General features: G+C 45.3%; 4 protein-coding genes and 1 pseudogene across 4 annotated transcripts; 3 read left to right on the top strand and 2 right to left on the bottom strand.

Annotated features, from left to right (window-relative positions):
• The first annotated feature begins 24,274 nt into the window (after nucleotides 1-24,274).
• LOC142446096 (citrate synthase, mitochondrial-like) lies at nucleotides 24,275-25,220 on the top strand (annotated as a pseudogene).
• Nucleotides 25,221-38,440: 13,220 nt separating this feature from the next.
• RARRES1 (retinoic acid receptor responder 1) lies at nucleotides 38,441-111,845 on the top strand. Its single transcript, XM_075547872.1, has 7 exons — nucleotides 38,441-38,573; nucleotides 76,543-77,186; nucleotides 99,766-99,828; nucleotides 103,222-103,405; nucleotides 108,422-108,558; nucleotides 111,167-111,229; nucleotides 111,313-111,845. Exons 1-7 carry the CDS (start codon nucleotides 38,441-38,443, stop codon nucleotides 111,505-111,507), a joined length of 1,419 nt encoding a protein of 472 aa, XP_075403987.1. The 3' UTR covers nucleotides 111,508-111,845.
• Nucleotides 111,846-114,505: 2,660 nt separating this feature from the next.
• GFM1 (G elongation factor mitochondrial 1) lies at nucleotides 114,506-165,692 on the bottom strand. Its single transcript, XM_075546968.1, has 18 exons — nucleotides 165,534-165,692; nucleotides 164,233-164,385; nucleotides 162,570-162,702; nucleotides 161,974-162,178; nucleotides 160,361-160,477; nucleotides 157,576-157,726; nucleotides 153,552-153,709; nucleotides 152,434-152,518; nucleotides 144,197-144,334; nucleotides 142,703-142,804; nucleotides 140,125-140,181; nucleotides 136,352-136,489; nucleotides 135,439-135,521; nucleotides 123,716-123,878; nucleotides 122,431-122,575; nucleotides 116,396-116,556; nucleotides 115,610-115,663; nucleotides 114,506-115,410 (listed from the first exon to the last, which is right to left on the bottom strand). Exons 1-18 carry the CDS (start codon nucleotides 165,621-165,623, stop codon nucleotides 115,279-115,281), a joined length of 2,265 nt encoding a protein of 754 aa, XP_075403083.1. The 5' UTR covers nucleotides 165,624-165,692; the 3' UTR covers nucleotides 114,506-115,278.
• On the top strand, nucleotides 127,230-135,407 carry LXN (latexin). Its single transcript, XM_075546969.1, has 6 exons — nucleotides 127,230-127,500; nucleotides 128,879-128,941; nucleotides 131,262-131,439; nucleotides 131,774-131,910; nucleotides 134,740-134,802; nucleotides 135,071-135,407. Exons 1-6 carry the CDS (start codon nucleotides 127,372-127,374, stop codon nucleotides 135,167-135,169), a joined length of 669 nt encoding a protein of 222 aa, XP_075403084.1. The 5' UTR covers nucleotides 127,230-127,371; the 3' UTR covers nucleotides 135,170-135,407.
• Nucleotides 165,693-183,863: 18,171 nt separating the features above from the next.
• Nucleotides 183,864-229,665, bottom strand: MLF1 (myeloid leukemia factor 1). Its single transcript, XM_075548880.1, has 7 exons — nucleotides 229,541-229,665; nucleotides 210,171-210,315; nucleotides 198,872-198,955; nucleotides 191,030-191,158; nucleotides 189,528-189,687; nucleotides 186,005-186,143; nucleotides 183,864-184,163 (listed from the first exon to the last, which is right to left on the bottom strand). The coding sequence occupies exons 1-7, from the start codon at nucleotides 229,585-229,587 to the stop codon at nucleotides 184,058-184,060; spliced, it is 810 nt and encodes a 269-aa protein (XP_075404995.1). The 5' UTR covers nucleotides 229,588-229,665; the 3' UTR covers nucleotides 183,864-184,057.
• Between the last annotated feature and the right edge of the window lie 21,482 nt (nucleotides 229,666-251,147).

Genomic DNA, 251,147 nt, shown 5'->3' with positions numbered 1-251,147 from the left:
GGAATAATAGTATGTGATGTCCAAAAGAGGAAGGACTTAAAGAAGTCTACCAGATTTCTAGTTGGGGTCCCCAACAGAGGTTAATTTTCTTTATGAAAAAGATGAAGTGTTAGAAATGTTCGTTCAGTTTGGAATGTGTTGCCTTAAAGATGTCTAAACACTTTTCACTTCTCATCCTCGCTTCAGCTCCACTTAGAGGAGCTTCCTGTGTTCTGAAAGTTCCAGTGTCAAGATTATCAACAACTCCATCTTTCCAAAATGGTCACTTCCCATCCTCCTCTTTCTCAGTCACTCTGTAGGAGCTGGTGACATTGACTGAGACCTCACCATGGAGTCCATGATGTTTGCCTGAAATTCTGCCAACTTTGCTGAGCTCTCTCATTTGCTATTTCCTTTTCTCAGTTCCTCTTCAACCCAAGTGCTCCAAAGTCAAGTTGTCTTACTCAATCCTACACTCCAGTCCGTGAAAAGGACGCCATGCTTGCTAAAGTGGAAGGGCAGCGAAGAAGAAGAAGGCCCTTAACAAGATGAGTGACACTGGCTACACCAGTGGGCTCAGGGATAGGAACAATTGCAAGGGAGGCGAAGGATCAAACCTTATTTCATTCTGTTGTGCCTGGGGTTGCGATGGTCAGAGCTGACTCGATGACACCTAACAACAATAGCATACTTGAAATGTCATCACAGTACGTTCAATATAGAAGCCATGTACCACATGGGGCTATTGATCACTTAAAATGTGGCGAGTTCAAAGTGAGGTGTGCTGTAAGAAATTCCAAAGACTTGGCATGAAAAAGGAATGTAAAATATCTTAACAATTTTTATGTTGTTGAATCCATATTTGAGTATAGGGAGTTAAATGAAATAAGTTAATCATGTACTTTTTAAAAAGCTGACCAACTAGAAATTTTAAAGTTGTATGTAGCTCATGTATTTTTATTGATGCTAATTCATATACTGATGCTTCCAAAATACTTACCTACAGACCCCTGTCTTGAGCAATAAACCTCCTTTGCCAGTTGCCTTCAAGACATCTCTCCTCAACTGACTTAGGAATAAGTGAGCTTGCTCTCAACGGATGGAGTTGGGGAGGAGTCGAGGGCAATTTGGGCAAAGGCAATATCATATGCAAAGGCTTAGAAAGCATTACAAAATCCCATCAGCTTTCACATGTCGTTCATCCGGGTTTGCCTAGGAAATGTCCACTCAAAAATGTCGTAAGTCTGGTGAAAACAACTAAGTTGGTTTGAACCATGGGACTGGAATTTAAGAGTCTGGTTTTCTGACTTTGTTATACATTGGGTCATGCAGACTCGTTTATAGACTGATCAAAATCGATGTTATCACAGGAATGGAAATATCACATGGTCTTATCTGAGCTGAATTGGAGTAGACTGGTTTGGTTTACCTGCCTTAAAATGAAAATATGTCCTGTTGGATTACAAGGGCGTCCTCGCATTTTAAACCTGAATTTAAAAAAAAATAAAACAGTGACCCAGGTACAGGGAAGCCATCCTCTAGGACGTTGGGGGAGTCCTGCCCATTTCACCAGCCAGACCATTCTTGAACGGTCCTTTTCGGTCTTTTCCATGACCATCCAGGACCTGAGCAGCCAGCATCTTCCACATATCTAGCCTGGCGCCTTTCCTTTGACGGTTCCTAGTCTGAAGGGAGCTCTTCCTTCACCTCTCGGCTCAGCTTGGTTCATTATGTATGACATTTTCCTCAGAAATACATTTACAAACAAGTGTACTCCCTTATAGCCCTGGCTCTGGAATTCTAAAATTCGCCCATTTATAAAGAACTATAGCACTGATTAGAAGCTAACAGTTGGAAACAAGCATGCCTAGGATGAGATGCAATTCCAAACTTCTCCAAATTCCTAACAGTGAAGTATGCCCTACAGATTTCGGCTTTTAATAAATATAGCTCTAGCGTTCCCGCTGTGGAGGCTTTTATCCCTGCGTGCTTTCATTTCTCAATCTACTTTTTCTTTATATGTAACCAACCCTGCATTAATATATTTATAGATGTATTTGCTGCATGTATTTAGCTACCATGATACATGAAAATCTGCTTCACAGAACAATTGCAACATTAAACTTACGCATCTTCCTTTCTTGGCTACATTTTTGATAGATGCCCCAGGACGGTACTCCATGGTGCCACGGGGTGGATTCAAATCCCTAAAGTTGAATCTAGCAGTTCAACATAAGCCATTTGATTTATCCAGGGACCTCCTATGTAAATCAAACACTAAAAATCTAGACAAAACCAAAAATAACGGTATAGATTTATGAGCTACACATTGAAGAAGAGAAAGCCAAGAGATGAAAAACGATAGTAATGAACCTTTTGGAGGAATTGCTTTAAAAAGGCAAATATAAGCGTTCCTTGTGCGAACTGTGGATTTACTCTCAACCACAAGTTCATCCCTTTTGCGCATGTTCACGACTTGTGTTCCTTCTCCTGTTCCAGTTGGTATGGTGATACTACACTGTGTCGGTAGAGGGCAGAAGAGAGGCATCTCATGAAGACAGCATCCTTCCTGGAGCCGCTAGGCTCAATCAACATCTGAGACTGGTGCAGGAAAATAGTTCCTGCGCAGCTTCTTCTGGCTCTGCTTCAGCCACGCCGGTGGTTTCTCCAATACCAGGCATCCTATTTCTTTATATGGAAAGATATTTAAGAGACTCAGATTAAATAACCCCACCCAATGGGATTGATAACAGAATTGAATGAATGGATATATTGGAATGTGTAAGGTATGTCAATAAAACTATTATAAAAACATATAATGCATTTTATGAAATGAATAAATATTATTACAAGAAAAAATGTGTATGAACTATTGAATGTAAGACCGATAATCTTGTCTGTAAACTTTCACCTAATGTACAATAAAAGTAAAATATGTATATATTGTTACAAAATTTTTTTTAAAGACTCACATCTTAATACTGTAATAGAACTGTACAATTTGACTCTGTCATCAATAGCAACATGAGAAAGGGGAAAGAGAAAAATATTAGAAAAAATAAAATCAGCTAGTCCATTGGAAGAACAGCAGTCGGAAGGGAAATAGTACAATTTGGAAAGTACTCCTTAGAAGCAAGGATGGAGAGACTGCATCTTACATACTTTAGGCATGTGGTCAGGAGACACCAGTCTCTGGAGAAGGACATGTTTGGTCAAGTGGAGCAGAAAAAGATGAAGGCCCTTATGTTAGTCTAGGGTAGACTAGAGAAACAAATCCGTAGACACGCATATGTATTAACAAAGAGGTATATATACAAGGGCAGTTCAATATTGAAGAAACATCCCAGCCCAGTCCATATCAAGTCCATAAATCTAATATTAGCGCATATGTCTGATACCAATCTATAAAGTCCTCCTCAGACTCGAAAGACATGCAATGACGCAGAATGCAGGAGGATCACAGGCCAGTGGGTAGAAAGTGTTTGGATCCGGTGGTGATGTAAGCATCTCAACACTGGCAGGGGTCTCCACGTGACTTCACCAGCTTCCAGGGCTGCATCAGGGTAGTTCCATGTGTCTTGTAAGCTGCAGTGTTCTAGGGAGTGAACAGAGAGGAGAGGTGTCTCCTGCCTCCAAGGTGGAAAAACTGGATCTTCCAGAATTCTCAGGCCGTGCCCACACAGGCCTCAGTGGCTATGACCCAATTGACAGACTAGACTCCACCCTTTCACTCTCAATCCTTTCAAATCCCAAATTGACACCGGATTATGTAACTACCACAGTCCTCAAGGAAGCAGACTGGCACAGAGGCTGCAACAGCGGTCTCAGACATTGGAACAATTGTGAGGGTGTCAACCGCACAGGGCTTCATCCTGTTGTGCTTAGGCTCACTATGCGTCAGAAGCAACTTGATCGCACTTAACAACAATCCAGTTTTCCCTCCTGATGTCAATCCTAAGTGCCTGATGGAAAAGAGGGACCATTAGAAATAAAGCAGAAATTTAAACCATCGCATACCCACGGCAATCAATGAACTTAAAATCTTGGAGTGAACAACTGTATTAAATTCTGTGGTTCACCTGCTGTCATCTGTCCGAGCCTGATTGTCTGTGAGCACTGAAACAAGGGAGATTCGGTGTATGTCTCACTAGCTTAGGCCCAAACACTGCTGGATTCTCTGCTTCTGGTATATCTGAGAAGTGACCTGCCCCAACTAGATTGTACTAATTAGTGTGTCAAAGACAAAAAGAGCTGGCAAAGACAGGCAAGGTAGACACCATAAAGCCACCCTGTTTCCATGGAGCCAAGCGCAACTCGGGACGGCCTCTTTGTGACTGAGCAGAGCTGCACAGTGGTTGGTTTTGCAGAAGGAGCTCTGCTAGCCTGTCTTCAGAGGCACTTCTGGGTGGACTTGAACCTTCAACGTTTGGGTTAGCAGGTTCGTGCATTAACTATCTGTGTTAGTCTGAGTAGGCTAGAGAAACAAATTCATAGACAGCTCATATGTGTATAGGGAAGAGCTGTATATAAAGAGGAGTAACTGTACATTAAGAAAACATCCCAGCCCAGTCCAAATCAAGTCTATAAGTCCAATATTAGCTCATATGTCCAATACCAGTCTGTAAATTCCTCTTCAGACTCAAGTAACACATGAAGCAGCACCTAATTCAGGAAGTCTTACGGATCCAGTGGTGCTGGAAGCATCTCAGGGCTGGCAAGTGTTTCCATGTGGCTCCTCCAGCTCCAGGGCTCTAGCGTAGCTCATGTGTCTTGTCAACAAGAATGTCTCTCAGGGAGTGTAGTGTCTGTCTGCCCTGCCTCCAGTGAACTATTTATCTCCTAAGCGCCTCCAAATGAGGTCATCAAGCTGCTACCTGATTGACAGGCTAAACTCCACCCCTTCACTCTTAATAGTCTCAAATTGACAACAGATTAAGTAACTACCACACCACCCAAGGACACCTTGCAGCACCATACCTGGCTCAAAATACCTCTCTGGCCCATCTCCCACATTCCTGATGACCCCAAATTTTTAGTATTAAATTAAGTCAAATAACAGCATGAAGGTAGATGTTGGTTACTTGCAAATGCTGTCTCTTCCTAACAATAGATTCTGCAAAGCATTGCATATTGGTTCACATACAAATCCTCATGCTTCTATCCGTGGTCCTGAGTGTGTGTGGGGCAGAGTTTATCCAACCAGCCTCCTATGTTTGGGGATTTAGGAAGTTGCCTGTATCTTGGTTATTTGACGGCAAATAACGTCACACAAATAATAATAATTTTGTGCCTATGTATTTTCTGTGTCGTTGAACGTTTGTCTTCAGGTAAAAGTGGGACCGCTCAAAGATAAGGCAAGTATGTTTTGTTGGGAAATGTTACGTCCCCCTCAGAGGGTCACGGCATTATGAAAACGTCTGTCTTCCTGTAGGTCACGAAGAGAACGTGTTCTCAGGCTTGAGCCTGGTTGCCAGTCTGTACCAGCACCTGGCATGGATTTCAACAAACACATGGAGAAATACATGTAATATAATTTTTAAGTCACAAAGAATTTGCTTTGAGGATAAGTACAGGACTCCAGTTGGGGGCTGTCAGATAGGCCAGCCCTGATGTCAGCAATCCAACCCACCAGCTGCTCCGAGGGAGAAAGATGAGGTTGTCGGCCCCTGTAAAGACTCACAGCCTTGGATTCCCCATCAAGGTCACTGTGAGTCACAATGGAACCAATAGCACTGAGTCTTTTGGTTGTTTTCAGACTATCTATCACCCATCCCTGGTGCACCGTGGTTAAAATATTTGGCTACTAAACCAAAAGGTAGGTCAACTGTTTGAACTCACCAGCCCACTGGTGGAGTGTGTGTGGGGATGTAGCGTCTGCTCCTGTAAAGAGTTCAGGCCAGGTGCCTTGAGGGGCAGTTCTGCTTCGTCATCTCTGTCTCTCACTGCAGTGAATCATTGCTGACTCAGAGCAACCCACAGTAGATAGCCCAGTCTTTCTCCCGCAGGGCGGCTGGTGGTTTCAAACTGTCAATCATGAGGATCTCAGCCAACTCACAACCATGACACCACCAGAGCTAAGGACGCCAAGAGTCAGAATCAACAGCAGAGCATCCAGCTGTCTCCAAACATTCTCTGCACTTGGCACTCCTCACAGGCACTGCAGCCGTGTGGCCAGTGGGGGTCACTCTGGTGCTACCCTGAGAGAGACGTGAGTAGAATCCTCTCTGTTCAGTTAAGTCAGAACAATCCCCCTCCTCTGAAAACTCACTCGGTGTTCACTAGATAAAACTTGCCCGAGTTTCCAAGGGTCACAGCATTTTGGAAAAGCCCAAGATTAACCTGCTTGTCAGGATTGAGCAATTCAAAGAACTAAAGAAAACCAACCCAGCCCCACGACGGGATGCCACATCCTGCACCGACCCAAGGCCCTACACGGGACAGCACCTGACACAGTGGGGGATGTGCCACTGAGCTGACCCCACCACACTGAGGCAAAACACTGGGGCGTGCAATGGAGCAGTGGGGGAAGCAGAGCAAGGAGATCCTGCGGGAGTATAAAGGATGGACTTTGGGGTCAGGACGTGACACCCCATCAGACTCGTCCGGAAAATACTCCTAAAGGTCAACAAACAGACCTCGAACTACTAACACGTTGGGTTTTCTTTTTGCCGTCTTTTTGTTTTGTTTTGTTTTTTCTCTTCTTTTAAATTTTGTATGTCAGTGGCTCTTTTGTTCGTTAGCTTGTCGGTGTTGCTGCCGTCGACGCCATGTTCTTATGTGCTACTTTGGTGCTGTCAAAGCCATCTGCATTTTTATGCACATATTACTATAACTGCAGGTCCACCTCGATAAGATAGGCTGGACAATGTGAGAAGAAAATAACGGGACCAACGGTCCCGGAGGGACATGAGAGTGTGGGAGGTAGGGGAAGGGAGGAGGTGTTGGCCAACCCAGGGACAAGGGAACAATGAGTGGTTCAAAACCAGTGGAGGGAGGGGATGAGAGGACTGGTAGGGAGTGACCAAGGGCAAGGTAACAGAGGAATTACTGAAACCAGAATGAAGGCTGAACATGGTAGTGGGACAGGAGGAAAGCGAAAGGAAATAGAGGAAAGGAGTAGGAGGCAAAGGGCATACATAGAAGCCTAAATACAGACATGTACCTATGTAAATATATTTATGATTATGGGGAAATAGACCTATGTGCATATATTTATAGGTTCAGTAGTAGGGTAGCAGGTGGACATTGGGCCTCCTTGCATGCACTCCCTCAATACAATAGCACTTTGCTCAGTTAAACGGTCATTCCATGATACCCACCTTCCCAACATGATCACTGAAGACAGACGTGTGCATAAGCAACATGGTGAAGAAAGCTGATGGTGCCTGGCTATCAAAAAGATATAGCATCTGGGGTCTTAAAGGCTTGAAGGCAAACAAGCGGCCATCTAGCTCGGAAGCAACAAAGCCACAGAGAAGAAGCACACAAGCCTAAGTGAACACGAGGTGTTGAAGGGATCAAGTAGCAGACACCAAAGAACAAAAACCATCATTGTGTGATCACCTTCCTCACATAAACGCTGAAGACGAATGTGTGCATAAGTGAGTGTGGTGAAGAAGGCTGATGGTGCCCGCCTATTGAGAGATATAGCGTCTGGGACTTAAAGTCTTGAAAGTAAACAAGTAGCCATTGAACCCAGAAGCAACAAAGCCCACATGGAAGCAGCACACCAACATGTGTGATCATGAAGGGCCGAGGGGACCAGGTTTCAAGCAACAAAGGCGGGGGGGGGGGGTATCATATCATCGTGAAAGAGGGGAGTACGTGAAGGGGACCCAATGCCCATCTGTAGGCAACTGGACATCCCCTTACAGAAGGTTTGCGGGGAGGAGATGAGTCACTCAGGGTTCAGTGTAACAATAATGAAACTCAAAACCTTCCTCTAGTTCTTAAACGCTTCCCCCCAATTATCATGATCCCAATTCAACCTTGCAAACCTGGTTAGACGAGAGGATGCACAGTGGTACAGTGGGGATCTGGAAACACAGGGAATCTAGGACAGATGAACCCCCTCAGGACCAACGGTGAGAGTGGCATAACCTCCTCTCTGGGGGATGGACAACAGGAAAGTGGGTGAAGGGAGACGCCAGGCAGTGTAAGATAAGATAAGATAATAATTTATAAATTATTAAGGATTCATGAGGGAGGAGAGAATGGGGAGGGAAAACAAGAAAATGAGCTGATTCCAGGAACCCAAGTGGAAGGCGAATTTTGAGAATGATGAGGGCAATGGATGTATAAGGGTGCTTTACTCAATTGATGTATGTATGGATTGTGATAAGAGTTGTACGAGCCCCAATAAAATGATTTTTTTAAAAAACGAAAACCAACCCAGTAGGTTCTGATTTCGACGAGGTGCGTGGTGTGTAGTGTGTGGTGTGTGGTGGTGTGGACTCGGTACTCGTGAACCACAGGACCTAAGTGATGATCACGTAGCTCTGGGGCTTACACAGATACTTCTGGTTGGCGTGAAATGACCTGCCCACGTTGGGGGGGAAGAGAAAGAAAGGTTAGTTGAGGTTCCACTGACCCCTCTGCAGCCAAGTTTATGCAGACTTCCAAGTTTAACTCCTGCAGTCTCTGTCCTAACGCTACCTTCAAACTAGCAATCTTTAAGTGAATTGCGAAAGCGTTTATGTATTAAGGGAAAAATGCCAGGGTCTCTAAAGCACCCATTGGTGTTGGGTGCCACGCGGGTCTGCTCCGAGTCACAGAGACCCCCTGTGTGGGTGTGACCGAAGGAAGCCCTGCTGGTCCTGGCCATCCTCACAAGAGCAGGTATGCTGAGTAGGTACTGTGACTGCCACTGTGTCGATCCATTTTGATGAGGGTCTTCCCCTTTATCATGACCCCTGGACTTCGCGGAGCATGGTGTGTTTCTCCAGGGGCTAATCCCTCTGAGTAACATGGTCAGTCTATTGCAAAGGAAGTCTTACCGCCTCCCTCTTTCCCAAGACCCATGTGTTCCCTCTGCTGCCAGCCCATGGTATAGGCAACTCTTCTTCGCCAACACCATAGGCAAAGGTGTCGGTTCATTGTCCAGCCATCTCACGAATCTGAGGTGACTGAGATATCCTGGGTTGGTCAGGTGCTCCTAGTCCTCCGTGTGCTACCTCTGCTCTTTAACACTGGACATAGGTCTTAGGACGTCCAGTCACCTATTGCAGTAGCATCATTTGATTTGACTGGTTTGGGTTTTTCCCCTGTGAGTTTTAATTAATAGTTGTCATCTAGCCAGCTCCAACTCAAGGGGGACTCCACATATAGCAGAACAAAGCACAGCATGTCTTGCGTGATCTTTACAATGATTATTGCTTGAAACCATGGTGACAGCCACTGTGTGCATTGAGTGACCTCTAACCTAGGGGTCATCTTCCAGTACCCTATCAGACAACATTTTGCTGTGCCCTGTAGGATTTCCATTGAGCACTTTTCAGAAGCACGTCCCCAAGCTCTCCTTCCTAGTCTGTCTTAGGCTGGAAACTCCACTGAACCCTGCCTGCAATGGACAACCCTGCTGGGATTTGAACTAGCAGTTACTTTCACAGAGGGCGCTGAGCGCTTCCCTCCAGGCTGCTGCTCATGCAGCGCTCAGAGTTTATGACAGCAACACTGGCATGTCTCCGTGCACGTGGGGGGCATGGGTTTCCATTTTCTGGAGATGGTCTCTCTGCCCACCCAGCCCCGCAAGCAAATGGTAGGAGAAGGGCTTAAATCTTCTCCATAACATTAGGCTATTTTTAAAATCATTTTATTAGGGGCTCATACAACTCTTCTCACAATCCATACATATATCAATTGTGTCAAGCACATTTGTACATTCATTGCCCTCATCATTCTCAAAACATTTGCTCTCCACTTAAGCCCCTGGCATCAGCTCCTCAGTTTTCCCCCTCCCTTCCTGTTTCCCCCTCCCTCATGAACCCCTGATAATTTATGCATTATTATTTTGTCCTATCTTGCCCTGTCCGATGTCTCCCTTCACCCACTTTTCTGTTGTCCGTCCCCCAGGGAGGAGGTTATATGTAGATCCTTGTAATTGGTTCCTCCTTTCCACCCCACCCTCCCTCTACCTTCCCGGTATCACCACTCTCACTACTGGTCCTGAAGGGATCATCCACCCTGGATTCCCTGTGTTTCCAGTTCCTAGCTGTACCAGTGTACATCCTCTGATCTAGCCAGATTTGTAAGATAGATTTGGGACCATGATGGGGGAGGGGGAGCCTTTAAGAACTAGAAGAAAGTTGTATGTTTCATCGTTGCTACACTGCACCGACTGACTCATCTCCTCCCTGCAACCCTTCCATAAGGGGATGTCCAATTGCCTACAGATGGGTTTGGGTCTCCACTCTGCACTCCCCTCATTCACAATGATAGGATTTTTTGTTCTTTGATTCCTGATACCTGATCCTTTCGACACCTTATGATCACACAGGCTGCTGTGCTTCTTCCATGTGGGCTTTGTTGCTTCTCAGCTAGATGGCCGCTTGTTTACCTTCAAGCCTTTAAGGGGAACATTGGATCCTACAGGGTGAACATGAGCGTGAAAGAACTACCACATATGACCTTTCATTGCTTGAGATTTCACTAGGTCTGCAGCCTTGAAACCTTGCATGTGGGAGCTGAACATGAAATTCACTCATCACTGTTAGAGGCATGTGAGTGGGCCCAGGCCTTTTGAGAGCTGACCTCACCAATCTGTCACGGATGCCTACAGGACATCTGGCCTTTATAACTCACAGCTAACTGGGAGTCATCCTCAGGAAAGAGGAGTTGCTAGCAAAGGACCTCATGTTTCCTTTAGGGCTTACAACATATAGCTTAACGTCCCTGAATCTGCTTTCTAAATGTTTTCAAACAAAATACAAATTAAGCCTACTACCACTATGGTGTAGTTTAATCTGCTGTTCATTACAACACAGTTCTGGCCTATCTTCTAACTCATCATTCTAGAACTCTATGGGATTCTGTATAGAACTTTTTGTTGAGTTCAATGCCGGTCGACAGAGCAGACTATCAAGTTGCCTTTCAGTGATTCGCGTGCACTTGACTTCATCTCATTCATTCCGATCACCTCCATGCTTACCCTGCCTCCTCCCTGGGTTTCCGGTTTCCATGCCTCCTCCTTTCCTAGCCATTCAGCACTTTCTCCTGGGAGATGCTACCCCTTCAATCACAAATGAATCATGATCCTACCATGTGTGTGCATGCCTCTTTAATGTTATTGTTCCCTTGTGGATCTGTCTATTGTTTGGGTGAAAATTGAGCAGAAGGTGCATTCTTTTCCAGACATTAAGAGCCAGTCTCGGGGTTGTGCGGGTCTCTGTCTAATCAATGAGACTGGTGTCTTTTCAGCACTACAGAGGACAACCCTGCAGGTACAGTTCAGAGACAGCAGTGGGTCTGAGGTGCCCACGTGGGGGCAAACCAAGAGGGGAGTTCCACAGACCAGGGTTGAAAACGAAGCCACATCTTGGGGGAGCCTGATTGTAGACTTCTGATGGGGGGAGGGGACCAGCACTTGGCACCTCATCTGAACTGGTTGGGGTTACTCACAAGGGGCCCACTGAAAGTCTAAAATGGGGTGAGGAGCAGGCACTAGACCGCTCCATCCCTAACTGCAGGAGACCTGCCTTTGGTCAGTCACGAATGCTGAGGACCAAAAGGCTATAAGTACTGTGTGGTAGACAGGTCCTGGCCTATGGAACCCTGAAAGAAAGGGGGACTAGCCCGATGGACTGTAACATGTCCCTCTCTCTATTTAACAAGGAGATATCCAAGATATCCATCTGCCCTGTTTCAAGATCCCTGATACACTTGTGACTACTTGGATGCCCCTTTTTTTGTCGTGTGTGTGTGTGTGTGTGTGTGTGTGTGTGTGTGTGTGTGTGTGTGTACAGGATAAGCAACCTACTGAGGTCCAAAGCAGATCAGAGACAAGGATCTGGAGCAGGCCAGAGTCCCATGAGCCAGGCCAGACAACTTCGAGCAGAGCTCTTGTCTTGCCAAGTCAGCTTCCAAGGACATCCTTAGCCGATGGCAGCAAGGTGATCAGTCTGCCCGCCTTAGCATCCCCTTCCAACCCCAAACTTCAGAATTACAGCCCTGACGGTACAGAAAGAGGGCTGGAGAGGAGGAGCTGATAATATGGTTGACTGTAAACCCCACTCCAGGGGAGTGAGCAACAGAGTGGTACGTGAATGGAGACAGTGGATGGAGTAAGATATGGCCAAAGTAAATAAATAAGAGTCCCTGGGAGGCCAGGACACGGGTGAGCTGATACCAAGGAGGCAAGAAGAAAGAGACTCTTTTGAATCTGATTGTGGCAGCAGTGGTCCAAGACTGCGTGATATGATTGAACTATGAAAAGTTATGATGTATGTAAGAGCTACCAATAAAAATAAATTCTAAACGTTAAATTTTTTAAAAAAGAAAATGGAGAGAATATACAGTCACTGTACAAAAAGAACTAGTCAACATTCCACCGTTTCAAGAAGCAGCAGATGAGCAAGTACCATTGGTACTGAAGGAAAAAGTCTGCACTGCACTGAAAACAGGCCAAAGCAAAGCTCCAAGAATTGATGGAATACCGATCGAAACATTCCAGCAAGCTGATGAAGCACTGGAAGCACTTGCTCATCTCTGCCAGGAAGTTTGGGAGACTGTTTCTTAGCCAATTGACTGGAAAATCTCCATATGTGTACTCCTTCTAAAGAATGGTGACCCAGCAGTGCTCAGATTGTAGAACAAGATCATTAACATCACATGCAAGTAAAACGGTGCTGAAGATCATCCTATAGCAGTTGTAGCAGTACATTGACAGGGAGCTGCCAGAAGGTCAGGAGAAAATGTGGAACAAGGGGTATCATTGCTGATGTCATGTGGATCTTGACTCAAAGCATAGAATACAAGAACGATGTTTACTTACGTTTTATTGATTATGCCAAGGCATCCAACTGTATGGATCATAACAAACTCTGGATCGCCTTGAGAAAACACTTCATTGTGTTATGCAGAAATTGTGCATGGATCTAGAGGCAGAGGTACAAAGAGAACAAGGGAATACCGCATGCCTGAAAATCAGGAAATGTGTGCATCAGGATTGTAGCCTCACCCACACTTATTCAGTATCTATGCTGAGCAAATCATCAGAGAAGCTGGATTATAGAAAGAAGAGCTTGGCATCAGGATGGGAGGAAGGCTTACTAACAACCTGCACTCTGCAGGTGACACACCTTGCTTGCTGAAAATGAGGAGGACTTGAAGCACTTGATGATGAAGATCAGTGCTGCAGTCTTCAGTATGGATCACAACTCAATGCAATGAAGACCCAAATCCTCACAACATCATGAGAAATGGAAACAAGATTGACGTTGTCAAAGATTTTGTCTTGCTTGGATCCACAATCAATGCTCATGGAAGCAGCAGTCACAATATCAAAAGATGCATTGCATGGGGTAAATCTGCTCTGCACAACCTCTTTACAGTACTCAAAAGCAGGGAGGTTACGTTGAGAACTTAAGTGGGCCTGATCCAAGCCACGGTATTTTCAATCACCTCATAGGCATGTGAAAGCTTGATCTTAATAAGGAAGAGTGAAGAAGAATAGACGCAATTGAATGGTGGTGTTGATAAAGAATAGTGAACGTAACCATGTACCGCCAAAAGAACAAACAAATCTGTCTTGGAGAAGTATGGTCGGAGTGCTCCTTGGAGGCAAGGAAGGCAAGATGGAGTCTTACATGCATTGACCATGTTGTCAGGAGACACCAGTCATATATTTCCCCCCACCCCTCTTCTAGGAAGAAGTCCTGGTTGCACAATGGGTGTTTCTTGTTATTGTGCTAAAGATCATATAAGTCCCTCATGTATCCTCCTTACAAGTAACCTAGGAGCAAGAATAGCTAGACTTCTCACATACTTCAGACATATATTTGGACATATTACCAGGAGACATTAGTCCCTGGACAAGGTCCTTATGCTTGGTAAAATAGAAAGCCAACAAAGAGATGGATTGACAAAATAGCTGTAACTATGGACTCAAACACAACAGTGGTCATATATGTTGTTGTTGTTACTAGATACCGGTGCTGGCGGAGTCAGTTCTGACTCATAGCTATCCAATGCATAACAGAACAAAACACCACATGATCCTCACAATTGTTCGTACATTTAAGCCCATTGTTGCAGCCACTGTGTCCATGTTCTTGTCGAGGGCCTGCCTCTTTTTCGGCGCCCCTCTACTTTCCTAAGCATGATGTCTTTTTCCAGGGGCTGGTCTCCCCTGAGACATAGCCAAAGCCTTCCATCCTTGCTTCTAAGAAGCACTCTGATGATACTTCTTCCACAGCAGTTTTGATTTTTTGTAATTTTCTCGTGCTAGTAGAAAGCAGCATGTCAGCAGAATCACTTTGTTTTTCCTCCCATATTATTTACCTGAAGACCAGCAAGTAGCATCCTTTTTTTTTTTTCCTACACCGAGGTTCTCAGACACAGTAGTCAGATAGCTATCTCAGCTTAAGTACTACATTAAGTCTGTGTGGTAGTCACCTAATCTGGTGTCAACTTGAAGATTAAGAGGGTAGGGGTGGAGTCTAGCCTGTCAATCTGGAGATAGCCAATGAGACCTCTATGTGGGCATGGCCTTCTCCTGAGAATTCTGGGAACTCCAGGATTCCTTCTTGGAGACAAGAGACACTATCTCTCTCAGTTCACTCCCTTGGAGACTCTACTGAAAAGGCTGATACACCCTGGGAGACATAGCAGCTGACAAGACACATGGACCCACCCTGATGCAGCCCTGGGTGCAGAAAGCCATGCAGAGACCCCTGCCAGCGCTGTTTCCAAGGCCACTGGATCCAAAGACTTTCTACCCACTGGCTTGTGATCTTCTACATTTGGTGTCATTGCATGTGTTTCATGAGCCTGAAGAGGACTTTATAGATTGGTATTAGACATATGGGCTAATATCGGACTTATGGACTTGATCTGGACTGGACTGGCCTGGGATGTTTTCTCAATGTTCAATTGTTCTTGTATATAAACCTCTCCCTTATATACATATGAGTGTCTCCTGAATTTGTTTCTCTAGTCTACCCAGAATAACACAGTCTGTAAAACAAAAAAACTCAAACTCACTGGCATTGAGTCTATGCTACCTCATAATGATCCAATAGAAGAGAATAGAATTGGCCCTGTGGGTTTTCACGACCGTATGTCTTTACAGAAGTAGAACGCTTGGTCTCTCCCCCTCAGAAGAGCTGGTGGTTCCGAACTGCTGACCCAGCAGTTAGCTACCCAACTATAGCCCTCTCCCTATTGAGGTATATGGAGAGAACCCGCCTTTCTCAGATTACAAGTGATTTATGAAAGCAAGAACAAATGTGCACGCGATCTTTAGAGCAACAACAGGAAGCACACTGGGTAGTCAAAGTAACACAATGCCAATTTCTTCACCTGGCACTTGGATGCTTTGTTTTCCCATGACTCTGGGCTTACCATGTGCACTCAGGGTGAAGTCAATAAATGCTTTCATATCAAATTATATGCTCTGCAAATGCAAACTACAAGTGGAGGCCTTTTCCAGTTTCTGTTATTTCGTATCGCCCCCCCCCCCCCGCCCCACCCCAAAGTTTCACTAAAGCACCTTTTAAATTAGCACAAAGGAAACACAATGGTTTCTAAATGATGACGGCCAACTACCTCTTAGGTCGGAGTGAGCGCTTGGTGGGGGCAGGGCCCAGCCTGCAGAGGAAGCCAATGAACAGATGCACTTTGTTTGTTTGGTCAAACTGTCCCACAGGAAGTATTTCTTATTCGTGAACGTGGGCTTGTCATTATAAACAGGGATCCCGGGTTATGAAACACTTTGAGTGTTTTGTTCCCTTATTTTGGTAGCATACTGAAGTAGTCCTAAAATCAACTGTAAGTTGCCTCCCGTGGTGCAACGACCCTGGACACACAGCCGAGAGTCCATCCAAATAATGCTAAACGGTCCTCCCGGGAATTACACTGAATTTTAACGAGTCCTTCTTAAAAGGTTACACAGGGCCGAAACCCACTAAGAAGCCGTTCTTAAAATAATAAAATCATAGAGCAGGAGAACCAATTTGTGGTTGCAAGGGAAGGAGGTGGGCATATTTTTTTCTAAACTAAGTGGAATATGATTATTAATCGGAAAAGTACAAAGATAAAACTCTACAGATCATTTATTTCTAAAGATATTCATCATTATCCATTTGATCTTTTTCATTTTCAACCATATACAGTTTTCACCTTGATGATGACCTTGCTGAGTGGGAAACATAATATCTTTAATACATGAGTTAAATCTCAGATGATGTTCAAATGGACTGCAGGTAACTGCTTATGTCAATAATAAATACAGTAGATTACTTTTAAAACCCATACTCGGGACTTTTTATTACGGATGCAATTGCTGACTTCACATAAATCAATGTACTTAAAGTGCTATATGATATCAAATGTTTCGCTTAACAGCATAAAATTGAGCAAAAAATATAAAACATGTTTTATAGGTGCTATAATATCCTGGACATGGGGGTCCTGATTTTTTACGTTACTCTGCTGCATCAAGTCCACTGAGCCCTCTAGAGAGCCCATACACTTGGGGATCAAAAATTGGCTTTCAACATTTTATTCACTTCGGCCATTATAACTGTCGGGTCAATGAACACAGGGGAGAAGCACAAGGTAGTGTGGGGCTTACGGAAATTGAAACATCTTATACTCTTTATCATTCTCTTCTCTTAATAACGCCTCCCGATGCATCTGGTCTTGACCATGCCCAAGCCCACTGGCCCCTTTAGCTTCTGAAGACATGGTCATTGGTGCATCAGGAAGGTCTTTTTGCTTACTGTACAGGGTCTGTTTTCCGCTGCATTATGTGGGCATTCATTCATGTCCTCAATCAGCAGAGTGGGTTGTCCTTGTAATTATTATTGTGGTTCAACAGTGGACAAAGCCAGGTAGAACCAGTGATGGCGGAGATGGGGGTGGATGTGAGGGACACTGGGGAGATCGAAATTCAGACTTGGTGAAGAAACAGAGTGAAAAAGAGCTAAGAAGGACAAAAGAAGATTTTTTTCTGAAGTGAGGCCTACCTGATGATAGTAAAGATACCAACACAAAGAGAAGTATGTTCCAGAGAAGGGAGGCAGAGACATCGGCCGAATGGAGGTGTGCCCTTTAGACACTAGTTGTTGTTGCTGTTGTTAGGTGTCATCGAGTCCGCTCTGGCCCATGACGACTCTAATGACAACAGCTGGAAACACTGCCCGGTCCTGCACCAGTCTCACAATTGTTCTTGTGCCTGAGTCCATTGATGCAGCCACTGTGTCCATCCATCCCGTCGAAGGCCTGCCTCTTTTTCGATGCCCCTCCACTTTACCAAACATGTCTTTCTCCAGCAACTGACAATAGCCAAAATATGTAAGATATAGTCTTGCCATCCTTGCCTCTAAGGTGCACTCTGGCCTTATTTCTTCCCATACAGATCAGTTTGGCCTTTTAGCAGTCTGTCTTCTCCAGTACCACGAAGCAAATGCACCCATTCTTCCACAGTCTTCCTTATTCAAAGTCCAACTTACACATGCATATGTCGCCATGGGTCAGGCGCACCTTGGTCCTCAGTGTAGCCTCTTGCTCTTCAATACTCTAAAGAGGTCTATGCAGCAGATTGACCTCATGCAAAGTGTCTTTGATCTCTTGATTGTTGCTTCCACGAGCATTGACTATGGATCCAAGCAAAACAAAATCCTTGACCATGTCAACCTTTTCTCCATTTATCATGAAGTTACCCGTTGGTCCAGTGGTGAGGATTTGGGTCTCCCTTATATTTAGCTGTAATCTGTCCTGAAGGCTACAATCCTTGATCTTCATCAGCGAGTGCTGCAATTCCCCCTCAATTACCACAAACAAGGTTGTGTCATCTGCATATTTCAGGTTGTTAATAAGCCTTCCTCCAATCCTGATGCTGCCCTCTTCTTCATATAGTCCCGCTTCTCTGATGATTTGCTCGGCAGACAGATTGAACACGTATGTTGAGAGGAAACAATCCTGACATGCACCTTTCCTAATTTAAAACCATGTAGTATTCCGTTTTTCTATTCCTACAATTGCTTTGATCCACGTACAAGTTCCAAATGAGCACAATGAAGTGTTCTGGAATTCCCACTCTTCTCCAGGTTCTTCACAGTTTATTATGGTGCACACAGGTGAATGCCTTTGCCTAGTCGATGAAACAAGTAAACATCTTTCTTGTATTCTTGGTTTTCAACCCAGATCCATCTGACATCAGCTATGATAGCCTTTGCTCCATGTCCTCTTCTGAATCTATCCTGAATTTCTGGCAATTCTCTGCCCAGGTACGACTACAACCATTATTGAATATATTAGGCAAAATTTTACTTGTGTGCGATATCAATGATATTGTTCCAAAGTTGGAGTGTTCTGTTGGGTCACCTTTCTTTGGACTGTGTACACGTATGGATCTCTTCCTATCAGTCGGCCAAGTAGCTGTCTTCCAAATTTCCTGACATAGAGAAGTGAGTGCTTCCAGTGCTTCTTCAACTTCCTGAAACATGTCGATGGCTAGTCTGTCAATTCCTGACACTGACGGCTACTCCTTCCAGTGCAGTTTGAACTTCTTCCTTGAGCAACATTTGTTCTTGCTCGTTATGCGCCCTCCTGAAATGGTGGAATGTCGACTGGTTCTTTTCAGAAACATGGGCTAGAAAATGTACACATGAAAACGCAGCCTCTGAAATCAAAAGGAAAGCCAGGAAGAAAGAAGATGACAGAAAAGCTATGCAGATGACATCTCTCTCTTTGACCAAAAATACCTGATAAATGGTAGGAAATCGAGCAATTAAATAATGAGTGATGCCTAATTTATATTTTTAAATGCCAGTGTCATGACTCCTTCTCAAAGGACAGAAATGAATGTTAAAATTAGGAAACCTGACTTCTTTTGAAACCAGGAAACATTTGTTATGTTTGAAGTCGTTGACAGTATTTCTCTTTTCTGTTGTGTGTACAGTCCCTATGACTCTTCCACTACAAAGTTATGCATCTCATAAATCCTTCAGAGTATTGTCTCGTTCAGCCCTGCAGCTCTACATCCATCCAGTCACCCATGCTCACCTCTGAACACTCAGAATCTATGACTTTGCCTCTTGAATCTCCAGAGCCCCAAACTGAAGGTAATGCTCTAGCATCTAGTCAAGCTCAGCACTGGATAAATGGGAAAAGGCAGAAAAGATGGCTATGACAAATTAACCAAGGGTAAAAATCAAATACTTTAATTTGTTTTTTGGTACTCCAAAGGAAAGTAAAAGTAAATAAAAATGAAATCTAATCTTGGTGAGTTAATTAGAAAATAAATAGTAAGAGTATATATAAACCCCACTGTGATAGTTAGGTTTATTGTGCCAACCTGACCAATAGGAACATGTGGGATTAATCAGGTCACAGTTTGATTGGAAGGCAAAGAGATAAATGACTCTGTAAGACCCGCCCCCATCTCTCTTGCTCTCTGGTGATCGAAGTGTGCTGGAACATACTGCTGTTTAGTTAAGTCTCTGCCTCAACCTGTGAGCTACACTACCTGTGGGCCAAGTCAACCTGTGGATCATGTTGTTAGAGCTTTAGGCTCCTTTGAGACCTGCTTCGCAACACTGCTGATGCATACATCGCTTAAGCTTGAGGCTGGTAGATCCTGTCACCTTGTATTGCTTGCGCTTGATATCCTATCTGGGCCTGCTTCACTAAGCTCCGAGCTACTGACTGTTGGTGACTGTGGCAGTTACATGATCTCCTGTCAACCTGAGTGAACAGGTGAAGTCTAGCCTGTCAATCAGGTCATATCCAATGAGGCCTCTGTGTGGGCATGGCCTTCTCCTGAGGATTCTGGGAACTCCTGTCTTCCTCCCTGGAGGTAGGACACACACTCTCTCTGTTTTGTTTTCCTGCTGAGAAGACACATGGAGCCATGCTGATCCCAGCCAGGGCCCATGAGCTGGAGGAGCCACATGGAGACCCACACCAGCACTGAGATGCCTACAACAACACTGGATTCACAAGATTTTCCACCCACTGACCTGTGATCTTCCTGAATTCAGCATCATTGTATGTGTTGCATGAGTCTGAAGAGGAATTTATACACTGGTATCAAACATATGGGCTAATATCAGACTTACAGACTTGATCTGGACTGGGCCAGGAAGTTTTATTAATATACAATTACTCTTTGATATAAAACTATCTCTTACACATATATGAGTCTCTCTGTATTTGTTTCCCTAGTCAACCCAGACTAACACACCCACCACAGCTATAATGAATGGACTATATAATGTGAGCAAAAAACGAAGACTTCTGAACTAGATTTTTAAAACAATGTGTTGGCACCAAATGCATGAGCAACAAGAGTAAAAAGTAGATAAACTGGATTTCATTTTTTAAATGTTTTCACTTTTTTATTGTTAATTGCAAGAGAGAGCAGATTAACCAGTCGTTTAGAGAGTCAGTTTTCCATTCAATAATTTATGTACATTTTGGTTTACCTCCTTGATTGTTATCCCCACCGTGTGAATCACGTGTCCCACGTCTCCCTGTGCTATGTTTCCATTCCTCCTTTTTCTTAACCCTTCTCAGCTTTGTCCCTGGGGGTGAGTTCATTTCCAGACCTAAAGGGTTATTAAGAGTCTTAGTCCCAGGGATTCCACCTCTCTATCCAACCAAGAAGCCTGGTGTATACTATGAATTTTTTTATTCTTTAAATCATTTTATTGGGAGATCTTACAGCTCTTATCATAATCCATACATACATACATTGTGTCAAGCACATTGGCACATATGTTGCCATCATCATTTTCAAAATATTTTGTTTCTATTTGAGCCCTTGGTATCAGCTCACTTTTGCCCTCTTGCCCCCATCCTCTCTCCCTCATGAACCCTTGATAAATTATAAATTATTATTATTTCATGTCCTACATTGTCTGTTGTCTCCCTTCACCAACTTTTCCATTGTTTGGCCACCTGGCGGTTATGTGCCGTTCATAGTGATCAGTTTCCCCTTTCCCCACCCCCACCTTCCCCTTCCCCTCCTGGTATTGCTACTCTCATTATTGGTCCTGAGGGGGTTCTCTGTCCTGGATTCCCGGTGTTGTGAGCTCTTATCTGTACGAGTGTACATGCTGTGATCTCACTGGATTTGTAAGGTAGAATTGGGATCATGATAGTCAGGGAAGCATTAAACAACTAGAGGAAAATTGTATGTTTCGTTGGTGCTGTACTGCACCTTGACTGGCTCATCTATATTATGGTTTCTTATTTTGACCCACCTCAAAATTTTAAAATGTTTTCTATCAAGGACATGGCCAAGAAAATGAAAAACAAACCTACAGATTGAGAGAAAATTTGGGGCAACCATATATCAGATAAGGGTTTCATATTAAGAGTATCCAAGGAACTCTCCAAACAACACCAAAACTCTAACAACCCAATTGAAAAATAGGCCAAAATGAGTGGTATATTGGTTTCTCCCATCCAGAGTAAAGAAAAGTGAAGACAATCAGAGTCAGGGAAGCAATTAGCCCAAAGGAAGGACTAATGGGTCATGCAAAACCCGGAAACCATGACCTTGAGACCAGAATAACTAGATGGTGCCCAACTACTACTGCTGTCTGCTGTGAAAGAGATCACACTTTCAAAAAGGACATAAACATGAAAAAAGGCATAATATCATGAATTAAGTGCCATTAAGTCAGCTCTGACTCACAGCATCAGAATGAAACACTGCCAAGTCCTCTGCCATCCTCACAATCGTTGTGTGTGAACATATTGTTGGAAGCTGCCATGACAGTCCATCTTGTTGAGGGCTTTCCTTTGTATCACTGACCCTCTACTTTACCAAGCATCCTTTTCTCCAGAGCTTAGTCCCTCCTGACAACATGGTCAAAGTATGTGATACAAAGTCTCATCATCATGCATCATCACTTTGAAGGAACATTTGAAGTGTACTTCCTCCAAGACAGATTGGCTGGTTCTTCGGACAGTCCATGGCACCATCAATATTCTTCACCAGCACCATAATTCAAATGTCTCCGTTCTTCTCCTGTCTGCCTCATTCATTTTCATAGGAGTCATAAGGAAAACACAAGTTAAACCCACAAGGAGGCACCACTTGACCTTCACTAAGGAGAAGTCACAGACAGTAGGCAGGAAAGTGGAAAATAGGCAGGGGGAAGGATGTGGACAAAGGGGAACCTTTATTCATCGTTGGTGGAAATAGTACAGCCACTGTGAAAATAGTTTGGCAGCTTTTCAAAAAGAGAAATATTTGGGCGGGGGTGGGGAGAAGTGCAATAATTGAAAGCAGCACTTCAAACAGACTCATGTATATCACTGTTCATAGATGTGTCATTTCTTCTCACTAATGCAGGGGTAGTAGCACCCCAGTGCCTATCAACAGATGAATGGCTGAACAGAACATGGTCTAAAGGGCAGCTCCTGGACCGTCTTGAAGGCCAGCAAAAAGACCCAGGATTTTTGTATATTTCTTCTCTCTTTTTATTTTATTTTAGTTTTCTTATTGATTTACTATTTTCATTTCTTTAAATCAGTTTGGGTTATAAATAATATTATATATATATGTGTGTGTATGTGTATATATATAGATAGGGAGAGAGAGAGAGAGAGACAGAGAGAGTGAGGGAATTGCTTGACTGTAAAAAGAAATAAAGTTCTTATACATGTCACCACATGGATGAACCCTGAAAACATTATGTAAACTAAGCCAGACCCATAGAACAAGTACTGTATGATCCCATTTATATGAAATACCTCGAATGGGTGAGGTAAAAGATTAATGGTTCCCAGGGGCTGGACAGAGTGGGGAGTTTTATAAAAAGGAATTCCGGTCTGGGAAGTGAGGAAACCATAGTTGTGACGTGTGACGAAGTAGGAGGGATGGAGAGAAGGCAACGCTCAGAAGGTGAGATGTGTCCAAAGAAGCCACCGGTTTGGCCACGGAAGGGATATCAAGGGGCAACGAGCAGCACAGGTGTGGATTTGATGAGGTAGCTGAGGCAGGGATACCCCAGATTCGGATCTTGAGGAAATGGGAGGGATGCCAGGAGGCAGCCGATATGGAAACAGCTGGGAGGGGTCCTAAGAATGGCCATATGTAGATAATGAGAAGGTGGAAGGGAAAAAATAAAAACAACTGTCTATGCTGCTTTCAATAGTTGAGTTGTACACATAAGACCAGAAAGAGATTGAAAGTGTGCAAATGGGGAAGAGTCACCCACACAGATACCCACCAAGGGGAAGCTAGTGTGGTTATTCTAATAGGAGACTGAGTAGATGGCGGGGCAGAAAGCATTACCGAACCCAAAGAGGGCCATGGCATAAGAGGTAGGCCCAATAGAAACTAGCACAATCTCAAGTCCTACAATATACCCCATTCCATCATTTCAAACAACAAAAGCCAAGAGTGGACAGATCCGAAGCACACCGCGTGAAGACATTGAGAAAGTCAAAACCAGCCTGAAGAAGGCGTTACTATCTATGCAGGAGGGCTGAGCCCGTGACTCCCGGAGCATTAGCTGCCCTTCAGGTTGTCTCAGGAACTCAGGGTCAGAGGCTTGGCAGTAGAGCAACGTCCTTCCATGAGAGCTCTTGCTCACTCAGTGAGATCTCGGGATCATCTCAAAAAACAAACAAAAAAAACTCACTGTCATGCAGTTAATGCTGCCTCAGTGTGACGCCTGTGGGTGTCTGAGACAGTAACTACTTATAGGAGTAGAAAGCCCAGTCTTTCTCCCGAGGAACTGCTGATGGTTTAGAACTACGACCATGCAAATCCTTGGACTACTCAAGTCACCTTAACTGAAATGCGCGCGCACGTGTGTGTGTGTGTGTGTGTGTGTGTGTGTGTGTGTTTTCACCCTTGTGTACAATTCCTTATTCTGGTTAAGAGTCGATGCTGAAGAACTCACATTGTGGGACTTCTGTTTACTGAAAGATGTCAGTTGTGAACTAGATAATCGGGCATTTTTCTTAAAATTACTTTCTTATTAAAAACAGAAAAGGATTCAACCAATTTAGCATCTGATGAGTATCTATTTCTCCTTAAATGCTAACAGCCAAGTATCCATCAACTGAGAGTGTGCATGTAAAAGCTGACTCTGTTCAAACACTAGTTCCTCTAATGGTGTGGTCCGCATGGAGGGAGACAGTCAAGTCTCCCACGAATCCCCACCCCGGGGCTCAGCTCCACGCAGCCACCCCCCTCAACAGCGGCAGTGCCTTGGCCCGAGCATCTGCAGAGGGTACCAACCGCACCAAGTGCTGGGAGTGGACTTACCAACGCTGTGTGCAACTGCATGCCAGGCGACCTTGTGCTGCAGCAAAACTCTAGCATAACCTCCACCAGGAGAGCAGCAGTAAGGGGGCCACCGACAGTCAACCACACTGGTCCCACAACTTCACCAACAGGCTGGGCTCTACTGATGCTCCGTTCACGGAGCTCATGTGCGCACCTCCCCTCCACAGGGACCATGAAGGTGGTAATGTAAGTGCCCGTACCAGCCATTTCGTAGGCTGTGCCCTATGTGACCCCTACTTGTCCTTGGCAGCTGCCACGAATGGGCTGGAAGGGCCCTTACATGGACTGGCAAACCAGGAAGTACTTGTCTGGCTGACACATCTACAAAAGGAAATTGACAAAAACAGGCCCCATGAGAAATTACGAGATTTTATCTGGGACACACTCCGCTCAAGACGGGTTGTTGCCAGGTTATGACCATGCAGTACTCAGGAAGACTGACCCACGATGTACCTGTCACGCTGAAACACCTGCCTAATGATCCCAAGTTAAAGCTGGTTGCTCAGCTGTATCAGATTATGCCCAATGTCCTCTTCGAGCAGAGCAAGGCCAAGAACCCCTGGCCCAGCGTCGATGCTCACAGTGGATGCTGCCCCAACACAAGGCCAGGGCGGAGATGAACTACTACACAGTCCTGTGTGGGGTGTCACGGGCCCTGGGAGTACAGGCACGGCGCATCTGGAGCCGAGCCCTAGGCTTCCCTCTAGACAGGCCCAAGTCCATGAGCACGGATGGTCTGCTGACGTTTGTGGAGACTAAGTCAGGGTGAGCCTAGAGTGGAGGGGAAAAGTAATTACCAGAAGTGAGGGTTGTTTTTTTAAGTATACCTTTGAGGGGCCTTCTAAAGATTTAAGATTAAGTTTTTTCTGAGGCACCGATAAAAAGTTTAATGTTAACTATAAATTAAGACTTGAAGAAATGCAATTGTGACCTCTGCACCTGTAACCAGATCCTTTCCCCAGCCGGTAGGAGGCGCCATCGCTGCAGGCTCACCAGGACGTCTCATGCGTGTGGAACGGTTCAGGTGGCTTCCTGCCATCTCCAGAGTGGGGACCTGGCCCTTCTATTCCTGCATCAAAGCTACTTCCAGAGACTCTTCAGTCACTTTGGGAACTTCTGGCTCTGCTCTGCTCTGCCCGTGCCGGCAAGTTAGGACTCTGTCCCTTCTGCTTCCATAGAAATCATGTTGGATTATTAGCTATACTACACCCAGTACTCTCTCCAGCCCCCACCCCACCCCCACCCCCCCACACACACACGTACACACACATCCATCCAGCAAGGCCTGTCGATTAGCTGGACACGATGCGGTGATTTTTTTAAAAAAAAAAAAACTTTTATTAGGGGCTCTTACATCTCATCACAATCCATAAATTCCTCCAATGTGTCAAGCACTTTTGTACATATGCCACCATCATCATTTTCAAAGCATTCTCTTCCCACTTGAGCCCCTGATACCAGCTCCCCATTGGATGTGGTGATTTCTTATGTGATTGGTACCCAATGTCTGATCAGAATTCCCTGGGGGTCATCTGTTCCCCACTATTTTAGTACTCACCTCCTTTCAGACTCTTTACTTGCTGGGCCTCTGGCTAAAGAAGCTCTAGGTATCCCCTCTTGTCCCTTCTAGACACCCCTCTCCACAGGTTATCTACCACGGTCGGATCCTTGGCGTCTCCTAGTCATTTGACTGTACCGGGGCTTTCTATGACCGATAAGCCCATTTATTGCTTCTGGAACACATGCCACTACCCTCCGACCTTTTCTTTGAAGGCGCCGTGGGGCAGGGAGCAGGGACTCGGGAACGACCAGTGTGCTATCCTCACGACCAGGCCCTAGGGAGACTGTCACCTCCTTTTGAGCGGGGGAAATGAAATTATTTACAAGTGGGCATGGTTCTTTTGAATTATAGCTCTTGGATCGGAGACAATGAAAAATAAGCCTCCTCACCCGTCGCCCCCAGAACTTACCATCTTACTGACGAAGGCCTTTCGTCCTGCCTCTGCCTGCCCAGAGCTCTGTTCCTTTCAGAGACCCCGCGGGCACCGGGGGCTGTCCTGCCTTTTCTTCCAGAAAGGACTGACAGACACTCCTGCCGTGTCCCCTTCCTCCCTCCCAACCTGGCCTGTGTTCGCGTGGCCCCAGTTCCCAGAAACATGCTGTTGAGATGGGCACGCTCTCTGTCAATCCCGGGTAACTGCCCCGTTGCAGACTTCAGGTTGTTGTGTACAAAACGCAAAATAAATGTTTTTTTATTAACAATTTGTGAGCATGCTATTAAAAAAAAACAAAAACCAATACAGGGAGTAACGACATTCACCTTTCTAGAAAATGGTGTCCAGGCCCCTGTCCCACTGTTGTGCCTCTTACCTCACTGCATCGCCATTCCCGTCTCCGTGCCGGAGGACGAGAGGACTGCGCTGCCCCACAATCCCGAGGCGCCCAGGGGAAGCCCTTAAACGGGCAGGATCAGTTTACTTAGGAGCCTGGCGTTGACTTCTGGGAAATGAATACGGTGATGCTGAGGTTGGAAGCCTGATTTGTGTCCTTGATGACTACATGAAGAAGCTGCGCTGTAAACAAGTGCGCGCGCGCACGGGTGCGCGTGGATGAACTCAGCCAGTAAACAGCAAAGGACTCCGGAAAATAGCATCCGTACCTTTAATTTCGAGATTTCACAAGTGACCTGGAAAAAAATGGCAAGGAGAATACAACAGAAATGGGGCAAAGGGTGTCGCATGATTGCCTCACAGCTAATTAGGGGAGCTAGCTTTCCACCAAAACGCACAGTTAAATGATAAAGGCCCAGCACTCCCTTTGGAGGGAGGAACAGCATTTCCCCGGGAAGTGAGACAGGCGGGCTCTTAAGTACAGCGAGAGCACGTGAGGACTCTCTCCAAAGCGTCCACGTTGGCAGCTGATTTCCGCTTACCGAAGCCTCAAGAGGCCAAGTGCTTTGCACTGTTTGCTCTCTGATTCACGCTGCGGTGTTTTAAGAGCAAGAACGTGTGTATTAAAAATCACTCCCGCTCTGCCCCAATCCACAGCTGCGTTCACAGAATTATAATGACCAGTGGGTAATGGAGTGCAAACAAGAAAAGGCGGAGACGTCTCCTGGCCTCTATGCACCCTTCTGCTGGATGCACCTGAAAAGTAAGCTGAGCTTCAGCGTTGATGCTCAGGGATCAGGGTCCGTGGTCAAGGCTGCGGTGCTGTTGCGGTGGAAACTGGAAACTAAGTGCTCCTTCCAGATCTCCCAGCCTTGAGCTCGCAGGCAGCTCAGCTTTACGCCCTCACCCTGAGTGACCACCTCTAGCCTCCCCACGTGTGTCTAAGAAAACCCAACCCCCCTGCCATGGAGTTATGATTCTGATCCTGTAAATCCTGACCGCAGCAGGCAGCTTCATCGTCCTCCCACCAATTGACTGGACTTTCGGTTAGCAGCCAAACACCTGCCACAGGTCCATGTAGGTTCAGGAGAGATGGAGCAAAACACCCGCACCTGTGTCAACACCTGCAGCCCAGCGGGTTCAGCACGGGCCTACTAACCACAGGTGAGCAGTTCAAATCTAGCAGCCATGAGATTGCCTGCTTCCCTAAAGAGTTTCTTTTTTTAAAAAAAACATTTTATTAGGGTCTCATACAACTCTTTTTTTAAAAAACAATTTATTAGGGGCTCATACAACTCTTATCACAGTCCATACATATACACACATCAATTGTATAAAGCACATCTGTACATTCTTTGCCCTAATCATTTTCTTTTTTTTCTCCTCTTTTCTTTTTTTACATTTTATTAGGGACTCATACAACTCTTATCACAATCCATGCATATGCATACATCAATTGTATAAAGCACATCTGTACATTCTTTGCCCTAATCATTTTTTTTCTTTTCTCTTTTTACATTTTATTAGGGGCTCATACAACTCTTATCACAATCCACACATATACATACATCAATTGTATAAAGCACATCCATACATTCTTTGCCCTAATCACTCTCAAAGCATTTGCTCTCCACTTAAGCCCTCTGCATCAGGTCCTCTTCTTTTTCCCCCTCCCTCCCTGCTTTCCCCTCCCTCGACTCCGGATAGGGCAAGATATGACAAAATAACAATCTGCGGATTATCAAGGGCTCGTTTTTTGTTTTTTAAACTCACTGCCAATTGAGTTGATTTTGACTCCCGGCGACCGTATAGGACAGAGTAGAACTGCCCCTCTGGGTTCCCAAGACTGTGAACTTTTCCAGGAGTGGAAGGCCTCATCTTCTCCCACACAGTGGCTGGTGGTTTCCAATCGCAGGCCGGGGGTAGTAGCCCCACTTGTCCTTGCAGCCTCAGAACCCCAAGGGAGCCATGCTATGCTGCGCTGTCGTGTTGCTATGCGTTCGAATCAGCATCTTTCATGTAAATAAAATGCCCTCCCCCAGAAGGACCAGGAGACAATCCATTTCTGTGTAACACTGCCCAGTGGTGCTTTTTCACAGCAGCACCGAAATACGGTCACCTTCTTGGATGATTAAGTTTCAAAGAGACAGCTCCCAGATTCTTGGGAGAGAAAAAAAAACAACACATTTCCTGTGTTGTAAAACTGTGGAAGGACTTATTTAGCTGTTTAAATATCTCAAAGAGATAAATGTTTATAATTGCAAAAGAAGTTTGCAATTTATAACTGCAGGAAAAAATAGTTTATAATTGCAACCTTTCCGAAGAGGATGCTATAGGAAAAGGAGTCTCCTTCGTAGCCCCTGGATTGTTTCATGTTTTCAATGGTAATCACGGTTACAGTTTGCAGGGCATCATTGGACCTCAGACAGCGGCACCTGGGCAGGTGGGACTGAGTGAAGCGCAAGGCCGTCAGAAATCTCCAGAGAAAGACATCTCAAAGAAGCCGGTGGGACTCCCTGTCCAGAGACCCCCAGGCCAGGTGAGAATCACTGGCCACAAGGATGAGCACCACCCCCACCTCTTCCTCATCAATCCTCCCTGCACCCCGACTCCAAGCCTTAACCCCTCCCCTCTGCTCTTCCCGCGTGTTGCCAAACCCAGAAGCGCTCTCTTAAAAAAACAAAATAAACTTTACAGCCATGGAATCGGAGATGACTCATAGTGACTCTTTAGGGCAGGTAAAAGTACCCCTTATGGGTTTCTGAGACTGCAGTCATTTCCAGGAGTAGAAAAACCCCTCTTTCTCCTGCAGAGCAGCTGGTGGTTTTGAACTTCCCACCTTGCAGATTGCCGCCCAACATGTAACCACTACTGCCACCGGGCTTCAACAGCTCTCTAATCTGGCCCAAAACGCTGTCCCCACTGAGCAGGCAGCCTTCAGGGCTGCAGGGAATCTACATCTTCCGGTGAGATGGGTGGTCCTGTGAGTCCCAAGGTAGATGTGGCAGATTGTATTTTCCCAAAATGATCAGAAAAAAAAGTTTCTCATTTCACATGTGATTTCAGAACATTGCTCCCCTATAAGGAAATGGAGTCTCCCCGACCCCCTTCTTCTTGGAATTCCGCTAGCCTTTGTAATTTCTGCAATAAAAAGAATGGTTCAGGTCTGAGGGACTGGCCCCAATCCCAACTATGTGGACATCTACCCCTCCCCCCAGAAGAATTTACTTCAGAGGACAGCCCTGAAGCTACAAGTCAGTAAGAGGGACATGTCTGATCAGAGTACACAGGAGCAAATGAAGGGGGAGGAAGAGAAAGTGGAGCACATCCTGGCCCACCCAGCCTTGAGGTCAATATCCCTGCTCAGAGCAGCCAATACACAGAGAGGACCATATGGCTGGCCCCACTATGAGACATGACATCCCTCCCTGACCCATAGCCCTACAGGGGACAACACTGGATACACAGTGTTGTGCCTGATCTGACCCCATCACACTGAGACAAAACACTAAGGGCACGCAACAGAACAGCAAGGGGAGTACCAAAAATAAACTTTGGGGCCAGGGCATGGCACCCCATCAGACTCAACAGGAAAACACTCCTAAAGGTCAACAAACAGACCTTGAACTATTTACAGACTTTTCTCTTTTTTTTGTCTTTGATTTTTTTGTTGTTGTTTTGTTTTCTTTTGTTGCTTTGTTTTGCTCTGTCTTGTTTTTGTGCATATTATTATCTCTGCAGGTCTATCTAGATAAGATAGGCGGGATAAGCAATCTGGAGAAGAAAACAATGGACCACGGTTCAGGGGAGGGAACATGGTAGAGCAGGAGATGGGGGAAAGGAAGTGGTGTTAAACCCAGGGACAAGGGAACAACAAGCGATCCAAAATCAGTACAGAGGAGGATATAAGGGTCCTGGTAGGGCTTGATCAAGGGTAATGTAACCGGGAGGAATTACTGAAACCCAAATGAAGGCTGAGCATGATAGTGGGACAAGAGGAAAGTAAAAGGAAATAGAGGAAAGAACTAGGAGGCAAAGAGCATTTATAGAGCATGTACATATACAAGCATGTACATATGTAAATATATTCATGTATGATGATGGGGAAATAGATCTATGTGCCTGTATTTATAGGTTTAGTATTAAGGTAGCAGATGCATATTGAGCCTCCACTCAAGTACTCGCTCAATGCAATAATACTTTGGTTTATTAAACTGACATTCCATGATGCCCACATTCCCGACATGATCACTGAAGACAAATGTGTGTGTAAGCAAATTTGGTGAAGAAAGCCGATGATGCCTGCCCAGATATCAAAAGATATAGTGTCTAGGGTCTTAAAGGATTGAAGGTAAACAAGTGGCCACGTAGCTCAGAAGCAACAAAGCCCACATGGAAGAAGCATACCAGCCTGTGTGATCATGAGGTGTTGATGGGATCAGGTATCAGGTACGAAAGAACAAAAAATCATATCATTGTGAATGAGGGGCAGTGCGGAGTAGGGACCCAAAGCCCATCTGTAGGCAACTGGACATCCCCTTACAGAAGGGTCTTGGGGAGGAGACGAACCAGTCAGGGTGCAGTATAGCAACTATCAAACATACAACTTTCCTCTATTTCTTTAATGCTTCTTCCCCTCCTCCCCCACCCCCACTATCATGATCTGAATTCTACCTTACAAATCTGGCTAGACCAGAGGATGTACACTGGTACAGATAGGAACTGGAAACACAGGGAATCCAGGACAGATGATCCCTTCAGGACCAGTCGTGATAGTGGTGATACCAGGAGGATGGAGGGAGGGTAGGATGGAAAGGGGGAACTGATTACAAGGACCTACATATAACCCCCTCCCTGGGGGATGGACAACAGAAAAGTGGGTGAAGGGAGACGTTGGACAATGTAAGACATGACAAAATAATAATTTATTAATTATCAAGGGGTCATGAGGTAGTGGGGAGCGGGGAGGGAAGGGAAAAATGAGGAGCTGTTACCAAGGGCTTAAATAGAAAGCAAATGTTTTGAAAATGATGAAGGCAACAAATGTACAAATGTGCGTGACACATGGATGTATATGTATGGATTGTGATAAGAATTATTTGAGCCCCCAATAAAATGATTAAAAACGAAAGATCGGTTCAGAACCACTCTCCTCCACCCTTCAGGTCGCCCTCTACTCAAACACCTTGCTGGCCAGCGTCCCCTCCCACAGTGCTTCCCAGGGAGGGGGCTTTGGGCCTGCCAAGCACACGCACAGCGGTGTAAATGGTGTTCTAAACCAAATCGCTTCTGCATTATCGGGACCCCCAAAGACAGAAACATAATCCCCACCCACCGTGCTCATCTTTCGACCCTGGAAAGCTTACTGGCCACCACTTCGGGCCCTTCTCCTAGAACTCCCTACATTTCTGCCCCACACACTCTGTCCTGGTGGCGGGAGGTGGGGGCAGGGGGGTGGAGATAAATCCAACAAGGACTGAGCCCATGGTTATTCAGAAGCCGAGAATGTTCCTTTACCTAAAATATTCAGCCCGAAAGTGTCCCTTTCCTCACTTCCAAGAGAGAGTGGAGCTGAGAGCGATGGTGATTGCAAAGCCACACTTGAGAAGCAGCAAGGTAGCCAAAGTCTGATTGCTAGGACCTTAGACAGGAAGTTTATTCTTCTCACCTAACGGGAAGGCTAGAGGTGGGCAGTAGCATGGTGACCATGTAAATTTCCCCAGGATCCAGCTCCCAAAATTCAGAGTCAGTGGGTTCTAGGGTGATAACACCAAATCTCACTGCGAGTCCATGCCAGCTCACAGCGACCCTGGGATGCACAGGGCTGTGTTGTTGGGAGTTTACAGCACCCGTCAATAAAGGCAACAGCAGCAGGGAATGGCCAATTCGTTTCTTCATTTGTTTATTCAATCAGCATTGCTCACTGTCAACATCATAACTTCCCAAGCTCATTTAGCTCACTGCCCCTTTTTCAGGAGAAAAAAAAAGTTACTTAGCTCCCTCCTGGCAATTAAAAACCTTTGTACTCTAGCCCACAATCCAGGATTAAGTGTAGGCATCTGCTTTTGCTGCACCCTGGGCCATGCCAGTGCCTCCCCCTCTCCCCCACCCCCCCATGGGCGGATTGCCCACTTTGGGAAGCGCTGTTCTTTTTTTTTTTTTACATTTTAATCATTTTATTGGGGGGTTCTTACAGCTCTTCTAACATTTCATATATCAATTGTATCAAGCATATTTGTACATATGTGGCTATCTTCGTTTCCAAAACACTTTCTACTTGAGCCCTTGTGGACTTGGTTGTTGTTTTTTTTTAATCATTTTATTGGGGGCTCATACACTTCTATTTTAAAAAATCATTTTATTAGGGGCCCTTGCAACTTTTATCACAATCCATACTTCCATCCATTGTGTCAAGCACATTTTTTTAAAATTTTTTTTTAATTTTAACAATTTATTAGGGGCTCATACAATTCTTATCACAGTTCATACATATACATACATCAATTGTATAAAGCACATCTGTACAGTCCCTGCCCTAATCATTTTTTTCTCCTCTTTTCTTTTTTTACATTTTATTAGGGACCCATACAACTCTTATCACCATCCATACATATACATACATCAATTGTATAAAGCACATCCATACATTCCCTGCCCCAATCATTCTCAAAGCATTTGCTCTCCACTTAAGCGCCTTGCATCAGGTCCTCTTTTTTTTTCTCCCCTCCCTCCCTTTTCCCCCCTCCCTCATGTGCCCTTGGTAATTTATACCTCGTTATTTTGTCATATCTTGCCCTATCCGGAGTCTCCCTTCCCCCCTTCTCTGCTGTCCCTCTCCCAGGGAAGAGGTCACATGTGGATCCTTGTAATCAGTTCCCCCCTTCCAACCCACTCACCCTCCACTCTCCCAGCATCGCCCCTCACACCCTTGGTCCTGGAGGTATCATCCACCCTGGATTCCCTGTACCTCCAGCCCTCATATGTACCAGTGTACAGCCTCTGCCCTATCCAGTCCTGCAAGGTAGAATTCGGATCATGGTAGTTGGGGGGAGGAAGCATCCAGGATCTGGGGGAAAGCTGTGTTCTTCATTGGTACTACCTCTCACCCTAATTAACCCATCTCCTCTCCTAAACCCCTCTATGAGGGATCTCCATTGGCCGACACTTGGGCCTTGGGTCTCCACTCTGCACTTCCCCCTTCATTTAATATGGTATATATATACATATACATATACATATACACATATATACACACACTTATATCGTTGTTTTTTTTTTGCATGATGCCTTATACCTGGTCCCTTGGCACCTTGTGATCGCACTGGCCGGTGTGCTTCTTCCATGTGGACTTTTTTGCTTCTGAGCTAGATGGCCGCTTGTTCACCTTCAAGCCTTTAAGACCCCAGACACTATCTCTTTTGATAGCCGGGCACCATCAGCTTTCTTCACCACATTTGCTTATGCACCCATTTGTCTTCAGCGATCCTATCATGGAGGTGTGCAGTCAATGATATGATTTTTTGTTCTTTGATGCCTGGTAACTGATCCCTTCGGGACCACTCGATCACACAGGCTGGTGTGTTCTTCCATGTGGACTTTGTTGCTTCTGAGCTAGATGGCCGCTTGTTTATCTTCAAGCCTTTAAGACCCCAGTCACTATCTCTTTTGATAGCCGGGCACCATCAGCTTTCTTCACCACATTTACTTGTTCACCCACTTTGGCTCCAGCCGTTGTGTCGGGAGAGTGAGCATCATAGAGTTCCAATTTAATAAAAGAAGGTATTCATGCATTGAGGGAGTGTTTGAGTAGAGGCCCAAGGTCCGGGAAGCACTGTTCTACATGGCAGACCTCAACTGTGAGGCGTGTGAACAGGATCTAAAGTGATACGAATTTAGCAGTGTTCTAAAACTGGGTGAAATTTCCACAGACCCTGCCACAGTGCTTCAAAGAGTATGTAGTAAAATGGGATTTTCCCACAAACCTTTAAAAGTACTTTCAGTTGTGCTAAAGAAACTAAGAGATTTACAGGTAAATGTGGCAGATTTAACACAATCTTTGGCCGCTCTGTGGCACAGTGGGTTAAGCATGAGGCTGCTAACTGGAAGGCCAGCAGTTCAACTACACCAGCTGTTCTGAGAAAGATTAAATGGTTTACATCTTGATAGATCTACATTCTCAGAAGCCCTAAGGAGCATTTGTAGGCAATCGATAACATTGCCATGAGGAGGAATTGACTCAAACACTTGTTTTGGGTCTTTAGGATGGCTTTGTTCGGTTTTATTTTGAGGGGTAGGGGAGACAGGAGACTGCAAATCCAGAAATAATTTATAGAGACACATCCAATAAGCCTTAAACAAGACAGAGAAGAAACAAAGCCAAAAACACATCCTCTGATGAGCGAGACCATCAACAAGAGGCCAACATAGTGTCCAAGAATTTAGAGAAACTCAGCCACGGACACAGGGGCATGGAGAACAAGGGGAGCGCTCACTACAGCAGGGTTGTTGGGAGACCAGTAGCTGACCCCAGCTAGAGGTGGGGGTGCCCAATTGAGGAAGGGATCATGATCGAGTTGCACACACTGTTCTACTTAGAACGTCTTACAAGCTTGCTTCCCGGCCCACTGACGAAAGCGGTCAGGATGACTCTTAATCATGCTGATCCTCGTGCCCCAAACCCATCAAGGACATTATTCCCAGGCAAGAGGTAGCAAATACGCTTCCCAAATAAACTCTGCCTGAGACCAAAGCTGTTCACCTTGCCTTTCAGAGATCAGAAAGAATTCAGTGAAGGTTGACTCTATGTGGGGACGCAGAAACGGACTTGGGGCTTTCTCTGTGGACCGTAGGCTTCAGCAAAGCGCATGCTCAGGATTTAACTCGCACACACTGTTACAGGCTCCCGCCTGTACCTAGTTAACGCAGCTCCTCATCAAACTGACACCTGAGCTTGTAAAACCCTCTAACGTGTCTTCTGCACAGATTTGGCCAATGCAGTGAATTGTTTGATTTCTTGACTGTTGCTTCCATAGTTGATTGTACATCCAAACAGAAGGAAATCATTGACAACTTCCAAACACGAATTGAGCATAGATAAAAAGAAAACTAAACAGATAGAATCAGAAGTTAATTTTGAACTCTAGGGAGAAACTACAGAAATAGATATATGTTGCATATTATACCAAGGAAAATATTTATAATACCCACATAAACATTGATGTCAAATATTGGTTTGATTTAGTCAAATATTGTAATTACATTGGAAGGGCGGTGGTACTAAATCCTCATCGCTCAATGGAGGAAGTCAAGCGATTCTATCTCTGTTTGCAAAATCAGTACCAAACCCAAAACCAAGCTCACTGTCATCGAGTCGGTGCCAACTCAGAGCAACCCTATCGAGAAGGGTAGAAGTGCTTGCTGTGAGTTCCTGAGACTGGAACTGTTTACAGAAGTAGAACGCCCTTTCTGGTGGTTTCAAGCCGCAGATTTGGAGGCTCGCAGCCCAATGCATAACCCATTATGCCATCAGGACTCCTTTTTAAAAAATCAATATGGAAGCATCTTCAGAAACATGGAAGAAACATCTAGAAGAAGCAGCCGAACCAGTTGAGAGTGAGACTTCCATTTCCCTAATGGGGACAGCGGCTGGGCAGAGGTAATCTGGCAGGCCACAGGGGATTCGTGTAGTCAGCAAGCCCCAGGCCGCCGTGCTGCTTCCCGCACCGGCTTGTCAGGGTCAGCCAAAGTCCTCCCTTAAGGGTTGCAAGTGGAAACCAAGGAAGCACACAAACACACACACACACACACACACACGATGAACTGCACTTGAACTCCGCTTCTCCCTCTCCCCCGCCCCTAAACCCAAAGTGCCCGGACAATTAGGGAAGGAGAAGGAACTAAGGCTGATAAGTGGGGATCACGTTCTTTTCAGGGGGCCTTTTCCTCTCCATGTCTTTCAGCTGCAGGACGAGCTACGTGTGTCTTCACTAGGGACCTACGAGCAAGCACAGTGACTCGGAGACTGAATGGCATCCTTCAGATATGGGGCTGGGAGTCCTAACCCCTCTACCTGTGATGTCAGCCCACCTGGATGCGTCTCGAGGTCAGCAGGTAGAAACCCCCAGCCCCTCTGCGAAAGCCGGAGCTTTCTACTCCGTACAGAGTGGCTCCTCTGCAAAAGCCGGAGCTTTCTACTCCCGTACAGAGTGGCTCCTCTGCAAAAGCCGGAGCTTTCTACTCTGTACAGAGTGGCAGGCAGTCTTGGAAACCCACAGAGGCAGTTCTTCCCAGTCCTATAGGGTCGCTAGGAATCCACAAGGATGGTGGTGAGTTTGTTGTTGGGGGAGGGGTGTGTGTCTGAATTGGGGGGGTCTTTGTAATGTTAACGAGGTGGTATCCCTGTAAAGCATGTTTTGAACCAATCACCGATGAGATCTAAAAGGAGCAATAAGCACCAACAGGGGGGTGATGATCTGGGAACCAAAGAACAGCAGTGGAAACTATATGAGAAATGTCCCCTAGAGCTGGCCACGAGGGAAAGCCTGCCCTTAGAGCCAGCACCCTAAGATCACATCTGTATGTTAAAAAAAAAAAAACCATTCTTGGAATTTCTCTGACAGCAGCACTAAAAACCTGACACAAATGTCACGCAGAGTGCAGCTTGGCTCCGGCTCCAGCAGGCGCTCCACCAGGGCTTGGGGTGAAGAGAAATGTCTATGGGCAGAAAGCAGCTGCAGGTCTCCCCCTGGAAGTCACAGGAAAGGGGTTCCCATCTTATCCAAAGCATGTGGCTTTAAAGAACATGAGGTTGTCCCCACACGCTGCTAGAGGTGTGGGGGGGAGGGTTTGGCCACTGGCCATGGGGGTTCCTTCAGAGGGTTCCGAGGCGAGGGACACTCTTCCCTACCTTCCCGAGGTCCTGGGGGCCCGAGTGTCCCCGACTTGCCTCTGCCTCTTAGCCAATGGCCACCTGCCTGTCTGACTCTGAGAAAACACGACTTTGGTGAGATAGGGGTACTCCTTACTCTGGCGCGACCTCGCGTGAACCTCCCTGAAGGTGTCTCAAAGACCCAGTTTCCAAACACGGGTCTATTCGCAGGTACAGGGGTGAGAACTGAGACATCTCTTTTGGGGGGATGGTTAGCTCCTTAAGATGGTCGCTGGCTGTGCTCCATTTCCGAATTCTGTTCCAGGGGTCTGAGCCTGGCTCTGTGTCAGTGGGACACGGGAGAGGCATACTCTTGCCTTGGAAGGAACTTGCTCCCTGTGGATGAGCTGGAAGTGCCTAGGGAGGGACATGTGAAGACTGGTGGGGGGGGGGGAGTGAAGAGGGGGCATAAGTGGCGAAGACTACTAACCAAGGAGTTGGGAGTTCCAACACACCCCGAAGTGCCTTCCATCGAAGGCCTGGCAGTCACCGCCTTGAAACCCCATTGAAGCATTTCTGCTCTGCACACACGGTGTCGGGCAGCCTGATGGCATCTAATCCTGCCAGACCAGGAGGGTCTGTGCAGGGAGCATGTGGCATGTGGCACCTGATCCCACCAGTCACGGACAAGTGGCCTCTAAGGTCGGAGACCACCCTGATGGATGCATGGGAATGACCCAGCTGAAGAAAGAGAGCCGGCAAGTGGTGAAACCCGTGGTGAAAGCCACCGAAGAGGAATTCTGGGAAAACCCGAAACAGAGCCCAGGGAAGAAGGAGGTGCATATAAGGCAGGGAGGGAAGCAGGGTGAGACCGTGGAAGGGTCATATGAAGGGGGCTGGGGCTTTCTCTTCAGAGAGATGGTCAGTTGAGCAGGGGAGGGACATGGTTACTTGCATGTTCAAAATATCAGGTGGAGGCTTTAGCCAGCTGAGAGGGAGAGAAGCAGTAGAGCTTTTGAGTCTCTTTGGAGAGAGAATTTACCAAGAAAAGAGGAAATGAGTGGTAAAGTAGGGAAGCTGGAAGACTAGAGCTGCCATTCCCTGAGCTGGAGCTCTTGGGGAGAGCAGGATTGGGAATGCGGGCAGATGGTTGATTCGCCTGGAAGTTGTTGCGTTTGCGTGTCCTGCGGGACGTCGAAGTAGAGGTCTCTGTCCGCTCTGTACTTGTGTGTTTGTGTCTGCAGCTCAGCAGAGAGTCTGGGCTTCGGGCGGAGGTTTGGGGAGAGTGTGGAGATGGTGATGAGAGCCTGGGGTGGATGAAAATATGGAGGAGAGGGGCAAACAAGAGACACATGAAGGCTAGACACCGGGAGAGGAATCGGAGCACAAGGAGGAGGAGGAAACCAGGAGTGTGGAGTCAGGGACTCAAAGTGTGCGTCGGCGACACTGAGCTCCCGAAGGGCGGAGGCGCCTTGGGCGACAGCAGCTTCAGTCCGGTGAGAGGAAGGCAGGCGGCAGGAGCTGAGGCGGGATCAGGTTGAAGGAAGGAGAGATGAGTTCAGCTCACCCTGCTGAAGGCTCAGAGTGAGCTTCAAGAAGTAGCTTGACACCCCGAAACTAGCACCTGACAGAGACTCATCTAACACGCACCTTCTGATCCAGGTGTGAGAGCAATCTGTCCAGGATAGTAGCCACTAGCCTCACAAGGAGCCCTGGGAGCTCTGCCAGGTAAACATTGGACTGCTAACCCCCAGGTCCAGGGTTCAAATCCACAAGCAGCTCCCCAGGAGCAAGATGAGGTTATCTCTGCTTCCTGAAAACTGTACAGGCTCAGAAACCTTTTAGAGGGCCGCAGTGAGTCAGAGGCAGCTCACTGGTAGGGGTTTGGGTTGGGTCGTCTTATGTGGTAACTTAAACTAATTAAAATTAAGTAAAATGTAAAATTTCGTTCCCTGATCACAGTGCCCCCCTTTCAAGTGCCCAATAACTGTGTATGGCTAGTGGCTACAATACTGGGCAACCCAGAATTTAAAGAATCTTTCCTTCGTCACTGAAAGCTCCCCTGGACAACAGGACCTTTAGGTTACTCTTAGGGTTGTCCAGTGATGACCTGGTCCAAACCCCCAAGATCATGGTGCAGCTTAAATGGGAAGCGGGAGTTGGCAACAATGTGCATGTCATCCCTACACCTCTTGTCAGCCCGCTGTGCTTAGGAACATCCGGATGCAGACAGCCGGTTTGTCCACCCAGGGAGAAAGAGCCTGACATTTTTCCTTTCTCTGTGGTCTTCGAGACCCAAGAATGGTAGCAAACCCTGACCAAGGTGAGGACAGTGAAGCCTTTTGGAATCAGAACAGAGCCTCGGTCATCCAGGGGACAATCCTAGTTGCTTCACTGCAACGACCATGCGCGTTCTCTGCGTCTTCTCACCATTAAGCCTTAAACCTTTGTTGACGTGAAGAACTAGATGGTGCTGGGACCACACTCGGAGGACGACTTCTCCCTCTAGACACTAGACCGTGCCAGGCTCGGCTACCTCCTCCCTGGGCCCTTCTCAGAGACCTCTGCTCCCTGAAAGGCACGAGCCCCACCACCTCCGCATCCATTCAGCCCCAGACCACCTTGAAACACACCTTGACCTCTCATGAGGCAAGAGTTCCAACCCCTCTGCTCCAGCCACCCCACCTGTGCTCCTTCCTGCAGGGCGATAGCCAGCTGGAGCCTCCGCCAGCCAGTCCAAGCACCCACCCAGGAGAGGACTCATCAGCCCCTTGTCACTGATAGCAGTTGCTCAACGGGTCCTGGCCCTAAGTGCTTCCAGAGCAGGTCCTGAACCCACCTAAACAGATGCCCCACCCTCCTCTAGAGACACCCCTCTCTCCGGCCCACACCAGCAACAGTGCTGGGGCAGAGCTGAGGCCCCAACCAGGGTAACAGCTTTTCCTGTGTGTGTTTTTCTTCTCTGTCTTTTTCCTTTTCTTTAAAATAAAATCGTGTTCTATTTGTATAAGTCCTTTTAATCAGTATTACCCTTTCACGCTTTTAAAATAAAGCGTACTTTTTGACTACTTTTATAGTCCTTAAACTAGCACTGCCGGGTCCTCTGTTCTCTTGGCTGGTGGCTTTCCATTCTTTCCCTCTCCCCTCTGCCCTGTGCTACCCTTTCCCTGCTTGCTTGTTCTCTTCTTCCTCTCCTAGGCCACCCAACCGAGTCAACTACCCCACACCACCCACCCTCCTGCCCCGTCACCCTAACAGCCACACCAAGATGGTGAGGAAAAACAGACACACGCAAATAATAAGAGAAATGGCGCGCACACACACACACTAACACACACATACACACACACACTCACACACACACTCACTCACACACACTCACACACATACACACACACACACTCACACACATACACACACACATACACACATACACACACATACACACACACATACACACACACATACACACACACTCACACACACACATACACACACACACACTCACACACACACTCACACACACACACTCACATACACACACTCACACACACACATACACACACACACACATACACACACTCACACACACACATACACACACACATACACACACACACACACATACACACCTACCAGCACCCTCTGTGTGTATGAACCTATCTGTAAGGTTTACAAGGGCAAGCTTATCTTACACACCTTCTACAACCTGCTTTTATACCTCAAAATATATCACCAATATTACCCAGCCTTGTTATATCACATGTAACAGCTATATGGTCAGCTATTCCCACATTGATGGCATTTCCCCACTTGGTGTGCTGCTTGTTGGTTACAATGGCACCGTGAGCATTCTTAATTCACTCTCGACCAGGCGTCCTCAAACTCCGGCCCTTGGGCCACATGCGGCCCGCCGAGGACAATTATCCAGCCCACCGGGTGTTTTTGCCCCGTTTGTTTTTTTACTTCAAAATAAGATAGGTACAGTGTGCATAGGAATTTATTCATAGTTTTTTTACATTTTATTAGGGGCTCATACAACTCTTATCACAATCCATACATATACATACATCAATTGTATAAAGCACATCCGTACATTCTTTGCCCTAATCATTTTCAAAGCATTTGCCCTCCACTTAAGCCCCCTGCATCAGGTCCTCTTTTTTTTTCCCCTCCCTTCCCGCTCCCCCCTCCCTCATGAGCCCTTGGTAATTTATAGATTGTTATTTGTCATATCTTGCCCTATCCGGAGTCTCCCTTCCCCCCCTTCTCTGCCGTCCATCTCCCAGGGAGGAGGTCACATGTGGATCCTTGTAATCAGTTCCCCCTTTCCAACCCACTCACCCTCCACTCTCCCAGCATCGCCCCTCACACCCCTGGTCCTGAAGGCATCGTCCACCCTGGATTCCCTATAAGGCTGCAATTCTTAACCGTCATCAGCAAGTGTTTCAAGTCCCCCTCCCTCTCAGCAAGCATGGTTGGGTCATCTGCATATCACAGGCTGTGAACAAGCCTTCCTCCAATCCTAATGCCGCCTTCTTCTTCATATAATCATCCAGCTTCTCTGATGATTTGTTCGGAATAAGACTGAATAAGTATGGTGACCCTGGGGACCAGGCCATGTGCTATATAGACTAATGGGACTTTAGACCTGTGTTTTTGAGGCACACAACATCCTTCCTAGGCCACACAAGAAGGACTGGATGTGGAAACCCCACTATGTTTACTGGGCTCCCCTTAGACTTAGGCTAAATTGGCATGGTGTGAGAAGAAGGACATAGAACTGGCGTCGTCAGACTCACTACTACTTACTACTTCATGCCCTTCCTGCATTATTAAGATATGTATTCACCTGGTAGGCCTGGTCTGCCAGGCCTTTCAATATTATTGAAAGTTCTGCCTTACCATCAACCCCATTGTTTGTGTAAATAGTCCCCAGTCACTTAAGGATTTGATCTCTACAAGTCAATAATTCATATAATCTCCATTTCTCAACTGTCTTTTCCATTCTTTACCATTGACCAGATGAACACTATTGACAGAATGACTTCCTGCTCTAGGGAGATGATTGATAATGTTCTCAAACGTCAAAGGACAATAGTATCTCTAAGGTAAACCCGAGGCATATATAAGCCAAAGATATATGAATGGATTTGGGGCTCACACTTAATTCCAGCCCCAATCTAAGAAAAATTATTTCTTATGGCATGGCCCTGCTTGACACTCGCCGTCATGAGAGGGTCACTGAAGATATGGATGCTATTGTAAAGTGTAGTGAAGAAGCTAAATGGGTCCCCGCTGTCAGAAAGAACAGCATCTGGGTCTTAAAGGCTTGTCTTCCAACAAGCAGTCATCTAAGTGAGCCGTCAACTAAGTCCACATGAAACAACACACAAGCCTGTGTGATCCAAGGATTGTAAATAGTGCGATCCAAATTTGAAGGAGAGAATGGTACCAGAGCTTAAATTGTGAATGCCTGATTGGCCGAGAGCTATAAGTGACAGTGTTTTATTTTGTTATTGTTATTTTTTGACTCTTTGTTTTTCACTGTTGTATGTTTCGTTGGCGTTTGAAGTCCAGGATGGGTAAATCTATAGAGACAGTAACTGGAGTAATGGTTCCTTGGGGAACCGTGGGGGTGGGGGGGGTGAGAAAATATTCTACAATTTATTGTAGTAATGATTGTATACTTCTGGATATGATTAAACTATTGAATTATATAATACTTGGATTTGTCCCAATAAAACTGTAAAAATAAATCATAAGTATGGTGAAAGGACACAACCCTAATGCACAGCCTTCCTGATTTGGGGGCTCTAACGTGTTTCCTTCCCCTGAAAGCTCCACGGTCCATGGTTCGGTCATCCTAATACCAAGGAATCTGATATACTTTGGTAGGATAAGAATTTCTCTATAATAAGAAAAGAACAAAATACTTTTAATATCTTTTGCCCCAAGCTAAGCTGTTTTGATTACCAAATCCAGGGGCAGTGATATGTTTGTTTTTCATAAGAACAGAAAATATGCTGTTGTTGGTTGCGATTAAGGGGACTCCAACTGGTGGCAGCTGTTTGAGCCCCTAGTTGAGGCTACAGTGTGACTCCATCTCGCTAAGGTTTTCTTCATGTGTTTGTGCTCATGAACAACAACAGCCACTTCCCACCAAAGGCTGGCTTGTGCGCATGTGCTCCACGGGGTGTTCATGGCTGCAAACTCTCGGGAGCAGATCCCCAGGCCGTTCTCTGGAGGGACCTCTGGTGGCTTAAAACCAGACCTTTCAGTTACTCACCGAGCACCTAACTGTCTGTACCACCAGAGCCTCCTGGCGCTGTGGTCAGGTGCCGTCAAGTCAGTGCCGACGGGAGTGTCCCTAAGTGCAACGACATGCAATACTGCCCAGTCCCGTGCCCTCCCGTCATCACTATTCTTGATCCCATGGTTGTACTCACCGTGCCCATCCAGCTCATCGAGGGCCTGCCTCTCTTTCACTGCCCCTCTACTTTACCAAGCAGGATGTCCTCTTCCAGGGACTGGTCGTGTCTGATAACATGTCAAAGAGCTTTAATTCCCAGAAAGTTGGAATTACGTTCTTTGGAGAGAAAAACTAGCACTACAAGCAAATGATCGTTCTAAGGATATCACCAGAGCAAAATGCATTCCCTTCTCACTTTGAGGATTAGGTTTGGAGAATGGCACATCAGTTTACAAGGACACCTGTCCTCAACTCACAGTTTAACCCCGATGATGTAAGTAAACACCCTGCAGGCCATTAAAGAGGGAAAGAGATATGAATTTCATAAAGTATTAAGATTGCTCAAGATATGGCCCAAAGCCATACCCCCCAGGCTTTGTGGTATCAGGTTCTAGGGCAAAGGGGACTTGGGACTGGAGGGAACTCAAACAGGACACTGCCAAGCAGATGCAGGGGGTCGCTGGGTGTGCTGTTTATGTCTTAGGAGACGGTATGCCCCTTGGGTCAGTGATAACAATACTCAGCACTCCTGGGGAGCGTTCGAAACCTTAGACACCCCTCAAAGCCCCAGCTGGTTCCAAGGCTCCCCATGCCTTGGCTAGTGGACAAACATCACGTAACCTGAGGTCCTCCACCTGGATAGGCATGAGATGGGGAGAGCTAGCCCTCACTGAGTGCCAAAAGTGGCTGGGAAAACTTCCTAACTGAGCTCCCAGCACCCACTGGTGCCCCTTCCCAGAGTCAAAGTGACCTCTACAAGACACTCTGACCCCATCATTCCTCTGCTGAAACGTTTCAACTATCCATCATAGAACAAGGGCCAAAATCCCAGTGGGGTCTTCAGGTCTTGCTGTTGGACTTCCACTCACTCCCCACCTTCCTCTTTCGCAGCCCCCCACCTCCCACCCCTGACTTGCTGGCCTGCAGGGCCAATTCTCAAGCATTCCAGGGAGGCACCTCCTAGGCCCAGAGCTCGGCATGCAAACGGACCCCTGGGCCCTCTGCTGTGTCTCATGCACATACTTCAGATCGCAGTGCAGCCCCCTAGTCTACCCCGGACTGGCTTCCTGCTCCCAGCACCAAGGGCCTCTGCCTCAACAACTGATCACAATACACAATGAAACAGTTATGAGCAAGATTACTTGGAGGAGAGCCTTCCTCCTTGCTTGGCTGCAGGCAACGCCCGTGGCTTCGATCACCGTGTTAATCTCTGATGTCTGAGACCGGAACATTGCAGGTTCTCAACAAATGCTTTGATGTGGGAATGAATGGTAAGTACTGCCCCTGCCCGTTATAAATGCAACATTGACTTCGCTCCCCGTGGCCCAGCTGAGTTTACAATTAGTATGCACATTGCTACTCCATACGGAGAAAAGCATCACCCTTGAATCTGTCCTGGGGGACAAGGACCCCCAAGTGACAATGATAAGGAAATAAAAATTTTATTCAGCCTATGCAGCGACGAGAAAAGACGTGGAAATGACAGGCATGCCCTTACAGCTATGTCTGCCTGAGACCAAAGAACAACTCACGACTGAGATGACGCTTCCTACTGCTGTCAGGATCTCAGTGTCAGGAACCCACAGGGGCAGCTCCACCTTGTCCTGTACGGTGGGTCGCTATGAGTTGGAATTGACTCTATGGCAGTGAGGGAGAAAGGGAAGCTCTTGAAAATGCTCACCTTCATCAAGCAGTCAAATGGAAAAATGAAAAAAAGACTTTACTCCACCTCAATCACATTCCTAGCACATATGCTTAAAAAAAAAAATGGTCTTCCATTGGAAGGAACAGAAGCTCAAACAAGTTGCCATTAGCTCACAAGATGTTGTTAGTCGGCTGTTGCCTTGGCTCCAACCCCTGGCAACTCGATATATGTAATAAAACAGAGCATCACCCTGTCCTGCGAGCCTCTGACTGTTATGTTTGAGTCTGCCCAGGCAGTTGTTCTGTCTAAACTGTTGCAGATGCAATGTTGTATATACATTTCTTCTAATTAGCACATCTCTATCATCAAACCACGTGCTCATGAAGGGATTAGCCTCTCAAGGCTTAATATGCACAGTACACGTTTTTGACCTCCCGATGAATCTCCTCAGTGATAAGGAGGCTAGAAAAAAATGCACACATAAATACACACACTTCCCATAATTTGTAGACCAAAAAAGAGTATGTTTTTTCCAATGACATCAGCCCCCCCCCCATGCACACCCTCCTTCATTCATGGGAACAAGATTTGCGTCCATTATCCCAGAGCACAGAAATCCTGATGTAACAAATTAAGAGCTAGTGTCCAAACTCATTGCCATGCAGTCCAGCGTGACTCACAGAGGCCCTACACGGGGTTTCTGAGTCTCTTAATCTTTACGGGAGCAGACAACCCTGTAGGGCTACCCCAAAATAGAGAGAATTGTTGTTGTCTTTATTGGGTACAATCAAGCCAATTCCAACAGTGAGGAAGCCCACATGGCAAAGCAGAACGGTGGCAGAGAATTTCCTGGCTGGAATCTTTATGGAGGCAGATGATGGGTTCTTTCCCTCAGAGAACCACAAGTGTGTTCAAACACCCAGCCTTGTCGTCAGAAGCTAAGAGCTCAACACGGACCTCAAAAAATTGAGGTCCTCCATAACTTCCCCAACATTAGAGGTTTTTTCCCCTAGTATATCTGAAATATTTACCCCCTCCCAAAAAATTACAAAAATTGACCAGTGACTAAGGAACAAAATGAATTTCAGGAAACACCCGAAACTCAGTTTTATATATAGATCAAGTTCTCTAATGACAATAACCCCAAACCCCACCCACTGGCCTAGAGTCAACTTTGACACATAGTAACCCTGAACATAATACAATGCAATCAAAAGTGAAAAATAGAACTAGGTGTTTAGAAAATAAAACACTTTTCAAAATGTCTCATGAGTTGAAGAATCAATCATTAAAACATTTCTAATGCTTTAGATACATTTACAATGGAGCCAAAGAAAGCCCTACATTATCCCAAGGAATCACATGAAACTAATATAGAACACAGAGAAAAAGAAAAACCTACATTAGACAAGGAGGAAAAGAAAAAACTAGGGAACTCAACATTCAGTCAAAAAGTTAGAAAGAAAATAAGAAACAAAATTAAGTAAGAGGAAAGAATTCATAAATGAATTTTTACAAAGGTAACTAAATGTCTAAGTTCAAGAAAATAAAAAATTGACCCTTTACAAAGACTTTAAAAGTGGATAAAACTCTCACAATGTTAATTAAGAGTACAACAAAAAGGCACAGCTCAGAAATGCTATTAAAGTGAAAGAAAAACACTGGCAATAGGAAATTGTTCATATTTCATGAAAGAATATTATGAACATCATTATGGCACTAAATAATTGGGTGCAGTGGTCAATTTTATAGAAAAATGTTGTCAGTCAGGGTTGACTAAAGAAACATTCATAGACACTCACATGTGTATAAGAAAGAACTTTATACCAAAGAGCAATTGTACATTAAGAAAACATCCCAGCCCAGTCCAGATCAAGTTCATAAGTCCAATATTAGCCCATATGTCCAATAGTAGTCTATAAATTCCTCTTCAGACTCGTACAACACATGCAATGGCACTGAATGCAGGAAGATCACAGGCCAGTGGGTTGAAAGTCTTGTGGATCCAGTGGCGGTGGAAGCATCTCAGCACTGGCGTGGGTCTCCATGTGACTCCTCCAGCTACAGGGCTGTGACTCCATCAGGGTAGATCCATCTGGCTTGTCAACAGGAATGTCTCACAGAGAGTGTCTGTGTCCCACCTCGAGTGAGCTATTTATGTCGTTTGCACCTCCAAATGAGGCCATTAAGCTGCGACCTGATTGACAGGCTAGACTCCACCCCTTTGCAAGTTGACAGGAAATTATGTAACTGCCACAAATGTAAAAAGCCAAATTTGATCTGGAAGAATAAAAACCTGAAAAGATCTATAAGCATTTAAAAAAATAACCGGAATCACAACACATACTATTGTTCATGATATTCTTTCATGGGGCGTGAAGAATTGTCTGGATGGATATCATAGGTGTGAAACCCTGGTGGGGCAGTACGTTTCCAGCTGTTGACCTCTGCAGGTCTGCAGTTCAAACCTCTCCTTGGCAGTGAGGGGTTTGGGTTTTATTCCTGTGGATGTAACACCATTTGGGAACAGGATTTTCTTTCTTGGGTTTTTGAAGCTATAGAATGTGTTTTAAACCCATGACTTATGAGATATTTTTTTAAAAAGCAGAATGAAGACCCCAAACAAACAAAGCCCATCTGTAGATAATTGAACATTTCCTCACAGAAGGGTCACAATGAAAGGAGACAGCCAGAGTGTAGCCCAGCACCATAGAGCACACATTTATCTAGTTATTTAATGCTTCCTCCCTCCCACTATCATGACCCCAGTTCTACCTTACAAATCCGACTAGACTGGGGCATGCACACTGGGACAGATAATAGGTCTCAACACATGGAATCCAGGACAGATAACCCCTGAGAGTGGCAATACCAGGAGGGTAGGGGAGAGGTAGGGAGAAAAAGGGGAGAATGAGGAACCGACTACAATGATCAATATATAACCCATCCCTCTCCCCTTCCCCAAGGGGATGAACAACAACAGAAAGGTGGACGAAGGGAGGCAACAGGCGATGTAAGATATGAAAATAGTAATAATTTATCATTGGCCAGGGGTCCAGGAAGGTGAGAGGGCACGGGAGGGAAGGGAAAGGAGGAGCTGGTACCAAGGCTCACACAGAAACAAAATATTTGAGAATGATGATGCCAACCTATGTACAAATGTGCTGGATACAATTGATGTATGGATTGTTGTAAGAGCCCCAATCAAATGATTTATTAAAAATTTTTTTCAAGGAAAAAGAGAGAGCAGCTTGAGCCCAGAAGTCTGGAAGCACAGATGGTGGAAGACACATGTCACGCCACATGAAGATTGCCAAGAAACCAAGCAGCTGAGCGGGTTCAAATAAATGACAGCCAGTATCATCTCTTGAGCTACCAAGAGACTAAAGACATTTCCTTCATAGCAGCCCTGAGTTAACTTTTCAGTCCATCTTTAAGGCGAAAAATGCATTTATCACCTGTCTAGGGTTCAAGTAAGTGTGAATAGAAGCAGAAAGCAAGATGAATGGATTAATTGCAAATTCAAGAAGAGGAAGCATGAATTACAAGGTATATTCCTTATCATAAGAGACACAATACCAAAATTGATTATCACATCCTGGTTACCATAAGATTGTATTGTAGCATCCTGGCTATCGTGATAAGATTAACTGCAACATTCAGATTACAGCAGCAAAGGAAACAGTATTGAATCAGAACCAATGATATATTGAAGAATAGTCTAAACTAATTGTAGTGTTCAGAACCTGAGGACATGGGAGTACATTCTAAAATGAATCACCAGCAGACTTGCCCATAAGGGGAGGGAGAATGGGCAGGTCATCTTTCTGAGATGGGAGGGAAGAATGGGCAAGTCACTTAGAGCTGACTAAAATGGAGTTTCTTTTGCTAGTCTGCCTTAGAACTGACACTGAAAGGGCTAAGGTCAGCAGTTCAAAACCACCAGTCACTCTGCAGAAGAAGGAAGTCGCTTTCTACTCTCATAAAAAATTACTGTGTAGGGATCTACATATAACCTCCTCCCTGGGGGATGGACAACAGAAAAGTGGGTGAAGGGAGATGTCAGGTAGTGTAAGATATGATAAAATAATAATTTATAAATTATCAAGGGTTCATGAGGGAGTGGGGAACGGGGAGGGGGGGAGAAAAATGAGGAGCTGATTCCAGGAGCCCAAGCAGAAAGCGGGTGTTTTGAGAATGATGAGGGCAACGAATGTATGAGTGTGCTTTACACAATGGATGCATGTATGGATTGTGATAAGAGTTGTATGAGCCCCAATAAAATGATTTTTTTTAAGTTACAGAGTAGGAAACCCAGAGGGGCAGGCCTACTCTGCCCTCCAGGGTCGCTCTGAGACGGAAGTCACTGGATGGCAGTGAATTTGGCTTGATTTAGAGCTGATCTTTTCTCTTTTTTTTCAAACTTTTTATCACATCAATGATTCTATCAGGTCCCCTTTCTCCTACAATGTTCCCACACGGAGGTTTCCCCTGCTCGCTCCCTGGGCAGCCTAGCTATTGAAAATCCTGCCGATGCCAATTCGTTCTCAATGATCCCTCACTCACAGCTGTCCATGGACACAGCCATGGCGAAGGGAAACTGCGTGTTGGCTCCTCCAACTGGCACCTAGAGCCCGTGCCATACGACCCATGCCCCAGATAGACTTCTACCAGAAAGGCAGACCTGTCCGGATGCCATCAACAGGGCTCCCAAGTCCTCTTCCTGGCGTTGCCCCAATGGCAGAAGGCAAGTGAGGTCAGGCCATCTCGCTCCCAGCTTCCTCCCTGAGGGTCCTGTGGACTGGCTGTAACTCTCAGGCAAAGACCACAGCTCCTGAAGAGGCTCTCTCCACCAAGCCTTGCCGTCTCCAAGGTCCTCCCAACCCCATTTGCTTAGGGGTATAATGGCCCCCAAAGCCATGAGCCCTTGTGATTTCCAGAGGCCCGGCTCATTCTCCTCAAGTTATGCAGATTAAAGGTGTTTTCCTTGGGGACACTGCCTGTCTAGCTGGTGCAAAGTCTGCTTTTCACAGTGGAGTTCGATGAAAATCCTAACTCACAGCCATGCAGTCAATCCCACTCAGAGGGCGCTATAGGACAGGGTAGACTGTCCCTGTGGGTTTCTGAGACTGCAACTCTTTATGGAAGTAGAAAGCCTCATCTTTCTCCCTCCAGGCAACTGGTGATCTCAAACTGCTGACCTTGTGGTGAGCACCCCCACAGGTATCCCCTCAGCCACTATTAGACACCTCCTTTAACCTGTCATTAAATTGCTCCCTCTGCCAAATGGGTCAGCCGTGGGACCTGGTTGGGCTGAACCACTTAGCCTACATAACCGCGGAGCACAGCGAGCAGCCAGGGCAGGACAATCCCGGTGGGCGGGGGCTACCTGTCGTGGCAGTTACTCCCCATCCTTCTCCGTGGCTGCCCGGTGATCTGACAGCACTAAAACTAACAACCCAGTGACCGCGAGGGTGACTCTGACTCCTGGTGAGCCCGCATGGTGCTTCAGTGACTGGTTTCGGATGTAGATCATCAGCTCTTTCTTCAGAAGCTTCTCTGGCTAGACTCAAACCACCAACCCTTGTTCATCAGTGGAGCATGCAGCGCACAGCTAAACTTCAGGCAGGAGTCTGACGTTTTCCTCAGGCCAGCACCGCAAGAATAACATGCATCGAGCGCTTAGTAAAAAACAGAACTGCATGAAGAGCCTCCATACAGAGAAGCTCTGTGAAGTCAGCAGTTCGAATCCACCGGCCGTTCACTCCATTAGAGAAAGATGTAGCAATCTGCCTCCAAAAGATTTTCAGCCTTGGAAATGCCACGGGGAGGTCCCCCGAGTCACAATGGCCTGACAGCCATGGGATTGCTTTGTGGTTTGGGTTTCTGGTGGCTCTCCAGCAGAATTCTCTTCCGTCCTCCTATGGTGGAGGGGCCCGAAGTTCCTCTTGTGCAGCAAGAGATGCCTTTGTTGTTTGGAAGGGCAGGTCCTAGCAATTACTCACATCCCACAGCCCCGGTAGCGAAGCTCTTGCAAGTGCAGGTCTATCAACAACCGCCAACAGAAACCAAGGGCGGGGCGTGCCCAGTGGCTGCTCCAGCACCTGTGTGAGTTTCTGTGGGCCGGCCCACCTGGGACAGTGCTTCCAGGAAGGACAACACTGGCACTTACGCACCCAAATGACAGCCATGTCAGGAGAACTTTTGTTCCCATTCCGGTTCAGATTCATAGACATAGTTTTAAAATACTCTAGCTACAGGTTACAGCACAGAATGAACACTCTAACTGGTATGGCATCCTGAAATATTTCAAGAAAATTGTGCAATAGAAAAGAAGTGAAAACAACGTGGCAAACACTTGATGACCCATCCCTGAAAGGAGATGGCCAGCTTAAGGCCCTGGATCTTTGTCTTTCTTTGTTTCCACAGGCTCTCCCTCGCTCCAGGTCTGCTGTGTGTGGCATCTAAACCCAGAGAGACCTTGAGAAAGCCCGAAGCCACATGGAGGGTGAGAGAGAGGACTGACCTGGAGGAGAAGAAGAGACTTTCCTGGCCGATGGCCGTGACCTACGTCTTGTACATTTTTCAAAACTCACGGGACAGCCACTTATAAACCAGACATTCCTATCTAGGGATTATCTCCTTTTTTAATGGCAACACAAGTGCAGAAATTTAAAACAGGAACATATGAGTCCTTAGAGGCTACACTTGAAGGAGGTCCCACTTTAGTAACCTCTTGATGAAACCGAATTAAATGGTGGAATCCTAAGCAGATGAATGTGAACTCTCCAAAATTCACCAAATAATTGCTGCTGGGAGGAAGTGACCGGAGGCCAGTGAGTGGCTAAAAGGGGACACTTGAGGATTAGGCTTTGACTGGGACCAAGTACCCACATAATTACAGGCTCAATGCCTCAAGTCTCGCTGCTCCTCCCTTTCTAGAATGCGCTTCAGTCCCTAGGGGTTCTTGATTTTTCACACCGCCAGTGCCCACTGCCAATCTCTTCCTGGCCAGTGGCACCAGATGACCGCAGACTCTCGACTGAAAGCTTGGTCTGCTTGGAAGTCTCCCGTGGGATATGCCACAGGGGCTCCATCTCAAACATTTCCATCCCCATGTGGATGAGGGCGGCGCCGAGGGGAGCGGTCAGACGCCATCCATGTGAGGGAGACCTCCCAGCTGAAGGTTCCCATTCAACCCACGTTGCTATCACCCGAACAGAGGTGACGACTGTGTCCAAGCCAATAAGATTAAACCAGGATACGTTTTTTAATAAACTGCTGTTAGCGGAATAAGGTCACTTGCGCACTACAGGGTGGGGTCGAAGAACCTAATCTGAGGGAGGTCTAAGGAATAAAGCTCCGTGGTTTTAACCGATCGTGTGTGCAGTGATGAGCCAGCAGTGTGACTCAGCTGGTTAAAAGTTGAACGCATTGACAGGTTTAACAAAAAACGCTGCCACTGGATCACTTCTGACTCATAGTCGCCCAGTAGCACTTACAAGGGTCGAACTCTTTACAGGAGCAGACAGTCAACCACCGTTTCTACCACAGGCTGATGGGTGGGTTTGAACTGCTGATCTTACAGTTAGCAGTCTGCTGCTTACCCTAAACTGCTTCTAGGACTCCTCTCCTGGCAGAAAAGGGCCCTAAATTCAACACTGACCATCTCCCGCAGTTCTGGGTGGTCCATTTGAAGAGTGGCATTGATACACCACAGTGTGCACACGAGAGATGGGGTGCCAGACTGCCCACTGTGAGCATTTTAGGAAATGCCGTTGTCTGGCAGAATGGACGCCTTGGGACGAAGGTGTTGGCGAAGACGACTGAGTAGATCGTGGCCTCCCAGAAGAATGAGCAACTCGGTGTTGGACAAAGAGAAGACCGAGGAGGCTTCGCAGTGAGATGGATGAGAGCTTGTCTCTCACACGGTGGTCTCGTGGTCAGGAGGGACCAGGCCAGGGAGAAGGACATCATGCTCAGTGAAGTGGAGAGTCGGGAAACAGAGGAAGTCTGACTCAGCCTACTGTTCCTCTAGCTCCTCCCTCAGCGTCCCTGGCAGCCAGTGTGGCCCCCCTGGGGACCTTGTCTGAACAGCCAATGGGCTGGACTGTGCCAGTGGATCAATGGATACCTGGACCTTCCTACCGCTCCCACACGGGCACCTAGAGGCAGGAAGCGCAGGCAGGGTGCCTCTCTCTGTAACCAGACTTCCTGAGCCAGTGGTTCTGGGAGTCGGCCGCCCACACCTGCAGCATCAGCAACATCTGGGGACTTCAGTATATAAATTCTCGGGCCCATCCTAGACCCACCAAGTCAGAATTTTGGGGGTTGGGCCTGGCAATCTGTATTTTATCATACCCTCCGGGGGTTCTGTTGGTTGCTTGAGTTTGAGAACCACTGTCCTAGATCGATGTCTAATATTCCACAACAAAACACCCCCACCCGTCAGTGCGTTCCAAGTACAGCGACCCTGTAGGACAGAGTAGAACAAACTGGCCCTGTGGATTTCCCAGACTGTAACTCTATGCAGGAGCAGAAAGCCTCATCTTTCGCCCACAGACCAGCTGGTAGTTTCAAACTGCTGACCTTGTGGTTAACACCCTACATAACCCGCTCTGCCACCAGAAAGAGTGAAGAAGGGTAAGCAGCGATGGTACTGCTCCTTTCACACAAGATCGAGTGAAGCCGGTAAACGTTCAATCCATTTCCTGACTTCTGGGTGTCTAATGTTACAGAGAGAGTAGATAATGTGGGCGATGAACCTTTTAAAAACAGAAAGAAAACCCTCTAGAGGCCTGCAATAAAATATTGAAAACGTTTTGTGGTTGTTTTTTTCTAATTACACCTCTTTTTATCTGTTGGTTAAAAAAAAAAAAATCCACTGCCAGACAGTTGCAGCTAACTCGTAGTGACCCTAAGGGACAGGATGGACCTGCCGCTGAGTTTCTGAGGGAGTAGAAAGCCTTGCTTTCTTCCAAGGAGCAGCTGGTGATTCAAAGCCGCTGACCGTGCAGTTAGCAGGCTGGCCAGTAACCACTACTCCCCCAGCGCCTCCTAGTTTTACATAGCATCCCAAAGAGTCCACTTGGGACAAGGACGGGCCTCGCCTCGTGGCAGGGGTCTGGGCGTCTCACACATGCCCAGCTCTCCTCCCCTGGGTGCATAATGGTATCGGCCCCCCTCCTAGAGAAGTTAGGCAAGGCAGAGTGCTGTGCTTGGGCCAATGAAAGGTGACACGTGTCCCTCGTGCACAGGAACTCCAGGAGCCTGAGCGTAGTCCCCTCTGCTCTCTGCCCAGCAAACCTGCTGCCAGGAAGAAAGATGGTGAGAAGAGCGCAGGTGGAGGCCCCAGCCAACCCACGATGACACCTCCTGAGAGCAGCAGGAAAGCGAGGGTCTTTTTAAACCCTGACACTTGGGGATTGTTTGCTAACCCAGAAGGAGGGCTGCGGGTGCAGCGGTTCTGCTGCAAATAAAGGTCTGTGGTTCGAATCCCCCAGTCGCCCGGCGGGAGGAAGCTGGGAGAGCCTGCTTCAGTAGAGATGGACGGCTGCGGGGCTGTTGCGTTCTACGCTGGACCACGCTCGATGTGGAGAGAGCACGTCGTTTGTCGGGTCGCTATGAATCAGACTGGTCCCCACAGCGGCGGGTTTTGTTATCACGGCAGAGCCGAGTCCAGCATCACAACGTTCAGATTTCAAGCATGCAGTGGCTTTGTTTAGTTCAGACAATAGGTCTAGCAATTGACCTATGGCCTGGACTTTTAAAAGCCTAAATCATCTAGTAATGAGGCTGTGCGTGAGGTTTGCATGCTGCTGTGAGGCCCAGGCCTCCCGCCGGCGGAGGAGATGGGCTCCGAGATTCTCCTAAGGCTCTTGGAGCTGCTGGGTCACCGCTGGAGGAGCAGAGCTGCACTGGCCAAACTGGCCATGCTCATTCACCGTCACCCAGCACCTTGCACAGAAGAGACTGAAGCCAGTTTGGGTGGTTGATCTGGGACCGAACTCCCTCTCTCGGGTCTCAGACCAGAGCCCCTTGCACTAGCCAGACCACCTGGGTGGGTCCTTTGTTGTTGCCAGGTGCCATCGAGTTCGCGCTGACCCATAGCGACCCTGTGTCCAACAGAAGGAAACACTGCCCGGTCCTGCACCGTCCTCGCAATTGTCCCCCTGCCTGAGTCCATGGATACAGCCACGGTGTCAGGCCACCTCGTCAAGGGCCTTCCTCTTTTTCCACGACCTTCAACTTTACCAAACACGATGTCCTTCTCCAGGTAGTGGTGTGGAAGACGAAGTCTCGCCATCTTGCCTCTGAGGGGCACTCTGCCCATACTGTTTCCAGTCCAGACTGGCTTGTCCTTTTACAGTGTGGGACTTTCAATATTCTTCCCCAGCATCACAACTCAAATGCATCGATCTCTTCACTGTCTTCCTTCTTCAGAGTCCACCTTTCACGTGCACAGGATTCCATGGAGAACACTGTGGCTTCAGGCAGGCACACCCCAGTCCTCAAAGTAGCCTCTCTGCTCCTCAATACTCTAAGGAGGTCTTGCACAGCAGAGTTGCCTAATGCAATGTGTCTGTGATCTCTTGACTGCTGCTTCCATGAACATTGATTGTGGAGCCAAGCAAGACAAAATTGATGGCAACTTCAGCCTTTCCTCCATTTAACATGTTACCTGTTGGTCCAGTGGTGAGGATTTTGGTCTTCCTTACACTGAGTTGCGATCCATACTGAAGGCTGTACTCCTTGATCTTCATCAGCAAGTGCTCCAAGTCCTCCTCACTTTCAGCAAACAAGGTTGTGTCATCTGTAGGTTGTTACTAAGCCTTCCTCCAATCCTGATGCTGCATTCTTCTTCATATAACCCATTTAATCTAAAGGACCTACCTTCTTCAGTCTTCTTCAGTGAAAAAATAGAATATCGTTTTAGCCAACCACAGCACCTTCATAGATGAAAGCATGGTTGTATTCAGTTATAACCCGAGAAGAGGAAACCATTTCTGCAAATACCATATTCCTGCATTGAAACTTACCCCGCGCACTTTCATTCATTTCAGCCTAGATGTTCAGGGACTTTGAGAAAACTCTATGAACAAGTGCGCTCAGAACAAGTCACCAGACTCTTAGAGAGTCCACCTTCTTCCTTTACTCTATCTGGAACCACCCCACTCCCAACGTGCTGGTTCTACCAGCCTGGTGTCTCTTCTAATTCCATCACATCTGGCTTTACTTGAATAACCTCCCCAGTGAAGACCTAGCCACCATCGGATTACAGAGGATCCCAGCCAAGTCATCTCAGTGATTACAGAATCTCGCTATCAGTCAGCTGATTTGCCTATCAGTGCTTCCATTTGTTCTCACTAATATAATCACACCCTGGCAAGCAGTCTGTGGAAGAATGTGCGTGTGTGTGTGTGTGTGTGTGTGTGTGTGTGTGTTGGGGGGAGGAATTAGTGGGTTTCCTTCCCTGTTTGCTCAGTGTTTGGGCAGCACCTTGCCCTGTGGTGTGAGGAGGTGTTTTTTTGTTTACTCAGCATAACCGGTACCAGCCTGACGGATGAACACTAGTGTCAGTGATAGTTTCCTAATTTGGTCACTCTAGAAAGTTCGTGATGGACGAATCTGAAAAACTGCACTGGAGTTTTCTTTGACAGACAAGAAATCTTAAGTATTATGGCCAGAAAAAGAAAGAAATTTTAATCCTTTTTTTTCATTTTGTATATTTTGATTGACTGTGGCACCTTCTGAAAGAAGGAAGAATAAACTTCACCCTTTCCAGCTTCACTTAAATACCTTTTGTTTGGAAAATTAAACAGTGCCCATGTGAAATGTCCCTTTCAGTGAGTTCACCAAGTTCATTGGTTCTTGGATAGGCAAAAGTCCTGTGCTTGGTGACCGATGGAAAATCCAGATGCCGTGCCAAACTCGCTGGAAAATATATGATTGAAATATAAAAAATGTTAATTCTGAACCAGCACTGTATGCTAAAAAAATGAGAGTTCGCCTTAGAGAGTTACAAAACGTAGCCCTTTTCATTCCGGCCGCATCCGATTCATGACATTACACAGCCATCTGTTGGCAATTCTTTGTCCAAAAGGGCTGGGAAAATCTTTTGGAAGAAATAACAACCTTCTCAAAATCACATAACCGAAGTATTTGTGTTTGTAAAGGTTACAACATAATGGCTTTTACAGAGATTGCTTCATGTCCACAGAGGGCAGAGCAGAAAATTACATAACAGCTCTTTTCCACGGCTCAAACTCAGCAATATGTCCCCACCCAATACAGTCAAGTAGATAGGCTGTTTCCACTGCTCAACACCCGCACAACCCACTGCACAGTCAGCCCCCAGCACCAACGTCATCAGATCATCCCCATGGATGGATGGAATTTGATGCTTTTTGTCTCCTTTAGAAGTCAGCTGGGGTCTATCTAGATAAGATAGGCTGGATAAACAATCTGGAGGATTGGCTGGGGGAGGGGAGGGACATGGAAGATGGGGAGGTGGGGAAAGGTAATGGTGTTAACAAACCCAGGGACAAGGGAACAACAAGTGATCCAAAATCAGTGGCAATGAGGGGGTAAGGGGCTTGGTAGGGCTTGATCAAGGACAATGTAACCAAGAGGAATTACTGAAACCCAAATGAAGGCAGAGCATGATAATGGAACAAGAAGAAAGTAAAAGGAAATAGAGGAAAGAACTAGGAGGCAAAGGGCATTTATAAAGGTCTAAGTACAGGTATGTAAATATGTAAATATATTTATATGTGATGATGGACAAATAGCTCTATGTGCATATATTTATAGGTTTAGCAGATGTACATTGAGCCTCCACTCAATGCAAGAACACTTTGTTCTTTTAAACTGGCATTCCATGTGCTCACCTTCCCAACAGGGTCACTGAAGACAAATGGGTGCATAAGCAAATGTGATGAAGAAAGCTGATGGTGTCCGACTATCAGAAGATATAGCATCTGGGGTCTTAAAGGCTTGAAGGTAAACAAGCGGCCATCTAGCTCAGAAGCAACAAAGTCCACATGGAAGAAGCACACCAGCCTCTGTGATCACGAGATGTCAATGGAATCAGGTATCAGGCATCAAAGAACAAAAAAATATATCATTGCGAATGGGGGGGTGAAGATTGGGGTCCCAAAGCCCATCTGTAGCTAACTGGACATCCCCTTACAGAGGGTCATGGGGAGGACACGAGCCAGTCAGGGTGCAGTGTAGCAACGATGAAGCATACAACTTTCCTCTAGTTCTTAAATACTTCCTCTCCCCACCCCCACCCCCATTATCATGATTCCAATTTTACCTTACAAATCTGGCTAGACCAGAGGATGTACACTGGTACAGATAGCAACTGGAAACACAGGGAATCCAGGATAGATGAACCCCTCAGGACCAGTGGTGGGGTGGTGGAAGTGGCAATACAGGGAAGGTGGAGGGAATGTGGGGTAGAAAAAGTGAACCAATTACAAGGATCTACATATAACCTCCTCCCTGGGGGAAGGACAACAGAAAAGTGGGTGAAGGGAGACATCGGACAATGTAAGACATGACAAAGCAATAATATTTTTTTAAATTATCAAGGATTCATGAGGGAGGTGGGTCAGGGAGATAGGAAAAAATGAGGAACTGATACCACGGGCTCAAGCAGAAAACAAATGTTTTGAGAATGATGGTGGCAACAAATGTAATGTACAAATGTGTTTGACACGATGCATGTATGTATGGATTGTGATAAGAGTTGCACGAACCCCCATTGAAATAAATAAATAAAAGAGGTCAGCTGGGTCGGGGCTGGTTAATCATAATGCTGTGCACACCGCATCTGAAGGCCCAGGGGCTTGACTTCCTCCTAACCCACAGACCAGCCTGCCGTGGACCCTCGAGTCGTACAAGGCTCATGGGGATGGGAGAGGAATGTCCCAGTGTCCAAACCAAGACTTGATCACCTTTTTCCAGGTCCTCTATGTTAACTGGAGCAAGTCAAAGTAGCTGTAGCCAGCATGAAGCACAATAACCAGAAAGCCTGTCCTCTCTTTCCACTCAGGACTAAAGAGTAAGTGGCCCTCTCCATCACCTTCTCTTAGAATGAAACCATCCCACACGCCCTGCCCACGAAGTCCTATTTCCCAGCCCTTTCTTTACTTTGCCACTCGCTCTGAGTGCCCCCAGTCTCTCAAGATGTAGAGTGGGGAGGACAGTGCTCAGAGGGTAGAGCAACCTGCGTCTCAATCCCAGCCTGTCCCTTCCTAGTCATTCGACCTTGGGCCAGTTACTTCACCCATCTCCAGTCCTCATGTGCGTCCTCTCAACGATGGAGATTAGATGACATAATTTCATAAGAGAAAGCATTGTGCCTGAAACACAGGTCCCCTCCAATCTTACTTTCTCCTTTTCCCAAACTGAAGGGGAAAGTCGACAGCTGGGTGGATGTCATAGCGACAAGCCACACTGGCCATTGATATTTTAATTGAGTAAAATTAGACAGTTGGTCCTTCAGTTGCATTAGCCGCCTGTCAGGTGCTCAGTAGCCTTATGAGGCGACAAAGCAAACAACTCGGCCAGTTATCGTCCAGTCTACTTGGACCCCTGGCCTACCCTGTGTGCTCCAGCATAGAACTCTGCTCCGCAGGGTTTTCAATGGCTGTGACCTTCTGGCAGTCGACAACCAGGTCTTCCATCACAGGCGCCTGGGTGTAGATTCCCACTTCCGAGTTCTAAGTTAGTCGCTGAGTGCTTGACTCTTTTCATCACCTAGGGTCTTGGACCCTTCCAATGACGGATATGGAACTTTCCCTCAGGAAACTGGGTTGGAGAATGCTGGCCTAGTAAGTACAAGTCATCGTCTCCACTAGGAGTTTTGTTTGGCTTTATCAAACAGCAAGGTCTACTCTCGTGGTCTGGAAGTGTCTAAATTCAGAGCGCCTCCCTTCCCTAGCGGAAGACTTTCTCTTTCACCTGGGAGGAAAGGGCCTTATCTCTGATCAGCATCTGTCCAGCTCTTACTGCCTGGAAGTCACAGCTGACTCATGGTGACCCTATTGGCAAGAACTGCCCCTGGAGAGCAAATGTTTTGAGAATGATGAGAGTAACGAATGTATAAATGTGCTTAATACAATGGATGGATGGATGGCTTGTGATGAGTTGTATGAACCCCCAATAAAATGATCTTTCCAAAAAGAATTGCCCCAGTGGGGTTCCAGGACTGTAACCCTTTATGGGTGTAGAAATCCTCTTCTTCCTCTGCTCGAGTGAATGGGAATTTCCCATGGCTGACCTTGCAGTGAGCCGTGACCTTTCACTAAGATTGTGAAACACGCAAACATAGGCACAAAGTCTCTCCCTAAATGGTATTGTGTGAACTAAGTGCACCCATCGCCACCCCAGTTCATCTCTTCTCGAAAGGGCCTCCTGTCCAGTCCTGCGCACGCACACCCCATCCCCCACCAAAAGATTCCATCTCCACCTCATGGAAACACAGACAATAGTTAGCTGCTGAGTTCACAATACAGCCCCGACCACCCTGTCCCCTGGGGTCCTTTGCATTGTAGCCTGTGTCTTCTGTTGAGGGGGGGGGGTGCATGTAGACACGATGCTGAAAGCCCCAAGACCTGGGTCTTGTTCCCAAAGGAAAACGTCCCCCTCACAGGGCTCATGGCCACCAGCATGAACCTTAGGTAGGTTTTGGACACGCTCACAGTTGTTGAGTCAATTCTGACTCAGAGTCACCTTATCCCAGGGCTGTAAGTCTTTACCAGAGCCGATTGCCTCTCGTTGCTCCCACAGGGCAACTGGTGGATTCCAACCAACAACTTGTCGGTTAGCAGTGAGGCACTGAACCCACTGCACTACCAAAACCCAGAACCAATCCATTGCCATCGCGGTGTAGAACTGCTCCTTCGGGGGGGTTCTGAGACTGTAAATCTTTACAGGAGCAGACCCATCTTTCTCCGGGGAACAGAGCTGAACCACCAACCCTGCTGTTTGCAGCACCGCCTGCCAGCCAGGACTTTTCAAATTCCCACGAGTCCCAAGCACTTTCAAGGGAGAAACAGTTGTGGGCAGTCTAGACGCTAGGGAACAGCCTGAGGAGGAACATCTGGTATGACATGAGATGGTTTCCCTCATCTGAGCTGAGTTCTCTAGCGCAGGGGCTGGCAAAGTGTGGCTTGCAAGTCAGGTGCACTGAAGTAAAGTTGGAAAAAAGTCCAAGGGTATTACTCGGATAATAGTGGTTTCATTTGCCTGCAAATGCACCTTTGTGGGCCTCGAATGGTTGCTAAATTCTTGTTAGGGATAGGGCTGGTTCTCCCACCTCCAAGGTTTACTGTGCTAGAGAAACAAAACCTGTGACTCATGGGGCCTCCAACAGTCCATGAGAAAATCCTATTGTCTGAGAATCCTATGGATCCAGGAGATTTATGTCAAGGACACGGACAGCACAGTTGTGGAGGCTGACAAATCCCAAGTCCGTGGTCAAGTTTCAAGTTTGAAGGTTTCTTCCAACTCCTACAGTCGCAGGAACTAACAAGCCCCAATCAGCAGGTCAGGACTTGAATGCATCATGCGGCTGGCTCATAGTGCCCATACTGGAGGGCAGGGGGGATGAGTCAGCGGCAGAATCCAGAGAGAACGGATTGATTTGCCAGGACATCCGTATCTATTAGATGCAGAACACACACAGAAAATCATAAGCTTCCAAATAATCAGATCAGATCATAAAACAGAGGACGATCACAGTATTGAAGGACTAGTCCACTGTCTGCCAAACCCTTGAGCACCGTAGCCTAGCCAAGTTCACATAGAATGTCAACCATCACACGCACGTACAAATATGACCTTTTAAAAACCCTTTGATTCTGCAGCTCCGGGAGAGGGACATATCTGATCAGAGCACACGGGAGCAGATGAAGGGGCAGGAGGAGAGAGTGGAACACAGCCTGGCCCACCAGGCCGTGAGGATGATGTTCCTGAGTAGAGCAGCCAGTCCACAGAGAGGACAACATGGCTGGCCCCACTATGAGACATGATGCCCCTCAGTGACTAAGGGCGATACAGGGGACAGCACTGGAGACACAGTGTGGGAATTGCACCTGACCTGATCCCACCACACCGAGGCAAAGCACTGGGGGAGTGCAGCGGAACAGCAAGGGAATGGAGTGGCAAGGTCCCCAGGGAATGCTGAAAGTGGACTTTGGGGCCAGGGCATGGTGCCCCAACAGACTGGACTGGAAAACGCTCCTAAAGGCCAACAAATGATCCTTGAACTAACTACAAGCTTTTCTTTCTTGATGTGTTTTGCTTTGTTCTTTGTCAGTGATTTGTTGTTGTTGCTTTGTTGTATACTGTTACTTTGTTTTCCTCTGTCTTGTTTTTGTGCATGTTATTATCTCCACAGGTCTGTCTAAATAAGATAGGCTGGATGAACTATCTGGAGGAAAAACAACGGGACCGACAGTTCCGGGGGGACTTGGGATAGGGGGATGTGGGGGGTAAGGAAGTGGTGTTAACTAACCCAGGGACAAGGGAACAACATGGGATCCAAATTGGTGGTGAGTGGGGAGTGGCAGGCCTGGTAGGGAATGATCAAGGGTAAGCTAACGTAAAAAAGAGGTATAGCTGCCACCCAGGTGGGGACGGAGCATGATAGTGGGGTAGGAGGAAAGTCAAGGGAAATTGAGAAAAGAGCAAGGAGGCAAAGGGCATTTATGGAGGTCTAGACAAAGACATGTATATGCACATATATATGAGGCTGGGGAAATAGATCTATGTGTCTATATTTATAGGTTTAGTATTAAGGTGGAGGAAGGACCTTGGGCCTCTACTAAAGCACTCCCTCAATGCATGAATACTTTCTTCTATTAAATTGGCATTCTATGATGCTCACCCTCCTGACACAGCTGCTGAAGCCAAAACGGGTGAACAAGTAAATGTGGTGAAGAAAGCTGATGGTGCCCAGCTATCAAAAGAGATAGTGTCTGGGGTCTTAAAGGCTTAAAGATAAACAAGCGGCCATCTAGCTCAGAAGCAACAAAGCCCACATGGAAGAACACACCAGCCTGTGTGATCATGTGGTTCCGAAGGGATCAGTTATCAGGCATCAAAGAACAAAAAATCATATCATTGACTGCACACCTCCATGATAGGATCGCTGAAGACAAATGGGTGCATAAACAAATGTGGCAAAGAAAGCTGATGGTGCCCGGCTATCAAAAGAGATAGTCTGGGGTCTTAAAGGCTTGAAGGTGAACAAGCGGCCATCTTGCTCAGAAGCAACAAAGCCCACATGGAAGAAGCACACCAGCCAGTGCAATCATGAGGTGCCAAAGGGATCAGGTATAAGGCATCATCAAAAAATTCCAAAAACCTTACCATAGTGAATGAAGGGGGAAGTACAGAGTGGAGACCCAAAGCCCATTTGTCGGCCACTGGAGATCCCATCACAGAGGGGTCTAGGGGAGGAGATGAGTCAGTCAGGGTGTGACGTAGCACCGATGAAGAATACAGCTTTCCTCCAGTTCCTAAATACTTCCTCCCCCCATGATCCGAATTCTACCTTGCAAGTCTGGATAGAGCAGAGGTTGTACACTGGTGCATATAGAAGCTGGAAGCACAGGGAATCCAGGGTGGATGATACCTTCAGGACTAGGGGTGTGAGGGGAGATACTGGGAGGGTAGAGGGTAAGTGGGTTGGAAAGGGGGAACTGATTACAAGGATCTACATGTGACCTCCTCCCTGGGGGACGGATAACAGAAAAGGGGGTGAACGGAGATGCTGGATGGGGCAAGATATGACAAAATAATGATTTATAAATTATCAAGGGCTCATGAGGGAGCAGGGAGCGGGGAGGGAGGGGAAAATGAGGACTTGATGCAAAGGGCTTAAGTGGAGAGCAAATGCTTTGAAAATGATTAGGGCAAAGAATGTACAGATGTGCTTTATACAATTGATGTATGTATATGTATGGATTGTGATAAGAGTTGTATGAGTCCCTAATAAAATGGAAAATAAATAAATAAATAAATAGAAACCCTTTGAGCTGATACCAAGGGCTCAAGTAGAAAGAAATGTTTTGGAAGGATGACAGCAACGTATGTACAAATGTGCTTGGCACATGGATGGACAGATTGTTTTAAGAGCTGTAAGAGCCCCCAATAAAATAATTTATTAAAGAATATTTTAAAATAGAAACCTTTTGTACCAACTGACATCAACCTTGTTTTCCAAGCGCCCGTAAGAGTGTTGGCACCGCAGAAGCCATGGGCGAGGGCTTTGTGGAGGGGAAACAAAAGTTAGAATTGTTCATTTTTAATTGTAAACAGGCCTTTGCGAAAAATCTCATCCACTCTAGTGATTCTCAAAGTCTCTGCCTCGGGGACCCCACCCCCCTTTCTGGGGTCTTCTTTCCTCCCTCTCGCTGCTATTTGTCACCGGTCTGGGAGGGGCAGGGCCGTCTGGGGAGCAGACAGTCCTCCAGCCTGGGAGTCACAACACCCCAGGCTATGTATGCCCAGCCTGGCCTGGCCCCTGCAGCTGGTGCTGGCGGCCACAGGGGTGGTCAAGAAAGGGGTATCTCTTTTCCAGCTGCTACAGCCCTAAGTTGGTAGAATCTGCTGACAGGTCCCTGAGGTAGAAGATAGGGGTGGTGTTCCTGAACTTCATCCACTGTCCCCCCACTCCCACTCCCACTTCCCCAGGTCAAGCCCGCCTCAAAGGGAAGTCTTACAGCTCTGGCTCCTGCCAAAGTCCTTGCCTCAGTATCCTTTAGAGCAGTGGTTCTCAACCTTCTAATGCCGCGACCCTTTAATATGTGTTATGTTGACAGCCCCCCATCATAAAATGATTTCCGTTGCTACTTCATAACTGTCATTTTGCTAATGTTCTGAATCAGGTGACCCCTGTGAAAGGGTCGTTCGGCCCCCACAGGGGTCACGACCCACAGGTTGAGAACCGCTGCTTTAGTGCTTTTCCACCAGCACAACAAAACCACACTCAAATGGCATTAAACAATCAAGTTGACTTGTTGGTTCTTAGAGCTACAAAGTCTATTTGTAGGACAGGCTCCGAATGGGGCTCGATCTACTAGATCAATGTTATCACCAAACCCTGCTCTGTTTCTGTCCCTCCTCTCCACCTTCTACCGCGAAGGCTTCCTCCTGAGACCCACCGGCCTGGTGACCGCAAAACTACACAGCAGCTTCTGGGGCCACCAGGCTTCCCATGGCTGGTGTGGCAAGGAGAGGGGGAGACATGCCGAAGCGCTTCCTGTGATTCGTTCACCCAAGAGTTCTCACCTCCCTTGGAAGCCTTCTCCATGACCAGAGGGGGTGGGATGAGAGCCTGGACCAGGTGCTCCAGGCCAGAGGCTGAGTGCTGTCAGCAACCCCGGGGAGGGGTGGGTGTCAGTGAAGGTGAGAGCCGCATTGCCAAGGTGGTGGGAGGGTGGCTGCGTGGAGGCGGAGGCTAAAATCACCAGTGTTCACTCAAATCCGCCTGATCCTGGTATTTCACTCAGTTCTGCTGGCTCAGGACTGGATATTGAATTAATACTTCTGTGGGAGCCATCTAGGAAGCCGTGGCAGTCTTTACACCGTAGTGTGAATGAACTTAGTTCATCTCGTTCCTGGAGGTTATAATGTGGGCAAGGAAAACTGGACCTGAGACAAAGGAAGAGGAAAAGCAAAGTTCCGAGGGGAAACAACAAGCCTGAATGATAGGGCCAAGCCAGGCAAGGGCAGGCTAGCTCTGGCTGTGCTGGGGAGAGAAGTGTAAAGTCCCAGTAGAAATGCTGGCCTTCCTACAGCTGAAGAAACCGGTAAGGCATTTGTCCATAGCAACCAGTAATTTATTTACTTATTTAGTAAATACACAGTTTTAGAAAAGTCCTCACAAAGGCTATGTGGTGGCAAGTCTCTACTCCTGGCCCCCATCCTGCACTGGCCAATTTTGTACGAACCTTCTCCGGGCTGTTGTTGTTGTTAGGTGTCCCTGAGAAGGTTCTGGCTCCGAGCAGCCTGATGCCCAACAGAGGAAACACCGCCTGCTCCCGTGTCGGCCTCGCAATCATTCTTATGTCTGAGCCCATGGTCGCAACCACTGTGTCCGTCCATCTCACTAAGGGTCGCCTTCCACTTTCCGGCCCCTCTGCTTTACCAAGTATCATGGCTTCTCCAGGGACTGGTCTCTCCTCATAACATGTCTCAGGGTAAGAGGCCAAGTCTGGCCATCCTTGGGTCTAAGGAGCACTCTCGCTGTACTTCTTCAGAGCAAGGCTTGGTGTATTCTAACATTTACATATGTGTTCATGTGTCTGTGTTACTTGTTTCTTGTTACACAAACTGCAGCACTGAAGTTTGTCTATTCTACACCTGCTGTCTAAGGGCAAGAATAAAGTCCAGAGAGGGTCCTGGTGGTAAAACCCAGCCTTCCCCTTCTTCCCACAGCTTCCGTGACTCTGAGCATGTGGTGGGCTCTGTCTCCTGTGTCCCAGGCACTGTCCTGCAGGGCACAGAGCAGAGAATGAAAGATTTAGCATCTCTTCCCTTGAGAAGCTTATGAACCACGGGTGGAGTTGAACATTCATATACATTCCTCTGTGTGTGAATTTATATATACTACCAACTCTAGAAGGGGCATTTCTGGCTCAAAGGTGATGAGCATTTTGCATTTTGATACATACTGAAAAATACCTGCTAAGAAATTGACTGAATTGATTCTCTCAGTCCTACTGGATAACTTTTCATATTATCAAAGTCGTTAGGAATTTATACACCCGGGGCCGGCCCCAATCCCAACCACGTGGACACCACCAATCCTACCTCAGAAGAATTCACTTCAGAGGACAGTACTGAAGCTACAGCTCAGGGAAAGGGACACGTCTGATTAGAGCACACAAGAGCAAACAAAGAGGGAAGGAGAAAGAGTGGAACACATCCTGGCCCACCAAGCCCTGAGGACGATATTCCTGCTCAGAGCAACCAGTGCACAGAGAGGATCATAGGGCCAGCTGGAGCATGAGACACAGACATGATGTCTCTCATTGACTCATAGTGCTACGAGGGACAGCACTGGAGACAGAGTGTGAGAATTGTGCCCGATCTGACCCCACTACACCAGGGTGAAACACTAAAGGCGTGCAGCAGAACAGCACGGGGAGCAGAGCAATGAAGTCCCTGGGGAATACCAAAAATAGACTTTGTAGCCAGGACATGGTACCCCATCAGACTCAACTGAAAAATACTCCTAAAGGTTAACAAACAGACCTGGAACTATTTATAGGCTTTTCTTTTGTTGTTGTTGTTGTTGTTGTTTTGTAATTTTAATTTTCTTTTGTTGTTTTGTTTTGCTCTGTCTTGTTTTTGTGCTTCTTATTGTCTCTGCAGGTCTATCTTGATAAGATAGGCAGGATAAACAATCCAGAGGAGAAAGCAATGGGACAGTGGGTTGGGGGGAGGGTTATGGGAGAGGGAAGGCAGGGGGACGGGAATAGGTGTTAACAAATTCAGGGACAAGAGAACAACAAGTGATCTAAAATCCATGAAGAGGAGGGCATAGGAGGCCCGGCAGGGTTTAATCAAGGTCAGTGTAACTGAGAGGAATTACTGAAGCCCGAATGAAGACCGAACATGATAGTGGAACCAGAGGAAAGTAAAAGGAAATAGAGGATAGAACTAGGAGGCAAAGGAAATTTCTAAAAGTCTAAATACAGGGATGTACATATGTAAATATATTTATATATAATGATAGGGAAATTAACTATGTACATTTATTTATAGGTTTAGTATTAAGGTAGCAGACAGACATTGGGCCTCTACTCAAGTACTCCCTCAATGCAAGAACACTTTGTTCTAATAACCTGGCATTCCATGATGCTCACCTTCCCGACATGATTGCAAAAGACAAATGGGTGCATAAGCAAATGTGGTGAAGAAAGCTGATGGTGCCAGGCTATCAAAAGATATAGCATCTTGGGTGTTAAAGGCTTGAGGATAGACAAGCAGCCATCTAGCTCAGAAGCAACAAAGCCCACATAGTAGAAGCACTCCAGCCTATGTGATAATGAGGTGTTGATGGGATCAGGTATCAGGCATCAAAGACCCAGAACAAAAGATCATATCAATGTGAATGAGGGGGAGTGCGGAGTGGAGACCCAAAGCCCATCTGTAGAGAACTGGACATCCCCTTCAGAAGGGTCACAAGGAAAAGATGAGCCAGTCATGGGGCAGTATATCACCGATGAAACATAGAACTTTCCTCTAGTTCTTCAATGCTTCCTTCCCCCGACTATCATGACCCAAATTCTGCCTTACAAATCCGGCTAGACCATAGCATGTACACAGCTATGGATAAGAGCTGGAAGCGGGGAATCCAGGACAGAGAAACCCCTCAGAACCAATAATGAAAGTAGCAATACCAGGCAAGTGAGTGGGAGGTGGGGGGTGGAAGGGGGAATCAATCACAATGATCTACATATAACCCCCTCCCTGGGGACAGACAACAGAAAAGTGGGTGAAGGGAGATATCAGTCAGTGTAAGACATGAAAAAATAATAATAATTTATAAATTATCAAGGGCCTGTGAGGGAGGGAGATTGGGGGACGGAGGGGGAAAGAGCAGCCGATACCAAGGGCTGAAGTAGAAAGAAAATGTTTTGAGAATGATGATGGCAACATATGTACAAATGTGCTTGACACAATGGATATAAGCATGGATTGTGATAAGAGCTGTACGAGCCCCCCCCCCGCCCCCTGCCGCCCAAAAAAAGCAACATTCCAATGGAAGAGAGAGCCAGATGGGAGGTGGCACACACAATAGCCCAAGAGGACACAGCCCTGGGAGAACATGCTATGCAGTTAACAACGTCACCCACACACATGGGATTTGACAAGGGAGAGCAATGTGTGTGCATCACAAATACTACCTAAAACTCGACTAGTCCGGGTAGACTAGCGAAACAAATCCTGGGAGACTGCTATTTTTTTTTTAAGAAAAAGCTTTAAACAATGAAACTAAAAACCTTCCTCTAGTTCCTGAACGCTTCCTCCCCTCCCAATCTTCATGACCCCAATTCTACCTTGCCTTGCGGACCTGGTTATACCCGAGGAAGTACAGCGGTGCAGTGGGGATCAGGAGGCACAGGGAATCTAGGACAGATGAACCCCTCAACACCAGCGGTGGGACTAATGACACCAGGAGGGAAGGGGGTGTAGAAAGGGAGAACTGATATCGGAGATCTATGTGTAACCTCCTCTCTGGGAGATGGGCAATGGGGAGGCGGGTGAGGGGAGATGCCGGGGAGTGTAAGATAAGATATAATAATTATTTATAAACTATCAAGGGACCAGGGGTGGGATCGGGGAGGGAGGGGGACGGAGGAAAAAAAGGGAAACTGAGCTGATTCCAGGAACCCAAGTGGAAGGTGAATTATGAGAATGACGAGTGCAACGAATGTATAAGGGTGCTTTGCTCAACTGATGTATGTACAGACTGTGATAAGAGCCTTATGAGCCCCAATAAAAAGATTTTTAAAAAAGAAAAAGCTTTATATACAAGACCAATTAAATATTGAGAAAACATTCCAGCTTAGTCCAGATCAAGTCCATAAGTCCAATATTAGCTCATGTCTGATACCAATCTATAGATTCCTCTTCAAACTCACAAAACACATGCAATGACGCTGACTACAGGAAGATCACATGCCAGTGGGTAGAAATTCTTGTGGTTCCAGTGGCGGTAGAAGCATCTCAGGGGCTCTCCATGTGGTTCCTTCAGCTTCAGGGCTCTAGCGTAACTCCATGTGTCTTGTCAGCAAGCAGGTCTTGAAGGGAGTGAGCGTGTATCCCACCTTCAGCGAGCTATTTATCTCCTAAGCACCTCCAAATGAGGTCATCACGCCGCGACCTGATTGACAGGCTAAACTCCACTCCTTCACTCTTAAGTCTCAAATTGACAACAGATTGTGTAACTACCACAGTACCATTAACTTGGTGGCCTTTAAAGCAACTGAAATATCTGGATTCATCATTTTGGAAGAAAAGTCTGAACTGAGGGTGCCAGGAGGGCCCTGCTCACCGTGTGGGCTCTTAGAGAGGGTCTTTCTGGTCTCTCGCAGCATCTGGCAGCCTACCAGCCCCCACTCTCCAACCCCACCCCCGTGTCCCTGGGCTTGCAGATGTATCACTCCCGTCTCTGCCTCTGTCTTCACAGGGCACTTCCATCAGGGTGTGCCTGTCTCTTCTCCTCTTTTCATAAAGGCGCCAGTAACATTGGCAGTGCCTACTACACAGCCTCCTGTCACCTGGTTACAGCTGCAAAGACCTACCTCCGAAGAAGCTTGCATTCACAGGTGATCAGGACTCCAGCATATCTTTCTGGAGACACAGCTCAGTCTATACCATCACAAGAGCAAAAATATTAGTGCCACATATGACCGACCAAGAACGGATTCCCTTCGTATTTAAGAGCTGCTACATAATCTATTAGAAATCCATGGTCCCTGATGAAAGGGGCTTAAGTGGAGAGCAAATGCCTTGAGAATGATTGGGGCAGGGAATGTATGGATGTGCTTTATACAGTTGATGTATGTATATGTATGGATTGTGATAAGAGTTGTATGAGTCCCTAATAAAATGTAAAAAAAAAGAAAAGAGGAGAAAAAAATGATTAGAGCAAAGACTGTACAGATGTGCTTTATACAATTGATGTATGTATATGTATGAACTGTGATAAGAATTGTATGAGCCCCAATAAATTGTTAAAAAAAAAAAAAGAAATCCATGGTCCCACGGAAAAATGAACAAACAGGACTTCCACAGACAGTTCTCGGGGAAGGAAATAACTTCCTGTGCTCCAGTACATTATTATTTATAAAATTTTGTGATTTGATTTTTTTTTTTTAAAGATTCAGATACACTCTTCCAAGATGTGCTTTTCTTCCTTGGTACCAGAATCCTGCCTGGTTTTCTTCCTGAAACATGGTCACCCTGAATAAAGACTACAATTCCCAGTCTCCTTTGCAGCTAGGAACTCAAATAAGTTCTTGACAGTGAACCATAAGGAGAAAGGTCCAGTGGCACCACTAAGCAGCCCATAAGAGAGAGGTAGAGGTGGGGGGTGGGGGCACGGAGCATGCTCAGTCCCCTTCCTTTCTCCTCCCTATGACAGAGCCTATCTTGGACTGAGCACAAAGAGCAGAGATGTGGCCAGGCTTGTTGAGGCTACAGGTACTAATCCTGATTGCCTGTGACACCTTGTGCCGTCCCCGCCCAGCTTCTCCTAGTGCCTTGTTTAAGATAAGGTCATTTTTTTCCTATGCAGCCAAATTTAGTTCTAAATTGTAGATTAGCTCATCGTCAGAGAGGCTGCAAAAGGGACAGCTATTTTGGTGAACAAGCGGCCATCTAGCTCAGAAGCAAAAAAGCCACATGGAAGAAGCACACCAGCCAGTGCGATCATGAGGTGCCAAAGGGACCAGGTATAAGGCATCATGCAAAAAAAAAGTAATATATGTATATATATATGTGTATATATATGTATATATATGTGTATATGTATATGTGTGTATATGTATATGTATATATATATACCATATTGAATGAAGGGGGAAGTGCAGAGTGGAGACCCAAGGCCCAGTTGTTGACCACTGGAGATCCCCCCATAGGGTGGGTTTAGGAGAGGAGATGGGTTAATTAGGGTGCGAGGTAGTACCGATGAAGAACACAGTTTTCCCCCAGATCCTGGATGCTTCCTCCCCCCAACTACCATCATCCGAATTCTACCATGCAGGACTGGATAGGGCAGAGGTTGTACAGTGGTGTATATGGGGGCTGGAGGCACAGGGAATCCAGGGTGGATGATACCTTCAGGACCACGGGTGTGAGGGGCGATGCTGGGAGAGTGGAGGGTGAGTGGGTTGGAAAGGGAGAACTGATTACAAGAATCCACATGTGACCTCCTCCCTGGGAGAGGGACGGCAGAGAAGGGTGGGGGGGAGGGAGACTCCGGATAGGGCAAGATATGACAAAATAACAATGTATAAATTACCAAGTGCACATGAGGGAGGGGGGAGAGGAGAGGGAGGGGGAAAAAAAGAGGACCTGATGCAGAGGGCTTAAGTGGAGAGCAAATGCTTTGAGAATGATTGGGGCAGGGAATGTGCGGATGTGCTTTATACAATTGATGTATGCATATGTATGGATTGTGATAAGAGTTGTATGAGCCCCTAATAAAATGTTTTTTATAAAAAGGGGGACAGCTATTTTTCCAGCTTCTTTTGAAGCGAGGGTTTGCGGTGTGCCCCAGGTCTGGCCACTAAGGAATACAAGAAGGTCTGCAGGGACATGAGTCTTCCTGCATGATCACGAACTCGTCGGTGCCATCGGTTGATGCTGACTCACAGAGCAGGGTAGAGCTGCCCTGTCCCTGTGGGTTCTGAGGCTGTCAGTCTTTAGAGGAGCAGAATGCCTCAGCCTCATCTTTCTCCCTTGGTAGTTTTGAACCGCTGACCTTTGAGTTAGGATTCCAATGCATAGCCCACGACTCCACCAGCAAACAAATAATGAGCGGGGTGGTGCGCTGAGTGGACCTCCGTCACCACTCTGGCAACCCACCCTTTGCTCGACCCCTTTGTTTGCGGCGCATGAAAACATCTTGCCTACCATGGTGGCAGCCGTCATAAAAACACAGCACAAGTTGATGAACAGCAGGCCAGCTAAGGATGGCTGTGCAAAAGGGCAGGCGGAGCCTGGATTCCTCAGACCATCAGTCCCAGAGCATCCCCAAGACCTCTCCCTGTGGCCACGCATCCCACGCACACCGTCCCGCAGAGTCTATGTTACCTGCAGCTAAATAGCCTCAGACACCCACAGGGGGCCCAGTACTGACACAGAATGCGGGAGAGGTAATCTTCATAAAACCTGGAAGTAGCCTATTACTGTAAGCCCTTGGAAGAGATGACTGGGTTCTAAGGGGCTCTTATCCATGAGAGTTAGGCTGAGAACAATGGAGTTAATAAGAAATAAGATTAGGGGACTCAGCGATGCCCTTGGGGACCCTGGATTCTCCCCCTCTCTGGGCTCCGCCATTCTTGGAATGGGCTTCATTCTCAGGCAGAGAAGAACACAGGGGTCCATTTGCCGAAGGCACATCCAGACACAGAAAGGTCTACCAAGCCCGGAATCTGTCACTCCCCTTCCTCTCAACACAGCCTTCTGATCTGAAGTCCCATCCTGAAAACTGGCCCCATGCCACCCCATTGGTCTTCCTACCCTCTTCCTCACACCTGCCAGGCCGACTTCTGCGCAGGCGCGCTGTGCTTGCTGCTCCAGTTCCCACCGCTCCTCCCAAACAACACCTTCTCAGGAAGACTTACCCAGATCACAGGATTAAAGTGCACAGCTTCCCAAATTTATTAGTCCTTATTTCCAGAAAAATAATTACTCGGTGCCCCTGGCAATGATAAACAAACAAAATGCTTGCACAGCAGGAGGCCCTTCTAACAGACCCAAATAACTCCCCAGGATCAAGCTGCGCTGATTTCAGGGCTAGGATGTTCCCCTAGGCAGGGGCCCTGGTGGTGAAGTTGTTATGTGCTGGGCTGTGATCCCCATGGTCAGCAGTTCGGAACCACCAGCAGCTCTTGGGGAGGAAGACTGGGCTTCCTACTCCTGTAAGCAGTTACAGCCTTGGAAACCACAGGCGGCCGCCATGAGTCAGCATTGAATTACAAAGGCAGTGGGTTTGGTTTTGGGGTTTGAGGATGTTTCCCTAGCTCGCACCCATGTCAACACAAGCGAGACGCGAGACATGAAGAAAAGCAAAGCAATGAACGCGCTCTAAAAGGTGCTTGGTCAATTTCATATTCTGGTTAAAAGGCTGGAAGGAAATTCTGCATCTCACCTCAAATTCCAGAAATGAATTCGAAGCTAATCAAATGACTTCCAAGATCTTCAAAAGCATTTTTTCTTTCCACCTGCGGTCGAAAGAAATACATTTCTGCTCTTCCTGTCGCTACAGGAAGTGTCAGGCAAAATAGATCACTAATCACTTGACCCAGAAAACCCCACAAATCCATGCAAATCAAGAGGGCCGAATCTCCGGGTCCACTTTTAGAACCCCGTGAGACTCCCCAGACCATCAAGGACATGCATGTCCAGAAAGCCGCCAAGTATTTGAAAGATGTCACTTTGCAGAAGCCTGTGTGCCCTTCTGCCATTACAGTGGTGGAGTTGGTAGGTGTAACCAGGCCCACGGCCGGTGGCCTAAAAAGAGTGCTGAATTTTTGCTGCACATGCTTAAAAAGGCAGCCATGCTGAACTGAAGGGTTTCGATGTGGATTCTCTGGTCACTGAGCACATCCAGGTGAACAAAGCCCCCAAGATGCGCCGCTGGACTTAGAGAACTCATGGTCGGGTCACCCCACCCAGGAGCTCCCCCGCACACTGAAATGAGCCTGACTGAAAAGGAACAAGTTATTCCTAAACCAGAAGGGGAGGTGGCACGGAAGAAAAATTCTCCCAGAGGAAGCTGAATAAGCAAAGAATTGTGGCTGGGGAGTAAATTAAGCTTAAAATAAACGCTAAAACAGGAAAAAAAGAAAATACATTTCCTAGGCCCTTCTCCAACATGACTGCCATTGAAACAATGGGTTTTCCTAATGACTCTCAAAACTTTTAAATACTGTTCCAGGGAAAGGTACAATAAGCTTCTTGTAAAAATAAACCCAAGATTGGCAAAATGGTTAAAATATATATTTTTTAATAAAAACTTTTGCCCATAATCCAAGATAAAGGGTAGGTATCTGCTTTTGCAGCCCAGCTCCCCGACCCCCTAAGAGTTAGGGTCTTGGAAACCCACGTGGCAATTCAACCCTGTGCTCTGCGTCTGCTTCCATCCATTCTATCAGCTGTGAGATGGATTGGGGGTTGAGATTGGTCCAGCAGGCCCCAGAGAAACGTTTCGGAAATACGTTTGAAAACACTGGTTAAGTACTAAATCCTCTCCACTTTTCTATCTCTTTCTTGCTTAAATGTTCAGCAGAGCTGCAAGCTCCATCCAATGTAGGCAGGCCCTACTTACTCCCTGGCTTTGCCCAGTGCCTGCCCACCGCGTTCCCACAGGTGTGCTGGGCAAAGATGTTTGATTGTTCAACTTCATTTCCCCAGGTCCTAATAGAGCAGGTGTTCCCGAAATACCTGCAGACAGCACCGCATCTGAGAACGGGGAGGAGGACTATCCTTGTGCGTGGGTGACACCCCATCACCCCCAGACGTCCCCCAGAATCTACTTTGCCAGAATCGCTGTGTCCGGCCCTAGCCAGTTACCACGTAAGGACCAGGCCTTCTCAGTCCGGCAGTGGGACTGGGATCAGCAGGCGGGGAGCGGTGTGGATCCCTGAATAAAATGAAGTGGGATGGAGGCACAGATGCTGTCTGTGGCTTCGAAACAGCCTCTCTCTCTCTCTCTCTCTCTCTCTCTCTCTCTCTCTCTCTCTCTCTCTCTCTCTCACTCTCTCGACCGGCCTCTACCCTCAGCCTATCCATCGGTTGTCCCTTCAGGATTATCAATGACCTTCTTGTTACCAAGTCCAATGGGGTCTCCTAGACCTTCTCTAACTCTCCCTGCTCGGGGCGCTCCCCCCAGCTCCCGCTCTCCTCCAGCCACTGCCACCCCTGCCCCTGGCTCGGCCCGCCCTTCTCCCCCAGGTAGGGCCCCAAGACTGGGAGCACGGAAGCCAGCTCGCTCAGACACCCCTCGGGTTGGGAAATCGTCGGCACCACGGAGGAGCAGGGTCCGAGCCCCGGGGCTGGACCGGGGTCGCGGCGCGGGTGGCGCCGGGCGGGTCGTGCGCTCTCGGGGGAGGCTGGCCCCTGGGGGTCCCAGGCTCGGAGGCGCCGTGGCGTCGGGGCGCGGCGCGGAGGGGCGGGGGCTGCGGGCAGCGCGGAGAGGGCGGGGGCGGCCGCGGGGGGTGGGGGGCAGGAGGGCGGGTCGGGCGCTAGCCGGCCGCCCCGGGGGCGGAGGGGAGGGGCCGAGCGGCTGTATTTCCGCGCGCGCCGGCCCGCGGGTTCCATCGCAGCGCCCGCCGCCCGCGTCCATGCAGTGCCGCCGGCCACTGCCGCCTGCGCCCCGGCCCGGGGGCCCGCGCCCCGCCGCCCCGCTGCTGCTGCTGCTGCCGCTGCTGCTGCTCCCGCGGGCGACCGCGGTCCCCGCGGGCCGGGGGGACCCCGCGGCTGCCCCGCGCTGGTTTCTCCCGCAGGCGGCGCGCGCGGCGCTGCACTTCTTCAACTTCCGCGCCGGCTCGCCCAGCACGCTGCAAGAGCTGGCCGCCGTGCTCGAGGGCCGCGCGTGGGTGAGTGCCCCGGCGCCCGCCACCCAGCGCCCCCGGGGGACCCGCCGCGGCCCGGGGCCACGGCTGCTAGACAGTTCCCGGGGCAGCCACCCGACAGTCCTCCTACCAGGACGGACGGACGGCAGGTGGGGGGGAAACTGGTCGGAAGGCATCCACGGTTGGTTGCCGTGCAGCGCACCCACAACTCCTGCAGAAATCCCTAGGGAGATATTTTAAAAAACGGGTAGTACGCTGGGCCCTTCCTAATTGCAGACCTCGGCGCGAGAGCTGCAGGTTAAGGTGCTCGCGGTGGCACATCCGCCTGGACAAGAGTCTGACTATCCTGGCGCCTGTTTTAATCCATGGGAACCAGCGAACAGGCGCAGTTTTCCGTTAGAAGCGAATGGGAATTGGCGGTAGGTTGTGCTCCTTTCTAGGAATTGGCTGTAGGTTACGCTTTGGGGTCAATGGCAAGGCATTCGTTTCTGCCGCAAAGACTAAAAGCCAAACTCGCAGCCTTCCAGTCGATTCCGACTCATAGCAACCCTCCAGGACAGGGTCGAACTGCCCAATAGGGTTTCTGAGACTGACTCTTAACAGGCATAAAAAGCCTGGGGTCTTTCTCCGGAGGCGTGGCTGGTGGTTTCCAACCTGCCACCTTGCCCTTAGAAACCCAACTGGTAACCCAGGAGACCAACAGAGCCCGTATTTGCACGGGTATTTCATCAAATACAGGGGGATGAAAACTACCGAATATCGTGAAATCTAACCCCGAAACAAGGTTGCGCCTTCTAGTACTCCCCCAGTGCTCCCCCAAACCCACAGACCCAGCCTCAAAGACTTTGGGATTAAATGTAGCCTTGGTTGGGATTGAAGGTGTGGCAAGTGGGTGTTTCCATTAGGCTTTTCCTAGGCCTGGTGTTAGACACCAAGGGTGAGAAGACCCCAGTCCTAGCCTTGACCCTTCAAAGACAGAATCCTGCGAGTATCTTGCTATACTAAATGAATTATGAAATCAAATGGCAACCTAGTATTATCACCACTGTATATATGTTTAAATATTAATATCTATATTATATAGAGCTACTTTTAAATGGTTCCTTTTTTACTAGACACATACAGAAGTTAGAGAGCAGAGCTGAAAACTTTCCATCAGGGAGTTGAGAGCCGGGAAGATGGGACCGTGTGTGTGTATGTGTAGATTTACCCGTGTGTGTGTGTGTGTGTGTGAGTGTGTGTGTGTGTGTGTGTGTGTGTGTGTAGATTTACCCGTGTGTGTGTGTGTGTGTGTGTGTGTGTGTGTGTGTGTGTGTGTGTGTGAAGATTTACCCCTGGTTGTCAATGGGAAAGTGAACCTCAAGCAAACCAGACTCCAGGGTTTTTCCTTTCGTCCCAGACCAAAAAGTGAAGGATAAAATACTTGGTTTTTTATTGATGTAAAATGAAATATGTAGCATCCTTCAAAAAATAAAGCGGCTCTCAAACCCGGAGAGCCAAGTCAGGTCACACTTTCTTCTTACCCAGGAGTTCAGTTGGAGTTCTCTTTGTGTGTCTCCGAGCTCCGAAGGAATGAGTGCTTGCCTTCTAGCCAAATGGGGGAGGTTAAGAGGCAGAAATTCACAGAAGAGAAAAACCACTTTAAATGTTGACCAAATCTAGGGCATTGACCCTTGGATAAGTTAGCTTGCTGTTTTCTGGGTTCTTCCCCACCCCCACCCCCTTTCTACAATTAGTTAGAATGTTTTAAAAATTGGAGGCCCGAGGAGGAGAGCTGTGACTTTTTCAGGGCCAGAGTCTCGAGAGGGTTTGATTTCTCCCAGGAATTCATGGAATTGTTTCCTGAGGATTCCTCTCCAACAGTGAGTGTCAAGGCAGCCTGGTGCAGGATGCCTGAAATTTATTACTGGTTTACCCGCGTGCTTGGGGGTGGTAAAGGCCAGGTGTAAGGAGCTGGGGCAATCCGGATCCCAGATCCTACTGGGTGGTGCACATGTTAGTCCACTCAGCTCCTCACCAACAGTCGGTGCTTTGTCAGAGATCCTTAGGAAGGAAGCCTATTGATCTGCTGCTAAAATAAATCCTCTCTAGAAAACCGATGGAGCCTAAGTCCACTTGGACGGACACATGTGTGGTCCATGGTCATTGGTGTGGGTGTGGGTGTGTTTCCTGCCAGACCACAAGGTATTGTAAGACGCAGTGCTATCAGCCCTTTCTTTGCTTCTAACAAGCCCCTTAAGGTAATAATATGCTCTGGTCGTTGCCCATTTACAATGGGAATAATAAATGTCCTACCAACCCTGCCAGGCCGCCCTAAGATCCACCCAAGATGACATGTGAAGCGTAAAAGTGTGAGTCGTCAGCTGTTTCCTGCACTGCGCTATGTAACAAGCTGATCCTGTGCTTGCAGGGTGGTGTGCAGACCTCCAGGCCTGTGGCATCATTCAGTTACGGGGTGGGCAGTCGCTGGGAGTTGGCAATAGGTCTGGGTGGAGTCTTTCAAGAAGGCCTCTGTGGTTTGGAGCGCTCACTGGGCTGCCTGCTGCAGCTTTTAGAGCAGGGAGTTAAGGGATTTCCACCACAAGATCAGCACCAGTGGAAACAAACGCAAACGTTGATCCCTGCCCTTGGTCTGCAGTCTTCCTCTTGTTGCCTGTGACTTGTTAGTGAGTGCTCAGTTAACTCATTCAGGGGCAGAAGCAGCAGAGAGGAGGGGTGAGGCTCGCAGGGACCTCCTCTATAAAATGAGAGCAGGGCTGTGCAAACTGAGGACCCACTAGTGGGTCAGGCAATCAAATAAGTGGGCTGCCGCTTTGTTTTTTACAATGAAATCGTTTGGATTACAATTTAGGGAGTTCATCGCAGAAGTAAGGGTTAAGTGTAGTTGCTCAAAATGTTTCCTTTGCATACGAATGCATTTCTTGCTGTAGGGTCAAGCTAAAACAATTTTTGATAGTGAACCCCAATGATTGTTTCCCCCACAATGATGATTCAAGCCTCTCTCAGCGTTGCAACGCCCTGGCCTGATTCCTTGGCGCGGCAGCAGGAGCGGCTCATTGTGGAAACACGGTTGCCCTCTAGTGGTGATGTGCGGTGATAGCGTGGTGGTGAGTGCGGTGGGTATGGAGAAGAAAATCAGCACTAGGCGCTGGCGTTGCTGTCTGCAACTTCAGGGGCAGCTCGCAAAACGAAAACGTGCGTCCCCTTCCTGACCACACCCGTGGCCATCTTTTTCCTGCCCTTCTACAACCAATGAAGCCTCGACCGTTCCATCGTCACGTGGCACAGCCTCAGGCTGAGCCTTGGGAGATCTGGCATGGTAGGAGTTCTACTTCCCAGGCTCCATCAGGCAGTCCTCAGGGTCACTCCGCACCCTGCGCTTGGAGTGGCCCTTATGCTGAGGTAAGGCCCCGCTTGCCCCTGGACCACCAGTGGAGGATGTGATGGGGGTCCCGCCTGCTGACAACTTCTGAGATCACAGAGTGCACGTCACGGGCACATCTACTGGCTGGAAAGGCAACCCACTGGGAAGCAGGTGTTGTTTCGGATTGTCCCTTAAGGCAGAAGCTCTGTAACTGGGCAGGACCAGTTGTTCAAACACTTACCTGAAGTTGGGACGTGTGCGTGTGTGAGTGTGTGGGGGTGGGGGGGAGGAGGACAAGTGGGGATACTCATAGCTTAATGAATTTCTATTTAAAGTCTAGAAATGTCCATTTATCATTTATATTCTGAAACAGAGCCAAGGCCATGAATTGGATTCCATTGTCTTTCTAGCAACAAACTCCACTCATAAAAGACCATCTGCGATTTTCCTCTTTCAGCGATATGAATGATCCTCCACTTTCTTTGTTCTTGTCCGATCCTGAGTTACTCACACCCAATCTCAACAGTAGAAGTTTTAGAGACTTGGCTTTTCAGTTCTTTCTAAAGCGTTTACCTTGGTTTTCGTGGGGATAACATTTTGCACCCACTTTCCCCCATGTACACACTATTTTACCATGTGATTAGACATTCAGTCCATCTGGGAGAAACTGGCTTGGTGAGCAGCCAGTGTTCCGGGGTGCAGTTCCGCAGTGGGGAACGCTGCATTGGGGAGCGCTGCAGATGCTCACATGGATCAGGTTGTGGCCCAGCACACCACTTGCCGAACATTTACGCCTACTGACATCATTTTGGGGGTCACCATTCAGCTGATGTTGCCATCAACTGGAAAGCCCCTTAATTTACATCAGGTTAATTCATCACTACTGTTCTTGGAGTCATCTGTCTTTATGTCCATCAGTGAGAAGTCGCTCAACACCGACAGTACAGTAGTAAGTACAGTAGTAAGTCATAGGGGAAAAAACTAGAGAATTTAAAAGACCACAATGACGATGGAGAAGGAAAGGTCTGTCTGGTATCCACCTTGTGTCCGACAGACTGAAACGCTGAGCCATCCTCCAAATCACTGCTAGATTAAAACCATGGTGACAGCCACTGTCTCGATCCATCTCACGGAGGGTCTTTTTCTCCGACCCTCTGTTTCATCACATAAGGTGCTCTTCTTCAAGGACTAGTCTCTGCAGACAGTATGACCAAAGTACGTGAGGCCAAGTCTCGCTGTTTCTAAGGAGCATGCAGGCTGTCGCCAGCATGGTGACTCACACAGGAGTGCTCAGCCAGCATCCATACCCACGTCCAGTCTTCACGTGGCTTGAGACAGGCCCACCTTCCACCTCAAAATGACATCATCGTTTTTAGTATTTTTAAGAGGTCTGACATGGAGGTTTGCCCCGTACAGCGCGTTATTTGACTTCCGTGAGCAGGACTGGGAAGCCCAGTACAGTAACACACTGGCCAAGGGCATCTTCTCTCCGGTCATCATGAGGCTGTTTTTCTCGTCCAGTGTCAAGGGTTTTGTTTTGTTTGTTTTGCATTGCGTTGCAGCCCCCACTGAAGCCTGTCCTCTCGGATCTCCGTCAGCACGTGCTTTCAGACCCCTTGGCTTTCAGCAAGCAAGGTGGCGTCACGTGTATCTCCAAAGATGTTACTAAGCCTTCCTGCGATCCTGCTGCACCATTTCTCCTTGGTCTAGTCCAGCTCCTCAGATTATCGGCTGGGTGCAGATTAGATACGTACGGTGAACGGATTCAGCCCTGGCGCACGCCTTTCCTGATGGTGCACCACGCAGTCTTCCCGTGACCTGGTTGAATGACTGCCTCTTGGTGGATTAACAGGTTCTGCAGGAGCACAATTCAGTTCTGGAATGCCCATTCTTCCCAGTGCCCCGTAGTTGGTTGTGATCCCCACAGCGGAACGCCATCTCGTCATCAATAGAACACATGTGAACATCCTACCAGTATTCTCTCCCTTCCGCCAACATCCTTCTTTGTCACAAATGACAGCTTTCCGACAACGTCCTCTGTTACGTCTGGCTGGGATTTCTGGGGTTCCCTGTTGATGCAACCAGTTTAAAATCTATTCAAGAAAGTTTTACCTGCATGTTAGAATGATGATGTGTTCGATAAGATAACGTTCACCTTCTCTTGGGACCTTTCTGTGGGGGGAATGGGCAGACCTATGGATCCCCACCAGTCAGTTGGCCAGGGAGCAGTCTGCCCAGTTGCGTGACATGCATAAGTGAGCTGCCTCCGATTGTTGAACCAGTTCCGTGGGCAACATGGCAATTCTCAGAGCCTTGTGTTTCACCAGTGCTTCCAGGGTGATGGGTGCCAATGGGTCTATGGCCCCTCTTGAGATGGTTGAACCCCGGGGACTCTCTGGTGACATGACTCTGCGTCTCTTCCAGCTTTTTCTTCTTCTTCCACCGCTCAGCCTTTTTCCAGGAGAGCCCAGCAATATGGCACCTTGTAGCGGAATTCTTCTTCAGGTCAGTAGTGCGAGGAGTGACTTCGTGTCGTCTCAGTGCCCTCACACTGGCGCTAGGGAGGAGACAGTTCCCAGAGAATCCGAACAGAGAGGCCCACGCTGGCCTCCTTCCATGCACAGCCCCGCTGTTCTGCCTTGTCAGGCTCTGAAAGGGAGCAGGTCTCTGCGCTGCCCACCCACCACGACAGCTCCCGGTTGGCCTGTAGAATCGCGTTCTAGCACAGGGAGGGAAAGGGCACCTGGCTGTGGGGAACACTTTGGCTTTGGCTCCCTGGCACTTTGTGCCTTTAGCTCATAAACCAGCTGTACCCGGATGCGCTAGTAAGTAGGAATACTGTCAACCACCTTGTGATAAATTGTTCTTGAACCACAATGATTTCTTTCTTGGTTTGTGTGCCAGCCCATGGCGTCTTCTGCTGTCTTTCCACGAGTACTGGCACAGCCAACAGCACTTGCCGTCAGAGCCCCCCGTCCTTGGGGCCACTGGGGCCATCCCACTCGCCGTCACCATCTGTGGGAGAGGAGAGCTCTGCTCATGGAGTCTGCGGCCACTGCCGCCCCCCTGGAAACAGGGCCCCAGGCGGCTGTCCTTCGATTTCTTTTTCGGAAGTAGATCTCCAGGCTGTTCTTCGGAGGCACCCCTGGGTGCATGCAAACTGCCCCCCTTTCGGTTAGCGGCTAACCCATTGGCACCACTCAGCGTTAGTGAGGGGCCCAGACACAGACCACCGGGGACGGCCACAGTTTGAACCAGCAAGACTAGTAGGTAATTTCATTACAGACGTCAACAGCAGTCCCACAAGCACTCAGTAAACTGGGAGTAAATATTTCAAGTTGTGCTGTGTACTGTCAGTCCCAAATCTTAAGGTCAGGCAGAGGCGAGCCAAATGCAGGGTCCAGAGCCAGCAGCCCAAAATACCCCGAAGTCACAGCAGGTCCTCTTGCTTCCACCCAGGCTCAGCGAGGACACGGAGATCTGGTGGCACCATCAGTACCCAGGAAAACCGGCTCCTGTCACTTCTCCGACGGAACCTTAAGGATGCTGCCAGGGAAACAAAGAGTATAGCTTGGGTCACGTCCGGTTCTAAACTAGGTTCTTTAAGATGTCCTTAAGGAAGCAAGAGTGTGGCCAGAGTCATACTCTCTAATAAAGTCAATTCTTTATCCCATCTTTTTCCTGTTTGTGAATAGGCAGTGCACCCCCCTACGGGGACCACAGCCAGAATCATATGGCTGTGTATCACATAAGGAATTATGGCTGGATGGGCCAGCATATGGACATCCTCGCTTTTCAGCACCTCAAAGAGGTCATGAGAGCTGGTTTATTTAATGCGCTGTGTGGTTTGATCCCTTGACTGCTGCTTCCATAAGCATTGATTAGAGAACTGGTAATGGACTTGCAGATTAGATAATCACCATTCTTTCCTGAAGACTCTAGGGGACAATCCATGCCCTTGCCTGTCCAGCGTGAAGAGGCCTCCCACATTCCTTCGCTCGCAGCCCCATCCTCCACCTCAAGTTCCTTATGGTGCTGCCTCTTTCTGGTCCTCGCCGTGTTTGTTTGCTTGGTGTTGTTTATTTGTTTGTTTTAAACCCTTCTTCCACTTTTAAGAATCCTTGTGGAACACACGGAGCCCACCTTGATGATCCAGAATAATCTTTGCATCTCAAGACTCTTAAATTAATCACATCTGTACAATCCTTTTTGCCATACCAGGCAATATGTTCCCGGTTCTGAGAAAGACTTGGGCATTTTAGTGGGCCGTTATCCTGAGGACCAAAATATGATTTACCAACTTAGCGGTACGATGTGGAGATGTTCTCACAATAGTTTCATGTAAACATTTTATTCTCTCTTCCCTTGACTGGTCAATTACCCCCCCCCCATCTTTATTCCACAAACTAAAGGATAATGGTTGGTGGTTAGCAATGATCTGATCTGAAAGCAACACTGTTCCCAGTGTGTTGAGTTAACTAGTATTCTCTATTTTAACTCTGGATTCTAATAACCATCGCGATGGCTGCAAAGAACTCACAGACAATATTAATGGTGATGGGAGTTATTACGGAAGTTGACAGATTGTAAAGCAAAGTGAGATAGACTCAGGACAGAGTTGTGCATCAGGACATGTTACAAAGTTTTCAGGGCTGCAGATAGATGCCTGTAAGCCTCCACTGTAAGCCTGCATTGGAAGGAATTCAACTCAAGCTCTGAGGACCAGCAAACCCAGCTCCCCCAATTAAGTGCCCAGAGGCACCCCACTCCACAAGCCAGCCAGTCTCCTGCTCAGTAGCACTCAGCTTTACTTGCTCTGAGGGCGAGAAAGTCCAGCTCTGTTTCATCTTCCGGCTCCTGGCACTCTGCTGCTCCTCAGATGTCAAAGCTATCAACAGGACGTTCACTGTGCTGGCATTGTGGGTTCTAGAAGATACCCTTCTGGCTCTTGCTGGGAGTGAGATTCCACCACCACCACCCGTTTCTCAGAGTGCCCATTTTATCCACAGCAGGTTGGGGCATTCCATTGGATCCTGTTCACAATGACCGCTGAATCTTATCAGGATCTTCCCCCATCTTCCTACCAGACCCATACAGGAGGAGGTCGTTGGCAGGAGTTAGAGACTTTGGCTAGAGAGCCATGTTAAGTAATGCACTCCCCCTGTAATCAGTTCCCGGATGTGTTCGAGTTCATCTTTGGAGAGAGGAAGCGGGATTCTAAACTCCCTTGCCTGTGAGCCAGAGTTCCTTCAACAATCTTTTTCTAAGTAGCCCACAGAAGAGGTAGAGGTCCAGTGGGAAACACCCTCCAGCATCCGATGTGTCTTGGCTTAGTCGGCTGAGCTCGGTCCCTCTCCTCCCATCACTCAAGGAGTCCTTCCTCCACAAAGCCCTGCTGACTCCCTGGCCCTCCCTGAGCGTTGTCCTCTGAACTCTCCCAGCTCCCAGTGCTGGGCCACACAGGAAGCTGCTGACAGGTTCCTGAGCGGAACTATTTAACGGCTTCCAGGCATGAGTGTCGCCCCCTTGCCTAGACAGTTGTCTCAGAAGGACAGGAACCGCAGCCTGCATGTCCTGTCTCTCCCCTTCATGGCTAAGACTTTGCGAGGTTCAAAGCCACCCTGGCTGGCAGGCTGAACTGGACCCATTTCATCTACCCGTCTGCCACCAGCAGCTGCTATTAAGTCCGTTCTAACACACGATGAGCTCGTGCTTGTCGGAGCAGAACTCTTCTCCAGAGTCCTTGATAGCTGATGCTTTTGGGAAGGAGATCACTAGACCTTTGTCCCCAGGCACCCCTAGGTAAACTTGAACCTCCAACCTTTCCATTAGCATGGTACCAGTTTGCATCACCCCAACGCCACAAACAAATGAACCCCATGGCTGTCAAGTTGATTCTGGTTTACAGCAACCTCGTGTCCAACTCCTTAATCTTTACAACAGGAACAGATTAGATTTGCCAGGGCGTTCCCCCTGGCTAAACCGCTGGACACGACGGCTGCCAGCCGAAGGCTTGCTCACTTCAGCACCAGGCGCCTTGCCAAGTCCCCTCAGACAACTAAAATGAAAGTTCCCCGTTACCCATGCCAGTGGGGAGAAGCAGCTTTGTGACGGCTAGGGGTCCCACGTCAGTTTGAAAAACGCCAATTGTGCCACCTTGGGAATGGCCCCACCCAGGCAGAGTGGGAGAGGAAGTGGGGGCAGGACAGCCGTGCCCTGCTGCTACCACTCTGTCTGTCCTGCTCGGGCCTGGCACACTCACTGGCTTGCATGACAAGCGCTCTTATGTGTAAGATTCCCAAAGATTCCGAGAAAAACTCCCACAAGGAAGCGGCTAAGGGGGCTCAGTGGAAAGACGGACCTCTTCAGTGGGTTTTATGCAGGCGCTTTCCACAGGGGTCTCCCTTGCTCCTCCCCCCGCCCTCTGTGAGGAGCCACTTCTGTGGACCACTGAAAGCCCTGGGGCAGGCTCAGGAGGGCCTGCGTTGCAGCCAGCACTCCTGGGCCAGGCGAATCCCAGCTCCTGCCCGGACTTTCCTAGAAATCCGCGGGGGTCGTTTTGAGGACCCCATGGTGGGATGCTTTCAATCACCGGCACGCATGTCACACTAGCTGGACAGACGTTCCAGTTGCCTGGCTTCTGGAAACTGAGCAGGGCGTCGGCTTGGCATGCTTTCCTGAGTCTCCTCGCCCCAATGCATTTCCCACCGTTTCTGCAATTCCCACATTAATTACTTGCTTCTCTGAGTTAGGACAATAAAAACTCCATTAATAATGTGCATCTGTTCCCAGAGAGATTAAAAAGCGAAATCCAAAGGCGGAATTAAAGCTGGGCTCCCATGAAAAGTCAACAGATGCCCGGCCGCCGCTTCGGCACCAGGCACCAGGCAGGCCGTGGCTGTCTCGACACAGTGGGGGTGGCCGTCTGGAATGGCTGAGACCCTCGCTCCTCTCTGTGGGGTCTGAAGCCCCGCAGCACTGACTACAGGGGAGCCTGTTAGACACGTGGAATCCTGGGCCTCATCCCAGACCTTCTGAGTCCTAGTCTGCATTTCTACCAGTCCCTAGGCGAGCCCTGCATTGTGGCCGTGGAGGAAGTCCCGGACGAGGGCCTGGGACATGCCCACCTGAGACTGGCGCCCCACTGCATGCCCGACCCTTCACCTTCCAGCCCGCAAACCCAACCCAACCCAACCCATCGCCCTTGAGCCCATTTCAGCCCCATGGAGGCTGAGTAGAAGGGCCCCGAAGCTTTCCTGGGCTACGTGGCTGTGGGAGCAGAGTGGTGTGGCCACCACTGAGTGAGTGCTGACCACTGACCATTTGGTTAGTGGCTACGCCCTTAGCCACTGCGCCACCAGGGCGCTCCTTCTAGCCCAGTGTTCCTTACTCCCGACTCCATTAACAGGCACTGATGCCTGGCCCTTCCCTGACATTCTGAATCTGAAGTTCTAAGGGCGGGGCCAGAGTCCAGTGTTGTCAGCCTCCCTGCCCTTCAGAGCGTTCCAGTGCAGACTGTCTCAGAGCAGAGAGAGCACCTCCAGGCCATGGCAGGGATGGACTGGGTCAAGGGCACCGAGGTCGCCTCGGAGGAGGCCCCACTTCACTCCCTAGCAGGACGTGGGAGCACAGACCCTCTGCCTCTCCCCTGCCGCCCGCCCCAGGTACCTTTGGGGGGGGGGGGTCATCATCGAGCTCACCACACTAGCCTTGGCAGCGAGGCATGAACTCATGAGAGTACTGCCCACAGTGCCAGACAAGTGACAGCCCAGGGCTCACTTCTTGCCATGCCCATCTCCGCAGCCTTGTTCATCGTGTACCCTCTACACCAGTGGCTCCCAGCCTTCCTCATGCCGCGACCCTTTCACACAGCTCCTCCTGCGGTGCTGACCCCCAACCATCACATTATTGTCGTTGCTACTTCATCGCTGTGATTTTGCTACTGTGATGAATCGGTGATCCCTGAGAGAGGGTCTTTCGACCCCCTTCCAAAGGGTTCGTGACCCACAGGTTGAGAACCGCTGCTCTCCGCCCTGCCCTGGTCTGAGAGTGTAGACGGCATCGTGGTAGGCTGTGAGTGGTCAGCTTCCTTTCTACTCTGCATGCTTGTCTGCTGTCCTTAGGTACCATCGTCTCAGCTCCGAGTCCTAGAGACGCTGTGGACAATGGCATCCTCGCCACTGCACCAGTGTTATGTTGGAGCCAATTGTTGCCGCTACTGTGCAGATCTATCTTATCAAAAGCCTCCCTCTTTTCATGACCCTCTGCTTTCCCAAGCACCATGTACTTTCCCAGGGACTGGTCTCTCCGGGTAACATGTCCAAGGAATGTGAGAAGTCTTCCCATCCTCGATTCTAAGGAACATTGCTTAGTTTGTGTTTTGGCAGTTCATGGTATATGCTCAAAATTCGTCACCAACACCGTCATTCAAATGCATCAATGCTTCCCTAGTCTGGATTCAGCTTTCACAGGTAGACGAGGCAACTGAAAATACCCCAGCTTGGGCCAGGCACACCGAGTCCTCAAAGGGACACCTTTGATTTGTAGCACTTTAAAGAAGCCATGTGCCGCATTTTGCCTGACGCAGAGCGTTGATCGGTGTGTTCACTGCTGTGACATGAGGACTATTGTGGAGCCAAGCAAGTAGAACCCTTGACAACGTCAGCCTTTCCCCTTATCATGACGCTGTCAGTTGGCCGACTTGTGAGGATGTGGGTCATCTTTACCTTGAGCTGTCATCCACACTGAAGCCTGCAATTCTTGGTCTTCATCAGCAAGGGCTTCAAGCCCTCTTCCCTTCAGCAGGCAAGGCTTGTCATCTGCACATCGCGGATTGTTAATAAGCTTTCCTCCAATCCTGAGACCTTGTTCTTCTCCTCATGGCCCCCATTCTCGGGTTATGTGCTCAGCATGTGGACTGAATGAGTGTGGTGGCTGGATAACTACTACTAATAATGAATTAGTTCTTTCTCCATTTTTGAAAAATATCTCTTGGCCCCATTGAGGATTTGAATCTTTTTCTGTTTGATCCTGACACCCCTGTTGGTTTGATTGTTGTTGTCAGGTGCCATTGATCTTGCTCAACTCATAGCAACCCTACGTAGGACAGGATAAAACACTGTCTTACCAGGCACTGTCCTCACAATTGTTTGAGCCTGTTATTGAAGTCACTGAGTCTGTCCATCTCATCGTGGGGCCTCCTCTTTTTCACGGACCCTCTGCTTTCCCCAGGGTGAGGTTCTTTTCCAAAGATTGGTCTCTCCTGATAATGTGTCCAAAGAGCACGTGTCTGCCTCTCCCACACGAGACGGTGTGCTTCTTCAGGTGGTCGCCGCCCATCTCTTCATATCTGTTACATCGAGGGCCCTTGTACGGGAGAGGTACAGGACAGGGGCCAGGCCTGTTCCCGGCCCTTCCAGCAGAGAGACCCTCACAGCCCTCTGACAGCCCAATCCCATCTCTGACCATTCCCACTCCGCCTACTTTTTCCTGAGTCAAGAACTCATTTCTGGGGCTGGATGAGCAGAGATCGGCACTCAGTGTCCAGCCTCAGTTTCTCTCTCTCTCTCATTACCACGTGACATGGTGAAACAGAGCTCTCCAGGGCCCACAGCAGGGGCTTCATCAGAAAGTCGCTCTTTGGGCTTCATAAGCTAGACTCACTGTAAACCTTGTCGCCCAGGAGGAGGGAACAGAAATCCGGTCATTGGCTATCTAATGCAATCCAGTGATGTCTCGCTGTCCAGAATGTCAGGGCAGCGCAGCTATTTTTAGCTGCAGATGCACCGCCGTCTCCCGCTCAGCCTGGCTCAGGCCTAACGTTATTACATGAAGACGGCATTTATGCGTCCTTGCCCAGCAGAAACGCTGGAGGGGAGACTTAGAAGCCGAGTCTGTTAGACTGGGGTAGCGTGGGGGGGCCGGGGTCCCAGTGTGCCACGGGCGGGGGCAACTAGAATCACTTGCCCTCACTTAGTCCCCCTCCGGCCCCCAGCCTTTCAGCACGAAGTTAAATGTTGTCACAGCTGAGTCCAAGTCACCATGGCGGGACTCGTGCTTAGCAACCAGAAAAGCAGAGAGAAGAAAGCTCTCCCAGAGCAAAGGGGCTCCTTTCCCTAGAGCCAGCCTTCCAGCGGACCCTGACTTTGAAGACTCCCGGGCCACCATTGCTGGGGCCTCCTGCAGCTGCCCACAACAGGGTTTCTGGGGAACACCACCCTTGGGCCACCCAGGATCTTTTGTTTGGTGCGAGCTGTTGTCTTTTGTGTGTGCTGGAGGACTGTCCCGTGGCTGTGTCTTGTCTTGTGTCGCTTTAGGCTTGAACAGTGGGCTTCTGAAATGAATCGACACCCACTCTTCATCCTCCACCAAAGTCAGTACCTGTTTGCCTTCTTCTCTCGGCTTCCTCTGGTGTGTTCCCAGTGCCCACACCCGGTGTTCCAGGGAGCACGTGGCTTTCCCAAACATGCCTGGGCCCACACACAGGCCACACGCGTGCTGGAGGACGTCTCTGAGTTGAGAAAGAAAGCTGGGTGTGTTGTAGGGAACTGCTGAGTTTTTTTTTTACTGAAAATAGTGCATGACTTTTGAAAGTTGCCATTAGGGTGTGCAGTTGTCATTCTGTGGGGATGTAAAAGGTCACCCCATAGACCGTCTGGATCCATGTGACAGGAAGCAAGGAGCGGTGCCCTTCAAAGGTCATTTCCACCCCGACTACCATCTCCAAATGTTCCTGCTAAAAACACAGCACATCAAATGTCCCCGTGGAATTTGTCAGTTGTTGCCCACCCGCCCCCTGGAGCTAAGCGTAGACCTGCTTCCTCCACTGTGCAAGGCGGCCTAATATAATTCAGTCCAGGTCCTGAATTAGAAGAAAACTGTAAGATAACATTACTCCTATTTCACTAGTCTGCAGGGCGCCCTGGGGAGCTTGGAGAGACTTGCCCTCTAAGTCACCAGCCTGCTGTCTGGTGGATCAGCTATGGTCCAGGACTGGTCACTTCCCAGCGCTCTCCTGGGACTCAGTGGTTCTCCACCTCAGAGGCCCTCCAAGTGGGGTCCCTGGCCCAACAGGGTCAGCACCCCCTGGGATGACTTAACATGCCCGTGATCAGGTCCCACCCGACATCAGAGCGGGGGTGGGACAAGCAGGTTGTCCAGGGGGTTCTGAAGGTCACAGGAATTTGAGAACCAGGGCTCTGGCATGAAGTCCCGGTGAGAACCCCACATCCCTGCCATCTAGTTGATTGTGACTCGGTGACCCGGTAAGACCCACCCTGTGGTTTCCAAGACTGGTTTCTCCATGGCACAGACAGCTTCGTTTTTCATCCAAGGAGCAGCTGGTGAGTTTGAACCGTCAACCTTCTGGTTATCAGGCTCATTTAACCCACTGTACCACCGGGCTCCTTAACCCACCCCACCCACTGTCGTGCTCTCCACTCAATTACACTGCTCTGGGACAGTAACTCCGGAACCCCCCAGGCTGGCTGCTCGCTCTCAGGCTGTAGCTCAGACTTCTGGTCCTGAATGCTGCTCCCTCTCCCCCAGCTGGTCTCTGCCCTAGGCCTCCCTGACCTCTCCCCACCTGCCCTGGGCCATGCTCTCCTTGATACTGTCTCTAAAAGGGTCTGACAGGGGTAGGGGGCGGGGGGGGCTTTCTTCTTATGCCCCAGGCCATCTTCACTCCCAGGCCCTGCCTGGCCCTCTCACTTGCAGGTGAAGTTTGGGCTGGTTCTTGTCTACAGGAACGTGGTTAGCAACAAGGCCCGAGGTTCGCTTTGCTCCCGCACTAGCAGGCCAGCAGCAGCTTCCTCTCTGAGGGGTACAGCCTGTTTCTCACCAGCTCTGTGCAGGCCAGCCTGGGCACGGTGGCTCTGCAGCCAGGCTCACTAGCAGTGTCTGTGGGCAAGCCTGTAACTTTGGGGGGGGGGGGAGGCTCAGTTTCATCAACATTAAAATGGGGATAACAAGAGGCTATTGTGAAGTGACTGACTGGGCACTGGCTGGAACCAGGGGAGGGACACAGTGGGGTTACCTACCTATCCACTGTCATCTTTCCACACATAGATGGTGGGGTTTTTTTTGTGGCTAGCATGATGCGTGAATACATGCTTAATCCTGATACAGACTGGAGGAGCATTCTCCTGACCACACAAACAAACAAACAAAAAAGAGGCAGTGACTTCATCTCTTTGCAGGCGGTCCATTGTATGCTCTGGCACACAGGACTTTGAACTCTGTCTGTGAAAGAGCCCGGTGGGAGGTGTGCCTGGAGGCCAGGCATTGCCTTGGCTTATTGGAGGTGGGGAACACCCGGAGGCCTCAGGAACAAACAAATACCAAATCAAATGAGCACGTAAGCCATGTCTTTGGTGGTCTGTGAGTGTCAAACATCCCATGCCAGGCTATCGTACATAACATCTGGTCTGATACATAATTTAAAAGAAATCTGTACGCAAGTGCTCCCAATTCATCCCTTCGGGTTATGCAACCACATGGGCGTTTGCTGGTTTTCGGGCCTTTTCTTTCTATAAAGAGCCGTGCTCTGGAACATATTAGAGCAGGGTTGTCTGCCTCTGGCTGTGTTTTAAGAAAGAGATGGCAATGTCCTAATCTGTTCTGCAGATGGATGGCTTTGGCACGGGGTGGGGGGGTGGGGTGGGGTGGGGGGGGTGCTGTTAAGGAGCCAAGGGCTTGCAGTCCACCCTTCCGGGAAGGCTCCTTATCTCGGGACTGCCAGAGCTGTTTGTCTGTCGCTGCTTCCCAATGTCAGACGTGGGCCTTTCAAAGTTGTGCATGAAACGCTTTGTTTCTCAGTGAGCTTTGAATTTCACGGAGGAGCTTTTGCACAAGGAGAGATGGTAACCCACGGGGTGGGGAGGTGGAGGGCATTCCCAAAGGCGGGTGTCTGTGTGCCCTGGCTCCAGGGTCCTAAAGCTAAGCTTCTAGTTTCAGAACCCACCTCTAGTGATCCACTTGCCACACCCTTGCCACACCTTGCTTACCACAGAGAAAGCCGACATAGGGCGGGGCCGGAGGCATCCATACGAGTTACACATCCCTGTGGGACTTGTCCAGGAGTAACGTTTTAAAAGTGGCTTCAGATCTTTTAACAGTTGCTTTCTTGGGGTGAATCCATGAGAGGACTGCAAAAAGTTCATGGAAGCATGGAACCAAAAGATCACAGGGTTTTTCCAGCAACTTTTTGAAGCCCCCTCAGACGTAGAACGAAACGTTGCCAGTTGAACAATTCTTACGTGGCCGGTGGCGTTGGCTAGCTTCCTTGTGTCCCACACCTGTCAACACCACCCAGTTCCCAATGACACCCCCCAGGATGAGACAGTCTGCGCCCCCTAAGCAAAGACTCCCCAGCACCCCACCCCATACCCACCGGAGAGCTTTGCTCGCCATCCCTGGGCCGGACCTTGCGCGCTGACTGATGTCACTCAGCAGTGTGTTCAAGATTGTCTGTTGGGAGCGTGTCCGCCCGTTGTCTTTCTGTTGTCTTTCTGACTCAGGAGCTCTCCGTGGAGTGGACGCAGCGGGTCCTGCTGACCCACTCACCCGTCGGTGGCATATCGATTGTCCCCACCTTGCAGCCACCGTGAGTGACTGGGTACCTGCGCGTGGCACTGCCGAGTCGCGTGGTGTGTGTTTACTGCCCTGAGGAGCCACACCGAGCTACCCACCGTGGCTGCCCCAGGGCCGTGCTCTGTGTTAAAAGCCGGGGTGTGTGCCGGCTGCCCGCGGAGCCGAGGCCTGGGCATCATAGTCACCGGCCTGCTCTCCTCTCTCGTCCAAGCCAGGCGCCTCTGCTGGCTTCTCCACCCACTCCCTCCCGCCACCCGCTCCAAATGGGTGGCCAGTATCCTGCTGTTCGCACGAGTGCTAGTAAAAGCGGTGTTCTTTTTGTGTACATTGTGTCTGTCTACGGCCGGTCGCCGTACATAGTGGGTCTGTGCTCCACGCACGCGGCTTCTAGGATCTATGGCATAGCTGCAGGTACAGCCAGCACGCTGCTCCCGCGTGCCGCCCAGTCCTGCCGGTCAGCCCGTGTGTCCAGCTCTCCCGCACCATACGGGGCGCCTCGGTTGGCATCCTAGTACCAGGCCCCTAGGGTCCTGCATCAGAAGTTCTACTCGAAGGGGGCAGCTGTGACCTTGACTTGATCAAGCAGGCCAGCCTGCACCCAGCAAGGCTGCACGACCAGCCCCGACCAGCCACGCAGCCTAAACCCCTCACCCGAGCAAGGTTTGGCCTGCCCATGCGCTTCTAAGTTATTGCCTGTCTGATCGCTGCGAAGGGGTCTATTATTGTCGCTTTAATTAGCATTTCTCTAATGACTGATGGATTTGAACAGGACTTCAGAGCTGTCTGCGGCTTTCTTGGTACACAGAACGTGCTTCGAACAGTGCTCGGCACTGGCCCAAACAGAATGGCTTGTTATTATTCTGTAGATACGAGCATCTTTTAAGTGACAGAGGTGGAGTCTAGAAGATTGTCTACAAGGGTCAGCGTGATGGGGAAGACTCTCGGGAGAGGGGCTGACACGTCTCGGTGGCAGGGCCAGGCAGGTCGAGATGATGAGGAACGGCCCGGACGGCACCGCCCAGCAAGACGAATGTAGAACCCGCGTGTTCCAGGGGCTGGTTCTGAGTGTGGGTTACATCACCGCCCGGCCAGAGCGATACTAGAGGCAAGCACGGTGAGACTTCATCTCACACCCTTTGGATGTGTTGTCAGGAGGGACCCGGCCCTGGAGAAGGACATCGTGCTTGGTAAAATAGATGGACAGGGAAAGCGAGGAAGGCCCTCACCGAGACGGACTGGCACAGAGGCTGCAACAACGGGCTCAAGCCCAGGATCAATTGGGAGGATGGTGCAGGGCCGGGCAGGGTGTCAGTCTGTTGTGCGCAGGGTCGCTATGGGGAGGAACCAACTCAATGGCACTTAACAACGACAGCTGTTCATATTTACCCCGACAGGCCTTGCATCTGTGCACTGTAGGTCACAGTCCCCACCTTAGACCAAGCCCCCGCCCCTCACTTGCTCCCTAGACCATCTTGTCACCTCTTCTCTGCAATCACTGGTCACACAGCCCCCTCCAGGGGCTCGTGTCAAAGTCCCTCCTTCAGGCTCCTGGCTGTGAATTTCTCGAGCATAAAATCCTCATTATGCCTACCACCACAGGCCCTGGCCGCCTGCCAGCTCTTTCTGCAGGCCAGCCGTCTCCGCTCTGGGACGACACTGGCCTCAGCCCCACTCTTCCTGCCGGGTGGGAGGGGTTGCCACGCACCCCTCTCCACACCCCCAAAGTCAATGTCCTCTTCATCTTCCTGGTGTAACTCAAACGCCACTTCCCTGATGCCTGGACCCGTGAGCTCTGCTACTTTCAGACAGCTGTGATCGCCTCACTCTAGGACAGACATCCTCACACTACGGCCTGCCGAGGACCTGTACCCGGCCCGCCGGGTGCGTGCCCCCTTTTATGTTTTTACTTCAAAATAAGATATGTGCAGTGTGCATAGGAATTTGTTCATAGTTTTTTTTAAAACTATAATCCAGCCCTCCAATGGTCTGAGGTACAGTGAACTGGTCCTGCTTAAAAAGTTTGAGGGCCCCTCTATAAGGCCCCTCTTCCTGCCCAGGGCCGGTGATCTGCTGAGTCTCTCCGCTGTCCCTGCCCCCAGCACTGTGCTTGTCCTAGGGTGGACACGCCCTAGCCCCTGGGGTGGGCGCTGTGGGGCAACGGAGAGCCCTACCACAGGGCGCTTCGGTTCCAGACAGCCGAGGCTCAAGGCCAACCAAAAACCACAGGGCAGAACTCGGCTTGTGCTCACCCCACATGCAGGGCCTATCTCGGGAGCTTGTGACTCAGAGGAAGCCAGAGGGCGAGGAGATAAAAGAACCGCATGCATCTTGATCGACGATAAAGTACAACCCAAACTACCAAAATCTTATTTGGGCAGAGCCATAGAGGCTTTTAAGAGCCCGGCAGTCCAACAAAACCAGGAAATCAAATCAACCAAGGCAACCGGCCTTCAGCAGGACAGACTGACTGCACACCTGACTCAGCCCAGGCTCTGTGCTGATGGCTCCCAGGGGGCCGCTCCACACCATGGTGGGCATGAGATCAGACCCCACGTGTTCTGGTTCACATGGGCATGCGGTTTTGTCTTCCGTGCAGGGAAGGCTTCTGCGAGGCGTTTTGTGCAGGGGACAAGCGTTTCCCAGTTTATCATTGGCGTGAAGGTTGGTGTGTGCTGGCGGGTGCGGCTCCTCCTGACACGGCTTTTGTGAAATGCCCTGGCTCTGGCATGGCCTCTGTGCCAGCCCGCCACTGTGACCCTCAGCTGCCTCCCAGGCATCTCTACTGGTCCAACAAAAGGCCCGACTCTGCTGCCTCCTCCTCTTCCCACGATTGGATTCCCAGCTGGAAACCCCCCTCTCCCCGCTCCCTTCCCTCCCCCCCCCCCAGCCCACCAGGCATCCTGGGTCTGTGTAGGAGCCGGAGGCCAGCCTCCTTGGTGCGGAGGGAGGGACGGGCCCATGGTGGGTCTGACAAGGGTGTTTACCCAGTAACGACCGCCCCATCCACTCCCTCACGAGGCCCCGCTCTAGAGACTACTAAGAACCAGCGAGCACCCACGGAACCTCTCCCATGACCCAGGCGCCTCCCTTCCTCTGCCCCCTCTCACTTACTCCTCACAGTGCCCTGAGCACTGTGGTTTAGAGCCACTTTACGGAGCCCCCCTAGTCTTTGGGATACCCTTTGAGCTGTCTCCATCCATAAAAGACAAGACAAACAACCATGCACCGACCTCCCCGACAGCCTTGTTCCCTCGCCTCACCGCCTCCCTTGACGCCCGCTCCTCACAGACCAGCTCAGACCTCATACTTTCTAGAAAGCCTGGCTTACGCTTGCACCCTGCGCCTGCCCACATGCCCCGCTGCATCGGACTGGATTTGCCCTGGAGTCCCGGCTCCGCAGGCAGGAGCGGTGGGTGTGTGGCACGAACAGACGCGTGGGTGGGCCTGGTGCAGACTGAATGGGTGTTTCAGTTCACACCAGAAAACAAACAAAAACATTAACAATGAGGGTGAGGCCAAATGGCCAATACTCACTGTACAACCAAGGGAGTGAGGCTCATGGAAGGGGCCGGGGCCACTCGATGGAGGGAAACCCAGCAGCCAGGGCGGCAGGGACGAGCCAAGGCCAAGGACAGCCTGTGCCGAGCCTGGTGGAGGGGACCCCAGGCTGCTGGGCCAACGTCCGCCCGGAACACAAGGAAATAGGGCCTGGGGAGAAAAGAAAAGAGATGGAAGATGAGCCCTCAGCACACTGCTGTGTGTGTGTGTGTGTGTGTGTGTGTGTGCGCGTGCGCGCGCGTGATCCCATGTGTCCCTCCAGCAACTTCTAAACATTCACCTGTTTAAACACAGAACCCTCTCCCTCCCGCTCCAGTCGCCCAGCGTTTCTGAAAGATTCTATCCCAGGCTGGGTGGGCGGTATCTGCTGTCTTTCCAGATAAAACAATCTGATTTGGTTAGTATGTTTTCCCGGACTGAAATTCGAAGCAAATCGATGTTTTCAGAGTCTGACTTCATCGAGAATCTATGAAATCGCATCGCCGTCATGAAAGTCCTCTTTCTCCTCCAGAAAGCACTTGTACTGGATGGCCATTTCCTCTCAAACAAACAAAAGAGGGAGGATGGGAAAGAATATAAAAGTCTTCTAGACAGTTAAACTGCTTCCATAATAAGGGTGTGTAGACTCTAAAAATATCCCTTGAAGTCAGCTCAGGAGTCGGAGAAGGCTAACCATCCATTTGAGAGCTGAAACGATGCCTGCTTATGGACATGCCAAGGGAGGCAAGTCTTGGTGTCTGTCAGCACAGGACACAGGCCCACCTCCAAGGCCCTCCTTGTCCCCTGGGCATGGCTGCCGCCCTGTCACTTAGATCTCCGCATAGATCCCTCCTTCCAGCATCTTCCTGTTTGAGCACCTTAAAGTAGCCGCTTCTGCCTCTCCCAGTTGTCTCCAGAGCACTTTCTCAGCCTCTGACATCCCAGGGGAGTGCCCTGAGGAAGCGCCCTGAGCCAACCATCACACTCCTGCACCCAGAGCAGGGCCTGGGCAAAGAATGGACTCCAGGTGCTTAACGGCCCAGCGGCCAGCTCTCCTCTGACCTGCCTGGGTCACCAGGTGTCCCCAGCAGCCGGTGCTGGCACGTTGTGGTGGCTCTTGGTTGCTGCAGAGTTAATGCTGATTCACTGAGTGTGCACAGTAGAACTGACTGCCCCGCAGGGTTTTCAAGGTTGTGACCTTTTGGAAAATCATCAGACCTGTCTTTTGAGGCATCTCTGGGTGGGCTCAAACCGACCCCCTCCCCCAACATTTGGCCAGGAGTCCAGCACTTAACCCTGTGTGATATCCCAGGCCGCTCCATCATCACATGTAAAAGACAATAGGAACTTTTTCCATGCCGGGTGACTAGAGATACAAATCCAGTGACCCTCATATCCAGGGGTCCTCAAACTACGGCCCGCGGGCCACATGCGGCCTGCGGAGGACATTTATCCTGCCCACCGGGTGTTTTTGCCCCATTTGTTTTTTTTACTTCAAAACAAGATATGTGCAGTGTATGTATGAATTTGTTCATTGTTTTTTGTTTTGTTTTTTAAAAACTATAGTCCGGCCCTCCAACAGGTCGGAGGGATAGTGAACTGGCTCTCTGTTTAAAAAGTTTGAGAACCCCTGCTCATCTCTGTGTCAGAAAGAGCTTTATATCAATAAATACTTATATATGAGAAAAACATCCCAGCCCAGTCCATCTCAAGTCCGTAAGTCTGATACTAGTCCATCAGTCCCTCCTCAGACTCACAGCCACATGCAATGGTGCAGGAAGAGCTCAGGTTTTGGGGTGCAGTCTTGTGGATCCAGTGGTGGGGGGACACATCACAGGGCTCTGGCAGCAACCAGGTCAAGCAACAGGAAGGTGAATGGGGGGGAGGGGCGGGTGGTTGGTTCCCAGGGCCCACCTTATGAGAAGGCCACGCCCACAGGAGGCACCATCAGGCTGATTGACAGGTTGAATACCGCCCCTACACTTTTATGTATCTTCAAGTTGACATGAGATTGTTTCACTACCGCACCATGTTATCCCGAGGGTGTGGCTTTTGGACATGAGGATGCTCACAGAGGTTCCACTGTGCTAAAATTTGACTTTTCTATTGCAGATTAATCAAAAGGAGGGATGCAAAGTGGACCTGGTCTTTACCACCGAGCCCCACAACCCAGAGGTAAGCCACCCCAATTAGCGACCTATTCCGTCATCGGCAATTCCTAAGAAAAAATGCGAAAATACTCCGACTGACTTGGGTTCTATTCCATCTTTACATTTGCTTTCAGAAAGTGAAGGGCAGAGGCAGGCAGGAACCCAAGATGTAAGCAGTCCAATGCCCTGCAGGGCTACATGGGGGCCATCAGCTTCCTCCCCCCCCTCCCCCCCCAATCCCACACCTCAGGCTTAGGCCCTGGGAGGCAAGTTCACAGCTCCCTTTGGTATACCTCCCAAGCCCCTCAGCATCCTTCAAGGGACTCACTCTCAAGTGCCAGCCTGGCCCTCTTCCTGTCAGCTGGTGACATTTCTGATCAGCAGGCAGCCCCATTGCAAACCTCACTACCACCCTGCCCAAGCGGCTGCTGTTTCCGGGCTTTCTTCTCCCTGCTGTGAAGAAAAGAGTTGACAGAAAGTGTATACAGAGCAGAAATTAGAGCCAGATGGGCTTCCATGGGCTGGGCCAAGCTGGGAGGCCGCGGCTAGAACACGGTGGGAAAGAGGCTCACCCTCACCCGCCTTGGGTGGTGGTGAGTCAGCAGCTGGGATGAGCAGGCAGCCTGGGCACTGAAGAGTCTCACGGAGGCAGGGGCAGGCTCCTCCACCCTGATGGTTCCAGAAGCACGCTTAGCTACCCGTCTCCAGAAACAAGCTCTGACAGGGCAGCACTGGCGTGCTACCCTAAGACTTACGCCCCCTCCCACACCCCACACCCCTGCGTAGAACCCAAGGAAGATGCCTTTCATTGTCCTGTCGCAAACGGGCAGTGTCAGATTAAAACCAAAGGGAAACAATGACTAGATTATTCTGAGCAACACGCTCTTTGCCCTGGGTTTGATCCTGTGACCCTGCGAGGACAGAGAGCTAACGGCCAGGCTCTGTCTCGGGGCAGAACGAAGGCAAGTGCTTTCATCTTCGGGCAACTGCTTTGAGTCTGTAGAGTGGTTTTGGGGAAAAGCAAAGGGGGTAAAATCGGATTCCTTCTCCTTCCCCAGAAATGGCTTCAACAGGACGGCTATTTTGCCCCCACTCGGGTCTTTCTGGACGCACCCTTCCCTTTCCTTTCCCCTCCCCTGAGAGTTCGCATCTTCATGCATCACCGAGACCCCCTCACTCAACACCGCCGCCCACCCCCACCGCCCACCGGAGCAGAAGTCTGCTGGCAACCCTGCTTCGGTTTTGTTCCTTTTAAGTTGGTTCTTGAAACAAGCTTACTAAGGAGATCTGACTTTGATTGCAGTTTGTTTCTTTGTGGGCTTTTTCTTTTTGAAAATCTATTTTTGGTGGGAGTTGTTTTCACTGGACCCCATCAAGTTTCAACAACCGGGGAAGCTAGAAGAAGGTGCCTGGCCCAACTGCTCCCACCGGCTACATTGCAGCCCAGGCCTTTTTGACCGGCCCGCGGGAAGGCCTTGGGGGAGGAATCTCCTCAAATTATGGTGTAGGTACATCTGTGTTTCTCTGCAGAGTCCCTGCCTTTTATCATTGGGAGATGGAATCTGTGATTCAAAGGGGTGAAGACCCAGTAGGGCCACCATATCTACCTGCGCCAGGTGTATCTCTAGGGTGTGACAAAGGCCAGGCTGGTCCCAGAAGTCCCAGTGTATCTGCAGCTCAATGTGAATGCAAGCAAACAGTCCCCTCAGCAGCAGAATCCATTTCTTTGGGTGACAACAGCCCCCACCGGCACAGATGGCAACCTGGGGCGGAGAGGGAACGCGTGAACAGAGCCAGGGCTCGGGGGCCGGAGAGACTTGGGCTCATGCGCTGATGTCCTTCCTACTGATGGCCTGCTACGAGCTGACTGACACGGGCACAGGCGTGAGGATGGCACAGGTGGTGCAGTGTCTCCTGATGTGTGCAGGGTCCCCACGGGTCAGAAACGGCTCGATGGCCCTCACGACAGCAGCAGCAGCTGCTGAGAGACATGGAACAGCCGCTTCTGTACATTCCAATGTCTGCTCCGTAGCCTTGGAGTAAGAAGACGGACAAGCTAGTTGTCTGCGAATTCGTCACACTGGTGGTTCACGTGTTGCTGGGAAGCTAGAAGCAGTGCAAATACCAACAGGGCGGCCCTGGGGAGACAGGTTCTGCTAGAGCTTCCCGACTAAGAAAGACCAGGAAGAAGGACCTGAAAAGCTGCTTTTAAAAAATTAGCCAGTAAAATCCTTGATAGCAACAGAACGTTGTCTGATATGGCGCAGACAATGAGCCCTCTGGTCGAAAAGCACTCGCAATTAGAAAAGGCAGCAGGTCAGCCAGAAAGAGGAAGACCAAAGGGTGAGATGCTGGTGTACAGAAAACCGAGGGTGACAGTTGAAGCCCAAAATATGTTTGCCGGATCTACGCTGGGAACAAGCCCCCGGGGATTTGCCTCGGGCCGTGACTGAGGGCTGGGTGTCACCTGGTGATCCGAGTATTGCAATATGGACTACAGCAGAGGAACAAGTGAGCCATCGGACTTGGTCAAATCCATGTCATCCACTCTCTCACTTGTTGTTCTGTGTTTTTAAATGTTTTCTGATTTTGTTTTGTCTTTTCATATCAGTTTCTGTCTGTTCTATTTTGTCGCTGTTGATAGCCTTCTTGACTCTCTGCTAAGGATTTTTCTGGTTTTTTGGTATATGAAACCCAGGACTGGCGAGTACCTAGAGGCAGTAACTAGAATAAGGGTTCCTGGGGGGTCTGGGAGGGGAGGTGGGGGAGCTGATATCCAGGAGGAAGAAGGAAGAAAGTGTTTGGGAACTGACTGCGGTCGTGACTGCACACCACGGCTTCACATGCTTGAACTCTGGAAGGGTATCATGTCTATATTAGGTTCTAATAAAATAGTTTGAAAGAGAAAAAAAAAAGATGGATTGACTTAGTGGCTGCCAGCGTGGGCTGCCCCGGCACCGGGGGGATGGCGAAGGCTCCCGCGTGCTTTCGCTCTTGGTACACAGGGTCACCGGGAGTCAGAACGGCCTCAATAGCACTTAACAACAACTCGTAAGTAGCATGAAAATGTTGTTGTGATTCTTGTTAATGGAAACAGGCTGCTGCTTTGGGGTCATGTGAGCAAGTTTAAGGTCTCCCAAGCGCTGCACTAGTCCAGTGACAGGGATGGTCCCACTCCACAGACCTCCGTGGGGTTTCTTTGTCCAAGGCCGGTCTTACTTTAAACGCCCCACAGGCCGCCCTTTGAGCAGCAGCAGTGTGAAGGGCCTGTATTCAACTCTGAGCACAGACGTCGTTCTCCCTGGGAAGCGCGGCCTCCACATCTGTCCATGCCAGGGCTCCCCTGGGGGTTGGCCGGGGTGAGGCCTGGGTGGGGAGGAGCCAGCCGTGCACCATTCCAAAATCGGTCTCCTTTCAGGTACCCGAGGAACGTGCGGGGAAGTGTTCGGCGCAAGTGTTTTTCAAGAACCAGAAGCCCAGGCCAGCCATTAACGTGACGTGCACACGGCTTGTTGAAGAGTCAAGGAGGCGGGAAGAGGATTACCTGCTGTATCAGCACATGAAGCATCTTACAGTCCCCTTGGATTTCATCAATATACCTGGTACGATCCAGTTGTCTGGGGTTCCTGTATTCAGAAATGTGTGTAATTACTCCAGCTTAAGGAAGAACACTCAATGGTATGCTGAGCCTGAAAGGGGCACTTTGACTCAATTAGAGAAGGTGGCGGCTCCACCTTCTCATTTAACAACCCTTGGTGGGTCATCTCCCTGTGCCTCACCCCAAGGACAGTGTAGCACCTCCACCCCCTCGGTCTCCCCGTTTCTCATCCCAGAGCAAGGCACAGCTCAGAGCTGAACCTCTAAGCAGGGGTCCTCAAACTTTTCAAACAGGGGGCCAGTTCACTGTCCCTCAGACCCGTTGAAGGGCCGGACTATAGTTAAAAACAAAACAAACTATGAACAAATTCCTATGCACACTGCACTTAGCTTATTTTGAAGTAAAAAAACAAATGGGGCAAAAACCGGGGGGGCTGGATAAATGTCCTCAGCAGGCTGTAGTTTGAGGACACCTGCTCTAAAATGTCGAAGTCTTTGCAACAGGATGGAGATGGGTGGGGGGGGGGTGCGGCACTTAAGTGTGCAGGGCAGAGCCCAGCACCTGGGGCAAAATTTCCAAGGGGTTTGTGGTCACTTTGGAATTGTTAGGCAACGACACAGCCTCCATCACCTCCCCAAGCAGGCTAGGAGGGGCGACTGTCTCTGCCCTTCCTGGTATAGCACAGGGGCGTTTGTCTCTGTCCGTCAATCGCTAATGGGCACTGTTGCGGCCCCTCCGAAAACATGACCGTGCCCTGTGAAGTGCTCAGCCGAAGTGAAGCAGAGCTCATTTGTTCAGGCACCAGGGAGCGTGTGGGCAGCCCCAAGTCTCCGCACTTACTGGAAAATCCAATTTTCCAAACCACATAAGTTATCTCTGGACTCGCACTTGGATCTATCTCGAGCCAGACATCTGCCCACCGCGGCGCTCACCACCTGGCCTGTTCTCCCTGGGCATCCATTGGCTCGGAGGCTGTGACAAGCCCCTTCAGTCCGCCACAGGGACATAGGTTCTCTGCTCCCAAGCTCACCTGTTCCCCACCGATTGGCCGGGACAGGGACTCAGTGTTCTTAAAACCCCAACTGGAGAACCAGAGCTTAGTCTCTAAAATTCAGAGCCCTGGGTGGCCCTCACAGAACTTTTCAGACGACTCAGATCCAATCTTGTTCTGAAGCCAGATAAACGACACTGCCAATTCTGAGGGTGCTGGGGAATTTGCTTAGGTCCAATGCTTCCTGAAATAAATGGGCCAACGAGTAATACTTAAAAATCTGTCGTCCCTAATAAAATGATTAAAAATAATAAAAATACATAAAAATCTGTAGTCATTTAGTCTACGCATTTTAGAACTTGTTTGGGTCTTTTGCCTGAAATATTTGCCATGGGATTTGGGGCGCATGTTTTAATAGCGCAGGTTGACTAGATCATATTCAGTTGAAACGTCCTGAATGCACCGTGTTCATTCTAGAACCACCTAACTTATTGCTGCTACCATGAAGCGTCAAAAAATTATGTTTTTAATAGAAGATAACTTTAATCAATGGAATGCACACGTTCTGTGTTAACTACAGCAGAGACATTTGATGCTCTGTGCATGTTTTACCTTCTCCATGTATAGGAAGTTCTCCGCTTAAACCAAAGGAGTTGATTTTCGATGGAGTCCAAACCATGGCGCTGTCCCTGGAGCAGTGAGCTCAGCTCCCAGCACTCTGCTTAGCACTTCCTCAGTTCCCCCTCCTGGACAGGCCCAGGCTGCCTGCTCTTTCAGGACCAGCGAGGGCAGCCAGTCCCTTCCGAAGATCCTCGCCCCACAGCTTTTGCCCTTACCCAAGTAGGGTGGTCTGCCTTTCCTTAGGTGTAGGAATTCCAGTTTCCATACTGAGTCCCTGACCTTCCTCTAGAGCAGGGGGTCTCAGCCTTCCTGATGCCGTGACCCTTTCATACAGCTCCTCATGTTGTGGTGACTTCCCCCCCCAACCATAACATTATTTTCGTGACTACTTCATCACTGTCATTTTGCTACTGGTAGGAACTGGGCGACCCTGTGAAAGACTTGTTCGACCCCCCCCCAAAGGGGTCGCGACCCACAGGTTGAGAACCGCTGCTCTAGATGGACGGACCCAAGTGGACATCAGAAATGACTGTGGGCCTGAGAGTCCCGTCCCCCAAATGATTTCACAGCAATGCTGTGAGCACTCTTGCTTTTAAGTGTCACCACTGTCCTCAACCTTTAGGAAAAACAGTGCGTCTCCATGGCAATGGGTTCTGATCTCAGAGATCTCAACCCACAGCGGCCTGGCAGCTAAAACATGGGAAGATGAGTTTGCCGAAGGAAGCTTTTCAATCAGTGAACAGAGGGATGATGGGGGATCTCTTAACAGTGAAACAATGGGGCGGGGCAAGGTCCACGTCCAGATGTTCATGTCCAGGTGTTCAAGAACACCGAGTCACGGTCCCAAGACCAGCATCACATAATCGGAAAGCCTTATGGTTCAACATCCCACGCCAGGGAGAGATGACGAATTCATTCATAACGTGCTGATAGTCTTGTCAGAAAGCAGGACTCTGCAGCATGTTTTTCTAATAACACATATAAAAATAGCCACCGCCCCTTGTTCCTTACTTGGCGTACGTCAGCAGAGAAATGACTTCATGGCGTTGTTGAAATGACAAGGCAAAGACACTGGATACTGAAGTGCCCCACACTTGTCTTCTAGAGCCCGAACTTCCGGAGGCCGCCTGTCACAACAGGTGATGACAATGCAGGGAAACTGAGGCCTCCTCTTGCCTTATTCTGAGCAGGTGTTTTCTGTTTCTTCTCCTGACTTTTTCTGTTTTTTAATCACTTCTCTGTAACGGCTGGGCTGAAACTTTCCCATTTCTTTAAGGCCCAGAGAGAGCACTGAGGGGCGACGTCGGCGTCCAGTTTCCTTTCACCTCGCAGTCCCTGTACCTTCCCCAAGCCTCTCGCTTACCGAACTCACCCTCCATGGACCCTCTGGACTCTAGTTTCCTCCATTCTGCTCCACCAGTATCCTTCGCAGCTCTGAAACCGTCCTATCAACTCAGCTCTTTATCTTGCTCTGCGGTCAAGGTTCGTGCTCGGTTTACTTCAGAATCCTCCACCCACCCCCCACCCCCACCCCTATCTCCTTCCTTACTCAGTCTCTTTGAAAATTAGATTCTGTCTGCTTTCTCCCCTGATGCACACAGTTGAAACTGCTGTCTTCTGGGTCACTGGGCCACCACCTTTCAGGGGCTGTCTTCTCCTGATGCTTGCTATCGGTAGCAGTTGACACCATCTGCTCTTGGGGCTTCTTGAAACTTGGGTACTCAGGGCAAACTCAGCTTGTTTTTACCACAAAGGTTTCCACCAGAGTGTAGGCCGGTTCCTACTGCTTTGACCCCTCTGCAGAGAAACTGCCATTTCTGCCCCAGATATTCTGAATCAGATGCCACAGGTCAACAAATCCCCGGGGGACCCTTGAGGTTCCCCGGCGCTTCTGTTATGGCGTAGATTCCGATTCCGTTGACCTGGAGTGAAAAGGGGACTTCTCACAGAGGGTCGGACCGGAATGACCTGGTTCAGAGGCCTGGCTCCCACATCTTGAAATTTCTTTAGAAATATTCACTGTGCTCCTGACCTTATCAATCATCATTGATTAGTAGCTTCCCATTGCCTATCAAGTCTGCCTCCACCTCCTGCCTTCTCCAGCCCCAAGGTCACCCTCCTTCCTAAGTATGCTCTAAGACACAACCTAGGTTTCAGTTTCTCCCGCCATCTGCCCTGCAGTTTGCTGGAGTCCTTTTCCAAGCTCGCTACTGAGTTCACGTTGAAACCCACCTGGCACTGCAAACAAGGCCAGTCCTAGTCTAGTGGGGGGACAAGTATTGTCCTCTAAGACCAGTTACGGAGCCGGAAGTGCCTGGGACCTTTCTAACCTGGTGTGCGCTCTCTCTCTCTCTCTCATCCACATCCCCTGCTCACCCACCAGGCACAGCGGGAATGCAAGGCCCAGCTGACATCTTATCTCCTCTAGGTTTCCCCAGAACCTCTGCAACCCAAAGTAATCCCTCCCTTCCTGTGCTTCCTCGCCTCCTTGGTCATCTTCCTTTCAAGAAACGCATCAGCCCTATTTTTACACTGCAAACATGTGCAATACTGTACAGGGACCCACCTTCGAACCCCTCCCAGCACCTAAGCAAGCAATGCACGCTGTCTGAATTGAATGCCATTACAGAGCAGCCAACTCAAGTTCTGCCAACACAACAGAATATATGCCAAGGATTACTGCGTCAATCAGGATGTTTCCTGGTTATGCCCATTACTATTCCTTAATTATTTTACTATCATTGGACCATAAGATAGAGGAAGAATGGATGTCTTCTGACAAATTGAACAAAACGATGGTTCACAAGTGGTTATTCCATAAATTAATTACTGGCTAAAATGTGAGTTCCTGAAAATAACCAAAGGCCATTTATTGGTCATTGTATCCCTACCTCCTAGCAGTGTCGACTTTGATGGTAAACATAGGTGGAATCGAAAGTTCAGACACAGAAACAATGCCGTAGGGAAAGCCCAGGTTGCTTTACAGCTGGGGAAAAGACGCAGATGCTGCCCACACACCAAACTAGCTTTAGACGTGATGATCAGAGAAAAGCAAAGACGCCTGGGAGACCGGGAAGCAAAGACCACCATCTTGGTTGTGGACACAAACCAGATGATCACATGGAGATCACAGACTTTCCCATTTAATTATACACGCTTTTCAAGCAGCAAGGCTGCAGGGGATTAACTGTGAGCGCCAGCAGAGCTTCCTCAAAGATGGACTGGGTGCGGCGAGTTGAAACCTCTAATTCTCCATAAATTTCAAAGCAGACGCCAGGCAATCCCTTGCCAGCTTCAGGTCTTGAGAGCCATCTGATGTGACTCAGGGTCAGCGCTTAGTTCATGAAGAAAACCAGAGTTTGGCTCCAGTGTGCCTTAATACACGCGTGCTCGTTTTCTCCCCGTCAGACAGCCACGGGCACATCGAGCCCTCTCTGACACCCGTCTGGGACCTGGCTTTTCTTGGAGGCTCTTACGTGATGTGGGAGAAGACAACCCAGTCTTTGCACTACTACATGGTACAGCTCACCCGTGTGCAGCAGTGGGTAAGAAACACGGAGCGTATACTTGTACTTTTAAGGGCACCAGCCAGTCTGTGTGTTCTGAAGACTGCATGTGAACTCCTAATTTCACGGTGAGACGTCTAATTGCATTTCAGTCATTCAACAAATAGCTGAGTGCCTATGAACAAAATCACACTGTTGCTGCCCTGAGATGAATTCAGTAGATCAGTAAATACCTATCCAGAGGAGGGAAGGGCATGATGTGGGGGAAAAGAAAAGGCAGTGTCTAGTGACTGTTTCCATCGTCATCCCATAAGGAGGCCCTGGTGAGGTTGTGGGTATACCCTGGCTGCAAATGACAAGGTCAGCAGTTCGAAACCACCAGAAAGACCAGGCTTCTGCTCCTGTAGTTACAGGCTGAGAAACCCACAGGGGCAGTACTACTTCGCCCTGTAGGGTCGTTGTGGGTCAGAAGTGACTCAATGGCAGTGAGTTTGGATTTCTTTGGGAACCTGAGCAGAGGTGGCACTGGAGCAAAGGCCTCAAAGAAGTCAGCCGTGCCTGACAAGGGAAGCAGGGACAGCAGGGACTGCTTAGGATGAGACACAGCACTGAGGCGAGCTCTGTGGCTGGAACAGTGAGCAAGGAGGGGTGCCAGGAGAGGCCAGCAAGTGGGTGGCAAGAGGAGTAGGGCCACCTCATCCAAGCCGTGGTTCTAAGGCCGTACTGCGGTTGCTCCTTCTCAGAACCTCGTGAGGATCTGAATAAAAGCCAAGCGTGGGTCTCTGTCAATATGAAGAAGAACGGTTGGTGGACTTCCTGGTGAAGGCAGCCCTGTCCTGGAGTTCTTATTGGTCCAGAGCACGGTGTGGACGGCTGGCTCTGCAGGTCTGCCGTTAGCTGTGCTCTTTGCCTTGGTTTCGGGGGCTTCTGAGAAAGATGCTTGTGGCAGTGCGAGGGTGCATTTCCATAACGATGCAGCGCATCTTCATCAGATGGAGCAGTGCTTTTAAGCACTGAGCGGAGCCAGATGCCTGCACTGACCTACCCGTGTTCACCACTAAAACCTGGTCACATGGAATCACCATGTTTCAAGGTCTCTTTTTTTTTGCCTAAAATCCTTCGGGGATGTTATTCTCAGAGTAGAGCAAGAGGGCTGGGCAGACACTCTGATTTACATATGAAACCTTTTATTATTATTATTATAAAAATATGTAACATAAATAGACCTTGAGAAATAATGCAGGTAAGCACAGATGTCTGAGACAAAAATCACACACATACACAAGTCAGCTGGGGTCAAACATGCTGGGATAACCATTTCCCTTCAGGGTCAGGAGTCACCAACTCAAATCAGGGTCAAATAAGGCTAAAAGAACTCTCAATCAGCAATGCTGGAACCTTCCAGAAATTGCTCCCTTAATGAGAGCCAGGCCCCTCCCTGGCTAGTGCACTGGGTCTTCGCTGTGATGTGCGCAGTGGTGCTGGGGAGCACACACCTGGCAACCTCGCATCAAGACCAGACGCCGAAACCCTAGAAGCAGAGGGTTAGCCTGGCTCAGAACAGACTCTACAAGCTGTTTTTGGGGGTTTGTTTTCATGAAAAAGACATCAGATTGTCCCCTCATGAGTTCCCTAACTCTGCAGCCTCAACTTCAGATGCAGCAGCCCAGTTACACCAGCAGGTGGGACGCCCGCCCTAAAATGCCAGACTCCAGACTGGTCTGGCTTCTCCAGCGACTCTTACATCTTTCTTGTTCCAACACTCTCCCACCTGCTGGAAACCATGCCTGTAAAACGCCCCATCCATGTAGGTAAAGAGAAGACAAGATCTAATTATGTTGAGTACTTCCTATTTTTTTCATGGATTTTAGGATGCCCAATAAAAACCTGGTAAGAGGTCAAAATGACGATGCACCCTGAAATTTAACTTTTTCTCCTCCATTTCTTTTATTGGCAAAAATACCTGTGCTCCCCCCAAAAGGCATCAAATAGGAAACTGAGAAAAGAAATTGACTTCCTCGCTGGTAAAATTTATAAACATCAGTGTCTAAAAGAGATGAAGCAGATTTTCCCCCTACCTACAAATAGAGATGCACTGGTTTGGAATCCATGTGGGACAGCTGGAAGGCCGTGGGCTGAATTCAGTGAGGAGCTCTGGGTCTGGATCCCCATTTGTCCCTGGGCTGTAGGTAAGCGTCCCTGTAAAGCCAGGCCCATGATACCCTCCTTCAGAGTTGAGAGCACAAAGATAAGGTGTCTACACAGAACTTGGACCACGGGAGGCATTCTAGAGATGCTAGATGCCCTTCACCCATCTAACCGCAAGCGATAGCGGGGCTAACGGTAACCTGAGGTGCATAGACAGCACTGCGATTTCTGAAGTTGCTGAAAAGAGTCTCTGGGTCGCCCAGAGACCTCCGCCTCCACCCACACCTACAAATTTTCGAGAGAAAACTGGTGATACATCCAGCTGTACTTCTGTAAAACCCAGTGAGAGAGCCCATGACCTTGGATACTACTGAAGGAATCAAGGCCGGAATTGAAGGGACAGGAGGGGATTCAAGGTACCCCTCCAAAGCCAGGGTTCCTTTAGCAAAAGACTAATAGCAACACACCCCATTCATGACATTTTTTTCCCTTCCTCTAGAAAACGGATGAGGATGCAATTGATTTTGATTACTCTGTTGTACTTCACGAGTTCCCAACACAGGTAAGACGCAAAACTGTACGCAGAACCACTTTTATCACAAGTTTCTGCCCAAGGGAATACTGTCTTACCTCTTCCTTCACTAGGAAGTCGTCCCCTGCCGTATTCACTTGGTCTGGTACCCTGGCAAGCCCCCGAAAGTGCAGTACCGCTGTCAGGAGCCACAGGCACCCGAGGAGGCCTCTGGAACTGAAGAGGGATCTGCTGCCGCCCTGGCTCCCCTCGGCAGCAGCAACGTCAATGTCACGGCCGAAAACAGGCCGGCCTCTCCCCAGCCTTGAACCGAATGACCCTACTCGACTGCCTACACCACCCTTCCCGGAGAACAGTGAAGCATTGGTGTCTGATGAATTTGGGAAAGCCTGTGGTTTTACTCCTCCTTTTTTTTCCAGTTGGTTTGGCTGCTCCGTGGGCGCAGGGGCACACCAGCCTCCGCTTAGAGCTCTAGGGTCACCAAGCAATTCCCTCAGGAGTTTCAGCCAGAAAATGCAAAAATAAGGCATTTAGTTGATGGCTGTAACTGGAATTTTAAAAAAACTGGTCTTTTAAAAAATGATTTTAAGCAAGCATTCCCTTTTAAGCTGGCATCTACTTTTAAATAAAGGTTTTCATTTCTAAATGTGTTTGTAGAGATGTATATACATAGACAAGATTTGTGCTAAATTCTAATTATATGAAACCTTAATATTGCTTAATAAGTTTCACAAGTAGAAATTATGCAAAATGCCTCACCAAATAAAGCTGAGTGCCTGTGAACACGTATTAAATGGAACATTAGTGCAATTGGGAGGATATCAAATATCTAAAATTTTCATTTCTAAGTACAGCACTGGACTAAGTAATTTCTAAAAGCACCCACAATCTGTAGTGTTATAAAACTCAGTACAGTACCAGCCCCAAGGCAAGAGAAATGGATTCAGGAAAGGGTGTCATCATTCCACTCTCGAAACTCGCAGGGTTTACTGGAATCCTCACGAGATTCTGAAATGCCTTTGCCATGGTCAGTACCCAACACTGGCTTAGACAGCTTCGGCTTTGGAGACGTACCGATATTTTAGTTTTAATCTACACTGATAGAAATGAGAAGGTTTTACTAAAGAGAGAAGTTTCCAAAGTGTAAACTTTAAGGATGTTGTTTATTTCTTCTATTAAACACTCCAGTCCTTTGCATTTCTCTTCCTAAGAACATCTGCTTGATTTTTAAAAGTTGCCAATGCTGAGGCAGCTAACCAACAAGAAGCCCAAGGACTCGGAGCCTTGGCAAGCTCTCACCTCACAATGCAGAGATGCCCTACCGACACACAACCTGCGATAAGCCCCACCCTGAAGTGCCCGAACCGTCTCGTCAAAAAGCTCCGCAGAATATGTTCAATAGCGCATCCGAAGTCTGGGGATCCTTTCTTTTACTGCCACTGTAAGGACCTGGGGTTTGGTTTTCTCGCATCTCAGCACCTCCAAGTTCTCAGACATGTTTGTAAGTCATGAACTTGGGCTCACAAAACCAGGAGAGCATCAACCTCCAGGTCCCAGTGTAACAGATTATGAAGGGGCATGTTTCACACACAGACAGGTGCCGCCTTTATCAGTTTCCGAAAGCACCAAAGTCATCTAACTGCAAATCCCTCCACCGCTGACACTGTGGCTGTGAGCCCATCTTCCCCGGTGCAAGAGCTCCACAAGGCTGGCCTGCTGCATCAACACTGATTTCACTAGTTAACGGCAGAGGAAAAGGACCTCATGCGCTGAGGGGAAAAAGACATTTAGATTCCAGTAAGCCTGAAGTCTGAAACCACTCAGAGCCAACGGCAGAGTATCCCGTCCACTTTCCTGGTTTCTACCCACACCTCAGAATCGAAAACCCAGATTAACACTGGAATTTTGTCTGCATTCCTTTTGACTACTCATTCTTTACCTGAATTATGAATTGACAGACGCCAAACTCGGTCTTTTGAGAGTCAGTCGGAAGCTTCTGTATTTGGCAAGTCAGTGATAGTTTCTCATGACACGAATTCATGTCTTCTCCACTTAGAACACCGTGACTTATTTGTGACCTTCCCCAGCTTCGAGAGTGCTAGGCCCACCTGGAAGTTTGCTTGCCACTGACTGGGATGGCTAAACGAAGGTGAACAGAAGCTCTTCTTTGCACAAACCATTTCAGGGGTGCACCCCATGTTAACATTGAAGACGCTTTGAGCAACCGTGCAATCCAACCATCTGTAGTTTCAGCAATGCCAACAGCTGACTTCTCCAAAGGAACACACTCCCTCATGTCACAGTGTCCTCCTCTTCTCTGGTGTCTGCGAAACATCTTTTAGCATCACGTTTAAGACTCCTTCAGATCTCAGAAGCATGGAAATGTGAAGAGCCTTCAAAGTTCAGATTTGGTTACATTGTATTGTTCTCACCACTACATCATCTAAGAAGGAAGGAAGTAGAGTTGCTTATTCAACACCTCTGAACTAACAACCCGTAAAAGCACAGTAGCAGGCTGCATGCAGTTTCACAACCTTCCACTGTGTGCCTGGGCCTCGGTTTGGCCAGCACTTCCACGTTGCTCCTTGCTGCCCACCTGCATAGCTTCAAGTGTCCTAGGGCCCTCTGTTCCATCAGATAATCTTTAGACGAGACAATTCCCAACATGGTAGAAATGCTCAGAAAGACACAACCTATTCTAGACATGAAATCTTCACATCTGTTCATTCACAATCTCAGTAAGTGCAATACCATCGCAGACAAGTTCAATTCGTTGACTACAAATTCAACTAATGTTGACCAAGTAAAAGAAATTGGGAAGCAACTCTGTAAAATACATTTTATTATTTAGGGCTGCAGAAACATCAAGATGGATACAGACAAGCACATCCTATGTAAGGGCCTATTTCTCACTTCAAATAGCGCTACAAGGCAGTTTTTACATTTCTAGAAGCAGAGGCAGCTAAAAGTGAATGGCAGAAGCCACAATTTTAACCAATCAGCTATATATAAAACAAAGCTTTAACCAGTGCGCCAATATCCCAGTGAGGAATCCAAAAAATGTTATATATCTAAATCATACAGAATCCACTCTTTGACATGAAAAGGCTATCCACTGATCTGGTTCCCAAACTCTTCTGTATTTTTGGTTTGTGTTGTTTTCTTCAGTTTTTGTTTGTTCATGTTATTTGAGTGTCTCTCAGAGGAGTTATGTCAATGGAGGTCATCCTCTTGAAGATGTGTAATATGCTTTTCCATTTTCCAGTGTGTGAAACCTAGGATGGATGGATCTAGAGGGAGAGCAAGTAAAATAAGGGATTCCAGGGTGGGGGTGGGGTGGGGCACAGTGATGGAGGAGGGGCAAAAGGGAGATCATGTCAAGGAGTCCATGTAAAGACTGTTTGGAAACTGACTGTGCTAGCAATTGTACATTCTACTTGACACGACTGAAATTTGGAATGATGTATGTATTAAATCCCAACTAATAAGAAAAAAGGCTGTCCACTAAGAGTTAAAATACCACAAAATGTCACGATGTATGAAATTTACTTTTCAATGTTCAGCAAAGTAATTTTTAAAAAGTTTTAAAAATACATACAGGCATGAGACACAGCTAGACAATTAATAGACAAATATATGAAAGAAATCTAAGAAAACAATTTATTATGGTTGGGTGAATTGTTTTTTTTTTAAATTGCTACTTGGTAAATCGAGATGGGAGGCATAAGGACAGTCTTTGTATGATTTACACCTTTTCTGTAGGTTGAAAATTCTTATGTCTTTTTTTCCAGTTTATACTTTCTAAGCTTAGAAGTATCACTAAAATTAGTCTCTTCTTCCCTTAAATAAATATTAAATATATTTCAGAAATCACATATTTCCTCCTTTCAAGAAACGATAAAACCCAGCCTAGTTGCGCTATTAAGCATAGACTTATCTGCGAATGAAACAGAAACTCCTGAATGTAAGAAGAGGCCTCTCCACTCCCTGCTCCAGCAGCCCTCCCCCGCTCCCGTGGAGCTCTGCGAAGCACCAGCGTTGCTGATTCGGAAGGAGTTTGACAGTCTTCGTGAGGAGAGTCAGTTCTTGGCTTTTCCTTTTTTGACTGGAAGTTGACCTGTAGCTTCCAAGTACTTATTAATAAGATCTTCCTGGGTGGCTGGTAAGCACGGCTGATACCTGCAGTACTCCATTGTATATTCTCCCTTGCCCTAGAGTTAAAAAAGAAAAAAGTTAAGCTGAACAGGTTTTTAGTTGTTGTTTTTTAACTTACACTTCTCAAGCCAAATCATGCAAAGCCTGGATTTTACATTACTTGTTTAATTTGTATGCTGAGCAACTAATCCAACCCATCCCGTGGGCTGGTCTACTGAGAAGCAAGGTAGTCAAAAAATGCAGGCACTCGCTCACCTCTGTGCAGGACCTGAGTTCAGTGGAATAACCAAACATATCGTTTAGAGGAACCTGAAAATAAACCCAGCAGACAGGTGAGCATCGCTTACTGAAACGTATTTGAAAAAAATACTACAGAGACATCTTAGTCATTTAATCCTTTTAGACTCAGGTTTCTATTCTACTAATTACTTATTGAGGACAGAACCAAAAGCTAAAGAAAAAGGTATTTTCAATTTTTAATCTAAACTGAAACCCTCGTTTCTAAATCAATTTATTTGATAGTTACCCCTGGAAACAGATCTTTCACTCTCCCAGGCTGTCAACTGGCATGAGCCCACTGGCCCTCCCTCCTCGTCCCCGCCCTGCTCTCTGGCTTTGGGCGCATTCTTCTAGTGCGAAGGCGGCCCCGGCTTTCGGGGCCCCTCAGTGACAGTGTGAGTAGCTGCCTTCACGGAGGGCTTCCGTACGATGAGGACGATTTGTCCCGGGAGACTTAAGTCAGGTAAAGGAGAGGAAACAGGAATAGTGTTCCAATAAGCTCAAGAGACCATATTTCTAACATAACACATCTAAAAAAATAATGAAAAAATTCGCAGAGGGCTTACATGAAACGAGTCTTAAATTTAGCTTTTCCACTTAAGAGCAGCCCGAGGCCAAAGTACAAAGACTGCCAGAGACTAGTATGGACGCAAATAGGTAGGGAAAATGGCAATTGCCGCACAGTCGCCAAACACAAAATGCTAACTCTCAGTCCCTTCTGGGCTTAATAAAAACAAGGCAGCCGGGGTGAACAGTACTTACGTCGGCATACAGTGTGAAATAGTCCTCAATTCCATCTTGGCCCGTGATGACCCCATGGCGTCGGTTAATCCCTGCTATCACTGCTCCCTGAAACTGATTTGGGGCTATCACTTCCACGGACATGACAGGCTCAAGAATACATAATGTTCCATTTTCCAGGGCTGGGTGCAAACAGACATACAGGCAGAGTACCGGGTTAGTCTCCCTGTAACGAGTTGGAGCTCTTTCCTATGCAGACAGTGCTAAGAAAGGCAGATGGCAGGTGCTCTCTCAAAGGTACAAACAAGCTCAATGAGAGAGAGGTACAGTCCATCCGGACTCACTTTTCTTGTACAGGAACAGTCACCTTTAAAATGGAAATTCTAATCAAGCCCTGCTCGAGGCTAAGTTTTATCCTTGAAACTCATTAAATGTAGAGAATACTAAAAGAGATCTTAAAACAACATTTGGTCAAGTTCTTAACTGTCTAAATTACACAGCTGAGAGATACTTATTCTCTCTCTGAAAATCTTCAGCGGTCAGGAAACTGTTGTCTCTGACCAAGGTCAACCCATGCTTTCTTTGTAGTCCTTGACAGACATTACCAATGGCAAGAAAGTACTTTGATCAAGGAGCGGAAGATGTTGGAGGGCATCCTTCAAACCAGGCTTCAACAATCAAGCCAGGCCTGGCATCTCTCTTCCCTTTCCTTTTGTAAGTTAACCACGTTCTAATTGAGAATTAGAAGACCAAGTTTCTAGTTTCGGCCCGGCCTGTAAGATTCGTTTCCCTGCCTACGAGACAAAGACATTGGCTGAGATGCAGTCATGGCTCAGTTCTGAATAAAACACTGCCCGGCCCTGTGTATCTGCAAAACAACAGTTACGTTTGAGCCCGTTGCTGAAGTCACTGGGTCAGTTCATCCTTTACCAAGCATGATGTGCTTCTCTGGGGACTGGTCTCTCCTGATCACACACCCAAGGTACTTGCCATGAATGAAGTCTTGCCCTCTTCCTTCTTGGAGTATTCGCATTGTGATTCTTCCGACTGTCTGTTCTAATCCATGATGTGGTCAATATTCTTCCCCCACACCATGATCCAGAGACATCAAATCTTCGGTGGTCTTCTTCATTCGTTCTTCAGCTAAGCTTTCCGATGTATATGAGGTGAGCGCTATGGCTTCTGTCAGGCACATCTCAGTCCTCACAGTGATGTTTGCTTTTTAACACTATTTCAATCTTTTTTCTGTTTACCATGATGTTGTCTCTTGGTCCACTTGTGAGGATTTTGACTTTCTTTACACTGTATTGCAATTCAAACTGAAGGCTGAAGTCTTTGATTTTCATCAGCAAATGCTTCAAGTCCTCCTCACTTTCAACAACCAGTGTGTCATCTGCATACTGCAAGTTATTAACAAGTGTTCTTCTAACCTTGATGTCACATTCTTCTTCATATAATCCAGCTTCTTGGGTTAAGTTGCTCAGCATACAAATTGAACCAGTACACTGAAAAGATACAACCCTGATACACACTTTTCCTGATTTTAAATCATGCAGTATTCCCTGGTCTTTCCAAATGATTGCTTCTGGATCCATGTACAAGTTCCACAAAAGCCAAGTGAAGTGTGCTGGAATTCCCATTCTTCGCATGTTATCCATAGTTTGTTGGCATCGATGAATGTGATGGTTAAGTTTGTGTGTTAATATGGTGGGGCCATGTCTCTCTGGTTTGACAGTAATAATGTAGCTTGGCAGTTATGAATGCTACAGTCTCTCTCCTGTAAGAGCTGAGACGTGTAATGTAATCGTCTCTACGATGAGAACTGCCATGGGCAGCCAATCAACTGAAAGGGGCTCTCTTCGGTGGAATGGTCTATGTTCAATATATGTAGACTCGAAGGCAAAGCTCTCTAGCTTCTTGCTATCTTTGGCTCTTGTATCTGGCTCTCATTACCTAATCTACAGTACTGAGACTTAAGCCATGTGCCTACTGTATTGCTTGGTACTGGTTTTGCTCCTCTAGAGAACCCATCCTAAGAGCACCCCCCAGTACTGCAGCTACCTGCTGAAACTTCTCAGTCAGTATTCCATCCACTTCTACAATTTTTTGCTTTGCTAATAATGCAGGTGCCATTGCTATGGTGCCATCGAATTTACCTCCGAAATGGTTAAATGTCAACCAATTCTTTTTGGTATAGTGATTCTATATTCGTTTCATCTTCTTTTGATGTTTCTTGAATCACTCAATTTTTGCCCCCCAAAAATCCTTCCATATTACAACTCGGGTTGATTTTTTCCCTTAAGTTCTTTCAGAAAGAGATATGGTAAGCATATTTTTCCCTTTCGGTTTCCAGAAATTTTTAGAAAAAAATGTTTGCAAGGATTGAGTTGTTGATCATTGTAAATTTCATACTGCTACTAGATTGTCTTCTTGAATTTCTCTCTGAAATCTTCTGTTCAGCTCTTTTACTACATCATTTCATCCGGTCAATTTTGCAGCTCTCTAAACGTGGCAAGAGCAGAGGTTCTTAACCTGTGGGTTGCGACCCCTTTGGGGATCGCCCAATACACAACAGTAGCAAAATGACATTGATTAAGTAACAATGAAAATAATTGTATGGTTGGGGTCCCCACGACATGAACAACTGTATGAAAGGGTCGCGGCACTAAGAAGGTTGAGAACCACTGGTTCAAGAGTCTCTTCTGGCATCATTTTGGTATTTCGCCCCCGTCCTCTGATCTTTTTGTTTTCATTTTTTTCTTTTCTCTTCATATATTATTTTTTTAAATAAATCTTTTTATTGGGGCTCATACAACTCTTATCACAATCCATACATACATCAATTGAGCAAAGCACCCTTATACATTTGTTGCCCTCGTCATTCTCAAAATTCACCTTCCACTTGGGTTCCTGGAATCAGCTCGGTTTCATTTCCCCCCTTCCCCTCCCTCCCCTTCCCCCTCCTCCCTTAATAGTTTATAATTATTTTATCTTATCTTACACTGCCTGGTGTCTCCCCTTACCCACCTTCCCATCACCCATCTCCCAGAGAGGAGGTTACACATAGATCTCCATGATCGGTTCTCCCTTTCTACACCCCCTTCCCTCACGGTGTCGCCACTCCCACCGCTGGTTCCAGAGGGCTTCATCCATCCTAGATCCCCTCTGTTTCCAGATCCCTACTGCACCGCTGTACATCCTCTGGTCTAACCAGATCCGCAAGGTAGAATTGGGATCATGATAATTGGGTGGGGAAGAAGCGTTCAAGAACTAGAGGAAGGTTTTGAGTTTCATTGTTGCTACGATGAACCCTGAGTGACTCATCTCCCCACTACCCCTCTGCAAGGGATGTCCAGCTTTCTACAGATGGGCATTGGGTCCCCATCACGCATGGTGATGTGATCCCTGCCCCCCCACCCCACCTGCCTTTGTTGTTTGAGACCTGGTCTCCTCTGCCCTTCACGATCACCCATGTCGGTGTGCTGCTTCCGTGTGTGCTGTGTTGCTTCTGGGCTAGATGGCCGCTTGTTTGCTTTCAAGCCTTTAAGTCCCCAGACGCTGTATCTCTCAGTAGTTGGGCACCATCAGCCTTCATCATCACACTTGCTTATGTACACCTTCGTCTTCAGCGTTTATGTGAGGAAGGTGATCACACAATGATAGTTTTTGTTCCTTGGTGCCTGCTACCTGGTCCATTCAACACCTTATAATCGCTTAGGCTGTGTGCTTCTTCTCTGTGGGCTTTGTTGCTTCTGAGCTAGATGGTCGCTTGTTTGCCTTCAAGCCTTTAAGACCCCAGACGCTATATCTTTTTGATAGCCAGGCACCATCAGCTTTCTTCACCACGTTTGCTTACACACACGTCTGTCTTCAGGGATCATGTCGGGAAGGTGGGTATCATATAATGACCGTTTAGCTGGGTGAGGTGCTATTGTATGGGGGGAGTATGCATGAGGAGGCCCAATGTCCAACTGCTACCCTACTAAACTATAAATATATGCACATAAGTCTATTTTCCCCATAATCATAAATATATTTACATATGTACATGTCTGTATTTAGGCTTCTCTATGCACTTTTGGTTTTCTTCATGTATGATATCCTTAATGTCAATCTGCTAATTCATCTGGTCTTTGGCCACTGCTTCAAATCTGTTCTTGAGACGATCTCTAAAGTAGGTGACTACACTCCGTGCTTCACTTTGGCTCTGAGGGGCTTATTTTCATTACCTTCAGCTTCAATTTGAACTTGCCTCAGAGCCTGGAGGGCCTGTCCCACAGCTGGACCCTGGCTTTGCTCTGACTGGTGATCTTGAGCTTCGCCCACTGTCTCTCTCCAGAGATAGTTAATCCCCATGCTTTACACCCTGTGATGTCAACAGTCCATACCGATGCTCTTTATCGTTAAAGGGATCTGCAGTGATTAAGTTATTGGCCTTGCACCGTGCTATCACGTGATCTCTAGCTTCACGCTATGTTTTCTATCTACTGATCTTTACTCTGGTTCCAACTTTTGCACTCTTACCACCAGTAATTATCAATGCATATTAATTGTATGTTTGATGAATTTCAGATAGAAAACGTTGATTAAAATGTTCAATTTCTTCATCTTTGGCACTAGTGGTTTTTGCAGAAATTTGAAAAATATTAAGACCAATTGGACTTCCTTGAAGACATCAATAGTCAGTGCCCTATCACTGTACTTCAGAACACATCTTGAAATGTGACAGCGTTCCTCTGTCATTTCTCAGCACAGTAAGCCATATGACTGCCCAATTCAAAATGCCCAATACCAGTCCATTTTAGCTCACTGACCTTTAAATACAGAACAGTTAAAAAGAATGAGACGCTTCACGAGTTGACACCCATGTCAATTACCTGGTCTACGTAACTCCACGGAAACCACCAAATTCTAGTCAATAAAAGAGCCAGCAAAAACAACGGATGGTTTTCAATTAATTGGTTTGAACTGGACCTGGGTATGCAGAGTGGTTATAACTACGTTATCACTTTAAGATACACTTAAGTGGTAAGCACTTAGGGGGAAAGAAGCAAACATTTAATTCTGAGTCAGGGCAGAAGTTTTTCCATTCTCTCTGTCTCCTATTAACACAATCTTCAGATCGTGACAGGATTTTTATAGCATATATTTCAGCTGCATATTTAATAGACAACTAGTATAAGAAAATGAAGGAATTCATTTCTCAGTCACAACTGAAAAATTAAAACTCAAATTACTATGTGGCTTCTATTAGTTACATAAAGATAATAAAACAGTGAATTAGCAACCTGATCAAGGAAAAGGATTTCACTCTCCTCTTCCAAAGCTTTGCTCAACACCCAATTTCAGATGCAAAATTAAACCAAAACGTAATATGAAGTCCAAAATGCATATGGAATCAATCAAATTGTGATTTATAGATCACTTAAGAAATAAGATATGTTAAAAATGATTTTTTCTACTTTCCACTTTAACCTTCTTTGGTGAAAACTGTCTTACTTTTGAATAATAATCTAACTGTCCTGTGATAAAGATATTTAGGGCCTTTAGTAAAATGAATTACCGCATAACAAATATGGAAGAGGTAAGGAAGAATGAGCTGCCTTCAAGACACACTTCGAATTTCCTTGGCTGACTAACACTGACTGGCGTTGAGTCCTGAGTTGTCACTCACCTTCCTCTCTCAAAAGCAGAGCATCAGGAGTCAGAGCCTCATGGTTTGCGTTCGCCAGTGTTTTACTACACAAAGATAGTATCCTGTGCGGAGGTGCTGACGAGTTTAGCAACTTAGCTACATGATTACGTACATTCTTTCAAAATACTTTGCCTCTTCAAAATGTCTAAAGCCTACTATGTCATGCAAGTACATGACAAAATTCTAACAAATGGATGGATTTTCTGGCATTTGAATGAGCCACTACAAATAGCAGTGTCGTTAATGTCTTTGTTCCCTGGCGCAGTGCCTCATGCTCTGGGTGGACAAGACAAAAGCACCGGGCTGCCGGGTCGCGGGGGAAATCGCCCCGCCGAGGCCATGGGAGTAGCACACAGCATACCTTGTTTGAGAGCACCTTCTCCCGCTCGGATGAAAGAGATTTCATTGGAATCTACCATGTGGTGTGCTCCATCTTGCAGAACAAACCGGAGCCCGGAAAGTTTGTGACCAGAGAGAGGGCCCTTCTCACAGGCATCCAAAAACCCCTGTTAATGAGAACAACTTGTGGAGTGAGTAGATTGAACTTGCAGGTGCCTTACCAAGACTCAACAAACATTAGTACTTGGCAATTTATCATTTTCATATACATGTCATCCTTCAAAAAGGAAGTTTACAAAGTGTAGCAACTCTACTATTTAATCTTTATTATGATGCTGTCTGGCAGAGCAAGCCCTTGGAAAACTGTATTAATCACTTTCTCATAACCTCGTCTTCAAGATTACACTCTCAGAATGCATTACAGAGACAGCACGATGGTGATTTTACAAAGAAGAACAGAAGAAAGGCAAAATCCAAATTCCCTAAAAAAACTCACACTTCCAAATTGGCAGTCACTCAAGAGATGTGTCCTGCATCACTCCAAGTAGAGGTTCAGGGCATTACCTTTCAATTCCATTTTTTGAGAATTTTATAGGTATGTACAAAAACCTGCATATATGGAAAGAGTATGCTTCGATGTTTGCCATTCTTGCTCATTCAGTTACTAACGTTCCCTGCAGAGCTCTTTTAGGTGAAGTGAGTTTTTCTGGGAAACATAAGCACATGGCTGCGTACATAATTCACCGTATTTCTGATACTTCGAAACTGTAAGTTTCTAAGATACATGCCGCCTTCATGCAAGTGACCACCAAACAAAACCCATGAACCCCTAACACGTGCAAAGCACTCTAGCAATTCATAACCCGCATCACAGTCTTACTGGACTCTCAGCTTTGTGATGGGTGCAGACTAGAAAACACTTTCACTGTCAGTTCACAAAAGAAGACACGGGTTCTGTGCACTGATGGGCCAAGACCGTAGTGACCACAGCAGAGCCCAGCTGTTGGGGTGTCATGAGCAATCACTCCACTACAATCACAGCACACGGACCTTTGATAAATCCATGACCACTGCGAGTTTGAACTGCTAATGACAATAGAGGATGTACCTCAATTTATCGAGAGACAGGCTCGAAGCATGATTAACACATGTCCCTGCATATACTGACAGGTCTTGAGCGTAATGAATTGATTCTACAGCAGATGCAGAGTGTTGACAACAGATGCAGGAGCACAACTACAGTATGTGTGGGAGACAGTGTAGCGTTTAGGAGACAGAATGGCAGGGAAGCTTTTAGTGTTGTTTACCTTTTCTACAGCAGGCACAAACTGCTTTGGGATATTTGCCCCGAAGGTTTCATCGGCAAACTCCAGCTTCGTGTAGTTCTCCGGCTCCAGAGGCTCTAAGACGCCAATCACCTTCCCAAACTGGCCCGCACCACCCGACTGCTTCTTATGCGTAAATTCAAACCTGAAAGTGATTTGGAGGACAGGCTTTGGTTAAACCTGACTGAGCATTAAGGAACTTTCAAAACGAAATCACACATATTAACCACGTTCAGTTTTCTCCCTCTGGCTATGACTACTTTGCCATAAAATTTTATTGTAGAATTTATCTCAAAAATAATTCACCATATTTTTGAGGGTACAGAAGGCCACTATTCTGAACTTCAAAAATAAAAAGCAAAGAAGCGAGTAATTAAATCAGAACTGGGGAAAAAGGTTTCTGTTACAGTGTTTGCATGGTGCCAGGGGTTAAGCAATAGGCTGCTAACTGCGAGGTCAGCAGTTCAAACCCACCAGCTGCCCCTTAGATGAGGCTGTCTGTAGTGTCCCTATGAAGCAGAACGGGCTCGAAAGTGTGAATGACGTGTTCTACTAACCTTATGCCTTCCCTTCCCTGGCAGGTAGCATTGCTCCTGAAATTGCTGGAATCAGAGCAGTTCACTGTAAGGAGAGAGTTGCTCTTTCATTTTACTACCTGGCCACTGTAAGTTGGCTTAATCCAAGAGTGTTTTAGGGGCGCTAATTCACTGAGAGAATGAATATTAAATTGACAGGGACTAACTTGTTAGCCATTCACATATAAGCTCTTGCTTTCCAGTCAATCCTGACTCATAGTGTCTCTACAAGCCAGAGAAGTCCTGCCTACAGGGTTTCCTGGGCTGCAATCTTTCCGGGGGCAGACAGCCCCAGCTTTCTCCTGCTGGGCAAGTGGGTTCCAACTGCCAAACTGTTCAAGTAGCAGTCAAGTGCTTTAACTACTGGGTAATGAGGGGATCTAGTCCTTCCTGTGGACAAGTCATGAATGAAACACAAGTCAGTGTTTACTTTAAACCACGAATGGTAACATGAATAGGAAACAGCGTGCTTTTATAAACAAATTTTACACATCTTCGCATACATTACTCTTTCCATAAGAAACATTACATGAGCACCTATCGTATGCAATGGATTCCTTCCTTTCAGTTGAATCCACCCTCAACACAAGAAGATGTAGTCACACCTAACAGCTGCTGACACATGACTTACAGGAAGCTGTACAGCAATAGTCGTGAATGGGCGGCTCGGGTCCACAGAGCTGAGTAGTGTGGACTGTCAATACTGGTAGGAGATGCTGTCTACAGAGACCCTTCATGTGAATGTGCCAGACTACAAGTCCACCCAGTTTGTTCCCTTAGAGCACATCGGAACTGCACCTTAGGGTTTCCAAGACAGCAAATCTCCAAAAGAGCAGTCTCACCTCTCTCTCAAGCGGCTGGTGGGTTTGAACCCGAGACCTACAATTAGCAGCCCACTGCACCCCCAGTGCTCCTTAGCATGTCTGATTAATTGCCTTTAGATAATACGCCAGTGATACAGAGCTTCAGATGGGACAGGAAACACAAAATGCTGAGAGACTCATTTTCCTGACAGAATCATTTCCAGGAACTGCCAGGAACACAGAAGGGAACCAACTGCCAAATCCCCACGGAATCACTGCAGGAATTCCCAAACTGGCCCACTGGAGCCATTCTCAGGGCTACACAAGTTCTCTGTAAGATATTTAAGAATTTCTTTTAGATTTGACAAAAGCATTTCTGCAAACAGATTCTAGGTCTGTGTGAGCCATATGGTAATCACTAACCATAGCTATTTTCACCAAAATTATTTAAAATGAAATGAAAAAGGGCAACTCCTGGGTCAACCCGGAACGGGCATGTGGAGTGTGGCTGCCGCAGTGGACAGCGGCGGGCAAGCTCCCAGCCCGCGGACTCTCTCCCGGGGACAGCAGTGCTCCGCGGTTGTCTCAGGGACCCTTCTGGCTGAGCACAAAACTGTCAAAACTCCTGCCAGGCTAGTATGGGCACGGCTTTAACTTATATATGTTAAATGTAATAATTACATATGGAAAAGAACTGCACGTCACCAATGATGTTATTGCTCTTGATCTACACATGGCAAATACATTCATAAAATTTCAAAACTGGTGGTTTCATGTAGAATTTCTTACTGCTCTAAATAGCACTAACACAAACCAGTGCTAATAATCTGTGAAGCTTAAGATTTCACTTTCAGCACAGGGCTCTGTGTCATCTGCACTCGCTCTGCCCCCTTCCCTGGACACCATCCCCGGGGACCTCATTCCAACAACCCAGCTCCACACACCCAGCCTCAAAGGCTGGCTGACAAAGGAATGACTCACGCCCCCACCCTCAGAGACAGACAGACAGATGAAACCACCTTTACTTTGTTAGAAAAGCTTCAACAGGAGAAACTAATCCCGCCACTTAGGAAAAAATTGCGCCCCTAATTACTTACTGCTGCTAACTAGAAAGGAAGTGGCTTGAATTTTTAAAAAATATACTTCAATGAAAGACTAAATTTAAAAAGGTATATGAGAAAGGTAGCACATTATAAGCATATTTTTGGTAACCTTTCCTTAATGCTGTACCCAATATATATAGGTAAGTCTACCAAAGAACCTTCAAAAATCCATTTTGAATAAAAAAAGCACAGAAATGGCTATTCCAAGCCAACCAGCTAAGCACAAGCCTGGTCTGACTCAAAGGAAGCTTAGCTTCTGGATCTAGGCCAAAGTCAAAGAACAGTGCGAGTGACAGTTCCTTTACTGTGGTGGCTTAAGAAGGTAATTAAGAACACTGAAGTGAGAAAACGTAATGCCTAGCAAAAGTCTGCCCCTGCTTTTAAGCAGCTTTTGTTCAATGCTGCTTCAGTGTACTCCTTTGTGGGAGTTCATTTTAAGTATGCTTTAATAGTCAAGGCAAAGCCTTCAGTGAGTCAACTGGAAGTATTGGTGTTAAACCCAGTCCTCCTCTTCCTAAACGAAGAACTGGGGGGGGGGGGAAGGGTACATTTTTTCTCTCTTGATTTGAATTATATAATCTCTCACGTTGATATCTTCTGCCATCTCCCAGGCTCTCCGGCTGAAAGCGAGCCTGTGTGTTTCTGTGTGTTCAAAGAGATGCGAAGGGCAGAGGGCGGCGTCGCTACCTGGGGCACCTTTGCACCCTGCACCTGGCAGGACAATGCGGGGCGGGTGCTCCTGGGTGCCAGGAAGCAACCAGGCTGGCGTCCCCGGGGAGGAGGCCGGTGGCCCGCCGGAGGATACGCCTGCAGCGTCAGAGACCGAAAGCTTTAAAGGTGAAGGCTAGGTTCCGGCGGCGGGGCTGCGGCCCCACCGGTCTCTATGCCGGGAAGAGCCAGCGGCAACGGGGCGGGGCCCTGCGCAGAGAAGCCCGAGCCCAGCAGCAAGCAGCTTCCTGAATCCGAAGGAGGGAGGAGGAAGGAGGGAGGAGGGAGGAGGAAGGGAGGAAGGAGGGAGGGAGGGAACTCCCGGTCCGGCCCACGCCCAGCCCGAGGCTGGCGCGCACTTTCCGACTGGGCCACCGTGCAGCAGGCAGGACGCGCGGCGCCTGGTCCGGTCCGTTAAGCCTGGGCAGTGGCCGCTCGGCCGAGCAGGAATGGAAATCCCACCGACCCACTTCCCAGCCTCCAGGGCGGCCTCCGTGGCGGAGAACTGCATCAACTACCAGCAAGGGACTCCTCACAAGGTGTTTCTGGTGCAGACAGTCAAACAGGCCAGCAGGGAGGTGAGTCCCACGCAGGGGCGGCCTGCGGGCGCGGGCGGGCGGAGGGGGCGGCTGGCTCCCTCTGCAGGCCAAAGGTCTCCCTGGCCGCGCCTCCGCCCCGCACCCCCTTCCCTTCCCTTCCCTTCCCGCTGGGGCCTCTGTTCTGAGACGGGGCTGACGACTTCGGTCTACAGTGGCCAAGATTGCCACATTGCACTCTCAGGTGAGGGGGCTGTTTGTTTCTAGAGTAAAGCACAGAAACCAGCAGTTTTTCTGGCCAGTGGGGGCTGGCCATCGATCCTAACTCACCAGCTGCTCTTCTGTCTGCCTCTATCTGGATTGCAGCCCGGGCACACGCCAGGGCTGCTCAGCTCGGCTGTCCTGCAGCAGGGCGATAAGCCGGAATAACCGAGATGGCCGCGGGTGGGATTGGGTATCAGAAAATGGGAAATGCTCCGAAAGAAGGGAGGCATCTAACACTTTCTCCAAGTGCAATCAGGGGCAACCATTCAAAAGAATATAAACACAGCTATGCCGCCTCTCGTCCAGTTACTCCAGCCTCCAATGCCAAATATCGAAGACCAAGCCATATTAGATCCTTTGACCAAAGTCGGGGAAATCAACAGCGAGAGCCAGGGCCAACCAAGATGAGAAATAGCGCACTGGCTGCCTTAAATGACAAATGACGGCGTCTGTGCTTCAGGGTTAAAGGTGCCATGCCCCAGCCACCACCACAGAAGGTGGTGGTTCCCCATATACTAAAAGCCAGTGCGTTTGAGTTCCTCCCTATGTTTCTTACATAATTGTAACTGAACAGGGAAAGGGTGTTATTTTGAAATGGCACCACCAGATAACATACTGGCATATTGTCTTAAAATTTACAAAACTTTAAAGGCACCACTTTGTAGGCTAACTAATTCACCAGTCAGAAATACTTACTATTCGTTAAGTGTCCACTTTGCAGCTAATCTGACTCCACATGGAATCTGCCTTCTTTCAACAGTATCTGAAGGGCACACTGGGCTGGCTTTAGACCGGAAATCTTTTCAAAGGAATGTCCTACCTCTCATTGCCATCAGAAAGGAAAGCTGCCTAGGTGGGTGTCTTATGCATGGGTTTAGGACCACACATCTGGCTATTAGGAGGGCCTGATGGCTGAACGTGAGATGTGCCCGCCTACTTTGTGTGCTCCCCCCGCCCCCCACTTTTGTTTTCATCCACAATAAACCAGAGGGGCCTGGTAAGTTAGGCAGCGCCCACATTGTCAAAGGCTTCCGTCTTTTCCCCACATCAGCCCAGCTCCCCAACCAAAAGAGAATGGATTCCCCTAACAACACAGAACTGAGTCAACGGTTACAGAATTTGCTTATCTCTACCACATTCTCTTAATTAATTTTAGGATCTTCCAGGAGGAGGGCATAAGTATCGCCTTAAATTTTCTGTGGAAGAAATTATCAAGAAAGTAAGTGAAACATTATTCCTTATTGTTAAACAAAAAACGATTCCACATATTCCAGACTGTTGTAGTCGATCAGATCATCCGATCAGATTTGCCTAAATTAACGTGAATGCCTTATCCCTAATAAAATGCTGCCCCCGCATGAGCAAAGGAGGCAAAGGTCAGTTTTCTTTGTGCTTTCTAAAACCCAGGAAGTATTTGTAATGTGCTATATAGAAAACAGAGTATTTGCTTCAGTTCAGTTAAAATTTCCTCTAAAAACAAATACTGCATGGGAACTCTGTCTCTTCCAACCCAGCCTCTCTCCAATGTATAGTGCCTGACGGGGCGGAGGACCCAAAGAGCGAGGAGGAAACACGGGCTGCCCTGTGCTTGCTCCGCTCAGTAGTCGGCAGTGAAGTGTTTCACAGGCGTTTCGCCACATCAAAGACGTGGTGATTAGTTTGGTGACCAGTGTCTGCAGTGGAAATATTCTTCACAGTAAATCCAACCACAAGAACACACGAGCTGTCTGGGGACTAAGTGAGCAGGAGCCCCACTTTCTAAAATGAGTAATGAGTCAGGTGCGACAGCTACCTTTCTCATCTGGATGCTGGATCCTATTCTGCGGTTACAGGCCGCTTCACCCCATTTCTTTTCAGCCTCCTCAGCCCCCATATTAGTTCTCTGCAACTGTGGCCAAATTTTCTCCATCCATCAGCATCAGGCAGGCTGTTCCTGAAAGGGGCTCAGGTGTCCAGGCTACAGGCTTGGTGTTGCCGAAATGAAAGGAAGCTGACAGGAACCCCCTCTTCAATAAATCTCTCTTCACGCTGCCTAAGGCCATCACCATGCGGTCCCTCTCCTGCAGCCTACGAGCCCCCAAAGAATATGCCTTAATGGAGTAAGCAGCCGGGCTGGATTCAAAGGTGCCAAGCCAAGTCTTTCCTCTCTCCCTCAACTTTCTCCTCCTCCAGCGCCTTCCTCATTCCTCAGACAAGCTGCTGCTGCCTCCTGGGGACTAAACTGTGTCCCACACCCAAAATGTCTGTTGGAACCCTAACTCCTATCTATTCAGATATAATCAAATGTCATGCCACTGCCGTCTACAGAGAATATTAGGAGACTGTAACCAATCAGTGTAGCGTGGATTCGCAACCCGACAGCGCGTGGGTCGTATCAAGAGCGGCAGACAGAGAAGCAAACACATACTGGGGAAGACAGATGCCACGTGAGAACTGCCACGGAATCAAGAAGTCCCCAGGGCTACCAACAAGGAAGCCAGCCATGATTTGGACTTTCAGCCTCCCACAACTATCAGAGGCAAATGTCTGCCCTTTAAAGCAAAAATAAGTAAATACATAATATGGTCTGAGCTTATGCCATATGAACAAGTTACTCCTCACTCACGATCACTTGTATAAGCCTTCCCCATTGTTTGTGACTGCGTATTGAGTGAAAACGGGCTTTCAGGCATTCAGGAGTGACGGAATGGCCACGTGGCCCCCCTGCAGATACGAGTCTTTCAGCAGTAGAGCTGGAAACACTTCTAAATTATGCCCGTCAAGTTAGTAATGAGACGTGTCTGAGGAAAAGAACTGCAACTTGGACCACAACCACCTTGACATTTTTTTTAAAAAGCCTTGTCCTTCTGTTGAGCACAATCCAGGCTAACATAAGGAATTCATTAAAAGGGTATTAAGCCAGCCATCTTTACAGTTTATAACTCACTGCTCTGGTCTCCTACATTTCTAGCTAGATTGCTGTCTCTGGGTTTGAGTATAGTTCTGTACTTTTGCGAACAGAGAGTAGGAGTCATGGAAGCTTAAAAAGCAACCAGCACCTGGAGTCAGTATATAAACAGAAAAAAATCTTGTCTGGCAAATGGACACCACCTTAATATGGAAATACATTCAAAGTTCTAAGATGAATTTACAAAGTTATGAGGCTTTATAAGTTTTTCTTTTTTTAAAGATATCTCAGTGATCTCCCAGTAAATGTAGTGGAGTCAGTTCCATTTAGACACTTCTGGGGAAAAAGACCTGGTGGGTTTGGGCTGCTATCCACAAGATCGACAGTTTAAAACCACCAGGCGCTCCTCGGGAGAAAGACGAGGCTTTCTACTCCAGTAAATAGTCTCAGCACTCACAGAGGCAGTTCAACCAGGTCCTTAGAGTCATTACGAGTCAGCATAGACTCAATGGCAGTGAACGTGAGCGCGCGCGCGCGCGTGTGTAAAAAGATAGGTCTGAAGCAACAATGTCAAGAGCCAAAGCTTTAAATTGTGTATCTCAAGAAACAATAGTCTAAATGTAAGGGTCTTTTGTAAAAATGTTCTCAACAGCAAGTAACAGTGAACTGCACCGCCGAAGTACTCTACCCTCCTGTGGGGCAGGACACTGCACCAGAAGTCAACTTCACGTTTGAAGGAGAGATTGGGACGAACCCAGATAAAGAAGATACTACATTTTATCAGAGACTCAAGTCCACGGCAGAACCACTAGAAGCGCAAAATATTCCAGGTATCAAACAGAACATGGGGGTGGGGGTGGTGGTGGGGGGGTTCCAAGGTTAAACTCTCAATTACCTATGCTCAAAACTGTTGGATAGTAACCACTACTTTGGAAATTAACTGGTTATTGCAAAAACATTATTTAGCAATCAAGTCCAACTACAGTAAAAGAGAGGCTTTGAAATATTATACATCCATTTTTTTCCTGCACACGGAAGTGATGATGTGACTTAGAATTCAACTTTTAGTTCTTTTTTAGAATTTAGATATGTAGTTCTTAGTTAAATCTGAGTGTATGAAATAATCACATTTAATTATCTATCATTCAATACTTCCCCTACCAGACAGTTTTGGGAATGTGCCTCCAGAAATGAAACCCGTTCGGCATCTAGCCTGGGTCGCCTGTGGCTATATAATATGGCAGAATTCTACAGAAAACACATGGTACAAGATGGTCAAAATTCAAACCGTCAAGCAAGTGGTGAGTCATTTCTGTAAGACACTATTAACACAACGAATGTTGATTGGGAGGATTGAGACTGATGTGTATGGAAACCACGGAACCTGTTATTTTAACAGGAGACGTCGGTTAGAATCAGGGCAGGAAAAAGTAAACAGTTGTGGGAAGAATCCAAAGCAGCAGCAGCTGCTCCAGAAAGTCCCTGGGTTTGGCTGAGAAGCACGGAAAGGCTTCATTTGCTTCAGTGTCCTTTACAAACAAAGGGCTGGGGCTACTCTGCATTCCCTGGGCTCCCACTAGCAAGGCACAGCCAAGGATTTCAAGGGACCACTTCTGACTGCGAACTGCCCTTGCGAATGGCACCACAGTTGGTGCGAGGCAAGCGAGATTTGATTGTGAGGTTGTACTCAAACCTCTACTGGAGGAAAAAGGTCTAGAGGTCCACTAGGGGCCTAGGAAGGTACATTTACAGAGCAATACTGACCCTACTCTACGACATACTAGAATGGTTGTCCCAGAGTGACAAAGAGACCGGCAAACCGCCCCCCACCCCCCCGGCCCCACGAGCCTGAACAAGAACAGTATCTCAGTCTAGCTGTAATGCCTCTCAAACTGTGCGCCACTCATCCCTTCGCTTGTTGTACGCCATTTTCTTCAGCCATCATTTGCAATCTTACATGCACTTTTCTTGGCCTAGCTTTAAAATTTTTTCTTATATCTGATGACTGCTTAGAAATGCTTTTAATTTTAAACCTTCAAAGCTCACGACTCTCAAGCCAATTTCAACTCATTGTGACCCTACAGGGCAGAGTAAAACTGCCCCAGTGAATTTCTAAGAGTGCAAATCTTACAGAAATGGAAAGCTTCATCTTTCTGTTTTGAACTGCTGACCTTGAAGTTAGCAGCCCAACTCATAACCCACTAAGCTACCAAGGCTCCCAGAGTAAATCCTTTGAGAGCATCTTCTCAGATTTGTGCTGTAAGAGGTAAAAAGAAAGGAACGTTCCAACCAGTACCTAGTGGAGTGCAGAGAAACCACCCTTTCAGGCAGCTCCTTACAGCAGGACTTCCCAGCTGACTTGTTCCAGCTTGTAGGCAACAAACCGCAAGGCAGCTGAAGCACCTTTTCTCCAGAGGCTTCTGCAGCCATTGTTACCTATTACAGCTGTAGGGCAGGCCATCCATTGACAATGCTCAGTGAAGCCAAACGCCAAACTCCTACCATGCCCAGCACCACAGAAACAGCCCTTGATCTAGTGTGAGTCCAACAGCGACTTCACTCACTACAGCCCTGTAAGTCCTGAGACCCCAACTATGTGAGTGCCTGGGTCTAGGTCAGTCAGGATGTAGAACTTGTATTTCCAGCAGAATGTGCACAAGCTAATGCTGGTAGTGTTAAGAAAAACTCCTGTAACCTTTGACCAAACTGGAGTTTCAGGGCACTCATGAAAATCTCAAAGGCTTCCACTGGCAACATGAAAGATGAAGTTTCACTGCTTCAGGCCAGATGAGGAACTTCAAAAAATTATAACCCATCTTTATAATTACTTTTCTTTTACATATTAAGATCCAACATGTAAAGAAATGACTGATTTTTTTATATCACCTTAAAAGGACATTCTTTGTTGGTATAGTCAAAGAAAAAAAAAACTACTTCTTCCTTATAAGAAAAGTATGCTTTAAAATAATACTTTCTCTGATGTTGAGGCCACGTTTATACCCACTATTAACCAGCCCTGGTGCTATACACACGTGGGCAGATCAAAACCACCAGCTGCTGCACAGGAGAAAGATAAGGATTTCTACTGTGGAAAGGGACAATGCTGGGAACCCACACAGGCTGTTGTAGGATGGCTCTCATTCAGAATCCACCCGCTGGCAGTGAAAGAAACTCGAAACATCAACCAATGAAGGCTGAGGAGCTGGTGCTGCCCCTTAAGAGCGCAGGGACTGTTTCACACATCAACTAGAAACGTTTAGATGCCCTGGGTCACTCTAGCAAGGCACTGGTTTAGACTCTGCAAAGACAGCATTTCTGGGTGGCTGATGATAGAAAACAGTTCCTTTCCACAGCAAGCAGCAGTCCCAATCAAAGCTTTACTGTAACTGTGGTATCAGATAACTACATGTGCCTCCTTGAACTACAATCAGCCAGTCCCTAGTCATGAAGTCTGACTTGTTCTTGCCCTCCCTTGGAAATGACCGGACCAGCACCTGCTCACTGCGAATGTTTCATCACGATCACCTCCGCTGACTGCACATGTGCTTCCCAATCGTTGGAAAGACTTGAACCCTTCCCTTAGACTCGAGTCTGGCTAACAACAACAGACACACCTCTGCTGACTTACCTTCTGAAAAACCCTTGACAGACAGGAGTGGATCATTCGTTACCTGGGATTCGTTACCTGGGATTGCCTGTATTTTTCAGTTTTCTAGAGAGAATTTCCATTAAAAATGTGTTGTCTTTTATGTAAACACTTGTTCAGCAGTTTATCCCTCATGTGCTGCTTTTCTGAACGATGGAAATATTAAGGGTCCTTTAAAAAACACACTGTCATGTTAAGAAGCTGCTACCCCTACAACTTCCAAAGTAAAAGGGGGTTGGGAGTGGCGGCAGGGAGATAGTCTTTAAAGCAGTCATGTAAAGGGTAATTTAAAATTCTCTCTAGAAAACGGTAGGAGGGTAATTTATCTCTCAGGATAACTAAAACCAAATGACACTCAGTTTTGAGGTTTACCTAAAGGGAAGTGTTAGAATCATTTCTTAAGGAAAGCTGATCTTAAAAATTAAAGTGCTATTTTTGCTAATGATATTAAGTTTCAAACACCAGGTTTTTATTTTTATCATAGCAAAGAAATGACGACTTCATTGAATTAGACTACACCATTCTGCTTCATGACATTGCATCTCAGGTAAAGTTTCATTTACCTTAATTTGATGCCTCTCTGACCCCGAGACCAGTCATAGAGCTGCAGAGTGAGTTCTCCATTTGGACTTCACGTTCATGTGCATTCAGAGGCATGAAGCCGAAGTATTTACACTTCTGTACCAATTTCACTTGTTTTGTACTACTCTTTATGAGGACTGCTGACTGCTTGACTCTAGCAAAATATAAACCCAACTGTGTGCTTGTAACTATTTTCTGGGTTTTCTCATGACATGAGTTTTCTTTACTTGCAGGAGATCATTCCCTGGCAAATGCAAGTTCTCTGGCACCCCCAATATGGCACTAAAGTAAAGCATAATAGCCGGCTGCCGAAGGAAGCACATGTGGAGTAAGCCAGGGCCGTGCCGCGCACTGCAATGGAGTAGTGAACACAGGCTTACCACGCTCCTTTTCATTTGTGTCCAGTTTAAGGAGCCAACTCCATTCAACCCAAGTGTCTCATTATAAATGTCCTGATTATAGTACAGAATTATATCGATTGCATAATGAAAGGTGTCACTGTCTAAAGACATCTTAATTACAGCATAGTCCTATGTACATTCCATAATAAAAAGCTTCAATTCCAGCTTCATGATGATGTTTCATTCCACTGCATACTTACGGGACAGGGCCAGTAATGGTCTCTCGAAAGGCCACTTTAGGCTTTCCTGTGACACAGGGGCAGCCATATTCTCTCTCCATCCTCTAAGACAAGAAGGGGGACGGAGGGGTGGAGGAAGGTAAGTCAATGTTGCTAATAAAGACGCAGAACGGACAAAATCTTAATTTCTATACCCACCCTTCTCTATTCTAAGGCAGAATAAGCTGATTGCATATGCTGAACTGACATTTACCAGGACTTAACCAACCTTTTCTGCATGAACAATATAAATTAACACTATACTTAAATTTAAAAATTCAAAGTATCTTAAATACCTCAGGTACAGCTAACTATGGCAAGCTACAAATCATGTAAGTATCTTCTACGGATTAACACATAATTAAACGATGTACACTAAAATTTACAGATTTTCTTATAGTTTCTAATTTAAATGGATTCATTAACACTGACTGCATCTATCTGTTCACTAAAACTTGCCCGTTTCATTATTATTAAAGATTTACTGGAAAACTACGTGAATTTATTGCCAGAGCTTTTCTATCTCGACTCCAAACATACTTTAAAATCTTAAGTCATATAGCTTGTTTCTGTTTGTATTTGTATTCATACACAAAACTTGCTGGAAAAATATAGGCCCGGCCCACTCTCTGGGTGGAATGATTTCGGGTTCTGTCTTGGGAGAGTGCGGCGAGCGAGAAACGGGAACGGAGCGGGAGCTGGTGGCATCCTCAATGTTTTAAAAATAAAAAAGGTCTAAAATTCAAAAATGAATTGTGACAAATGGCACTGAAGGTCCTACACCATATACCAGCCAGCGGGACAGTAAACAAGATGGAGAACTGGCAAGTTTCGCTCTGAATAAGGCACGGACGGCAATGAACTGGATTCAGCTTGGCTCCCTGGAGGGTCTTACCTGAGCATAGATCTCCAGGTGTAGCTCCCCCATCCCGGAGACGATGGTCTCCCTGCTCTCCGTGTCAAAGTGGACTCTGAAGGTTGGGTCCTCCCGTGTAAATCGGCCAATGCCTTTTGAGAACTTCTCTAGATCATTCTTTAAAAACATATGTTAAGCAATTAAAACTTTTAAAGCGCTTTACTGAATTAAACTTAAATACACCAGCAGTTAAACAATAAATAAAGAACCAGCACAGAGGGCCTGGGTGTGTGCACCCTTTCGCGGGCTCCACCAATGTGGACCCCACGCAGCCCAGAGAACAGCCAGTATCCACTAGGATCAATTCTTCCCAAACCAAGACAGACCACAAGAGCTCCCTGTCCTAAGACACGGACACAACCTGCCCACCTGTGGGTGAAGGGAAAGTGAAACGTGTGAGTGAACATTTTAGAGATGCTATACAGGCAGTCAAAGGAATGTGCGTGACTGCTAGGATGCTACTGAAAATTCAAGCTCAGGAGTTCGACCCACAGTCAGGGAAATGTGACACTGAGACATCTCCCTTTGAAAAACAATCTAGTTGGATGTGGGATGATGCATCCTCATTCCACATAAAGACATGTCCAAATGTGGGAGAAAGAAAAATGGCCCTCCACAGTGGTTCTGCAGGGTGTTGAGTCTTGTCCCTTGCCGCCAGCCCCCCACACACACGCACACTGCCTCCACCAAATGATGTGCTAATGTTCTAACCTTGGAATCTACGAGCAAGCCCTAGTCCAATACGGAAACAGAGCAAGCACTAGTCCAATACGGATGTGAGGGCGATCTGGCTGCGACATCTGTGACCCCACTGATCTGGCTGGCTGGGCAGGTGCCCCCTTCCTCCCTCACCGCTCCATGTGCGTCCCTTCCGAAGCTGCACGCTCAGTTGAAGAGGACGACCTTCCCAAATAGAAGGAAAACCGTCCTTCGGTCAAGGGTATATGAGTGGCTGTGCTCCCCTGCTAGAACCTCCAAACAAGTCTCAAGAAGAAGAGAGAGAAGAGCCATTTGAAGGCAGAGGCTGAGATGACAGCAATGCTACCACAAACTAAGCCACACGTAGCAACAGCAGAAGCCGGAGACTAACAGGGGGCTATCCTGCAGCCTTCATGGAAAGTGGACCTCTCCTCTCCAGAACTGAGAGACACTTCTATTGTTTTAAGCCATGGAGCTTGTGGTGCTTTGTTAAGAAGGCCTTAGGAAACTAATACCAGACCCACTTAAAGCATGAACAATGCTAAGATACCAAAAACCCTTTTGAATATCAATGCATTTGATTCTCTATTACTATGAGCTACCAAGAGTTTATCTCGTATCTCAAGCTCAGAGAGAACCCCAAAGGCTCACTGCCATCGAGTTGATGCGACTCACCACAAGCCTTACAGCACAGGGCAGAACTGGGCCTGGAAGCAGCGAGCCCCGTCCTCCTGCGGTGCGGCTGGTAGCTTTGAACTGCTGGCCTTACCGTGGATTGTAGCCCAACACATAACCACCATGCCTCACGGCTCCTATTCTATGACATTCACGCTCCTTATTTGAGAATGAAGAGATGGAATACTGTTAACTTCTAATCTCACGTGCTTCTGGGAGGGAAAAGTAAACAACTTCAGACAGCGCTTGCAACAACAGATGTGAGATTCACCTTTCCTTACAGTTTAGAAGACACAGCGTTTTAATATTGTTCTTGCTACCTCAACATTTCTACCCAGAGAAGGCAAAAGAAAAAAATTTTTAAACACACAGAAAGGTCTGGAAACTCCCGCACTATCCCTGAAGACAAACCAGATGCATACGCAAATGTGGTGAAGAAAGCTGATGATGTCTGGTTATCAAAAGATGTAGCGTCTGGGGTTTTAAAGGTTGAAGTTAAATAAGCGGCCATCTAGCTGAGAAGCAACAAGCCCACATGGAAGAAGAACACCAGTCTGTGTGATCATGAGGTGTCATCAGGACCAGGTATCAGAAGACCCCAAACAAACAACAACAAAAAAACATGTTGAGAATGAGAGGGGGCTGATGGAGAGACCCCAAACACATCTGCAGACAATGGGACATCCCCTCACAGAAAGGTCACAAGGAAGGGATGAGTCACTGAAGAAATACATAATATTCCTCTGGTTCCTTGAGGCTTCCTCAATCCCCACTATCATGACCGCCCAGCCCTGCCTTTTACTTCAGACTAAACCGGAGCATGTACACAGGTAGACAGGAGCTCAGGACACACGGAATCCAGTTCAGATAAACTCCTCGGGAACAGAAATGGGAGTAACGATACCAGACAGGTAGGGGGAAAGTGAGGAGAAGAGAGGAGGAAAGGGGAACAGATCGAAATGATTGACACATAACCACAAACACACACCCATCCAGGGGGAGGAGCATCAGAAACCATGGGGGGAGACAGAGGTCAGTGTAAGATATGAAAATAATAATTTATAATTTATAAAGGGGTCATCACAAGGGTGGGAGGGGGAGAGGGAAAAAAGAGGAGCTGATACCAACGGCTCAAATAGAAAGTAAATGTTAAGAAAATAACTTCACAACTTATGTACAAATGTGCTTGACACAATAGATATGTGGATTGTTATAAGCGCTCACAATAAAATGATCTTAAAAAAAAAAGGTGTCTGGGGGGAAAAATCTCAAGATCCCTGAAGAGGGATGAAGTAGCAACTGTCCGTGAACTGAACCGACGCGCTGCTGTAAGAAGTCCTGGTGGCATGAAGGGTTAGCAGTGGGCGGCTAACCGCAGGGTCAGCGAGTCAATCCTCCCCGAGACAAAGAGGAGGCGGTCTGCCTCCTGGAGATTTACAGCACAGGCCCCCAACTTAATGGGCCTACCACCCCCTTGTTCAAAAGAAGAACTGCCCAGTGCCCAGGGATAGCCCACAATCCAGGATTCAGCTGCAAGTGTCTGCTCTTGCAGACCTCCCAAGTGGCATCACCCACTTGGGGAAACAAGGACTTGCAGCCTCAGAAACCCAACATCATTGTGTAGGCATCAACACAAGTGCAGCAAGTTTTGTTTTGTGTCTTTTTGAACAATAATGTATCCAGATGACAATAAATCAAAATGTGTTTTGAAATGATAGCTCCCAGCTAACAGTGGCTGAAAAATGTTCCCTCAATGCATGAATCAACTAATTTCAATATATCACCTTAACATAATTGTTATGTGTGTCAACACAACTAAAGAACAAACAATTACAGCTCAGTATCAGGACTAATTCAAATGGCAAGTTATGTGAATCCAGAACCTACCTATGGTTTTCAGCTTTGTAAAATACTCCATTGAAAATAATTATATTTTAAAAGGAGAAAAGAACAGCCTTGTTTATGGGCTGTGTATTTTCAACCAAACATTTATTTCATAATTATCACAAACTCCGTAGACTTATCGATACCCACGACGGAAGTTAGTATCCTTCCTGTAGGACACTGTCTGTAATTTAAGACAGTGTCTTTTCTTCCCGACTTCTTGACCATTTGGATCCACAAGTTACAAAAGCCACTTTGATATTATAAAGAGGTAAAAAGCAGAGTCTGGCAAATAGTTTAATGCCATTAATTTCTTCAAATACTTTGAGGCATCATTACTAGCCCAGGTAAACTCCAAAAGGCGATCTCACCATCAACAGAGGAAACAGATGCCATTAGGTTGCTAATCTTCACGAGACACCATGTACCCTGAAGAGGCGAAAGAGAACCCAAGTGTTCGTTGTGCTGAACCAAGCTACACATCAGACTCCTACCTTGTTGGAGGGCTTCATTGCTATTGAAATGACAGGGTCGGGAACATGAATAGACTCCTAAAATATTTTTTAAAAGAAAAGAGAAGAATTCAAATACAAAAGTCTGTAGGTTAGGGGCGGACTAATTTCGTAAGTTACTTAAAGTCAAACACAGCCAAGATTTAAGCAGGTCAATATGCATCATGCTCATTTTGTATTAAATACACAGGTGCCCACTTACATGATCTCTTTAAAATATATGTGTGTATATATATTTATATATAAGTTACATAATCTGTTTTAATTTGAGAATTAAGAGTGAAGGGGTGGAGTTTAGCCTGTCAATCAGGTTGCAGTTTGATGACCTCATTTGTAGGCACTGAGGATAAAAAACTCGATGGAGGTGAGACACTGGCTCACTCCCTACAACACATGCTTGCTGACAAGACACATGGAGCTACGCTAGCGCCCTGGAGCTGAAGGAACCACTTGGGGACCCCTGCCAGTGTTAAGATGCCTCTACTACCACTGGATCCACCAGACTTTCCACCCACTGGCCTGTGATCTTCCTGCTTTTGGCATTATTGCATGTGTTTCCTGAGTCTGAAGAGTAATATATAGATTGGTCTCAGACATATGGATTAATGTTGGACCTATGGACTTGATCTGGACTGGGCTGGGATGTTTTTCTCAATATTTCAATTGCTCTTGTATATAAAGCTTTCTTATACACACAAGTGTCTATGAATTTGTTTCTCCAGTCTACTCAGATTAACACAATATATCTATATTATATTATATATACACCACATATGATATATATAATTTATCTATTCATTTACTTTAAGGTCCTTAAATTTACCAATACTGTCCATTTATAATAACTAAAATGAATCCAAATGCTGACTATAGAATTCTTCTAGGCTAATGGTTACATTTTCTGCTGCAATGATGTGCTTTATTTACTCAAAATATACTATGCGCACTGGTTAAAGCAACAGAGAAGGCACTAGATTCTTTTACACAGGAGGACACCTCGGTGAGTCATCACAGCTCTGAGAGGCGGTGCTGTCCCCGTGTTAAGAAGATGCAGTCACTTGGCCAGTGGCCAGCCGTTGGTACAGGGCAGAGAGGAGTCCAACGCAGAGCATTACGAGCTTCAGGAAGTCCACGAAAGAAGTCTCCTATCTTTTCACTGCATTGTCCCAGGACCTTTGCAAGTGCCTTCTTTACTTGAGCACTTCCCACCACCTCAGTCCGCTTACTGAGAACACCCGATTTAGAAAAGGCCTTTCAAGAACACTCTTAGAAACATTTCCTTCCCTTAACTCCAAACATATCCAACACAGCTCTCTGTGGACCTTCTATCAGCATGGACAATAACCGATACTGCAGATTTCATATTAAAAAATTAACTGTACAATGGCAGCTTCATCAGGGGCTACGGAACGATTACTTAACTCAACTGTGGGAGCTGGACCAGCTGTTCTGTAAAAGCCCCAGGGCAGACCCTCAAGTGCAAATGACCTCTCCCTAACTTTCCATTTCTGTTCACACTCTCAGAATTTAGGTCCTGGTAGAAGAGCATCCCAAAGGGGAAGCAGGTAAAGGAGCTTCACAGGCAGGCTTTTCCCCTGGGGATCAGTTCAATGATGAACAGGGGCCTCCAACTGCCAGAGGGGAAGGAAAGGTCACAGCTATGGAATGCCCGGTGGAGCACATGGGAACACTAAGACACGGGGTCAGCCCCAGTGGAGTACATGGGAACAATGAGACACGGGGTCAGCCCAGTGGAGCACATGGAGCACTCTGAGACATGGGGCCGGCCCCGGTGGAGCACACGGGAGCGCTCTGAGACACGGGGTCGGCCCCAGTGGAGCACATGGGAGCACTCTTTGAGACCTGGGGTCGGCCCCGGTGGAGCACACGGGAGCACTCTGAGACATGGGGTCGGCTCCATTGGAGCACATGGACACACTGAGACACGGGGGTCGGCCCTGGTGGAGCACATGGGAACACTCTGAGACACGGGGTTGGCCCCGATGGAGCACACGGGAGCGCTCTGAGACATGGGGGTCGGCCCCGATGGAGCACATGGGAGCACTCTGAGACACAGGAGTCAGCAGGAGTCAGAACCCACTAGAGGGCAACCGGCTGCTGTTGGCGCTGGCGTTGGGGAGGGCGGGCAGGACTTCTGCTTTGTTTCCCGAGTCTGGACTACAAGCTGCACCGCTCGAGGTGAGGGGCGGGTGCATGCAGGGACTGCCAGTAACAAGGCGGTAGCACCGTCCTTTGGGCTGCGAGCAGGCCTGACAGCGGGAGGCTGACCTTGGGGTGGAGTAGTCAGAGGTGCATGTGAAGATCCTCCCTCCGCACTGAACCTTGGAGGACTGTGGAATGACCTCACTACAACACCAGGCACATTCGCTTACACAGAGCATGTAGCTAAATGACATTCAAAAAGCCACAGCTGGTCTGTATGTGATGTCTGTGGCAATCGGCAACTCCTGCAGTTGCTTTTCTAAAGTACTAAACACACTACATAAAAAGCAGACTCCTGAAATTCAAACGAGGAACAGCTTGACACCGACTGACTTACCATGGAAAGGCCAGTATTGTCTTTGTTTGTGAATGTGTCTCCACTTGCACAATCAATGCCAAACAGTGCACAGATGTCTCCCGCATACACTTCCTCGACGTCCTCAGGAAAGAAAGACCGCCAGCAAGACACAAGCACAGGACACAAATCAAGACAGGGAAACCAACTCATCATCGCACAGTTAACGCCAATAATAAGCCAGGTCAACACGCATCTTACTACACAGGATCCACTGTGAACTCTCAGCTCAGCAGGCCAGATTGACTATGTGTGAGAAACTCACGGAACCCGCGGTGCTCTCAACAGTCTTGTGGCTCTCAAGTGGTTGCTATGGAAGCCTGTGATGTTTATGGCACGGCGGTCAAGAGACTGAAATGTCTACAGGGACATCCACGGAAGAAATGCAAAGGAAGCTTGGAAAACAAAAGCAGGAGAACAGAGTCCCCTGTACCTAAAATCATCTTAATTCTCCACAGATGCAGTTAAGGAAACACAGGAAACCCAAGAACAAAGTGCTGGCGCCTCTCAGCTTCCTAGATGTTGTCCTTTTATAATGACCAAAAACAACAAGACCCTCTACCCCAGCAGTTCACTTACAGCATCTGCGGCGAGGCTATGAGGGGTGCGTGTGGGTGCGTGTGTGTGCGAGCACGTGGGTATAATGGTGGCACAGCTGTACACCTTGATCTCTGCCCCAAGAAACCACTATGACAACTCCTGATCCCTCTACCCTGTCTCCTGCTGCCCTTCTCACAAAACAGCAATGCGGTCCAATTTTGAAAATGTTGCTCCTATCTTCCAGCCGGGACAAGTTACGGCCACCAGGAGTGTGAATGTCCTAAGACTTTTCACAGACGGATGCACTTCCCCGGGAGTGCAGACCGAGGCTAGAAGAGGGCCGGAGAGGGCACCACCAGCCACCTCCCTCAGATCCTCACTGAGGCCGAGGCCAAAGGCTTCAGCCAATTAAAAATGTAAAGCCATAAGCCAAGGGCTCAAACTTGGGTATGGATTCTGGACCTCAGGGGGTTCTGCAATAGGAATAAAAGCTTTAAGCTCACCCATAGTATTCAGGCCTGCCATCTTCCAAATTCATGGAACAAGCAGATGCACTGAATTATACGGAAAACGAAGTGTGAATGTATAACTCACACTTACCTTCAATAAGTGAATTTCCACTACCTAAAAACCTACTATGTGCTACCAGCTCCTGAACAAGGTGTGAATCTCGTGCTCTGAGTCGGAAGGAATGTCCCTTCTCCTTCAGCTGGGTGCTTGAGGACATCTACCTACCTCACAACACCAGGCTGAAATAGGTTCACAAACAGCTGCTCGGTTAGCTCATAGGAAAACGTAGCTCAGCGCAGCCTCAGTATAAGAAGGAAGAAGCCAGGAGAACACAAGCTGAAGTACCAGACTCCAGCAAGAGGCCGGGCGGCTGCACTCGCGTGGGGAAGTCTCACTGGCACAGCAGGAGCCCGGCGGCGGACTTACCTCCATCAGGTCGGCGTGCATGCGAACCAGCCGCTGCACCCGCACTTTCTTTCTTGTCCTCGTGTTATAGATGGTGTCACCCTTCTTCAGCTCCCCCTGGTAATTACGAACGTACGTCAACTGCCCAAATCGACCTGCCTGGAAAGAACAGAAAAGCGCAGGAGTCAAAATTTAGAGGAAAACCGCAAAACTATTTCCAAACATCCCTCCAAGTTGCGGAAGTTCACCATATATGTGTGAGTTTTACTCACAAACAACGTTTAGTAATAAGACAAAAAATTTAAATTTGATATAATTATTAGGATAACAAAACTATCATTTGAAAAATGTTAGCACACCTGCACATCTAAAATAACTTGGTAACTGTGTGAAACAAGACTAACATAAGAGTTCTAATAAGTGACCGGATCGGAAATGAGTAACCAAGGGCCATGTCTTCTAAAATACCAACACTAGCAAATGAGATGTGGAAATATTGAAAGATGCCACATCCTCTCATATGATTTTATAGGGCTATCACAACAGCAATCAAAATCCCAACAGAACTTTCAACACTTATAGCAACTTTAAAATTCATGTAGGAGAATAAAACAGAAAGAATAGAAATCACATCTATGTTTATTGCAGCAAGTCCATAATGGCAAAAACAGGGAAACGACCAAAAACCCCAATTATGGAGGCACGCATAACCAAGTTCTGGTGTACTCCTACAGGGGAATAGCATGTGTCCATAAAGACTATGACAACTTTCTTAAGCACTGCAAGGACAAAACTAGAAAACATGCGCAACAAACTTAATCTACCTTACAAAGATACATATTTAATAACACCATTAATTACAAGGAAAAACAAAGAAAAAGAAATGTCATCTATCCACCAAAAGACAAGATGACTTAGACAATGTTGGACCACCTCATCAGACCCGATTGGAAAACACTCATTAGGGTCAGCAGACAGACCTGGAACTATCTATCGTTTGGTTTTCTCTCATCCTATGTCTGTCTAGATAAGATAGGCAGGACACACAATCCCAAGGAGAAAACAATGGACTTGCAGTCCAGGAGGGATATGGGAGAGGAAGGGGCAGGGAAGGGGAGCAGGGAGCCAACAAACTCAGGGATGAGGGAACAATAGAGGCCAATGTATATTTACATGTAAATTATCAGACAGACTTTGGACCTCTATTCACGGCCTCCCTAAACACAAGAACACTTTGTTCTAATAGCCTGGCACTCTTTGATACTCACCTTTACAACGTGACCACTGAAGACAAAATAGGTGCATAAGCAAATGTGGTGAAGAAGGTAGGTGGTGCCCAGCTATCAAAAGATAAACTGTCTGGGGTCTTAAAGGCTTGAAGTTAAACAAGCAGCCATCTAGCAGGGAAGCAAATGAGCCCACATGGAAGAAGCAAACCAGTCTGTATGATCATGCGGATCAGGTATCAGGTAACAAAAGATCCAAAACAAACAATTATATCGATGTGAATGAGAAAGGTTGAAGTGGAGCCCCAAAGCCCATCTTCAGACAACTGGACACCCCCCCAGAGAAGGGTTACTAGGAAGGGACAATTCAATCAGGTGCACTATAGCATCAATGAAACACACATCATTCCTCTAGTTCCTGAATGCTTCCTCCCCACCACGAACATGACCCAGTTTTACCTCACAAATCCCGCTAGGCTGGAGAACACACATTGGTACAGATAGGAGCTCTCGACACATGGAATTCAGGACAGATAAACCCCTCAGAAACAGTAGTGGGAGTAGTGATATTATGACAGTAAGGGAAGGTGAGGGTGGGGAGAAAGGGAGAACCCATCGCAAGGTTAGATATACTGCCCACCCCGTAGGGGGACGAAAAACAGAAATGTGGGTGAAGGGAGACAATGGACAGTGGAAGACAAATAATAACAATAATATATAAATTATCAAGGATTCAAGAAGGTGGGGGAGGGAAGGGAAAAAAGAGGAGCTGATACCGAAGGCTCAAGTACAAAGATGATGTTTTGGAAATGTTGATGGCAACATATGTACAAGTGTGCTTACAACTGAATGATGGATTGTTGTAAGATTTGGAAGAGTCCCAATAAAATGATTTCAAAAATAAGAGAAAGCTCGGGAAAGTCGTGGGAAGAGGGAGAGGTGATGGCCAGATTATTGAGGAGGGAAGGAGGGATGAGGGGTGGGGTGAGAAAAGAACCATAACTATGGAGGTTTTAACAGGATATTGTGGTTGATTTCATCTCTTGAGATGGGTTGTATAAACATATACAGTGTGTTTCTTTAAAAGAAAAACCCTCTAGATTCAGGTGCATAAGCAAATGTGGCGAAGAAAGTGAATGGTGCCTGGCTATCAAAAGATGTAGTGCCTGGGGTCTTAAAAGCTTGAAGATAAACAAGTGGCCATCTAGCTGAGAAGCAACAAAGCCCACATGGAAGAAGCACACCAGCCTATGCGATCATGAGGTGTCAAAGGGATTAGGTATCAGGCATCAAAGAACAAAAAAATCACATATCATTGTGAATGAGGGGGAGTACAGAGTGGGGTCCATAGCCCATCAGTTGGCAACTGGACATCCCCTTACTGAAGGGTCGTGGGAAGGAGACAAGCCAGTCAGGGTGCAGAGTAGCAATGATGAGACATATAACATTCTTCTAGCTCCTAAATGCTTCCTCCCCCCACTATCATGATCCCAATTCTACCTTACAAATCCGGCTAGACTAGAGCATGTACATGGGTACAAACAGGAATTGAAAACACAGGGAATCCAGGACAGATGATCCCTTCAGGACCACTGGTGAGTGGTGATACCGGGAGGGTAGAAGTAGGGTGGGTTGGAAAGGGGAAACCGATTACAGGGATCTGCATATAACCTCCTCCTTCGGGGACAGAAAACAGAAAAGTGGGTGAGGGGAGATGTTGGACAGTGTAAGATATGACAAAATAATAATTTATAAATTATGAAGGGTCCAAGAGGGAGGGGGGAGCAGGGGCGGAGGGGAGAAAATGAGGAGCTGATTCCAGGGGGTTACGTGGAGAGCAAATGTTTTGAGAATGATGAGGGCAACAAATGTACAAATGTGATTTATACAACTGATGTATGGACTGTGATGAGTTGTATGAGCCCCCAATAAAAAGATTAACAAAAAGAAAAGGAGTCCTCAGTGCTAAAGTTTATCTTCAACAAACAAACAAAAGAATAGAAATTACTAAAAATCTACGGTTATGAATGAAACTAACCCACTGATTTAAGAATATATTAAATACTCCCAAATTTTAAAACTATAAAACAAAGACAGCATAGGCTGAACAACTCACAGAGTAAGTTTTAATACCTAAAACATAAAATATATTAGCCAAGAGAAAATAACAGAGATATCACAAATCAATGGAAAAGTACAGACTAACTAAATAAAATCGATAACTGGACAAATGCCATTTCTATTTGGAAACAGAAAAGATATATTTAGATCCATCAAAATAAATTCCAGTGGACTAATGATTTTTTAATAGAGAAAAAGGAGAAGCAAAGGTAAATGTTTATCATAGAGAATTTGTATGGCTAAAAATGAATGACAAAGCCAAAAAAGAAATATACTTGGATATATACAGAGCCAATCACAAAAGAAATACCGCATATACTCACGTGTAAGCTGAGTTTTTCAGCACAGAAATACCGTATATACTCATGTGTAAGCCGAGTTTTTCTGTGCTGAAAAACTGGGGTTCGGCTGATACACGGGTCAGTGGTGCCCCAGTGGTAACATCTTGCTGGGGCCCCCCTGAGGTAACGGGAGGAGTGCCCATTTATCTCATAGGTGATTGCCGTTTCTCCACTGTTCATTCAAAGCCCCGCTGACACTGCAGGGCTTTGAATGCTTGTTTACTCACATCTAACCAATCAGAGCCGTCCTATGACGTGAATCTTTGAATAAGCCTTTTAAAGACCGTGTGAGAAGGATCTGGCATGAATGGATGTCATCTGGTCAAGTCCAACTAACAAAAGGAGGAAATCTCATGAAGCCTGACATAGAGTTAATAGCAAAGTGGGTTCGAGATGCACGGGAAGACATTCCAGAAGACATGGTGCGACGTGCCTTCCAGAAATGTAGCATTAGTAATGCTATGGATGGCAGTGAAGACTGCGCTTTGTATGAAAATGACAGCAGTGATGGTGATGACGGCGATCTCAGTGAGGACAGCATCTATGATGACCTCACACCAGCTGATGCTCTGCACTGGGATACGGATGATGATGAGGAATCCAGTTTTGAAGGATTTTAACTCTTTACATTTTAGCTTGATTGCTGACTGAGCTCAAGGAATAGTACTCTTAAGGTATCATTGTTTTTGTTGAACCTATTTTCTACCTTACTGTGCTGCTTCGCTATTAAATGACTTGTTGTCCTATTATTTATGTTTTTATTTAAAATAAATATTTAAATACATTACCCCACTGATGTCTCAATTTTTAGTAATTTTATTTTCATTTGTTTTGATTATTGAAACTCACCAACAGCTTCTGCATTTTCTACCCTAGGCTTATACTCTAGTCAATCAGTTTTTCTGGTTCCCCAGGTAATAAATAAGTGGGTTGGCTTATATTTGAGTATATACGGTATATTTGTACACAGACTGAGTCTGACAAGCACAGATATGTCACACCTGGCCATCAGAGACACTCTAACCCCAAAACATATCAGTGAGACCAGGCACATATGTTGGGGGGCTTGGGGGGAGGACATACTGATTTAACAGATTTATAAGCAGCGCAGACAGGACATCATTCTCAGCTTGAGGAGATCATGTTTACGTCTCCGTGCACTTGGTGATGATGTGTTTCCGGGCTCAAGAGGCACAACTCACTGAAGAAAGTGCTGCTGACTTCAGGCCCTGAGCACCTACAGTCTTCTTGGCAAGGGCTGATACAACATCTACCCTGACCTGGTGACACTGACTTTTGCTTAATATTTGCTTTATCACTTATGAGATTTAAAAATGTGCCTCTCCCCTGGGAGCTCAGTGGATCCCCTCCTGTTCTAGACTACCTGCACTAATGGCCTATTCAAAGTGGGAACGAGGGGCAGGTGTCTAAGCCTTCGTTCATTCCTGTCTACATGCCTGCCTATGGACGGCAGTGAAGAAACACTAAACACGACTAAGACCCCGGAAAATAAATATATTTGTAGAAAATTGAAAATGTTCCTTCATAAGTTGATGATAAATACCCAATGCTGACAGAAACTCATTGAGTTAATAATCTATTAATTCTGAGACTATGAAAGCAATCTAGCAATATAAAACACATCTTTAACTAATCACTCTTCTGGGGATTTGTCCTATGAAATTATCATTAACTGCATAATTTTGAGTTTTACGCACAAATAATTTCACTGTACTATTCCTGCCAATTTTTAATTTAAAAATCCTTCTTTAAAGGAGGAAAAAGACGAAAAATATAATCCCACCTCAGAACATAACCAGTGCTAACACCTCCAATCTCCCCATTTTTCACATTTAAAATACCACGAAAAAGGCAACACCTCAGTCATTAACAAACACACTCAGCACCCGAATCTTGGCTTCTAATACCAGTCTCCAGCAAAAGAAACCATTGCCACTGAGTAGATTCCAATTCATAGCAACCTATCGACAGAGAAGAGCTGCTGCTCAGGGTTCTCAAAGCTGTGAGCTTTACCACGGCAGACTGCTACATCCGCTCAAGGGGTGAGCTAACTAACTGACCTTTCAGTTGTGCTCGGACACGGAATCTCTGTACCACAAGTACTATTCGAATAAACCGTATCCCCAAAGTAGCTACGGCCATCAAGGTCATTCTGATTCAGAGAGCCCCGGGTTTCTGAGGCCGTCCATCTTTACGGAAGCCCCATCTTCCTCCTGAGGAACGGGTGTCAGTCACTGGATGAGCAGCCCAGTGCCAAGTGAAAGGAGCAGGGGTCCTTCCAGAAACGGCTGGTGCTAGGACTAGGGAAGAAGGAAAAGAGCCTGGAGTGCCAGGAGGAAAACAAGTGGCCCTAAAAGAAAAGCCATGGGAATGCGTCAAAGGGACGGTGAAACCCATGGAAAGAGCACCTGATGCCCACCCAGCCACTTTGAGCAACAGGATAACTTAATACTGGATTAAAACCCCGCGTATGAACAAATATCTCTAAGCCCACACTGAAAAACAATTCATAAACAAGAAAAGATAAATCTGCCATCCCGCAGCATCCACAGAAGTTCCGCCCCCTCCGTGTGGGTTGCACATAGGGGCTCTGTTCCAAAGAGAACAGTGTGACAGAAGAGAAACAGAGGGACTTCACAGTGGTGAAACCGCAGCCAGATATCCAAGCTCAGCGTCAACAGAATGAAGTCGATGCTAATGGCCTGTTCCCTTGATACTCCGTGGTGAAATGATCTTTGCCCCTGTGGGCTCTCTCCTTAAAAAGCATGAACCCAGTGCTATCTTGAGACTGAATACCTGGGTGGTGCTAAAGGTTCATGTACTCCACAGCTAACCAAAAGGTTGGAGGTTTGTGTCTACACAGAAGCACCTCGCAAGAAAGGCCTGCTGACCTACTTCCAAAAGTCAGCCAATGAGCAACCTATGAAGCATGGCTCAGCACTGGTACACACTGGGTTCCCATGAGCCAGAAGTGACTCAGCAGCAACTCGGAGAAAAACATCAGACACAAGAACATGAAGGAGAGCTTACGAAACACCTGCACAGTGCCCCTCCAGACTGTCAGGGCCACCAAAATCCCAGGAAGCCCGAGGAACTGTCCCAGCCCAGAGGAGCCGAAGGAGAAACGAGCCTAATAGAATGAGAGCCTGAGACAGAAACAAAGTCCACAAACACCAGGAAAATTCAAGTAGTTAATTAACAATGATCAATATTGGTTCATTGGCATATTAACAACTAAGGAAACTTGAGTGCCAGATGTATAGGAATTCTCTATATTATTTTTTACAACTTTTCACTACATCTAAAAGAAAACAACCACAAATATATTTCCACATCAAAAAGTCATCTCAGCTAAGAGTCCCAAATAGCTAAAAAAATCCTGCAAAAGGACAAAGTCAGAAAACTCAAATTTCCTGATTTCAAACACACTACAGAGTCACAGTAATCAAAATAGTAAACACGAGTGAAGGGGCAAACATATAAACTAATGAAAGAGTACTGAGTCCAGAAATAAGCTACATGTGCAGTCAACTCCCCTTGAAGAGGAAAGAGGAGCCTCATCAATGTATTGTGAAAGGACAACTTAATTTCCATAGCTGAATTCCTATCTCACTCTATCAATGAAAATTCAATCAAAATAAAACAATGACATAAGCGTACAAGCTAAAACCTTAAAACTCACAGAAAACTTATGGGGTAAAACTTCAGAGCATTGTATTTGGCAAAGAATTTAGATATGGCATTAAAATCACAAACACAAAAAACAATGATTAGATCATCAAAATAAAAACTTCTGTGCATAAAATAATTTATGAAGAAATAAAAAAGATAATCTATAACATGGAAGAAAATACCTAGAGACCGACACAAGAGGGCTTCAAGGCTTTTTTGAAAAAAATAGAATTAAAAGATAATGAAATTTGACCATGAACTCTTGGAAGCCTCTTCACATATTTGCAATGAAAATATGGTTGCCACCTGGTCAGTCCCCGTTTATAGTGGTCACACAGGACAGAGGACAAGCGCCTCACAGGGCAGCTCAGGTCGTCACTCTTTACAGAAGTGCCCCGCACAGCTTTCCCTTGTTAGCTAACAGTCGGCCTTCAGCTAGCAGTCCCGTGCTAACCCACTGCACCCCCGCAGCGCATGCACACACAGGGCTTAAGACCCAGCACATAGAGAACTCCACGGGCAAGTAGACAATTCCAGTGTGCAATCATTAAGACATGTGTAGGTAAATAGGGAGATAACTACTTGATGGAACACCCTGATGTCAATCAAACCAGTTAATATTTCTAAAAACATGGCAAGTCTCCCGTGGTGTCCAATGAAGACAGCAGGGAAGGATGATGGCTTTCAGTGTCACTCTTGAGACCTGCACAGAGAAGGGGCTGGGAGGACAGGCACCTGCCACCTGAGAGCTGCACCTAGGATGCTTCAACTGTTCTTTCCACTTTGTCCTACCTTCACATCGTTTCTTAGGGGAGGAGAAAGTGTCCAAACAAACGTTTCTCTTGGTAGCTGCTACAGGCATTAGAAGGCAGCCTACCTCCAGTTTGAAAGCCAGGCCAACAAACGGGTGAGAGTTGTCTCTTTCGGAGCTCATCAAGATCTTCGTTTTCTCTTTTGATTCACTTAAAAAAAAAAAAAGAATTACAAACTTAAGACATGCAGCATTTTAGATCGCTTTTACACCAATTTATTTCACCAAAAAGCAACTTCTGAGAAATGCATTTCATCTCAGAGTAAAATCTGAGAGAACATGCCAGATATTTGTGACCTCATGCAGGGAAAACTCAGTGAGAGATGAAGTTCTCCGGCGCTGCTACCAGAGCGACAGGTTCCCAGCAGATGGAAAGCCACGGGGATGACCTGGTAGCAAAAGAGCTATAAGTTTGCTTGTCTGTATGTGTGCATGCATGCATGTATATTTATTTATTACTTAGTTTTGTTTGTTTCAAGTTTGTATTTTAAAGCTTAAAAGAGACACTAATAAAAAAAATAAAAATTTTAAAAATTAAAAAAAATAAATAAGAGACACTACTAAAAACAGTTGTTTCCAAATGAGAAAATTTTCTAGTGCTACCAATGTGAATAGATAAAAGAAATCACACTTCTAAATTAAAAAATAGCAAGTTATAGCAACTACGTCTGTGAGATAAAAGGTGATTGATATTTATATTTGGAAAAGAAAAACCCAGACACAATAGAACTAGAAGAATCCTTCTTAAATCCCGTTATTCTACATAAGTACTAATTAGAGCACAGGTTCTGAAGCTTATCTGGCCTACTGCCCCCTTTTCCACAAAAAGGGGGGAAATTACTCAGCACCCCCCTGAAAATTAAAAACGTTTGTCACGACAGCTCATCATCGAGGATGAGGTAGAGGAATCTCCTTCCGCAGACCCTGGGATATTCCAAGGAGTCCTGATACACGCGCTGCTCACTGCACGGTCGGCATTTTGACACCACCAGCCCCCCTGAGAGAGACAGACAAGACTCCCGACTCCTGTAAAAGGCGCAGAAACTCACAGGACCAGTTCCGACCCTGTCCTGAGTCGGCACCGATCACATGGCAGTGGGTTTGAGTTTTGATTGTTCCAGCAGCCCAAGGGGGGTACAGTGCCCACCGCTGGAAATGCTGAACTAAAGCATCTGCAGACTTACTCCTCCTGATTGAGTGTGGCGTAGTTCTGGACTTCCGATGGGTCTGGAAGGTACTCTAAAACAGCGTCTAAGAGAGGCTGAACGCCCTTGTTCTTCAAGGCGCTTCCCAAAAAGACAGGCGTAAAAGTCCTATGGATTGTGGCTCTTCGGATTGCACGCTACAAAGTGAAACAACGCAAAACAAAAAATTAATGACAATCTTCAAAATGACATTTTGTGCTTCAATTAATTATAAACCACTTAATTAATAATAGAACTGATAGTCTTTGGAATGTTGGCTTCGTTATCAAAATCTAACATCAAAACAGACACACAATTTCCTTTCTCGGGAAAAGAAACAGCCTTTGGCACCATTGCGTTCTTGGAATGTAGCTAAAGTGCACACATGCATGGAGGGAACTCGAAAGCACACACAGTGGGCTTTTCCCGATTATGTCAAACAGGGCAAAAAGCAACATGCAAGGGGACTTTGTGGGAAAAAATTCCATTCTCTTCCCATTCCATTTCCCCCACAAACTTTTTGAAGCCCCTACATAAATACAGAGATCTCTAGAAAGATACAAAGAAACCACCATGAGCTGGAAAATTGCTCTAGGATGGAGCCAGAGCAGTGGGGATATGGGAGACACGATGGGGGGCTTTTTCAAATGTTTGCGAACGTATTATCTATCAAACCGCATTTGTTTTCATTTTAAAAAGAATGTACTTATCAGTATAAACAAGAAGCCCGTCCGTCGTATAAACTGCTCACAAACGAAGGCTCATCCTCCTCACAAGCCCTGAATGATCTCTGGGCCTTGCTCAGCACCCCAGCAAGCACTGCTGGGGCCAGGAGAGGAGGCCCTGCCGCTGGCGGCTCAGCAGAACCTCAGCTCTAGCAGAGCCGACATCCACGTAACCTCTTGAGGACACGTAGTACTCGCGACACCCGAGAAAGCCTCGAGAACACCATCTGAAAGCATCATTGTAAGGCAGGAAAACAGCTGAACACAAAATTGGGAGCGCTAAAGAGGAAAACATGGATGGGAAGAAAAAAAATCACTTCCGAAATAACCTTAAAAATCTGCTTCTGTGAGTCCCTGGTCAAATTTGACTTTCTATGCCTCCCCATGTGCAGGGAGGGGCTGGGAGAGCGCTTACAACACGCACTGTACACACACACACTATCCGGCCATAGGAGGCTGGTGAGTCAATACAGGGGGCCTCCAAACGCGTCACGGAAAACGCACACTGTGAAAAACTGTGTGCATTGAAAAGGTCTCTGCACCAAGACACGCTCGCACTAACATGTTACAGCAGGCATGCATAGGCGCTGGTCTCGGGCACTCGGAATGAGACGGAGGCTGGAAAAAAGCCCCATCGGCGCAGCATGAAGTGGAGAGCAAACACCACGTTTGCGGTGAAGCTCGGCTAGCACACTGCAGTCACTAACGCTTCGTGGAAGTTTAGAGATGAAGCCCCATCAAAATCGATGCTCACACATGAAAAGGGAGGAGAAACCCATGCTCGACACCTGAACACCTCCCAGGACTAGAACGGAGTCAACACAAACCCTCCAACCGCCCAAGGAAAGGAGTCACACACATTCGAGCTGGACGCAGAGGGAGGGAAGACACTGGCTACCAAACAGAGTGCACTGGGGAGAGGATACACCTGGCTTGATGGTTACAACCTGTCAGCTGACCCCTCCTCTGATGCATGCTGCGCCTGAGCTCATTTTCAACATTTCCTGGTTGCTTTTTCCATACTGAGGTTTCTCTCAGATGTAGTTTGTCACTGGGGGTAACCCTGTGGAATCATGTGGTTATATGTTTTTCTGGTTTTCGGTGCATGAAACCCAGGATCGAAGCACCCAGAGACAGCAAGTGGAATAGGGCTCCGGTGGGGGGGTGGGGAGGTGCTGTGGGGGAGGGGAGCTACAGATTGGGTTGGTTTTCTCACGGCACTCTCCCCACAAGCATGTGCTCCTGATACCGACACCCAGGAGCTCAAGCAGAGAATGTCTGAGCCACTGTGGCAGCAGCAAGTGCCCCACAGCGTCGGAGAGAGTGAACTCTGGGTGGCTGGCTCCTCATGGTAAGAAGGGACAAAATGCTGCTGCTGAAGCTCAAGCCCACAGTGGCAGACCCCGTCATCAAACTACAAGGGACACTTTAACCTTGGCTTTGCCTGACAGCACAGAAAGTGCCCACGCAGAGGGCAGGGCCTGGCAAGGGTTTCGGATGTTCAAGGCATTCTGCTTTGTGACGTCCTGGAGAGCCAAAGAACAGTGACATCTGCTGATCAAGAGGGTGTGGTGAGAAAGTCAGCCAAAGTTTTAGCAGAAAAACTCCCAGGAAAGCTTTAACTGAGCCCCCGTCTGCACCACGACAATGTTCCCGCTCCTGCCTCTCATCAAAGGGCAATGTTGCAAACGTTTCCAAGGGGGAGGAATCACGAGGCGTCTCCCGTACAGTCCTGACTTGGCTCATTCTAACTTCTTTTTGTTTCCTAATCTTAAGTTACAAACAAAAAACAACTAATAATGTAAAAAACTCTATCGACATGGGTTGGTTAAATTGCTAGAACTCTCAGTTCTTTAAGGACAGACTAAATGGCCAGAATCACTGATGGAGCTTATACTGAAAAGCACAGCTTACTTCTCCACAAACACATTAAAGTCCCCTCATAGAAAGGAGAAATGGAAATTATCCTTAAACTAGCCTAACAAAGGTTTTCTTTATTTTTTCCCACGTGTTCCCCTTGTTTGTCATTCAGTCACACTTTTTCACTGTCCCCATTAATAACGTACCCAGGCGCGGTGGAAAAGTTACGGCTCACCCTTGTACACTGGGCAGCGTCAGCACTGCAGGTCCGAGCCGGCTATCCTTAGAAAAGCCTGCTGGTAAGGCCGGCCCTTCCTGGACTGATCGGAATGGTTCGATATGCGCCCAGACTGACTGTGCAAACCATGTGATTTTTATACTGACCGCCTAAGTCCTTCTGGAAGTCGGGAATTCTGATACCTGCCCAGCCGAAGGGGTCTGCCTGGGCAGCCCCACTAAAACCCTCCGAAGGTGAGTGTCTAATGAGCCTCAGTCCCACACATGCTGCCACACACAAGTGCTACTGAAGCAGTTCAGAGTGCCCTGGGTGAGCCCGGCAGGAGGGGCTGTGGGAAGCTGGCAGCTGGATGCCTCCAGCCGTCACCTCGCACACCTTCTGCTCACGGACACTGCGTGAGTCTTTCAACTGCAAAAACGCAGCTAGGAGTGTGCCGAGTCCCGCAAGGCCCCGAGTGCAACACCAGACCCGAGGACAGTCTTGGGCACCTCCTGACACACCCCCACCACGGAGACCAAGACCTGTCCCTTCCTATATGGTGTTCCTTCTTCGGCCAGGAGCTGGGATAAGGCCTTTGTGAACGTGAAAGAATTCAAGGTATCAGTTACAATCCCAGTTCAATGTTCTCAATTTCAGTGTGCTTCCCCACCCACCCCACCTCCCTTCATCCTCCTGCAACCAAGTGCACCCGGTCCGCTGCACACTCCTGCGGGCAGCTCTTCCCCACGGGAAGTGCACGGCAGCCTGCCCTCTACTTCGGACCCCGCGTGCGCAGTAACAATGCGGACCACTCTTAGGCAGGGCCTTCTCTTTCTTGTGTAAAGGAGCTCAAAAATCAAGAAGGGGGTCAAGAAGCTTTCCAAATACTGCAGTCGTCTAAGTGCCAACATTCAGTCTGCAGACCTCAGCAGCCTAGTCTCAACCTGCCTCATTGCTGTCCCTCTCCTGTATTTATCTTCCCCTTTAGTACAGGTACCCTCGAGAGGTTAAGGAAGGACACTTTCCCTAGAGCAAACTCTGACTTCCTTCAATTTAAAAATATCATGCAGCTCACTGTTTAATACAAAAAAATAACAAGCCACGTCAAGTATTCTCCAAGAAGCGTTCCAGCAAAGTTATCCAAAGTTAAGCCCACCATGCCCTTTCCGGTTAACTGATTCATCTTCGCTCTCGGCGCAAGGCTGATTTTGAGCGCACTTGCCTTCAGGTCAGGCACCGCGGGCATTTTTTCCTCCAGGAACAGCTCCCCAAGGTACTCATCCGCATTGGCGACACACTCAATCAGCTCCTGCCGGTGGTCTGCGGCCGCTGCCCGGAATTCAGCCGGGATGTCCTCATATCGCACATTCTGACTAAGACAAGAAAGGTTGCATGTTGCTTCTGTAGGGTCAGTTAGACCTACAAAGCACCAATCAAAACAGTAGCCTGAAGGCTACAACATACTGTTCAAGCAAGAAAGAAAGAGCTCTGACATATTTGCCTCAAAATGTAAACAGTACTAATCGTATTTTTAAAATTCCTGACAGAGCAATGGGCAAAATAAAACCATTCCACTACAGTGAGGAATAAACATCTCTAGTGTTGCAGGACACATCACATTCTATTTTTCTATATGTAAGGTTATACAAAAAATACCGATAAACGATGGAATACAAAATTCTTCCCACTTAGTACACTGGCTTATTCTTAACATCATCTGGGTAGCATCTCTTACCTGCATTTTCAGATGAGGAAACGAATCCCAACAGGTAAGATAGCCTGCTCGCGGGTATAATACTACTACCTGAGATAGTAAGGATTCAAAGCCAGCAACTGAACCCAAAGCCTGAGTTCTTGGAAATCCTATTAGGTATAACCCGATTAATCAGATCACCAGTCTCCACTCAGTGTAGGATTAGAGATCTGCCGTGATTCAGTTCCTGCTAACAAAGAACCCTACCAGCCCAATTAATTAAAAAAATTTTTTTCCAATTAATATTTTTGCGTGTGGTACAGCCATACTTTAAGACGGAAACTTCTCTAAATGTAACACAACATAAGCATATTTGTAGTCTTTGACATGGCTGTGTTTTTAAGTTTCTCATTCTAAGGACTCTTGCTTTTTCATTCAGAAGTGTGAGTTCCAGTGAACACACACACACACACACACACACACACAATATTTAAGGGTAGTCCAAAGTCTATGTAATGATATTTTAGAATTAAATTAACTTTCTGTTCCTTCTTTATTCATTGCCGAATGGCCTTCCTCTTGCTTCTTACATCTTTCATTCAATTCAAGTAACTTTCAAGGTTCTACCATATAACAGACCTAGCAGTCAGCTCTGTCGGAGCATGGCTAAAGTCCCTTTGTGATTTGCAGCAAGTTTATCAGAAACAATTAAGACACATGTAGATAATTCTAATGCAAGACATGAGCTGTATTCTTTTATGTGCACTTTGGGAATATACAGTCAGTTTTCTCTGGTAGGGTCTGGAGAGGCTCTGTAGAGTTGTTCATAAACTTGCCTTTTAAGTATATAGAGATTAACCCCAAAGTAGTGTGCTTCAAGATAGATCCTGACATGTTCTTCTTGACAATGAATGTGACACCTTCTCTTGAATTTGCAGTCTAGACTGCAGGATCTCAGTAATCTCATTTGCTTATGTACGATGGTTTGTTACATGAAAGGTAAGATAGATAAGCCTTCGGAAACAGTAACAGAAGTCCCAATTAATTTTTAACACATAGTATACATGACAGTAGGAAGAGGTTACTGAGCAGATTGATTCTTCAGTCTTGAACTCAATTCTCCATTCCTCTAGGAGCTGACAATATAGACCATACTAACTATATTCAGCATCATCAGGTAGCTCTGTAGAAATGTGCATTTCTCGGGCCAAGCCTGGATGTCAGGCATCCTGGCAGCACAGTGGTTAAGCACTGGGCTTCTCGGTGAGAAAAAGACGTGGCAGTCGGCTTCAGCCAGTTTCACAGCCTGGGACATCTACGGGCTGCTCTGCTGTCCCAGAGGTCGTTCTCAACTTTACACAACGGTCTTTACAGGCCCAACTACACTGGCATAATTTTCAACTGCTTTCACACACTGACCTTTTCTCTTCATCACCCTATGGAATACGTAGGGCAGAAGTGGCCGTTAGGTTTTATGTCAGCTTGCACCCACGTCAAAGTATAGGGTGGAGTCAAACCTGTCAATCAGGTCGCAGCCTGATGAGGCCTCCTGGAAGGTCTGATCTTTTCTGTGAGGAAAACCAGGACAACTCTCCTCCTCTCTTGCCCTTCACCTTCATCCTTGCTGGGGTAACGGGCCCATGTGGGCCACTGCCCCTGGGAGCCACCTGCCAAGCTGTTGGCGCCCTGCCACATCCACCTAACATTGGATCCGCTGAAGTCTGCACCCACTGGCCTGGGGGTCGGAAGAGGGCTCCAACTAGCACCAGACCGATGGTCTGAGAGGGCCGGGCTGGGCTGCTTTCTTGACAAGGAGCGCTTCCTTCTACAAGTATGACTGTCACTGGTTTTGTTGCTCTGGACAGCCAACCTACACAGCAGATAAATATTTATGATCCAGGGTCCCTATTTTCTTCCCAATTTCATCACAGTACCTTGGACCCAGTAGCTGTTCCACAAAAGTGTGCAGAATGAATGAACAAATGGACAAGTAGAAAAAAGCTAACACAGTGTAGCCTCCAGTGAACTTTTCCTTATACCACACCGTGCTTCTCATAATGGGGGCTTTTGAGACATTTGTGGAAAAAAATGGAATTTCCCTACGACTTTCTGAAGCCTGCCTACATTACCCAAAAGTACAGTGAATACTAAGAAAGACGAGGAGCAAGATTAAGGCCCTTAACAATATCATCTTAAAGATATGTCTTCCAGACATGTTTTAGTAAGGTGCTTTTATTGTTTAAAATCCTCACATCTCTTCGCTTGGACAATTTTTAAAATACAAAATTCTAATAGTATATTTTTTAACGCTTACCCACAGTCTCCATCAAAATAGATGGCTCGCTCCTCGATAAGATCTATAACGCCTTTAAAATTGCTTTCCAAACCAATGGGTATCTGCATGAATGCCGCATTGTGATTGAGTTTGGACCTGAAGAAAGGAAAATCCACATTTAACTCTTTTTTTCCCTTCCCCAAACCCCTTTGAAAGGACAGAGGGTAGATATAGGAGGACTGGGAGGGCGTCATCGGCAGGTCAGAGGAGCAGGGACCGATGGGCGCCAAACTCCGGAGCCTAGCGAGCCGCCATCTCACTCAGACACCAACCAATCCAAACAAGCCCACTGCCCTCCCGCCAATTCTGATGCACCGCGACCAGACAGCAGGAGTAACACTGCCCCACGAGGTCCATCAGGCTGTCATCTGCAAAAGCCGGCAGCTTGTCTTTCCCCCCCTTAGCCACTGAGCCACCAGGGCTCCTTGAAGACGAAACTCCGAAGTATCTGCTTTCCAGTCAGGCCCCCAGAATACCCCAGAGGGAAATCAGAAGAGAGAGAAAAATCAAGTCAGCGCGTGGCTGACGGGACTCGAAGACCAGCTGGCGCCCCCAGCCCAGCTGAACAGAGCTCTCCGAAGAGGGCGTTTTTGCAGGAAAACACAGAGCCGGTGCTAATGGCAGATGCTCAACACCTGTGGAAAACTGAGAACAACACAGATAGTGTATTCAGAGTGTGGGAGGCAGATTCTAATGAGGGGGGGCCTTCACAGCTGGGGATGTGTCCGTCACATCCCCCTAGCTCTCCCCACACAGTCACCCACAATAATGCCAATTTTAAGGGGGCGGTTTCCAAGCCAGTTGCCCGAGGGTTGTCTGCCATCAAGAGCCATCAGACCCTATTGCACCCCACCCTAAGTGCAACCCACTCCCTTCTGATAAGGATCATAGGCTGATCCCCTGGAGAAGCGCTCAGGGACACTGAAGGTCAAGTCAGCTCAGAGCCGGCCAAGGTCAGGCCGCTGTCTTCGCTCTAGACCTCATCGACAGGGTTACTGGGTGTTGGGATCGGCTCAACAGCAACAAGCTGTTTTATTTTGCTTCGTGAGAGATTTGTCTAAATAAACTCCAGACCATTTTTCAGAATCTACTCAACACTTTCTTTAACCACAGCAAAACAGTGTAAAACCATATTTTTTTTCCTGAATTCATCTAAAACCTCCCTACCGTTTAAGTTCAGTTTTTCTCATTTTATAAAGTTGATGAGTTCAAATCAGTTGAACAAGGAACCCTGGGAGCACAGTGGCTGCAGGAAAGGCAGCTAAGCTGTGGGTCAGTGGTACCAGCCTATCAGCCACTCTGTGGGAAAGATTAGACTGTCTGCTACTGTGTGCTCCCAAACAAACTGAGTCTCAGAGACCCTAACGAGCAGTTCTACTCCGAGGATAGGGTGGTTACGAGTCAGACTCGCTGACCGTGGGTGATCAACTATTGGCCTCCCCATTCCATTTACTAGGGTAAGGCATTCACATGAAGAAATGCTATCAGGGACAAACCCAAGCAGAGCGCTCGATGGCAGTGAATGCATCAGCCCCCGGCTGTCAGATCGGCGCCCAGATCACCAGGAGCCACCTGCTCTTTCTGAGGAGTACCTCATTTGCTGCAGAGCCCTGGTGGGGCTGGAGCCCATCCGGTCCAGCTTGTTAATGAACGTGAGAAAAGGGACGTTGTAGCGCTTCATCTGACGGTTCACGGTCATGGTCTGGCACTGCACACCTCCCACGGCACAGAGAACCAGCACTGCTCCGTCCAACACTCTCAGAGCCCTTTCAACTTCGATCGTGAAGTCCACGTGACCTAAATGAGACAGAGAAGAGGGTGAGGGTCGTGAAGAGCAGGAGTCCAAGCCTTTATTCCAAGCACAATGGGAAATCTCTGCATCTCTGCGCATTACGCACGCTTTCTAATTCGAGTGTAGATTCCTGAGTCCACTAACACCATTCACTCACCACTAGGACCAGGGCCCAAAGCATCGCTGCCAGAACAGCATGGGCGTCTTGGGGATCAGCTGTGCTGTCAAATGTAGGAATTTTCCTACTTATCACTGTTGTCAAAGGAACCACAGACTGACAATGTGCTCAAGGAGACCCAAGTCAGTCTTCTGAGTAAGGATGTCTGACCGGAATACGTCAGACTGAAAAATGAGCTAGGTCGTCACAGGAAAAAAGAGCCCACTGTGCCCACTCACCGGGAGTATCGATGATGTTGATGTTGACATCTTTCCACAGGGTGAAGGTGGCCGCGGACTGAATGGTGATCCCTCTTTGTCGCTCTAGCTCCATGGAGTCCATGACAGCGCCGACGCCGTCCTTCCCTTTCACCTACACAAGCGCAGCTTCAGACTCCCGGCCCGCCTCCAAGGTGGAACCACTCTCCAGAAATGGAACCAGAACACAGACATCGGACTGATCGGCTCTTCAGCTGGGCGTACTGCACTGTAGGGTGTGCCCTCTTCCAGTGCCACTTTCAGGAGCTCCCTCAGCACTGCTGTGCCCGCCCACCCGCCGGACAACAGTGCTGGCTCTTTCCCAGTTGTGCCCCAAGGATCCTTACTCCCCAAGGGGAAGAAGCCTGCTTCCTAAGGACTTGATTTAAGATGACTGTCCTCTGAAGAGACATTGTAAACCAGAGAGTGAGTTTAAATACTCAGTAAGGAGATAATGACCAGTCAAACTGGACAATTTTTTTAAAGTAACTTTTTCTGACATGTATTTTTTACCTATTAAGTTCACAGACTTTAAACTTTTTTCCCATTTAAATTAATGAAGCATTTCCCACACTAGTAAAAAGTATCCATAGATGCTATTTTAAAGGCTTATGGAGAGTACTTAATAGCTTTAAGACTTCTTATTGTAGACTAGGTGCAGGTTTACCGAGGAGAGCATAGGTGTTTCTTTCGAGGCCACACTCACACACTGTTCCCATTCATCCACTGCACCCCTCATTGCACCCTCCCTCCCTCACTCACCTGCTTTCCCCCTGGGTTTCCGGCTTCTGCTCCACCCTCAATGCTAACCTCCGACCTTGGGCACAGCCTGCAGCTCTGCTTTTAATGGGCTGCTTATTCTAATCACAAGGGTGGGTTCAGTTCCTGACCTCCGGGTGAGTGAGAGACAGAGCCTCAGGGGTTCCTGTCTGCCTGTCTCTCTTTCCTTCCCTCTCCCTCTCCTTCCCTCCCTCCCAATGTTAAGCCTTCTTTTGGTGTTCCACATTTTTCTCCCACTTTCTCCAGCACCCCTGCCTATGACCCCTGTCAGAGTAGGTGGCAGTGGTAGCTGGGCACCACCTAACTCTTTCTGGCCTGAAGGTTGCAGAGACCGTGCTTGCGTGGTCCATCAGTCCCGTGCACTAATTGTGCCCATGTCTTTCAACCTTCACCACTCTTCTTTCTCCCAGACTAGAAGCAACTCAGTCGCACCTCAGATGGCTCATCACCAGCTCTTAAGACCCTAGTTACTACTCACCAAAGTAGGACATGGACCCTGTCTTTGCGACTGGTTTTCCACCAGACCTTGGCGTCTCCCAACAGTGTGGTTCTGATCCCCGAGGTTCGTGACTCCCTCCCTCAGGTTTGGCTGAGCCTAAGGGGTTTGCCTCCCGTGTGCTCCACCACATCCACAGGTATCTTTGCAGCAAAGATAAAAATGCAGATATCCAAATATCTGTCCAAGCTCCATATACTCATGAGAAACTCCCACTGCGATGGTCTCCACCCGGAGCGCACAGGAGGCGCGGGGTGAAGGGCCCCTGTTGCTCTTTCTTTCTAACTTTCCACATCAGTAAGGTTCATGAAACCATAGCTACAAAACCATTAAAACCGAGCTGTCCTCTGGGCTCAGCCCCGCGTGTACCTCATGCATCTTTGCAATCCTGCCGGTGTAGAACAGCACTCGCTCCGTGAGGGTGGTCTTCCCAGAATCAATGTGAGCCGAGATTCCAATATTTCGTATCTTTTCATTAGGCACCACTCCTGACGAGCACCATCGGCAGGCCCTCCAATTAGCCTGAAAAATGAGAGTGCACAAATTAACACACTTTTTATGAGTAAAGACGAAGGGCAATTCAGTTTGGTTGCCATCTTTCCTCCAAGAAACCTTGTGTGGATGAATAAGATCTCTCCACCTGGAAGGGCAGAAGGCCTTTGGCAAAAAACATGTCAACCCAGAACTCCCCTCAGCAAAGGAGACTACAAAGAGGACAAAATAGATCTCTCTCACACACACACAAACGCACACAGGGTTTTCCTGGTTATCTGTTTTACACTGGATCCTGGAAAGAAAATGATTGATTCAAACACCTGCTTCCCAAGAATCATGTACACTTTTGCCAAGAGTGCTCCTCCTTCCCCCAGGAAATGTGTGTTTCCTAATATAAAGATCTCTGCGGATTCTTTACTTAGGAATGTGGACACTGATGGTTAATGCAGATACTGACTGGTGATCCTAAATGTAAATGCTGAAAGGGATCTGGCGATTTTCAGATCCAAAATCAAAATCTCACAAGGAATGAGCACTTACCTGACGCGAACTTCTACGTCTCCCCAAACAGAGCAGCCTGTCTGAATTGGTGTGAACTTAAATCTCAATGAATTTTGGAATCAGGACATAATCTAAGCAATTCAAATCCAAAATGCACCGCGTCTACTTCTGGGATGAAGAACGGCGAAGGGCTTGTGTGTAAAATACCAAACTCATTTGTGTGCTCAGTTGCTCAAACCCGGGGAGAATGCCGGGGGGGGGGGGGGGGGGCAACGCAAACGACTTTTACAAGAGAGTTTCGGAAAAGTTCAACTCCTGCCTAACCGTGCTCCACTCTGCCTCTCCCTCGCAAAAAAAGAAAAAGGAAAAAATCCAGAAAAGAGCACTTGGCAAATGAGTCCAAAGTCCTGGGTTCGAGCCCCGGGCACACTGTCAGCCGTCTGACCTTCACTGGACTCACTTCCCCTTAGGACACACTGCTTAACCGCGAAGCGCGCTCCACCCGCCCTCGCAGGGCGGAGAGCTGCCCCCGACCCCGAGCGGCGGCGCGGGCCGGGGGGTCGCGGGCTGTCACTACGGTCGCAGGGGCCGAGCTGGGGAAACGCGCCCCAGAGGCCGGGGCAAGCGTGGACGCGGGGAAGAGCGCTGACGCCGGGGCCCCGCCGCCCGAGTACCTGCTTCCCCCGCCAGCGCCACGCGGCGGGGACCCAGGGCAGCGGCCCGCGCCCCGGCGCCGCGGCGGCGACGGCTCGCAGCAGCCTCATGGCGAGCGCGGCGCGGACGTGCAGATCCCGGGGCGCTGGGCCCGAGCAGCAGCCGGCTCCGCAGCGGGAAGGGAAGCGCTCCAAGTCACGCCGCAGCCACTTCCGGCGCGGGGCGGGGAGAGCGTCCGCGGGGCGGGGAGAGCGTCCGCGCGCGGCCCGGAGCGGCCCCTCCGCGGCCCGCGCGCCCTCTGCCGACGCGGAAGAGAAGGTGCAGGCGCCCTGCTCAAAAGCTGGCTCCCAGAAGTTCGGAAGGTTTCTTTCCAGCTTCATCTTGGTCTTCTTTTTATTTTTCGGTGCTACTGCTCTATAAAGATTCAGCCTTTCAACACGGTTGTTTCGCCTATGTGTAAATGTGAGAAAATGGTTTTTGTTTGTCTTTTCTTCAACGGTTTTCTCGGCAAGTGATTTACACATCATACAATTCAGTAGTGCAAGCATGCAATCGTATCAAGGAGAATTATACAGTCACCCCCCACATCAATTTTAGAGCATCTCCCCTCTCCCAGAGTTAAATCGCCTTTAAGATGATTTATGTAATCACGGTCCTTCCTGTCTTAATTTGTCACTGCGGAATCCCCTTTCCCTCCCTATCTCCCCCCACCCGCCCCTCTTCCCTAAATCCCCTTGTATCCATCATGCATCTACTATTGGGCTTCACAGCTGAGAGCCTCTACTGGGAACATTGAAAAACAAAATCACAGTAAGTGTTCAGACAAAAATACTAATAATGTATAAGAAGGAAAAGCCCAGCAATATTCAAAAAGCCAGGGAAATAATTTCTGTCATGGAACCAGTAAGACATGCTTGCGCCCAGAACAAATTCAGGTCGCATGTTTGGGGTGTCATGTTTGATGCATCATAAACAAGATTACAATGGTCTCTGCCTGAAAGTAAGGCTGTTTGAGACCCTTCCCTGTGGCTGGAGGTCATCTGACTCAGGCTGATCGGATCCTCTACGATGGGCTTTGGGCTCTCACCAGCCCCCACAGCTCTCCGCACACTGGGTGTTCATAATTTTTTCTCTGATACTTTTCTCTTCACCGTATTTAAATTTTGTAGTTGTCATCTTTGGATCACACAAGCTGGTGTGCTTCTTCTAGGTGGACTTAGTTGACTCCTCACTCAGATGACTGCTTGTTTGAATACAAGTCTTTTAGACCCCAGATGCTATTTGATTGATAGCTGGGTCATCTGCTTTCTTCACCACACTTTGCTGTAGCACCCTTATATTCAGTGATCATTTCATGAAGGTGAATATCAAGCAGGGCCCTGATGTAAGACCTGATTGTTCTTAAGTTGGGGCAGTTATGTTTGACAGGACTGAACTAAAGAGTGATATATATGCTAGTATGTATTTGGCTCCCAAGTTACAGCACATTAATTAAAAAATAAAGGCATAGATCCATGAATGGGTTTGGGGCTCTATGATAGTTTTATTGTGCCAACCTGGCCAATAAGAACATGTGGGGTTAATAAAGTCGCAGTTTGGTTGGAGGGCAAAGAGGTAAATGACTTGGTAAGCCCTTTCTCTCTCTTGTTCTCTGGTGATCACACCAGCATGTGGCTGCTAGTTCTCTGCCTCAATTTGTGAGCTACACTACTGTGGGACACGCAACCCTTGGATGTGTTACTAGAACTTGAGGTTCCTTTAAGAACTGCTTCGCCACACTGCTGGTGTATACACTGCTTGAGCTTGGGACTGTTGGATCCTGTTGTCTGGCTGACTGCTGGTAACCCGATCTGCTGTTTGCTCCCTATCACCAGACTGCCTGCCTTGCTTAAGGAAGACTCAGCTCTCTGCTTCCTTGACCTTGGATCCAGCAGCCCTCTTGAGTTGAAGGACTTCCAGTATATTAACTGTTCCATGGAAGTGACTTGAACTGAGCCCTCTATACTGCTGTGTGGGATAATTAGCTGTTATATTCCTTTGTGCTGTGTATATCTATATATATAAATCATAAGTGTCCTAGTTTTGTTTCTCTAGAGAACCCTGTCTAGCACAGGCTCATATTAAATCCTAGCCCCAAATTAACAACAATCAGTTCTTATGCCAGGAAAAAAACTGATTCTAACAAAATACCAAATTTCATTTTTTATACTATTACAAATAAGAAGGGGGAAAAAACGTATCTGTAGGATAGAGCATGAATGAGAATATACAGAAAATCAGGAGTTAAAGAGGTGTCGATTGTGTTTTCTCTCCTTTCAAAAGCCCACTTGAGAGGTGGGCAAAGGACTTGAACAGAAGTTTCACAGGGGCAGAAATCCGAATAGCCAACAAACATATGAGAAAATGTTCCTGATCTTTAGCCATAAGAGAAATGCAAATTAAAACAACAATGAGGTATCACCTGACACCCTCAAAGGTAGCCCAATTCAAAAAATCAGAAAGCAACAAGTGTTGGAGGGGTTGTGGGGAGACAGGAACTCTCATCTACTGCTGGTGGGCCTGTAAGTATGTATAGTCACTATGGAAATCGATCTGGCGATACCTAAAACAGATGGAAATAAAGTTACCATATGACCCAGCAACCCCCCTACTGGGCATATACCCAGAAGAGGCAAGAAACAAACCAAGGCCAGACATCTGTGCTCCAATGTTCATTGCGGCACAGTTCACAATTGCAAGGAGCTGGAAGCAACCCAAATTTCCATCAACTGACAATTGGATTAAAAAACTGTGGTATATACATACAATGGAGTACTACGCATCACTAAAAAGCAGTGATGAACGTATGAGGCACATAGCAGCATGGGAAGAACTGGAGGAAATCATGCTAAGCGAAGTAAGTCAGGCACAAAAGGACAAGTACAACATGAGCCCACTGAGGTAAGAATTAAAAATAATAATAAAATTTTTTAAAAAGCAAAAGTGGCATAGGGAAAAAAGCTACTGTATACAAACATTTTAGGGGTGAAGACGGTGTAGTATGGAAGAGACCAGATAAAAACCGGGGATGCACATGGTAGACAACTGGGGAGGGGAGGGGAAAGGAAAATAAAAGGATGAATATGAGGAAGAAAAGGGGAGTGGGGGCATGGGGCACTAACCCACCCAAGGGGAGGATATTGTTTATATCTCCACAGGGAAAGAGGGATCAGACTTCAACCCAGTACCGCAAGGTGTGAATGCAACATTCCGGTGTGGAGTAGGGAACCAGTGGAGAGGTCTGGGAGGCTGGCCCTAGCACCAAAAATTAAGTGGATTCCTGTCCCTCCCCCAAGAAGAATTTGTTTCAAAGGACAACATTGATTCTGCAGCTCCGGGAGAGGGACATATCTGATCAGAGCACACGGGAGCAGATGAAGGGGGAGGCGGAGACAGTGGAGCACAGCCTGGCCCACCAGGCCGTGAGGATGATGTTCCTGAGTAGAGCAGCCAGTCCACAGAGAGAACAACATGGCTGGCCCTACTATGAGACATGATGCCCCTCAGTGACCAATGGCGCTACAGGGGACAGCACCGGAGACACAGTGTGGGAATTGCACCTGACCTGATCCCACCACACCGAGGCAAAGCACTGGGGGAGTGCAGTGGAACAGCAAGGGAATGGAGTGGCAAGGTCCCCAGGGAATGTGGAAGGTGGACTTGGGGCCAGGGCATGGTGCCCCAATAGACTGGACTAGAAAACACTCCTAAAGGCCAACAAACGATCCTTGAACTAACTACAAGCTTTTCTTTCTTGATGTGTTTTGTTTTGTTCTTTGTCAGTGGTTTGTTGTCTGGTTGTATACTGTTGCTTTGTTTTCCTCTGTCTTGTTTTCGTGCATGTTAGTGTCTCCACAGGTCTGTCTAAATAAGACAGGCTGGAGGGGGGGGGGTTGGGATAGGAGGAGGTGGGGGTGGGGGAGGAAGTGGTGTTAACAAACCCAGGGACAAGGGAACAACATGGGACCCAAATTGGTGGTGATGGGGGATCATTCCTGGTAGGGAATAATCAAGGGTAAGGTGACGTAAAGAAGAGGTATAGCTGTAATCCAGGTGGGGACGGAGCATGATAGTGGGGCAGGAGGAAAGTCAAGGGAAATAGAGAAAAGGGCTAGGAGACAAAGGGCATTTATAGAGGTCTAAACAAAGACATGTACATGCAAATATATATATATATATATATATATATATATATATATATATATATATGGATGGGGAAAGAGATTTATGTGTCTATAGTTTTAGGTTTAGTATTAAGGTGGCAGAAGGACCTTGGACCTCTACTCAAGCACTCCCCCAACACATGAATACTTTCTTCTATTAAATAGGCATTCTATGATGCTCACCCTCCTGACACAACTGCTGAAGCCAAAACGGGTGAACAAGTAAATGTGGTGAAGAAAGCTGATGGTGCCCGACTATCAAAAGAGATAGTATCTGGGGTCTTAAAGGCTTGAAGATAAACAAGAAGCCATCTAGCTCAGAAGCAACAAAGCCCACATGGAAGAACACACCAGCCTATATGGTCACGTGGTCCTGAAGGGATTAGTTATCAGGCATCAAAGAACAAAAAAATCATATCATTGGCTGCACACCTCCATGATATGATCACTGAGGACAAACGGTGCATAAGCAAATGTGGCAAAGAAAGCTGATGGTGCCCGGCTATCAAAAGAGATAGTGTCTGGGGTCTTAAAGGCTTGAAGGTGAACAAGCGGCCATCTAGCTCAGAAGCAACAAAGCCCACATGGAAGAAGCACACCAGTCTGTGTGATCACGAGGTGCCAAAGGGATCAGGGATAAGGCATCATAAAAAAAAAAATCTTACCATAGTGAATGAAGGGGGAAGTGCAGAGTGGAGACCCAAAGCCCATTAGTTGGCCACTAGAGATCCCCTCACAGAGGGGTCTAGGGGAGGAGATGGGTCAGTCAGGGTGCGATGTAGCACCGATGAAGAATACAGCATTCCCCCAGATCTGGATGCTTCCTCCCCCCAACTATCATGATCCTAATTCTACCTTGCAAGTCTGGATAGAGCAGAGGATGTACACTGGTGCAGATAGGAGCTGGAGGCACAGGGAATCCAGGGCGGATGATACCTTCAGAACCAGGGGGTGAGGGGCGATACTGGGAGAGTAGAGGGTGAGTGGGTTGGAAAGGGGGAACCGATTACAAGGATCTACATGTGACCTGGGAGACGGACAGCAGAGAAGTGGGGGGAAGGGAGACTCCGGATAGGGCAAGATATGACAAAATAACAATCTATAAATTATCAAGGGCTCATGAGGGAGAGGGGAGGGGGAGCGGGGAGGGAGAGGGCAAAAAGAGGACCTGATGCAAAGGGCTTAAGTGGAGAGCAAATGCTTTGAAAATGATTAGGGCAAAGAATGTACTGATGTGCTTTACACAATTGATGTATGTTTATTTATGGATTGTGATAAGAGTTGTATGAGCCCCTAATAAAATGTTTTTAAAAACCCTGTTTTGTTCCACGTGAGTCCCCTGCAGTGGCCTGTCCACAGTCAGACTGCGTCTTCAGTGAGGATTCCACTTGGGTGTTGGAGACCCATCAGAACAGCCCCACAACCGAGCTGCCGATTTCCTTCTCCAACCTCTTCGCCTGCACTTTCACCTTCGTATGAACGACCTCCATCTTTCACAGTGTCACTTGGACACCTCTCTCTGACACTCCTCTGTGAGGAGAGCTCACATGCACTTTCTTCAACAACCATCCAGAACCTACCATATCTCCCACCCCGCACGGCCATCATGAATTACTGAATCCTGAATCACGGCAGCCGCCTCCCAGGGGACTCTGTGCTTCCCCTCTCCTGCCAGGTCAGGTGAGGGCAGTTTCCTCTGAAAACATCCAGTAAGGTTGGAAATAACTCATTCAAAAATACACAGCTCTGACCTGGCTCCCCTCCTAGTCCAAGAAAGGAAGAGCAGGCCGAGCTGGGAATGAGCTGCTCCCCAGCACCGCCTCCCTGCCTCCCCCCAGCCACCCACCCCAGTCATGCAGCTGTTACTTGGTCCACAGAGTGATTTGACCATAGGACAAACGGACCATGTAGAATTTGTCCCCACAGAGCTTACCGAAGTCGACCGTGGAACCTATAGGGCTGAGTAGAATTGTCCCTGGGAGTTTCCCAGGCTGATTAGAGAGTAGAAAGCTCCAGCTTTCTCCCGGAGAGCAGCTGGTGGTTTCGAGCTGCTGAACTTGCAGCTAGCAACCCAACACAGAACCACTCTGCCACGGGAGACGGGGAGGTCAATGTTAGTCGGAGATGCCGATTACAGAGAGAATACTTCATAGAGACCCTAAGTGTAAATGTGCCTGATTCCCACCAATACTGAGCCTATAAAGCACAATAGCACTGATTCTTAGGGTTTTCCAAGACTATAAACCTTTACACAAGGCAACAGTCTCCCCTTTCTCTCAAGGAGCGGCTGGTGGGTTTGAACCAAAGACCTGTGGTTAGCAGCGCACTGCACCTCCAGTACTCCTTAACGTGCCTGACTAAATGCCTTTAGATAATACACCAGTGATAAAGAGATTCAGAATGGGCCAGGAAACACAATATGCCAAAAAACTCGTTTTCCTGAGAGAGAAAATCAGTCCCACGAACTGCCAGGAGTGCAGAAGAGAACCAAGTGCCAAATCCTCATAGAATCACTGAAGGAATTCCCAAACGGTGGCCCACTGGCATTTTCTCAGGGCTACCCAAGTTCTCTGTAAGACATTTATGAACTTGTTTGAGCAAGCGACCGTCTAGCAGGGAAGCAACACCTGCCAGTGTGATCATGAGGCATCAGTAGGATCAGGTCTGAGGCACTGGAAGAGCCCAAACAATCACATGGATGGGAATGAGGAGGGTTGGAGTGGAAGCAACACATGCCCCGGGGGGTCAGAACACTGCAGAGTCAGAGAGGCATTTCCACGTTGGCAAAACATCACCTTTCACATTAAAATTAGGCTTACTAGAATTGACATTTCTTCCTAGTCTTAGCCAGGAAGCTCCACGGAAACCTGCCCAGCATGGTAGCAACGTGGCCGATGGCTAGTGGCTGTGTATATCTGGGGCCCGTTGTCCCAGGTGCTCAATATACATTTGCTAAATGAACGAGTTAAAAAAAAGACATGAGGAAAAATTGACTCACTGGTGAATTTCTAATCAACTCCCTTTTAATATAATATTCATGTAATAACTTGTAATAGATTATAACTAGTTTATTAATAAACCATTAACACTGAATATAGACTTAAGTAAACTTTTCCCATTTATAAAATTCCAAATATTAATCTCTTTACCTTAATATGTATTTGTTTAGCCAGTCTTAATTTGAATAGGTAATTGTGTGAATAGCTACCAAAATTAAAGGTTTTTACTTTATATAAACGCTAAGATATAATTAAACCTACCTGTATATTAAGTAAAAGTAATAAATAGAAATGATCATTTCACAAACTAATACTTTCCTTATGTAACAAACAATATCCATTATTTCACTTGTATCTCTATATTCATATTTTTCTGTACTTATTGTACTGAATCGAGGGACTCTGTGGCACTGTCAGGTAAACATTGGAGTGACACAAGGTCAGTGGTTCAAACCCACCAGACTCTCGACACAGAAGGGTGAGGCTATCTGCTCCTGTAAAGATTGACAGCCTCAGAAACACTATGTCATGGGCATTGGCATCAGCATCCACTCAGTGGCAATGAGTTGGTACTATACTGGATATGCATATTCTTAGTATTTTTTGTAACCATCACTTTTAAAAAATCATTTTATTGGGGGTTCATACAACTATTATCACAATCCATACGTACATCCATTGTGTCAAGCACATGTGTACATTTGTTGCCATCATCATTCTCAAAACATTTGCTTTCTACTTGAGCCCTTGGTATCAACTCCTCATTTCCCCCTCCCTCCCTGCTCCCCCCTCCCTGAACCCTGGATAGTTTATAAATTATTATTATTTTGTCATGTCTTACATTGTCCAATGTCTCCCTTCATCCACTTTTCTATTGTTTGTCCCCCAGTGAGGGGGTTATATGTAGATCCTTGTAATTGGTTCCCCCTTTCTACCCCACCTTCCCTCCACCCTCCCAGTATCACTGGTCCTGAAGGAATCATTTGTCCTGGATTCCGTTTCTGGTTCCTATCTGTACCAGTGTACATCCTCTAGTCTAGCTATATTTGTACAGTAGAATTGTGATCATGATAGTGAGGGGGAGGAAGCATTTAAGAACTAGAGGAAAGTTGTATGTTTCATTGTTGCTACACTGAACCCTGACTGGCTCGTCTCCTCTCCATTACCCTTGTGTAAGGGGGTTGCCTACAGAAGGGCTTTGGGTCCCCACTCTGCACCCCCCTCATTCACAATGATATGATTTTTTTGTTCTTTGATGCCTGATACCTAATCCCTGATCCCTTCCACACTTCGTGATCACACAGGTTGGTGTGCTTCTTCCATGTGAGCTTTGTTGCTTCTGAGCTAGATGGCCGCTTGTTTATCTTCAAGCCTTTAAGACTCCAGACGCTGTATCTTTTGATAGCCAGGCACCATCAACTTTCTTCATCACATTTGCTTGTGCACCCGCTTTGTCTTCAGCAATCATGTCAGGAAATAACCACCACTTTTAACCACAGTAATCAACTTTTTCTTCCCTCTTCAAATTTTTTATGATGCACATTTTTAGATTACCTTTACGTTTTAAGTGGAAAAAAATAAAATATAGAAGACATCAGTGAAACCATTTTTACATTGTTAATTTGTATTTCTGCTATAATATATAACAATATATAGTGGCCAAAGCTCTCTGTATTCTTTTTTGCTTAGAAATTGTTTAAGTATCCAAGAACTAACAACATTTGCTGCCTTGAAGACTTAACTAAGTATCTGGAAATGCTTCAGCTGACACATTGTTAAAATTAGTAGTATGATAGTTAACTTCATTTGTTTTATTTGGTCATGGCTATATTCTCTTGCACTAAGTAGGTGCTTTGGTTTCTATTTGTTAAATGAATAAGTGAGCTAAAATAGAAATCAGAGTAAAATACAAGATTTTCTTGGCTGTAATCTTTAGGGAAGCAGATAACCAGGTAGTTTTCCTGTATATTCATTCTCTGGGTGGAGTCAAACTGCCAAACTTCAGTTAGCTGTCAAGTGCTTAATTATTTGCACTAGTTACAGTGCAGAGAGTTATTTAATGAGACACTAATCCGGGTGTGCTGTGATGGTACTTTGTAGAGGTGGTTAGGATTAGTTCACTTTATTTTTTATCTTTTAACTATTTTATTGGGGGCTCTTACAGCTCTTATAACAATCCATACATTGATTGTATCAGCATATTTGTGCATATTTGCCAGCATCATTTCCAAAACATTTTCCACTTGAGTCCTTGGTATAAGCTCCTCTTTTTTCCCCTCCCACCATAGTGAATCAATTATATAGTTATTTTTCCGTATCTTACACTGTCCGTTGTCTCCCTTCATCCACATTTCTGTTATTCATCCCCATGAGGGGGTCTATATGGCCAACCTTGTGATGGGTTCCCCGTTTCTCCCCTCCCCCCTCCCTGACCATTCTCCTACACTCATTATATTGATACTCCCACTACTGTTCCTGATAGGCTTATCTGTCCTGAATTCCATGTGTCAAGAGCTCTTATCTGTACCAATGTGTTCTGCAGTCTAGCTAGATTTGTAAGGTAGAACTGGGTTATGGTAGTTGTGGGGAGGAAGTATTCAGGATATGTGATGTGTGATTCATTGGTGCTATAGTACACCTTGGTTGAATCATTCCTTCCTCCTAACTCTTCTGTCAGGGGATAGCCAGTTGTCTACAGATGGGCTTTGGGTCTCCACTTCAACCCCCCTCATTCATATCGATACAGTTGTTTATTTTGGATCTTTTGATACCTGATCCTGTGGACACCTTATGATCACACAGGCTGGTGTGCTTCTTCTATGTGAGCTTATTTGCTTCCCTGTTAGATGGCTTCTTATTTAACTTCAAGTCTTTAAGACCCTAAATACTATATCTTTCGATAGCTGGGTACCACCCACTCTCTTCCCAACTTTTTTTAGGCACCCATTTTGCCTTCAGTGATCCTGTTGGGAAGGTATCAAAGAGTTCCAGGTTAACAGAATAAAGTGTTCTTGTGTTTAGGGAGGCCTTGAGTAGAGGCCCAAAGTCTATCTGCTACCTTAATACTTAACATATAAATATGTACACATTGGTCTCTATCCATTTCATTATAATGTAATATATTTACCTACATACATGCCTATAGCTATACTTCTATATATAGCTTTGCCTCCTACTTCTTTTCTCTATTTCCTTTCACCTTTCTCCTATCCCATTATCATGCTCACCCTCCATTCGGCTCACAGTATTTCTTCTGGGATACAATGCTCTTGATCAAATCCCACCCACCATTATACACCCTCCTCACCATCAGTTTTAGATCTCTTGTTGCTCCCTATCTCTGAGTTTATTGACTTCCTACTCTCCCTCCCCACCGCCTCCTCTCTCATGTCCCCCAGAACCGCAGTCCCGTTGGTTTCTCCTCGGAATTGTTCCTAGGATCAGCTTACTTTAAAGATTTCCCTAAATAAAATGGGTGGGCCACACTCAATAAAAGATCTTAAGCACAAAAACTGGAGTTTTCCCAGAGAAGAAATTCTGCCTCAATCTCCAGCCTGTCCTACAGATTTTTAACTGCTCAGTAGCCCCTAATCATGTGAGCCAATGCCTTAAAAACCAATAGGTGTGTCTCCATATTCTACCCCCTGCTCTGGAGAAGCCTGACCATTATAGATGATTTTGGGGTTGGATCTGTAAAATGATTACTCTTAAAAGCACCAATGATGATTTCCCGAGAGGGTCTCAAAGCCTCCAAATTCCCATAGTCTACTAAGGCCACCAGGGATGAACTTGTCATCGACAAAGTCCAGTTTATTGGTCGCCTCATTTGCAATGGGGACAAGCCACACATTCGAGAAGCCGTGCATGCTGAGTTTAACCAAAGAAAAAGACAGCATTACTACAGGGTTTGGGGAGGATCGAGTTTAGGTGAAATTTAAATGTAATATTATTTGGGCTCCAAGGTCAGTAGTTCAAACTCACCAGCCACCAGGAAGGAATAGATAAGGTCTTCTACTTCAGTAAAGATTTAGTCTCAGAAACCCACAGGGACAGTTCTACTCTATGTGGTCACTTGGTGGCAGTGAGTTTTTTGCTTTGGTTTTTTGGTCTGATAGACTCAGCGCATGTGCAGGCTATGTGTACAGAGGCAATAAGACAGATCCAGAGCATGTTTCTTTGGAAACAACATTTAGATATGAAAGACTATGCTCAGGAAGTACTTGTCTGAAGCACTTCAATTGACAGGTTTGTGCCAAAGCCATTCATTCCTCCAAATAAAAGCGGTATGTTTTATTCATGTGTGTGATTTCAAATGGCCAAGTTTCTAATGATTAGATTTTAGAGAACACAGATTCTCAGTAAGTAAACCGTCCTCACTGCCATCGAGTGGAAACCAGCTCATAGCAACCCTGTAAGACTGGGTAGAACTGCCCTGTGGGTTTCTGAGACGAACTTTTTGCACGAATAGAGTCCTTCTTTCTCCCACAGAGAAAGCTTCTCAAACATTTTCTTCCATGGCAGTTTCTCAGCTGCTGACTTTGAGGTTTAGCACCCTGGTGACGTTAGCGCTGCCGTGTATCCTTGTGCGAACTGTGATTGCCGGTTGTCTTTGCCCCTGGCTTCATCTATGTCATCTGTGCTTGTCCTTCGACTGGTGAATGGCAGGGCAGGCTTTAAATAGGAAATCATTCTTACCTCCTCCTCCTTTTTAAAAATCATTTTATTGGGGGCTCATACAGCTCTTATCACCACCCATACACACAACCATTGCGTCAAGCACATTTGTACATTTGCTGCCATCATTTTCAAAACATTTTTTTCTACTTGAGCCTTTGGTCTCGGGCTCCTTATTTCCCCCCTCCCTCCCTCATGTACCCTGTATATTATACATTTTTTTATGTCTTACACTGACCAATGTCTCCCCCTTTACCCACTTTTCTGCTGTCCATCCACCTGGGAGGGGGTTATATGTAGATCACTGAAATCAGTTCCCTTTTCTCCTCCCATTTTTCCCTTCCCCTCCTGGTATGGCTACTCTCATTATTGGTTCTGAGGGGTTTATCTATCCTGAATTCCGTGTGTCTCCAGCTCTTATCTGTACTCAGGTACATGTTCTGGTCTAGCCAGATCTGTAAGGTAGAATTGGGGTCATGATAGTTGGGAGTGGGTGGGGAGCAAGCATTAAAGAACTAGAGGAGAGTTTCATCAGTGCTATATGCACCCTGACTGGCTCTTTTCTTCCCTGTGACCCCTACTAAGGGGATGTCCAATTGCCTACAGATGGGCTTTGGGTCTCCACTCCGCACTCCCCCTCATTCACTTTGATATGACTTTTTCTGTTCTTGGTCATATTTACCTTAATGGTCTAGCTTCTCTAAAATCACTTTCCTAAACAAGCCCACTGCTGTTCAGGTGATTCGGACGCAGTGACCCTATAGAATGGACCAGAAATGCTTCAGAGTTCCCTGTTTCTTTAGAAGCACACTGCCTCATGCTGCTCCTGAGCAGCAGCTGCTGGGTATGAAATCGCCAAGCCCTGGGTTGCTTAGCCAATGTATCACCAGAGCTCCTTAAAAACGAAGTGACTGCATTGTTAAGCTATCAAATCTCCTACTAGATGATGAAAAGAAAAAAAAAAGAGCACTGCGTTTGTCAAATTTTCTGTGCTAGGACAGCTGAAAATCATCCATCTCACATCACATGCACAATATCATTCAAACTCCTTTCCATGAGTTACCTGGCTCCAAAGCAATGAACTCCTGCACTTTCTTGCTTCTTTTTCTGTTCCTCTTCTTATGTAGCATGGTGTGATAGATATGTTAACTAGACACTCCTGCCTAGGGGCAGAAATCAGGTCACTGCTTGAGAATACCGCCTTGTGGGGTGTTGGCCTTTTCTATAAGGGAAAAAGTGGAAACTTCCTCCTTTCTCTTGCACCTTCATTCTTGCTGGGGGGGTGGTGGTGGTGTCAAATGACCCTTTCACAGGGGTCACCCAATTCATAGCAGTAGCAAAATTACAGTGATGTAGCAGCAACGAAAATAATTTTCTGGTTGGGGGGTCACCACCACATGAGGAACTGTAGGAAAGGGTCTTGGCATTAGGAAGGTTCAGACCCTCTGTCTTAGATGAACCAATATGACCCAGAGAGCAAGGTCCAATCCAAACAGCCACTTCTTTTCGGGGTGGCCAATGGAATTTTAAGACAGCTAGGTCAGCTCAGGAGGTTAGACTGGGGAATTCCCAAGGAATAATCTTGATAAGAGTTTCTCAGAGAACATGGGATAATCACATCGGCTTATTTTGAAGTTTTAAGAAGTTGTAACGTGAGAAAAGGGCCAGGAACGTGGCACTGAGGGATGTTTCCATCAGAACATTGCACTTGGTTCATTCTTCAAACAAAGCAAGGGCTATGAGAATTTCCTTATGAAACCTTACCCCACCATCCACCTTGATCTTGCCCCTTCAGACGGTCTTTGGTTCCAAGAACTCAAAGAACATTTAAAAGCAGTACAATTCGAGTCCCTGCAGGATCCCCTGAATACTATTTTCACATAGCGTAAATCAGCACACTGGGGAAAAAACAAAGACACCACCACCCAATGGATCCCAACTGTAACAACTCTACATGGGTTTCCAAGTCTTTCTGAAATAGATCATCCCCGCTTTCGCTGGAGGAGCGACTGGCGGTTTTGAACCCTTGACCTTGCAGGCATTAGTCCAATACTTATCTGAAAGTGCCCCTGGAGAGCTTAGAGAGGCAAAAGCATCACCTTTAGATGTGTATAGATGAAGATGAAGGATATGTCAGGAAACTACCTTCACACTTTGTTGTTTTCATTTAATACATGTTTCGGTTGATTTCATAGCAATACTTTTAGACTTACCCTCATTTGTGTCGCATGCTACATATAGCAAAACTAACTCCCCTCGGCTTCCTCTCCACAGCAGACTAAGGTTCTTGCTGATAAGATGCTGAGATAGCATTGTAAAAGAATGTTGTTTGTAAATATTTAGCCTCAACTCTGCCATTTCCCAGGCTGTTTTAGATCTGCCCTTGCAGGGGCAAACTTGCCCTTCCTTAGTTGGTAATCCACTGTTGATGTGTGTCATCGAATACATTCGGACTCATAGTGACCCAACAGGGCAGAGCAAACAGCCCCTAGGTTATCCTTGGGAGAGCAGGCTGTGTGCTTGCCTCCCAGTTCCCAATTCGGAGCAATGTGCCCCCATCCCTGACACTTGAGTTTTGGGAATGAGAGCAGAGGTTGGCTGTCCTTTCTTTGTGTGGCTCTTGTAATGACCACGAGGGAGGCTATGTGAGTAGACACTGGGACGAGAGCCAGAGATGCTAGAACTAACCTGCAAGTCAAGGGGCCCTTAAACGAAGAGCCCCAACTCTCTGAATGCCAGCAGTGCCTTTCTAAGAGACACTTCCAGATGACGACGACGACAGGAACCACCTCTTCATTGCCTTCTAGCACCTAAGGAAGGGGTCCTGGTGCACTGCATTACTCATTCTCCTGCCGCTCGGAGTCAGAGTCTACTCCAGGGCAGGGGGTTTACGTTTTTGAACATTTAATCACAGCGCTTACGTTTAATAGGCACTGAAAATATGTCGTGTGTCTTTGAATACCCAAGGGTCAGCCTAGTCATATGATTATGGATACAGGAATATTATGAAGTCCAGAACCACTAATTATTCATTTTGATTATTGTACCTATCATAGACACAGGGTTTTCTTCTCCCAATTGCATTGCTACTACTTTCATCAAAATATAAATAAGTCAACGGTCAGTAAATTCTTTTGTCCATTTAGGCAGAACTGATTAACATGGCTAATTTCAAATAAGCCCATTTGACCATCATAGGCCAGTTCTTCCTTACTGGCCAAAATAGAGATGGTTATATGGTAAAAATCTCATATTGTGCATATGAGACTGTTGTGGTCAGAGGCCATTTTGTGTTATCACATACTTCCCTATCCTTTACTGGAAGATATGGTTTACTATAAGCTGACTCAACAATAGGATTAAAACTCAAGGTATTTAGAGATGATCAAGGTACCCAACACTTAACAGTGATAGTAAAAGGGTTCAACTTTCTACCCCAAAGTGTAGTATTTTGTCTAATTGAAAACTGAAAATCAAGGTTGAGATGGCAGCCTTAGATACACACATGGAACCTCTAGGGCAAAAACAACTGTATAAAGAGACTTTTTTTTGCCTTCTGGAAAGTAAATCGATGACCAGCGCCCCCTAGTGTACATTAACAAGCACCCAACGTTTTCAATCAGTTCATCATCAATCATGGGCAGAGGGGTAGGGTCCCAAGATTTCATTCTATGAGCAGCATTCTTCTTCTGGGGTCCACGTCCAGATCACTGAAAAGGTGACATAAAGCTGAGGTCACACACACGGCACCATCTGACTTCACTGTGCCTTGTGCCAGTAAAGAATAGTGAAACCAGACAAGTAAAAAGAATGCCAAATTTCCAATATGGCAGTAAGTCTGAACATATATGCAAACTGCTAATATTCCAGTTTGCCAAAGGACGCAGGGTTCCAACACCACCAGTGGCCTCCAGGTGCTGAGGCAGCTAGGTTAAAAGCTAGCAACCTATCATTTGAGCTTCCTTATGATCCATTTACATTTGTTTTGGTTTTTAATATTTTATGCTTTCTTTTCTATTGAGCTATATATCTGTTTTGTTATTCTTGTTTGCTTGTTTTCAAATGTTTTTCTGTATGTGACACCAGGATGGGTAAATCTGTAGAGACAGTGACTGGATTAGTGGTTCCTTGGGGCTGGGGAGGTTGGGGGACATGGGGAGCTAATAATAGTGAAAACACAATAGAAGAAAACGTTCTAAAACTGATTGTGGTGATGACTGTACATTTCTTGATGTAACTGAAATGTTGAATTTTATGTTATGCGAATTATATGCTATTAAAACTGTTGGGGACAAAAGAAAATCTCAACTATAAGGTACACTGCGCCATCTTTTAAAAAAAATACTGGTTCACTTTACATTAAGGTTAAAAAATTCTGGAGAGTGTTAATTTGGGCTATCAACATAAAGAACTGACACTGAACTCTACACATCAAGTATTTTATTCAAGTCCTTCATGTATCCCTGTATCCAATAAAGAAATCTACAATCCAGATTTCATTTATTTCTAGAACAAAATGTGAGGAGGAAAACAATCTTTGAATTCTCTATCTGCTGTAGGATGCATTCGAGTTAGATCATCTTAGGCAAAATTCTTTGTTAAAGCGGTTTGGGGGTTTGAATGTAATGATTCAAATAATCGTCAATGAAATGATATCTGCAAAAGGTAAATGAGTACAGTGTCTACCTTCTGTTGCGATTTTGCCCTACAACTTGATTTACTCCAAAGTATTATTGAAAATGGCAATGACAACTTCTTAATGTTATACTAAATTGGACATACATGCATAAAAGGGTAATTTAACATTTTAAACTTTAATACATGCTCATTAACTTATGAAATTAACATTATAGAAAATGTAAGGGCTAGAAGAATGGTTTACATAAGTTATACACTTAAAGGAAAATACATAGGTTTAGGTTACAGATAGAGGGTTTTCTGTTCTTTTTCTTGACAGAAATATTTCTTAAATAACAAGGACCTAAAAGAATTAAAGCTTTATATTCTTATTGATTAAAAAGCTAACTTTTATAAAAATAGATTAATGTTCAATTCTATAATAAAGAAATTATAGGTGAATGTTTAAATGATGATATAGTTAAAAGCTTATTTTGCCAACCTGGCTGATAAACACATGTGGGATACATTGAAGGGCAGAGGGATAAATGGCTTTCTACTTCTTGGGTCTCTTGCTTTCTGATGGTTGGACCAGGGTGCAACTGCCTTAGCCAGTTCCCTCCTTTATCTGGCAAGGCTCAGTTCCTGCAAGACATCCCTGAGGAGAAGCCACATGGACCTACCCTGATGCAGCCCTGAATGCTGGAGCAGCCATGTGGAGACCCCTGCCAGTGCTGAGATGCTTACACGTTCACTGAATCCTGCAGTTGGCATCATTGCGTCTATTTTGTAAGATGGAGGAGGACTTTGTGGATTGTTGGACCTATGGGCTAATGTTGGACTTGTGGGCTTGGGCAGCACTGTGTTGGGATGTTTTCTTGATTCGCACTTAAACTTTATATAAAACTCTCTTATACATGAGTTTCTGTGGATTTGTTTCTCTAAAGTACCCAGACTAACACAAATGGCATAATTAAAAAGGGAACAACTGAGCTATTGAGCACCTTTCTCAAAATTATATCACCTGTCTAACAAATTTTGAGATAATCAATCATTCAAGTTTGCAGAACACAAAATGCAGTTTTCTAAATGTCACAAAAAGGCAGAGGAGAGTTTTCTAAGGACGCTCCAATGGCAGAATTATAACTTTGGAGATAGATTAACTTGTTTGTAATAAAACAAATACCCCGCCTAAAAGGAGCTAAGGAGGAAAAGGAGCAATGTAAAGTTTGATGAGTGTAAGAATGTAATATAGAGCAAAGAGAATGTTACATAAACTGTTCCAAAAATCATGCACTTTAGTAACTTAGAGTATGTCTGAAGACAATTTTTACTATTATTCAATAATACCTAATAGCTTTTAAGATAGTAATAAACCAAAAGCAAACCAATCTCATTGATGGAGTCAATTCTAGTGACTCAATAGGACAGGGTAGAAGGGCTCCTGTGAGTTTCTGAGACAAACTTTTTACTGGAGTAGAAAGCTCTCTTTCTCCCCAGAAGCAGCTGGTGGTTGCAAACTACTGATCTTGCAGTTAGCAGCCCAATATATAACCACCAGGGCTCCTAAAATAGTAACAGTATCCTTTGATTTCATTGTAAAGCTTTAAGCTAACAGATACATAACACAAAGTTAATTTTGAGATCAACTATTCAGTCTGTTGATTAGCCTCACTCCAGGATCCTTACTGTTAGTCAGAGAAGGGTGAAATTACTCTTAGCATTTTAATTATAAGTATAATTATAGATGATAAAAGTAGCTCTATCATTGACTCTTCAGATGCCCAGCCATAGGGAAATAAGAAAGAAAGCAAATTCAGCATGAGCTTTTTAAATTAGGATGTTTTAGTTCTGCAGAATGTTTAACAATTTACTCAGATTGTTGAAAATCACAGATTTATTCTTAATGCAGAGAAAATATAAAGATACCTTCTAAGAATGTTCACGATATCAGAAGACTGAAACACAAGTGATTGGTCTTACATATATTGCCCAGCACCATGATGGTTTCTGCTAAAACAACCCAAACGAAACAGATTCAATGCAGGGGATTTATTTTTTGCTGATTTGCACAGGAGATCCTTTGATGCTGAGCTTGTCTACACAGACGTCGGATCTTCTTCTACCTTCAATGGCTGGACTTCGGCGAGGTTTCTCCCTGAGGAATATCCATATGGACATTAATGCCATCTTTAGAGAGCTCAATGTTTATACTTTACATTAACACTTAAAACCACGGTAGCTTAAGGAGAGGTTTATTTTTAAAGTTCCTCAAAGCTCTGAAAAACAAAAGGCTGAAGTTTCATTATTTTCTACACGTAGGAGGAGAGCAAAAGACGCTTACCTGGGCTAGACTTAAATCTCACTATGCAATATGATAATCACTAGTCACATTATTAAATTTAAATTGAATAAAATATTCAGTGCCTCAGTTGCACCAGTCACATCTCAAGTGGAACTCAACAGCCACATGTGGTTAGTGGCTATTATGTTGGACAAGCCCAGTCCTAACATTTGTGTCACTGTAGGAAGTTCAACCGGGCAGCACGAGTTTAAAGAAAACCCATGGTGGGGCCATAGGGTTACAGGTCACCCTAAGAGAGGGCTATGGAAGCAGACTTCATGTCCAAAGTTAACAGAGCTAGGTTTTACTCAGTAAAATTGCCAATAAAGTGAGGCAATATTACTGAACTAAGGTAGGGGCAAGTTTTCAAGTCATTCTACAGGAACTATGGAAGGGGGACTCTAAATTTTAAAAGGATTATTTTAAAAGAAAAGATGCTGGCACTTGAAATTATGCAAAAAGCTTCTGATTGACTTGATACCCACTTGTCCATGGCTACCGCTGCTTCTATGAGGCTTCCACCTTCGGCAGCAATCTCCACTCTCTTATGGCCTAGAACAGATTTCTGTTTTAAGGCCCGGTGAAGCATCTTTCTCTTTTGAGTGTAATTTCGATAGGAATTAGTTATTATCTTCAAATTTCCCCCAAGAAAACCAAATGAGATTGTAAGTCTAAGTGATATGTACTAAATGTGTAAAAATCTCTATAATCTGTGGCTTAACTACATGTATTTTGTAGCTATTCCAAAAGTAATGCCCAAACAGGTGAACATTTTCTCAAAATCATTCCAAAATGTATCTAATACACATGAATCATGGCATTTCACATATTGCTATATATTATACAAGTGTCTAAAATGTCTTTTCCCTTAAATGCGCACTTTCTACTTTTTCAAACAAACTCACTCACTGCCATTGAGGTGATTCCAATTCATATGAACCCTGCAGGTCTGGGTAGAACTGCCTGTGGGCTTGTGGGACTGTAACTCTTTATGCAAGTTAGAGAAAGCCTGGTCTTTACTTGGCTAATGACGTTATTCTAAGCTTTCCAAGTATTCCCACCCCTTTATCATTTTGCTAGACCTAAATATCTATACTTGGTATGCAGTGTATGTGTATACATACACCCAGATTTAAAAGTTTCACAAGAATAATTATATTGTGATATATGGCTTTCCCTTAGAAAAGCTTTGGCTTCTGATAACCCTCTGAACCAGTTTACTAGTTAGGTTGCTATTCATAAAAAACCTACCCAGTACCATCGAGTCAATTTTGACTCATAGTGACCCTATGTAAGGTTTTGAAGCTGTAAAACTTTAAAAGAGAAGACAGCCTTATCTTTCATACCTGGAGTGGCTGGTGGGTTTAAACCACTGACCTGTAGCTGGCAGTCTAATGCTTACCAGACAGTGTCAGCAGACCAAACTTACTGCCATGGAGTCAATTTCAACTCTATACAGTGACCGTTGTCACACAGGGCTCCAAAATTAAATACAGTTTGGAGATATACAAAGTTAAAACCAATTATTATCTTTCATGAAAAAATATATAGATATAATTTGGATATTCATCAAAACTTCCTGATAACAAAAATGTATCTAACTTTTATTCTAATTCTTCTTAAAAAGAATCACTGTTTTAGAAATAAGCATTTACCTTCTTTTAAGCTCTTGGAATCCTGAACTCTCATGACCAACACTTGGCATCCTCGGGTTTTCGAGAGTATGCCACTTGCTCCCCGGTCTGTATTTCAAAACCTCATTTTGCCACTCATCATCAAAAGCATGAGCGTCATCTGCATGAAACATCAAAATACAGTCAGTATTAAAGTAGCAACTGTCAATAAAGGTCTTGCTCCTCATACACTTCCTTCTAGGGTGGCGCTCCCATCAGCCTAGTCTCAAAATCAAGGAAGCAAGCTAGTAATGACATGGTTTTATTGAGTATCTCATTTTCCCCCTGCCCAAAGAACAAACAAAGCTGTCCTGGAGGAAGTACAGTCAGAATGCTCTTTAGAAGCAAGGGTGGTTAGACTTCACCTCACATACTTTGGAAGTTACCGAGAGAGACCAGTCCCTGGGAAAGGATGATTATGTTGGTAAAGTGGAGGGGCAGGGAAAAGGAGGAAGACTGTTGGCAAGATGGACTGACCCAGTGATGCAGCAATGGGCTCAAACCTAACAATCGTGAAGATACGAGATCAGGTGGTGTTTAGTTCTGTTGTACATAGGGTCTCTGCGTCAGAACTGACTTGACAGTGCCTAACGACAATGATAATGACATTTCGCCCTGAGAAGAAAGATAAGGCTTTCTGTTCCTGCAAACATTTAAAATCTCTGAAACCCAAAGGGGCAGTTTCACTCTGTCCTATGGAGTTGCTATGAGTTGAAATTGATGGCAGTGAATTGTTGAGTTACTGAAATATCACATTATTCTACTCAATAGATCTCTTGACCTGATTATTCTGGCTTAGGTCTTTATTTCTAAACACTGTCAACATCACCAAGCTGCTCCTGTTATTTGGACTGTGGCTAACTTCCTGTTCAACATTGCATACTCCTCTCTGCTGTCAATTCTTGGGACAAGTCTTTCAACTCAATTGTCACTATTTTGTTCTACTGTGGGCAAGACCTTCCTAAAGCTACTGGTATCTGCCATTGTTATGTAACTTTCTACACTTTGAACCCATCCCTACTGAAAACAAATTATTCATCACAACGACCTTCACTTGCAGCATGTGTAGTCTTTCTTGCACTAAACTAAACCAAACCCACTGCTTTTGGTTGGTTCTGACTCAGAGAGACCATATATAAAGTTTCCGAGATGGTAAATCTTTATGATAACGAACAGTCTCATCTGTCTCCGAAGGAGCAGTTTGGTGGTTTTGAACTTTGTGGCTAGCAGTCCAAGGTCAAAGCCCCAGGAATACCAGGGCTCCTAAATGATAAAAAGGAAGTGGCATTAAGCTTAAATGTAAGATTTTCAATGACTAAATTGCAGTCTAAAATAATAAAACAATTTAACCCTTTACCAGATATAAAACATCACTTTTCAAAATGTTTTCTAAACAAGGATGAATATAATTTAAAGACTATTAATGAGACAGGGTAGAGTCCTGGAATACCTTAAATGCAGTAGAGTGGGGGAGGGGAGGATGAAAAAATGCAATAGTGTGTGTGGTCATATATAAAAATCTAAAATATAAAAGAAATTAAAGTCTTATCTGTACAAAAGTACAAATGTCTAACAATGCAAAATTATTTAAAAATAAATTATGGTCTTCTCATGGTAACATTTCAGATAATCATTAAAAACCATGTTTTTAAAAATTAACATCAGAGCATAAGCACAAGTGGTGAAGAAAGCTGATGGTGCCCGGCTATCAAAAGATATAGCGTGTGGGGTCTTAAAGGCTTGAAGGTAAACAAGTGGCCATCTAACTGAGAAGCAACAAAGCCCACATGGAAGAAGCACACCAACCTGTGTGATCATGGGGTATCGAAGGGATCAGGTACCAGGCATCAAAGAACAAAAAAATCATATCATTGTGAATGAGGGGGAGTGCAGATTTGTGACCCAAGACCCATCTGTAGGCAACTGGACATCCCCTTACAGAAGGGTCACGGGGAGGAGACGAGCAGTCAGGGTGCAGTGTAGCAACCATGAAACACACAACTTTCCTCTACTTCCTAAAAGTTTCCTGCCCCCACCCTACCCCCACCACTATCATGATCCCAATTCTACCTTACAAATCTGGCTAGACCAGAGGATATACACTGGTACAGATAGGAACTGGAAACACAGGGAATCCAGGACAGATGATCCCTTCAGAACCAGTGGTGAGAGTAGCGGTACCAGGAGGGTGGAGGGAGAGTGAGGTGGAAAGGGGGAACTGATTACAAGGATCTACATATAACCTCCTTCCTAGGGGATGGACAACAGAAAAGTGGGTGAAGGAAGACGTCGGACAGTATAAGATATGACAAAATAATAATAATTTATAAATTATCGAGCGTTCATCATGAAGGAGGGGCGAGCAGGGAAGGAGGGGAAAAATGAGGAACTGATACCAAGGGCTCAAGTAGAAAGAAAATGTTTTGAAAATGATGTTGGCAACACATGTACAAATGTGCTTGACACAATGGATGGATGTATGGATTGAATAAGAGTTGTATGAGCCCCAATAAAATGATAAAAAAATTTATACTGGGGACCCATGATGGGTTAGAGGTGAGAAATTGACTATATAATTTTATCTTTTATAATGCTTCTTATAATACAAAGAAAGCATTAAGAATTTAAAAAAATAACATCAAGGTGATGGCTCCCAATTATAATAATGCAAACTCATGGCCATCGAGTTGATGCTAAGTCGTAGCAGCCCTACAGGACAAGAGTAGGACTGTCCTTGTGGGTTTCTGAGAATGTACCTTTTTTTCCTGATTGTATTTATTAACAGTTTTATTGTCGTCTAATTCACAAATCATACAATTCAAGAGTTCAGTTACACCAAGAAGAGTTGTATAATCATCACTACATTTTCTTCATTCTGTACTTATCTTATTAGCTCCCACATCCCCCCAACCTCCCCTGCCACACCCCCCACAAGAAGCCATCAACCTAGGAGATGGTACGTTCTGATGGGAGTAGAAAGCTTCAAGCCACCAATGAGTGACCAATGAGTGACTGGTGGTTTCCAAGTGCTGATCTTGCAGTTAGCAACCCAACTGTAAACTACGATACCGCCAGGGCTGCGATCTGCATGGTTCGCAGTTTTAAACAACCAGCAGCTCCTTGGGAGAAAGACTGGGCTTTCTACTTCTGTAAACATTTACAGCATGGACTCAATAGCAGTGAGTTTGGAATTTTTTATAATATATAGACAATAAAATTCTAATTTTGAAAAGTGTGTGTTTATATGTAGAAAAACTGTATCATTAAAACATTAAGATGTGTTCTTTTAGGTCGAGATTATGGACAATTTATTTTTTCTGTGTATTTTTCAAATGTATGCAATCATTAAACCATAGTTCTACTACTTTTACAAAGTGTTACCTACATATATTGTTGATAAATAAAATCAGAGCTACATCTTTAAAATGCTTATACAACAATAATTACAAAGTTCTACAAGTAAAGCTATTTAAAAAGATAAAATGTTAATTTTGAGATGACTCACTTTCACTCATGTTGAGGAATTCCTGATTAACCTCTTCATCTCCAGTCTTCTTGTTCTTTGACTTCTTAATGACATGAGCTCGATCATGGATATGATGACCAACAGCCATTTTTTCTAATCCACTGTCAGAGTCTCTCAAAGTTCTCCTGGTTTCCTTTATCTGTAAAAGTAAAGCAAATAAAAATTTGGAATTTTTAAAAAATACAGAATGAAAATAATTCTAAATTAGTCAGGTCCTGATTATTTGTAGCATTAAGGTCATATATCTACTGTGGATCTACATAAATCAACTAAAGATCCACCACCAACTAGATGTAAAGGGAACCAGAATCCTCACAACTGGAACAACATCATGCAGTAAGCATTAAAAATGTTGAAGTTGTCAAGGATTTCATCCTGCTCGATCTACAGTCAGTGCTCACAAAAACTGCAGACAAGAGATCCAATGATGCACTGCACGGGTGAATGTGTGGCACATAAGGCCTAGTTTAAAGTGTTGAAAAGTAAGGATGTTATTTTAAGGACAGAGCCATGGTATTTTAATTGTCTTAAATGCATGTGAAAGTTGGACACTAAGGAAGACTGAAGAAGAATCTACGCATCTGAATTATGGTGCTGGCAAAGAATATTGAAAGTGGCCTGCCAAAATGACAAACTTGTCTTTGAACAAATACAGCTAGCTATATTGATCGTTAGAGGCAAGGATGGTGAAACTTGGTCTCATGCACTTTGGACATGTTGTCAGGAGAGACCAGCCCCTCTAAGAGGGCATCATGCTTGGTAAAGTAACAGGGAAGCAAAAATGAGGAAGACTCTCAACAAGCTGGATTAACACACAGTGACTGCTTCAATGGGCTCACACATAAAAACAATTGTGAGCATTTGGGAGGGTGGCAAAGAACCGGGCAGGGTTTTGTTCTGTTGTACATAGGGTTGCTATGAGGTGGAACCGACTCAACAGCACCAAACAACAGGAAAAGACACCCAAGGAGGTGCAGATAGAGAACACCATCAACTCAGTAAACACCACAAAAAAGCCAAACTCGCTGTCATCGAGTCAGTTCCAACTCACAGGGTAGAACTGCCCCCGTGAGTTTCCAATATTTAACTCCTTTAGGAGTAGAAAGTCTCATCTTTTTTTCTGAGGAATGGCTGGTTTCAAACTGCTAACCTTTTGGTTAACAGTCCAATATGCAAGTCACTATGTCACCAAGGTTCTGGTGACATAGTGGGTTATACTTTGACCTGTTAATCACAAAGGTGAACACTTTGAGACCAACACCCTCTCTGGGAGAGAAAGATAAAGGTCCCATAAGAATTTAGTCTCACAAACCCACAGAATTCTGTCTTATTGGGTCACTATGAGTCAGAATTGACTTGATAGCCGTGGAATTTGTCAGTTTTAATGTCTTTCCCTCCCCACGTCCATTCCACCACAGTACCAGATCAAATTTTAACGATTAAGATTTAGAAAGCTCTAAGAATTCTTAGAAAATACTTACACCTCCTGGAGCCCTGCGAGTCTGAGTTGAAGCCTGGAAAACCTTTGGTGGTTCATCGCCTACTTTGGAATAGGTCATAACCGAGGAGGAACAAAATGAATGTCCATTTGGATCCATTGAAAGCTGACCCTAAAGATAATTACATGAATCATAAATTCAGAGAGCTAGTTTAATCATGTGAAGAATTAATTCCAGAAGGATTCCAGTAAATAACAAAATTAGCTAGAGGTCCTAGTGAGGATACTATAATGTAAGTGTAATATATCAAAATGGTACCCCAGAGAGGTCCAATCTCTATTAAGTAATATTGTACACTCTCCTTGTGAGAAATACAAGAGGCAACTCCTTTGGAGATTTAAGTCTTCTATCATCATTTAGATTTATGTACAAACAGTGTGCCCTGCAAATCTCTGATACATTTTTTCATTAGTAGATCCTTGTGAGCAATTTTACAAATATTTAGTCAAACACCAAGAAGTTTCAGACCTCCTGTGGGCACCAGATTGCTACATTATTAGAATTAATAATGCCATACATTTGGGCATTCTGAATGATGTACAGAATTCAGACATGATTAGTAATGTAAGTTACATTTCAGAGATAGAATCATGTTATTATTTCCAATAAAACCGTTTTTACTTTTTTTAAAAATCATTTTATTGGGGGCTCATACAATTCTTATCACAATGCATACATATATCAACTGTGTAAAGCACATGTGTACATTCATTACCCTCATCAGTCTCAAAACATTTGCTCTCCACTTAAGCCCCTGACTTCAGCTCATTTTTCCCCTCCCTCCCCACTCTCCCCTCCCTCATGAACCCTTAAAAATTATTATTTTGTCATATCTTACACTGTCTGACATCTTCCTTTCACCCACTTTTCTGTTGTCCATCCCCCAGGGAGGGGGTTATATGTAGATCTCTGTAATCATTTGTCCCTTTCTACCCCACCCTTCCTCTACCTTCCCAGTATCACCACTCTCAGCATTGGTCCTGAAGGAATCATATGTCCTGGATTCCCTGTGTTTCCAGTTCCTATCTGTACAAGTGTACATCCTCGGGTCTAGCCAGATTTAGTGTGCTTCCTCCATGTGGGCTCCATTGCTTCTGAGCTATATGGCCACTTGTTTACCTTCAAGCCTTTAAGACCCCAGATGCTATATGTTTTGATAGCCAGGCACCATCAGCTTTCTTCACATTTGTTTATGCACCCGTTTTGTCTTCAGCGATTGTGTTGGGAAGGTGAGCATCATGGAATGCCAATTTAATAGAACAAAGTATTCTTGCATTGAGGGAGTACTTGAATGGAGGCCCAATGTCCATCTGCTACCTTAATACTAGACCTATAAATATATGCACGTAGATTTATTTCTCCATCTTCATATATACATATATTCACATATGTACATGCCCTTAGTTAGACCTCTATAAATGCCCTTTGCCTCCTAGCTCTTTCCTCTATTTCCTTTTACTTTCCTCTTGTCCCACTATCATGCTCAGTCTTCATTTGGGTTTCAGTAATTCCTCTCAGTTACATTACCCTTGATCATGCCCTACCAGGCCTCCTAGACCCTCCTCACCAAATCGGTGGTGATAAATCATTAAATCATTTATTGTTCTCTTGGCCCTGGATTTGTTAACACCACTTCCTTTACCCCCACCTTCCCCTTTCCCATCCCCCCCAACTGTCGGTGCTGTTGTTTTCTCCTCCAGATTATTCATCCACCCTATCTCATTTAGACAGACCTGCAGATATAGTAACATGCACAAAAACAAGACAGTGCAAAACCAAGCAACAAAAGAAAACAAAATAACAACAAAAAGCCAATGACAAAAACAAAAGAAAAAAAATACCACAACAACAAAAAAAGAAAAGCTTGTTAGTTAGTTCAAAGGCTGTTTGTTGGCCTTTAAGAGTGTTTTATGGTCAAGTCTGATGGGGTGCCAAGACCTGGCCCCAAGTCTCTTTTTGGTATTCCCTGGTGACTTAGTTGCTCTGTTCCCCTTGCTGTTCTGTTCCTCAGTGTGGTAGGATCAGATCAGGCACAATTCCCACACTATGTCTCCAGTATTGTTCCCTGTAGGACTATGGGTCAGTAAGGGATCTCGTCTCATAGGGGGGTGGGGCAGCCATATGGTCTTCTCTGTGGATTGGCTCCTCTGAGCAGGAATATCATCTTCAAGGCCTGGTGGGCCAGGATGTACTCCACTCTCTCTACCTGGCCCCTTCATTTGCTCCTGTGTGTTCTGATCAGATGAGTCCGTCTCCTTGAGCTGACACTTCAGTGCTATCCTCTGAAATACATTCTTGTGGGGGGAGGGGACAGGTGTCCATGTAGCTGGGATTGGGGCCAGCCCCTCAGACCTCTCTACTGGTTCCCTACTCCATACCAGCATGTTGCATTCACAACTTGGGAGCACTAGGTTGAAGTCTGGTCCTTTTTTCCCTGTGGAGATATAAACAATACCCTCCCCTTGGGTGGGTTAGTGCCCTGTGCTCCTGCTACCAATTTTTTTTTCCTTTCCCCCACTCGTTTTTAGTTGCCTACCAAATCCCTGGATTTGGTCTGGCCCTTGCCATACTGCCTGGTCCTTGTCCCAGGAATGTTTGTATACAGTAGCTTTTCCCATATGCCCCTTTTGCAATTTTTTTAAGCTTACCTCAGCGGACTCATGTTGTACTTGTCCTTTTGTGCTTGGCTTACTTTGCTTAGCATCATTTCCTCCAGTTCTTCCCATCCAGTGATGTGCTTCATACGTTCATCACTGTTTTTTAGCTAAGTGCAGTACTCCACTGTACACATGTACTACAGTTTTTAATCCACTTGTCAGTTGGTCGAAATTTGGGTTGTTTCCAACTCCTTGAAATTGTGAACTGTGCTGCGATGAACACTGGAGCTCAGATGTCTGGCTGTGGTTTGTTTCTGGCCTCCTCTGGGTATATATATGCCCAGTAAGGGGACTGCTGGGTCGTATGGTAGTTCAATATCCATCTGTATTAGATATTGCCAGATCGATTGCCATAGTGGCTGTACATACCTATAGGTCCACCAGAAGTGGATGAGAATTCCTGTCTCCCCACAGCCCCTCCAACCAACACTTGTTGCTTTCTGATTTTTTGAATTGGGCTATCTTTGAGGGTAGTTAGGGAGTATCTCATAGATGTTTAAATTGGCATATCTCTTATGGGTAAAGATCAGGAACATTTTCTCATATGTTTATTGGCCATTTGGATTTCTGGCCCCTATCAAACTTCTTGTTCAGGGGCCAATTGGTTTTTTTTGAGATACCCAATTGGGTTTTTTTTTTTTTAATTTTTGGAAGCTGGCAGAGTATTGTAGATTTTAGTAATAAGGCCTTTTTCTGATATGTCATTGCTAAAGATGTTTTCCCAGTCCATGGACTCTTATTGCTCTCTTGGTGAATCCGTTCAATGTACACTAGTGCTTTATCTCCAGTATATCCCACTTGTCAATTTGTGCCTCCTCTGTGTGTGTCCTTCTTTATTTCTGATAGCCTATGTATTCCCTGTGCCAAAGTTCTCAAGTTGGTCCCAATTCCCTCATTGATCGCCCTAATAGTTTGGGGTTTAACTTCAAGGTCTGTGATCTACCTTGAGTTTATTCTTGTGCATGGAGTGAGATAAGGGTCTTGCTTCATTTTCTGCAGTAGATATCCATTTTTTTTCTAGCACCACTTGCTTAAAAGGGCATCTGCTTCCCACTGGATATTTTGGGGGCACATATCAAAGATCAGTTGTCTGTATGCTGATGATTTTATTTCTTTTCCATTGGTCTGAGTATCAGTCATTGTACCAATACCATGCAGTTTCGACAACTGTGGCTGTATAATATGTGCTAAAGTCAGGTAAAGCAAACCCTTCCACTGTCTTTCCTCTTGAAGAGTTCTCTTCTAATTCTGGGCTTCTTCCCTCCCTATGAAATTGGTAATCAATTTTTTGATTTCTTTGAAGAAAGATGAGGGTAATTATTATCAGGATTGCATTAAACTTATGTAGTGCCTTGAGCAGAACTGACATCTTGACGATATTGAGTCTTCCAATCCACAAGCATGGGATATTCTTTGATTTGTTGAGGTTACTCTTGGTTTCTTGTAATAGTGTTATGTAGTTTTCCTCATATAGATTTTTTGTTCTTTTATTAGTCAGGTATATCCCTAGATATTTCAATTTGTGCTTGGCTATTGTGAAGGGTACCACCTTTTTGGTCTCCTTTTCTGTGTTCTTATCCGATGTGTATAGCAGTCCATTGGACTTCTGTTTGTTGATCTTGTATCCTGCCCAACTCCTCTATTGCTTCCAGTACTCCCCTTGTGGAGCTTTTGGGAATGCCCATATATAAAATCATAGCATTTGAAAATAATGATGATTTCACCTCTTCCTTACCCAGATGAATACCTAAGATATCTTTTCTTTGCCTTAGTTAAATAAGAGTGGGGACAATGGGCATTCTTGTCTGGTCCCTTTTTTCAGTAGGATTGTGTTAGTCTTTTATCCATTGACTACCACGTTGGCTGTTGGTTTTTCATGTAAAGCTTATATTGTCTTGAAGAATTTTCTTTCCATTCCTATCTTCTCATGTGCCTTAAACAGCAATTGGTGTTGGATGTTGTCAAATGCTTTTGCTGCTTGTCATGTGGTTCTTATAGTTTTTCATGTCAATGTGGTGAATGATACTAATGGTCTTTTGTATGTTGAACTATCCCTGCATCCCTGGGATCAGAGTTATACTAGCTTCATAGAAGGAGTTTGGGAGTTTTCCATCTTTTTTTGTGTTCTGGAAGAGTTTGTGTAGGAGTGGTGTTAGTTCTTCCCTAAATGCTTGGTAGATTTCTCCTGTGAAGCTTTCTGGTCCAGGGGATTTTTTGGTTGGTAATTCCTTGATAAACTTGTCTATTTCTTCTATTGCTATGGGTCTGTTGAGATTCTTGACATCCTTTGGGGATAGTCTAGGGAGGGATTGTTTTTCCAAGAATTTGTCCATGTCTTCCAATGTTGAATTCATTGGAGTACAATCCTTCATAGTACTGTGTAATTATCATTTGGATTTCCTTGGGATCTGTTGTAATGTCCCCTCTTTCATCCCTCATTCTTGATACTGAAATTTGTTCCCTCCTTTCTTTGGTTAGGTTTGTCAGCGGTCTGTCGATTCTGGTTATCCTTTCAAAGAACCAACTTTTAGCAGCATTAATTTTTTCCATAGTTTTATTTTCTCTCTCCTGAATCTCAGACCTGATTTTTATTATTTCTTTTCTCTTGTTATTAGGATTGTCCTGCTGACTCTGTTCTAGTTGTTGTAAATTTTGTGCTAGCCTATCAATCATGAGTCTCTCTCTGTTTTTCAGGTGTGCATGTATTGCTAAGAAACTTCCTCTGATGACTGCCTTTACTGTGTCCCATAAGTTTGGTATGTTGTGTTCTCATTCTCGGTTTCTAGAAATTTCCTAATTTCATCTCTGATCTGTGCCAGTACACACTCCTTTTGCAGAAGAGAGTTATTCATCCTCCAATTGTTTGCTCTTACTTTCTTCATCTTCCTTTTGTTGATTGCCAGCCTTATTGCACAGTGGTCAGAGAGAAAGGTCTGTATGATATCAGTGTGCTTCAATTGATGTAGATTTACTTTATGCCCCAGCATGTTGTCTATCTTCGAATATGTGCCATGCGGGTTTGAAAAGAATGTGAATTTTTGGTATTTAGATGAAAAGCTCTGTAAATATCTATTAGGTCAAATTGTCTAATTGTGGTGTTTAGATCTCTAGCTTCCTTGTTGAGTTTCTTTACTTGTAATCTGTTTCTCAAGAGAGCAGTGTATTGAAGTCACCCACTATAATTGTTGAGGCTGTGATTTCTTTTTCATCTTTTGGAGTGTTTGGTTGATGTATTTGGCGGGTCTCTCATTCGGGGAATATATGTTTACAGTGCTTAGTGGTTCTTTGCTACCATTCCCTTGAGCATTATAATGTCCCTTCTTACCTCTTTTTATGGTTTGCAATTTGAGGTTAATTTTATCCGAGATTAGGATTGTAATCCCTACTTTTTTTGAATTGCTGTTTGCTTGGTACCTTAGCCTATTTTTGTCTGTATCGTTGAGATGTGTCTCCTGTAAGCAGCAGATTGATAGGTTGTGTTTTCTAAGCCAGTCTGCTAGCCTCAGTCTTTTAATGACTGAGTTCAGTCCATTGATATTCGGGTTATTATCTCCATCTGTGGACTGTTATTATTTTTATGTTAATATTATAAGTAGAAAAGTGAGCATGTTAACTCACTGCCATCGAACTGATGCCAACTCATAATCACCGTATAAGACAGGGTAGAATTGCCCCTGTGAGTTTCTGAGTCTCTTAACCGTTTTAGGGGAACAAAAAGCTCTGTCTCCCTCGGACTAACTGGTGCTTTTGGAAAGACTGACCTTGAAGTTAGCAGCCAAAGGCATTTAGTAACAGTTTATAAATATTTGTACCGCATAGAACTAATCTAGTATGTAAACATAATGTCTGAAAATTCTAAGTTGTTAAAAGCCTTTTTAGACACTTTTAATTTCATAGATGCTTCAACTTCTTTTATTTTAGTAAACAAATTACAAATAAAAATAGGTAAGTTGTAACTGACTTGTCAAAACACCATTTTTGAGGTAGGATTTTAGAAAGTCTTTTCAAAGATTAACTCACGCTACTTTTCAAACTGTAAATGATGAAATCCGTGATTTTTGAAATACAAGATCAGTGTTTTTGAAACATGAACTAAAATAGAGAACACTAACACTGTGTGTAGTGTAAATAGAGCACTATCAGGCAAGTGTTGGACTGCTAACCTCATTCATGGTCAGAGGCTCAAACCCACAAGACAAGATAAGGCCCGTCAGGTCCTGTAAAGATGGAAAGCTTTGGGAACTCTGTATAGGATTGCTATTAGTCAAAATTGGCTTGACAGCAGTGGATGGATATAAATAGTATGATTACTTTTTAATGAACTTTTTCTTTCAGGTATATTTATTTATAAAGTACACAAATATAGCACATTTATGTTGGGAATCATGCACACACATACACACATATATTTTAACCATTGTGGATGATGCTTAACAAAAGCGTGAAAGTCACTGTAATATAAGGCGTTAATAACTATAAACAGCATTTTCTTTTTAAAATCATTTTATTGGGAGCTCGTACAACTCTTATCACAACCATCCATTGTTTCAAACACATTTGTACATTTGTTGCCATCATCATTCTCAAAACATTTTCTTTCTACTTGAGCTCTTGGTATCAGCTCATTTTTTCCTCCTCCCTTCCCGCCCCCTGCCCCCCTCACAAACCCTTGATAATTTATAAATTATTTTGTCATGTCTGACATCTGGCTGGCATCTCCCTTCACCCACTTTTCTGTTGTCTGTTTCCCGGGGAGGGGGTTATATGTTGATCCTTGTGATGGGTTCCCCATTCTATCCCACCTTCCCCTTCCTGGTATCGCTACTATTACTGGTCCTGAGGGGTTTATCTATCCTGGATTCCCTGTGTTTCCAGTTCTTATCTGTACCAGTGTAAATCCTTTGGTCCAGCCTGATTTGTAAGGTAGAATTGGGATGATAGTGGTGGTGGGGTAGGGGGAGGAAGCATTAAAGAACTAGAGGAAAGTTGTATGTTTCATCATTGCTACACTGCACTCTGGCTCATCTCTTCCCGTGACTCTTCTGTAAGGAGATGTCCAGTTGCCTACAGATGGGCTTTGGGTCTCCACTCCTTACTGCCCCTCATTCACAATGATATGATTTTTTTTGGAAAACAGTATTTTCATCTGTTTATACTTAGTACTTACAAAGTTCCTTTGTAACTCCTGAAAACCATTTCGCATATTGAGCATCATTCGGTCCATTGCCTGAAAAGGGCTGACATCTGTATGCTACAGGATATTAGGAAGTATGTTATTAACTACAACACAAAAGAAACAAATCAATCTTCCTAAAGCATCTAATCTTTATTTTCTAGATTCATGCAGTGGGATCTCATGCGACAACGAATGAGACAAATGTAAAGACTAAAAATGAAAGAGATTAAAGGACAGAATAGAAGTACAAAAGCCCAAAGAGTCAACATATCAATGATTACAGAGTTGCAAGACTATAACCAAACAGACATGAATGAAGTATGCTGGTGTGGGTCAGTTCTAGCATAAAACATTCCTCACGTTTTTCACTCTTCCCTTTCACTACCCCTCCTCACAAATAAGGACAATCCCGGCTGGTAGGAGTGATCCCTTGAGCAGCCAGTCCTCATCTTACCCTTGCTGGTCAAGGTAATGAAGGCCAATCCACTGTACTAATGGTCTTCAGTTTGCTGCTTACTACTAAAATGACTCAGGAGGGTAGCTCCCTGACATATGCCCCTTTAGAAGAATGCTTAAGGATTTCTCTAGAAAAGTGGTTCTCGACCAGGAGCAATTTTAACTCCCAGAGGACATTTGGCAACAACTGTACAATACACCATGGGCTCTACCAGAAGAATGCACAAATCAGTCTTAGAAGAAATACAACCAGAATGATCTTGCCAAATAAAGATGACAAGACTTCAGCTTTCTTACTCTGGAAACATCATCAGGAAAGGCTCATTAATAGACAAAGCATCATGCCAATGAGATCATGCCAATGAAAACTATGGAAACCCCTCAAGGGGACAGGCTTACACAAGTCACAACAATGGACAAGTCACAACACAGCAACCGTCTTGTCGATGGTACAGGGCCAGGCAAAGTTTCATACTGCTAGACTGCCATGACTCAGACCAAAGCAGCATCAATTGACAACATAACGAGTTTTGGTTGTCATAACTGGGCATGGGGTGAGGCTAAAGGGTGGGGGGGGGGCGGTGATACTACTGGAATCCAGACAGAAGTCAGGCATGCTAGGAAACATTCTATATTGCATAATACATTCCCTAACCTCACCCCAATAAATAATTATCTGGTCCACAATGTATATAGTATCAAGGCCGAGAAACTTTGCTCTAGAAAAACCCATTGATTTGTTTTTTATCAGTGTAACACTCATCAGAAAATAAAAGTAAACACATTCAAGTGTGTAATCCAATGAACTATTATTGTAAACTGACAGCACCATTTTTTGGCTAAATGACCTCCTCTGCTCAAAGACAAGTCTTCTGAACCCTGTGAAACACTTGGCTTAATGTTTAGTATTTCATCTACTCTAGAATTTCTTGTGCTGTGTGTCAAATTTATGGCCTCACTAAAACAACTTCAAAGGCCTATTTGTCTCCTTATTTTCTATTGGGATTTTTACTATCAGTAACAATGAGGACTAGACAGAAAATTAAGATGCCTGTTTAGAGGAAACAATACATCCGAGAACCAAAAAAACACATTTAGGAGATACTGATCTATCTCTATCTACACAAAGGACTAAGCAGCATTAATCTACATTTCAGAGATTCAACACAATTCTGGTAATATCCTAATTTTTTTGTTTTAAGGTTGATGATCAGAGCCAAAGAGACCCAACTCACCAGAGATGAAAAGGCTAGCTCAAAACAGAGGAAGAAGATGAAAATATTATACATTTGTGTGTATTCTATCTTATTCTCGATTCACTGAGCAAATTGGCCATAAAAAGCCTGCCTTTGCTCTGGAGTGGCCCAATACCTTGCAGAAAAAAGTGGGGGGACAATTGAAAGATTCCAGGAGGATCGCAGGCAAGTCTTCAAAAACTTATGCACATGCTCTACTTTCTCTTGATTCAGGATAGTTGGTTCCTTCTCATTGTTTAAATGCCACCTTCTTGGAAAGGCCTTTCCTGCCCAACCCATCTAGAATAAACCCCACTTCACCTCCCACTGTCTCTATTTCATTATTTTGCTTCATTTCCTTCAGAGGACTTCTACTACCTGAAGTGATTTTGTTTACTATTTTCTCTCTCCATAAACTGTGAGGACAGGACTAACTTATCTTGCCTCAATTTATTGCTGAATGAACGAAAAAATAACTTCTGTTCCAAACACTGTATGTTTGCCTGATAATTCCACAGATGCCTCAAAGCAAAACAGCCAAAGTAGAGGTTGATTGCTCTGACCACCCCCCCCCCCTCACACTTGCACTGCTCGGCCTCTCTGCTCTTTAGTTTCCAGTGGCATTCACATCTAATTCTTCATACCAGAGAGATGGAAATTACACTTATGTGTTCCCTCTTTATTACAACTTAATCAATAATCAAAATTTGATTGTCTCACCAGATGAGACCATTTCTCCTTTCCCCAATGCTATCACCAATGTAGAAGTTATTACGTAGTAGGTTAATGCTTCAACAGCCTACAGACTTCCCTGCCTTTACTCCCCCTTCTAATCCAACTTCCTCTGCAGGCACTGTGAGCTTCTGAAAATGAGGATTTGCCTCTATTACTGCATTTGCACAGTAACATCACCTATATCCTCTGCTCTTGAAGATAATGTCCACATTACAAAATGAATCTAAAAAGTCCCAGGTTACCTCTCCATCCTCATTTATACTTACCCCTTAACACACAAGTAAACTAAGCAACTCTGAGCTCCCTACCCTCCAGGTGTTTGCACATGCTGTTTCCTCTTCAGAGAACACTGTTCCTGTCCACCCCCTGGTTTTCCTGGGCAACTCCTATTATGCCTCAGGTTCAGGAAGCTTTCCCGATGGGCCTCCATCACTCACCTCCCCCATCCAAAAAGTCTGGATTAAGTGTTCTCTTGTACTAGTGCTTAACTTCCTAAGCATTTTACTGCTAACTCTGTGTTCCAATTATTTTTCCCCCCATCATCATATGTCTCCCTAAAATATGGTCAGGAAAATCCTGTTACATGTCAAACGTTTTGGAGGCAAATGAGGCCTGTGAAGCACAAAGAGATTAAAGAGAAACTTTTACAATGGATCCATAGCAAATGTCCCCAGTTCATGCTATGCCGTGCTATCCCTCCGAATGTTTAAGGGTCTGTTGGAAACCGCCAATCCAGAAAATGGGACCTAAACCGCAGAAACATGGGTGGGAGAAAAGTTGGGTGCAGAGCTGTCGAGTCAGTAAAGGGGCCAGAAAAGATAATACAGACAAGATGGTGACAGACACTGGCAAAGATGGCACCCATCCAGAAATTGACAAAATGGAGTCAATTCATCTGTAATTTGATGGTTCTCCACTTTATAGAAATCATCATGAGCATGACAGCTAAATACAATGTTGGAGTTTCCTTTGTAAATTAAGTGAGTATTCATCAAAGTGACTTTGTGTTTTGAAGATTTATTTTGTGTATTTTATATGACCTACTTTCAAAGATACGTCTAAACACTCTAAGATAAATTTAATACATTAAGTAGAGGTTTTCAATAAGAATACTAAAAAGCCATTATGGAAATTAGTGATGCTGCATGCCAAATCAGTCAGCTTGAGTTAATAAAAAACACGTATTTGTCAGCAAAGATTGCTATGATGGTGTTTCTCATGATACGAACCATGCCACCAAAACTGCCAAAGGGCACAAGAGAATTACTCATTGCCTAAAAAAAAAAAAATCCATTTAATTTTGGCTATATTTATTTTGCAATACCTGAGAAAGAAATGCAATATATCATTACATAGCTCAGAGCTAACAAAATTACAGAACCCTTTTAATCAAAAATAACTCAACATATATTTTTAAAATCATTTGCTTTTTATTCATCGTGGAGCCTGACAAGGAGAAAAGTAGATTTCTGCAGGCAAACAGGAAGACTATATGTCACTTTTAAATATTAGTACTCTACTCTTTATTAAATACAGCTGAAAGAAAAAGTATTTACTATGGAGTAAGATAAATATTTCCCCCAGGAAATATGAAATTCATACCAAGACTAATTAAAACATAAGGCTACCATGATAAGATTAAATCATTTTTCCTTTGCTCAACTATTTCATATTTTTAGGTCAGTTAATCTTGCCAGAATTACTAAAAATAAATTTTTATCTACATTAATAACATTTCAAAAGCTTACCAGAGTTGGTTATAAATTTAATGACTGCCTCCCAAAAACTTAATTTAGACTTTAGAAAGGATCATATATAGTTCTAAAAATATTTAATTTCTTGATAAGGAAAACTAGGCTAACTACAAGTGGAATAATAAAAATTAATAGTTCACAACTTCTATTCCTCAACATATACAGATGAGTAAATATAATTTTTGATACAGACACTTGGGAATTAAAATTTTTCACTACTTAGATTTCAAAATTGAAAATAAAATTTGAGTTCCTGGGGAAAATAGTATATGTAGAGTTTTACCATCATTCACTCATAATTTTCTCCCTGTGCAATTTATGTTAAAAAATAAAGAACGGTGCACTTACATTAAGCTGTATACTGTTATCAGCTGAAGCATACACACAATGTACATATAGAATATGAAAGAACCAGCAGGAAAATGTCTATGCCTATTTCTTTTTATTGAAAGGAAGAACAGACTTTAAGCTGATTCTGACATTATCACTCAGATCAAATGTCATAGAATCACATGTCATTTCCAGAGCTACAAGTTACTTTCTTCAATAAATTAACAGATTAAATTAGCTTTTAAAAAAATGCCATCAAGTCGATACCAACTCATAGCGACCCTATAGGACAGAGAAGAGCTGCCCATGTGAGTTTCTGAGATGGTCATGTTACAGAAGTAGAAACTTCCGACTTTCTTCCATGGAGTAGATGGTAGTTTCTAACTGCTGACCTTGTGGATAGCAGCCCAAACTCAAACCACTACACGCCTAGGGCTCCTTTGAATAAAACTAGTCCTCATAAAATGGGCAACTGGTTTAAAATAGTCCCATAAAATTATGCACTGAAGAAAATGCTAAGAACACAAACATTAGAAAATGTACAACTGGTACTTCCACGAGAATGAAATGTGCCAAGACCTGGAGTTAGTAAAGGCAAACAGAAAGAATATGCTCAGCATTTCTGAAGCTGAAAGAACTGAAGAAAAATTCAAGCTTTTTGTTGAAATATTGAAGAATTCTATGGACAAGGCAATGACAAATGCAGGAAGCATCAAAATGCAGATGGAAGTAATACACAACATGCCACAAAGAATTAGTTGTCTTTCAACCATTTCAAGAGGTGGCATATGATTTAGAACCAATGGTACTGAAGGAACAGATGTATACTGCACTCATGGAATTAGCAGGGGAAAAAAAGCAGAGGAGGGACCCCAGGTTTATGGGATACTTAAAGAAATGTTTCAAAAAACTGATGCATGGCTGGAAGTTAGTCTACACTGACAAATTTGGAAGACAGTTCTCTGGCCAACCAACTGGAAGATGTCTACATTTCTGCCCATTCCAACGAAACGTGACTGAATAGACTGTGAGTTTATCACACAATCTTATTAATATATTAAATCAAGTGAACTTTTTCTGAAAATAATTAAAAATGGTTGCAGTAGGAAGTTGTTTGAAGTTCAAACTGGATTTAGATGAGAATCATTGCTGACATCAGATGGATTTTGGCTGAGAGCAAAGAATACTAGAAAGGTATTCGCTTGTGTTCCGTTGATGATCCAAAGATAACCAATTGTGTGGATCATAAAAAAATTATTTATAACATTGCAAAGAATTGGAATTCTAAAACCTTTAACTGTGCTCTTGTGGAATCTGTATATAGAACGGGAAGTAGTTGTTCAAACATAACAAGGTAATAACGCATGTTTACAATCAGGAAAACTGTGCATCAGGGTTGTATCCATTCACTATACTTACCGCATATGCTCGTGTATAAGCTGAGCTTTCCAGCACATTTTTATGCAGTTTGTGTGGTAAAATTATGTGCTCAGCTGATATTCAGATCGGCTTATACTCGAGTAGATACGGTACCCAATATGTATACTGAACAAATCATCCGAGAAGTTGGACTATGTGAAGACAACAGGCATTAGGATCAGAGAAAGGTTGAATAATAACCTGCGATACACAGATGACACAAATTTGCTTGCTCAAAGTGAAGAGGATTTGAAGCATAAAATTTAAAGACTACACCCCTCCGTATGGATTCCAACTCAATGTAAAGAAAACAAAATTCCTCACAACTGAACCAATAGACACCACCGTGTTAAATGGAGAAAAGATTGAAGTTGTCACGGATTTTCTTTTACTTGGATTCACAAGCAATGCTCATGGAAGCAGCAGTCAAGTAAGCAACTTATTGCACTGCATCTTTATCATCATTACTTTATAATAGAAATGCATACTACTTGATTTTAGAGGCCAGAGAGATTTCTTTAAAGCGTTCAAGAGGAAAGATGTCACATTGCGGACTGGCACCTCAACTGCATGGGAAAGCTGGACAATGAATGGGAAACACCGTGGAGAACTGATGCCTTTTAATTAGGGTGTTGGTGAAGAAGATGGAACATCTCATGGGTTGCCAGATCCAGAAGAACTAACAAATCTACCCTAGAACATGCATAGGCAAAATGCTGCTTAGAAGCAAGGATGGGGTTTGTTTTATATAATTTGGCCTTGCTATCAGGAGACTCTAGACCCTGGGGAAGGAGATCATTCCTGGTAAATAGAGGGGCAGCAACAAAGAGGAAGACTGTCCTCAATGAGAGGGACTGACACAGGGCTGCAACAATGGACTCAAACAGAACACTACTGTAATGATGGGGCAGACCAGAGGGTTTAGTTCTGTTGTACATACAGTGGCTATGAGTTGGAACCACCCAGACTGCACCTAACAACAACCAAAGCACAGAGAAATTATTTTAATCAACACTATCTAAATATCCTTAAAGCTCTTGCTTTAATAATTCTTTTTTTGTATTTTGCTTGTTATGAATTATTTTTAAAGTAACCTTAGGGGAGAAAATTTCTGGTGGTACCATAATGGCTTCCTCATAGTATTCATGAAATTAAATATGAATGTTTTTCGGAAAAGGTAAAACAGTATAAATTTTTATTAAACGTTTACAGACTAGGATAGAGCCAGCATACCCAAAAAGCCTGTTTTATTGGCTCTGTGCTTTTTAAGTTCATCATTTTCTGTAGTCTGTTGCTCATTTGTGTTCCAACAATTTTATCCAATATCGACTGTTAGAAAAGTCAAGTTGAGACACAATATTCTTTTAATTATTGATGAAAAATTTAAATATGTTATTTATAGTTAGATATATACTTACCAAATATATCACACCCTGGGGGCAAAAAGAAGCATCGCATCTCACCAATATAAAGGAGACCCTATGCATTCTAGAAGTGCAGTAAAGTCAGTTTTGGCTGAGAGAACGATTGTTGCCTCCGACTGCCCTAGAACAATACCAAGTACCCTTGGGCTGGCAAAGGATTTTCAGTGAGAACAAGAAAAATATGCTTTACAAAGATAGTTGTTACATTATAATAAAGAGAAATGTATACAGGTTGATTATAGAAGCCAGAGACAAATACATACTACCAAACAGTATTTATTATTTTAAGAATATCTACATTTATGTAGTCCATGATTATTAAAAAGGTTTGGTCCAAATCTGATACAGTAAAAATAGACTTCCTTACTTTCAATAGGTAGATCAATATTGCACATTTTCTTATAAAAATGTTTAAAGACATGATTATAAGTAAGAAAAAGGATGAGCAGTTCACATACATGATCGTTGCCGCTGACTCAAGACAACCTTACGTATAATAAAAGAAAACACTGCCTGGGACTTACTGGATTCAGAAGGCTTAGCCTGTTTTCAGCCTGTTGTTGAAGCTAGTGCGTCCGTACAGCTCACTGAGAGTTTTTCTCATCTTCCTCGGCCCTCTATCTTGTCAGTGCTGTTCTTTTCTAGCAACTGGTCTTTCTCGAGCACTTACAATTAGTGTTTTTCTCATTAGCAATGATTTTTAAGTAAATGCTGTGGGGTCTATTTGCAGGACTATAGTTCTGCTGTTCATTATAGTAGTCCACTAGCTACATGTGACTATAATTAATTTTTAAAAATTCTTTAGTAGCACTAGTCACATTCACGTGTACAGCAGCAACCTGTGGCTAGTGGTTTCCATACTTAACAAAGCAAATTTAAAACATATTCATCATCTTGAAAGTTCCATCAGGTAGCCCTAGTCTAGAGATTTTTTTTTTTTAAAAAGTCCATTACCATCACGTTGATTCTGACTCACGGTGACCCCATGTGGTCACAATAGGTCCCCAATTTATTTGACCTAACATCTCCTTTTCAGGAAAAAAACCCAACAAAACAATTACTCAGCATCCCCTGGCAATTAATACATTTTGAACTATTAACTGCAATCCAGGATAAAGCGTAGGTATCTGCTTTTGCAATGCCCCTCAGATCAGTCCAGCATCCCGCGGGGCCACTATAGCTCTCTTTGGGAAACAATGGAACAGAACTCGACTTCATAAGGTTTCCAATGGCTTATATTTTAATGGTGGATAGTCAGGTCTTTCTTGCAAAGTACCTCTGAGTAGAAGTGAACTTTCAATCTTTTGGTTAGCAGTTAATGATTGGGTGCTCCTTCCCAATAGATATTAAAAACCACTGCCATCAAGTTGATTCCAAATCATAGTTTCCAAGGCTATACTCTTTACAGAAAGCAGACTGTCCTAAATGTCTCCGGTGAAACAGCTGATGGGTTCACACTGCTAACCCAGCAGCCACGGTCTTAACCCACTGTGCCACCAGAGCTCCTTCTAAAGACTTTGACCTGCACTAATAAGTGATTCATAATCTTTGACAAAGAGTATTTATTATGCCCATGAAACTGGGTAAGGTAGCCAAAATCTTGTTTGTCTGTTTGTTTTAAATTCAAATGCCAGTCTCCTACCTGTGAAACATTTGATTTAAAGCCACTCTGGCAAGGCCAATATAATACATAGGCAATCCTTATATTTCAAACATCTTGACTTACAACTTGTACTTGTTCTTTAATGTTATATAAATTTGCAACCACTTAGTAATGAGTGAACCCATCCATACTAGCAACAAATTCATCATCACAATCGTCTTCACTTGCTGTTTGCACAGCTTTTACACCACAGAAAAGGACCAAGCCTTTTCTTGCACAAAAGTAAGGCTATATAAGAACTGCATGCACCTTTTCTGACTTAATTGCACTTAAGAAAGACACACTTAGGAATGGATCACATTCGTAACTCAGGGGCTGCTTGTAGTATGAGGCAAGCCAAAAATATCAATATTATGAAAGTGCTTCAAAAATTTCAGGGAAAAATTCCATTATCTTTTAATTCAAATTTTCCATAAACTTTTGAAGCCCCTTGTAGTACAAATTTACATATATGGTTATATATTTTTTACCTCAGCTCTTGTTAAATATTCAGGTGTTTTAAGCACAAAGGCTCAGTAAAGAAACAATTATTTCTATTTTCAGTGACGGTTAGCAGAGTTATATCATAGCTTATGTATCAGCCATGTCCAATAAGAATTTTTCAACTGACATAAATAGGTCTCCTTTCCATCCTTACAACAAAGGAAATAAAACTATCATGTCTTGCTTCTTCCTTCAAGGAGTTAAGCAGCCAAGTTAGGTGCAGAAATAGGAAGAACTACATATAGGTTTACTTCTTCCTTGATATGGTTACAACAAATATACAAAGAAATGTTCACATGAAAGAATTTTAAAATGTCAAATTTGCTTTTCTGTTCCCATTGATAATTTTTCCTTTGATATTAATTTTAAGCTTTGAGGGAAACTGTTATCAGTAAAATATAGAAATATATATAATGATACCCTCAAAATCCAAACTCACTGCCATTGAATAGATTCTGACTCATAAGGACCCTGTAGGGCAGGGTACAACAGCCCCTTTGGATTTCCAAGACTGTATCTCTTTAAAGAAGTAGAAAGCCTTATCTTTCTCCCACAGAGCTGCTGGTGGGTTCAAATGGCTGACCTTGTGGTTAACAAATACCTCTAGGGCTCCCAATAATAATACTATTAATTAAAAGAAAAATGATTGGAACATAAATATACTATTTGGGAGTTATAGATCAATATATATATATATATAGAGTACACATAAAAGAACATCAACATTACTTCATTTAAATGGCAAGGGAAATCTTACCTATCAAGCCTTTTAGTAGTATTTGGAATGCTTTTCTCTATGTAAGCTACACGGCAAACAAAATACATGAAAATGTACCCTATGCAGTAATATTTTAAATTCCAACTTTCTGCATATAATAAAAAGAATGTATAGAGCTTTCCAGTTGATCAATTCAATGTTTATCAAGTTCCAAATATCTACATTTTCAGTTGCAGAGATTCTTCTTTATAGCTATTCCTGCAGATCTGTTATACTCAAACTAGTGTTTCAGAGGCTTATGAAGTATTAGAAATAAAATAGGCCAATAGGAAAATTGTTGGGCTCTCTGTATATATTTCTGAGGGTGGGTTGAGAAGTGTATGTTTGTAATCTCCCAGTTTTGTTTTGTACAAGATATATAAAACATACTGTAACTGCCCAAGGTTTTTGACACAAAAGTTGACCTAAGTTTTGTAGGTTCAAGGTAGCTTCACACAAGACCAGAGTTACTTAGTTCAAAAATGATAAAGCATTATATTATAGCTTTTGCTATGGTTAAAGTATAAAGTAAGGGTCTTGAAGGGGGTGGTATATGGGTTAAAGAGAACATTTCCTTCCCTGCTTTAAGTCATGGAAGAAGCAAGGTGAGAAATAGACATACATTTTTAAAGGAAACATGATGGTTTGCCTGGCTTAAAATCTATCACCCTATTATAGTCCTTGAGTTCTCGTAGCCCTCAACGAGGCAACAATTGCTTGTTAAGAGAATCAACTATCAACAGGTAAGCCCACCTGTAATTTCTATACCACAAATATTAGGCATATCCTATCATGATAGACAAGTTCTATTCATACTTTTCTTCATATCCCCACAGAATCTTCTTTTTTAAATTGATCATTTTATTTGGGGTTCTTACAGATATTATAACAATCAGTTTCATCAGGCAAACTTGTATAGATACTGCCACCATCATTTTCAAGACATTTTCTTTCTACTTGAGCCCCTTGATATCAGCTCTTTATTTCCTCCCTCCCCCACCCAGAATCGTCTATTTTTCAAGTAAGGAACTTACAGTCAAGGAATTTTCACCATCATCACGTCCTCTACGATGATGAGCTCTTAGGCCATCTGAGAGGCTGTACGAGTCTCTTCCAAAAGGTTCAGAAAAACTTCTCATCATTTGTCGCATACTTTCTCGGTGTGCCATAAAAGAATCACTGTTGAAGATACATATGATTCACATAAGACTATGTGCTAAAACTTAAATAATGAGATGGCAGCTAAATACTACAAAGATTTATTTTGGGTTGGTAAGATTGTTGTAAGAAGACAGTTTAGGAGAATAAGATGATTTTATAAATACCCACTACCCATAAATATAAAAATGATTTAAGAAATACTGTTATTTTCCACTATAATTCACTTATGTGTAATCAAAAGAACACACAATTACTTATCCCTTACTGTACAAAAATGTTGAATGCAAAATAATACGTCTCAGGTGACATACCAGGCCTAAAGGAAATTAAAAACAAAACACAAAGAATTTAAAAAATATGCTTCTGAGTAGAGGAGCTTTGGCAGTATACAATATCAGTTCCAGTGAAGACAAATAAACTGCTGGTTAGCTTTTCAATTGTTATTAAAATGAGTACTGAGAACTGCAGAAATGTTATACGCTCTGTAAAACTAGTACAGTGCGTTTCCAGATTATAGAAACTCACGCTTGCCCCCCTTTGGCCTCTTTAAAACAATTTAATCAACCTGTATAGTGCAGTAAATTACTTGAAAGTAACTTCCACCAAATATTGTGGTGCTAAGCCAATAAGTTGCTTGTGTAGCTTGCTAACAATAAAAATACGGTGCATAGCACCCTGTCAGGGTGGGCTTATGCAAATAAAGTGCACAGAGCCCTAACTAGATGACGTGCTGGGTGCCTTCAGTGCAGTGCCTTCAAGGCAGGAAGCTTGCTTGCTGAGTGGGGTGCCTCTGAGTTCTGCATCAAAAGAGCCAAGAGAAGTTTATAGCACTTGCCCACGAAGGCCAAATACACGAGGCCTTGGAGCTGAGAGCCAGAGTGCAAGTATGGCTGAGAAAAGGCTGTCCTGATGGGAGAACTATATCCTGAGCATGCCTGAACTAGAATTGTAACTGTTATTCCCTTAAAATAAAACTTATCACCATGAGTGCTGTCTATGACTTCTATGTGGGTATTATAGTGGGTTATCAAACCCAGGAGAGAAGCTGCATATGCCATGGGCCAATGGTGTCAGACTGGTAAAAAGCTGGAGGGTAGAGGCATGCCTGACCCCCTCACAGGAATCAGAGCCATAGGCAGCTGATGCTGATAATCCTGTTTATCTATGACCCCACCAAATCATTTTTACCCAATCCCTAAAACCAACCAACCTACCTACTGCCATAGAGCTGATAATCCAATGCACAGCAACCTTACAGGGCAGAGGAGAACTGTTCCTTAGAGTTTCCATGATTGTAAATCTTTATGGGAGCACCCAGCTTCATCTTTCTCCTGCTACCTTTATGGTTAGCAGGCTAGTGCTAAGCAGGGTTCCCTATGCACAATAAATTCTTCATTACAATCACATTCACTTGCTGCACATGCAGCTTTTAAATCACTAAAAAAGTCTTCAGAACTTTTCTTGCACTAAAGTAAGGCTTCAGATTGCCCTGTAAAAAGCCACCTTTGTTTCTAAAAGTTCTAAATGCTAGGAATCATCAAATAGTAAAAATATCTCAAAATCTTGAGATTATCAACCAACTTTTGAATAGGTTAGAAATGCCAATTCCTATGCCAGGACACCCCCCTAAAACACACACACACACACACACACACACACACACACACACACACACACACACACACACTCAGGAGATAGAATGTATTAGTCCTAGGTAGGTTTGGATACAGAACATCGCTGGTGACGCTGATTCAAGTCCCCCGCCTCCATCAACCATTGAGGAGCACCGCCCTTTCTGCAGATGCGGTACAGGGCATAACTGGAATGCAAGCCTTCCTTTCTGACCTCAGTTTCCACAACTGTAAAATGAAGATGCTGTCAGAGATTTCTACTGCTGAGATTAAAAAATGCTATATGTAAGCACAAAACACATCTGGTACTATAGTATGTAAGAAAAATGTAGATTTTTATGAGGGGATAACCCCCTCCTCCCAAAGATAGGTGTTTTTTTTCAAAGTTATGTATTTATATATTTTTTACAAACCAACTTTATCACCGTCAAAGTATACTCCATTATACTTCATATATTTGTCAAATCTGCGATTCCATTCTTAGAAACATTTTTCAAACTCATCTGTTTGGATGCCTGACAGCACTTCCCTTGTTTTTTCCTTCACCTCTTTCATGGCATCAAATCACCGTCCTTTCATGTCCCTCTTCATTCACAGAAACAAAATGAAGTCACATGGAGCAAGGTCAGAGTGAGTAAGGTGTGGGGGGGGGTAACAGGGGCAGGCAGTTTTTGTGCCCCAAAATGGCGCACTCAGATGGCTGCATGAGCAGGCACATTGTTGTGGTGGCAAAACCAGCGCCCACCACCCCCCCGCCCCTGTCTGCCACAAATCAGACCTTTTTATTGGTCACATACTGTTACACAATCTTTTCCAAACCTCTAAATTAACTGTTACTAAACAGTCTGATTAACAGTCTGACCTGGTGAAACGAACTGTGAAATATACTATCCCCTCACATCAAAAAAGACAAATAAGCATTGTTTTTTGGAGGTGCCCCCTCATATATAGATGCCACATCCCATATTATTCTGTTATTAAGTATTTCTCATAGCTGATGCCCTAAGCTATATATTGGGCTGCTAATGGCAAGCTCAGCAGTTCACACACACCAACCTCTCTGAAGGAGAAAGATGAGGCTTTCTACTCCCCTGGATTTAGTCTCAGAAACCCAAAGGGGCAGTTTTACTTTGTCCTTGAGGGTCACTAAGAGCTGAAATGGGCTCGATGGCAGTATTTTGGAAGCACCTTTCATGGGGGGAAAATGACTTATTTAAAAACACATATATTATCATGTTCCCAGACCTCTTTTATATGTTTTAAAATATATTTTTAATATTTTATATTGTTTCATTAGGGGCTCATACAACTCTTATCACAATCCACACATACATCAATTATGTAAAGCACATTTTTACTTTCATTGCCCTCATCATTCTCAAAACATTTGCTCTCCACCTAAGCCCCTGGCATCAGCTCATTTTCCCCCTCCTTCCCTGCTCCCCACTCCCTCATGAACCCTTGATAATTTATAAATTATTATTTTGTCATATCTTGGACTGTCCGATGTCTTCCTTCACCCTCTTTTCTGTTGTCCGTCCCCCAAGGAGGAGGTTATATGTAGATCCTTGTAATCAGTTCCCCCTTTCTAGCCCACCCTCCCTCTACCCTCCTGGTATCACCTTTCGAACCACTAGTCCTGATGGGATCATTTGCCCTGGATTCCCTATTTTTCCAGTTCCTATCTGTACTGGTGTATATTCTCTGGTCTAGCCATATTTGCAAGGTAGAATTGGGATCATGATAATGTAGGGGAGGGGAGAGGAGGAAGCATTTAGGAACTAGAGGAAAGTTGTATGTTCTATGATTGCTACGTTGGTCCCTGACTGGCTCTTCTCCTTCCAAGACCCTTCTGTAAGGGGATGTCCAGTGGCCTACAAATGGGCCTTGGATCTCCACTCCACACTCCCCTCATTCTCAATGATGTGATTTTTTTGTTTTGAACATGCCTGATACCTGATCCCTTCGACAACTCGTGATCACACAGGCTGGTGTGCTTCTTTCATGTGGGCTTTGTTGCTTCTCTGCTAGATGGTCGCTTGTTTACCTTCAAGCCTTTAAGACCCCAGACGCTATATCTTTTGATAGCTGGGCACCATCAGCTTTCTTCACATTTGCTTATGCACCCATTTGTCTTCAGCGATTGTGTCGGGAAGGTGAGCATCATGGAATGCCAGTTTAATAGAACAACGTATTCTTGCATTGAGGGAGTACTTGAGTGGAGGCCCAATGTCCTTCTGCTACCTTCATATTAAACATATAATGTATGCACATAGATCTATTTCCCCATCCTCATATAAATATATTTACATATGTACATGCCTTTATTTAGACCTCTATAAATTCCCATTGCCTCATAGCTCTTTCCTCTATTTGCTTTGACTTTCCTCTTATCCCACTATCATGCTCAGTCTTCATTTGGGTTTCAGTAATTCCTCTTGATTACATTATCCTTGATCACACCCTACAAGGCTTCCTACACCCTCCTCACCACCAATTTGGATCACTTGTTGTTCCTTGTGCCTGGGTTTAACACCATTAACTTCCCCCCCCCCACTTACCCCTCTCCCATATCCCCCCAAAATTGACAGTCCCATTGTTTCTCCTCCAGATTGTTTATCCAGCCTATCTTATTTAGAATATGTTTCTAATTCCAACCACAACTTATTTGCTAATAAATCTAAGAGGTTAAGTTTCTGCCTATGTTTATTTTTATGCTATATCAATTGGTTTGTAGGAAGTTAAGTAGAAAAAGAAATATTACTGGGAATAAGATAAATAATAGGTCTTCTGCCTATTTGACACACATGACAAATTCCAACTGCTGATCTGAAAGATTGATAACCACTTTACAGAAAAAAAGTTTCACTTCTTGACTAATCATTTATGTTTTAAAAGACGTATATCATGAGACATTACTCTTCCCCATTTGCTCTTTTATCATACTCTCTTGTCCTCTACAACCCTATTCAGGAATGCTCTTCTATTTTCCAGCTTTCTGCTCACTGGCAAACCTCTCCGAGTTATGAAAGATGTGTAATCCCTTATGTATACGAGTTATCAACAGCCTTGTTACAATAAATGCAGAAATTTCAATGAGTCCAGAATTAAATATCTGTCACTATTCTAAACCAAAATAGTAAATGAATCTCTTAGAATAAAAATATTCTCTTTAAAGTTGTACGAGCTTCCAATAAAATGATTTTAAAAAGAAACATAAACAAAAAATGTTCTCTTTAGTTGAATTGGGACAATTGCTGTTACTAAGTTCATTTTTGAAAAATACATTAAGCTTATTCAAATATAGTAGAATCCTATTGCTTCTAATTAAGGTGCAAGTAGGTATATTGTACATAAAATACATTAAAATCACAAATATGGTTCATACCTTCCATTAATTATTGTATGATTTTTGTTTTGTTTGTTGACAGAAACAGGGGGCACAGAAATTTTAGGTCACTTCTTCTATATTTAAAATACTTGTTTAGTTAGAAAGGGTGTGCCCCAGGGTTATATCCTTTCACCATATTATTCACTCTGTCCGCTGAGCAGATCATCAGGGAAGCTGGATTCTATGAAGAAGCATGTGACACCAGGATTGGAGGAAGGCTCATTTACAACCTGCCATATGCAGATGACACAATGTTGCTTGCCGAGAGTGAGGAGGACTTGAAACACTTGCTGATGAGGATCAAGGGTTTCTGCCTCCTGTATGGATTACAATGCAAAAAAAAAGAAGACGAAGATCCTCACAACTGAACCAAGAGGTGACATATAGTAGACGGGGAAACAGTTGTAAGTTATCAAGGATTTTGTCTTGCTTGGACCCACAATCAATGCCCACAGAAGCAGGAATCAAAGATTAAAAAGATGCTGTGCATTGAGTAAATCTGCTGCACAAGACCTCTTTAAAGTGTTGAAAAGCAAACATGTTACTTTGAGGACAAAGGTGTGTCTGACCTAAGTCATGGTATTTTCCATTGCCTCATGAGGTGAAAGTTGAGCACTGAATAAGGAAGACTGGGACGGATGCATTTGAATCATGGTGTTCAGAAAAAATAATGAAAGTACTGTCAACTGCCAAAAGAACAAACAGATCTGTCTTGGAAGTACAACTAGAAACTCCTTAGAGGCCGTGACAGTGAGACTTCATATCTCAGTTACTTTGGCCATGTTGTCCAGAGAGACCATTCCCTGGAGAAGGATACCGTACTTGGTAAAGCGGTGAGGCAGCACACACAGAAAGGTCCTCGACAAGAAAGGTTAACAAAAGGTTAACACAGTGGCTGCCAGTAATGGGCTCAAATATACGTACACTTGTGAGGATGGCGCCGGACTGTGTGGTGTTTCCGCCCAGCATCCAGCAACCACTCCTCCTAGATGTTGCACGTCTAACAGAATTAGAGGCAATTAACACAGTACTAGAAGCAAGTTGTGACAATTTAAAAATTAAATCCATCAGTAGCACATACTGGGCAGCTTATGAATAATGGGAGTCATTTAATGCTTTTTCAAATCAAGAACTGAAGCAAAAAATTACTGTCAAATTGAGAAATTAGAAATTGGTATATCTCTCTGCTTCTTACTTGAACAATTTCAAATTGTTCCAAGACTCAGATCAGGTGCCTAATGAACAACTTCTCTGTAGCTAAGCCTCAAAAACTCCATCATTCCATAGTATTTCATATCCAAGTGATATTCAATGCCAGATGATTCAATTAGAGTTGTTTTTAATTTTATTAGTTGAAAATGGCATTGAGGTTATTTAAGAAAATAATATTTTTTCAGAGATGTATTTGAAAATACACAGGGATGGGTTTTATGATAAGAAGTCTAAAATTTGGTTTAAGATACATCAGCAGCAACAGCAACAACAGGGATATATAATGTGCACACTTGAAATTCTGGGTGATGGCTACAAGTTATTGTCATGGTGCCCTACTTTTTAGAGTATGCTTAAAATTATTAAATAAAAAAATTTAAGCCATATGGTGATGAATAATTTGATACAAGTTGATGTTTTAAAACAACTGATTAAAAAGTTTGCTAAGAACTCTTACAGTATAGCTACCAGCATGGAAATTTATATGCTGGTTCTTAAGATATCTAGGAAACCCATCAACTTTTCCTCAGGTATGTGGATGTGATTAAACTGCCATGAAGAAAAATACACCAGGGAACAGTAAATTTTTTTCTATAAATAAAAATGGCTATTTTCCTATAGAAACAAAATTTAGTGAGATTTATTTTTTGGATTATTGTAACAGGGCTAAAATTACAAACTAAATATGATCTATTAAAATATTTGTTTTTTAATCATCTAAAGAAGTGGAGATAAGTATGTTGAGCAAATGCTAAAAAAACATTTAAAAATTTTTTTGAGTGACATGAACAAAGGCTGCCTATTGTTAAAAGCACTACACCAAAAGTAGGCCCTGAGTCTGGCTTTTGCACCTGCCTAAGCCATTCAGGAGTAAATCTGGTTGGGCCTGAAGTGAGTTCAACACATGTAGTGATAATAGGATTTCTCTTGCTCTAAAGTTCAATTCTCTTCCATCATAGTCAAAATACTCTGGGGTAGCAAGAAGCTAATATTGATTGAAATTAGCCTAACCCAGTTTGTTTTCTTGGGTAAAAAATAAATGGTCTTAAAAAATATTTTTCTACCTATTCAGATTATTCTCTTTCTTTTTTTGGGGGAGAAGGGGGTTATCTTTAAAAAAAATCATTTTATTGGGGCTCATACAACTCTTAACAATCCATACATCCATCAACTGTGTAAAGCACATATGTATATTCCTTGCCCTCATCATACTCTCCAAGTAAGCCCAGCATCAGCTGTTCATTTCCCCCCTCCCTCTCAGCTCCACACTCCCACATGAACCCTTGATAATTTATAAATTATTATTTTGTCATATCTTACCCACTTTTCTGTTGTTTGTTCCCCAGAGAGAAGGTTATATATAGATCCTGTAATCAGTTCATCCTTTCTACTCTCCCCTCCCCTCCAGCCTCCTGGTATCGCCACTCTCACCACTGGTCCTGAAGGGATCATCTGTCCTGGATTCCATGTTTCCAGTTCCTATCTGTACCAGTGTATATCCTCTGGTCTAGCCGGATTTGTAAGGTAGAATTGGGATCATGATAGTGGGGGAGGGGGGGAGGAAGCATTTAGGAACCAGAAGAAAGTTGCATGTTTGATAGTTGCTACACTGCATCCTGACTGGCTCCTCTTCTCCCTGCAACCCTTCTGTAAAGGGATGTCCAGTTGTCTACAGATGGGCTTTCGGTCTCTACTCTGCACTCCCCTCCTCATTCACAATGATATGTTGTTGTTTTTTTCTTTGATGCCTGATACCTGATCCCTTTGACACCTCGTGATTGCACAGGCTGGTGTGCTTCTGCCATGTGGGCTTTGTTGCTTCTCAGCTAGATGGCTGCTTGTTTACCTTCAAGCCTTTAAGACCCCAGATGCTATATCTTTTGATAGTCGGGCACCATCAGCTTTCTTCACATTTGTTTATGCACCCACTTTGTCTTATAGCAATTGTGTCAGGAAGGTGATCATCATAGAATGCCAGTTTAATAGAACAAAGTATTCTTGCATTACGGGAGTACTTGAGTGGAAGCCCAATGTCCATCTGCTACCTTCATACTAAACTTAAAATATATGCACATATTTCCCCATCCTTACATATAAATATATTTACATATGTACATGCCTTTATATAGACCTCTATAAATGCCCTTTGCCTTCTAGGTCTTTCCTTTGACTTTCCTTTTGTCCCACTAACACGCTTAGCCTTCATTTGGGTAATTCTTCTCAATTGCATTACCCTTGGTCACACCCTACCAGCCCTCCTACACCCTCCTCACCACCGATTTGGATCACTTGTTGTTCCAGATTATTCTCCTTCAAAAGAACTTTTCAGTTCTTTTAGGAAAACATGCTGGGACAATACCATGAAGCTTTTAAAACTTCATGCCTTAGTAATGTCTGGTAATGTGCTTGTCTAAGATAATTTATTTTAAATGTGGATAAAGATTTCTATTGAAAATATTCTTTGTACATGCACATGATATGGTATTTGCAAATATAAAATTCATGCTGAGTAATCATATAAAGACTGGATAAGATTTCTGGTGTATGGTAAGGGAAAACAATTTAACCATAAAGTTTGGTCCCGATTTGGTTTAATAAGAAAAGTTACATGTAGAAAATGAAAATGGCATACATTAAAATGATGACCGTTAATATGTTGGCTTGCATGTTTCTTTACCAGACTTCTCACAGTTTTCAGATTTTCCATGAAGGTGTTTTTCAGTTTAAATCTCATTTCCATCATAAGCACATGTACCCACCATTATGATGGTCTTACTACCTTCTTTGAGGATTACTGACACAAACTATAACCAAACAAAATGCAGTTGGCCCCCGAACATACTTTTAATCCTAATTACCTGAGGACTACATAAAAAGAGGGGAAATGGCTGTCCTCCTTGATTTCCAAAGAATAATGTCCTATTATTGTCTCCAAACTGTATGCCACAATAAAACTTCTTTGGCTAGACCAAAAATACAGGTACAAGGGGCATCAAAATGCAATGTTGTTGTTGTTGTTTTTGCCATGAACTTTCAGAAGCACCTTCACATGTGTGCTCCTAAGCAAAGAACATTACTTGATTATATAAGCTTCTGAGCTGACATGTGGTCAATTCTTCCCTTTCACTGTACATACTGGCAGAAACAACCAGCAGATCATATGGCTCTCAATGAAAAAGTATATTCCATAGCTTGGATGAATTGGATACATGAAACCTTGTGATCACATGAATGTTAAACAGTTAAATAGCTATTATTTGCTTATACCCCATCTATGCCATTGAGTTGATTTTGACTGATAACAACCATATATGATTTCTGAGATGGTAAATCTTTATAGGAGCAGTTTCATCTTTTTTCCCATAGAGCAGCTGGTGAGTTTGAACCACTGACCTTGTTCAATGCTTATAGAAAAATAAAATTTAGTGAGATTTGTTTTTCTGTTTGCATTACAATTAGAATAAAAACCACAAACTAATTCCTCACCACTATGGAGTACTGCTTATAGTTCTTCCAAGACAAATCCGTTCCTTCTTCTGCCCATCTAAGGAGCCCTGGTAGTCTAGTGAGTTACCCCATGCTACTGCTACATGCAAAGTCAAAAATTCAAAACCACCAGTCACTCCATGAGAAAAAGATGAGGTTTTCTATTCATGTAAAGAGTTTTAGTCTCAGAAACCTACAGGAGGAGTTCTATTCTGTCCGGGAGTCACTAGGAGATGGAATCGACTGGATGGCAGTGAGTTTGGTTTTTCTGGCAGTCCACAGCATAGTCAATATTCTTGTGTCATCATCGTAATTCAAATGCATTTAGATTGCCAAACTACTAAACTACTGACTGAATTACATTTCTGTATGGCAATGACAGAAGCTCTAGTGGTGCAATGGTTAAACGACTGGCTCATCAAAAGGTTGGTAATCTGAACCTATGCAGCGGCTCTGTGGATGACACAGCAATCTCCTCTCACTAAAGACTACAGCCGAGTGTGCCCTGTGAGGAATTCTACTCTGTCATGTGGGGTCACGATAAACTTCAAATGGACTTAACTATTACCATCCCATCCCGACCCCCCACCAAGCTAATTCTATTCTCCCCTAAACGCATAGTTAAAATGCGGGTAGAAGGTTTTACCTTCAGTTATATAATAATTTTACCCTCTTACCACATAATCTAGAGTCCTACCAGATCTTTGCACGCATATTTATATCATCTATTGGTAGAAATAAAACTCAAACTCACAGTCATTGAGTCAATGTCAACTCAGAGCATCTCTATAGGATGGAACCGGACTGCTGCTGTGAGTTTTTAAAGCTGTAAATCTCTACAGGAGCAAACAGACCATTTTTCTCCCACAGAGAAACTGATGGTGTGAACTGCTGACTTTGTGGTTAGCTGCCCAACTAGTAAGTCAGTATCGCCAGGGCTCCTCTCCCAAACCCAAACCAACCTCACTACTGAGTGAATGCTAGCTGATGGAAACCCTGGAGGCTATCCAAGATCATAACTTAAAAAAAATCATTTTATTGGGGGCTTGTACAACTCTTATCACAATCCGTATATCCATCCATTGTGTCAAGCACATTTGTATATTTGTTGCCATCATCATTCTCAAAACATTTACTTTCTACTTGAGCCCTTGGTATCAGCTCCTCATTTTCCCCCTTCTTCCCTGATCCCCCTTCCTTCATGAACCCTTGATAATTTATAATTTTTTCCCATGTCTTACACTGTTCAATGTCTCCCTTCACCCACTTTTCTGTTGTTCGTCCCCCAGGGAGGGGGCTATATATAGATCCTTGTCATCTGTTCCCCCTTTCTACCCCACCCTCCTGGTATCACCACTCTCAGTACTGGCCCTGAAGGGACCATCTGTCCTGGATACCCTGTGTTTCCAGTTCCTATCTGTACCAGTGTACATCCTCTGGTCTAGCCGGCTTTGTAAGGTAGAACTGGGGGAAGGTAGCATTTAAGAACTAGAGGAAAGTTGTATGTTTCATTGTTGCTACACTGTACCCTGACTGGCTCATCTCCTCTCCTCAACCCTTCAGTAAGGGGATGTCCAATTGCCTACTGATGGGCTTTGAGTCCCTGTTCCTCATTCACAATGATATGTTTTTTTTTCCTTTGATGCCTGAAACCTGATCCCATTGACACCTTGTGATCACACAGGCTGGTGTGCTTCTTCCATGTGTGCTTTGTTGCTTCTCAGCTAGATGGCCACTTTTTAATCTTCAAGTCTTTAAGACCCCAGACACTCTATCTTTTGATAGTTGGGCACCATCTCCTTTCTTCACCACATTTGCTTATGCACCTGCTTTGTCTACAGTAATCGTGTTGGGAAGGTGAGCATCATGGAATGCCAGTTTAATAGAAGAAAATGTTTTTACATTGAGGGAGTACTTGAGTGGAGGCCCAAAGATCATAACTTTTAATGGGAATAGAAAACCTTTTCTTTTACTTGGAATGGCTGATGGTTTCGAACTGCTGACATTGCAGTAAACAGTCCAGTGTGTATGTAACTCACTACATCCCCGGATTCCTTGGAATTTGTCTAGGAAGAACTATAAGCAGAGTCTTCCTTAGTAGCGAAGCTGTTGAGACTGTCTCATATACTTTGGACATGTTCCTAGGAGAGAACGTTTAGCAGGTTCAGGGTGGAACCTCTACTCCCATGGCTCCTCTGGTGGGCATTATGATGATGCAGGTGCTACCAAAGGCATGCCTTGACCCACTGACCAAGTGTTAGTGATGATGAATTATGCTCTTGGTTCCTAACTCAATCATTTGTACCTAGTGAACACAGGATGTGTCAATAAACAGCCAACTTTAGAAATGCTTTCAGTTCATGGCTTATAGTTCCTCATTCTATCAAATATGAGTTCAAAGTATACAGAGTTCACATATAAGAAATATCTGTATTAAAATATTTCCAAGAACAGTACAGCAGGTCCTGAAAATTATAGGTGTTAGGGATCCTAACAAAAAGTAGGCCTTGGAAATTAAAGACAAACAAACCAAAAAAACGACCATTTTAGCTAAGTATAACTGAGCTGAAACAATTTCAGAAACAAGTGTGAAAAATTACTAGAAATGTACACAACAGAACCCATAACTTTGAAGGAAATTTGAAGTTGGAATTTCTTGGTAAGAGAAAGTATTTATCTCCTCACCACTCTCAAGCTCTCTTTAATAAATGATAAGAATGTGCATGTGGCAAAAACCGTATGGGCACAGGCAACCTTGAACACTGTTGGCTTAAGCTAGCAAGGTGATTCTATTTCCTGTTATGAGAATGTTCTCTATCATGAAAATATCTGTCTGAATCCCCTCTGACCATTGATCAAGGATGTGAACAGCTTTGCCCTCAGAATACCCTAGACATTGGATTAATGCAGATATAGTTAAAATTTAACACTTTATCATTTGTTTTCCCTTTTAATTCACTTAAAATTTGTTCCAGTTGTTATTAGTTTTGCTTTCTTTTGTATCGAGGTTTTCCTGTATTTTTGCTGGTGCTGTTGTTGGGTTGTTGTCTTGTTTTTTAACCCATGATTTTCTTTATATGAAATCCAGTGTTGGTACAACTAAAGAGACAGTAACTAGATTCATAGTTTGTTAGCGTTATGAAAAGAAAGACTGGGGAGAGTTTGGGGGAGCTAATTAATAAAAATAAAGAAAATACTCGAAAATTAATTGTGGTGATGAGTGTACAACTTCTTAAAAATATATTTAAACCACTGGATTGTAGGATGTGTGAATTATATGTCAATAAAGTTGACCATTAACATAAAATTCATTAATGTCTGTCTTGCACATGGGATAAACTCACTTTCAACTCTGTGACTAAGTCAAATTAATATTCTTTAATAACTGAGTATCTCTAAAATGTCAAATAAATTGAAATTAAATTAAAAAACAGAGATGATACCTCTATAAGTTTTAGCTTCTTCTGGGAGCAAGAAGGTAGAAGCAATACTAGCTAGTGAAGCTATGCAGGGGTACTTTGATCAATAACTGATGGTCACACATCTGGTGCTCACATGAGAGTGGGAGGGTCTAAGCAATCTATCAATGTTTTGAGTGAGAAGAGTGCTAACAGACTTGCCACCTGCTCTAAGCCTCCACTCTGATCCATGAGGTAAGGGGTAACATGTCTATTCTTTGAAGACTTGATCAAATATCATTTCTGTAGTTCAGAAGATTCAAGGTTCATGTTTCTGTACCAAGCAGAAATGTTTAGATTGTAGGAAACATATCTCAATCTTATACTAAATAATAAGTGTTCCTTAGGATGCGGTGTAGGTGCCAAAACCATCACGCCAGTTGTCTGATTTACCTATTTAAACATATACATATTCCTATTTCTACTTAATCAAATACAAATGGGAAGAAACAGTGTTTTTGAGAGGAAAACTTCATGCTAGAAAGCACTGGCCTATCTGTTTTTAACCAAGTTATAAGTATTATTTACTTAGGAAACTCAAAGGTATACTTAAATTTTCATGAAATAATTTCAGTCCTGAGGTATAAGAGACCAAAATTTTTCTCAATTCCAACTTTAAAATATTAACCTTTAAAAATACCAATTTTAATGTCACTTTAAAGTTTTTATTTACTTTTCAGATAAAACATTTAACATACACTATTATCAGAAACTAAACACCCAAGATGTTCTGAACTTTAAACCTTAAAAACTGTTGGGTGGCATCAGTACACGCTCCCTCTCTGGAAGAAAGAAAAAAAGTCTGTTATGGATGATTCATAGTGACCCGATAAGACAAGGTAGACAGCACCTTTTGATTTCTGAGACAAACTCTTTACGAGAGTAGAAAGCCTTGTCTTTCTTTCCTCAGAGTTGGCTGGTAGTTAACAGCCCAACATGACCCACTAATGATAAAAAATCAAGAGATACATGAAAACAATTAGTCAAATAAACCATAGAAAACACATGTGGGTACACGGATCTTGAGAGCTGATGGTACCCAGCTATCAGTACCAAATGTGAAAGGCATCACAGTCAGAGGTTCTCAATGGAGGAGAAATATGTGAATGAAAACTAAAAATCATAAAAGAGACCAATCTTACTGGTCAAACAGAGACCTAGAACTGAGCTCACTCTTGTGACTCAAATTTCAGCCATACAATAGGTCTATAAGGGGAACAGTAACATTAGTGAAGTACACACATCTTAATCAACCATTTAAGATCAAAAGGGCAGCATTTACCCAAGGTCAAAGTTTAGGAGGGTTAGGAAGCAGGAGGAATGGAAACAAGGAGGAAGTGTGATAAGTATGGTACATTGAGATGGTTGTCATACATGAAATAAAATGTGTATAATTATTGAATGTAAAATTGATTATGTTCTATAAACCTTCCACTAAATCACAGTAAAAAGTTAAAAAACAGTAATAATCCAGTGACCTGAAACTCATAACACTAGCAAGCCAGTTATGGAGTTCATTCTAACTCCAGGGGACTCCATGTCTGCCAGAGCAGAACTGCTGCTCCACAGGATTGAAAGTAGGTGGTTTTTCACAAGTAGGTTCCAACCAAACTCAGTCATGGAGTTGATGCTGATCTTTTCCCAAGGTGCCTTTGGGTAAACTGCAGCCTCTAGCTTTGGGTTAGCAGCCAAAAGCTTTAACTACACACCAATGGTCTGCCAGGATGCTAACAGAAGGACAGTTTTCATGTGAAAGATGCTGAGCATGGGGAATGAGCTTCACTTCTTTTGTTTGCTCCTTAAAAAGGGGGAACTGATTACAAGGATCCACATGTGACCTCTTCCCTGGGAGAGGGACAGCAGAGAAGGGGGGAAGGGAGACTCCGGATAGGGCAAGATATGACAAAATAACGATGTATAAATTACCAAGGGCACATGAGGGAGGGGGAAAGGGGAGGGAGGGGAAAAAAAAAGAGGACCTGATGCGAGGGGCTTAAGTGGAGAGCAAATGCCTTGAGAATGATTGGGGCAGAGAATGTATGGATGTGCTTTATACAATTGAAGTATGTATATGTATGGATGGTGATAAGAGTTGTATGAGTCCTTAATAAAATGTAAAAAAAGAGGAGAAAAAAATGATTAGGGCAAAGACTGTACAGAAGTGCTTTATACAATTGATGTATGTATATGTATGAACTGTGATAAGAATTGTATAAGCCCCAATAAATTGTTTAAAAAAAAAAAACCAGGGTTAAATATATCCCTAGATATTTCAATTTGTTCTTGGCTATTGTGAAGGGTATTGCCTTCTTGATCTCCTCCTTCTATGGTCTTGTCTGATGTATATAGCAAACCAATAAACTTCAGTTTGTTGACCTTGTATCCTGCCACTCTTCCATATTCCTCAATTACTGTCAGTACTCAGGTTGTTAAGCTTTTGGATTTCCAATTTACAGAATCATGTCACCTGCAAATAGCAATAGTTTCACCTCCTCTTCTCCCAGTTGGATATCTTTAATGTCCTTCTGCTGTCTTATGTTGTTAGTTAGGATCCTCCAGCACGATGTTGAATCTAAGTGGGAACAAGGGGCTGCCTTGTCTGGTCTCCTTTGCAGTGGGATTGGTTTTTTTAGGAGGTAGTTAATAAACTTATCATTGATGTAGATGGAATAATATATCTCTTATTGATTCAATTAGTGGAATATATATCTATATAGATGCACGACAATAGTAAACTAACATGTTAAAACAATAGATCCTTATTTCTATGAACCATACATTAAATAAGGTTCATAGAGGGAAGTACTTTTTCCTGGCACAGTATCTTAAAAGTTTTAAAATATTTAATTTTATTTATTAAAAATCATTTTATTGGGGGTTCGTACAACTCTTATCACAATTTGTACATACATCCATTGTGTCAAGCACATTTGTAATTTGTTGCCATCATCATTCTCAAAATATTTGCTTTCTACTTGAGCCTTTGGTATCAAGCTCATTTTTTCCCCTCCCTCCCTCCCTGCTCTCTCCTCCCTCCTGAACCCTTGATAATTTATAAATTATTATTTTGTCATATCTTACACTGTCTGACATCTCCCTTCACCCACTTTTCTGTTGTCCGTCCCCCAGGGAGGAGGTTATATGTAGATCCTTGTAATCGGCTCCCCCTTTCTACCCCACCCTCCCAGTATCGACACTCTCAGCACTGGTCCTGAAGGGATCATCTGTCCTGGATTCCCTGTGCTTCCACTTCCTTTCTGTACCAGTGTACATCCTCTGGTCTAGTCAGATTTGTAAGGTAGAATTGGGATCATGATAGGGGGTAGGGGTGGGGAAGAAAGGAAGCATTTAGGAACTAGAGGAAAGTTGTGTTTCGTGGTTGCTACCCTGTACCCTGACTGGCTGTCTCCTCCCTGGGACACTTCTTTAAGGGGATGTCCAGTTACCTACAGATGGCTCTTGGGTCTCCACTCCACACTTCCCCTTCATTCACAATGATTTGATTTTTTGTTCTTTGATGCCTGATACCCGATTGAAAGGAATTGTTTTTGTCTTTTCTCCATTGACTATGATGTTGGCTATTGGCTTTTTGGAGATAGCATGTATTGACTTGAGGAATTTTCCTTCCATTCCTATCTTCCTTGAGCATTCCTCCCCCACTATCATGACCCCAGCCCTGACTTTCACTTTGGTCTAGACTGGAGCCTGGACACAGGTACAGATAAGAGACAAGTACTCATGACACACGGAATCCAGGAACAGAAATGGGAGTAGCAATACCAGAAGAATAGGGGGAAGGTGGGAGAACAGGAGAAGGAGGGGGAACTGGTACCCAAAGCAATGAGCGACACATAATCCCACCCTCTTACTCACTCACACTTCCTCCAGGGGATGAACAACAGAAATTGTAGGGGAAGGGAGATAATGGTTGGTGTAAGACATGAAAATAATAATGTATAATTTATCAAGAGGTCATAAGATGGGGAGGGAAGGAGAAATGAGCTCATACCAAGGGCTCAATAGAAAGTAAATGTCTAGAAATAATGATGGCTACATATGTACAAATATGCTTGATACAACTGATGTATGGATTGTTATAAGAGCTGTAAGAGCCTCCAATAAAATGATCTTTTAATAAAAAAATTTAAAATACATAAATAAATAAACTAAATACTGTTTTCAAAATTGAAAAAATAAAAATTTAAAGGATTAAAAAAAGAAGTTGGGGGAAGAGGGAAAGGGGAATAAAAAAGAAATCAGATGTTTAGATATGAGTTTTGTATTTTAGCCTTTAGTAAGTCTTTATGTCTGACTTACGTTTAGTAACAGGTACTCATTTTGGTTGGGGTTGGTCAAATAGGATTACCTGAATAAATATAAAGTGATACTGTCTCTCCTTCCTACCTTCAAAATTGTGTTTATATCTAATTGTAAAGCTAAACATTATAGGCCTGAATCAGTTTATGAAGTTAATTTTACAATAATTTTATCTTAAAATGTTACAGCATAGACACCTGCATTCGAACAAGTGGACAATCGTGGGTAACTGGAAAATCAACGGATATGTAACTGAAGGTCCTTTCCATCCTAAGTGCAGGGGAAGAGTTCTTGATGTATGGCTTCCATTTGTGGCCTGTTACTATTTGTGACCCTGACTCCTGAGTTCATTACCTTTGCTCAGAAAGAGTCACCCAAGAGTTTAAATTACACTTCTGCTTGACATTTTATAGAAGGTACTTATTACACATTCACCGTTTAGATCAGGACATCACTCTTTTTATATAGCCCAGTAAATAACTAAAAAAAAAGTCTCTCATAATCGTAATTATTACCCATTGTATTGTCTTATTTAAATAAAAGCCCTGTTAGTAATTCAACTCATCCACGGACATACTTAGTTCTCACTCTAAGAGACTTTTAAAAGAGCAAGTTCTAATACAAAATGTTAAATATTTTTAACTTGTTAAAATGCCACTGACCAGAAATATCTCAACTGTACCTTAACAAATTAATTAAGAGGGCATACCAAAAAAGGAAAAAAAAAAGGCAAACCCACTGCTAGTGAGTCAATCCCAACTTATAGTTTGGGTCCATATAACTCTTAATTATACAGAATAACCTGTTCAATAAATAGTTAATTATTTGATTTTCTACTAATACTTCTTGTTACCTTTATGTCATTTGGTTTCAAAACAGCACTAGCACACTTAAACCAACGTAATGTCTTCTGAGAACAAACAAAATTTGTCAAGTCAGTCGTTAACAATATTTTAAGCTTGGGGTTTGGGTTTTTTAATGGCACGACATTACGTAGAGATCTTTAAGGATGAAAATAAATTGGCACGCCTAAGGCAAGAGGCAAAGCAACTTGACCCCCAAAAAGTATCACAAAGCTTCTGGACTTCAGGGCCAGAGATCAAGCAGTTATGCTTATGAAGTGGGACCCTCCTCATCAGAGGTCCCTCATCCGGGCCCCTTCTTCGCAGCGCGCTTGGCTTCCAGTCCCCTCACCGACGGGGCCTCCTCGCAGGCTGACGCAGTTGGTCACCGGCGGGGTCCCCGCACCGGCCCTCTCGGCGCGTCGCTTCCCCAGCAAGCAAAACAAACGAGCACCTGGAAACTTCCACGGGCTCCGAAGGGTCGGACCGCCCAACTCCCCGACTCCGTCGGGCTCGCGACCACGCAGGCTTCCCACGTATGACACACCGCCCCCCTCCCCCCAAAAAAAGAAATCCCAAACCCAAACCCCTCCGCTGGGAACTGGCCGGTCACAGGCCGGGACCGTCGCCGCGAGGGCCAGCCTGCGAACGCGGGAAGCCAAGCGGGCGGGCGGCGGGGCACCCTCGAGTGCGAACCCCGCGACGGGCGCCGCTCCCGCTCCCGCTCCCTCCCAGCGCCTCCACACGCCCTCCCCCTCACGATCCCGACGGCCGCCGTCTCTCCCCTCCCCCAGGGCCTCCTCCCCCTCACACCGCCCCCAGGCTCTCGAGCCTCCCAAACTTGTTTGCCCCTCAAAGTATTTCCCGCGCGGACGAGCTCTCCCTTCCCTTCGCCGCCCAACTCACGAGAAGAAAGGGTCCTCCTCAAAGCTGCTGCTCAGCATCCCGAACATGGTGGTTCTCCTCAGGTGGCCGCGGTGGGGGCGGGTTGTTAAACGATGTCACTCGCCGCGGCCGCGCCCGGACCTACCACCTCTCCAGCAACGCTTCTCCCAAGGCAACTAAAGCCGCGCGGCGGGAGAGGCGGTGGGTGACGCGAAGCTGCTTCCCTATTGGTCAACGGTCCCCTGCGTCATCAAGAGGGGGCGTGAACAATGCCCCGCTGCCGTGGCAACGGACATCAACACAGAAGGCGTGAAGTTTGGCATCCGTAGGCTTCGCAACCGTCGTCGCGAAGCCTCTTGAGGGCTGGGAACGATGCTTCTCCGGGTTTCACGCGCCAAACCATTAGCTCGCTTTCTGTGTGGCGCTGGGCAAATTGTCCCGGGCTGTAAACCTCGTGCCTCTTTTCAAGAAAACGGAACTGGGCTAAAATAGGGCATATGCGGATCCCCTCCACTGGCCATGTTCTGTGAACCACAGGGAATCCTCTCTCTGAAACACTGCGGTGGCTGGTCAAAACCAACCCCCAAATCAATGCCCCGCAGTGGATCCCAACTCCCAGCCAGCCTAAGGGCAGAGGAGAAGCGCCGCATCAGGTTTCCAAAACTCTGTGTCTCCCCAGAGCAGCTCCTGGGTCACTGGCCTTTCAGTTAGTCGCTGAGTGCTTGAAACCACTGCGTGACATCAAGCAGCCGTAGCCCCTTAAAATTCAGTTACGATGTATTTTTGTTTTCCTACAGGGCTCAGGAAGGTTGGCTCTTTCAGACCACCCAGAAGTGCCTCAGGAGGAAGAAGAGGTAACATCTGAAAAATCAACCCCTGGAAAATCCTATGCAATACAGTTCTCCTCTGACACACATGGGGCCCAGGAAGCAGACTTGCTCAAGGCCCTTAGTTATAGCAAGTGGAACTGGTTTAAGTCTAAGGCAATTATACCCATTAAATACCCTTTTCATGTTTTAGTGAAAACGAATGAATTTAATGAAATAATACAGGGAGACTCTGGGTGTAAAATAAAGATGACAATGCCACACAAATTACTGGGTTTTTGAAAACACTGTCGTGGGGCCTTCCAGGGATAGAGAACAGGTGGAGGAAGAGAAGAAGAAGAGATAAAGAAAAGGGAGTAAGAAAGCTCTAAGGAAGAAAAGGACCCTTGCAGGCCCATCTTTAATTCTGTGGGTTCTCAAACTTGTTCTAGCAACTGGCCTGTGGAAATGGAGGGGCACCCGATGCTCAACAAGGCCTCCTGTCACCCGGCCTGAAGGGTGGCTCTCTGCCAGTGTGAAGAAGAGTGCAGGGCCTCATTTGGAAGTAGCAGGAGTACTCGCAGGTTATTTTGGGAGCCTGAAATTTGATCCTTTGCACCTTTTACCACCCTAATGTTCAGCCAAGTTCTCAGGCAGCCTACTTTCCCTGAGACTCCGGCATGAAGTAGAGTAGACTTCACAGCCCCCAGTCAGACTGCACAGCTCCTCTTTCCAGGGACATTTCCTTCTCCTTAGGCCTTAACGTGAAGGTTCAAGGGCACATCCATATTGGGACAGTCCTCAAGTGGTTTCAAGTCAAAATTATTGTTTAAGGTCAGAAACAATTTGCTCTTTTACCTAGTCTACGAAGATTTAAAAATTTTTTCTTTAAATCATTATACTGCGGGTTCATTCAACTCTTATCACAATCCATACAGCCATCCATTTATATTTGTTGCCCTCATCATAAGAATAAGGTTTTAGAAGGCCCCACCATGAGACATGACATGCCTCACTGACCCCTAGCCTTACAGAGGACAACACTGGAGACACAATGTGGGAATTGATCTGATCTGATCCCACTACACCGAGGCAAAACACTAAGGGCATGGAACAGAACAGCAAGGGGAATGGAGCAACGAAGTCCCTAGGGAATACCAAAAATAGACTTTGGGGCCAGGGCTTGGCACCCCAACAGACTCCATTGGAAAACACCCCTAAAGACCAACAAATAGTCCTTCAACTACCTACAAGCTTTTCTTTCTTGTTGTTGTGTTTTGTTTTCTTGTCATTGGCTTGTTGGTGTTGTTATATTTTGTTGCTTGGTTTTGCTCTGTCTTGTTTTTGTGCATGTTATTATCTCCGCAGGTCTGTCTAAATAAGATAGGTCGGATGAACAATCAGGAGGAGAAAACAACGGGACTGACAGTTCCAGGGGGACATGGCAGAGGGGAGGTAGGAGTAAAGGAAGTGGTGCTAACAAACCCAGGGACAAGGGAACAAGTGAACCAAATCAGTGGTGAGGAGGGTGTAGGCCTGGTAGGTCATAATGTAACTGAGAGGAATTACTAAAACCCAAATGAAGGCTAAACATGATAGCAAGACAAGAGGAAAGTAAAAGGAAATAGAGGAAAGAGCTAGGAGGCAAAGGGCATTTATAGAGGTCTAAATAAAGGCTTGTACATATATAAATATATTTATATATGAGGATGTGGAAATATATCTATGTGCATATATGTATAGGTTTAGCACTAAGGTAGCAGATGGACATTGGGCCTCCACTTAAGTACTCCCTCAGTGCAAGAACACTTTGTTCTATTAAACTGACATTCCATGATGCTCACGTTCCCAACAGAATCACTGAAGACAAAGTGGGCAAATAAGCAAATGTAGTGAAGAAAGCTGATGGTTCCAGACTATCAAAAGATATAACGTCTGGGGTCTTAAAGGCTTGAAGGTAAACAAACGACCATCTAGCTGAGAAGTAACAAAGCCCACATGAAAGAAGCACACCTGCCTGTGTGATCATGAGGTGTCAAAGGGATCACTTATCAGGCATCAAAGAACAAAAAAAATCATATCATTGTGAATGAGGGGGAGTGAGGAGTGGAGACCTGAATCCATCTATAGGCACTTGGACTTCCCTTTACAGAAGGGTTATGGGGGAAGAGATGAGCCAGTCAGGGTACAGTGTTGCAACGATGAAACATACAACTTTCCTCTGGTTCCTAAATGCTTCCTCCCCACCACCACCCACTAACATGATCCTAATTCTACCTTACAAATCTGGCTAGACCAGAGGATGTACACTGGTACAGATAGAAACTGGAAACACAGGGAATCCAGGACAGATGAGCCCTTCAGGACCAGTGCTGAGAGTGGTGATACTGGGAGGGTGGGGTATAAATGGGGAACCAATTACGGTGATCTGCATATAACCTCCTCTCTGGGGGACAGACAACAGAAAAGTGGGTGAAGGGAGACATCGTACACTGTAAGATATGACAAAATAATAATTTATAAATTGTTAAGGGTTCTTGAAGGAGTGGGGAGCAGGGAAGGAGGGGGAAAATGAGGAGCTGATGCTGGGGGCCTAAGTGGAGAGCAAATGTTATGAAAATTATGAGGGCAATGAATGTACAGATGTGCTTTACACAACTGATGTATGTATGGATTGTGATGAGTTGTATGAGCCCCTAATAAAATGATTTGTTTTTTAAAAGAAGAAAGTTTTAAGAAGGACATCCTGGGTGGGAAAAGGCCTTAAAATTAAATGGAACAATTTATTAGTAATAAAGGATAGCATTAAACTAGTTTGGGATTAAGCCTAATTGAATAATTTGTATTAAAAAATTACCTCTTATTTCCATGAGTTTTTTTTCTTAGAATTACATTTTTTTATACTTTTTATTTAGGGCTCATACAACTCTTTTCACAATCCATACATACATCAATTGTGTAAAGAATATCTGTACACTCATTCCCCTCATCATTTTCAAAGCATTTGCTCTCCACTTAAGCCCTTTGCATCAGGTCCTCTTTTTTTCCCCTCCCTCCCCATTACCCCCTCCCTCATGAGCCCTTGATAATTCATAAATTATTATTTTGTCATATCTTTCCCTGTCTGACATCTCCCTTCTCCCCCTTTTCTGTTGCCCGGTCCCCAGGGAGGAGGTCACATGTAGATTCTTGTAATCAGTAGAATTACATTTTAAAAACATGACCATAGACTGAAAGCAGTTTTGGCTTCAGGGCATGTTTTCTTTGTTTCTTTGTTTGTTTGTTTGTTTGTTTGTTTAATGTGAGAGGGAAAGAGAAGAGTTAAAGCTGGAGAGACCTCATGAATGTCAGACCTGAGGGTTAGCAGGTGGGAAGTGAATCAGGTGGCGAGGAGGGTAAATAACCTATCAGGGCAGTGATGGAGAAGCAGAGTAAGGCTGAAGGGAAATGGTTGGGACTTTGATGGAAATATGAGGGTTCCAGGTCATACATGCATGAGCTTATTCCAAATACAATACGTTTAAACACGTTCTGCAACCAGTGGATGACTACAGAGAAGTTCTCTCAGGAATACACTTGCCCTAGTCTCCTGAATTCAGAAAAACAAAACGCACTGCCATCAAGTTAATTTTGACTCACAGTGACCCTACGGAACAGGGTAGAACTGCCCCTGTGAGGTTCTAAGACTATAACTATTTTTAAAAATCATTTTATTGGGGGTTCATACAACTATCAATCTATACATACATCCCTTGTCCAAGACTATAACTCTTGATGGAAGTAGAAACCTCCTCTTTCTTCAGGGGAGGGGCTGGTGGTTGAGAATGACTGCCCTCGTGGCTAGCAGCCCATTGCACAACCATCATGCCATAGGGGTCCTCTCTTATCTCGTTGGGTGCCTTTAAAAATGGCCCAATTCCAGTAGTGAGAGTAGCCATACCAGGAGGGTAGACGGAATGGGGGGGAGGAAAGGGAAACTGATCACAATGATCTGGGTATAACACCCCCCTGCAGGGGAGAGGCAACAAAAAAGTGGGTGAAGGGAGACATTGGTCAGTCTAAGACATGAAAAAATAATAACAATTTATAAATTATAAAGGAGGAGGGAGGGTGGGGAAGGGAAGGAAAAAAAATGAGCTGATACCAAGGGCTCAAGTAAAAAGAAATGTTCTGAAAATGATGAGGGCAACAAATGTCCAAATGTGCTTGATACAATGGATGGATGGATGGATGGATGGATGGATGGATGGATGGATGGATGGATGGACGGATGATAGTAAGAGCTATATGAGCCCCAATAAAATGATTTTTTTAATGGTCCAATTAAAGCAGTATCTTCTGAGGGGATCTGCTGTGCCAGTTCTGTTCAAGTCAGAGGCTAGCTCAGGAGATTGTGTTGACTATTTTTGGAATTCCAAAGGGAGAATCGTGAAAGATTTTCTTGAAGGACACACACCATTATGACTGATCAGGAGTTGTTTTTTTAAACAGAGAATTTTTATTCAGAGTAAATAAAAAGTTCTCATATATTAAGAAAAAATACAACTGAATAATACATAAATGGTCAAAAGAACAGATATAAATGAGATATAAAATTATCAAATGTGCATATTAAACTCCAGAGAAATTAAAATACCACAACACGAGATTATTATATACTGACCAGAATATCTAAAACTAAAACAACATAAAACAAAAACCCCTGGCAATACCAAATGTTGGCATTGGGTTTTTTTTCACCTGTTCTTTATTTTTTAATCATTTTTAATAGTTTTTTTAATCGTTTTATCAGGGACTTATACAACTCTTATCACAATCCATACATAAATTCATTGCCCTCATCATTCTCAAAACATTTTCTCTCCACTTAAGCCCCTGGCGTCAGGTCCTTAATTTTTCCCCTCCCTCCCCAAAATAATTTATAAGTTATTTGGTCATATCTTGCCCTGTCCGACGCCTCCCTTCTGTTGTCCGTCCCCCAGGGAGGAGGTCACATGTAGATCCTTGTAATCGGTTCCCCCTTTCCAACCCACCCTCCCTCCACCCTCCCGGTATCTCCACTCACACCACTGGTCCTGAAGGGATCATCCGCCCTAGATTCCCTGTTTCTGGTTCCTATCTGCACCAGTGTCCATCCTCTGGTCTAGCCAGACTTGCAAGGTAGAATTGGGACGATGATAGTGGGGGTGGGGGGTGGGAAGGAAGCATTAAGGAACTAGAGGAAAATTGCATTTTAAGAAAAAAATGTCCTCCACACAACTTTCCTGCCTTTCCCCATCGTGACAGTACCTGCTCCATCTTCAAGGGTGGTAAACCTTACCCTTGCCTTCAGGTTGTCCCTTTAGGCTTCTTCCTGTTCCTCAAATTAAAGACTAGTTCAAAGGAACATGGTTGAGTCCCTTCAAGTTGCCAGCAATGACACTTGATATAGTGTAAGTTGAAGGGCGCAGACTCAGGGAAGGGTTAGAGAGCTGGAAACCCTGCCTTCAGAAGTGGACAGACTTACATGCAGATTTATTGAGAAATAATATCTTTGCATTTTGATATTTTTGTTTAATAAAAGATTCTACAATTTCAAAGCACCACTTGTTTGCGGTATCTGCATACAATCTTAAAAACCAGTATGCCAGTCAGTACAGTAGGTGCTTGCCGGCAGTAACTCATTTAATATTCACAAGGGTTTTCTGGACTAGAGATGGTTTTTAGCCCCTTTATAGAGGTTACAACCAAGGCATCTCTGTAGAGGTGAAGCACATTGCTAAATGAATTGAACCAGGCTAGGCCCCCCAAGATCTCACTGCCAGGGGCCTTTTGTGTGGTATGTGGGCCCTTGGCCAATTTGAGAAGCAGGAGGAAAGCAAGTGATAGGTTTCTGAACTCATGCTATCAAAATAGATTATAGACCCAACCTAGAAAAGTTATAAAATGCAGGGGGAGGCTATTCAAATGAACTAATTATTGAGTGCCTACTCTTGTCATGCATTTATTTAGATGGGAAGGCATTAGTGAAGAAGACAAACACACACAAAAATTCCCTGGTCTCCTGGAGTTTGTTTTTGTAGGGCTGGCTGAAAATGAATAGCACAGAAAATACAGTGAAATTAAAATAAAACAAAAAACCCAGATATATATATATCCAGGATGTATTTATAACCAGGATATATATATACTTATATATACACATATATATAACCATATAACTATATGTGTATATATAACTATATAATTATAACTATATATCTATCTCCTGGTTTTGTTTCTTTAGAGTACCCCGCCTAACACAGTTTCCAGCTTTGGCAGACATCACTGCTTGGATTCTAACCACATTACAGGGTATGCTTCATTTGCAAGAACACGGCACTAACAGAAGGCAGCCAGAGAAAGGCAGGATGCCCAATTTAACTTTATTAAACACACCAACAGTTCAAAATGCCTAGGAGTCCCCACTATTTTTTCTTTTCCTCTTTCTTCCTCAAGTTTTCCTCCCTTCCTCCTGTCTTTCCTCCCTTCCTCTCAGCTTCCTTTCTTTTATTTTCTTTCCTTCCCTTCACAGGTTCACCCATCAAATATTTCTTAAATGAAAATCATATCCCAGGCACTGAGGATATAAAACACCCCTTTAGAAGTTTGCAGTCTACCAGACAGCTCTTTCACCAGCCAGTTCTGCAGTTATTGCTACTACAGGGCTTCAACATTTCCCACATGCTTTTGAAGTCATTATCTCAAGTGTCAAAGACAAAACTAGCCTGCTCTTGAGTGCTGGGCCTTTAGACTTAATTATAGCTCTCCAGAATGATGGGTGTTAGGCTGTCATAAACACCTTCCTGCAGTTAATTCCAGGGAATAGGGGTTCATTGTCCTCAGCCCTTTGTTCTAACTTGTGTGCTGAGGCATTCTAGGAGTAAGACTCACAGGGGCATGATGAAATGGTTAGTATTTTTGAGAGGAACACAGAAAGTCAACATTTGTGCTAACTACTAGCTCAGCATTAGATTGAGCGACAATGCCTTAGATGATGCCATATGTTTGGGAAATTTCTGGAAGTTACAGTAGCCCAGAATTCGCCTAATAACCTAAAGGTCGGTGGTTCAAACCCTCGCAGCTGCTCCTTGGGAGAAAGACCTGGCAATCTGCTCCTGTTAAAAATTACAGCCTGTGGGCAGTCCTACTCCGTCACATGGGGTCACTATGAGTCAGAGATCGATTCACAGCACCCAGAATAGCAAAGGGATCTCGAAACCCCCACGCGGAACAGGAAGCATTTCTAAGGTTTGAGAAGTTGTGCGCCACGTGACCAGCACATGCCCATCGCTGTTCTAGGTGCCATCTGGCTAATTCCCACTCCCAGCGGCCCATGCACACCGGAACAAAGCACGCCTGGTCCTATCGGTATGTTTAGGCTCATTGTGGTTGCCACTGTGTTCATTCTTTTTACTGAAGCCCTTCCTCCTTTTTACTGCCCTTCCACTTGCCCAAGCATGATGTTCTTTGCCAGTGACTGGTCTCGCCTGACAACATGCCCACAGTCTGTGAGATGAAACCTCGCCCTCCTTGCCTTTAAGGAACATTTGGTTGTACTTTTTCCAAGATAGAGCTGTTAGTTCTTTTGGCAATCCATGGTACTTTCTATATTTTCCGCTGACACTTTAGTTCAAATGCATCACTTCATCTTTGGTCTTCCTTATTCAATGTTCAACCTTCACATGCACATGAGGCAACTGAAAATAAACGTGGCTTGGGTCAGGTAAACCTTGTTCATCACAGGAACATCCTTACTCTTCTTGCTCAACAGATTTACCCAGTGCACTGTGTTGTTTGATTTCTTGAAAGCTATTTCCAGGAGGATTGACTATGGAAGAAATGTCCATTAGTAAGTGGTTCTTTATGTGTATTTTTAAAGCCTATTTGGTTTTTAGGTTGCTATTGTTGTTAGGTACCACTGAGGCCGTTCCAACTCATAGTAAATCTATGTTCAACGCAGGGAAAGACTCCCCACAATTGTTCTTATGTTTCAGGCCATTGTTATATCTGATGTATCGATCTATTTAATTGAAAGTCTTATTTTTTTTCACTGTCCCACTACATTACTGTGGGGAACAGCCCCCACAATCGAATGGGTCCAAGGGGAAGTGTTGTAATTGAGGGGTAAAATCAATGAGACATCAGACAAGATAAAGCATGGGATTGCTCACCTCTGGGACCATCATGACTTCAACAGCCAGATCTGTGCAAAGAGAGAGAATATATTTCCAACCAAGGCTTATATATACTCGGGGGTGGGGTGGGGTGGTGGTGGTTGGGTGGTAGTGGTGTACAAGCCCCCCTAATTACAGGTAACCACATAAGTAACAAAGTGGGCTGTACCCTAACCCTAAAGGTCCCTGAGTATATTGGAGGAGTAACCTAACACCAGTGCTAGGGGCAGGTAAGGGGGGAGGGGCTGCCTTCAGAACCTTGAGAGCAAGAGCACATGTCTGTCCCTATAGATAAAGCTTAAGAGGTCACTTGCAGGTAGTAAAATTATGGTAGGAGATAGTGGGGAACAATATTAATTATGAGAATGTGATTGGGACTCACCTCCAACTCACAAGGGTGAAGGCCTCCCTTCACCTCAGAAACCCATCCTGCCAGGCTCCTTAATATATGAGGCTGAAGGATTCATCCGTCTGTACTCTCTTCCTGTTCTTTGCCCCCACACATCACCAAGCATGATGTCCTACTCCAAGGTCTGGTCTCTCCTCACAACATCTCCAAAGTTGATGACACAGAGGCGCCATCCTGGCCTCTAAGGAGCATTGTGGCTGCGCTTCTTCCAAGACAGATCTGTGTGTTCTCTTGGCAAGCCAGGGCACTTTCAATGTTCTTCATCAGCACAGTAATTCAAATGCATCCATAGTCTTCTTTGTTCTTCCTTATTCAATGTCCGACTTCACATGCATATGTGGTGCAACTGAAAGTACTCTGGATGGGGCCAGGTGCACATAGTCCACAAAGCCACTTCCATGCTTCTCAACTCTTTAAAGAGATCGTGTGCAGCAGATTGACCCGATGAGATCTGTCACTTGATCTCCGTACCGCTGCTGTGATGAGAACTGATTGTGGGTTCAAGCTTCCCCCCATTCCCCTTGATGCTCTCTACTGGCCTGGTTGTGAGGACTTTGGTCTTCCTTACAATGAGTTATAACCTATACTGAAGGCTGCAATACGTGATCTTCTTCAGCAAGCGCCTCAAGTCCTTATTATTGTCAGCAAGCAAAGCTATACCATCTGCATTTCACTGTTTATAAATAACCTTCTTCCAATCCCAGTACCACATCCTTCTTCATATCATCCAGCGCCTCTGATAATTTGCTCAGGCCAACAACCATACTTTCGAACTGTTCCTTCCCCTTTGTTTCCAACGTTTGCATTCCAATCACCAATAATTATCAACGCATCTTGATAGCATGTTCAACCAAATTCAGACGTAAGATATTGGTAGAATTCTTCAATTGTCTTCATCACCAGTTTGTATAGTTGGGGCATGAATTTGAATACTAGTTGTATTGATTGGATTTCCTGGAGTGCAGCCCGATATCATTCTATCATAGTCAGCATAGTACTTCGAGATAGATTTCCAAAATCACTTTTGATGATGAAGCCAATGCCCTTCCTCTTGATCGGTCATTCCTAGCATAGAAATGAATGATTTTCTGATAAAAATGGACAATAGCAATCCATTTGAGCTCACTACCACTTAGGATATCATTAATCAATCCATTTCATTTTTTATGATTTCCCATTTTCCTAGATCCATACTTTGTACATGGCAAATTTTGATTATTAGTAGACTTTTGCAGCTGTTTGTTCTCATTTTGAGTTGGGTCTGCTTTACTCCCACAGGCTTGCTCCCTCTGCACCATTATGGTTGACGCTACTTTGAGAAGACAGCTCTTCCTCAGTTATATCCATTAGACCTTCTGTATCTGACAAGGTTTCAATGCTATGTGCAAAGTTTTCAGCAGCTACTTCCTCCAAAGTGGGCAGCTGATTCTTTCTTCGTAGTCTCTTTTTTTTGGTCTGGAAGCTCCGCTGAAACCTGTTCGCTTTGGGTGAGCCTGCTGGCATTTGAGATACCAGTGACACAGCTTCCAGGATCACAGTAGTACCCAAGCCACTACAGTACGACAAACTGACAGAGAAGTGGCGTTCTCAGGCTCTAGATGCTTCCTGCTTATTATGTGCTCTCCCAGAAGATTCTTTTGGACTCTACCCCAAGTGAGATTCTTCACAGGTAACCCCTGTTCTGAGATTTGCATCTTTTACTCAGGATTCACTCTACAAAAGTCTACATGTTGCTGCACATAGCAATAGTTAAATATTTTTCATTGATGTGTTCTATAGTATGAATTCATCACAACATTTGACTCATCTACTGCTTTAGAGGTTCGGATTGTTCCTTTCCTTTCTGAAAAAAAAAACTTCTATTACTATTCTTGTGCAAATCTTGATGAGTTTATAAAAATCAATTTAATACCCAACTACTCTTGAATCTTTTTTTTTTTTTTGCCATTGAGTTTCAGGAAAATTTTTCCTGCTGACAATAGTTTCATAAGGAGGATTTCCTATTGAGTTAATACTTTGATATTTGCTACTGCGTATATTTCTTTTGTGTATAGAATAGAAACACTTTGCTTCTTTAAGAACATGACAAAATTTAGAATTACAGTCTAAAACAAGTTGAATAGTTGAAAGCCTTCTTCAGGCAATACTGTTGAAGTCGTCTGTTCTTAGGACCTGTTTAATGTCACTGTCTAAAGTGTTATTTTCAAATCCTTGATAAGATTCAGAGAGTGTTCATGCTGTGGGCAGGTGCCCTACTGTGAAAGTGATCAATTGAGAAGCCTGTCAAGGGGATGAGGGAAATTATTCTGGAAAATATTAAGAACCTGGGATGCCTTCATCTCTTTGTCATGTACTTAGATCATTTTACTGTTTCAAATGGCAAGAACATTCTGGTTCCACAAAGAAGAAATGCTTCTAATATCAAGATCCTAGAAAGGACACAATAGTCATTACAGGGTCATGTAAGGGTTAATGCTATTGGTTGTATGCTTTCTTTGGGTAAACAAGTAAAGACGGGGAGTTAAAGATGAGTGCCTCCAAACTATACCTAGTTTATTCTTAACCCATTTCCCCCTCACACCTGGAAACTGCTCAGGCCACAGCCTCCAGTAAGACTCACACAGTCAGAGGGCACCGGCAGCCTGCTGGGAGAAAGGGAGTTGACTTAGGCCTGGGGCTGCTTGGTAAACAGGAAACCATTGTTTTCTGCTAAGTGTTTTTAATAGCAGAAGCTAAAATCCACTATTTGCTTGAGTACAACAATTCACAATTCTACTAATATTACTAATATTATATAGTATATATAATATATACACACACACACACATAAAGAGGCTAAGCAATTTGTGAAAGGTCATAGTGCTGGGCTGAGGTAGAATTGAAGGCATAGAATCTGACTCTTAACCAACACAGCGGCTTTCAGCCCAGATGGTTGCATTGCCCAGCTGTCTCCTACTTGGTCAAAGGGGAGACGGGAGCCTAGAATGCAAACACTAGTAGGGACCAGGCAAGTAATAAAAGTGGCAGTGGACTTGGTAAGGTGATAAGAAGAATGAGTGATAACCAAAACAACAATGAACACACACACACTGTACCAGTTTGGCATCAAGTTGATCCCAACATGTTACGACCCTTTAGGACAGAGTGGAGCTGCCTTACAGGACTTCCAAGACCATGAATCTTTACAGAAGCAGACTGCCTCATCTTTCTCCCACAGAACAGTGTGTGGGTCTAACTGAAGATCTTTGGGCTGGCAGTCCAAGGCTTTAGCTGCTCCACCCCTTCTTACACATAACCATTCACCTCATCACAGGACTGATTTTCTTGGTTTGAAGACTTAGGTCAGAGTCTTGAAGAACAATTAGATCAACTGGCATCATATAGTTTATAAAGTTTATAATTTAGTTAGTAGCATCTCTGGTCTTAAAAACTTACAGGCATAAATGAGATAAACAATCATTACTTCATAGAAGAAGTAAATAACACAATTAATTAACTCCACCTCCTAGACATATACAGATTATTCCACCCAAGAGCAACACAGAATACAATCTTTTCCAGTGCACATGGAATGTTCTCTAGAATAGACCATATGTTAGGGCACAAAACAAGCCTCAATAAGTTTTAAAATGTTGAAATTCTACATTCCATTTTTCCCAGACTACAACGCAAAAATCAAAAGCATGGAAACTGAATTTCAAGTACTTAACAAGGACTAAGTAAAATATGAAATAAGGGATGAGATGTTAAAATTCCTTGAAAAAAAATGAGAACAAAACCACAACATACTCTAACCTTCAGGGTACAGAAAAGGAATTATCAGAGGACAGTTTATAGCAATCAATACACACGTGCAAAAAGAGGAGAAAACCAAAATTGCCACATTAACCCAGCATCTTCAACAACTAGAACAAGAGCAGCAAAATCGACCTTCAAGCATGAAGAGAACATAAATCATAAAGATCAGAGCACAGATAAATGAACTGGAAAACAGAAAACAAATAGACAAAGCCAAGAAGCGCTTTGAAAGGACTGACCAAACCAACACACTACTGTCAAACTTGACAAATGCAACTAGTAAGAATTAGAGACGAAGAGGGATAATAACACATTACTCTGAAAGACTACATTCCAACAAATTTGAACACCTAGATGAAATGGAGAAGTTTCTAGAAACACACCATCTAGCCAAGCTAACCTAATTTTGAAAACCTCAATATATCAGTAGCAAAAGAAGAAACAGACCAGGTCCAACATACGTACAAATGTGCTTGACGCAATGTATATATGTGTGTATTATGATAAGAGCAGTACAAGCCCCCAGTAAAACTATTTTTAAAAAGAAATATACCAGCTCATTAAAAAACTTCCACACAAGAAAATCCAGGACTAGATGGGTTTATGGAAGTAGAAAGCCCCATGCTCCTGCAAAGTGCATAACCACTTGGTGACCACGTTCTTAAGAACTTCTTAAGAAGAACAATAAGAAGGCCTGTCACTACCCAACCTCAAGATCTATTACATAGCCTCAGTAGTCAAAACAGCTTGGTACTGGTACAGTTATAGGTACACAGACCAATGGAACAGAATAGAGGGCTGAGAAATAGATGCGTCCATCTACAGACAACTGATCTTGGACAAAAGGTTAAAAAACTTTAAATAGGAAAGAGCTAGTCTGGCAAAGTGGTGCTGGCAAAGTTGGATCTTTATCTACAGAAGAAAGAATCAGACCCATACATCACCCCAAGGACAAAAATGAACTCAAGATGGATCACAGAGCTACATGGAAAGCCCAGAGCTACAAAGATCATCAACGTGAAAATCGTGACAAATGTAAGGGCCGATTGCAGGGCCCAGGCACACTGTCAAACACAATGAAGGAAGCACCCATAGTGGAGGACAAGATAGATGACTGGGACCTACTAAAAACGAGCTACTTTACTGCATCAAAAGACTTCATCAAGATAGTGAAAAGAGAACGCAGAGACTGGGGAAAAACCTTTCACAATGACTCGAGGGAGAAGGGACTAATCTCCAAAATCTATAGAAAATTTCAATATCTCACTAAGAAAAAACCAAGTAATCCAAGTAAAAATAAGCAAAGGACATGAACAAACAGCTGAACAAAATCTACACTCAAGTGGCTAACACACATGAAATAATGCTCCTGATCACTAACCAATAAGGAGAATAAGATCAAAGCAACACTGAGATATTTCTTTATACTGACAATGACAGTCCATTGAAAACAAACCCAAACACAACAGCAAACACTTGCTGGAGAGGGTGCCGAGAGATCAGAACCTTCATACATTGTAGCTGGGTCTGTAAACATGTGCAACCATTGTGGAGAGTGATATGGGGGTGTGTTGGACAGGGTTCTCTAGAGAGACAAACCAGATTGCTAGTAATTATATATAAATATATTTATAAAGATAGATATATAATACAAGAAATGAACCATTAAATTATATACAGATAGATAATACAAGAAATTAACAGTTAAGTTATAAAGCAGTGAGACACTAGCAGTCCTTTAAGGCTTGAGAGCTGCCAGTTGCCAGTCCCCTTCTGTAGAGATTGCTGGGCTGTATATACCCAGGCAGCAAACAGCAAGGCAGGTCACCAACTGTCATCAACTGTCAGTCCCCAGCTCCAGAGACGAACATTCCAATCCTGTGGGCTTAAAGGGACCTCAACTTACAGCGACACAGTCCACAAGCAAGGCGAGGCTCACCGAGCCATTTATCCCTCTGCCCTTCAGTTAATCCTACTTGTGTTTATCGGCCAGGCTGGCACAATAAACTATCGCAGGCGGTACCTCAAACAACTGGGAATAGAAATTCCACACAATCCAGCAATCCCTCTGCTGGGCATAGTCCCCAAAGAAGTACGAGCCACAACACGAGCAAACGTGTTCATCATGTTCATCTCAGCACCCTGCACAATGGCACGGAGTTGGAAACGACCCCAGTGCCCAGCCATTGAGAAATGGATAAAGAAACCTTAGTGGATACATATAACGCAATGCTATGCATCTCTGATACACAATGATGAAACCACAACGCACCTCATCACATGGCTGGGCCTGGAGGACATTCTGCTGAGTGAAGTCAGTCAATTACAAAAGGGCAAAGAGTGTAGGACACCTCTAAGGATAAAAACCAAGACATGGTTTTGCGTATCAAGGGGTACGGACTTCGGAAGTTCCCAAGGGAGGGAGGGCACAGGTGGGAAGATGAAGCAATAGACTAGAAGGTGGTCAGGTCCTGAGGAGGCGAAAGGGAGGATAGGTCTGTGAGAGGGGGAAGAGAAACCCAGTGAATGAGGGTGGGAGAGAATACAGGGGCCCTTGCGAGTGTTGAATGCAAAGTTGGTCATTTGAAATGGAGCCTCCTACCTAATTAACAATTTAAATTTTTTATAAAAAAAGACAAACTTGCAAGTAACCATTCTCAAATTTAATTATTCGTTTTTACTCATTGCTATAGTTTGTGCCAGCCTGGCCGATAAACACAAGTAGGATTAACTGAAGGGCAGAGGGATAAATGGCTCGGTGAGCCTCACCTTAGTTGTTCTGTGCCTCAGTTTAAAGGGGTACACTACCTGTGGGATGCCTAGCCTGTGGACTGTGTCGCTGTAAGTTGAGGTCCCTCAAAGCCCACACGATTGGAATGTTCATCTCTGGAGCTGGGGACTGACAGTTGATGACAGTTGGGGACCTGCCTTGCTGTTTGCTGCCTGGGTATATATAGCCCAGCTCTCTCTACAGAAGGGGACTGGCAACTGGCAGCTCTCAAAACTTGAAGGACTGCTAGTGTCTCACTGCTTTATAATTTAACTGTTAATTTCTTGTATTATCTTTCTGTATATTATTTAACAGTTTATTTCTTGAATTATATATCTATCTTTATAAATATATTTATATATAATTACTAGCAATCTGGTTTGTCTCTTTAGAGAACCCTGTCCAATTCACTCATCTAGATCATAGGTTCCCCAAATTATTTGGCATACTTCTCTCTTTTAAGGAAAACAATTTATCGAGAGCATCCCTGGGTACTATACCCTATAATAAAGGATAAAGTGTAGGTGCCCTGAATCATTCCGGTGGCCCACCCACACCGCAGCAGGCAGCACCACCTACTCTGGGAAACACTAGTCCAGAGCGCCAGAGGAGGAAGGAAACCCGAGGTTCGGAGAAGAAACCAGAAGAAACAGGACTAGCTGTCTATAGGCACCAAGGCCTCATCTACCCTGAGTCCAGAAAGACCAGACAGACCAAACGCTCTGCTCAGAATCCAAATAAGTGGGTTCGACTAGAAAGGGAGGGAAATGTGGGACCAAACTTCAAATCTCAGACCAGCCAGACTTGTTGACCCACTGAGCCTGGCGGACTCTGGAGACGGAGATACTCTTTAAACCTTTAACCCAAATGATCCCATCACATTACCTTTTATCTAAATAGCAGGGTTGTTCATAAAATAAGAACGTTGCTCTTCAGTTGTGTGTTTTTAAAAAATCTCATAGATGATACCAAATGGTTAATAAGGACTCTAAAGAAGTGCTACCCAAAGTGGGTGCTGCAGCCCCCAGATAAGGGGTGGGGCCCTGGAATGACCCAGGAGGACGACAAAAGCAGGTATCTGCATTGTATCCTGGATTCTGGGCTAGAGAGCCAAAGGTTTCATTTCCAGGGTTGCTGAGTTTTTGGGTGTTTTTTTTCCCTGAAAAATGGGTGGTGGGCCAACCTATGTGCTGAAGCGTAAATGAGGCTGGGTTAAAGGGAGTGGAACAGCAGAAAGGGCAGAATAACAAATCGCGACACAGTGTGAAGAAGGTGACCATGGTCACCGCACAGTCGGTGAGGGGCTTCAAACGTTCCCGGGAAAATGCAATGAAAAGAGACTGGCAGTGTGCTGAAGTCCCCTCCCATGGAGAAAAAGTCATTGACTTAATGGCAGTGAGTTTGGTTGGGGGTTGGTTTTCATATGTAGGAACTTCAATGGAAACCTGCTTTGGGTGTGTACACTTTTGACCCAAATATACAATATCATTTTAAAAATAAGCATTCATGCGCATTTATTACTGTCTGCAGGCATGGTTCCTAGTGCTTGCATGTGATTAACTCGGGAATCCTCAGTGAGTCTAATAGGTAAGCGCTAGCACCCATTTGGCATGAGGAAACTAACCAAAACAAAAAACCTCACGCCCATCACTGTCGATTCTGACAGACCAGGCTGGAACTGCCCCGGTGGGTTTCTGACGTTGTGACTCTTTCCTGCAGAGCAGCTGCGGGTTCCACTCTGCGGATCTTGCAGGGAGCAACCACTAAGCCACCAGGCCTCCCTTGGAGGAAACTTGGGGCTAGGGAAAAGAGGCCACTTCTTCAAGGTCACACAGTAGGACTGCGCTCCACAGTCCTCTCCCTGTGCCTTCAAGTCCTGGGAAGTTGACGGGGCGGGTAGAGCTCACTCCTTCCGGATGATGCCCCCGGTATTGGAGTTAGCAGATAGCTGAACACAAACAACGAGAGCAGGCTCCACAGAACGCCTCTGTGGGTTGGCTCTTGCCCGCAGGCCGCCCATCTGTGAGCGTAATCACGCAGCGTGGGCTCTCCTCGCATCAAAGCAACACCAACCCAGGAACTTCTGCGTGTTGCTTCTGAGTGGATTACTACACTTGGAGCTGATGGGGAGCCCCGCGTTGGGAGAGCTGTGAAAGGCCTGACCCCCAGCGTAGCTCTTTGTGAGCCACCAACCCCATCGTTGAGGGGACGTGCAGAGCCATAGCATATTTGGATTACAAATGAATGTTCTTTTAATCCAGACTGCCAACGCTTATCGTGAGTTTATCAGCTTCTGAGTATTATATCACCTTCCTAAATCTGGTCAAGGTGTCCTGGTAGCACTGCCTGGAAAGCGTTGGCTGCCAACTGCAAGGTCAGCAGGTCAAATCCACCCCCAGGAGAGAAAGATGAAGGTTTTTTTCGCCAAGCCAGGTCTAGGCCTACGTGGTCTGATAGGGTGACTGTGAGTTGAAATTCCGCAGAGGGTAGCGAGTCGGGGGTTCCGGGGGTTCATTGATTATGCTTTCATTTGGGACTGGGTTGTCTTGTGAGCTTTAAAATCAATGTCTTCTGAACTATATAAGAGAGAGCAGAGATGGGAGACAGTGTCATGCTACTTGAAGATTACCCAAGGAATAAGGAACTTCCTCCAGAGCCAACAGGAAGCGTCTCCTGGAGCTGGCACCCTGAATCTGGCCTTCTAGTCTCCTCGTCTGTGAGAAAACACATTTCTGTTTATTAAAGGCTCCCCCTGTGGTATTTCTGGTATATCGCAGCATGAGAGAATGCAGACATTCTTCCTGCCGTTCTGGTTTATATTCATCATGGACATGGACTGTAGTGTTCAGGGGGGTAAGGGGGTATTTTTATGTCTGTCTGAAGTTCATAGGGCTGCTTAACAAATTACCACCAAATGGATGGTTTTCAAGAGGGAACCGTGTTGTCTACATGGGGGGTGAACTCAAGAGGGCATCAGCTCCCGGGGAGCGCTCTTTCTTGGCTGCCGCCCTAGATGCTTGGAGATGGACCTAGACGTGGTCTCTGCCCCTGTGGGCTCCATCCCCTCCTCTACCGCCCCCGTCAGAAGAACTAGGGAGCCCCAGCAGTCAGGCCTCACCTCCTCGAACAACTGATAACAAAGGACAGATCCCATTTCCCCCCCAAAAGTCACATCCCTTACCTTTGGGGGCACACAATTCAAACCCGCATTAGTATCTAATACTCAGTACACAAAAATAATCATCAGTATGGGCCTAGAAAAAATACAACTCACTCAGTCATTATACAAGACTTGAAATACTAGCCAACAACCAGCTAACAAACTTTAAAAAGAACAACTTTACTGAATTTTACGATACCGGATGCCTTCCTGGACTCTAGCCAGCCCTCCTCCATCACTCCTTGTGTACTCAGTCTCTCCTTCGCGGTGTTCCGCATCCCCTGCTTCACCTGGCAGTATCCTTTGGGTTTTGATACAGCACCTGGTACTTTTCTGGAAGGGCTTGTGGGAGCGAGTAAAATAAATAAATGACACCCACCGTTAATCTGATGGTGCTGCTGAGATACGGGTCCTGTCGGAGAACAAAGTCGTTATGAGATGCTTTCCAACGTGATGAAGTGCCAGGGCAGGGCTCCGTGAGGCCTAATTGCTCAGAGCTTTCTCCATTAGGTATCTGCATGAGTTACAGCTCTTCTGTGAAGATAAAACACTGCGGCACGGAATCGCCCCGCGCTAGACGGGCTGTTGGGCTTGAGGGCATCGCAAGTGAGATGAATGCCGCCTGCCCGCATAGGAGGAACTTAGCATAACGGAGATTATGGATTCCGCAGGAACCTGGCAGCCCTCATTTATCTGGAATAAATATTATTTTTAATTAAAGTCTTAAGGTAGGCTATTCTTGAACTAATGAGATCTACAGTGATTTCCTTTGGGAATTAATTTTCTTTCTTCATTCGCAGTCATTTGGGTGATTAGAGCTCGCTCAGGCCATGCCCGTGTCTATCTAAGGACGCAGCTAGGCGGGCCGCCGGGCTTTCTATCTCTGTTCATCATTTAAACACAACACTCTGCTCGGCCGCTCTGTATGTAGCTTATCTGGGTGTCTCCGTTATAAAATAAGAAAAATCACTCACAAGACAACAGAACTTCATTCTGGTCAGCAAAATGGCAGGGAACAAAATCGGAACATTGTGTTTTATTTTTAACTTAAACATTCTGGTTCTGGGCTGGACACTGTGCTAAGTGTTTTGTTCACACGTCGACTTGAAGCCACATAGGACTCAGGCAGGGGGCGGGAACAAAATCGGAACATTGTGTTTTATTTTTAACTTAAACATTCTGGTTCTGGGCTGGACACTGTGCTAAGTGTTTTGTTCACACGTCGACTTGAAGCCACATAGGACTCAGGCAGGGGGCGGGGGTTGCTGTTACCACCTCCTACATCACCATCCCCGGGGTTCCGGAAGCAGAGGGACTGACAAAGCTCAGACGCCCCTCCTTGGAGACACTCCGTGCACCGTGCTGAGCAGCGCCTTTCCGAAGGCACCCAGCTGGAGAGAGGCACCCAGCTGGAGAGAGGCCTCCGGCATGCGGCTCAACCAGACTGCTATAACTCAGGTTCGTATCCTGGTTACGATGTGTCCACAGCACAAGACTCAGTGACATAAAAAGAGCCATTTTATTGGGCTCAGTTGCTCTGGGAAAGGAATTTACACAGGGTCAGTGAGGGGTGAATGGCTTTATCACGGTACTGTGGAATTGGTTCCAACAGCGTGCCTTGCCATGGCTTCGAGTTGCCTCACCGGACTTTCTGGTTGCAATCACGGGAGTCCATCAGGGAACTCTCTCCCTCCGAGCTGGGGGCGAGTGGAACCCCCTGACCTGTCAGCCGCTGAGTGCTCAATTGTTGAGGCACCTGGTCTCATATATATATCCCTTAATATATTATAATTAAAATATATATTATTACTAATATTTATTATTGCTAATATATTATTACATATATATGTAAAAGATACATGTACTGCTTTGGAAAATTATCCAAGACATGTAATCATAAAAAGGAAATTGCAGGCTAGTGTATCTCTTTATGGGGGCTAGGTCTAAAAAGAGAAGAGGGACACATATCTTCCTGTAGGGCCTAGGACAAGGTTGAGCAAGATCATTCACTAAGGGCACCTGGCAAGGAGAAAAGATGCAGCAGCTGAACAGGAAGGCAGGCTTCTTTTAATATTCAAAAAGTGGGTGAATATAGATTACTTTGTGCTTTCCCTCCGCTCTAGTATTTTTCAGTGGAAATAAGCAACCAACCAAATCACAACATGGACAATGTCACTTAATAAAAGACTTCCCATATGTACTCATGTATAAGCCGAGTTTTACAGCACATTTTTAATGCAGTTTTTGTGGTAAAATTAGGTGCCTTGGCTGATATTCGGGCTGGCTTATACTTGAGTATATACGGTAATTCAGGTTTGGGTTGAAAAACGTGCATCTGGGATGCCCCTCAGAATTAAAGACGCTGAGATTTTTGTCTCACATACTTTGGACATGTTACCAGGAGGGGCTGGTCTTTGGAGACGGACATGAAGGACCCCTGGGAGGGGGTCAGCCGAAAAAGAAGACCCTCATCTCTGTGGATGGACGCAG

Source organism: Tenrec ecaudatus, chromosome 4 (assembly GCF_050624435.1).
Source record: "Tenrec ecaudatus isolate mTenEca1 chromosome 4, mTenEca1.hap1, whole genome shotgun sequence".
NCBI classification, from domain to species: Eukaryota; Metazoa; Chordata; class Mammalia; order Afrosoricida; family Tenrecidae; genus Tenrec; species Tenrec ecaudatus.
This window is presented reverse-complemented; position numbering and strand designations above follow the sequence as displayed.

Excerpts from the sequence above, each read along its gene's own strand:
- GFM1 (XM_075546968.1), bottom strand. The coding sequence starts at position 165,623 with ATGAGGCTGCTGCGAGCCGTCGCCGCCGCGGCGCCGGGGCGCGGGCCG. Across the intron at positions 140,182-142,702 it reads ACAATACTGGCCTTTCCATG|GAGTCTATTCATGTTCCCGA; the intron begins GTAAGTCAGTCG and ends AAAATATTTTAG. Across the intron at positions 116,557-122,430 it reads AGAAGGTGCTCTCAAACAAG|CCCTGGAAAATGGAACATTA; the intron begins GTATGCTGTGTG and ends GTTTGCACCCAG.
- RARRES1 (XM_075547872.1), top strand. The coding sequence starts at position 38,441 with ATGACCCAGCTGAAGAAAGAGAGCCGGCAAGTGGTGAAACCCGTGGTG. Across the intron at positions 38,574-76,542 it reads AAGGCAGGGAGGGAAGCAGG|GTAGGGCCCCAAGACTGGGA; the intron begins GTGAGACCGTGG and ends CTTCTCCCCCAG. Across the intron at positions 103,406-108,421 it reads GGATTTCATCAATATACCTG|ACAGCCACGGGCACATCGAG; the intron begins GTACGATCCAGT and ends TCTCCCCGTCAG.
- MLF1 (XM_075548880.1), bottom strand. The coding sequence starts at position 229,587 with ATGTTCGGGATGCTGAGCAGCAGCTTTGAGGAGGACCCTTTCTTCTC. Across the intron at positions 210,316-229,540 it reads GAGGAGGACCCTTTCTTCTC|TGATTCTTTTATGGCACACC; the intron begins GTGAGTTGGGCG and ends TATCTTCAACAG. Across the intron at positions 184,164-186,004 it reads TTCCAAGAGCTTAAAAGAAG|GGAGAAACCTCGCCGAAGTC; the intron begins GTAAATGCTTAT and ends GATATTCCTCAG.
- LXN (XM_075546969.1), top strand. The coding sequence starts at position 127,372 with ATGGAAATCCCACCGACCCACTTCCCAGCCTCCAGGGCGGCCTCCGTG. Across the intron at positions 128,942-131,261 it reads TGGAAGAAATTATCAAGAAA|CAAGTAACAGTGAACTGCAC; the intron begins GTAAGTGAAACA and ends TGTTCTCAACAG. Across the intron at positions 131,440-131,773 it reads AGAAGCGCAAAATATTCCAG|ACAGTTTTGGGAATGTGCCT; the intron begins GTATCAAACAGA and ends TTCCCCTACCAG.